The sequence below is a fragment of the Microtus oregoni genome, unplaced genomic scaffold (assembly GCF_018167655.1).
Source record: "Microtus oregoni isolate MIOR12 unplaced genomic scaffold, Mior012 000067F_ref0000223, whole genome shotgun sequence".
Lineage (NCBI taxonomy): Eukaryota > Metazoa > Chordata > Mammalia > Rodentia > Cricetidae > Microtus > Microtus oregoni.
The window spans coordinates 2,650,086-2,869,957 of NW_024543974.1; the positions used below are offsets into that span (position 1 = coordinate 2,650,086).

Below are 219,872 nucleotides of genomic sequence, written 5' to 3' on the forward strand. Positions count from 1 at the left end.
AGAGGAAGTGAGGTCAGAGACTCAACTGCTCTCTGCTCGGGAGCAGACGCCTCAGAGAGAGATGCCATGCCCTGCTCCCGGGATGAAGCTCCGACCCAGGATGGACTAGGCTAGAATCTTCCCGGTAAGACCGGTTCTCACAGATTATTAGAGATGGGTTGATCGGGATGTGAGAATTAGCCAGTAAGGGCTAGGGCTAAAGGGCCAAGCAGTGATTAAAAGAATACAGTGTCCGTGTAATTATTTTGGGCATAAGCTAGCCGGGCAGGCGGCCGGGGGTGCTGAGAACGCAGCCCTGCCGCCCCTATTACTTCACCCAAGCATCCTCAACAGAGGATGGCATTTTCAACAAGGAATCCCGAGGAACTCCTGGGAAATTAAACAAACAAGATCAAAGCCTTCTCCCCAAGGTCAGAGAGGTGGACCATTTTCCAAACTGATTCTGCATTCAGGGCAATATGTATGACTATTTTCAGGACCACTGACTTCTTTGTATTTTGTATCTCTGTTACTTTGTATTTTGTATCTCTTCTACTTTCCCTGCAACTTTGTCAACGGCCATTAAAAGAAATATGGCCTCCCATTCCAGTACTAACCAGGTCTGACCCTGCTTAGTTTCCAAGATCAGGCACGTTTAGTGTGATATGGGCCTACTACTTGTTCTGGCTTTTTGGAACCCATTCTCTTTGGATGAATACCTTGATCAGCCTAGATATAGTGGGGAGGGCCTTGGTCCTTCCTCGCAGCAATGTGCCTTACCCTCTCTGAGGAGTGGATGGGAGGGAAGGTGGAGGGAATGAAAGAAGAAGAGAGGAATTGGTATGTAAAATGCTTTTTTAAAAAGATAAATAAAATAAAAAGATGTATGGCAAGATGGGTATAGTGGCTCAGGCTGGTCATCACAGCTCTCAAGAAGTTGAGACAAGAGGATCTCTACAGGTTGAAAACCATCCTGACTGACACATGAAAATCATGGCAATCATGGGCTACAGAGAGAGACTATCTCTCAGAACCAAAAATAAGGGAGGGAAGAAAGAGGAGGAAAGAAAGGAGGGAGGAAAGGAGGAAGACACACACACACACACACAGAGAGAGAGAGAGAGAGAGAGAGAGAGAGAGAGAGAGAGAGAGAGAGAGAGCACAAAGAGAGAGTGTCTAAGAAGCTTGTTTCTAGAGATGGAGTGAGAGTATATTTTGAGAAAGAACTTGGTGGCTCACTCCTGTAATCCCAGCATTTGGGAAACAGAAACAGGAGGGCCAGGAGTTCAAGGTCATCCTCAACTACTTAGTGAGTTTGAGATCACCCTGGGCTACATGAAACTAAACAAAACAAAACAGAAAAAAGAATGCGGTATGAAAGCACACACACAGCTACACATTTTGTTTGAGCTCACTCAAGTGACTACCACTACGGGAAACAAAGTTAGAGTAGAAAAGAATGACTACAAGAACTAGATAGATTCAGCTAGAAAGGGATACCAAAGATGGGGTGTGTGAACAAAGGCGTGTTTGTTACTTTCTTTTCACCAAAATAAACAAGAGTGAAGTGTGCAAGTGTCCTTCCCAAGCATGCCACAACACTTCTCCTTTAGCTGCAGCCTTTGGTGGCAGCCAGTGAGCTTCACAGTCCTGTTCAGCTTCAGAAGAGCTTTGTGGGCTGCAGACTGAGGGGGCATGCCTTCTTTAGCAGCACTAAGGAACAAAGAAGTCACACACTAATGCCACTTGCTGTAACCTGACAGTTGTCTTGGTTTAGGATGCCCATCATTTGTTTCTCTCTCTTTCTCTTCCTCCCTCCCTCCCTCCCTCTCTTTCTGAATTGTGTGTGTCTCCAGTCTTGGTATGTAGCACTGGCTGGCCTAGACCTTGTTATGCAAGTCAGGTAACCTTGAACTTACAGTGACCACCATGCTTGTCTTATGCCATGGGAGGGCTGGAATCCAGGGCCTTGTGCATGCTAGGCAAGGACCAGTGTCATGACACCTAGGCTGTACGTTCACTGTTCAATGAGCATCTTCAGGACTGTGATGGAGAAGGTGTTCAGTTTCTTACTGAACATTTTTCTACTCCCCGGGGCTATCTGTGTTCCTGAACTGGATGCCTTTAACCACTCAATGACTTCTTTTTCCTAGTGGCCAGCACTTGGGTGGCCTCTGTTAGTGCAAGTACTGTTTGATCAGCTCCCTGACTAGAGCCTCATAACAGGCTGGATGCTGCTGCTTCAAGTCATCATATCCCTGGAACCTGAGAGTGTTACCTTTCATTCAAGTATGATTAAGATAAGGATTGTAAGCTTGGGCAAATTATCCTTGATTGTCGGGATGAGTAACAACTGCAGTCCCATGTTTACTTAGTGGCTTATGACTGATATAACTGTGTGCGCCTCATATATGACAACATAAAAAAACAGCAGCCTAACCCTGCAGCTCCAGAGGCTGGAAGTGTGACATCAAGGTATAAGCAGGGCTATGCTCCCTTTCCAGAGTCTGGGGGCAGATACTTCCCTACTACTTCCATATTTGAGGGGGCCTAGATGTGCCTTAATTTGTAGCAAAATAGCTCCAAACTCTTCCTCTTTCAACACTTTTGCTTTTGTGGTGCTGGGGATCAAACCCAGTGCCATGCACATGCCAGGCCAAGTGCTTCTCTTTTCACATGGCTTCCTCTGTGTCTCTGTGTGGACTTTCCTGTTCACAAAACTGCCAGTGCTGGGATCAGATACCTCTTAATGCTTAACTACTGACATCTGCAAAGACCGCTCCTTTTCTTGGGTTCTGTGTGAATGTAAATTCTGGAGGGCAGAGCAGAGTAGTAGTTGAAGATCCTGGCCTTGAAGATAAGGGTGATACAGCCCACAAACCATTGTCAGTCACTAGAGGCTGGCAGAGACAAGAAATTCATTGTCCCCTGGAGCCTCCTGGAGGAGGCAGATCCTGTGCCATCTTAGTTTCAGCTCAGGGATCCTGATTTTGGACTTCTACCTTCCAGTCCAGAAGTTTGAGATAAAACGTTTCTATTTGGTTTTTCTTTTTTATTACTGCTGTCGTTATTATTAATGTTGTAGCCCAGGCAGGCCTCAAGCTCATGATCCTCATACCTCAGCCCAAATGCTAAGAACACAGGTGTCTATCATCCCATCCAGTTAATTCATGTTGTTTGAAGCCACAAAGCAGGAGGCAGTTGTTCCAGTAACCCTTTTGTGGGCCCATGGGAGACTATGTCAGAGTATACCCAGAACTGGACCAGCCAGGGCAGTGTGGGCTACTTAAATGCCACCAGGTGACTTTCCACAACAGCTGCCACCAGTCCCAGACAGTAGTTCCTCTTTCTTTTTATGCCAGCCAAGGCTTGGCATGAGGCAGCTGATTATTGCCAATCTGACATGTGTAAATCCCATCTCTTTGTTTTCATTTGCATCTCCGATTCCTCAAGAATCTGGAATGTGAGCCTCTCCTCCGTATTCACTCGATAGCCTTTTGGGTGTCTCCTTCTGGTAATTGCCTAGTCACATGCTTTGCTCATTTTCCTCATGGGTGTCTTTCTTGTTGGTTTGCAGAATTTCCTTGTATATTTTCCCTCCATTAATCCCCTGTTGGTTTTAAACAGCAAATATCTTCTCTCCATCTGTCATCTGTCTCGACTCTATCTGTGATGTCCTTAATGGAAGGAAATCCTTAATTTTGTAGCTATCAAATCTACCTAATTCAAAGCTGCCAGTGGAGAGGTGGGCTGGGCAGGGTCTTTGGAAAGGCAGCATGAGGGCTGCTGTACCTGTGAAGGGAACTGTATGCGCAAACTGTACTTATGTGCAGTCAGCTCTGCAAGAGCGTGTACCGCTTACTGAGTGCCCATCTCACCTTGAGCCCCTGTCTACACTGCTCCTCTGTTCTCCCGCTGATACAAGCGGTTCAGTACCAAAGCATTTAGACTTCATTGTGCACTAAAATCACCCTGAGGGGAGAGCTTGTGAAATGTAGCTCAGTTGAGAGAATGCTTGCCTAGCATGCACAGGCCCTGGGTTTGACTCTCATCATTCTGGATGTGAAGACAGGAGAACCAGGCTACATAGTGATTTTGAAGACAGCCTGGGATACATGAGATTCAGTCTCAACAAACAAACAAGCTAGAAAAACAAATTCCTGGTACTTGTTGTGTGACAAAGCTTTTCCTGGGGTGACATAACACACATCTACTCACCCAAGTTGGCGAACAATGTGTTTTATTGGGGTTACTTACAGGAATATGGGTGAGGAATTACCTGCACGAGCAGAAATACTCAAAGACAGCTGCATCATCAAAGCTCACCCCAGCATGAATGACAGCTCACAAAACTAGGAACCTGGATCACATTGTATACCCTGCAGGCTGATCAACAGATTGGAGAGTGTCCTTTCCAACTAACTCAGTTGCTCTGAATCCCTTCTGGATAGCTCAGCTGGTTTCTGCCTTTTCCAGGCAGCTGGTTTGTTCTCAGAGTCTTTGAAGCTTGGTTCTTTTCTATCTGAGGAGAACTCTCAGCTTTTTATTGTTTACACTGGCAGGCAGGGAGGGAACCTAGTCAATCTGGTCAGTTTCAGGGACTTACTGAAGCTATTTTGAGTTGCTTACCTTCCTGCTTAAGGAGCTTCCTGCAGGATGGAATGTTTTTTTTGTTTGTTTGTTTGTTTGTTTATTTATTTATTTATTTTTTATTTTTTTATTTTTTTTACTTTTTTTTTATTTTATTTTTTAAATTTATTTATTTATTAAGGATTTCTGCCTCGTCCCCACAACCGCTTCCCATTTCCCTCCCCCTCCCCCGATCAAGTCCCCCTCCCTCATCTGCTCGAAGAGCAATCAGGGTTCCCTGACCTGTGGGAAGCCCAAGGACTGCCCACCTCTATCCAGGTAACAACAGTGTCACACTTAGAATTTTGGCACCAGTACATCTGGGACACTTCCTGATAAGCTCTAGGTGGTGCTGTGGCTGATATCCCTGAACAAGGACCTAGTACAGACAAGATATTTGACAGAGGAGAAAAATGAAGCCCAAGTTGGGGGTGGATCATACCATTAGATAGTGGCCAAGTGTAGATTGCTTTGTGACTATTCTTCCCTCTTAATACCTGCCACTCCTATTGTCCTGTGGGATATGTGCTTTGGAATGGTCACAGGTTCTTCTTCACAGTCATCTTTCCTGACACTCTGACCATTTTGTGGCTTGTCCTGCTGAAAGCCAAGTACTAGCTAGAGGACAAGCAATGCAGCAGTGCAACTGCCACATGATTCCTCTAGAGCAGCAAGAGGCTGCTGGGTGCGTGCAGGAAGGGGAAGAATGGGCACGGTATCAACTCTGATAGCCCCTGCCCTGTAACCAAGATAGGAGCCTCCCTTTCTTGTTAGCTGACTCTGCTCAGGGTCTTCTGTCTTATCCAGTAAAAGAAAAACACAGACCTGAAAAGATTGCTAAAGAATGAAAACTCCAGATAATTCCTACTGGGCATCAGAATAATCCAAGCCTTGGCACCAGTAGGGGCTTCCTTTCTTGAAGGAGAAGTCTCAGATCTCTTAAACAAAAATAATTTGTGTATGTGGGACAGGGTCTCACAGTGTAACCCTGGCTGGCCTAGAACTTCATATGTGAACCTTATTGGCCTCGAACTCACATTGATCTGCCTGCCTCTGCTGAATTAAAGATGTATGCCACCATGCCCAGCAGATCTTGAAATTCTGGGACCCCCATCTCAGCTACATAAACATTTGCGTATTTCCTTGTGTGCTCTTTATATTTTCTATAGAATTATAGCATGGCTATAGGAAAGGTGGAGAGAAGAACATTCTTTTTCTCTTCATTTGTGATGCAAATTATAAATCAACACATTTCCCTTTATCAGTTTCTGTCCTTTGATTTTCTGTTGAGAAAGCTGTGGACAGTTGTCCTCACATTTCCATATTGCTCCTTCACTTGACAAGGGGAAAGAATGTCTCCTGGCCTGTGGCACTGAGTAAAAAAGGTGATGCCCTGCATCAGCTAGAGGACATGTAGAGCAGAGTGAGAGAAGGAAAGCAGAAAAGGTACTTTAAGAAAAGGATGCTGCTAGCTGGGGAAGGGGGGAAGGGGGAGGAAAGGAAGGAGGAGGGGAGAGAGGGAAGGAGGAGGGGAGGGAGGGAGGGAGGAGGGGAGGGAGGGAGGGAGGAGAGGAGGGGAGGGAGGGAGGGAGGGAGGAGAGGAGGGGAGGGAGAGAAGAAGCTCCAGGAGGATTTAGCTCATTGTGTTCTGTCCTCATCTGCTCCAGATTCAATGAAGCACAGTAGTGGGGAAGATAGAGGTGGGAGGGATGCTGGCAGGGGCAGGGCAAGGGAGAGGAAATGAGGGTACAGTAAAAGGAGAGGACAGCAGTAGAGGGGAGGGAACCAAGAACAGCCTCCTCTGTGCTACAAGTGGCTCTCCCAGAATGTTTCCAATGTGAGGAGCAGGGCTGGGGGCCTTTGGTGCTTTATTTAAATGAGGGCAGGAGCAGATGAGAGGAAGAGTAGGTGCCAAAGGCTTTGGAAAGGGTGATAAGCTTGCTGGGAAAGAACTGAACCTCCCTCCTGGCCTGCTCCTCTGAAGTTCTCATGGGCCTGTGCCTCTGTCCTCTAAGCCTTACTTTGGACTCCAGAAACCCCATCTTCCCAGTTGCCAGTGAAACAGCAGCCAGACTGACAAAATTGACAGGGCACTCGGAGATTTACTACCTGGGTTGCTCCCACCATGCCAAGCCACCCTTCTACTACTACTAGTGACCACGAACATGTGCCTACCAAATCCTGCTGCTGGTAGAGCCACAGAATGGAGGCATAGGCCCTGCCAGCCCAGTCCACTACCCAGGGGCTGCTTTGAGACTTTGCCCTTGCTCTGGATCCTTCTGAGGACCTTGCATCACATAGTGGAAGGCAGGCCAAGAAGGGGCAGAAGGACATGGCCCAGAGTGACCATTAAACCACTTGGCCTGCTACCTTCTGGTTTCCTAGGCTTCCCTGGCTGTCTAGCGTCTTCTAGCTGCCACCATCACCCTCTACTGAGCTTACAAGGTCTCATGCATCTGGCTTGGCACTGAGCTGGGCAAAGGCTTTTAGGGTGCTTTTCTACAGAAACCTGATAGTCTGCCACAGAGGTAGATGGGAGCACACTCATCTCAATGTTCCCACTTTGCCAGTTTTCCCTAATCCCTCTTTTCTCTCCTTCCCAGTTCACTTGTTCAGTTTTGCTTGGGGCTGGGTCCAGATACTCTCTCTCTCAAATGACAATCAGGCCATCAGTGCCTTGGGCCTTCAGTAGATGTTTCAGAACCCCCAGCAATAAGGGAGAGTCCTTTCCCCTTCTGCCAGTGTAGGGAGTGACTCAGATTCTAGCATGCAGGTCTTCTGTATACTTTGTACAATTCCCTCCCACCACCATTTTCCATACACTGGTTCTCTTTCCTCTCCAATTTCCTATCTCCCCACCATGCCTCAAGCGCTGGGGCCACCTTTGCCTTGGTGGCCACTCCAGAAACAGCTGCCTTTGCTGACAGTACTCAATGAGGCTGCTAGCCAGTCCCTCCTCCTGGGGCACATGCTACCTCCTGGAGTTCAGGTTTCCTCCTCCTTTTTTGGATTCTCCTCCGGGTTTCTCTCCATCACATCCGCTATGCTATGCTACTTACAAGTGTTAGAGAGCAAGGGGAAACTTGAACCTCATACATGATCTTGGGAAAACTTCCTGGTCCTCTGAAACTTCACCATAGACTTCCCTAGTAACAGTGCAGCTAAGTAAAGCCCCAACGGCAATGCCGAGACTCCGGATCGCACACCCAAACAAAGGGTGCCATTACCTTCATTGCAGCATCGTTTAGAAACAATACTGCAGCACCAAGTAAAAACAACAGATGCCATGCTGCTTACCTGAAATTCCAGAACTAGGGAAACCTGAGACAGGAGGATTGTTATGTCTTTGAGGCCAACCTGCTAGTGAATTCCCGGCTAGCCAAGACTAGCTTGAGACCCTGTTTGTAAAACAATGGAGTTGGTAAGATGGGTCAGTGGGTAGAGACTTCTACTACCACACTTGGCAATCGGAGTTTGATCTCTAAGACTCACTGTTATGATTTATGATTTACGGTAGGTGACTATGACAAGTCCAGGTGGGAGACTGAGGTGGCTGGGAACCAGACAGATACTGTACCGTCTGTATTACTATGTGTACTACAGAGCCTGCACTATAGCACCATTCGCAAGCTGGGCAAGGGCCTAGAGATTTAAACACACAAAGACACACAGACAGTGACACGGGTCATCCTTGAAACAAGAATGCCCCCTTTATTGTGTGCCAGAGCTGCTATATAGGGATCCTTAACTGATAGCCACACCCCAGCCAAACCCACCAGAAACCACTCCCCTGCCATCAGGAACTCCCCAGGGTCTCATGCTCAGAGTAGCTGCAAACACAAGAAAACAAGTTGTTTTGCTCAGAGCAGCTGCAAGCATAACAAGTTGTTTACAGAAAATTTAGGGTCTGGGTCGATAGCCCCCAACAAGATACCCCATGCAGAGAGAGCTTGGGTATAGAGTTTATTTAGTGGGTATTGGGAATGGTATATGGTATAAGGGTAAGGGGAGAGAGAAATAGAGAAAGAGAGGAAGAAGAAAGAGAGGAAAGGGAGAAACAGAGGCTGCCTCTTCAGAAGAAGGACCAACAGAGAGAGAAAGAGGAGAGAAGGCTTGAGGTCTGCTTGCCTCAGTGGGAACGGGGAGATTGTCTCTTAAAGGAACAGGGTACCCAGGTGACAGGGCAGGCCAGCCAAATTGTAATTATGGCACATGGATAACACAAAGAAAAAACTAACTGTGGCACACACATATGTACCCCTACACAGAAAACAAATAAATACATGTAATATAAAATAGACATAAGAGCTGGGTGGTGGCACACACCTTTAATCTCAGTACTCGGAAGGCTGAGACAAGCAGATCTGAGAGTTCAAGGCCAGCCTGGTTTACAGAGTGAGTTCCAGGACAGCCAGAGCTGTTACGTGAAGAACCTCTGTCTAAAAACAAACAAATGAACAAACAAACAAACACGAATAGAAGAAAATAGATATAACAGCCTGTACATCAGTTGGGTGTGGAAGTACCTGCACAGAATCCCAGAACCAGGGAGACAGAGATGGGCGAATCAGAAGATTAAGGTCAGTCTTGCCCATACAGCACATTTGAGACCAACCTGAGCTCTAAGAGACCCTGTCTCAAAACAAAAGAAAACAAAACCAAAGCCCCAATTCCATAAAAAACTTCTTGTTTATCAGCCGAGTGGAGAAGCAATCTGTGATCTATTCACAGTGGATTATATTCATCCATATTAATGCTATGACTTGGATGAGCGTTGAAAACATGATAGTAAGTAGAAACCAGACCCAAGAGGCCACATGTTGCAGGATTCTATTTTGATGAAATATCTAGAAGAGGCACATTTATAGAGATGGAGAACCTGCAGAGAGTTGCCAGAGCTGGGGAAGGTTACACTGAGGAGCAACTACATCATGAGGGACAGGTTTCTATGGGGCCGATGGGCAAATTCTGCAACTGGGCATAGGTGATGGTGGCCCACACTATGGATAGAATAAATATCACTGAATTACACACTTTAAAATGGCTAAAATATCAATGTTCGTGTTGTGTATATTTTATCACTAAGCAAGACAAATATCCACATCCCCTTTGGAGTTGATTCTTTTCTCACTCTGCCCTCAAAGTTCAGCTCTGCCATAATGTCTTAGTGCTGCCTCTCCCGTCTGCCATGCCAGTTCCCTTTCCCCAGAACCCGCTGACCCCCATATGCTCTTTAGGTTCATGGCTGCCTATGTTTTCTTCCTTTTTCTTTGGTGCAGGGAATGGCGCTCCCGGCCTAGGCCTAAAGTCTGCCAGGCAAATAGGCTCCCACCAAGCCACAGCTGCTCACTGTTTCCTTTTTACATCCCATCATATGGCATGGGTCTGCAGCAGCGCAACTACCTAAGGCATCCTTGGCCAAGTGAATGGAATCTCTTGTAAGGTTGTTTCCTGTCTTCTCCTAATTGCTGCATTGTTTCTGGCTTGACAAAACACTCAGGATGCTAGGGGGACTTAGAAGTCTCAGGAAGTCCAAGAAAGCTACTCCTAGGAAAGCATGCCCTGGAGGCTACAAGGAAAGTAAATAATTGGGGAGGAGAGCCAGAGCCATGGAGCTTCTGGAGAATCTTCAGGGAGCTTCAGGGATACAGATACCGTGAGCTGTCACTGATGCTGGGGTGGTATTTTCAGTCACGTAGCTGCCTGTGAGTCACTCATACTCTTCTAAGTAACCCCTCACCCATGTTATTATAAGTAACTCCACTAATTCAAGCTAGATTTGAGTGTGATAATCTTTGGTCTGTCTTCACAGCCAGGTCTGAGGTAAACAGAGGTCTGTTTGCCTCTCCCACTGCCGGGGTGTGAGATGGAGAGAGAAGGCCAACAGCCAGCCTCACCTCATGGCGTCTCATCTCCTGTCAGGGCTGCTCCAGATGGCCAGTGGGCATCATGGCAGGAAATCTTGGAATCTGTGCTCTGCCTGCCCACAGGAGACATAGACCTCTTCTTTCTTTACTTCCTTCCTTCCTTCCTTCCTCCCTCCCTGCCTCCCTTCCTTTTCTCTGTGTAGCTTTGAAGCCTGTCCTGGAACTCGCTCTGTAAATGAGGATGGCCTCGAACTCACAGAGATCTGCCTGCCTCTGCCTTCTGAGGGCTGGGATTAAAGGCTTGTGTCACCACCATTGCTCAGCTATGAAGATTTATTCCTAATGATTACACGCACAGAGAAAGTTGCAGGGTCAAAGGCAGCCAAGGAAGGGCCCTGGCAGAGCATGCTGTTCCACTGGCACTGGGAAGATGACAGCATCCGAACCTTGCCTGTGCTTTGCAACGTTCCAACAGCTCAAGTAGGAATAGATACACTTTTGGGCAATTTTCTCACTAGTTTGCCAGGGTAGGAGTAATGAGTGGTGGAAGTGGGGTGCTGTGCTGCAGCCAGCGCAGCCTGGATATCCAAGACTGTCGGGGTGCGGGTGGGCGGGGGAGGGGAGTGGTGCCGGGATTGACAGACGGAGGCTTCTTTTCAGGTGGAAGAACAGCAAGCTTTAGTTTGCCCAGCAACCTTTTATACCTCTACTCCTTCTGTGGAGACCCACCAGCCAGAAAGAACACAAACAAGGAAGTTCTGCTGTCAGTCAGGGAGAGTGAGGGCAGCTGGATCACAACAGTGCTGTTCTTGGTGATGGTACTGGCAGGGCCTGAAAGCAAGCAGGCCCAGGAAGAAAGGACCAAAGGCCAAAGTTCAATCTTGGAGTAGAGGAGTCAGTCACCCTGCCATAGAATGGGACAATGAAGAAAGACACATTTCTTGAGATGCCAAGAACAAGTTTGTCTACCATTTTGTAAACCTACCTGAAAGTTCACTGCCATATTTCTCCTATTACAGTTTGTGTGCCAGCCCCAGAGAAAGAAGCCTTGGTCTAGGAATTGCGGGTCTAGGCTCTGCAGAAAGGCCTTTCTCATCTCTGCACCAGAAGGGAGTGGCCTGGCTTCGGGTGGTAAACAGTAAACACTTTACATGGTCAGTGGAGGTGGAAGGCAGGTCAGCAGATGAGACCAGAGCTACTGGGGGTGTACAGGGTGGCCTCTGGCTCGCTATGCCATACCCAGGGCAGCGCAAGTGCTTTGAAGGGATGAGATTGAAATGCCAAGGCCGCTTGAATGGCAGCCAGAGGAGCCCACTGGGTAGTACAGATTCTGTAGGCCTGGCACAGATCTGAACTCCGTCATTAGATACAGTCCTTTGAACTGGGTGCTACCCTCTTTTCTTTTTCCCTCAGGTATGCAAGAGCGTTTCCAACAATGCTGGCCATCTGTATAGCATTAGGTATTCTCCCTCACATAGTAATTGCACCAGTGCTTGGAGATGAGCAGGGCAAGGATCACGAATCTGATTTAATCACTGCAGAAATTAAGGTCCGAAAAGTGCTCTAAAAGCCCAACCACCCCAGTACTCTTTGACATCGGATTCATCTGCCTATCCTTACAGTCTATAACCAATTTTTAATGCTGTTTTTCTTTAGGGACAAGTAAGCAGCTCTAAAATAAATGTCCGTTTGAGATTCTAACCCCCACAGGGAAGCTACTGGGTTTAGAGCTTAGAGTTGAAACTCCAGTTCTTTCAGGCAGCCCACAAACTGAGCCTGGCCCCAGGGTGGGTACTTGAGGGATGTGGGAGGTTGATAAAGGCTCCCTGAGATCTACAGGTCTAAATCCCTGTTTCCTGTTAGGAATGTACTTTACATAAGAAAGACAATTTTGCAGATGGGGTTAAGTTCATAGCTGTGACACTGTCCTGGTATCCAGGTGGGCTGTAGATGCATCACATGTACCTTCATAAAAGGGAGATTTCTCAACTCAGACACAGAAGAGGAGGCTGTGTGAAGATAAAGGCAGCCTGGAGGGTAAGGAAGGGGTGTGTCCTGCACAGCCAAAGGATATGTTCTTTAATATCTTGATTTGGAACTGTTGGTCTCAGAACTGAGAGAGAATACCTTTTTGTCATTAAAGACACTAAGCTTGTGGTAATTTGCTACAGCAGCTGCAAGAACAAGGCCCAGACTCTGCCCTGGAGGAGTTGCTAGTACACAAAATTGATCAATTCCACAACAGACATGTAAGTGACTAACTGGATGAACACGGCTCCTTCTGTCTGAGAGCAAAGCACATTTCCTGCCACTCGGCAATGGGAACTGGAGACTTGGTCAAAGGTATGCATGTTTTTAGAACACTCTCTGTGTAGCAGAAAAGATTCCTCCTGTTCTTTCAACCTAAAGACCATCTCTCTCTCTCTCCCTATGGCTTTAGGAAAATTAGCCTCCACCTGGACCTGGGGATCTGTCAGGTTCCTCAGTTTAGGGGGATGACCACATACTGATGTCCTGGACGGCTGCTCATGGAGACTCTGGTAGCTGGAAGAAGTGGATGGAAGGTGTTGGGGGTGTTTCCATAGAGTGGATGTGCATGCATACATGGATTAGTCTGTATGGGTATATGTGAGTTTGTGTGTGAGCAGATGCGTACATGTGTATGGGTATATGTGAGTTTGTGTGTGAGCAGATGCATACATGTGAACAACAGTAGATATGAACCCTGTGCATGTGAGGGCTTCTGTATGTGTGTATGCACATATGGAGGCAGTTATGAGAGGGAGAGCACATGTATCCCCGTGGAGGCACATGAGCTTGTGGGATCATGAGAGTGTGGTGTCAGAGTTGCATGTGAGATGTCCCTGTGCTGAAGAAAGGAATGCATAGGGACGGGCTGTTTAGCATCTGACTCAGGGAGGAGACTGTTCCTAGCCATGGACAAAATGATGAGCCCATAGGCTTAATGTCTCTAGGTTGGAAGAACAAAGCAGCTGAGCATGGGGCTGGAGCTGCTACTTCACCTTGTATCCCGGTGATACCTGCCCAGAGACTCTCATTGGAGGCCTGCCAGGCAATGTAGGTGAAATTGAATTGCCAGTTATGACTTCTGGCCTCAAGGAGGCACAGTGTGAATTTGTCTTGCCAACCAGGCCAGCCCTGGCTGTTCTCATGGCTCAGCATCGGCTTGAGAGCTTGTCTGTCTTCAGATTGATGAATTCACTGTCCCGAGTCAGCTAAGTGTGTTATGATATGGCTTTCAGAGGCAGCAGCCAACAGTTGGTGGCTGCAGCCAGTAAAGCCTACACTCACTAAAAAGCTGGATTCAGCTAAGGTGTCTTGATGCTGAAGAGGCTGTCCTGTGGGCTCTGTCTTGGCAAGAGCTCTCCTTTCCACCAGATGGCCTAGCTTGAGACAGAGGCAGAGCTCTGGATACTTCTGATCAGCAGTCTTTCAAGGGGCCCTGTCTTGATTAACCATGGCTGTCTACTTGATTGACATGGGATCATCTAGGTAGATACATGAGGATGTTTGCATCCTCCTCAGAGCGGGCAGCACCTTGCAGAGACGGCCCAGATCTTGAGATGTCTGTGGGAAAAGCAGGGCTACTTTTGCTTTCCTGTCTGGTAAGTGCATGCACTCTACTACTCTGCTACCGCCCTCCTTTGCTAACATGGGAGCCGAGTTTCTTCAGCCTTTCAACACAGACTGAAGACTAGTGGCTTTCTAAGATTCCTCCGAGTCCCAATCATCCCGTTTCCCCAAGTTCCCCCCATCCTCCCCTTCTCCCATTTCTCTCCCCATCTCCCCTTACCCCATCCCACCCCACCCCCAAGATCACAATTTTTGCCCGGCAATCTTGTCTACTTCCCATAGCCAGAAGGATAACTATATGTTTTTCCTTGGGTTCAGCTTCTTATTTAGCTTCTTTAGGATCACAAATTATAGACTCAGTGACCTTTATTTATGGCTAGAAACCAATTATGAGTGAGTACATCCCATGTTCATCTTTTTGGGTCTGGGTTACCTCACTCAGGATAGTGTTTTCTATTTCCATCCATTTGCATGCAAATTTGAGAAGTCATTGTTTTTTACCTCAGAGTAGTACTCTAATGTACATATATTCCACACTTTCTTCATCCATTCTTCCATTGAAGGACATCTAGGTTGTTTCCAGGTTCTGGCTATTACAAATAATGCTGCTATGAACATGGTTGAACAAATGCTTTTGTCATATGATAGGGCATCTCTTGGGTATATTCCCAAGAGTGGTATTGCTGGGTCCAGGGGTAGGTTGATCCCGAATTTCCTGAGAAACCGCCACACTGATTTCCAAAGTGGTTGCACAAGTTTGGAAGCACATATCTTAGTTAAGGGAGCCACCTTAGGGTTGTCAAGAGACTTGAACCTAGAGAGGCTCCCAGGTGCCCAGGGCGATGTCCCAAGTTAGTTCCTTGGGCAGCTGAGGATAGGGAACCTGAAATGACCCTATCCTATAGCAATACTGACGAATAGCTTGCATATCACCATAGAACCTTCATCTGGCGATGGAAGGAGATAGAGACAGAGACCCACACTGGAGCACCGGACTGAGCTCCCAAGGTCCCAATGAGGAGCAGAAGGAGGGAGAACATGAGCAAGGAAGTCAGGACCATGAGGGGTGCACCCACCCACTGAGACAGTGGGGCTGATCTATTTGGAGCTCACCAAGGCCAGCTGGACTGTGACTGAAAAAGCATGGGATAAAACTGGACCCTCTGAACATGGCGGACAATGAGGGCTGATGAGAAGCCAAGGACAATGGCACAGGGGTTTGATCCTACTTCATGTTCTGGCTTTGTGGGAGCCTAGCCTAGTTTGTATGTTCACCTTCCAAGACATGGATGGAGGGGGGAGGACCTTGGACTTTCCACAGGGCAGGGAAAGGGAACCCTGACTGCTTTTTGGACTGGAGAGGGAGGGGGAGAGGAGTGGGGGAGGGGAAGAGGGGTGGGAGGAGGGAAAGGGAAATGGGAGGCTGAGAAGAGGCAGAAATTTTTTTTTCAATAAAAAATAAATAAATAAAAAGTAAAAAAAAAAAAGATTCCTCCGAGTCTTCAGATGGGAACTGCTCATTTACTGAGCAGCAAGCAGGTTCTCGGTCTCTCCAGTATGAAGACTGCCTCTGTTGTACAACCTGTGTAGTAGTACATCCTGTGTCATATAAGCCAGTCTTATCATACATAATCATTATCTTACATAATCAATTCCTTTTGGAAGGTACACTCACTGTCAGTCCTGTTTCTCAGGAGAATTCTGACTAATACAAGCACCATCAGTACTTACTAATTCCATGGTATTTTACGGTGCCCATTTGGGAAAATAGGGACATTTCCCATGGGCTGTGTGATGCAGAAGTAAGGTTTGAGATTTGATTGACATGTGACCAGTCAGGCACACTGGATTCCTCAAAGGCTCCTGCCAATCTCGATCATCTGCCTGGAGGAAAGGGCATTTAATGATGCAGAATCCAGTGGCTTCAGTATAGCCTATATGGATAAGCCAACAACCACATGGGACTGGTCAACCTTCCAGGTAGCTCAAATATTCTTTGGAGTTTAAGTACAAGCATTACTCTGGAGATTCAAAAGGATACAGTTGGGCTCCTGCTTAGAGGGTCACAGGCCAGACCTCTGCAAAGGAGCCCACTCAGCTAGAGTAAGGAAACACTGTCCAGGAAGTCTGGACTCTTGCATCCCTCCCTCCTCTGTTCTCCCCACTTCCCTGGATCTTCTGTTTCTGCCATATCCGTCCACTATCCCAACTGCCCAATCCTCAGGTCTTGGCCTTGGGGGTCACATTCTCTTCTGGCCTTTGAAGAGCTCTCCTTCCTGTGACCTTGATGGCTTTCCCCTATAGACTGTCTTTCCTGTATTCTACATCCCCATCTCCCTGAGATCTCATTTAACTCTAGATCAAAAAAACCCTTGGTTTTCCTCTCTTCCCTCTCCCTCTTGAACCCCAGCCCCAGTCTTTATATGTCCAAGGTGTCACCATTCTGGAAAACACCGGGATTTTCTACCTATAACTCTCTTTGCAAGTATTTTGTGACTTTGGCCATCCCCGAGGCTGTCCACTCCACCTATACTGGATCCCCACTCTGGCCTCTGGCAACAGCCTGCTAATTAGATTCAGCCTTTACCATTATCCCTCCTGCATCCCACTTAAACTGTCACTCAGCTGCCAGAGCCTCTAATGATAATGCAAATGGGGATTGGAGAGATTCTCAGAGGTTAAGAAATCCTAGGTCCTCCTCTGGCTTCTGTGGGTATCAAGCATGCAGGCAGGACACAGACACACAGGCAGTCAAGAAACCCATGCACATCAAAAATGCAGACATCCGTGTTTTAGTTACTTTTGTATTCCTGTAATACAATACCATGACCAAGGCAACTTATGGATGGAGAGACTTATTGGCTTACAGTTGTAGAGGGGTGAAAGTCTTCAATGGCAGGGACTTGTGGCAGCAGGCATAGCTGAGAGCCCACGTTGCAAACCTCAAGCAGGAAGCAGAGAAAATAAACTGGGGATTAAGTAGTGATTTTGAAACCTCAAAGCCCACCCCAGTGATGCACTTTCTTCAGGAAGGCCACACCTCCTAAATCCACCCAGGTATTGCCACCAACTGGGAACCAAATATTCAAATGCCTGAAACTTTCGGAGGACGTCTCAGTAAAACCACCACTGTCAGGTGGTTTGATGTAGCTGAGTTGGTGGAGTATTTGCCTAACATGCAAGCAGGAAGCCCTGGTTTCCATTCCCAGTAACATATTAACCAGCTATAGTGGCAAATACCAGTAATTCCAGCACTTTAAGAAGTTAAAAGCCATTCTTGACTACATAGGTGGGCATGAGACCTTGTCTCAGTCAAAAAGGAAAATGTGACTTTTTATCTTCAACTCCCATCCTTCAGAGTTCTAATTACTTCAAGGACTGACCTTATACTTATTCTACATCGCTAAGATCTGCCCTCTCTACTGTCGGCAGCATCCCCTAGGTCTCTGTGGAATTCACTTCAAGAAACTTCAATGCAGATGGCTGTTGTGGTGTGCCCTATAGCACTTGTATGTAAGAGATGGTGGCAAGAAGATCAGGAGTTTGCCTATTTAGAAGGCTTTAGGCCAAACTGATCTACTGGGAACCCTGCCACAAAACAGTAAAGAGGCACTGACTCCTCAGCCTGTGCTGGGAGAGGAAGCAAGAGTTCCTGTCCATTGGGTATACCGATTGCTACCACTTTCATCTTTAGCTCTAGTCACACACACACACAGCTTTGTACATGGGCACAGAAGAGACAAACTTTCCCCCAGCCACTCCTTTTCAGGGTAGACAAAGGGAGCTTGCCCAGATCTCCCAGGTTTGTGTTGGGCTGGTGTCAGGTTAAGGCAAGCTGGCTGGCACAGCCAGCGTTCAGTAGTGCCAGGGGAGGATGCTTCAGCAGGTATAGCTGGCAGGTTCAGCAGGTTCATAGCTGAGTCAGCCTTTGTGGTCAGGAGATTAGAACCATACTTGGGAATTGAATGAAAAAGTAAGCACAAGGAGGATTAGATGAGCCAGGTTTCTCACGGTGGGAAAAGGCAAATGGATGCGTGTGGAAAGGTGCAATGCAAGAAACTCTGCATCCACCCAGGAGGAACTGCTCTGAGTCCCTGGCTTTAGAGAGTTGCCTGTTTCTTTGCTGCGCTCACAAATAAGGAACAATGGCACTTTCTGGAACTAAAGCCACTAATCCCATTTGTAAGAGTTCCATACTCATATCTAATCATCTCAAAGCTATCTCTTTACTGTGGTGAGCCTTCTGTTTCCCAATAACCTGGGCTACTTAGGTTCTTTTCTAACCATCCCTGAGGGTGAGATAGATCTGAGAGTGCCTTCTCCCTCTTTTCAACTAACCACTCTCTGACTGGGAAAAAAAACACAGTGCTATAGTGTTGGCTTCAATGTGTATCAGAAAGTGAGCCTTTCTTCTAGAAATCACACCTTAGATGTTCCTGAGGAGATATTGAACACAAAATTGAAGATGTTTTTACAAAATAACTAGACTATACTCTTCCAAAATACCAAGATCCAACCTAGTGACAGTTGTGCCACCTGTGATACAAACACTCAGGAAACTGAGAAAGAAGGATTGAGAATTCCAGCCTCGGACGCATAGTGAGACCATGTCTCAAAATCAAGCAGCAAGAAAACTAACTATAGGTCATGCGAAACAAAGAGAGACTGAGAAACTATTTCAGGTTGAGTAACAACTGCATGCACCATATGGTCTAAGATTGGAGTCAGAAAAAGAAAAGGAAATGGGAAAATAAACTAATAAAGAAGAATACTTCATTCTATCTGAGGAACAGTTAAGAAGATACTACTATCCTATGCATATATACACCAAATTCTGGTGTGCCCAATTTCATAAAAAGCATACTACTGGAATTAAAGACACAGATCACCATTGTATATGGTTTCTATTGCTGTGAAGAGACACCATGACCAAGGCAAGTCTTATAAAGGAAAACATCTAATTGGGGCTGGCTTACAGTTTCTGAGGTTTAGTCCATTATCCTCATGGCAAGAAACATGGTGGCATTCAGATAGACATGGTGCTAGAGAAGGAGCTGAGAGTTCTATATCTAGATCAGTACACAGCAGGAAAAGAATTTCACACTGGGAGTGGCTGGAGCTTCTGAGACCTCAAAGCCCACTCCCTAGTGACACATCTCCTCCAGCAAAGCCTTGTCCACTCCAACAAAGCCATGCCCTCTAATCATTTCAAATAGTGCTACTCCCTAATGACCAAACATTCAAATCTATAAGCCTATGTGGACCACTCTTATTCAAACTACCACAATGTATTAGTTAGCTTTTTGATTGATGTGATGAATATCATGACCAAAAGCTACTTAATAGAAGCGTTTGTTTTGGCATACAGTTGCAGAGGAGAAGGCCATAATTGCAGGGAATGCGTGGCACCAGGTGGCAGGAGCAGGAAGCTGGTTACATTTCATCTGCCCAGAGAAAGCAGAGAGAGAGAAGAGAGGAGAGCATAAGCACCCAACAAGGTTAGACTATAAACCTTCCAAGCCCACATCCAGTGACGAAATTCCTCCAGAGAGGTTGAACTTCCTGAAGGTTCTTTAATCTCCCAAACAGGACCACCAATTGGGAACCCAGTGTTCAAACACACAAGTCTATGAAGGGCATTTTTTTCAGTCATCTACCACAGTGGGCTAGGTACTGATCAGTGGTAGAGCACTTCCCTAGCTCTGGCATGAGGCCCTCATGTAGGTTAGCTGTTTTCTCAAGGTTGGGCATGACCATTGCCATCTTTCTCTAGAGTGGCTGTGATCTCAGGAGGACAGGCCTATTAACTTTCCCCTGTGGGAGGAGAAGATGCTCCTCAGACACATGGAATCTCACAGAGGATCCCCCCCCATGTCCTCTTTGCCCCGAGGTAAAGTAAGTGGTGTAAGCCATTGCTGCAGTGGGGCTTTTAGCTTTTAGCTGCTCACGGGAAGTTCCTGGTGTTATAGCTGCCTTTGATTCACTGATGTTCTTGTATGTAACCCTAATAAACTCTATTCACAAAGCTGGGTTTGTATTGATTCTTTCCTTTATAATGCCCTTTTTTTTAAAAAAAAAGAGATTTATATATTTATTATGCATACAAAACTTCTCCTGCATGTACACCTCCATGTCAGAAGAGGGCACCAGATCTCTTGACAGATGGTTGTGAGTCACCATGTGGTTGCTGGGAATCGAACTGAGGACTTTTGGAAGAGCTGCTGGAGCTCTTAAGCTCTGAACCATCTCTCCAGCCCCTAAAATGCCCCTCTTGTCTAGGGTGAATGGGCATTTCTTTACGTTCATACCATTGGTATTCTGTCCCAAGCACTGAAAACCAATGTTTTTGAAGAAGAAAGAAAGAAAGAAAGAAAGCTTGGACTGAGAATATTACTGTTAGTAAGATACTTGCCTGAAAGCATGATGACCTGAATTTGAGTCCCAGCATCCATGTGAAAGGACAACCATAGTGTAATATCCCCAGTACTGGGGAGACAGAAGGAGACCAGTGGATCGATCCCTGGGGCTCACTAGCTGAGCAGCCTAGCCTAATTGGTGACCCCAGGTCCCAGTGTGAGGCCCTGTATTAATAAAACAATGTGGATGGCTCCTGAGGAATGATAGCCAAGGTTGCCCTCTGCCCTTCTTCAGACATGTGTGAACATGTTCATGTATCACAACACACACATGCAATATATAAAATCTTGATGACAAAGATTTTTTATTTTTGATTGTTTTTTGCTACAAAAGATAGTAAATTCTGTTTAGCTGCTCAGCAATTTGTCCCAGTTCTTCCTGACTCCCCTAAGGTTATCTATGGCCTAGTCCCCAAAGCACACACTCATGGCAGGAGAGACTTTGGAGGTGTGATGTGGAAAAGGACCTTGGAATGGAACTACAATGCTGCTTTATCTCTGTGGGTTCAGCGCAGATCCTTTTAAGGCTGACAGGAAGGTAAGAGCTGGACAATACAACAAACCAGAGGTGAGGGTCATAGGTGCAGGCCCGCAGTTGTCATCAGTCTCTAGGAGATGGGAGAGGCAAGGAAACTGAGTCTCTTGTGAGACCCATTTGGGACATATGACCCCTAGGTGAGAGAGTCAGTTTGTGTTGTGCTAAGACCATAACAATTTAGATAATTTTTTGCAAGTCATGGGAAGTCAGTATATACCTTATTTCCCTTACTGTGGAGAATGTGTGGCCTGATTTATGTCTTTTTCACATCTTGTTCCCTTATACCTTGAAGAGAATAGTCACCTGACTTCTTGTATTCAGGACACATTTGTTGAAATTTGTTCATCCAGAGGGGGTTTTACCGAGGGCCGAAGGGTATAACAACTGTGGTCCTCCCGAATCCTTTGCTATGGGTCAGAGTCCTACACAGGAAAGGAATCCCAGGTGAAGCTCTGTTCAGCCAAAAAGCATTCTCAGCCTGCTCTCCTGACTCCTACCAATGCCTGCACCACTGAGGCCCAGATGTTGGACCCTAGACCTGCAGGGTCCCAGAGATGATCTGCCATAGTCTTTCTCTTTCCCTCCTTGGAAGGCAAGGAAATTCACACAATGCCTGGACAGAAAAGCCTCCAGGATAAGAGCCCCTGCTTTAGTCCCAACTTCTCTATTTCCTAAGAGGGAAGAGAAGGTCCCAAAGAGGTTCTGAAAATCTACCTGATAGAGCTGGAATGAGAATACAGGTGGCTGAACTCCCAGCTGTTCCCCAGTAGGAGAAGTAGGAAGCAAGGGGACATCTGACATCGTTGAGAATATCAGAAAGTGGTGCAAGGCATGCTTGAAACAGCCTACGTAGTAATGGAAGTGTTCTGAATGCTGTTGTGATTATGGTAGTATTTGCCCAACTCCAAAATCCACCCATTGTTATGTATGGCTATAATTTATGCATTACCCTTCAGTAAATCGGAACAAAAGGCATTATAACAACTCTTGGGAAACTTGCATTTACCCAGCAAAAACTACTAGAAATAAAGTTTGCATTAGTGTTTTTGTCTAGGGCTGGGGGGTAGCTCAGCAGTAGGACACTTACTTAGCATGCACAAGGTCCAGGGCTCCATACCTAGCCCTGTACAAATTATTATTTGGTCCAATGAGATACAGGTTTTTCAAAGGCAAGGCCAGTATTAGCCCACCAAGGACTCCCTAGGAGCAGAGACTGTTCTAGAAGCACACAGCTAACTGTATTTGTCTATTGCTATGTCCCTCTGCTCTAAAGGCACTCACAGTAGGGAGATATGGTAGCAACGTAAACATCTGGAAAGACAAGAATACCAGGGACTAACAGAAGAAATGGAACAGGCCCCAGGGACTCCATTGTGCAGATAGGAAATACACCCAGCTGAGCACTCAGTGCCAGCCACCATGGGAGCCCCTGCCCCCAGCTGCTCAGCAGCCCTGTGGCTGGACCTCCCCCTGCCACCTCTGTCTAGCCTTCCTTCAGCTCAATCCATTACCTTCTGTTTACAGCCTCTTCAGACAGTTTTCCTTGGCTTGATGCCAAGGCAATTTGAATTAATTTTTCAAGCATGACCCTGTGAGTCACTATATTAAATGCCTTCCAGATAGTTCTCATTGCTGCATACACACGGTGTATTTGGCCAGCCATCTGTAATCATAATGAGGTGCCTAGCTCAATGCAGGGGCACCAAGTGCCAGCAGTACTAGTCTCTCAGATGGTGCTGGAGCAGGCCAGACTGCCTCATGGCCCACAGACCTTTAGCAATCAGAAGACACAGGTCAGCTACAATAGGGCCCACAATGACTAGCTTCCCTTTTTTGAAAAGCAGCCTTACGGACATCTATTTCATGTACTATATAGATCACTCATTTGAGGTATAATATTCACTGTTTTTTAAAAAGTATATTCCCAGGTACATGCCATCCTCACCACTCAATTGTGGAACATTTTTGTCCCCCTAAAAGAAGCCAGGTACACTTCAAGCTGTTGTTCTCCTGCTGGCCCTTCTCCTGGCCTCTGGCAGCTGCTGATCTATTAGTCTACAGAGTCCTTGAGTATGAATGTCGCTTGAATGGGACCATATGCTAGACTTTATTGGTCAGCACCCCTAAAGGAAAACTACCAGGCAGCTGGAGCCTGTTGTCAGGTCCCTCCATATTCAGAGGAGGGTGGCCAGAAAAGGAACTGCTGAACAAGGGGCTTCTGAAAAGAAGCAGTCCCATGCGCCCTGAAGCCAGAGGGTCTTGTGCCCTGGGAGACCTGCCCTGGACTATTGTCCCCAAAGGATTAGAAAGGGGCTGCTCCCTGTTTCCTTCGCAAGAAGATGCTAGAGAGAGTTTTGCCTGTTTGTGGGACCATGAGAAGTCCACAGCTGCCTTGGATCGTAGGTGGACTGCTTTCTGAAGAGCTGTTCCTCCAGTACACAGAGTCCAGTTTGGAATGGTGTCCACTGCCTCCTGTCGGCCTCCTTGTCTTCTTGAAGTGAGCTGGGTTTCCTCCCATCTGTGGGAGACTTATGGACAATGGTAGCAGTCTCCCCACAGAGGCATAACTGGACTCTCTGTGCAACCCAGAAAAAAGCAGAACCTTTCAAGGTTGAAGATTTAGAGGTTATCTGGCCTAAATACAAATGGGCAGCCAATCAGCCCAGAACAACTCCTCCAAGGACTCTTTCAAGCATTGATTGTCCAGCAACACCCTGCCCCTCCGCCCCTCCTAATCCCCTGACTGCTCTGGGAGCTGTAGCTCAGAGGTAAAGCATTTGCATAGCACAGCCCAGGGCCTCATTCTCTGCAGTGAGAGGGGGCTACAGGGAGCACTGTCCTTACCTAGTGAAGAATCCTTGTTCCTACTGCACACTGCTGGGCCTCCGAGTTTTGCTGCTGCCCAGACCTCAAGGAAAATGTCTCTCTTTGGCAGTCCCGAAGAAATTCGAGGACCAATGTTACTTCACCTTGAGTGCTATTTGGCTAAAAATAACAAACAAACCCTACGTAGGATTATATTATCACTGTCTACATTAGAACGCGCTTGTTCTATGTCTCTATCACCCGTCTCTTCATATGTATCTATCTACCCACCATCTATCTATCTATCTATCTATCTATCTATCTATCTATCTATCCATCCCCTATCTAACAGGAATTGGTTCCTGCAGTTCTGGATGCTGAGAAGTTTTTGATTGCTGTGTGTCTGACATCATCCACAGGCCCTGGTTCCTGGAGCAAAAATCTCTCCTACCTGTAGTAGAAGGCATGTTTTAGCTCAGGCACAGGGAGAAGGAAGATACCTTTCCTTCATCTTTCAGTTCTTAAAATGTTTACGCTTCTCATTTACTTTGCGCTTTTCATTTACTTTGCATTGATGTTTGTGATGTTTGTATGAAGAAGGAACTCCAAAGATATTCTTTTTATATGCGCATATCCAATTATTTGTTGAAAAGACATTAGAGCCAGGCATAGTGGCACATGCCTTTAATCCCAGCACTCAGGAGGCAAAGGCAGGCAGATCTGTGAGTTTGAGGCCAGCCTGTATACAGAGGGAGAGAGTTCTAGGACAAGCAGGGCTACACAAAGAAACTCTGTCTCAAACAAACAAACAAACAAACACAAAAAGGCATTTGAATTATTGTGGTTCACTTGTACACAGTCAATGATAAATATGAAGATTTACTTTTAAATTTGGGGGGGGGAGTGTGCTCTAACTTCCTTTGTGTTGCTGTGATAAGCAAGAAAACACTCTAAAAAATAACTTAGGAAAGGAAAGAGATGATTGGGCTTATACCTCCAGGCCTCAGTCCATCATTGAGGAAAGTCAGGACAGGAAGTGGAGCAGGAGCAGGAAACAGAAACCATGGAGGAAGGCTGCTCACTCACTCTCTGGCTCACTCACAGGCTCAGATTTAGCTAGTTTTCTTACCTACTCAAGACCACCTGCCTCAGGATAGTATGCTTCCTTCATCAATTAATAATCAAGACAGCGCCTTCAAAGACATGCCTACAGGCCAATCGGACCTCGTCAATTCTTCAATAGCGACTTTACTCTCAAATGATGTTAGGTTGTATAATTAAAGTCAGCTAGGACATGGAGGGTATGAAAAAGAGTAGCATTCTAGTAGCCCAGGCTGGCCTGAAATTTACTATGTAATTCAGACTGGCATTGAGACAATGCTTCAACTCAGCCTCCCAAATGACAGGATTACTGCATAAGCCACAACACCTGGATACTTAATTATCTTTTTCGTCATTATTGGTGTGAGCCAGGATGTCATGGATGTGCTGTGTCAGAAGCTTAGACCAACATGTTTGAGACTTTCCACAATGTCAAGGTTTGTTGAATAACAGGAAGTTCACAAGGTGTAGCAGTTTCAACGCCAGAAATTTGCCAGATAGCATTGCTTTCTTTGATAACCTTGGAAAGGCTAACACAAATTCTTTTATTCCAATCTAAATTAGTAATATTAATTCTCAGCGCACACAGCACACAGTAATATATCTCCACATATCTATATATGTAAGTTACAAATGGCTGATAGGGCCAAGGGGCCATGGCAGAGGGCATGACTTGATAGAAGTGGACTGAGAGAAATGCAAATACAGTCTATATTGATAAGATGAAGTGCAAACCAGCCAGGCTGTACAGAAGAGGCTGGGGTAGGAGGTGCTCCCAAAGGCTTGGAAGTGGAGCTTCACTGGTGAGTCCAGTTAAAGATGCAAAAGGACAGGACTGAGTCCAGACAAGGCTATACAGGTAAATGGATGGCGGGTTCAGAAGGGTGAACAGGGGCTCAGAGGACAGCAATTCAGCAGCCTGCATCCACACTGGACCCAGAGCTGCTATAGCCCCAAGGAAAGCCAAGAGCTGTCTGGCGGTCCCTTTATGAATACGCTAGGTAGTCCAATGGCAGACAGATGTGTTGGGAGCTGTCAGTGCTAGGTACCCACTTTTTAAAAACTGGATATAGGTAAGGGAGTTATTATACTGTTTCCTCTGTCATTCTTGAACCAGGTATCCTTGATAAGATTTTAATAAGTGTATGTATCCCTGACAGTCTCAGCTCACCTCAATAAACTTATAGAATGGCACTTTCTACTCCCTGGAATAAGCCACTGAGCAGTAAACTGTGTGAGTGGCAGTGGATGCATAGTGTCACTAATGTGGGCTCTTTAGAGAGTGCAGCTTTGCTAGAGGGACTGTGTCACTGGGGGTGGGCTTTCCGAGTTTATAGCCTTGCTGAAGTTCAGGTTCCCTTTCAGCTTTATGTTTGAAGATGAAGATATGATCTCTTGTTTGTGGTTGAATATATGATTTTTTAGCTTCCAGCTTTAGCTGCCACTTTTGTCATGCTTCTCCTACCATTATACACTCTCCCTCTGGAACCGTAAGCTAAAATAAACTCTTACTCCTTAAATTGCTTTTGGTCATGGTACTTTATTGCAGCAAAGAAAAATAACTAATTCAGAAGTATACATTATATAACCATTATAAGTTAGGATCCATATGAGAGTTTTTTTCTTTCTGTTTTTGGCTTGACTTAATATATTTTCCAAAATCATCCAGTTTCCTGAATTTTTCAGTTTTCTTTACAGCTGGGTAAAATTCCATTGTGTATACATACTGTAATGGTAGAAATAAAATAGCGCAGTTCCTGAGTGGCAGCAGCAGGCAGCGGGTCACAAGGGGCAGCGGGCCATGAGGGGCAGCGGGTCACGAGGGGCGGTGGGTTTCAGGCAGGTCCCACGAGGAGCCTTGGCAGGTGAGAGACAGAGACGGATAGGCACACCATGCAGAGAAAGCGGGTATTTATTAAGTGAGTTATGGAAGGAAAGGGGATGGGGAGAGGGAGAGAGAAGGGGGACGAGGAGAGAGAGGTAGAGAGAGAGAGAGAGAGAGAGAGAGAGAGAGAGAGAGAGAGAAAGGGAAACAGAGAGAGAGAGAGGGAAACAGAGAGAGAGAGGGAGGAAGGGGGAGAAGGAAGAGAGGCAGACGCTGCCTCTTTGGAATAGATGTGGAAAATAATTAAGGACCTCAGGCTGGAAGCAGAAGGAAGATCCACTTGCCTCATGGATAGGATGGGGGAGGGAATGGGTGGGGTTTGTCTCTTAAAGGGACAGGACAGACCATTACACATACCACATTTTCACTATCCATTCATCAGCTGATGAACATCTAGGTTGATTCTATTTCCTTGGTATTGTGAACACAGAAGCAACAAACATGGATATGCTAGTGTCCTTTGGGTATATGTCCTTTGGGTATATGCCAAGGGATGACATTGCTAAGTTGTATGGTATCTATTTTTAGTTTTGTGAGAAACCTCCGCAGGGATTTCCACAGTAGCTACACCAGTTTATGCTCCCACCAGCATTGCATGAGGGCTCCTCTTCCCCCACATCCTCTCCAGCATTTGTTATCATTTGTTTTCTTGATTATAGCTGTTCTGACTAGGTTGAGATGGAATCTCAAAGTTTAATTTGCTTTTAATTTGCATACACACAGGGCATTTGTGCTTCTTCTTTTGAGAACGCTTCATTTCATTAGCTTGATTCTTTATTCATTGAGCTAAGGTTTCGTTATGTAGCCCCAGATGACCTGAATCTTACTATGTAGACCAGGCTTGTCTCAAACTTTTAGTGATCCTCTGCCTCTGTTTCCTGAGTATTGGGATTACGGATGTGAGACACTTCAGTCAGTTCCCTTTGCATTTTTAGGTAAATGCAAAGATAGGACAGCAAGAAACTAACCCTTTAAGGACAAATTCTTTGAAGCAGACTTCTTTTCTTTTGAGCCTGGGGTTTTCACTATATTGTGGATGCTAGTCTCAGACTCCTAGGTTTAAATTATCACCTGTATTGTGGATGCTAGTCTCAGACTCCTAGGTTTACATTATCACCTGCCTTGGCCTCTAGAGTGGCTGCGAGTACAGGCGTGTGCCAACATAGCTATAAATAGTTTGAATTTTTAAGTTAAAATTATTTCTCCTCTATTACTCATACTTTTTTAATCATAAGAAGATAATCATTGCTACTATCAAAAAGATTTACTCCTAAGTTTTCTTGCAAGGCTTTTATAATTGTCTGGTTATAGCTCTCATATTTAAGTCTTTGATCCATTTTTAGTTAATGGCAAGAATAGCCGCTTTGATTTACATTCTGTTGTGCTAAAAGTCTCATTCCCTAAGGCTGTTGTTTCATTTTGAGTGTCTGAAAATGAAGTTCAATCAGTGTTCATCTTGCTACCAGTTGATCAAGAGCATGGAGAAAAGCAGGATTCCACCCGCAGAGCCTGAGAAGCCTAAATCTCCCACATCCACAGGTTTGGTTAGAAGGGGCTGCACACAGATTTTTTTAAAGACTCCCACACCAGCCAAAGCCCAAGCCCTTTCAAAGAGATCCTGCAGGGGAGGTGTCTGGCTACAGCCCTCATTGCCAGCAGGTACACAGCTGAATGACTGTGTTTTCTCATTCTAATCTCAGGGTCTTATTTTCTCATGAAGTCCACCTACAGTGAAACAAGAATTGCAGATCCCAGCACTCTAAAGGATTACTGCAAGTAGAAGGACAGCCTGGTCTGGGACTGATACTTCTTAGGGCCTACACAGTTAGACCCCATCTCAAAAATAAAGATAAATAACAAAATGCATGATTCTGGTATAATGATAAATCTAAAGATCAATTAAATTGAATTAGGAATTCAGTAGTAGGGTCTGGAGAGATGTCTAAGTGGTTAAGGGTGCTTTCTGCTCTTGCGGAAGACCTGGGTTTGGTTCCCAGCTCCCACATTAGGCAATTTACAAGTTCTTTTAACTCTGGTTCCAGGTGACCAAATGTCCTCTGTCTTCCGCAGGCACCTGCCTGCACAGTGCACATATATTCATGCAGGAACATATAGATACAACAAATGAATAAATAAGCAAACAAATCAATCTCTGAAAAGAATTCAGAAGTAGGCAAGTCTCTCTATGCCTGTAATCTCAGCTTTGGGGGAAGCTGAATCCTTGCTACCTTATGAGTTTGCCTGAGATCCTGTTTCAAAACCAGCAAGCAAGCAAGCAAACAAACAAACAAACAAACATCAGCTAGGGGATGGATGGTTAGCATCTGTCTGCAGTAAGGGACTGGCTGACCACAGGAGAAATTTATGTGTCTTTTAGAAAAACAGAACTAGACTTGTCACTATGTGGGTAACTCCCTGAGATGGGGGTGGGGGAGACATGGAAGGAAATTGAAAAGAAACTGAGATGATTTAACCTGCCCAAAAGGTCCAAAAGTAAATTAATTGTGCTTTTTTCAAGCTGCAGATCTGCTGTTCAGAAGCTCTTTGCACGCTTGCCCTGAGAACCAAACAAGAGCACATGAGATAGGCTTCAGTCATGGAAGAAGAGATTTAAATTAGCTCCAAACAAGGGTTGGGGGTGGATGAGATGTTAATTAAAAAGATTCCTTAGTGATGACTTTGAAAGTGTCCAAGCATAGGGATTCCTTTACATTGACCTTCATTCTTCTTTTTGCAGGCTAGGGACTAGCCAGCCTTAGGCTGCTGGTTATGAACACACAAGTTGTGCAAAACACTGCCTCTGGAGCTAAAGGAATCACTCCCTCTAGTTGCCAGTGGTGGAGATGCACACAGGGAAGCAGGAGACTTTTACCACATGGCACGTTCAAGTGGGAGGCTCCTCTACAGAAGATACTTTAAGTCATGAGGCTGGGAAGGTTCCTCCTTCACTTTGTAAATCTCACTGCAGCCTTTGAAATACTATGGAAAAAGGAACACTATATACTGGGCCAGATAAGAAAGCCACAAGATGCACCCTTCCAAGGGTGGTCAAGGGTCTTTGTAGATGTGATTATACACAGGGTCTCCAGTTGGAAGATAATTTTGGAATTTTCATGTAGGGCTCCTTTCATCACATGAATCTTTGAAAGAAAGTTACGGTCAGAGAAAGACTTTTTCCCCCTTGTTTTTTGAGAGAAGTTTTCTCTGTGTAGCAGTCCTGGCTGTCCTGAAACTCACTCTGTAGACCAAGCTGGCCTCAAACTCAGAAACCACTTGCCTCTGCCTCCTGAGTGCTGAGATTAAAGGCATGTGCCATCACCATCTGGCTAGAGAAAGATACTTGAAAAAATCACACTTGGTTTTGAAGAAGGAAGATAGCAATTCTCTCTCTCTCTCTCTCTCTCTCTCTCCTTAAAATTGCTCGTTTTTAAGATTTACTTCTTTTTTGTATGAGTGTTTTGGCTTCTGTATGTATGCGTATCATGTATATGCAGCACTGTCAGAGGCCCTTGGAACTGGAGTTGTGCATGTTGAAAGCCAGCTGGTGGGTCCTGGGACTCAGACACAAGGTCCTCTGGAAAAGCAGTTAGTGCTCCTAATGGCAGAGTCATTTCCTCAGACTGTTTAAAAACAAAATTAACTTGGAGCTAGAGAGATGGCTCATAGATTAAGAGCACTGGCTCTACCTACAGATGTAGTGAGAGCTGCGGGCCGCTTCCTGTCGCCCAGCTCCCGCATGGTTAACTTTACACCCAAAATAACAACACACAAATTGTATTCTTCTAAACATTGCTTGGCTCATTATCTCTAGCCTCTTACTGGCTAACTCTTGATTAACCCATTTCTAATAATCTGTATAGCACCACGAGGTAGTGGCTTACCGGGAAAGATTCAGCATGTCTGACCTGGTGGCTGGCTCCATGGCAGCTGCTTCACTGCCTTCTTTCTCCCAGCATTCTGTTCTGTCTACTCCGCCTATCTAAGCTGTTGTCCTATCAAAAGCCAAGGCAGTTTCTTTATTAACCAATGAAAGTAACAATAGACAAATGACCCTCCTCCATCATGCAGACAGCTCAGATTTGATTTCTAGCACTCATGGTAGCCCAAAGCTATCAGTAACTCCAGTCTCAGGAGCTCTGACACCATCTTTGGGCCTCCATGGGCACCAGACATTCAAGTGGTGAGCAGACATAATGCAGGTAAACCACACATACACATAAAATAAACGATAAAAGTTTAATTAATTCTGTTATCATTATTTGTGTGTGTGTGTGTGTGTGTGTGTATGTGTGTGTGTAATACATATACCATGCTGTACTTATAGAGGTCAGAGGACAACTTTCAGGTGTCAAGTCTCTCCTTCCACTATGAGTTTTGGGACCTGAACTCGGGACATCAATCTTGAAGACAAGGACCTTTATCAGCAGAGCCATATCACAGGCCCTTCCCTTCCCTCCCCTCCCCTCCCCTCCCCTTCCATGCCCCGCCCTTCCCTTCCCTCCCCTCCTCTCCCTCCCTCCCTCCCTCCCTCCCTCCTTCCTTCTTTCCTTCTTTTCTATGTTTTCTTCATTTTGAGGCAGAAAGTCTCATATATCCCAGAGTGCTGCATTACCGCATGTGTTCTCATACCTGGTTTCTGTGCTTCTGGGTATGGACTATAGGGCCAGTTAAGCAATTTCCCAATGGAGCTTCACCCCAGATTCAGAGAAAAGCTTTCCGAAGATGTACTTCATTTTCTGAACAACTCACTCATTAATTCAGTAATGCCTAATGTATCCAGAGACATGCAAGCATCGTGATAGTGAATTTTCATTGCCTTGGGTTTGTTTGATCTTTTTGTGATCTTATTTTTCAGTGGTAAAGACTGAGATATGTCCCCTTTCCCATGACAGTTAGTCTTAGAACATTTTCATACATTGAATTCTAAACCATACCAATTAGCAGTCATCTTCCCCCATAACCACTAGTCCAGCCTCTCACCTGGTCCTAAGCAACCACTAATCTTCTCTCAGTCTCTGTAGAGTTCTCTGCTCTGGACTTGCAGATAAATGGAATCTGACAATCAGCAGTTTTTCACATTTGGAGTAGAAAGTTGAAAATGGATTGTCCATGTTTTTGCATGGAGAACTATGCCATTCCATATCATGGACTAATATACTTCATTGTACATGTGCAGCACAGTTTGCTTATCATCCACTCATCAATATGGACATTGGGTTGTTTATACCTTCATACTGTCTGTCAACTGAGAACCAAATCAACATAGTAGAGAACAAACAAAATTGATTTATTTGGAGCTTCCTAGGATTTCTGCGTGTTCTGAAGTTTTCTCAGCAACAGTCTGTTTTTATAGCTTTCAACTTTAAGAGAGTTTGTAATTATGTGTGTTATGGCTTGAATGTGGAGTGCCAAACAAAGGCTTATGTGCTTGAACACTTGGTCTCCTGCTGGTGGTGCTGTTCTTGGAGACTGTGCAAACTCTTGGCTATGGGATCTAGCTGGTGGATATGAACAGGGTGGGGGTCTTGAGAGTTATAGGCAGGCCCTGCATTCTGTCTAGTTACTTGCTTCCAGCCTGATACCATAATGTGGTCATGTGCCATAAGCTGAGCCACCATGTATCCTTACTGTAGTGGATTCTAACCATTTAAGTCTTGAGCCAGGGTACACTATCTTTCCATAAGTTGCTTGTGTGAGGTATTTTAATATATCAGTGAATAGCAAAATGTCATTTTGTAGTCAGAAATCATGATTAATATTGACAAAAGTTATCATGTTCTAAAATGTTTACAATTTCAGTTTCTGGGTACTCTGGAGGACAAGGTGTTCATTACATGGAAATTCACTGAATGTTAACAATGTTTAAAAGGTGAGTTCAAATTTGTGATAGGCATGTCTGCAGCCCTGTTCAAATGTTGTCTAATGATCCAATACTCTTACTCTAGAGATGACTATTTCACATCTTAATGTCCAAGAAAGCAGAGGGCAAGAAATAGTAGACTCTGGATGGAAAGAACTGTCAGCTTTACCTCAAAGCAGTAAGATATTGTCAAGACATTTCATTTTGTGATGCTGTGAGATTGAATCATGTCTCCAAAAAAGACACACTGAGATCCAAGTCTATGGTACCTGGGAATGTGCTCCCATTGAAAAATGGGATCTTTGAAGGTGGAATCAGGTTAAGATAAGGTGATACCAGAGTCAGGAGCATAAATACAATTATTGCTGTCCTTATAAGAATGTGAAAAGCCAAGGACAATGGCACTGGGTTTTGATTCTACTGCATGTACTGGTTTTGTGGAAGCCTAGTCTGTTTGGATGCTCACCTTCCTAGACCTGGATGGAGGGGGGAGGACCTTGGACTTCCCACAGGGCAGGGAACCCTGACTGCTCTTTGGACTGGAGAGGGAGGGGGAGAAGGGAGGAGGAGGGGAATGGGAGGAAGTGGAAATTTTTAATTAAAAAAATAAAATAAAATATAGAATGATATAGGGGCACAGAACCCTTAAGGAGAAGGGTATATATGTATGACAGTGGATAATGGAGTGATTCATCGGTGAGTCAAGGGACACCAAGAATTGCTGCCAGTTATGATAGCCTAGTAGAGAACTTTGGGACAGAAACTTCCCTAGAGAATTCATGGGAAGAATGGCTCCTGACGAATGTTTGGTGAGTGAATAAGAAAATTTGGCTCATATCTTAAGCCAAGCACAGTTGAAGGAAAGCAATGAAGGGAAGCCCTCACAGCCATGATGACCGCTGAACAAGCCAAGAGGTACTTGGGGAAGAGCCAGTATGGCACCTGCCAAGGTCAATCAACAAAAAAGCCTGGGAAAGAGTATGTGTTGCCAGGCCGTGAGGCAAGATTTCTAAGGTCCACAGGCCCTTGTTCCTTTCATTCTTCCTTTTCAATCTAGTAATGACCCTCTGGAGGCTACAGAATAGTCCAGATCAGAGGGAAGCCAGAACTAAGGGGGTCCTTTTGTAATCTTTTCATTTCATATAATTCGGCTTTCACTGACATCTCACTAAATTTCATCCAAGGCTCTGAGGATTTTCTAAACAGTACAAATTACCTTATGTGGAAGAAACAAAAGAAAAGAGAAACATGAGAATCAAATCAGTGGATAACGAGTGCTCATTATTTTTGGGAGTAGATCGTGAAGAGATGACAAGTGTGTGTGTGTGTGTGTGTGCGCGCGCGTGTGTGTGTGTGCACGCGCGTGTGTGAGCACAAGTGCATGCGTGTGTGTGGGTGCATGTGAGTGAGTGAGAGAGAGAGGCTGAGAGAGATACAGTATGTCTTAGCACAGACAGAGTCTTACTATGTATCTGGGCTAGCCTTGAAATCATGAGCCTTCTATATCAACCTGTTGAGGAGTGGGGTTATAGGCTTGCATCACCACACACAGCTCAGAGCTGGGATATTTAGACAGTGAAAGAATGTACCTTTAACCTTGTATGGCATTGAATACATGTAATGTCAGAGAACTCAGGAGGCTCGTGAAGAAACTCAGCTATATAGTGAGACTATCTCAAACAATAAATGAATCCTCCTTTTTACCACACTCTGCTCTGCCATGAAGAACAGATGGAATGTCCGATGTCTGAGCATAGATGAGTTAACACAAATTCTGCCTATAAATCCAGGCAAAACAGGCAGAATTCTGTGTCCTGAGCAAATTGGCAAGACAGGTTGGAAGACTGTGGCCCTCTTATGTCTCCTGTTAGTTAGTCCATGGAATAAGCTACTAATTAAAGAATATTTAGGAAATTGTCTTTTACAGAACTCATATCAATACACACTCTTTGGCAAGAAGTCATTGGACACCAATTCTCAAGTCCCTATCTCACACTAGGAAAGTTGTAATGGTGTCTTAAGGTTGCTCTACCAAACTTCATTCAGTTCTCTAAAACTTAGTGCCTTAAAACATGTATCAGGCGAGCATAAGAATCTAGGCTCAATCTCCAGAACTCACATACAGATGCTGGGCATGGTGGAACTCATCTGGAATGCTATCAGTAACAAGGGGGTTGCTCAGGGTCACCAAGGTCATTACATTAACAGGTAATGACATATATGTCTAGCGAAATGGTATCTATCCACCCCCAAATATCCATGTCCTAGTTCGAGGAACCTGTGAATATTGTCTATATAGGAACATGATCGTCAGATGTGATTATGTTAAGGGTAGTGAGATGGAAGGTTATCCTGGATTAGCTAGGTCAAACCCCAATGTCCTTATGAAAAGGAAGCAAAGAGGGATTAGATAATAGAAAAAGAAAGAGACAGTGGTGGAATAGTGCTTGACATAACATAAGGGCCATCTGTAGGGCAAGACATCCATGAGTTTCCTGTGGCTGAAGAAGGCAAGGAAACAGTTTCTCTTCTAGACTATCCAGACACCATAGTTTAAACCTCTTTGTGAGCCACCAAGTGGTTCCTGAGTATCAAGCCTGGGTCCTCTGAAAGAGCAGCCAGTGTTTTTAACCACTGAGTAACAGAATAAATGTGTGCATTTTCAGCTTTTGGGTTTTGGGCAATTTTTTGTAAGTCATACAAAACTAATACCAAAGCAGGCTGTGAACTCAAGGTTCCCCAGGCTTCAGAACACATGTGCACTTCTATGGAACTTGCAATGGAACATTTCATCTAGAATAATTCTCCCTCAAAATGCAATTATTTTGCTCTTTTGTATATTTAAGTATCTTCCAATCACTTTGAAGGCCTGTGTGAGCCATGTCATTAGAATCCACTTTAAGATGGAGACTGGGTTGTGTGCATACTGTGTTACCAGCCTGCAGAGGGGAGCCAGAGGTATGTGTGTTTGGATAGCCACCTCTAGCTGACAGATTCTAGGAGCTTGATTGGTTCTCATTCCCCGAAGCCAATGCTAATGAAAAGGTGAAATCACAAATGTAATGCATTAGAAAGCATTTTTTTTAAAAAAAAATTGAGATAAAGCTCACATAAGAAAGATGTAGCCTTTAATTCTAAGACACACTACAGCGTAGGTGACTCGATGCTCAGTTAAATTGGCGAGGCAGAAAAGAACATACTGAATAAACCAGCGTTTAGGAGGGCTCAGAGAAGTTAACCCACAAAGACATACAGTGAAGAAGGAATTGTTTTGGACTTAGAGGGTATCATGGAGTCTGTGTTCAGTGGAGAGAGTTTCAATGTGAGTTGTATGTTTAAATTTTTGAAAGATTTAATTTAAGTGTGAATGTTTCTTGCTTGCTACCCCTGGAACTTGAGTTATTTATGGTTGTGTACCACCATGTGGATGCTGGAATTTGAGGCTGGGTCCTCTGCAAGAACAACAAATGTTCCTTTTTTTCACATTAACTTTTAAATTTTTTTTAAAACAATCTTTTCTCATTTTACATACCAATCCCAGTTCCCTCTCCCTCCCCTCCTCCCACTCCCTCCATCTTCTACCCATTCCTCCCCCATCCACTCCTCAGAAAGGGTAAGGCTTCCCAAGGGGAAAGTCTGACACATCACATTAAGGCAGGAGCAAGGTCCTCCCCACTATATCTAGGCTGAGAAAAGTACCTCTCCAAAGAGAATGGGCTCCAAAGAGCCTGTTCAAGCACTAGGGATAAATCCTGGTTCCACTGCCAGTGCCCTCACAGACAGCCTGAGCCACACAGCTATCACCCACATTCAGAGGACCTAGTCTTGGACAATGCAGGTTTCCCTGCTGTTCAGAGTCAGTGAGCTTCCACTAACTCAAGTCAGCTGTTTCTGTGGGCAGCCACTAAATTAACCTGTCCCCCTTCTCTGTGCGAAAACTCCGCCCCTAAGAAGCCCTATATAGACCCCTTCAGTTAAGAGCTGAGGTAGCCACTCTCCTGGACTCCTCCTTCCCAAATAAATCTCTTTCTCAAAAGAGTCTTGGGTGACGACCTTCAGTGTGGAATTTAGCATAGGACGCTGCTCTCAGAAGAGTCAGACTTGGCTCCTGTGGAACTCCAGTTGTGTCTCTGAGGGAGTTTTCAGGGAGATTTGACTGAGGAGAGGAAAGTAGCCCTGAATGTGCTCAGCAGCATCCCATGGGCTGCGGTCCTGGGCTTTATGGAATGAGAAAGTGAACCGAGCACCAGTGTTTATCTCTGCTGGCTTTCTAAGCACAGATGCAATGTGAGCAGCCGTGCGACAGTACCCCCACCATGCCTTCCCCGCCATTGTGAACTGTGAGCAATGTGGGCAGCCGTGCGACAGTACCACCACCATGTCTTCCCTGCCATTGTGAACTGTGAGCCAAATAAAGCCTTCCTTCTTGAAATTGCCCATATACTTTGTCAGAGCAACAAGAAAACTAATTAATACACTGGGTATGGTATTCCATGTCTGCAATCCTGGCACTTGGTAGGTAGAGACCAGAAGACCAGGAGTTTAAGAACAGCCTTGATTACTATGTAAAAAAGCTCAAAAGCAAGACTGACCCTGAAGTCTTAAAAAACCTGCCTTCCCTTGTGACCCCTTCCTCTCATGTCTACAGTTCTTGAAGATTTCAGCCTCCAAAACTGTAAGCCAAATAAACCTCTTTTTTTTCTCTTTCTTTCCTTTTCCTTTCCTTCCTTTATTTCATTTCTGAGGCAAGGTTTCTCTATGAAGTCCTGGCTGTCCTGGAACCCACTATGCAGACCAGGCTAGCCTCGAACTCAGTGATCTCCCTGCCTCTGCCTAGGCAGAAAGTGTGTGTCACTACCACCTGGACTAAACCTCTTCTCTTTATATATTTCCCAGCCTCAATATTGCATTATAGCTATAGACATGGACTACTATGTGGTGCGGTGTGAGTGAGCCTCGGGAACATGTTCCATGGAAAAAGGCAGACACCGAGATTACATAGTATGTGAATTCCTTCATATGAAAAATTTAGAGTAAGAAAAGTTGTGAGACAGAAATGAAATTAGTAGTTTCCAGGGGCTGGGGACAGTTATGGTGATATTTTGTTTGTGCATTAAGATCAGCAGGTGGAGCTAGCCACTAGTTAACTTAGAGGCCAGGCAGTGGTGGCACACACCTTTGATCTTCAGGCAAGCTTAATTTGCTAAAGCACAAACAAAATGTCACCACAGACAGGGGAAATGGAGAATGGCTGCAAGTGGCTCATAAGCTGATAATTTTTGTGGGAAGGTAGGAGCTGAAGCAGATCTCATGGGGCTTGGAGGGATTTGTTGTCCAGGGACGGGAGTTTAGATTTACTCCTGGTGAGATGAGGAGCCTTTAACAGAAGGCTGCAGGGCTGCTGTTGGAGTGGCTACCTTTGAGGTTCCCTCTAGCTGCTGGGTACAGAATGCTCTAAAGGAGTCTGTTGTGTCCAGAGGGATGGATACAGGTGACCAGGTGAAGCTCACGGCTGCCTTTAGGATCTGGGACCCCAGCAATTGGGACACCAGTGACGCCATTTGCTGAGCTAGAAAAATACTTGACAGAAGAGGAGCAGTGATTGTGGTGACATAGGTGGACACATGTTTCAGATGTTGTGATATCTCTAGGACGCCCTAGTTGAACAAAATGGCATAGCTCCTAATTAGAGCTCTGTTGGCATTTGTGTCTTATGGCTTCCCTGTAAGGTTTCTTGGTTGGCTTCGCTGACAGGAAAAGACAGCAGAAAGAGCCCAGATGCTGATTCTGTGATTTGTATCTCTCAAGTGCTTGCAAGGAGATATTTCACCAGCCATGTTAAATAAAATCCAACCAATACTAATTCTTGTTCCGACTGAGGTCAGGATTCAGAGTGGAAGATGCTGCATTGGAAATATTATGGACATATTAGTTATTTCTTGCCAAGTGCTTAGGCAAATTCCACACTAACTCAACTGGGTCTTAAAAAGAACAGTGCAGAGGGCCCTCTCACATTAGGAAAACATGCAGGTGGAAGGTTCGGCCCAGCCTGATTTAACATGCAGGATTCCTGAAACTGCTGGCTACTCTGCATGTAGATAGACAAAGAGGAGGGCTCCTTCTCATCGCAATGAGCCTTGAGAAGGAGTGAGGAGCAGGTGGCCTTTTGCACCTTATTTTCCTTCTGGACAACTACCACATGACTAGTACTGTCCTTGTCTTCACCACTGTGTGGATCTTGGGGTGTTAAGAAAGCCCCTTAGCTCCAAGGGGAGGCCATGTAGCTCTCTGGTTGCGTACATGCCTAGCATTTTGTGAGACTCTAGCCTCAAACCCTCCTCTTCTCTCCCTCTTCCCTCTTTCCCTCTGTCCTCTCCCTTCCTTCCCTTAACTCCCTCTTCCCTCCTTCCTTTTCCCTACCCCCCTTTTCGTTTGCTAGGATCCAACAGGGGCCTCTCTCACACTAGTATAACGGGTTTCTAAGGCAAATTCTAGCTTCTATACAGTAGGGTTCTGAGGTTCCTTGTAGAAACTGATTTATAAAACACCAGTAATCTGATCTTGCCCCCTTTGCAGTAGTATCTCATACATTCTAAACCATTTTCAGGCTTTCTGTGCTTTAGGAGAGTGCCAACGTCACCTGGTTCCCAAGCCTTGTATGAGGTAATTCTGGCAACTCCTGTTCCTTGTGTTCCTTTTCATCTCTGGTCCTTACTTCATTCTCAGCCTTTCTCTGGGAACTATTTCTTCTTGGCTGGGTGTACTCTCACTTTGCCTTTAATCAATTCTACAGAACAATCCTCTCTAGGTGAGGTTGTTCCACTCTCTACAGAGGCCCTTCGCTCTAATTGCCTCCATCTCCTGGCTCAATTCCCTGTGTCCTTGAATTTCCTCATTTCCCTTGCCCTGTAACCAGGCTCGGACAACTCCTTCAATCCCATTATGTGGCCATGGAGAATTCCTACCTTTTCCTCCTATGTGATGCTGGTCAATCTTCCATGAACCATAGGAAATGTCATGCTGCAGATTCCTTACCACCCTTCAATGGCGTCCCTTTGTTCTCAGATCAAAACCTTTGCAATTGTCATGGCATTCAAGGCCTGGCCAGTCCTTGCCATATGAGAAGAGGAGAGATGAAAAGTGTTTTGGAGACTTGGAGGATAATTTGCTTGCAAGTCAAACATAGGGAGAGGGGCAGGCTCCATTTCCATAGTTTCTGTTCACTTATGAGGTACACTCTGCCAGCTGCCTTGTAGCTGGGTCCTCGTGGACTAAAGGCTCAAATATGTGTCAATTTTGCCTGTTAGTTTTTGTTTTCTATTTCTTTTTCAATTTGGAGAGTAGTAGGCTTTCGAATATTTAATTTTGTGCAACGAGCACTTTTAACAAATCACTACTATGTCCCATGAAATAAAGGACTTTTGTACAGCAACAAAGTTCACAATTTCAGAATAAAGGTCAGTACTCTGGGCTTCTTTTCCCTTCTCTGCACAGAACTGGCCAGAACATTGAGTGTGAGGTTAGTTGTGGAGGAGGGAACTCAGTGGGGAGTTAGGTCGATGGACAGATCTTTGTTCCTAAGCTGTGTGTGTGTGTGGGGGGGGGGGGGTGTCTGTCCAGGAAGAGCCGTACAGGCATTAGGGCCTAAGGCTAAGGGAGGCAACTAAAGCCTTGAACACTGGCTGGGTCCCTTTGTATTGCAGAGATAAAGGGTAGGCCTTCATCTTTGCTTTCTTTCTGTCAGTTCCTATGTGTTACTGGTGGCAGAGGTGAAACATCAGGGAAGGAAAGGGTTTTGTTGGTGTGTTGCTTGTCTTGCTTTACTTTGCTAGAAGGTTTTCTGTATAGCCCCAGCTGGCTTTGATATTGTGGCAATTCTCCTGCCTCAGTCTCCTGAGTGCTGGAATTGAAAGGATGAAGCACCACAACCAGCAGGAAAGAACAATTTCAACGTGGGCAGCAGTGCTCTCCTGATGGATATCTTCAGCAGTGTCAGGGTCTTCTTGGTGGATACCACCTATTAGGGCTGTTTTTGGCCACGGGCTGTAAATAGAGACTGCACTTTAGTTTCCCGGCCACCCAGATGTGAATAATCACACAGAAACTATATTACAACACTGTTTGGTTGATGGCTCAGGCATATTGCTAGCTAGCTCTTACAACTTAAATTAATCCATTTCTATTAATCTATGTATCACCATGAGGATGTGGCCTACTGGTAAGGTTTTGAGGTCTTTCTCCTTTCAGCAGCTACATGGCATCTCCCTGACTCTGCCTTCTTTCGCCCTGCATTCAGTTCCATTTTTCCACCTAGCTCTATTCTGCCCTGCCACAGGCCAAAGTAGCTTCTTCATTAACCAATGGTAATAAAACATATTCATAGCATAGAGAGGGGAATCCCATATCAATGGGTGAAGGAGGCTGTAATGGTCTGTCCTGTCCCTTTAAGAGACAAGCCCTGCCCACTCCCTCCCTGTCTGCAGAGGCAAGAGGCTCATCCTTCTGCTTCCAGCCTGAGCTCCTTTCTTTCTATTCCTCTCTCCTAAAGAGGTAACTTCTGCTCTCTCTCTCTCCCTCTCTCCCTCTGTCTCTTCCCCCTCCCTCTCTCTCTGTGCCTCTTTCTTTTCTTCCCCCTTCTCCCCTTTCCTTTCCCTTCCATAACCCACTAAATAAATAGCCAGTTTCTGTGCATGGCGTGCCTATCCGTCTCTGTGTCTCACCTGTCATGGCTCCTCTTGGCACTGGCTGAACCGCCGAGGTCTCTCACCTGCCAAGGGCCGAGGACTGCCTGCAACTCCCCGCCTGGGACCCACCATCCCTCATGGTCCACTGGCCCTTGGAACTGCACAGCTTTTACTTTTTCCCATTACAGAGGCTTTCTTGAAAAAGTGGCTGGTATATAGAATTGAGGGTGGATATTTTGTGAGAGGGGTTTTGTAGATGTTTATTTGGGTAGCAACAGAACTTCATAGTCTTGACAAGCTGCTGAACCCCAGGGCCCCCAAGACATCATGGTTTTTCTGTTCACATATTTCTCCCACTGGGAAGCCACTGGGGTCACTAGTAGTGTTCTCAGATCACTCAGGACAACTGCTATGCTCCAAGGATGGCCTGCTGGCTCTTGTGGATAATGAACATTTTGTGGACATTTTCTTGCTTGTGAAAAAGGTTGGCATTTGAAGAGTGGAGCTTGAAGGCCTAAATGCTTTTTTCAATATCGGGGACATGAGAAGTTCAGGGAAGATCTAGGTGCACAGGTGAGGAGAAAGGAGTAGTGTGTTGGCAAAATACTTGGTCAGGCATTGGTTCCAGAATTCAGATGCACTGGTAATAAGGATGTTGTGTATAGCGGACAGGGTAAGCAAGGGTCATAGCTTCTAAGTGTTGGACTTCCTGTATGTAAACCAGCTTCATGTTCAGTTGCAAGTCAATAGGGTTACAATGATTGGACTGAATCTCTCACCCTCACCCAGTTCTAGGTGGGCACTTCTTGCCAACGGAAAGATTCACCAGTTCTCTCAGACTCACATTAACTCCACTTATAAGAGACTGAGAGACACACTGGGCCCCAGATATATCATCTTACAAAGGGAGAGTTATCTCATAGCCTTATTCAGGCATTTCAATTGAGAAGGTTGTTTATTTGGTGTCATGTGCTATATTATAACAGCATTCTTTTCTCTTGGTTCTTGCTCCTGCATCTAGATGATCTTGTGTTGCAGAGAAGCCTACATTTTCGGTCCCGCCTCATTATCTGCTGTTGCCACCACATGACAGCTCAGTTTCATCCAGTCCTCACCACACTCCATCTCACCACTTCCTTTGTTTCACAGGCTCTGCTCCTGGGTTCTGAAAGCCTCTGCTCTTGGCCACTCTGCAGGAGGCCTGCCAGTATTCTCCTGGCCCCTTTGACTGCAGGATCCCCTGGTTACTTTCTCAAAGTCAAGGTGCTCCCATTCACTCATTTTCCTTCCTTGATTATTGAGGTCACACATAAGGCTGTTACAAGAAATTAAGACCTCTGAGTGGTGGTGGCACATGTAATCCCAACACTCAGGAGGCAGAGGTAGGCGCATGTCTGTGAGTTTGAGGCCAGCCTAGTTTACAGAGTGAGTTCCAGGACAGCCAGGACTGTTACACAGAGAAACCCTGTCTCAAAACTCCCTCAGAAGAAATCAGTTATCTCTGCTCTTCAGCTCCAGTTCCTGCCCGCTTTGCCCATGGGAAGGTCTACTCCTAGCACTTTGTGTGTTTGTTTCCCAGTCCCATATTTAGAGCAATGGATAGAATAAAAATAGAGAAAGGGAGAGGGAGAAAGAGCTGAGAGACGGGGTGTGTGTGTGTATGTGTGATATTCATGTGTGTGCATATGTGTTGTTTGTGACCAGGAACACTGGGAATGGCAGTAGGATCCATCATTAGAAGTGACCAAAGACAGAGGCGTGGACAGGCTCCATGCTGCCACAGTGAACAGCCTTGATTTCTTTGTCCTGAGAGCTGGTTGTAGCCGTGCTCCTCTTGGGAGCTTTTGCTACTCTGCAGCAGCAGGCCCCGCTGCAGTAGGCTTTTGGTTGTGGCACTAGTGAGGGGATCTGCGTTCCCGCCGCCAGGGAGGTGGACTCTATTTGCCGAGATTCATGGGAAAAGACTGAAGCGCGTTTGTTAGTCATGGGGCGTATTTTTTTTCTGATCGATTGAGCGGCTGTGAACTTTTGTAGTAGTAACCCTGTCTCTAACCCAAGTCTCAGCAACTATTCCTCAGTGCTTTGGCTCTGGACTGAGCCCACCCTCCTTATTGCCTGCTGTGGTGTCTCTGCTGGTCCCAGCAGCTACCCAAATAGCCCAGTTCTTTAGTTTGAGGCAGGGAATTTGCTGCAGCTTTCAGCAGGCGGCAGCGAATGAGGCCAAGGCGTCGGAGAAACCTCTCAGCTGGGGGACCTGCACTAGAGGAGGAAGGTGCGGTCCAAGGTCGCTGGCTGGCTGCACCCCAGCTCTGTGCCACGGTGTGTAGTGGCCTCGGAGTGGCCTTTCCTGAGCACCGTCTCCACTGCTGCTTCCCACACCCTGGCCTCTGGTGGCGCCCTACAGGGGCTTGCAGGCCTCTTCTGACATTCCCCTAGCGACGATAGGGTGGGAAGGGGTCTGCAGCAGTGAGTAGGCAAGCCACCCAATCCAGATCGAGCAACAGAACGAGTGTCTGCGAGCCCCGCCCTCGCCCTATGCCCCGCCTCCAGACTGCGGCGGAGTCCCCGAGACGGCAGTGTCGCCCAGTCTCCTGCCTTGGGCCCTGAGGAGTCCCCCCCCCCCCAGCACGGGTATTAAGGCGCGCCTCTCCTCTGTCCTTCCTGACCGCAGCGACGGGTGCCAGCTTTGGGCGGGGCCCTGCGGTTGTGACGGGCTCCTCCTCCCCAGCTCCTCCCATCCCCGCCCCCTCGGGCCCTCCTGCGCTAACCGTGCTCCTTGAGGCCCCTGCGCCTGCTCCCAGCCATGGTGGCCTGGCGTACTGCTTTCCTCATTTGCTTCGTTTTCTCCTTGGCCACCCTGGTCCAGAGAGGTAAGGTGGAAGGGGGTTGGGGCAACCAGGGACCCCGCCCTGTGGCCTGGGGGTCGCTCTGCGCATGAGCGGCCCTGCCCCCATCTGACCGGCCTGAAGTGGGGGCTTTGGGCGATTTGGCCATTCTTGGCCTAGGGGTGAGGGTCTGAGGCTTCAGGGACTGAGCGCACTGTGAATTATATAGTCGAAGACGAGTGATGGGACCCTTCTTACTGATTTTAAAACACTAGAATGTTAAAATGCTGGCCAAGCAGATGCCACCATTGGTGACAACAGCTGTTCCCAGGAGTGTATCTTGGGAAAACCTTGGAAAAAGCAGTCATTTTGAAAATTGGCTATGAGGCCACCTGCAGCAAAAACATCTGGAGATGTGACTTCCTGGCTAGATCTCGGTGGGCTTAGAGGGGGGACAAAGTGGAAATGGGGCGGGAGGGGGCAACTTGTGGGTCTTATATTAATTAGTTCTCTACATGCTATTGGTGTTTGTCCCTACACTTCTAGAGACTTTGGCCATATTTTTTGGAGGAGATGGACACAGAAATTGTGCTGAATCAAAGAAACAAGTTTCTTCCACCTTGTGCAACACAATTTGTGCACCAGGCCCAGCCACCTGGGCATCACCTGGGATTTTCTCAGAAATGCGATATCTTGCACCCTGATCCTGACCTGAATCAGATTCAGTGTTTTATTTAGAGTAATTTGCAGAAACATTCAAGTCTGAGTAGCATATTCTTATGATAAATACAGTCTGTGTTTGGAAATAGTATCGTAAACAAGTACCAGCAGAGTCTTCTTACATTTATTTATGTCCCGTCTCCACATCACGGAAAAAAACAAAGCAAAACAAAACTCCAAAACAGCTTCAAGAAAACCGTGTAATTGTAACTGAGCAAGAATTGTGCTTTGAGCTTTCTGAAAATGAAGGCAAATTTATCCATGAAAAACACAAGCTTAGGAAGACAAAACTTGGTCCTAGCACTGCCTTCTAGTAAGATATATGTCACATATAAGGAACACTGGTAAAGAGGAGAACACCTAGCCCAGGAAGTTATACAAAAGATACAGAAATAGTTAAGGACAACCCTGCTGGAATTGCTACAAGAACCTTTTAGCGAGCTACAAAGGTATGGCCAGTCTGGGTTCTAGGAACTGATGATGCAGAGGGTAAAGAAAGCCAAGTCTTCAGTCTCTGCAACGACAACTTGGTAGAGGGGGAAAATTAGCTCAGACAGCAGATCTACAGGATAGACTGCTGTGGAGAGAAGGAAGCAATCTCAAGGATAAAGAGCTGCTGATTTTTTTTCAGTTTCTCTTTGGGGTTAAACTTTTATTAACAAATGAGCTTTTGTAGAGAAAAGTATCCATCTGATAGGCCACCTTATCCTTGAGAGCTGTGTTCCAAACACTGTAGGAGATTCCTAAGACTACAAATGAGCTTTTATTTTCCTTTACTGGAATTGGAACATGAAACCCTGTGCATGCTAGATAATTGCATCTTATGGCATGGGGGTTTTGAAAGTAGACTTGTAAATGGCCAAGCTTTGAGTTCAGAGAGACTGAGGAAGCGGGTAGAGCTGATGTCATAAGTGATTAATTGGCAGCTAGGGTTTGCTCCCAGGCTTCTGTGACTCCACAGTAGCCATCTTAAACCACTGGGTATAATTTAGACCTGGAGGCTGCCCCACTGCTAACCTTCAGTGGCTTCCTGTAAATGAGTTCTCTAAACCTGTTCAATCAGTCCATATAATGACTAACAATCACAAAGGTGTCCTTGACCCAGGAATGTGTTCTTCATTGATCAGCTACCATTTCCTGGGTGCTTTCTGTGTGCCAAGTATAAAATATATCTTCCTTCTTTCCTTCCTTTTATTTTTTTTAAATGGGGTCTCATATAACCCAATTTGGTAGCCTCAAATTTGCTATGTATCCAATGTTGTCCTTGAACTTCTGATCCTCCTGCCTCTGCTTCCTGAGACCTGGGCTGATACTTGTATGCCACCACACCTAGCATTATCTTGTTTTGAATCGCCACAATAATTGTTAAGGTTAGCTATTATCCTTGCTCCAAGTAAGGAGACTGTGGTCACATATTAGAAGAAATAACCAGGGTTCAACACAGATAAAAGTGCCACCCTGTGATATTTTCTTGATCTAAGAACACTGAGCCAGATGTAGTTTTCTTTTGAAGGTAGGGACCCAATTTTTCTGTATTGGGGTCTGCAGAGCTCTGCCAGTGTTCCTTTATTCTTGTTCCTAGTCCTCAGTAATGGATTGTGCCTCAGCAACCTCTGCAGGCATACAGAAGTCTCAGAAACACATCTGGGAATAAGGTGTAAGTTCCTCCAGGTTCTAGGAAGTAGACTCAGGTTTTAGCTAAAGTTGAAAGGATGGTTAAGAACTCATTCACACACCTTCATTTCCAGGACTAGGGAGGCAGAGGGAGGCAGGTCTCTGGGTTCAAGGTTAGCATGGTCTACAGAGTGAGTTCCAGGACAGCCAGGGCTATTACAGAGAGAAATTCTATCTCGGAAAAACCCAATCCTCTCAAAGTCACTCTCTAAAGACAAAGGGGAGTTAACTTCAATATGTATCTTACTTCTTCTGAAGTATCTTCTGAGGACAGGTTTGTCATCTGAAGGTATCCAGAGTGTGGAAGTTGTTCTTCTGAGCACCAGGGAGAAGGACCTCAGCTGTGTATGTAAGAGTCTTAACAGGGGCTGTTCCTTAGGAAGGCCTTCCAGGAGCCAGACTCTTAGTGCGTCACACACATTCATTAGCCAAACCAGGAAGGTTGACACTGTGACCTGCTCTGCCTTTTGACATACATAATGATGTGTTGCAGTCTTGAAAAACAATGGAGCTGGGCCATGGTGGCGCAGCCTTTAATCCCAGCACTCAGGAGGCAGAGGCAGGCAGATCTTGTGAGTTCGAGGCCAGTCTGGTCTACAGAGCTAGTTCCAGGACAGTAAGGACCATCCAACCAGTAAATAGACAGCTCTGAAAGAAAGAAATACAAATGGCTAAGAAATATTTGAGGAAGTATTTGACATCCTTAGTCTTCAGGGAAATGCAAATTAAAATTGCTTGAGGTTAGAATGGTGCTGATGATGGTGTGGGAGGGCCTTAGTCACCATTGATGAGACTGTGCACAGGTGCACCCATTGTGGACAGCAGTATGAGACTCCTCAAAATCTGCAAATAGAACTCACATATGATTTAGCTCTACCATGCTTGTGTATGTAACCAAAAGCCCTTAAATTAACAGACTACACAGATACCTGCATACCATCTTTGTTACTATACTGTTCCCAATAGCCATGATATGGAACCAGTCTAGATGCCCATCAACTGACAAATGGCTAATGAATATGTGGTACGTTTACACAATGGAGTTTTGAAATAATTTAAAACAATTTTATTACATAATAATAATTATTATTGGGGGCACATACATGCCACGGGGCACATGTGGTGGTCAGAGGACAGCTTCCTTTAGTTGATCCTCTTTTCCCATCATGTAGGTCAAAGAGATCAAACTCAGGTCAACAGGCTTGATGGCAGGTACTTCTACCCACTGAACCATCTTACCCACCCCATAATGGAGTTTTATTCATCTTTGAGCAAGAAAAAAATATATTTCTTGCTGGAAAGTGGGTAGAACTCGAGGTCATCATGTTAAGCACAATAACTCAGAAAGACAAATACCCAGAGGTTTTCTCTCAGATGCTGAGTCTATATATGTATGCATGCATATATTTACATTTATGCGACATGAAGATAAACCAAGAGTGTTGGGGAGAGGTAGGGGAGTAGTAATGTGGCAAGAAAAAGAGAAGGTAATGGGGAAAAGATAACTTTTTTTCTCAGATATGACATATATACATATACATATACATATATGACCTAAATGTTGAAGGACGACGCTCAGCCCCCAAATAATCACACAGATACTATATTATTTAAATCACTGCTTGACCCATTAGCTCTAGCTTTTTATTGGCTAACTCTTACATCTTAATTTACTCCCTTACTCTGCCTCCTTCCTCCCAGCATTCAGTTTAGTTTTCCCCATCTACCTAAATTCTGCCCTATCAACAGGCCAAGGCAGTTTCTTTATTCACCAATGGTATTCACATGATAGGCATGGTGGATCGGAATATTGTAATTAACCAGACCAACTTAAAATAATATTCAGCTTTAATAAACAGAAGAAAGAAAACTTACAAATCAGGGTTCCAGCTATCCAGGAATGCAGAGGGCAAAGAGGAAGAGGCAAGTGCACCTGGATGTTTTTATTTGTTTTGTGTGGCCCCAGGGGGACACACCCTAAACGGAATGTGATTGGCTGAAGTTCCCCATCATTCACAGCATACAGAGGGGACTCCCACATCACCTAAAGGCAAGAAGGAAGCAGAAGGAAGACTAGGAGATGGTAATGGGCAATAGGGAGGGTGAACATGAGTGAAGTATAACAGTATATGGATGAAAATGCCATAGTGAAGCCCATTACTTTGTATGTTAATTTAAACAATGAAATAAAAGTAGTGTGCAATACCTCACTTCCTACATGGAAAACGTGTAGCTCTAAAGGGTTTAGGAACCTTCTGGCAAGTTTCTTCAATTAACCATGGGGATAATCCTCCTGATGTGGCAGTTATTAGGATTAAATAAGTGTGAGTGTCTGAAGTGCTCAGCACAGGACCTGTCTTCCAGTGAATCCCTTTCAGGTTAGCACATATTAATCCTACATCTATATGTTCCAGGCCACATTTAAGATATACACTTTGCAAATCTTGACAGCATTGTTTACATGAAATTTTCAGAGATTGCATATTTATAAAAACAAAAAAATAGATTAGTGGTTGCTAAGGATTAGGGGAAGGGGATAGGAAGTGACTGCTTAAAGGATAAAGGCTTTGCAGAGTGATGAACATGTTCTGGAAATAAAGAAAGGCGATGCTTGCACAATCTTAAAGTACTTCAACAACCATTGAATTATACATAGTGAAAGGGTGACTGCATGGTATATAAATTATATATTTGTTTAAAACAATTAACAAGGCTGGAGCTTTCATTGGTAGAACATGTGTTTGACATGTGCAAGGCCCTGGGTTCCATCTCCAGTACCTCAAAAAGAATGGATAAATAAATTTAAGAAGTAAAATGGCTGTGGCAGCCCATGACTGTAATACCAGCAGCATTTGGGAGAATGAAGTAGGAGGATTGCTGTGAGTTTGAGAGCAGTCTACACCTTTTAAAAATTACAACAGTCTGGACTACCTGACAGGTTCCTGGCTAGCCTTGGATTATAACCAACCAAAGTAAAGCAATGCAAGCCAAAACACCACACCACACCACACCAAAAATAAAAATAAAAAAAAGCACTGAATGATCTCCTAACTATGCCAGGTGTGGTGGCACATGCCTATTAATGCCTATTAATCTCAGTGTTCCAGAAACTGAGGAAGGAGGATCTTGAGTTTGGGGCTAGCCTTCTGCCTCAGCAAACAAAAAACCAGAAGTAGGTGATGTGGGAGGTCCTTCTGTCTATGTGTTGCTTTTATTGGTTAACGAATAAAAAAACTGGCTTGGCCTTATAGGGCAGAGTAGAGCTGGAGGGGGGGGGAACTAACCTAAATGCTGAGAGAAAGAAGGCGGAGTCAGAGAGAAGCAATATAGCTCCGCTGGAGACAGATGCCACATGGCGATACACAGATTAATGGATATGGGCTAGTTTAAGATATAAGAGTTAGACAGAAATACGCTTAAGCTATTGGCCAAACAGTATTGTAAATAATATGGTTTCTGTGTGGTTATTTCAGGAATATGGGCAGCTGGGAGCACATAAGCAGACTCCTTCAACAAGTAGGTGCACACAATTGTGTGTTAGGACTGGTTGTCAACAGTTGGGCATGACCACAGTGGCCCCAGGTGCTGCAAAGCTGAGTGGCCAGGCTGGGATCCTAGCAAGAACCTGTGGACTGACTCAGGGTATCAGGTTTGATAGATGTGCCCCAGAAAGTATGCAGGATTGACTTCAAGCTACTTAGCCCTGCCTGTCTCAGTCCTGGGACTTGGGCATCATGAGGACAGAGAGAATTTTCTTTCCTTTAATGTTTCTGGGATCAACATTATGCAGTTAGTCTTCTACTGGAACATTGGTGGAGGAGGAAGGTCAGGTGGGTGCTTTTTCTGCCTCTTGGAACTAGCAGCCTTTCACCCCAGTATCTGGCTCCTGAGTCTTTATTGGTAAAAGCAAACGATTGAGATTTTGTTAAAAATAACATTTCAGTCTTCAGAGCTCTGATAAGTTTTCAACTCTTTTCTTGATGTTATAGGCCATGTCTTCATCCCTCCTCACGAGGTAGATAACGGGCAACTGTAACGAATGCACAGAAGCCATTTGAATGGGCATTTGTGGGTACCAGGGAAGGGCCTGGCGTTGCTACTCAAATGCCCCACTGCCAAGTCACACTCCAGCCCTTGACAACTCTTTTTCTTTTGAGACAGGGTCTCTATATGTAGCTCGGGCTGGCCTTGATCTTACACACTTCTCCTGCTTCTTCTCCCAAATGCTGAGACTAGGGTTTGAGGCAGCATACACGACTTTCAGATATATACTTTGGAGTTCCCCTTTCTGACTTCAGTATACTCATGAGTCACCAAAGGTTTCGGTCTTATCACTGCCTCAGGATAGATATGTTGGAAGAAATGAGATCACAGGTCATCTTTGGGGGTTGGCATCAACTCTGCTGATGTCAGAATCCATTCTGGAGTCTTCGGTGAGCTTTGAGCTCCTGCTGGTTACGTCAGTGGTTACTAAACTCTTTAGGTGGATTATTTTTACTTTTTATTTATTTATTTTTATTTTATTTTATTTTTTGCTTAGATAGCCAAAGAGAACTAATATCTTTCATGTTAAAAGGTGGGAACAGATCCTTCTTAATACATTTTATTTGGGGGAACCAATGAAAAATGATAAACAGGAAATGAGCCAGAGACTTGCTCAGACAGTACTTACTTGGTTACAGCAATAATCGGTGGTCTTTGTATAAACTTGGATAATGTGTGAAAGTGTAGAGAAAGCACAAACCCCATCAACGAGGGACAGCCTTCCTTGCCGAATTGCCCACTCTGGGCAGTACTATCTCTGAGTAGGTGAGCCTGGACTGTATAAAAAAGATAGCTGAGCAAGCCAGGGTAAACCAGCCAGTGTTCCTCTATGGCCTCTGCATTAGTTCCTGTCTCCAGGTTCTTGTCTTGATTTGCTGTCCTGACTTCCCTCAGTGATGGACTGTTGGAAGTGTAAGCTGAAGTAAACCCTTCCCTCCTCAAATTGCTTTGGTCATGGTGTTTACCAGAGCAACAGGAAGCAAGCCAGAATAGTCTAAAAAGCAGTGCGTTCCATTATGGCCTTTTCTATTTGTTTTGATGACCCTTTCTCCAGCCCTATCCTACACATTGGTCCTTTCCCTCCCACAGCATGCTGATTCTGCTTTTATGTCCCATGGGTTTTCCTACCCTCTTTTGTTTTCCCTGCCTGAAAAGCTCCCAAGATTTGTACCCTCACATGTAAATACATATATGTAAAAATTAAAATCTAGGTTATGTGTGTGGTAGATGACAACATGATGTTTTTGAATCTGGCTTATTTTGTTTAATCTAATGATCTGCAATTGTTCCCATGATGTGGGAGTGTCATATCAATCTGTTGCTTTCATTGGTTAATTAATAAAGAAACTGCTTGGCCTGATAGGTTAGAACATAGGTGGGTGGAGTAAACATAACAGAATGCTGGGAGGAAGAAGAAGTGAGGCAGATGCCATACCTCCCCTCTCCAGGGCAGACGTGATGAAGCAAGCCGCCAGGTCAGACATGCTGAATCTTTCCCGGTAAGACTGGTGCTACACAGATTACTAAATATGGGTTAGACAAGATAAGATATGGGTTAGGCAAGATTAGTCATCACCTCGTGGTGCTACACACATTAATAGAAATGGGCCAAGCAGTGTTTATATGAATACAGTTTGTCTGTTGTTATTTCTGGTAAAAATAGCCGGTGGCTGGGAGCTGGGTGGCAGAAACGCAGCCTGCAGCTCCTACTACATTCCCATTTTTGTGAAAACATTATGATTTTATTTTTCCTTGTGGTAGAATGGAATTCTGTTGTGTTTATCTACCATCTTTTCTTTATCAACTCAGTAGGCTGCTCATGTTTCTTGGCTGTTGTGAATAGTGCTGCATTAAATATAGATGGACATGATTTATAAGAAAAGATATGAAGCTAGCTAGTTTTTAGTTTGAATTCTGTCATGGATTTTTTTTTGTAGTGGTGGATAAATGTGTAAAATAGTTAAACTGTAAAATTCAGTGTGGGGAGCCACACCTTTGGAATGGCTATTCTAACTGTATAGGAATTCATTGAGATGGATAGACTTTGGGTCTGGTCAATCTCACTGCCTGATAATTTTTTTTCTCTCTTCATTTCTTTTCTCTTCCTTCCTTCTTTTTTGGGGGTTTTGTGAGACAGGGTTTCTGTGTGTCCTGGAACTTGCTCTGTAGACCAGGCTGACCTCAAACTCACAGAGATCCACCTACCACTGCCTCCAGTATGGGATTAAAGGTGTGTACCACCACTGCCTGGCTCCATGTATGTTGTTTTTAATTTGCAAGTCCTTTATAACAAAAGTTTTAATAAATAAAAAATACACTTTGATGGCTAATACACTGTTTGCTGTGTCTTATGCCTTATAATCTGATAAATATCAGCTAGAACCCATATAATGAAAAGCACTTGAATTCAAACCCTTCTAGTATCTAGAGTTGTAAAAGACCAAAAAGGCTGATGCTTCCTATTTGCAAAATTAATACCCAAGAGTGGAGTTTCTGGGGTTCACAGTCCTTGTCACTTCATTGTTACGAAGTGGTGCCCAGCTGTCTCCCAAAGCAGCTGTGCTGGTTCTGGCTACTAGCAGCACATTAAAATAGCCATTGTGTAATAGCCTTGCCAGCGCTTGGCCTTGTCAGTGTTATCATGATATAGGTCTACGGAATTTGCATGTTTATATTACTCTGCTTTAATTTACGTGTCTCCTGTTACTGCGTGGCTTGTTCAAGTTGATTTCTTCTTTAATGAGTTGCCTGGTCAAGCCTTTGGTGCGGTTCCTTGATTATTATTTTCTCCTGGTTCCCACTCATAATGCTTTATTTTCCTGTGTTCTTGCTTGGCTGTGTTTTTCTTCTGGCACACTCATCATCAGGGACTAATTAGACCTGCTTCTGCCCTGTTTTCATTCACTCTCTCCTTCCTTGATTCTTCTCATTCACCTGTGATGTTCACGTTTTCTTTCATCCTCTCTCCCCTGCCCTCTACTATTCCAGCTCTAGCCTTCTTTGAGTCACCCTTTAGTTTCTCAAGCTGGAATGTGACTTCTTTTACTTGTCCTGTACAGGGTACATGCATTCCCCACTCCAGAATCCTGAGATTTGGGATGCTCTGAAATTTGGATTTCAGGTTTTTGGATAAGGGATGCTTAATTTTCAAAGTTTGTACATACTCCAAAATCTGAAAATCTGAAGTCTGACTGTGTAGCCCTGACTGGTCACTCTGTAGACCAGGCTGGCCTTGAACTTACAGAGCTCCACCTGCCTCTGCCTCCTGATTATAGGAGTGTGCCATCATACTTGGCTTAGTTTTACTTTTCTTTTGATGTTATTGCTGCTTGATGGAGGAAGGTCATTGGTTAAAAAAGTAAAGAAACTGCCTTGGCACATTTTATTGGATAGAACATAGGTGGGTGGAGTAAACAGAACAGAATGCTGGGAGGAAGAGGAAGTGAGCTCAGAGACGCCATGCTCCCCTCTCCCGGACAGACGCGATAGCTCTGCTCTCTGAGGCAGACGATGCAGCCAGCCACCAGGTCAGACATGCTGAATTCCTGGTAAGCGCACCTCGTGGTGCTACATAGATTATTAGAAATGGGTTAAGAGGCTGAAACTAATGGGCCAGGCAGTGTTTAAAAGAATACAGTTTGTGTGTTGTTATTTCGGGGCATAAGCTAGCGGGCGGTGGCGGGAGCTGGGTGGCGAAATGCAACCCGCAACTCCCTACTACAGCTGCTGGTTCATATTGTTATTTCAATGATTCACTCAAGATATTATTATTGCTCAGTTTAAATTACCACAACAGATCTTGACTGTTAATATTTTTTTATTTTCATAATTTACTTATTTGTTTGTTTATTGTTTTAAAATAGGGTTTCTTTGTAGGTTTGGAGCCTGTTCTGGAACTTGCTCTGTAGACCAGACTGGCTTCAAACTAAACAGAGATCCACTGGCCTCTGCCTCCAGAGTGCTGGGATTAAAGGTGTGTGCCCCATGTCTGACTATTAGTATTTTTAATGTATTTTTTATACTTTGAAATTAAAATACAACTGTATTGTTTTCCAACTCACCCCCTTTCTTGCTCAAATTTATGGTCTTTATTTCTTCACTTGTCAAATCTCTCTCTCTCTCTACACACACGCACACACACACACACGCACACACACACACACACACACACAGAGAGAGAGAGAGAGAGAGAGAGAGAGAGAGAGAGAGAGATAACTAAATATTTAAACACAACATTTAGGTGGTTTTTTTTTTGAGACAGGGTTTCTCTGTAGCTTTGGAACCTGACCTGGAACTCACTCTGTAGTCCAGGCTGGTCTGGAACACACAGAGATTGGTCTGTATCTGTCTCCCGAGTGCTGGGATTAAAGGTGTGTGCCACCACTGCCTGGCCATTTAGTGTTTTTGTTTGTTTTTAGGAACATATCAGATTCCTAGGAGTTATAAGCAAACCTAAGCTGCCTAATGTGGGTGCTTGATCCTTATGCCTCAACATCTCCAATGCAGGACGAGAGGCATGTCTGGTCTCCACTTGGCTTAAAATTTTTTAGGTTCATTTTTTTTATTATTTTTATGTGTATAAATATGTTGCTTGCATAAACGTATGTGCACCACATGCATGCCTCGTGCCCTCACAAGTCAGGAAGGTGTTGGATCCCCAGCACTAGTATTATAGATAACTGTAAACAGCCATGTAGAAGTTGGAAACCAAACCCAGGTCCTCTGCAAGAACAACAAATGCTCTTAACTGCTGAGCAAACTCTCCAACCCTCCACTGCGATTTTATCTTTTTAAATTTTATTAACATTTTTTCATTTATTTTACATACTGATCATAGTTTTCCCTCCTTCCTCTCCTCCCCTTCTTTCCCCCAGACTTTCATCTACTCCCCTTCCCGTCTCCATTCAGAAAGGGGCAGGCCTCTTATGGGCATTTAATGCCCTTGCAGAGGACCCCAGTTTGGTTCTCAGCCCCCAGGTCAGGTAACTCCAGCTCCAGAGGAGCTGATGCTCTCTTTGTAGGCGCTACACTAATACATATGCATAACCCCCAGTCTCCAGTAACATAATTAAAAGAATCATAAAAGTTTCTTTTTTGTTGTTTTTTTGGATTTTGAGCTTTTGGTGTTTTTTTTTTTTGTTTTTTGTTTTTTTGTTTTTTTTGTTTTTTTGAGACAGCGTTTCTCTGTAGCTTTGGAGCCTGGAGCCTGTTCTGGAACTAGCTCTTGTAGACCAGGCTGGCCTCGAACTCACAGAGATCCGCCTGCCTCTGCCTCCTGAGTGCTGGGATTAAAGGCGTGCACCACAGTTTTTTGCATTACTGAGATTTCTCATTCAAACTTGGTCTATGTAGTTCTTTTATCTTTGTGTTTGTTTTCATAAATTTATTTATCTTCATTCCTTACATTGCCAAGCATTTTATAGTATACATTTCTGTTATATATAGGATCTTTCCCCTCTCCTCCATTTTTCTGATGATTTCTTATATATCTGATATTAGTAGCAATACACTTTATCTTCTATTTTCTATTTTGTGTGTGCATGCATAATGTAGACAGTTTCTAGGGATAACCTATAGCTTCAGGCCTCCACACACACACATGCGCACAGAGTGTGAGAGAGAGAACATTTTACTGACTGAGTTCCATCCCAGGCTCATCTATTTTTTCACCGTGGAGCCTGAACTGGTAGTTGCAGCCATCCTTCCACCCTTCTGCCCACCTTCCTAAGCACTAGAAGTGCAGGCCCGTGCCACTGTGCTTGGTTTATTGTGTTGTAGTGCGTGGAAGCAGGCGGTGCGGAACCCTATAAACAGCATGATTCTGTGTATATGATTTTCTTGGAATTATGTCACTCAGAAGGCGAAGAACAAATTAGTGATTATCTGGGGTTTGGGATGGGTGCAGGATGGAGGCATAGGAGAGGTGGAGACAAGGGCATGTGTTGTTAAAGGTGAGGAGAAGGGATCATTATGGTGATGGAACTGTTCTTTTTCTGGGCTGTGGTGATAATCACATAACTCTACACATGGGATAAAATTGTATGGAGATAAACAAACACTTTCAAATGGAATGGAGATAAAATAGGGAAAGTCTGAATCCAATGTATGGTTGTATGGACTTCAGTATCTTTTAAATAAGAATATAGTATATTTTGGCATAATATGTCCTTTGAAGGAAACTGAGCAAAGCACAAGAAACCTCTTTATGTTACTTCTTACAATTCGGTGAGTCCTGGTTAACTAGGTGAATTTTGAGATCGTGTCATTCAGGATTTCTGGAGACATCTACTTGATATATAAAGCAAGAGGCAGTTCAAAAACAGTGTGTCTAGAAAGGAGGCGCCAAGGGAAAGGGAGGAAAGAGTTGGCTATGAACTCTGGTATTTAAACAGTTCTCAGGAAGATCTATTGGATAGAGAGAGATGCCTGGCAGGAAGCCCCCTGGTTCCCCCCCACCCAGTGCCACCCCCAGTGCAGAACTCGGAAGCCTCTGTGAGTGTGATGACGTAGATTTGGAGGGACATAAGAACATTAGCTGAAATCATAGAGGCAGGGGGAGTCACTTTGGGAGGCACACCTACACTGACAAGGTAGTCATATCCATGAAGGTCCCAGAAGTGGTGATAAGTGACACAGGATAAGAAGCAGACAGGAGGAGACACAGGACAGAGAGAATCTCGTTCAGTGGCCTCAAATTCACTAAAGGGTCAGGAGGATAAAGCCAGCTTCTGTGATGTTCCTGGCTCAGTGGACGGTGTCATCATTTAGTCCAAAATGCCAAGGCTCATCCTTATCATGCTGTCACCCTACATCCCTCACACAGATCCTCCCACCCCTCCCCAATACGGCCTTCCTCCTCTGCCTTCCTCTTTCTTTTCTGGCCAATCCCTGCCACACTGTCTCCATAGGCTCCTTGGAGGCCATGTGACTCAGGCCTGACTTAGGACCTTTTCTCTGCCTGCAGACCTTCTTTTCTGTTCCTTTGCGTGCAAGGCAGAGGATGGCCTCCTTGGTTCCATTGTCTCTACCAAACTCTCATTTTCTAATCCTCTTTCTCCTTGGTACCTGTTAGGCCATCAGGGTTTGGTGTCTAATTCATCCCATGCTGATATTCTGGCTCAAAAATCCTGTGAAGGGCATTAACCACAGATTTTCTGTTAAGCAAAAGCTCCTTAGATTATTTGTGTGTGTGTGATGTATATGTTTGTGTGATTCGTGTACGTTTGTACACATGCCATGGCTAGAGGTCAGCATCATGGTCTTCAGTTGCTCTCTACCTTAGTTTTTACAATTCTGTTTACCTTTTATGTCTACTTTGTCTGTATATGTGTAACTGCATCTAACTGCATCACATGAGTGCAGTGCCTGCACAAAATAGAAGAGGGCACCAGTTCTGGCACTGGAGTTACAGGTGGTTGTAAGCCACCTATTCTGGGAACTGGGTCTTCTGAAAGAGCAGCAAGTGCTCTTATGCACTGAGCCATCTCTCTATTCCCTGCCAATTTACCAATTGACTAGGGTGGAGTGACTAATGAGTTCCAGGGACCACTGTTCTCCCCATATATGCTTATCCAGTGCTGGGTTTACAGATGTGTGCCTCTTTTACATGAGTGCTGCTGATCTGAACTCCGGTCCTCATGCTTGTTCCGCCGGAACTTTACTGACTGGAACTTTACTGACTGAGCCGTCTCCCCAACCCGTTTGACTGTTTTAAATAGAATAGGCTTTTCTGCCATTGGAATCATAGCATCGGAGCCAGGTCTCTTGCTTATGTGCTCGCAGTTGGAAGCACGCTTAGTTTCATGTTTGGGCAGTCAGGCTGAGGCTTTGGTTGGGAGCCAGGTATATTTATGGTTCATAAGACATATGACCTGCCCCTCTTCCGTCTCACTCTGAGCACTTGGCTATTTTTCATCCTCTTCTCAACACTGATTCAGATGCGAGCTGCAAACTTTTCCTTCGTTCCCCGACTAGAATATTTTTTACATTACCTTTCTTGTGAGTGTAGGATCTTGACATGCAGTTAAAACTATTTTATTTTTATATGGGTGGGTGTTTTGCCTGCATATATGTCTGTGCACCACATGTGTGCCTGGTGCCCTTAGAAGCCAGAAGAGGGAGTCCAGTCCTCTGGAATGGGAATTACAGATACTCATGAGCTACTATGTGGATTTTGGTAGCCAAACCCAGGTCCTTTGCAAGAGTAGCTAGTACTACTCTTCAGCACTGAGCTGTCTCTCCAGTGCTGCAATTTTCCTCTCGTTAGTACGGTGGTATGGTTTGATCTGTAATGTCCATCAGGTTTTTGAGTTAGAACATTTGATTTCAAACTGGTACTGCTGCTGTAGGATATTGTGGCACCCTTAGGCCATGTGAACCAGCCAGCAGAAGTGGGCAGACAGTGAGGTGATAACCACTTCTGGTTCTGGTCTGAACTCTCTGCTTCCTGAGCCACCAAGGTGTGAGGCATGGCTTCTGCAAGCTCCTGTTGTCTGTGGACCCAGCCACTCTTATGCTTCCCCAACCATGATACACTGCATTCTTAAGACTCTGAGTCGGTATAAGGCCTTCCTACCTAAAGTTGCTTGTCAGGCATTTGTCACAGATATGGGAATATAAATTAAAAATGGCTCATACAAATGGAGAGATGGGACTGGGGTGGAGCTGATTTGGTACAGTATTGGCAAGAAGGCCTCTCTTTCCTCCTAACATTACATAAAAGACAGCCATGGAGATTACACCTAGGGGATGGGAGTAGAAAGATCAGAAATTAAAAGTCACCCTCAGCTCTATAGTGAGCTTGAGACCAGACTAGTATAAATGAGATTCTGCCCAAACGAATTGATAGCTCTTTTAATATATTCAACTTGATTTGTTTGTTTTGGTTTTGAACGTTCTTCTTTTCCTTCCTTCCTCCATACGTTCTTTTTTTTTTTTTGATATAGTGTCTCATGCTATAGCCAAGACTTGTCTGGAATTCCCTATGTAGGCCAGGCTGGTCTTAAACTTTGACCACTTGAATGCTGGAATTATAGGTACACACTACCACATCAGGCTAAATTCAACAGGGGGAGGGAAGGGGAGGGAGGAAGAGAGGGAGGGAGGGGGGAGAAAGAGAGAGAGAGAGAGAGAGGAGAGCATGTGCAAGTGAGCATGCACCATAGCATGCATGTCAGAGGACAACATCACATGTCAGCCCTTACCCTCCACCGTGTTTGAGGTACTTGATGAAAGCCTCCTGTTTTACCCCTAGCATCACATAAAACTCAGGCATAGGGATTCCACTTGCATCATTTTACTTAGATGCATTCCAGCTGTAGCACGGGTCAGTAAGTACTTCATTCCTTTTCCCAGCTTAGTGCTAGCTCATTGTGTGGCTGGACCACTTCTCTAGCATTCTGCTCCATACAGAAAAGCTGGAGTCACCTTGTTGAGGATGTTTCTCAGGGCTGAGACGAAAGCGCACAGTAGTCATGTGTATTGACAGCAGTTGTTAAATGAATAAGAGCAGGTTGCTTGTTTTCCAGTGGCTGGTGATTTTAAGTGTCATTTCCCAATGGGGAGTCATCTGGGAGGTGGGCTAAAGGGTGGGAAGGCGAGAGTGAGTGTGATAGAAGGAAGATGGCTATAAGCTGGGGCTGTGGGTAACCGGTGAACAGCACCTCTTCTAGACACCAGGTCTGTTCAGGCTACTAGCTCTTTGTGAGATCTCTTCTCCTCTTCTTTCCCCTCCCTTCTAGCCCCTCCACTCTGCTCCTCTCTTCTCTTTCCTGTGTCCTTTTCTCCATCTCTCGCGGTTCTCCTCTCTCTTCTCTCCTCCTCCTCTTTTTTCCTTGTTTCTTTTTGTCTTCCTTTCAACAGACTAAACTTGTACCAATGATGCTATTGCTTCTGCGTCTCATGCTGGAAGCTGGATGTTTGGGTTGGGTTGTCTCTGTTCTGTAGTGTCACACGTGAAGCATGTCGGCATATGATTGGGCAGCATACTTCTTTGTTGCTGTTGGGGAACTTCCCATTGTGAGGCTACTGCCACGTGTTTCTCCTGGATGTTCGGGCTGTTCTCTTTTTATTAGTATTCCAAATGAAATATCTGAGAAATCAAGGAGGGGCATTCCTGACTTCTGGAGCATACATATGTTTAATGTCTTAAGAAAGTTCTCGGGATTTCTAAAGCGTTTCTACCATTTTATACTCTCAGCGGCAGTGCATGGCAAACCCCGTTCTTCCTAAGGTGAAGATAAACTTCCAGAAAAACTAAAGGGGCTAAAATCAGAATAACAAACAACTCTCGTTCAGAGGAACTGTAAACCACTAACTGCTGAAGGATGTACAAAGAGTGGGAGTTTTCATGCACTGCTGCTGAGAGCATGACATGGTAGAAGCGCTTTGGATCCCCTCTTATGTCCGGGGTCTTTATGGACACGCGTGTGCTCTTTTTCTTTGGATCCCCTCTTATGTCCGGGGTCTTTATGGACACGCGTGTGCTCTGTTTCTTTGGATCCCCTCTTATGTCCGGGGTCTTTATGGACACGCGTGTGCTCTTTTTCTTTGGATCCCCTCTTATGTCCGGGGTCTTTATGGACACGCGTGTGCTCTTTTTCTTTGGATCCCCTCTTATGTCCGGGGTCTTTATGGACACACATGTGCTCTTTTTCTTTGGATCCCCTCTTATGTCCGGGGTCTTTATGGACACGCGTGTGCTCTTTTTCTTTGGATCCCCTCTTATGTCTGGGGTCTTTATGGACACGCATGTGCTCTTTTTCTTTGGATCCCCTCTTATGTCCGGGGTCTTTATGGACACGCGTGTGCTCTTTTTCTTTGGATCCCCTCTTATGTCCAGGGTCTTTATGGACACGCATGTGCTCTTTTTCTTTGGATCCCCTCTTATGTCCGGGGTCCTTATGGACACGCGTGTGCTCTTTTTCTTTTGTTTCCCAGGGGTTTGGAGAGACCGAGGATACAGATATGCATGTTGAGGACATAATGTTTTAAATATACAGTGTGGAGTCCAGCTTGACATTCTCTGATGTCTTCCTCTTCTTCGCTTTCTTGCCAAAGAAACAGATAGCAAAAATGATGGTTTCTCTTCCCTCCAAGCCTCTGATCCAAGACTGTGAACCTTTTAGCCTTAGCCTTACCACATAACCAAGACCAGCTCACTGAAGGGGAAATAAATGGGCCTGTTGATATTTTCCAGGTCAGGAAATGTTAAACATCTATTTGAGCCACAGGGTGGGAGGCAGGAGGTTTGAATTGTTTGGCTGGTTCTCCAGTGCTCAGCTGTGTGGGTGCAGTAACATCATCACCTTTGCATTGTTCTTTCTTCCTGGGGGAATGGCACCTGTAGTGTTCGCACTGTCCTGGTTCTTGTATCCCCAGGAAATCACTAGCTGCTGCTTTGTCTGCACTCTTGGACCAACACAAACCCTACCTCAAAGGGCCGGGGCTTTCGTGGGAGAGTGAGAATGTGGTAGACTGGGATGAGGTGGTGGCTCTGGCTGTCACAGCCCCGGCTGAAGGAAGGACATAGGAAGAGCCTTTCTGTCTGGTATTCATAAACAAAGCTTGTCATTTGGGACTTTAATGTGTTGCTTAGGCTGTCTTTTCAAGACTAGATATGATATTTCCATAGAGCAGGATACACAGATTGGTGTGGTGCCAAAGTGTCAGGAAGCAGTTTCATAAAGTATATGGATGGTCCTGCTGCTTTTTTAGCTCCTACATGGAAGAGTAGGGATCAAACCTCTGTTCTCTGTAATTCGGTCAGCCATCATTGGCTATCTGTTAGGCTGGCAGGCATGAGTTGTAAAAACATGAAAATGTTATTGGAAAAGGATGTTCCAGCTCAGGAGGAAGCCTGGGCTGGAGGCTTGCCGACTTGAGTTTAAACATCTTTTTCAGTAGAACTTATCATAGCCAGAGAAGCTGGAGATGGGGGTGGGGGTGGGGGTGGGCAGAATAGGGAAGAAACCTAATTATGCAAATTTTGATCTTAACGCTTTATTCGTATGTTTCCTGGCAGGCTGTTCTTTAATCTCAAGAGCAAGATTGCTCAGAATTACCATATATTCTTGTTAATTGCATTAAAATTATAGCAAAGGTTGTTTTTGCTATAATCAAGAGTGATTTTGATTAATACTTAGGAAATCAAACGCCTCACCAGCAGTGGGAATGAGAACAACCTTCTCAGTCAGCAGTCCTTTTTCTTCCTTCCCTTCCCTCCCTCCAAAAGGCCAAAGATACAAATGCATTTGAAAGGATTTTAAGGTCTATTTGCTTTTACAGATAGCCATTTTTAAAGAAACACTTCAAAGAGGGAGTCCATTTTCACTCTCTTAAGTGTGAAGGCTGTAAAATAGTTTTTGAGGAAGGCAGAGAGAGAGAGAGAGAGACAGACAGACAGACAGACAGACAGAGACTGACAGCAGTGCTGGGAGCACACCCCCTCTCCCGACAGGCTGACTGTGGACTGTCAGATATTCCAGGCACTCTGTTAGGGCAGCAGAGCATGCTGGGAAGATCCAAAAGAAACCTGCTGAAGAAGACAAGCCACTCCTACAGGGAGGACATTAAAATTACAGACAGATATGAGATAAGAACCAAAAGGAAATGAACTAGAGAGTGAGGAAGTCCATAATGCTTAGGTCGAGGCCCAGAGTGGCGGCTGTAGGTGTGACTGGTTGGGAGTGGTTGGTGGTAGGCAGGAGGTGTCATCAATAGTGGCTTAGGCTGGAAACCACCACCTACCATACTACAAGGGCCAACTACACAACCAGGACACTTCAGAACAAGTTTGTTCTCAAGGCTGCAGAGATGCTCACTTATCCTTAAACGTTTTTGATTCATAGAGACATGGATATGGCAGAGTTCTATAATCCCCTCACTATTCCTGTTATTGACATTGTCACAAGAGCCCTATTGATAGATTGCTATTAAAATCCATACTTTATTCATATTTCTCTTGGTTTCTTCCCAACAATCTGTAGTTTCCCACCCATGGCCGGAGTTGCATGCATGAGTGTTAGAATTTTAAACTGCACTGCCCCCTATGGGCTCATGTTTCGGCTTCAGCCTATGGTATTGCTGGGAAGTGGTAGCTACTCTGAGAGGTGAATCCTGGTTGGAAGTGAGGACTAGTTGGAGGTGGTGTGTTCAGAAGGCAGACATATCGCTTGCTTTGTCCTCAAAGCATGGTTTGGCATGTGTGCTTGTGCGCTTGTGTTCTGTTCATAAGTGTTCCTTAGTACTACAGTGTGGGGTAGGGGCAGGTCACTGAGGGAGAAAAAGATGCTGGAAATTCCACATTCTCTAAATTTATCTTGTGATGTGTTCCAAATGACTGACTCCCTCCCTCCCTCCGTCCCTCCCTTCTATTCTTTGAGTCCTGAGGCTTGGAACCAGGACTTTATGCATGCTGGACAGCCACTCTATCAGTGAAGTGTCTCCTAGCACCATGCCTTCGAAGGATACATTCATGTCTGATCCTTGGCTCCCTCTTTGCTTCCTGGCTACCATAGATGAGAAGATTTCCTCTACTAGCTTTCATACCATGTTTGTTTGCCTTACCACAAGCTCAGGGTGTTGAAATAGGAGTGGCGGGCTGCGTCCCCGGCACCCGGCCACCCCCACGGCTAGCTTTACTCGAAATAATTACACAGAAACTGTATTCTTATAAAAACCGCTTGGCCCATTTCTATATAGCTTCTTCTAGGCTAGCTCTCGCACCTGGACTAGCCCATTTCTAATAATCTGCTGTAGCCCACGAGCTGGCTTACCAGGAATGATCTTAACCTGTGTCTGTCTGGAGTGTGAGAATCATGGCGACTCACTGACTCAGCTTCTTTCTCCCAGCCTTCTGTTCTGTTTACTCCACCTACCTAAGGGTGGGCCTATCAAATGGGCCTAGCAGTTTCTTTATTGCTTAACCAATGAAATCAACAGATTGATATATGACACTCTCACATCACTTCCCCTTTTTCTGTTTAAACAAAAAAAGGAAGGCTTTAACTTTAACATAGCAAAATTACATATAGCAAAACAGTTATCAAGCAAGAATTACAGTTACAATATTTATATCTATTTTATTTTTTATCATAACTAAGGAAAACTATAACTATCTATTCATTCTTCAACTCCATCAAAGACTCCAGAAGGATATAATACTACCTAAGTAAACAAGAAATAAGAAAACTCTAGAAATGACAGAGACATCTCGCTGCCTGGACAGTCACCCAAAGTTCTTTTGTACCGTTGGGGCATCCATCTTCAGCCTTCAAGCCCAAAGTATCCAGCAGACATTTTCATCAAGCAGGAAATTCCAAAGACAGTTCAGTCACTTTCTGCTGTGTCCTGCAGAATGTCTCGCAGACTCTTTCATGAGTCAGGAACCCCGAAAGACCATCTTACCTTTAGGCAAGTTCAGCAGTCCTCTCTCTGCGGGTTCTCTTGTCCATTTTATGCAACAGTCCAGGCAAGAGCAGTTTCTTGCCCAAATGGCTATCAAACTCCATAAGGATCCTCTTCGATGCCCATCTTCCTCTTGAAGTAGATTGGTGCCGCCAGGAGCAGACATGTCTCATTGTCATGAAAAGTCCTAAGTTATTAAAATATTTTAAATACCATATTCTGCAGCCTTTGAGAGATATGAAGAATGCCTATCTAACTGAAATGTATCTCTATATATCTAGAAAATCTAACTAACATGACTACAAGCTTTACTATTATCAATAATTATCCATTAGCAACCTATATTTCCTAATTATACATTACATTTTTAAATGAACTACACAATCACAATACCCCAATTAAGATCAAGAAATACATATACATACAACAAAATTGACCTTAAAATCCATACCAATGCAAATTATTCATACCTATATCATTTCCCCCTTTAAATATAAAAGAACATTTATAAACAATATTTTGGGAACATGGGCACAGTTTTTTCTCTCCAAACTGCTTCCTGCTGAATGGGGGCGCTGTTATTCAGATCATTTAGGGTGTAACCTGTGTGCCAGGTTTATCTCAGTTGGCAGTTGAGTGAAGTAATTTTTTGAGGGTGTTCACAGGAACTTTTCGGGAGGTCGTGGTCTATCATACCAAATTGGAATAGAAGAAATCCACAAGGTCTGGTTCTCTGTGAAAACAAAAGAAGACCTGCTCCAATGCATCATATCCTTAGACCAAAATTTTGAAATCGTAATACCCTTATATCCATTCTGGTTTAGCTTGGCAACCCATGTAATGAAATGTCTCTCTGTACTTAGCTCCTTCACAGTCAAAAATTTTAAAGAAAACACAATAATACAAAGAATCCAGACTCTCTGTGAATTTTCCATTTTTACGTGGCTTATTTTTCTTTATTTCTTTTAATCTCTTAACTATCTGTACTCTGTCTCTTTAAAGACTTTATTTTTTTTAAACCATTAACTTTATTTTCTATATTCTTTTTCTTCTCTCTCTCAAGCCTACGTACATTCATCCAACAGTGTGGTCTTTTATGTCTGAATCTGTTTTATTGTGAATCTGTAACATTTTTTTACTGTCCAGGAGCATTTTTTAAAATGTTAAGCAGTTCTTAAAAACTTAAGTTCCACCATGTAGGGGTAATACGGTATGGCCTGTTTACTGCCAAGTCTAAACCTTAACTGCGCTATGATTATGGTAATTACAGCAGTTCCTGCCTGAGGTCAGCACAGTTCAGCACGGAGCAGCCCCTCCTGCCTCAGATCCATTGGTGCCCCTGAGCTGAGCACAGTTCCAGGCACACAGCAAGTCCACATTGGCGCCGCAGTCAGCAGTTTAACTCTGAGACTGAGCATGCAGCACAGAAACTCTTTTCATCCAAGTTACAGCCAAATCTGACACACAGAGCAGTGCAAAGTCTGAAAACATCTCTCTATATGTCGGCAGGAATCCGCCATGCTCTTCTGCCTGATTCAGCCCTCTGCCCAGGTGCAGGCCTGGAGCGCTGAGAGCCATCAGCATGGTCTCAGAGCACTCTCCTTCCGATCCCAAGCAGGAACAGAAACATCCAGTCCCAAAAAAATCCATTGAAATGCTTTAAAGCCAGAGTTTGCACTGGCAGCACAGCCCCAAGAAGCTGCGCTTTAAAATGACGCAGCTTTTTTTCTGCTGCTGTTGCCGAATCAGGAAATCTCTCTACAGCACGCCACCAACAAACAGCAAAAATCTGTGTTAAACTCTCTCTCCCTTATTTTTAAGCCTTCTCAGGTTTTTTAAGTGGATTTAGCCCATCACGTCTGGGCGCCACTCTGTTGAAATAAGGAGCGGTGGGCTGCGTCCCCGGCACCCGGCCACCCCCACGGCTAGCTTTACTCGAAATAATTACACAGAAACTGTATTCTTTTAAACACCGCTTGGCCCATTTCTATATAGCCTCTTCTATGCTAGCTCTCGCACCTGGACTAGCCCATTTCTAATAATCTGCTGTAGCCCACGAGCTGGCTTACCAGGAATGATCTTAACCTGTGTCTGTCTGGAGTGTGAGAATCATGGCGACTCACTGACTCAGCTTCTTTCTCCCAGCCATCTGTTCTGTTTACTCCACCTACCTAAGGGTGGGCCTATCAAATGGGCCTAGCAGTTTCTTTATTACTTAACCAATGAAATCAACAGATTGATATATGACACTCCCACATCATCAGGGTGATGAAACCAAGTGACCATGGCTTAGTAACATTGTTTTCCTTCTTAAGTTTATGGAAAGATGATTAACACAGTGGTACCCAGGAGTGGGACTGTCTCCATGTCCCACCATTAGAACCTGTGCATTTCTGTGTTATTTCCTTGTTCATCTGCATGATTTCTGCTCCCAGGATAGGTGTAAAGAGAGAATGTCTTCATTATCTCCTAGCTCAAGAGAGATTCAGCACTCTGACCAAATATAGATGCCATTTGTCCCTTGTCTTTTTTCCTTGCCAACCTCTATTCTTTTTGCTTTTAGAAAACGTTTCCAATGTACACAGTTTCCAGGAAGTCTTGCCAGATTAACCCTTGCTGTTTCTTATGCATGGTTATGTTTGGACACTACAGGCAACATGTTTTGGATTCCTTTCCTAGGGCTACTGTAACAAAGGGTAGCTAAAGTACACAGCAACATTTGCTCACTAACAGACTGTATATATGACGGTATGTGCTAGCTATTTTTCTACTGCTGTAATAAGACAACATGACCAAGGCAAATTTTTAAAAAATGTTTAATAGGGAGAAGATTAGAGTCCATGATGGCATAGTAAAGAACCGGTGGCAGGAACAGTTGAGAGCTTACATTTTGATCTATAAGCAGGAGGCAGAGAGACTCATTGGGAAACCTCAAAGCTCCCAGTGACCACCTCTTCTAACAAGGATACACCTCCTAGTCCTTTCCAGAGAGTTCTGCCAACTGGGGATCTGTTGGCGAGGGCTTCTGTCGTGCTCAGTTCCTGCAGTTGTTAACTCCCAAAAAAATCACACAGAGGTCTACATTTGTTATAAACTCTTTGGCCCATTAGCTCAGACTTTTTATTAACTCTTATAACTTACATTAGCCCATTATTCTAATATATGTTAGCCACATGGCTTGGTACCTTTTTCAGCGAGGCAGGTCACATCCTGCTTCTTCTGTGGCAGGGTCACAACTGCAGAGGAATGGGCTTCCTCCTTCCCAGAATTCTCCTGTTCTTATTGACCCACCTCTACTTCCTGTCTGGTTGTCCCACCTATACTTCCTGCCTGGCTACTGGCCAATCAGTGTTTATTTAAAATATAATTGACAGAATACAGACCATTCTCTCACAGCAGGGATCAAGTATGCAAGCATGTGAGCCTGTGGGGGCATTCACATTTAAGCCACCACACAGTATATACTGTAGAGATAGGTATAGAGTAGGGAGAACCATCTAGATTTGTGTAAGTACACCTTGTGATGTCACAGTGACAAAATTGCCCAACAACATATTCCTCAGAGCCATCCCCTGATTTGATTTTTCTGTATTTTCAGGCCGGAAAGAAAACAAATGTATTTAGAGCACTGCAAAAAGAGCATAAAGGCATGGTAGTAACAGAACTTGTCAGTTCCCTTTAACAGGGCTTTTGCATTTGAATTTATTTATTTGTGTGTGTGTGCATGTACATGTATGCCACAACACATGTGTTTAAGTCAGAGGAGTACTTTCAGGAAATGGCTCTCTCCTTCCATCCTTTGTACCCCAGGGTTTGAACTCATGCTGTAAGGCTTGGCAGCAGGTACCTTTACCGACTGAGCCACCTAGCCAGGCCAATTAATGCTGGTTTTAGTTTCAGGTTATGTGGGATTTCCCTCTGTATGCTGTGATTATCATTAATGAATAAAGAACTGGTATAGGGGAATAGAGGTAGGTGGGGAAAGCTAAACAGAATGCCGGAGGTGGACACCGGAAGTTTTAGCTGGTAAGCCACAGCCACATGGCAATACACAGATTAATGGAGATGGGTTAGTTTAGGATATGAGTTAGCCAGAAATATGCTTAGGCTATTGGCCAAACAATATTGCAAATAATATGGTATCTGTGTGATTATTTTGGGGCTGAGCAACCGGGAACAACCAAGCAGCCCTCCTTCTACATTCAGGCATTTATTTTTCATCAGTTTGTGTGTGTGTGTGTATGTGTGTGTGCGCGCGTGCGCGTGTGTGTGTGTGTGATATGTACCATGGCACATGTATGGAAGTTGGAGGAAAACCATGGAGTTGGTTATCTCCTTCTACCTTTATGTATATTCCAGGGATCAAACTCATATTGTCAGGCTTTCATAGCCTCTGCTTTACCCATTGAGCCATGTCTCCAGCTTTTCCTGTTTTATTAAGCAGGGGATACTTGTATCACAAACTGGACAACTTAATATTTGAAAGGAAACAATTTTTGCACAAATCTGAAAAGTCGAATTCTCCAGAGCTCAAGACATCAGCAGAGCCATGCTCCCTTGCTCTCTTGGCTTCTAGATGGAATCCTTCTCTGCCTCTTTCTAGTTTTAGTAGTGATCATCAGTCATTGACCACACCTTAGTGTGCAGCCATATCTTCACGTGGAGTCCTCCTCTGAATCTGTCCAAATTTCTCTCTTTGTGGAAGAACACATTAGATTAGGATACACATTTTTTTTAAGACAAGATCTTGTATAGCCCAGGCTGGCCTTGAGCCCCTGATCAGCATATCTTAGTGTACTGAATGCTAGGTTTTGTATGTATGTATCACAGTAATCCAGAGTGATTGCATCTTAACTTGAGCTTAATCCCCAAGGACTCTTTTTCCAAATATGGTCACCTCTTTAGGTTCTGATTGCACATGAGTTTTGGAGGGTGCAAATTTCACTCTGATAAATGAAGCATATAAAACTGTCCTGAATCCCCCAGCAACCCACCAAAGAACACAGCTGCGTAGTTATGACTCAGTGCTGCGAGATTCACATGGAAAAGCCGGCCAGGAGCCCATTGTGGTCTCCTTCCTTGACTTGCTGCTCTCCATCCCTAAATCATCTAACTAGTTCCTTGTGAATAGATGTGAGCTCTTGGAAGTTCCTGCTCTGGCTTTTAGGTTAGTATGACCAAAAGATGTTTCCCTCGGGCGGGTGGAATGTCATCATTTGTCACCTTACCTTTCACAAGTCCTCTCTAAGCACAATAATTGGAAGAAGCTGTGCAAATGACAGGGGCATGGTACAATGTTCACAAATGCCAATGTGTAGCAAAGGCCTAATAACACACTAGGTGTGAATTATGGACCGTAATTAAGGCCTTTGCCAGTCATATTGTCCAATTAGAATATACATAATTGTAAGTAGGACTCCATTTTAAAAAAATGAATAATTGCTTGTTGAAAGTGTGACATTAAAGAGTTAGCAGAATAGGATCTGTAAAGATTTCTAAATGAACAAAGGTGAGCCCTTGGCTTATTTCAAACAGATGTCACCTGCTTTGGAAACTTCCCTGGGGCAAAGAATGCAATGTTCTTACTATACTCCGGGCCTGGGATGGTGTCTGGATTGTTACATACATAGGAGAAAGGGTAGAATCATCTCCTATTTCTGCTATAAGTGATTACCATGAATTTTAGATACCTAAATCAACACAAATCCATCCTTTACATCTGGGGTATTGGATGGCTGAAGGAGCCTCACTAGACTGAAGTTCAGGTTAAGCAAGGTTGGGGTCTTTTTAAGGCTCTAGTGATGTATCAGTTTCTTTGCATTCTCCAGGTTTTTGAAATATGTCTTCATGGCATGGCTCCTGGTCCCTTCCACTGAGCCACTGATGACATGCAGTTTGGCCATCACTCTTCTTTCCTTATAGTGACCCTTGCCTTTGTTTTGAGCCCACCCAGGAAATGTAGGATAATTACTCTAGCTCAAAGATCCTAGACCGTAGCTTAATCACATTTTATAGTGATTTCTGCCACATAAAGTAACACTAGAAATGATTCCACGTACCACAGGGGCATTGGGTATTGTGTCTGTACTGTTGTATCATGATGTCACAGTGCTTTTAAAACATAATTTTTATTTTACATATAAGCATAATTGTTGATGGGGTTTCTGTCCTGCCTGGTTTCTGTCCTCCCACCAGGTTCTACAGCTGTTTAGCCCCAAAGAAATCACACAGAGGCCTATATTAATGATAAACTGATTGGCCCATTAGCTCAGGCTTCTTATCAACTCTAATAATTTATATTAACTCATTCTTCTTATCTATGTTAGCCACATGGCTTGGTACCTTTTTTAGTGGGGCAATCACATCTTCCTTCTTCTGTGTTTGGGACAGGACTGGGTTTCCTCCTTCCCAGAATTCTCCTGTTCTCATTGACCCACCTCTACTTCCTGTCTGGTTGTCCTGCCTATATTTCCTGCCTGACTACTGGACAATCAGCATTTATTTAAAACATAATTGGCAGAATATAGACAATTGTCTCGCACCACATAATAGTTCCCTAGAAAAAGATATCCTATCTAGACAACTATCATATATGTTTTGATAAATATTAGTTAAGATTTTATGAAAAACAGAAATGAAAATCCTAAAATATAGCTGGGCAGTGTGGTTCACACATTTAATTCCATCACTCAGGAGGCAGAGACAGGTTGATCTCTGTGAGTTCAAGGGCATCCTGGTCTACAGAGCAAGTTCTGGGACAGCCGGTCTGTCACACAGAGAAACCTGTCTTGAGAAGCCACTACCATCTCCAACAAAAATAAAATCCTAAAATATGTGGGTAAAGTGAGGGGTCACCTGTTGTGACACAGACTTCTGTGGCAAGTGTTTAACTTTTTTCTTCCCCTAAGTGATGGTTAATGAGTATACAATAAGCTACTTATGTTTTAAAATGGACAGTCTGGTAACCCATGTAACTGTCACTGTGAACATCAACCCCAAAGATTCTTCACAATTTTGTTGTCACTTTCTCTCCTCTTCTCCCTGAGCATATAGCAACATATTTGTTTTTTTCCATTGCCTGTTTTCTAAAAATGGGATTACACAGCACACCAAAAGCACTTTTCTTCTATTGTCTGGTCTCTGCTCTTCTGCATAAGTCTTCTGGTATTCCATATTATGGCATGTGTCATTGATTTGTTTGCTTTCCCCCCAGATGGAAAATGGGTATTCAAAATGCTGGGTTAGGTGACTTCCTGTGACAAACACATTGAGTGTAGGGCTTGTGTCTCAGTGGCCATACTATAGGTGTCTGACTTTAGGCCTCTTGGGTCTCCTTTGTGCAGAAAAGTTGGAACTCTTTCTCCCAGTGTCCTCCATAGGGATTTGGGATGATAGCTGGAGCAAAATGGTCTTCTGGCTAAGGGTTAGGGGGCTTCCTGAGCAACATGATGCTTAAGCAAGTTTCTAAAATTATTTTGTGAGATTATAATATAATTACATTTCTCCCATGTCTTAACGCCAAAGCCTTCCATATAGGTTGGAGGGATGGCTCAGTGGTTGGAAATATATTTTACTCTTCCAGAAGACCTGAGTTTGATTCCTAGCACCCATGTCAGATAGTCTGGAACTCTAGCTCCACAGGTGCTCCTGCCTCTGGCCTCCTCAGGCATTCTCTCACACACATACACATGACGAAAATAAAATCAAACTTTAAAAATGACTCCCATATACCCCTTCTCATTTTCTTTCAAATCGATGACTTCTCTTTTAATTAACTATTGTTACATGAGTATACACACACACACACACACACACACACACACACATATTTCCTACACACATAGATATAACCTACTCATTTTATGTAATGTTGCTTGTATGCTTATGTTTTTAGAGCTGATCATTTGGTATTGAATAACCAGTTGGCGTGTTCTTTTCCCAGGGAAGACTATTTCTCCCACTCTCAGTATTCCTTAGGTGCCTATAGTTCTTTTTGTAAGGGTGAAACTTTGAGGGTTCCCCCCACTTTGGCATGTCTATTGTTATTGTCCTTGTTCAGCTCATGTTCAGGCAGTAATTGGTGAGACATAATGGGTGTATCTTCTGACATTCCTAAGAGACACAGCCTCACAGCAAACTCCCTGATCCTCTGGTTGGGCAATTTTTTTTCTTGTCCTTGTGTTCTGTCACTTTTCCTGGGGAGTTGTGAATGAAAATCCCTTCACCCCAAGTCTAGCTTGGGAATCAATGAATTTATTAGGGGTTAGTGACTTACAGGGACATGGGTTATTCACAGGCAGCTGCATCACCAACAGTCTGTCACAGGGGCTGGGGAGATGGCTCAGTCTGTAAAGTGCTTGCTGCACCAGCTCAGGATTCAGCTCAATACTGAGCACTCGTGTACAAAGCCAGCGGTAGTGGCACATGCTTGTGATCTCAGCGTCGGGGAAGGAAGACAAGCAGATCCCTGGAGCCCACCGGCAGGCTGACTTACCTTAATTGGCATGGGTATCTATGAAAGACACTATCTTGAAAACCAAGGTGCACTGCCCTGAGGAACAACAACTCAAGGTTGACTTCTGGCCTCCAAGAACGCAGAAAGGTGCATATGTACCTGCACAAACCAACATGCACAGACGCATCTGCACATAATACATCTCCAAAGACTTCTTTTGAACTTCCACCCGGCATGGGTGGTGACTCACCAAAACTCTCAGTAGAGCTCTCTGCACAATTTGCAGGCAGATCTATGGAAGACTGTGACCCTGCAGAGGGACCCGAAGCATTTTGTTAAGTCTCATGAGCTTCCTGAGTCTTGTGAACCTCCTTTCTCAACCCAGGAAGGGGTTAGGAGTCGCCAGTGTTGTAATTTAGAAAAAGTGGCACATGTGTGGGAAAGATGCCATGCAGCAGAGCTCAGGTGAAGGGGGTCTGTATATGGGGAAAATGAATGGGAAAGAGGGGGAGGGGAGAGAGGAGAATGGCCCGTGGGCACAGTAGCAGAAGAGGAGGGGGCAGATAGACAGACAGATGAAGACAGAGAGAAAGGGAGATGGGAGGTGGCCAGGGCCCTTTTAAAGGAGAATGTAGTGAATGTTCACAGGAGGTGCTCTCAGTGGCTACAGCTGAGGACGTGTACCCCAAGGTCAGGCCAGTGCACATGCCTGAATACTAACAACTAGCTTAATGCAGAGTAGTGCATTCGGCCCAAGAAGTGGAAAGAGTACAGTGTGCAGTGCACAGGGCAGGGTGTAGAAGTGGCAGGTTGGAGCTAGACTGGAACAAAAACAAAAACCCTTGCCATTCCTTGGCTGGTGCTGCCTCACTTCAGTCCACGGCCATCTTTCCAAGTCCTCTTGCATTATGTATCTTCCTCCTGCTTTTCTGAGATGGGGTTTCAATATGTAGTGCTGGCTGGCTAGAACCTGACGTGTCGTCCATGCTGTCCTTGAAATCACTGTGTATGGCAAGCCCGTCTTGAACTTGTGCTGAACTCCTGCTGTCGACTCCCAGTTGTTGCTGGTATTGCAGAGGGGTGCCACTGAGTTGGCTCTCTCATCTTATAAGGATGCCATTAGATTAGGAGCACACTGCTGAGCTCATTTAAACTCCGTTACTCCTAAAATCCTTTCTCATGAGAGGGCTCAGTAGTAAGCACTTTTGCTCCTGCAGAGGACCTGGGTTCAGTTCCCAGCATCTCCATGATGGTTCACAAATGCCTGTAACTCCAGTTCCGGGGAATCTGATGCCCTCGTCTGATCTTCAGGGGTTCCTGCATGCACATCGTGGGCAATTATACACTAATTAAATAAGTAAGTAAATAAATAAATAAATAGAAAATATATTAAAGCTTTTTTGTCCAAATAGAGACCCATTCTGAGGGATGACACCGCACCATATGAACTAGAGGAGGAGTACAGTTCATCCTATACCATAGGTATAGAGTGTTACTCTTTGCCTTTGCTGAAGAAAGGTTTCCTCTTTCATATTAGCTGCATCCAGCTCACACACTGGGAATTCCCACTAGTAGTGCATCTTGTTATGAGTAGCAATAATTAGATGAGCCAGAATGTGACAAGGGGGGGTGGAGTGATAAAACAGGCAAAGTAATTTCACATTATTTCCAGAGTGGCATCTCATGGGAAAGCTGCTTAATGGGCTGCCTGTTCTATGAGTTGGTCAGGCATTCAGGTGTGTGGCTCTTGGGCTCTACCTTGGGCTCAGGGCTAGAGAGGGAGTTGGCTACCTTCCCAAAGTCCTGCTATTGTTGATGAGGATCAAGAAGACGGAATCTCTAGCCTGAGTGGAGACTGGGTCAATCACTTTGGCTAAGGGACCACCCCTAGGAGGATTGGCTCACCTTAAAGTTTACTAAAGAGATAGGCAGAATGATTGGTTTTTGAAAATGAGACACTATACTTTTCCTTCCCAGAATCCCTACCCCACAGTTCAGAAGCTATGGACCGCAGCCATGTAAAGGTCATAAGTGTGCCTGCTTTTCAGAATTACTCAGAAAAGCATAAATTTTCCTTCACTTTTTAAAATATCTTTTCTATGTGTGCTTTCCTTACTCTTTTTCTAAAACCTCCACCCTCCAACCCCCATATGTGGCTGCGTGCTGGCCATATGCCAGCTTAAAGATCATGACTTTCCTTTTCTTCTGGGGAGCTGCTAGGGTTTTGTAGCTTGCCAGTCCTATGATTTTTTTCTTTTGAATGCTAATAAAATTGTCCTTGTGCTTCTATTCGAGTCTATTCTTAAAATTATTTTATAATAAATTCTTTTATTAATGCAACTAGGACCCCCAAAGGGGACCTTGATTGCCCCTGAATCACTATGGGAGGAAGACTGCTAGAGTTCAGATTGCTAATTCTGAGTCCCGTCTTCAGGGGTTTGGGAGAGGTACATAAGGGCATTGAAAAGGAAGTGCACCTTGCCTATTAGGCTGTGGCTCATGGACTCTTCATGGATGTTTGCAAGTTTGGCACGAGCAGAATTCCCAGGTTGTGGACAGGGCCCACATTACTTGGTTGCTTTGGGCAGGTTGAGTATGGTACACTGAACTGTTCCAATTATGGGGAATGGCAATGATGCTCGGGGGATGTATGGAAGGGTTTAGAGGGAGGAAAGGGAGGGGGAAATGTAATTATAATCTCAAAGTAATAGTCTCATTCAGGGCTTACGGTAGAAATCAGTGCTAGAACAATTGTCTGACATATGTGAGGTCCTGTGCCCAGTGTCACATGCAAGAAAAAAATAAAATAAAATAAACTTGAAAATTGAAATTGAAAAATATACAACAGTAAGTAAAAAGCCTGAAGCCATTCCATTGTCCTTATTGCATATTATTAAAGAAATCACGGATGAGAAGATACTTGGAGGAGGCCCCTTTCAGCAGTGAAAGTGTTTTTAGGTAGAGGAACATGTGAGCGCCCTGAATAGAGGAAGAGCCCTCTGAGGACCACTGACTAAATGAATTCCACAAGTCTTGGGCAAGCTAGAGTCTTGTAATCCCATACTGAGATACAGTCATTTCAAGTGTGGCTAGCAGCCGCAGCTCTGCAACTGGCCTCCAGCAGACAGTTCTACACACTGCAGAGGGGTTCTTTGCAAAGTGTCACTTTTGTCAAATGTGCTTCCTTGACTCAGTATGCAGAGTTGACCTGTTAGAGTGGAAGCTGACCTCGCTGACAGACTGACAGAAGGTTCCTCACCCCCCAGTGGAGGCCTGTAATGCTAGAGAAAATGATGTGAGGAGGAGCGCTTCCATCCAAGTAGGAGTGAACCGTTAAATGGTTGAAATGGGAAACTAGCTGGTGCTTATTGATTGCTGCAGTCCCCAGCCAGGATGGCCACATTGAGATTTCTGCAACCTGGAGTCTTTTACCCTGCATGGTTAAAGGATCTTTCAGACAAACTTAATTTATAGGCTTGAAATGAAAACATTTCCTGAATTTTCCAGGCATGTCAGTGGCGTCACTAGGGAATGATCGGTCTGCGAAGGCATGCAATGATAGGAGCAGAGGGCAGAGTGATTCACGCTGAGGGTAAAGACCATAAGCCAAGGGATGCAGGTAGCCTTCAAAACCTGGAAGAGGCAAGAAAATGAACTGTTCTTCAAAGGAGCTCCTAGGAAGACTGTATGTAACTTGCTGGTGCCCAGATTTTACATCATGTCAGACTTGGGGCTTCCAGGACTATGAGATCACAGTGTGAGTACTGTCTGTGTCTGTATGGATTTCTGCATTCTATTAATGAAGGTGCTAGTTGGAGAATAGAAATCGTGAGCTCTCTGTCTATGCATTTGAGTGCTGTGTGCATAGAGATAAGCATAATATTTCATGAGCTGGCCTTAATGATGCGGTACCTGTTACTTGAATCTGGCTTGGTTCCTGTCTCAAGGGACACAGTTGAGCTGAAAAGAGGCATAGGAAGGTGACAAGTGAGATTCTACAATTCTACTTTAAAACATAACAAATGGATTTTTTTTTTGAGACAGAGTCTTGTGTACTGCAGGACAGCCAGAATCTCTCTATAAGGCCAAGAATGACCTAGCCAGCTACTAAAGGCAATTTCCACCTTCAAAAGACTGAGATTATTGTTGTGTACTAGTATCCTAACAACTAACACAGGTATCTGCGGTGTTATGGTTTAAACCCAGGGCGTTGTGCAAACTAGACAAGCTCTCTGCCAACTCTGTAGCCTAAGGAAACTTTCTGTGGGCTCTTTCCCCTTCCTCCCCACTGATTAAGCATGGTCCACAATCTAGATCCACCATTTTTAGTGGATTTTTCTTGCATTGTACTCTCAAATCACGTATATACTTAGTTAGCATCACCATACAATCCAAGAATTGTGTTGTATGTTGAGAACCAAGTACAGGGTGGTAATAAGGGGAAAAGGCTTGGTGAAGAGCTGCACTTTCATTTCTGAACCTGCTGATTTAGAGATTTAGTTGGCAAAGTCAAGCAGGTCCAGACCTGGTACTACTCCTTGTAGCCCAAGACAGAAATCTCCCATTTTCTGCAGAAGCATAACATGGTGTTTTCCTCCTTTTAAGGATTTGCATTGTGAAAGCAGCCAGGCTACAGCTGGCCAGATGACACACCAGTCACAGAAGGAGGTTAAAAGTGGAGCATGTATTTATGGCCAAGGACTGGCTCTTTATGTCATTAATCCTGGTTCTTAGACTGCTTTAGTCTCTTTGTAGAGTACCACAGCAGCACCCAAGGCTGTAAGGTCTTCGCCTCCTCACTGTGTCCACAAATATTGAATTTGAGTGGCTGCAGCAGAACCCCAGTCTGTCATTGAATGTGCTGGCAAAGGGATTTGAACAAGTCACTTCCTGGCAGTATGATAGCCATGATACTGTTCACGGATGAAAGCTGAAGTTGAACTGAGAAAGGAACTGAAGAACTGTGGGATATGGTGGGGTTATGTCTTTGAGTGGTAACAGGTAGTGACCCTTAACACAGTATCTAAAAGATGAACACAGACCATAGGGACAGATTCAAGTAGTTCTGGAGTTGACACACACGAGCACAAAGTTCTGAAACCTTAACTCTTCCGATTATTGAACTTCAAAAGCATGTGATAGAGGCTTGTAGGATGGGTTAATGGAAAAACTTTCTCTCTCTCTCTCTCTCTCTCTCTCTCTGTCTCTTTCTCTCTCTCTCTCTCTCTCTGTGTGTGTGTGTGTGTGCGTGTGCGTGTGTGTGTGAAGGAATCTGAGTCATGTAGCTTGATTCGAACTCAGATCCTCCTGCTTCAGCCCCTTGAGTGTTAGAGATAGCAGGTGTACGGCACAATGCCTACACAAGCTTGCTGTATCTGACCATCCTTTCCTCTCCAATCCTTTTCCCTTCACTTACATTTCTTTCTCTGAGATAGAGTGTCACTCTGGAGGTGACACTGGTCTGCTATTTTCTATGGAGCTTAAGTTGGCCTTCAACTTTTGCCAATCATCTTGCCTCAACCTCCTGAGTGCTGGGGCTGTGGGCATGTTTGAGTGTGCCACTCTAAAGAGGGAAGCACGTGTGTCTCTCCACTGTGTCAGAATTTCCTGATCAACAATAAATAGACAAAATATGGTAGTTTCATTGCAGAATTTGCCACATTCTCCTACTTACCCTGATAGGCCTGACTCGGGCCATGTGGGTTCTTTTATTCCGGTCTTAATTTCAAATCACACATTATATAGTGACAGTCTCTCTGTGTGCCTTTCTCCTTGCACACACACATACAGAAAGAGAGAGAGAGAGAGAGAGAGACAGAGAGAGACAGAGAGAGAGAGAGAGACAGAGAGAGAGAGAGGGAGAGGGAGAGAATGATTGTGAAGATTTAAAGAGGTAGAGTTTCAGAGCTGGGAAATTGACAGAAATGCAAAGTAGTCTCTCTCTGTGTGAGTGAGATGATGAACTAGCTAGAGCTTTTTGGAGAGGCACTGGGTCTCTTGACTGCTCTCCAAGGGTGTGGGTTCAGGATCAGAGATTCAGTCACAGTTCACGAAGGTACAGGATCAGTGGGCATCAGATCCACAGCAGATCCAGGTTGGCAAACAGGAGGGTGATGGACAGGGCAAGAAGGCTCTATCAATGGAGGTGAGCGGAAGCCTCTTGGCACAGTCAGGATTCTCTGCCTCCAGGTGGTCAGTGGGACTGTCATCAGCCACAGATTGCTCGGCGTCCACCTCTTCATGGGTGGAGGTGAGAGAGTTGTACTCTACTCTTGCTGTGCTTTCATGAGTTTGCGGGCCTGGTTTTCTCTTATATGATTTTACTAGTTGCAATGAACCCTGATAAATTTATGGGGTGACATCCCATTCTACTCCCAGTAGTAAGTCATTTATTAGTCTGTACTGTGTGGGTGATTCTGGGCAAATGGTGCCCATGATCTGCCCACCCTGGTACACACTTAACCTCCATCCTCATAATGGACAGAGCACAACCTGAAAACCTAGTGTGGAGTAACTTAGAATGGGCACAGCCTGATGTCAACAAGGCAGGAGCTGCCATACCTGGCCAATTTTACTGTCTTTAATCATTTCATCCCCCCCTACTTTGTCTCTCCCCCCGCCACTTTGTCTTCCTTTTTGACTTTTTTTCTTGAGTTAAGAACTCACTCTGTTACCCACGCTGCCCTGCAACTTTCAGTACTCTGATTGGCCTCAAATTCATGGCCATCCTCAGGCATTAGCGTCCCAAGTGCTGACATTAGAGATGCCATTCACCATGTCTGACTCTTTGGCCATGTTAAGTGTATAGTTAGTGCTTTTAAATGCATTCATGCCAGAATTTTGTGCTCTCTTGGCACTGATATGGTGAGCTGTGTGAAGCCATCTGCGCTTAAAGGTTGAATTTCATTATGGCTTTCATGGGGTCTTGATGAATACTGTTTCCTGGACAAGTTAAACATCAAAATACCTGAACAATGTGAGAAATTGACTTGGGTGTCTACTACTTTGCCACCAGTAACAATGATTTCTGGGAGAACTTGCTCCTCAATAGGGGTGTAGCTAAGTAAATGGATTCCTTTTGTGTACCCAGTCCTTGCCCAAACAGCCTACACTCTGAGCACCACAGATCATGCTTGGATGACAGCAGAAGTCTGATCCGGATGAACATCTACTCCTTTCCTTTTCCTACATGAGCCTCATTCTTTGATCAGCAGTTAGGTCCAGAGAAAACGTCACCTGACCAAAATCACCAAGTTTCTCCAAGAATTTTCTCTTGTCCTAAGGGAGTGGTGCTTAGCCTCTCTTTTCTAGTTGAAACAAACATGGCCTCTCAGGAGGCTAAGAAAAGTTAAAAGGCTCAGGAAGGTCATGAAATTTACAAGGCTCAGGAAGGTCTTAAAACTTAGAAGACATAGCAAGCTTAAACTCACAAAGTACACAAGGCTCAGGAAGATGATTCTTTTGTGCTTTGGGTGATGCAGCTGCCTGTGTTTTTATCTTTTTGTGTGATATGTGTGTTTATGTGCATGAATATGTATGTTTTGTTTAAGTGCATATATGAAATGGCTTGTGTGTGGAAATCACAGGACAACCTCAAGTGTTGCCTTCCATCTTGTTTGAGGTAGGATTTTCTTTTGTTCACCTTTATGTATACGAGACTAGCCCTTGAGCTCCCAGGGATTCTTCTGCCTCTGCCTCTCATCTCACTGAGGAACACTGGGATTTACAGACTCACACTACCATGTATGGCTTTGCATGAGTTCTGAAGGTGTGAACTGAGGTCTTTGTGCTTGTGTTAACACTTCATCCAGTTACCCGTCTCCCCAATTCTTTTTGCTTTTAGATGTTAGTTTTATTTATATGGAAGCATGTGTGTCTGTGTGTGTATGTCGTAAGCATATGGGTGTCTGCTGTCAGATCCCTTGGATCTGGAGTTAGAGACAGTCATGAACTCTTTGACGTTAGTGCTGCGAAGTCTACCGGAAGAGCAGTGAGTGCTCTTAACCACTGTGCCATCTCCCCAGCCTTCCCTAATTCTTATATCTACATTTTTACACAATTAGTTTCTAGATCACTTTTAACATGTTGTAGAATTAAAAACTTTTTCCTATTAAGCAGCCTCCTATATTTTTGCCCTTAGTCCCTGACAAGTAAGTCCTATTCTGTTTTCTGTCTTTAAAAATGTTGCTACTCCAGGGACCTTGAGTAAGTGCTCTCATAAAGTATGTGTGTATTTTTATGACAGGCTTAATTCATTTAGCATACTTTTTAAAGGCTCATCCATGTATAACCATTTGTTGATTGACTGATTCATAGCTAGAGTTTGAAACATGGATCTCATGGCTACTAATACACAGCACTGTCTTAAACCTTCAACCTTCTTGCTGTCATTTTATTTTTAATCTTTTCTTATATTTTCTAAAACTTACACAGCTAGCATGCACAACTTGAAAATAGTCTTAAAATGTAGATGAAACATTGAGAGGCCTTTAAGATAGGGCCACATCAGGCCAGATGTCTTTGAAGGCCATATTTAGACTTGTGGGATTTTTAGTCAGTGTAATGAAAACATCTCTGATATTCTGAGTGGGGAAGGTGATGCTCCAGAATCTATTTAGAGAGGAAGAAGAGTGTCTACATTCCCGTGGTCTGGAGAATGTCTGGGAGTCTACTTTCTACTACAAAGTCCCAGGAAATGCCATGTGTAGTGGGGAAGATGTTGTGTGCCTGAGCTAGGTTCAGAGGAGCAGGTGGTTCTTAGGCATGGTTTAGAAATGACTTTACAGTTCTTGGTGATGGTGTGACTTAGAACATGAGAGAGAGAGAGAGAGAGAGAGAGAGAGAGAGAGAGAGAGATCCAAAGTGGTTTGGAGGATTTGGATCTGAATAATGGATAGTGTGGGCAGCTGCCAGTCAATGAAACTGATGTGGACTCCAGGTCTGGAATTTGGCTATGAGACTTGGGGAGTGACTCGAAGAGGAGGGAGCAGAGCTGAGACACCCATTTGATGAGTTTGGTCATGAGGAGGAGGGAGCCATAGCAGCAGGGCTGAGGTGGAGAACTGAAGTCAAAAGAGGGATTTCTAGTTTAAAAGTGGAAGATGTTAAAATAGATGTGATACTTCCCAAATCGATCTGCAGATTCCACTCAATCCTATTAAAATCTCAGCAGCCTTATTTTGTGGAAATGGGCAGGATGCTCTTAAAATTCACATGGAAACTCAAGAAACCCAAAATAGCCATGCAGACTTGCTAAACAAGAGACAAGTTAGTGGGTTCCAAGTTCCCAGTTTCAAAACTTACTATAACAGTAATGAGGACAGAATCCCCTTGGGTAGGAGTAGAATGTGCAGGTTTAGGATTCTGGACAAAGGGGTGGGCCACGGATAGGCTGGGACTCTGTCATTGCCTTTCTTTCTCAGCAGGGTTTGGCCAGATGGACATGTTGATGGTGTGTGACGAATGCAGACTGGGATTCTCCATGCAGGCCTGCTTATGAACACAGAAGGGATGCCTGTGGCTCACACTGGACTTCGTGAAGTGATTACTTTGTGTTTTCTTGCCTCTGAGGCTGTGTGGGTTCCAGTGGGCTCTCTGTCTGTGTGGACTGCATTGAGTTCTGTTCAGGCTGTCTCATGGTGGCCAGAATGTAACCCAGACTTCGTGTGAGCTTCATGAGCTGTCTTACAGTGAGAGTCTCCTGCTACTAGTGTGAGGCACAATGAAGAAAACCCACCTTATTTATGTATTCATTTATTTAGTATGTGGGACAATGTTTGTATGTGTAGGGGACAATGCACATGCATGTGAAATGCCCATGTATGTGAAGGCCAGTGGTCAACCTTGACTTTCATCTTTCAGGAATTGTCCACACTGCTCTTTTCAGCCATGGTCTCTAGCTGGCCTGAAGTTCATCCACATGGTAGACAGGTTGGACACTGAGCCCCAGAAATGTCCCCATCCCCTTGTTCTTGCTACTGACTGAGCCATCTTCCCAGCTGCAGCCTGGACTTAGTGATCTCCAAGGTTTCTGTTTGCTCTGCCAGTGTTCATTTAAGAAGCACAGACGAGACACAACTTCCCACTGCTGTTTATGCCAGCTGCAGGCGAAGGAAATGCCACGCGCGTTGTTAGTAGTTTAAAGGCTGTGGTTTAGGAGAGCTTGAAGATGGCCTTGTCTGAAATGCTGGCTTATGTTAGAACAGCAGGCTCTAAATGTTCATCGGGCAGGAAGGAGTTTAGATGAGAACATAGCTTTGTTAGACTGCACTAGGCTTTTTTTTTTTTTTTTTTTTTTGAGACAGGGTTTCTCTGTGGCTTTGGAGCCTGTCCTGGAACTATCTCTTGTAGACCAGGCTGGTCTCGAACTCACAGAGATCCGCCTGCCTCTGCCTCCCAAGTGCTGGGATTAAAGGCGTGCGCCACCACCGCCCGGCTGCACTAGGCTTTTGAACAGTTGAGCACGACCCTCCTCTAAGTTAGTTACTCACCTATGTCCATGGGCTACCATTTATTCGTCAGTTTAGTTGACTCTACTTAATACCAGATATGATAATAAAGGTAGTTCATATCCGGGATTCCTGTGTGTCAGAAAGTGTGTTTTAACAAATTCTTTATGTACACTGACCAGTTAGTCCTCATATCCCCTACCAAAAGTAGGTTCTCTGTTGTCAGATCCATTTTAAAGATGAGAAAGATGAGGCCTTGAGCCCTTAGATCTTTTATTAGTATTTTTTGTGGGTGCATATGTGTGTTTGTGTATATGTGCATGTATGTGTGAGCATGTGTGTGTGAGTGTGTAGATCAGAGGTTGGTGTTGGTGTCTTGCTCACTAGTTCTCTAGAGTCTCTCACTGAAGGGAGTTTGCTGATTGGCTAGTCTGGATGGCCAGCAAACCCCAGGGATCTTTCTTTCTTCAGCTCCCCATCTCTGGGATTCCAGGTGCTTGCTGCCATGTGTGGCTTTTTCTGGATGCTGAACTCAGGTCCTCATGATCCACAACTCTCCATGGTGGTGGAGGAGAGCTAGATCTGCATCTGGACCATTTGGCTCTGAAGCAGGTCATCAGTACCAGTAAGTTCAGGTATTGCCCCAGAACAGCCTTGTCTCCCTGTCTCAGCAGTGGCTTCACCTTCAGCAAGGCACCTGGAGTTCGCACTCCAGCCCCAAGAGCAGCATACCTCACACCATAGGACTGTGGCAACACCTTAAGTGTCCTGACATCTCATGGCGGAGCCTTGTTGCCAGAGGCTGCTCATTCGTTCAGACCACACAGAAACTATATTATTTGCAATAGTGTTTAGCCAAAAGCTTAAGTGTATTTCTAGCTAGCTCTTATATCTTTTTATTTATTTATTTATTTATTTATGATTTCTGCCTCCTCCCCGCCACCGCCTCCCATTTTCCTCCCCCTCTCCCAATCAAGTCCCCTTCCCTCGTCAGCCCGAAGAGCAATCAGGGTTCCCTGCCTTGTGGGAAGTCCAAGGACCACCCCCCTCCATCCATGTCTAGTAAGGTGAATCAATTTCCAGTAATCTGTGCATCACCATGAGGACCGGAAAACTTCTGGTGGGCACTGGCAGGGACACCATCGTTTGATATGCAGGGAACAGGTCACCTATGTGGGATCAAGTGGTTTCTTGTGGACACCTAGGCAATGAGCTAGAAAACCTCATGAACTCAGGAGACATTTCTACTTCTGCTATATAATTATTATTTTTTAAATTTATTTATTTTATGTGTAACAGTATTTTGACTTATATAAGTATACCACATTTATGGCTGGTGCCCGTGGAGGCCAGATGAGGACCTAGGAACTGGAGTTACAGATTGCAGTGAGCTATCATGTGGGTGCTGAGAACCGAACCTAGGTTGTCTGCAAGAGCAGCTTTTAGCTGCTGAATCTTCTCTCCAGTTCCCATGCTGCCTAATCACTAACCACTGTGGCCAGTGGGCTCTCAGGGAGTATGGTCTCTGAGACCCTGGGACAGTATCTGGAGCCAGCTACCCATCCAGTCTTTGTTGAGATATAAATTACAAAACATAAAACCCACCATTTCAATATCTCTACTTCAGCTTTTTCAGTAGACTCACTATGCTGTGCATGCATCCATCTGGTGCCAGAAAATTTCTGCCACCCTAAAGTGGAACCCCATGCCCATTAGCAGTCTAGTCCCTTCGCCTCCAGCCCCAGGCACCCATTCACTCTCAGCTCTACTTCTGCACAGGAGGTTCTCTCTGGGGACATTCAGTGCACATTTGTGGTTTCCTTGGTGAACATCCACCATAGACATTGTTTTTTGTGTAGAAAGAAGAAAGACTCTCCTTTTAATTACACACCCATCAGTGTAGTGACTTTTACAATTTGTACAAATCCTACCCTGACACTGGAAGTCAAACAGCTTGCTATATAGGATACTTAGATGCTTCCTGGCAATATACAAAAAGACTTTGAGCCCTGGAGCCTGCAATTGAAGGATGCCATGTTTATCAAGTGTTCCCCTTCCCTGGCAGGCCCTGGAGCCTGCAATTGAAGGGTGCTTGAAATCAGCTGGCAGCTCCAGTCCTCAGTGGCCACTGTGCTTGGGCTTTCGGGTGCTGACTCCTGTCTTCTAGTGAAGCACTGCCTTCTTGTCATTATTGTCCTCTCTGACGGAGGCTTAAATTTATTCATGAAACTAGTTGGAGCTCAGGTGGCAATGGTGAAATGCATTTAGTAATCAGAATAAGAGGCAAGCTATTTTCCCATTCCTTTGCAACGCTGCTGTGCCTAACTAACCCAGAGGATATTAATTGCTCAGCTTGCTCTGAGGTGGAGAAACATACATTTATCAAGACAACGTGTTCAGGTCTGGATTGAGTAACTTGAGTTAAAATGCTGCAGACATTTCAGGTAGACTGGATACTAGTATTTTTGGTTTGTTCTGGCCTTCTGAAGCATGGGGTCTGGATAGGAGACTTACTTGTTTGCACTAAGGGCAGTGAATTATTTTCACTGTGCGATCTGGAAAGTTAAGCTCAGCTTTTCATGCTTGCATAGCGAACACTTTGTTGACTGAGCCAGTTTCCTGGCTCTCCAAATCTGTTCTTATTTCTTGAGCCTAAGTGATCAAGAAACTAACCATAGGCAAAACGGCTGGCATATGATTTGGTCACTGAGGTCTGATTCTGATAGTGAGCTTTCCTTGCACTTGATTGTATAAAGATTGATCAAGTCTGTTTGTTTTGATACATAGCACAGTGCTCTTGGAGTCATGTAGACACAGATGAGAGGCAAGTGAGTGTCATCATGGCCTTCACGGACACAGATAAGTCCAGAGTAGGTTTTATGGAACCTCCATTAAGGCAGACAAATGGAAAAGTTGCTTTACCAGACTGAGATGTCTCTGTGTTCTTTCTCCTTCACATTTACAGAAAATGGTCATGATTTCAAAGTGTTGAAACAGAAGCAGTTCGGATATTTATTCAGCTAGGCTTTCTACTGTCTGCCTTTTAGAAAACCTAGACACTGCATACATGTACAAAACAAAGAGGTAGAAGAGAAGTCATCCTTAGAGAGCAAGGGGTCGGCTGTCACTGGCCACTAGAGAGAAGCTCATCTCTGATTAAGTCTCAACATTACCTCTGAAATCTTTGGCTTGGAGGCAGTCCAGGAGCCTCTGAAGTTCTTAACCAACCAGTAGGTAGGAGACACAACCTGGAGGTGAATTTGCCTTTGGTCTAAACCTCAAATGGACTGTCACCAAATCACTGTGTACTGGTAATTGGGGAGAGGGCAGACTGGAATTGGAGAAAACACTCACCTGAAACATTGGTTTAATTTTCACCTTATTTTATGTAGTGGGTGGCTGCCATGTTGAATAGGACCTGCCTGTAGAAGATGCTCTTAAGCCCTTACCTGGAAGAGGGTGCTCAGGATGAACAAAGTGAAGTGGGCAGAAACAACTGAAGCAGGAGTGATTAATTAATCAAACCCATATGTAAGGCTCCTTAAGGGCCCATCAGCAGTCTCTCTGGGATCACATATTTCCATCACGTCTTTGGCAGGTGCTGGTATCCAGCCAGCGCATGACATCACTGACTAACAAGGTCCTACTTTGCTTTGTTTTACAACCTTCATTAAGATGCAGCCTTGGCTTCCCATACCACTGGTAAGTCAGGTTGCAATGCAGGTCAAGTTTGTGTCCCATCCCCAAAGGAAACCATGGGAGAGGACAGACCCTGCTATCCAGATGTATTTGGATAGAGCCAACACTGTATTCTGTAGATCCTCTCAAGGACAAACACAAATTCATAGAGAACATTTCCAAAATTCTTCTGTATCAAAGAAGACACTGCCGACATGTGTCATCAGCTCACAGCATCGTTTCCCCATTAAAATTCTTAGTGGCCTTCTACTGCAGATTAGGATTGAATGCTGGAACACTGGCTAGTCAGATTCCAGGGCTTAGGAGTTGTGAACTGGGCCTAAGATGAATCAGCTGCTTTCTAAAGTGTGCTGGTGCCAGAGGAAGAACCTTTGGGATACCTGCCAGCATCCCAAACAGACTTAAGTTAGAACATGGCAGAGCAGCACCTGTATGACTCCCTTTGCAATGGGTGGTCTATTGTGAGGATATCTGTGCCTGTTTGGTTTTTAGTTGTGCTGGATTGTAGATGTTGCCTTGTAGTACTTCATGTGTATTCCTCAAGGGCCTTACTATTGGACTACACTCTGACCCTAGTTGTGTAGGTTTTGAAGAAGTCTTAATAGCTTAGGATTGAGCTTGAGGGTGAGTGTTTTGTCCATAGATTGGTTGGGTCTGTTGAGTCCAAAGTCAATAGGGGATTAATTAGTAAATACTGCAATACCGTCATATTGCTCTTAACCCCTTACCTAATGACACATGACCAGATATGTCAGGAACTAACAGGGGAATGGCCCGGTCTGCATGTTAGTAGCTCATTATGCTATTGTGGAGTGTGTCCTTTTGTTGTAATGTGGGGAAGGAGGGGAAGAGTATTGAAAGAAGACCCAGTGGAATAATAATCTTATGGTTCAGGAGACCTTGAATTAGTATAAGAAAAATACATATACATATTTTAATTGTTTTTTTTAAAGCAAGGAGGCAGAAAGTAGATAGGAAATTCTTCCTTCTCCTTGACCTCTGTTCTCAGTTCCTTAGACATAACCTGTATTAGCAGATTCCCTGTATGAACTTAGAGAACATTTTTATGGTTGTGGATTTAGATATGAACACACAAATGGAAGAAGATTTCTCTGTCTCTTGATGTATTTCGGAATGTATCTCATGTTAGTATACAGGCATTCCCCATGCTTTCCTAACACAGCAATGCGGTAACTCATTGTGTGGAAGAGCTGCCTTCGCACAGCTGTTCATCTCTGCTGACCACTATTTTGTTTGCATTTCTTTTTGCTGTTGTAAGCAGAGCAACAATGGGTGTCTTTTTGAACACCCTTATTTATGTCCATGTTACAAGTATTTTTCCCTAATACACACTTAGAAGTGGCATTATTAAATTGGAAAATGCACATATAAAAAATACTTAGATGTTGAAATAACTACAGACGTTCAGAAAATTCGCAAGTATGATATGTAGAGTTTGGTCCCCCAACTCAAATCTCTTCAGTGTACATTGGTTGCCCGATGCATTAGCTGGCATCTAGGTAAGGAAACCAGCCCAAGCGTGGTCACATTACTACTGTCTAATAGACCCCCATTCAAGTTTCTGTAGCTACTCAAATAATGTCTAGTGTAAACGTTAGCATATATCATTCATCCTAAGTTCTATAACAATTTCTGTGTGTTTTACTCTCATACATATGTGTTTCTCCAGATATGTTTCCTGGCCTATTTCTGGATCAGTTTCAGATATTGTACCTATGATCTCTTCATACATCAACATGTATCTGCTATAAACAAGGACATCCTCTTTCTGATAACAAGAGGATTTCCATTAAGATCAGGCAGTTGGATGAGAACCAGCATTCCCATCTGGTCCACAGACCTCATTCACTTTCTCTGATTGATCCAATAATGCCCTTTGCAGGTTAGGATCCAATCAAGGAGTATTGGATTTAGCATTATCATTTCTCTAACCTCAGGATGTAAATCTCCGACTACTTGTTTAGCGCCAAGAGCACTTGTTTTGGGGATTTTATCTATTTTTATGGATGCTTTTCACTGATTGCATCCCTAAAGTTCACAATTTTCTTAACATGTTCACTGCCCTTTCTTTCCCCTCTGGTATCTTTTATGAGTTTGATTGAGTTTCATTGTTTATGCTGTTTTTAATTTTTCTTTAACTATTTTGAGGTTATGTATTTTTATTCAATAATTACTCAATTTTTGCTGTAGGAAATGATCTTTTAGATAAAATTTATTTTTGGAAAATTAGATTTGAAAAAAATTAAAAAGCAGCAGAGAATTCCTATATTCCTCTGTCATTACCATTTACATTAGAACCCGTGCTAATCCTCTGTTATTAGCCAATATCCATATGGCATCAGCTTTTTCTAGTTTCTGTCTAGGAGCCCAGAGCTCATACTGTTTATCTGAAGTCATTGTCCACATAGGCTCCACAGGCAGGGCTGCTTTCTCAGCCTCTCCCTGATCGCCAGGATTCTTAACAGTTGAGAAGGGGGCCCAGTTGGATGTTTTGCACAATATCCCTGAATTGGGGTTTGTCTGTTGTTTTCTTTCTTTTTTTTTTTTTTTTTTTGGTTTTTCGAGACAGGGTTTCTCTGTAGCTTTGGTGCCTGTCCCGGAAATAGCTCTGTAGACCAGGCTGGCCTCGAACTCACAGAGATCCGCCTGTCTCTGCCTCCCGGGTGCTGGGATTAAAGGCGTGCGCCATCACCGCCCGGCTGTCTGTTGTTTTCTTATATTTATACCGAGAATATGAGGATATGTGAGTGTGAGAAGACCATTAGAAGTAAAGCACTGTTTTATTTCTGATGGTTTAGTTGCTTTTAAAGATGGTCTCACCATAGCAGGTATGGTGGCACACACCGTTTTAGGCCCAGCACTTAGGAAGCATAGGCAGGAAGTTCTGTATAAGTATCCATAATTATCCACAATTAGTACTAGGCCTAAGTAACTATCAGACTCATCAGGACACAGAGATGGATGTGTGGTCCATGTCGGAGGACAGCTTCTCTTAGGAATGTGAGCATGCAGATGCCTCTGACATGCTGGCTTCAGTTTCAGGCTGTAGTTGCTTAGATTCCTCCCAACCATATGCCCAGATTCCCTTTTCTCCATACCCTCTCCAATATATGCTGTCAGTCATCTCTCTGCCAACTGTTGTCAATTAGAATAAAGTTTACCTGGGGGAGTAACTTAGTAGTAGAGCCATGTTTGCCATACACAAGCCCTTCCTTTCCTTTTTGTGGGCAGTCTTGCTAGGTAGCATGGGCAACCTCAAGAGTGTGATCTTCATGTTGTATACCACCATGCCTGGCTTTGTTGCTCCTTTAACTTGTGTTTCCCCAAAGACTAGAGTGCTGTACATTATCTTTTTATTCATCTGTTAACCGAAAATATGATTTCTTTGGGGGAATGTCCCTTATCCAGTTTTAACTAGTTTACTCTCTTGCATTGGTTTTTGTGGTGCTGGGAATAGAGTTCTAATTCTGGTCTTCTGTGTTTTCCCACCAGCAGTTCCTGAAGACATTACCTTTAATGCCATGTACATTCTCAAAAAGCAACTGTCTGTTAGGGTTACACCTGGGCTTATATCTAGGTTGTCTATTTTATGCTACTATGTTCTACTTTTCTTTCTGACAGCTTTGTAGCATACAGATTGAGTATACCTTACACAGCTTTTAGATCATTTTGGATTTCTGATTTTATATTAGACTTACCCAACTGTGGTTTGAGGTCAGGGGCCTGATGCTTTTATGTTGTCAATGTCTGGCCCTCTCACTTTTCATACTGGCCTCCCTCACATGCCTTTCTCTTACTTTCAACTGTGTCCTGGGATCTGTGACTTGTGATTGTTTTCTGTTCTTCAGGTGTTTGTTTAAATCGAGACTCACACATGGGGAAATGGCTCAGTCATTAAGAATTGGTTCCCCGCATCCATGGTGGGCAGCTAGCAGCCAGCTGTAACCCATCTATCTCCAGGGGATCTGACACCAACTTCTGACCCCCAAGAGCATACATGCATACATTTTTTTTTTGAGATAGCGTTTCCCTGTGTAACAGTCCTGACTGTCCTGTCCTGGGACTCACTCTGTAGCCCAGACTGGCCTTGAATTCAGAGATCCATCTGCCTCTGCCTCCTAAGTGCTGGGATTAAAGGTGTGTACCACCACCGCCCATCTTAATTTTTAAGAATTAAGAACAAATGAAAAGTAAAATCTAGAATCTCCATTTGAGACAAAGTATGTGACATTCGTCTTTCTGAAGTAAGCTTTTTACATTTAATGTTATAGTCTTGAGTTTCGTCTATTTTCTTGCAAACTATATGACTTCATTCTTCATGTAACTGAATAGTATTCAGTTGTGTACATGTACCACATTTGAAAAATCCATTTATCCACTGATGGATATCCAGGTTGATTCTAAAACTGGCTGTATTCACTCGCGCTGTAAAAGCACATCATCTGTGATGTTAGCTGCGGCCTCTTCACTGTGATATGAGCATGAACAGATATTGAATTTTGTCAAATGCATTAGTGCATCTATTATGATAATCATGGATTTTTTGTTAGTATTCTACATATCGTATGTATTCCACATATTGATTTAGGATGATTTTTGTTGTTGTTGTTGTTTCGAGACTGCATTTCTCTATAGCTTTGGGGCCTGTCCTGGAACTAGCTCTTGTAGGCCAGACTGGCCTCAAACTCACAGAGATCCATCTGCCTCTGCCTCCCAAGTGCTGGGATTAAAGGCATGCGCCACCACTGCCCAGTTTAGGATGATTCTTTTATCTCTGCAATGAATCCTATTTGACAGTGGTGAAAGGTGTTTTTAATGTGTCACTTGATCTTATTTGATAGTATTTGGTTGAGGAGGAATTCTGTCTTTGTATTAATATTGTCCTGTGGTTTTCCTGTAGTGTTCTTGTCTCTCTTTGAAACAAGAAAAAATGAGTTTAGAAACAGTTCCCCCTACCCGGGGGTGGGGTCTGTGGAAAGATTTGTTATCTTTTCAGTTGTGGATAGAATTCCCTAATAGTGTAGTCTGGGAGACTTTTTATTGCTGACTTACTCTCTTTAGTTATTTTTTTGATCTATTCATATTTATTTCTCCCTCAGTTGGTCTTGGAAGGTTACATGTGTTTGTGAATTCAGGTATTTCTTCTGTGGGGCTGGAGAGACGGTGCAGCAGTTAAGAACACTACGTCTCTAGAGGATATGGGTTTGAATCCCAGTTCCCACATGGCAGATCACATTCATTCATAAGTCCAGTTCCAGGGGATCTGACACCCTTTGCTGGCCTCCGCAGGCACTGCATGCACACAGTGCACAGACATACATGCAAACAAATGTCAGTCATTTCTTCTAGATTACCCACCTTGCTAATGATTAGCTGTTCATAGCAGGCCTTTAAGATCATTTGTGTTTCTGCGATACCAGTTGCGATGCCTTCTCTTTTATTTCTGAGTGTGTTTGGGTCTTCTCTCATTTTTATTTGTTATTGTGGCTGAAAACTTATGTAAAGATAAAATGACAATGAAAACAAAACAAAACAAAAAAAGCCCAGGTGAATAAGGAGTTGAAGTCCAGCCTCAGCTACAGGAAATTGGAGGCCAGTCTGGACTCCTTGAGACTGTGGAACCTATCGGGTCAGCTGGTCTTACCCATGTCCCCAAGGCTGGAGCTACACAGCAGGCACTTCGTCCACTGAGCTGTCTTCCCAGCCAGCCTGATTTTCTGCATTCTGTTTTCTTTCTTTCCATTCGGAACTTATTTTCTTTTCCCCTTTGCTGTGTTTGGCTTTTCCTTTGTCTTACTTTCTAGCTGTCTGAGGAGTACGATGTGAGCATGTGAGACTTTCCCCGTTTGGATGGAGATTTCCTATCAGGACTACTTTCGGTTGGAGTGTATCATGCCTCCATTTCCCTTTGTCTCCAGTTACTGTTTGCTTTCCCTCCTGATTTTTTTTCTTTGACTTACTGATTATCAAGAAGAGTGATGTCTAATTTGTACATGTTTGTGAGATCCTCTAGCTTTCTCTCACTGTTTAGATTTAGTGGCCAGCATTTTGACTTCTTGATGAATTAGCCACTTTGCATTATTTAATGATCTGTTTCTTTGGACCATGTTGGAGTGCTTGACTTCCGTTTTATTTTTTTCTGATGTAAGTATAGATACTCTAGTTTTCCTTTGTTTTCCTTTGCATTTCCATCCCTTATTTTTTAAATGGCATAGATCATATTAAGAGTATATTTCAGAGTGCACCTCAATGGTAGAATGCATGCTCAGTACATTCTAGGTTCTGGATTCAGTTCTGAGAGACACAAATAATAATAGTAAGAACAAAGAAAATATTTCAGGCCAGGCAGTGGTGAAAAGAAGTCTTTAAAGAGACAGTAAGGGATGGTGCATGCCTTTAATCCCAGCACTTGGGAGGCAGAGGCAGGTGGATCTCTGTGAGTTTGAGGCCAGCCTGGTCTACAAGAGCTAGTTCCAGGACAGGCTCCAAAGCTACAAAGAAACCCTGTCTTGAACTCCCCTCCCCCAAAATTCAGTATTACTGTTTTACTTTAAAAACCACCTAAATTTAAAATTATTATTTTTTATTTGTAGGATATGGAGACTTGGATGATTTTAATCTGGAGGATGCACTGAAAGAAACTTCCTCAGTAAAGCGTGAGTCAAGCAAACAATCATGAAAAGCAGCTACCAGTGATCACCGAGGACTGCACTCACCATTTTCCCTTTAGGGAAGCAGGCACATTCAAGAAAATTAGCTACATCTTTTCCATCTGTTTTCTATTACACGTTCAGGGCTTTTGTCATAGAGACATACATATGTCACCATACTTTATTATTTAATGTATATTGCGTGCATGAGAGGATGTGTATGCCCATCTTAGCTTTTTCCATGCTCTACAAAAAGAGAACTTTGACCTGTTTCAGTGTTCTCACTTTTTTTTGTTTGAAACAGGATCTCTCTCTGGCTGTCCTGAAATTTACTGTGCAGACCAAGTCATCTTTGAACTCACAGAGATCCACCTGCCTCTGTCTCCTAAGTGCTGGGTTTAAAGGCATGCACCACAACAGCTTGAACCTACATCATCTGAAAAGTTATTTTCTTGTTTATTTTTATTTCATTTTAAGTGCTTACGTGTACTTGAGGGAGGTGTGATAAGAGCCCAGATACTGTGCAGCTGGAGTTACAGGTGCTTGGGAGCTGCCTGACAGGGATTCTGGGAAGCAAACTTGGGTCCCCTGCAGCAGCAACAGTGACTCTTAAGCACTGAGCGGTACTTCCAGCTCCAGAAGCCATGCCATTTTATCATTCCTCTTAGTGGGATTCCTTGGAGGCCCTCACCTGTGTACAGTGACCTCAGGAAATGATACCAAGGCTAGTCTCCTCCTGATATGATTTCTGCAAGCCATGAAGTGGCACACACACACATGCACGGGTACGCACACATGTGCATGCACACACATGCGCATGCACACACACATATATACAATACATATATTACTTAATTTGCTCCTCTTCTTGTTCTCCCTCCTCCCTTCAGAGAGATGGGACCACTTCAGCATCACAACTAGAAGGCCGGGAACGACCAGAGCCCCAGCAAATCCAGCAGGTAATAATGAAGTGAAAATGAATGAACTTTATGCCCTGGCAATGCTGAAGCATGCATGGGCAGCCCATATCTGGCCGTTCTGTTGAACTTGTCCATATTAGGTTTCATGGTCTAAGTTGATGAGGACGACTAACCAGGTCTCTTCCTCAAGAGGACACCGGATCTCTTTACAGATGGTTGTGAGCCACCATGTGGTTGCTGGGAAGACCTTTGGAGGTGCAGGCAGTGCTCTTAACTGCTGAACCATCTCTCTAGCAGGCAGCAAGACTTGCCTAAATGGGACTTGAGCAAGTCAAGGTTCTGCTGAGAAGGGAAGTGAGGCATCTTGGGCAGTATCCGAATGAGCTGTACAGAGGTTTTACACATATATGAAAGCCATCAAAGGCATCCATCTGAATATTAGACTTATTTCAGCAGAATACTGTCTGCTTGATTATTATGCCTTATGTTAAGATAGTAAATTTACTTCATTGATGCTTTGGGTGATTGAGATGTAGGCTGCCAGAAACCAGGTACGAAAGGAGGAGAATCACATCTGACTGAAGCCACAGGCTAGCCATTTAGTTTCCTGGTAGGGTCCGTTCTTACTAACTACAGTATAAATATGAGCTATTCTTGGTCTGGCAGAGGGGGACAGCCTCAAACCACAGAACTCTTGAATGGAGATGCTCAAACATTTTCTCTAAATTCTCTAAATTTTTGACGATCTCAAGAGAATTTGTTTATGTGGGCCACATCTATAAATATTTCTCATCTGAGAACTTAAAAATGAAAAACTGTTATTAATCTAAAGAAAATAAATTAACATATGCATCGACATATGTGGCAGATTTCTATGAGAAATAACATTGCTTATAAGATGAAAACACAATTTAGAGTACAGAGTAATGTCTGGCTTGATAGGATACACCTGGAGTCTGTGTGTGTGTGCACACGAGCGCACGCATGTGTGTTTGTGTGTGTGTGTGTGGTGCTTTGAGACAGGATCTTACTATGTAGCCCAGGATGGCCTGGGACTCACTAGATAGATCAGAACTCACTAGGTAGACCAGGCTGGCCTCAAACTCACAGAGATCTATCTGCTTGCCTCTGATCCCACACCCCATCCCCAGACACAAGCCTGGGTTTTCTTCCTGTATTACACTGGACCTCAGGAGCTTTCAGCAGCTCAGGATAGCAGCAGATAGAAGAATGGGGACCAGAGATGTGCGCCACCTCACCAGGCTCCTCCTGGATTCTTATATCCGGCAGAAAAAGGAAAGAGAACTTAAGGTGACTTTGAGACTAGTTGAGACGTCCTCCTCAGATAGAACACCAAAGCCCAAACAGTGTTTTTTTTTTGTTTTTGTTTTATTTCGTTTTGTTTTATCCCAGATTAAATGTGTGACGTGTAACTCAGCTCCATTGAGCCCCATTGGACTCTCCTGTTCTTGGAACTGGTCTTCTGCCCATTCATTGTTTACTAACACCATGCACTGGTCACTTGGAAACACTGGTGCGCTGACGAATGCATGTGACCATATTTCACTCTGTTGTATTTCAAAGTCCCACTGATTAGCATTGCCACCCACCTCACTGAAAAAAGCCCTCGGCAAGTTAAACACAGGACCCTTAAATAAACTTAGCAGTTTAAAACATTTAATTTTTTTCTAAGTTTACCTGTGATGACTCTCACATTTGTCTTTACTAAGTGTTTTTAAAAGTGTTTGAAATTTTATTTTGATTTGGCTTTGGATTGGAGAAAAATTTACTTATTTCCTTTTTTATAGTCTGACAATGTAGCCAAGGCTACTGTTTTTTTTTTTTTATTTGTACGTCATCTTAGAGTAAGCCCCATGTTTTCTTCATCCAGGCTTGGTTTGCGTATCTGCTGTTCTAGTCAGATGTGGATAGTTCTGTCACTGAAGCACCCTGTGACTCCCTGGACAATCACACCTGTCCTTCGCTTCCATCCTCCTTTCCCCTCTCCCCTAATTCCCAGCTGCCACTAATCTGTTTTCCATTTATAAAATGTCATTTCAAGAAGGTTATGTAAATGTGATGCAAAAGTAGACAACCTTTAGGAGTTGGCTTTTTTTGTGTAGCTTAATTCAGTTGGGGTGCATCCAACTTGTTGCGTGTATCAATAGTTTATTTTTATTGGGGAAGAGTTTTCATAGTATGGAGGTACCAAAGTTGGCATAGTGCTTTCTGTGTGGAAGGAGTTCTGAGTTGTGTCTAGTTTGGGACTACTTCTATGAGTAAAGTTGCTGTGGAATTTCTTGTGTGGCTGCATTTGTAAATGTAAGCTTTCCTTTCTCCAGGAATAATGCCCAAGAGTGTGATGGCTAGACCAGGTGGTATTCTCATACTTTAAAAAAAAAAACAAGAAGTGGTTGATTCTTCAAGGAAGGTTATATTAGTCTTCATTCCCTCTAGCATTCTGTGAAGGATCCAGTTTTTCTACAATTTAGCCACCTTTGTGTAGAAGGTTATGTATTGCTGTGAATATGTTTTATTGCTACTGGTTAATAAAGAGGCTGCTTTCGACAAATGGCTTAACAGAATATAGCCAGTCTGGAAGAGGTATATATAGAGAGAGTAGGCGAAATCAGAGAGCAGCCATGTAGCTGCCCGCAGGAGACAGATGCACCAGGACCTTGCCAGTAAGCCACAGCCACGTGGTGATACACAGATTAATAGAAATGGGTTGATTTAAGATATAAGAGTTAGCCAGAAATACGCTTAAACTATTGGCTAAGCAGTATTGCAATTAATACAGATTTCTGTGTGATTATTTTGGGAGTCTGGGTGGCTGGGAAACGAACAAGCAGCCTCCTCAACCCCTTGGGAGTTTTCGCTATTTGACATCCTAACCATTGTATCGGAGCTTTAACCTGTGATCCACATGCTTATTTGTCCAGTGTATTTCTTGTAAGTGGAATGTTTGTTTATGCATATTCCAGTTTTTAATTCACCTTAACTCATCATCTAAAATGAAAAAAAAATGAAACATGATTGTTGTTCCAACTTGTTTTTGACCTGGGACTGCTGACACTACCTTTAATCCCAGCACTGGTGAGGCAGAGGAAGGTGGATCTCTGTGATTTGGAGGATAGTCTGGTCTACTGAGTGAGTTTCAGGATGCAGTAAGAGCCTATTTCAAAAATAAATTATGTCTGGCTTGTCCTTTCATCTTCTGCCCAGTTATTAATCAGATTGCTGTTTCCTTTGTGTTTTGGGGCCCTCTGAAGGAAGTAATTTTGACTTGACTGATGCATTAGCTGATGGAGATGATGGGCGCCGAAAACCAGGTACAGGAGGAAGAGGTGAGTCATTACTGGCTGAACTACAGGCTAGCCCTAGCACTCTCTGCTGGCTCTGTTCACTTTTATTTTATTGGTCTGGTTATATTTGGGGGTATTTATTTTTCATGTGCATAGATATTTTTGCCTGCATGCATGTCTGTGCACTACATGCATGCAGTGCATGTAGAGGCCAGAAGAAGTCATTGAATCTTCTGGAATAGCAGTTACAGATGGTTTTGAGCCATCATGTGGCTGCTGGGAATCAAATCCAGGCCCCTGGAAGAGAAATCAATACTCCTTAACCATGGAATCACCTCTCCAGCCCTGAATCTGTCTTATTGACTTTAACAGCCCTGTGTACCACAGGAGAACCCTCAGACAGAGGCATTTAAGCATTTTGATCTTCATATTTCCCTAGTTATTGAGGATCTCAAAAGATTTTGTGTGTATTTTATCTATTGATGTTTATTATGTAAGAACTTAAAATGGAAAAGACTTCACTAATCAATTGAAACTTAGCATTAAAGACGTGCACATGCTGGCTGTGGTGGTGCACACACCTTTAATCCCAGCACTTGGGAAACAGAGGCAGGTGGATCTCTGAGTTTGAGACCAGCCTGGTGTACATAGTGAGTTCCAGAACAGATGGGTTACATAGTGGGACCCTGTCCCCAAAATGCATATTATCATACATACTTTAGACTTTCTTACTGTTGAGTTTTAAGAAGTCTTTACATATTCTAGACATTAACTCTTAGATATGTCTATTCTATATCTTACATTTTTGTTCTTTGTTAAAGAGACTTTAACAAAGTCTTCTCTGGAGTGAACAGTTTTAAGTTTGATTGATTATGCTTCTTCTGCAAGGTCTGAGAGCTAGAAACTCTGTATTCCTGGGCCCCATAGATTTTCCTATCTTTTTTCCTTAAAAGTCTTTTTATTTACTGTAAACATCAACTTGCTCAAAATTGCTCCTTTGTGCATAAGGCTACCTTTCTATTGAGTTGCTTTAGAAACTCTGAAAAAAAAATCAATTTTTGTTTGTTTAGTGTGTTTTGACACAGGGTCTTGCTGTGTAGCTCTGTCTGGCCTGGTACCCAGTTTGGCCTCAGAATCACAGGAATCTACTGTGGATCTACTGTTTCAGCATCTCCAGGGCTGGGATTATAAACCTTCTAGACCTTTTGTGTTTTATTGAGGATCTTGCATACATATTTTTTTTTTTTGGTTTTTTCGAGACAGGGTTTCTCTGTGGCTTTGGAGCCTGTCCTGGAACTAGCTCTGTAGACCAGGCTGGTCTCGAACTCACAGAGATCTGCCTGCCTCTGCCTCCCGAGTGCTGGGATTAAAGGCGTGTGCCACCATCACCCGGCTTTGCATACATATTTATAATAGATATAAGTCTGTATTTTTTGTCAGGTTTTGGCATAAAAGTAATGCTATAAGTATGATTTACTAATTTCCTAGGTATTTCCTGATCCCCTGAAGTTGACCATCAGGATAAAGCATCATAGGTCCTATTTAGCCACATTCTGATCTCAGTGTCTCCTACAAAGCAGCAATCCAGATGTCACTTGGTGCCAGGGTATCATTTGAAATCTGAGGTTCTGTGAGCTTCCTTTTGCTGCCCTTGTAGGGATGAATGACCACATACCTTGTTGCTTAAACAACAGGCATGCATCTTATAACCACTGAGGGGAAATGCAGAAGGAATATGATAGGCTTCAGTAAGCATCCTAGCAGGGCCGCATTCCTTTTGGAGACTGTATGGGGAAATTTGTTTCTTCACTTTTTGTCACCTACATTCTTTGGCTTATGGCTACTTCTTCCATCTTTAAAAACATGAACATGTTAGAGTTTTCTTTTTTTCCAGTTTGTCTGTTTTTGTGTATTTGTTTGTAGCCCAGGCTAGTTTTAAAACTCCTTATATAGTTCAGGCTGCCCGTGAACTCCTGGATGCTCCTGAGTCTGCCTCTCAAGTGTTGGGATTGAGGGTGTGCCCCACCACACTGGCTTTTTAGGATCTTCTTTGCTTACAGTCCTGTTACTTCCACACACAGTTGAGCATCCTTCACATTTGGATGTCTTTTCTTGTTCTTGCTGGTACAGCTGGTACTCTATTGAATAGAACTGGTAGAGTGGGCATCTTTGTCTTGTTCCTCATGTTAGAAGAAAAGCTTTCAGTGTTTGACCCTTCACTGTGATGATACCTGTTCCCTTATCCTATGTGGCCTTCATTTGATTCAATGGCACTACTTTGCCAAAGTTACTTTTCTAGGTGTTGTGAGGAAATACTCTGAGAAAAGCAGCTTAAGGGAGGGTTGTTTTTGTTCAGTTTGAGAGTGTACAGCCCATCATGGTGGAGAAGACACAGCATCAGCAGCATGAGTTGGTCACATTGCATCCATAGTCAAGAAGCAGAGAGAGAGAGAGAGAGAGAGAGAGAGAGAGAGAGAGAGAGATATGACAGCTTGTGCTGAGCTCACTTCATGCTTTTTGTACAGTCCAGAAGGTGCCATCCACTGTGGGTGGATCTTTTCAAGACAATTAGCCTAGTCAAGACAATCCCTTACCACATAGGTAGAAGCCTGCCTCCAAGATGGTTCTAGAACTTCTCAAGTTAACAACTGAGATTAACCACACCATAACTTCTATAGCTAATATGTTGAGAATTTTCATCAAAAAGCTGTTCAGTTTTATCAAAGTCTCTTCTTTGCCTACTGAGATGATTACATGATTTCTATTCTTCATACTTTTAATGTTTATTGATGTAAGTTCGGCTGAACAATCCTTGTATCCCAGGCATAAATCCAGTTTTGATCATGGTGTGTAATCTTCTAAGTGTGCTGTTGAATTCAGTTAATTCAATACAGTTAATTCTGCTAATGCTTTCCTGATGGTTTTTGTCTCTGTTCATGCAGTTTTGCTTGTTTGTGGCATTCTTGTCTGGCTTTGGCATGAGGGTCATGTTGGTTTCATGAAGTAAATTTGGAATTATTCCCTCCTCTTCAAATCTGCAAGAATTTGAGAAGGATTAGCTTTAATTTTTCTTTGAGTTCTTCAAAGAATTCATATTTATAGCCATCTGTTTCCCAGATATTTCTTTGTTGGGAGGTCTTTGATTATTCAAATTTTAAATGATTATTCATCTGTTTATATTTTTAGTTTTCATAATCAAGTCTTAAGTGTTTGTGTGCTTCCAGAACTCTGTCCAATTTGTTGGAATATATTGTCCATTGTATTTATTTAGTATTAGTTGCAACATCTCCTCTCTTATTTATAATTTTGAATGATTATAGTGAAAATAAAGATTTTTAAATTTTTTTTTACTTTTTTTAAAAAGCCAACTCCAGCTTTCCTTCCCTTCTTCTACCCATTTCTTTGTCTCCTTTTGTTTTGTGGAACAAATCTAAGACATCATTGTAAATAAATGTATGCTTACCTCTGAACTGCAACTCCAGCTCACCGAACTTGAACTCCATTAAAGCTTTCTATGGCTTTTCTTTTCTATAATCCTTTGTCCTTCTTGCTTTCTCCATATTCTCCTGCTCCTTCTGTGCCTCTTCTTCCTCGTCTTCCCTCTTTAGAGACTGGGTCTTACTCTCTTAGCAAGTAATCCTGGCCGGTCTCTAATGCAAGCTTCCTGAGTGCTGGGCATGTACCATTTTACCTGGGCTTTCCAGCTTTTTAACAGTTTTTTTCTCTTATGGGTCATGGTTCTGTTGTCAAACGTGTGAACTCTTTACCAAGCATTCAGTTCTGAAATGCTTCCCTCTGAATTTTTTATGATTTTATATTTAAGCAAATGTAATCCATCCATTAGCATTTAATTTTATATAAAGTGAAACCCATTGCTTTTTATTTTGGAAGTCTAATTATTCCAACACCTTTTGCTGAAAAGATTCGTTCCTCTGTTGAGTTGCTTTGCATATGTATACAAATGCCAAAGCAGATCTGAGGTCTTTTGAGCTCTTCATTCTACTCTGTTGCCCTGTGTATCTATCTATCTATCTGCCACATCTTGACAACTGTAACTATATAATGAGCCTTAATACTAGGTAGAGTGATTCATCCCACTTTATCCTTTTCAAGGTTTTGAAAAGCTAACCTAAGGTTTCTGCCTTTCCAGAAAAATTTTAAATCAAATTTGACTATTTCTAGAAAAAGAAATCAGTAGGACTTTTATAGGCTTTCGCTGAATGTGTGTGTGTGTGTGTGTGTGTGAGAGAGAGAGAGAGAGAGAGAGAGAGAGAGAGAGAAAGAGAGAGAGAGAGAGAGAGAGAGAGAGAGAGATATCAATGTGGGTGCTGACATTTCTCTCTGTTGAGTTCTCCATTCCATGAAATCAGTATGTATCTCTGTTTAGATTCTCTTTATTTATAACTTTCTACCTACAGGTTTACTTTATCTGAGTATAGTAGTTTTCACACTGTTTTAAAGGTATATATTTCATTATTTTGTTTTCTTTTACTTTATGAATGATGGGTTTTGGATTCCATATGTTCATCGCTATTACATGTTGCTGTCAGTGATTCCATTCCCAATGCTGCTGAGTTCTCTCACTAGTTCCCCTGTTTACATTCTTTGTGGTTTTCTGTGAAGATGATCCAGTCATCTGCAAATATGGACAGAGTGATTCCTTCTTTTACAATCTGCATGTTTTCTCTGCTTTTAGTTGTAGAACTTGTAGCGCTGTGTGACAGTGAGCTTGCTTTGCTCCTGATCTTACAGGAAGAGAAGTTAGTCTGAAAAACCCAGGGACTTCTCCTTTATTTCTAAATTGGTGCAGAAGGCCTTTTTCATAAAATGTCCTAGATGTTTTCATGTCAGTGATATGCCTATATGATGTTTCCTCTCTAGGTGGTGCATTGATTTATTTTCAGGTCTTATATAGCTGAAGTCTCACATTTCCATGGTCTAAACAGTTATTGAAACCCCAAGCTGTCTGTCTTGCCTGTCATTCATTGTGACATCATATATATATATATATATATATATGTAGTGATATATATATATATATATATCACTATACTTTGTTTTGATTTCCCACCTCTCTCTTACCTCTTACCTCCTCTTTTTTATTTGTTTGTTTTCTTCTGTGCATCTTGTGAATGTCTTGTGCCTAAGGAGGACAGAAGAAGGTGTCAGATTCCATGGACTGGAGTTACAGACAACTGTGAGCAGACATTTGGGTGCTGGGAATTGAACCTGGACCAAAGTCTCCAGTGCTCTTAACCATGGAGCCATCTCTCGAGCTCATGTCCATTATTTCTTTTGACACTTATGCTTTCCTCTCCACGAAATATCATCAAATATAGTGTCACAAATGTTTACCAAACTGTTTGAAAATAGCCTTTATCTTTAGATCTCTGATCTATTTGTGGCTGATTTTTATATATGGTATAACATGACGGGCAGCTTTGCTCCTTTGCTTCTATGGTTATGCTGTTTATTTCTGTGTATTGGCTGTAGCATTGTCATTACCTTTCCCTTTGAATGTCTTCAGTTAGAGAAATAATCATGGACAATTCTAAAGTTTAATAGAAGAAACTGTAGTGGCATTTCAATTGTATTTTAATAAATAAAGCTTGCCTGAAGATCAGAGAGTAAAACAGCCCCACTGGTCAACCTTACAGACCAGGCAGTGGTAACACACACATTTAATCCCAGTAGTCACACTAGTTTGTCATAGAAACCGGGCAGTGCATGCCTTTAATCCCAGTGGTGCACAACTTTAATCCCAGCCCTAGAGAGGAATATAAGGCAGGAGGAAATAGCTCTCAGCCACAGTCTCATTCTGAGATTCCTGGAGGCAGGATCACCATTTTTGGACTGAGGTAGAGGTAAGAGCCCGTGACTGGCTATTTTTCTTTTCTTTTCTTTTTTTTTCTTGGTTTTTCAAGACAGGGTTTCTCTGTGTAGCTTTGGAGCATGTCCTGGAACTAGCTCTTGTAGAGCAGGCTGGCCTCGAACTCACAGAGATCCGCCTGCCTCTGCCTCCCAAGTTCTGGGATTAAAGGCATGCACCACCACCGCTCAGCCTCTTTTGCTTTTCTAACCTTCAGGTTGAACCCCAATTTCTCTCTCGGAGTTTTGATTAATTGCGCTTCAAGAAACTATTGAAATCTTCATGAGTGCCATGTAACTGCTGTGAAAGGAAGCCATATTTCTAAAACAATCTGCTAGGTGTGTCTGTGTCTGTATCTTAACCTCTTTGAGTTTGTAAGAGTATTCTCTATACATCATAGAAAGTGCCAGTTCACTCATCTCCAGGCATTTTCTGTAGTTCAGTTTCTGGATTAATAGTGGAGGAAACCATGGTTGAAACTCTTGGGGTTCATGCTTATGCTCTAGAACTCCCTAGCCCATGTGCTCAGAATATCTGGGATCATGTTCTAGCTCTGCTAGTCAAGGGTGAGATGTGGAGTTGCATTCTTCTCTCAGTCCCCATCCTATGAAGAAGAGTGGTCAGAATCTCATTTAAAACCTTTTCTATCTGTTTTGCAGCTTTTCCCAAGTGGTTATGAGGTCATACAGGGCTTCAAGCCCTGAGACAATAATACGCTATTTTCATGGTGTGACTTCTTAAAACTACGATGTGAGTATACATTTTGTTATTAAATGTATGACTCTTGCTGTCTTCCCTCCCGTTTTCAGAGAGATGGGACCATGTCACCACTACCACAACTAGAAGGCCAGGAACAACTAGAGCACCATCAAATCCCATGGGTAAGACAAGCTCTCTGAGGAGAGAAGTAAGGAAGGATTTTCTCATCATCTGCTTGTTTAAGTGAGTGTTTTAGTCAGGGTTTCTATTGCTGTGATGGAACACTATGACCAAAACCAAGTTGGGGAGGAAAGGGTTTATTTTGCTTACACTTCCACATCATTGTTCATCACTGAAGGAAGTCAGGGCAGGAACTCAATCCTGAAGGCAGAAGCTGATGCAGATGCCATGGAGAGGAGCTGCTTACTGGCTTTCTCCCCATGGCTTGCTCAGCCTGCTTTCCTAGAGAACCGAGGACCACCAGCCCAGGGATGGCACCGCCCACAATGGGCTGGGCCCTCCCTCACCACTCACTAATTAAGAAAATGCCCTACAGGCTTGCCTACACCTTGATCTTATGGAGACAATTTCCTAAAAGGGGTTTCTCCTCTCAGATGACTCTAGCTTGTATCCAGCTGACAGAAAAACCCACCAGGACAGTGAGTGATTGTTTTATTTGCTTGTTTTGTTTTGTGGTCCCCAGAACCAGATGGTTTTAACTTGGAGGATGCCTTGGATGATCAAAATGATCTTGATGACCGCAAAAAACCAAGTGTAGGAGAAGGAGGAGGTAAGACCTAGCTGCTCGAATTTACGGACCAATGCCACAGTTCCTGGGAGGGTCTGCTTTGTTGTCTGTAATAGAATTCATGCCATCTAGATAACTGTAGATCAGGCCACTGCAAATTGCAGAACCCTACAGTAGTCATGCTGAAACTTTTTGATTTAAGGATTTCCCAAATTATGGGGACTCTCAATAACTTTGTCTATATAGGTCATATCCCTCAGTGTTTATCATCCATATATTTAAAACTTAGAAGAACAGTATTATCGGTCTAAAATGATTAATACTAAAGCCACACATATTAACATAAATAGCACAGTTTATGAGAAATTACTATGCATGGCATGATAAAAAGCAGTTTAGTGAGAAGAGTGGCATTAGTTTACATTTCTTAGAAATTTCTAGAATGCTCATCTTTCTAGGAGATACCTGGATTCTTATATTCAGATATGCACTTTGAAAGCTGTCTTCTGATCTGCACATGTGTCCTGTGGTACATGCATGCTTGTGCATGCACGTTTAGGTGTGCATGCATACATATATAGACACACAAATAATAAATGCAACTAAATTTAAAGGGATTTTAAAACAAATATGTAAAAGAACAACAAATAAAAGTGTTTTAGTAACTCTTCCTCACCCAGTCACCCTTTAGTTAATTTTCTAGCTGCCCTGACCAAATACCTGACAGCAAACAGAGGAGTTCATTCATTCATTCATTCGGCTGGCTTAAGGTTTCAGAATTGATTGGGTCCTAACAAAACTCAACTGGTCACGTTGGATCCACACTCAACATGCAAAGAGAAAGAGACAGGAAGTGGGCTAGTGAAACTCAAAGGTCACTTCCCAGTGAAATATTTCCAAAAGCTGAGGGTCAAGTGTCCCAACACATGAGCCTATATGGTCATTTCCCATTTGAACTGCAGCACCCATTCAATGGACTTGTGCCCATTTGTTGTTTTGAAACATTGCAGGTTAGTTTGGAAAATCTTGTTGTCTTGAGGTTTCTCAAACTTCAGTGTAATGCCACACTTTATTATGAAAACCCAAAAGCCACATCTACTACTAATACCACCAGTGTCACTGGAGAGTCTTCATGTCGTGGGATGCTATTAGACTCGCAGTAGCTGATAAGGGCCTCACTTAGAACCTCATTGACAAGTACCATCAGTGTCTGGCCTGAACTGATAAACCCATTTCATTCAGTTTTAAGAAATGCTTCCCAAATAATCAAGTTGGTACAGCATTCATTCTGCAACAAGAGTGGTCTCTTATGACACAAAGCAGATAAAAACAATTAGAACTGAAACAATCAGACAAGTGACTTTTGTGAATCACCTCTAGTACTTTAGAATACAGCAGAAAGGCTTTAAGCACACTTTGCATTTCAGCGATAGGACATTCAGGAAGATGTGCACTTAATAGTTGACTATAAATAACAATTCTGCTTCTTGTGTTAGATAGCTATGATTGTGTCACAAATTATAAGAAAGTTAGACTTTTTTTAAAAAAAGAAATTAGTTATGATTTCCTTTGTTTGGTTAAGAAGCTGAGTTTCCTATGTAGAGTCTCAGATAGCTGCAGTCCAGGTACTGGGATGGGATCTCATCTGGGCTAAGGTTTTCTTCATAACAAGGTCATGTAGTTTGTTGATGGAGTGTATTTCCCTTCAGCCATAGAGATAGTGGCCCCTTTAAGATCAGTAGGAGAAAGAGGACAGATTTCAGCTTCCCGTTTCTGAGCTCAGGGAAGCCCAAAACAAGCTTGGAAAGAGATCCCTTTGTTAAGTCAGGCTCTTAATTAATTTGACAAAAATCTCATCTTTGGCATATGATGCAACTTAATCACTAGGATTATGTTCATTTTCCTTGTGGTCACACAAATACTCGAGGTGACTGGAGGTTCTATAGAGTACTTGCATTGGCAGTGGCAATCTTAGGGCCTCCTGGAACTTAGCCTATCATATCCATTCTCTTTCTTCTCTCTCATCTTCCTTTTCTTCCTTCTTCTCCCCCATCTCTCTTGAGTTTTGGCACCAGGCATGGTTCTCAGGGCCTTAGGTGCTGTATCACAGAGCCATACTTCCAGTACCACAAAGAACATCCAAGTGTCATTGGCAACATTTATTAATCCGATTTCTTGATTCTGAAATAGTTTGGTCACTGAAATGTCTTTTTTTTTCTAGGTTTTTCAGACAGGGATCTTGAGGACATACTGGGAGGTGGAGGATACAAACCTGATAAGAATAAAGGTAGGAAGATTTCTTCATCCAACCTTACACACCTAATTCCCATTCAAATACTGACCAAGTAAAGCCTGCCATTCTTACTCAGCCTCTGGAAAATAAGCCTTAGACATTTCCACTTGTTACTTGGGGTGGCTTGTCACTCTTGGGGTTGGGGGCCCATTTGTAAGCCATCCTGGAGAAGCTGCCTTTTTCCTTCTGGATTTTTAAGCCAAGGCACTGCCTGAGGTAGTGTCCCCACCATGACAGAAGCATATTTATGGGACAGCACCAAAAGCCTGTGGTAGGACAGTCAGAGGCTTCATGGCATTAACAAGACAGCCTGCCCTACTTGGAGATCCAGTTTTCTGTGCAGTGGGAGGGTGCAAGCGTCACATGAGAATTATTTTAAAGAAGCACCTAGCAAATCATACTGTTTAGTAGTACCTTTGCATTAAAACTCGTTTAGCACTGGTAAAAGTTTTCAAATGGTTCCAAAAGGCTCCTGCATTCTCCTTACCCAGTTTCTCCCAAGGATCTTTGACTGCAGGTCCACAGTCGTAGATTATTTAAAATAGGCAGCTGACATCTGTACAATAAAGTCACCCACTTACCTTCTGGGGATTTTTGTCAGATCTCATCTTACATGCACTGGCATGTGTGTGTATGTGTGTGTGTGTGTGTGTGTGTGTGTGTGTAAAATTTAATCACACATGTAGATTTCAGTAGCCATCGCCACAGCTGGGGAGACATAATAAGTCCTCTTCTTCATGCTGCCCCCGAATAGCCACGTTCTTTCCAGAGTCACATGTTTGCAGTTCCTCCAGGTAGTAATAATTGAGAGCTTTCATCATTGCATAAGTCAAATTGTGTCTTAAGCATGGGGTGTGAGGTGTGAGCAGACTTGTGGTGTGTTGATGTTGGAACCTGTAGGTGTGGAACGCGACAGCTGCGACCTCTTGACTACCGTCGGCTGTGATAAGATGTTAGAATGATAAAGTGTGGTGTTTGAAACCCTTTCCTTATTAGTCCCTGCTGTGATGGGAAATCGTGGCAGTGTCTGAAGGCTGCAAGTTGTGAGTGTATCTGGATCGAACACTTTAAGGGTCCCTCCGCAAGTCCTGGCTGAAGTAGTAACATTTGCTTCTTTCTTGCAAGCACTGTGCCTTTCTTAGGGGAACAGTGTTCTCTTTTGCTTAAAGTGTACGGTAGTCACATTTGTCCCCAGCAACGCCTTTCCAGATGGTGTCATCTCTAGGAAAAAGCCCTCAAAACCTCTAAATGAAACTTCCAGGTGTCAGGAGAACATGGAGCATTTAAAGGGCAAACCCAGCAAATGAGCCAATTACTCCTGGGTGACAATTGCTATTTCCAGATGGGGAGACGAGAGCAGTGGTTGCGTGTTAGCTTGCACAGGATTGAAAGTCTGAGTGACATGCCAGGGGCTTTTCTTCATTAAAAGTACTTCTTTTAGCAAGGAAGAAGTGTTAGGAAATTCTTTAATTAGGCTCCTATTGGAGCTTGTCTTGTAAAGAATAATCAATTGTTGGCTTCAGTTATTGCCTCTGTCATCGTAGGTGTCAGGGACATGGATGAGATTCACAGACACCGTTCCTTACACCAAAACAAGATCTCGAAGGGGGGTGAAGGGAAAGCATCACATTTACATAAATTATAAACTCAATTAGTGCACTTCCCAGACTTGAGTCTTCAAGACATAGCTTCAGTTGTTGTTCTTGAGTGGATCTCTGAAGTAATATATTATCTCTTGTGTGGTTTCCTCAAGATAGCATTATGGCAGACTGTGTCTGGCTCAAAATGTGTTTGTTGCGGGGTCCTCTTGCATCTATTAAAGTGAGTCGCTTGTAAACCCCCCACTTCTTTCTTGCCCTTCCTGAACTCAGATTGTTGTCCTTGTTTGCCAACAGCCTCCTCCTTTTTCTAGCATGGATGGAAGAGGTTCCAGAAAGGTCTCTTTGGACTTGTTTCCGCAATCTTTCCAGCTGTAGCCTGAGGAAATAGGCTAGAGCGTCTGCTGCTCTACAGTGTAGAGATGGGGCAGACACTGCCGGGCCCACCACATGCGGGGAGTGTGGCATGAACGGAGGGGAATTCTGAGGAACTCCCCTCAATATGTGAACTGGGTGTTTTACTGTCCCCTATCAGATCGGGGCAAGAGAACGCCAGGGAATGGATGACTGGGGGAGTTTCTGCGGCAGTGAGGGTACCTTTCCTGGTGGTTAGCCCAGCCAGTCAGTATGTTTTGACATGGTTTTTTCATTCGATTTTATTTGTTAACTGAAAGTCTTTGCAGCAATGTCTTTCCCCTTTTTTGTTTATTCTTTTTTTTTTTCCTGGCAGGGTCTTATTTTGTAGCCCCAGCTTGCCTGGACATCATGAATTTCCTGCGTTAGCCTTCTAGATGCTAGGTTCAAGGGAGGCACCACCATTCACAGCATTATTCATTGATTTAAAACATTATACTTCTCTTTTGAGACAATAAAAGCACATTAAAAAATATCTAAAAGCTCTAGCTGTGTCTTATTGGAAGTCTGGGACACTCACAATGTCCTTAAACACTTGAATACCTCCCCAACAGTTGTAGACATTATCACTCTACTGTTCCACGGTTCTGTGTGTCCTTGACAACCGGATGCATCAGGCACTCCGTGTGAGCCATGAGCTGGGCTGCCGTCAGAGAGGGGCAAGCACATGTCTTGTGTCCCTGTCTCTCCTGGTAAGTGGCTCTGTAGGATTCAAGGCTGACATCCATCTGTGCATTGTTGTCTTTGTATCTGAGACTTCTCTGTGCACAGCAGAGCTTTTTTCGCAGCATCTTACTCCATTCTCTTTTGCTCTAATAGAATGCCCGAGGCAGAGTAATTAATAAAGGAAAGAAGTTTATTCTTTCTGGGATACAGTTCTGGGAGCTGGAAGGCCAAGAGTGGTGGCTATCTGCTTAATCTCATGTCGTACCCTAACATGGCAGGGAAGCAAAAGGGCGAATGAGTGCAGACCCACGAGACAAAACACAAGGGCAGGCTCTCTTTGTAAAAACCCAATCTTGTGGTAACTAACCCAGCCCGAGGACAAAAGCGGTACACTGCTGCAGTGGCAATCAGCTTTCCCCACGGTTTCCATGGGGACAAGATTTATTCAAACCACTGCACACAACTTCCTTGCTGACGTAATGCCTCTTATTCTGCAGGGTCCATCCAAGTGATGGTGCTTGCTCTACCTATGTGGTTCCTATCTCTATGGGACCTGCTGTAGCAGTGGTTACCATTGCAGCGGTGATCTCGGCAGCAATGCTAGTCACTGTAGTTACATTTAGGGTCCCTGGAGATAGCTATTCTCTCCAACTATCTGTGTGAATAGATATGTATCCTGAAAACAAATTTTAGTAGAATGTATACCGTAGAAGGGGATCTTGGGCTGTCCTCACACTCAGGGCAGTCCTCTTGCCCCAGCCTCCCAGGAAGTTTGACTGTGTGCTGGGATTACAGGTATGTGTTCCTATACCCAGCGCATGCTCCTTTTAAAACCAGTGTCTATTCAATAAACTCAGTGTGTTTTTCTCTGTTCTGGAGATGACTTTGAAATCCTGTCAGTGACTACTCAGTACTGTATTCCACCATCATTTATTTATGCTGTAGCCTAGCTTGTGTACCGGCTCCTCGGCTTTTCAGCTCTCCACAGTGTTGAATGCTGTGGGGCCAACTGAAAGGCCGCAGTTGTTTCTGTCAGACCAATTCCTGACACTAACATTGCTGGGTCATAAGATGCATACATTTAAAAAATGTTACTCTAAATGACATTACCAAATGATTTCCCATTAAGGTGGCACCAACCTCCAATTGCCCTGCTAGGAAGTAAGCAGGTATCCATTTTCTCCAATACTAACCTCAATCCACCAAGCATTATGGTTTTGTAATCTTTGTGAATTCAATCAGAACAAAGCATTTGTCCTAGTCATATTTTTCATTTCCTTGAGTCTGTGTGTTATTAGAAACTCAATATATTTTGTGATCTCCTCTTCATGTCCTTGGCCCATTTTTTCTCATTGTTTTGTAACAATTTATTTTATATTATAGAGCCCTTTTTCATATATTACCAAACATTTTATTTAGTTACTTGACAGTTGATGAACCACTGTACCAAAGGTCATAATGAACGAAGTATGTTGCTGTGAACATCTGTATACAAGTACATAGAAGTTTTGACATGGGCACAATTTTCAACTGTCTCGAGGATGCCTGGGCATGGGCATGTGCTCAGCATCTGCTGGAGCCTCTGTGCTGGGTGCAGACATGATGTGAAGGGTCGCCTGGAAGACAGAGCAAACATGCTGCCTTGTGTCTCTCATCCTTTTTTGATAAAGCCCCAGAGGTCAACCTGAGAGCTCCACCCTCATGACCTCGTTTAATCGTAATTGTTTCCCAAAGGCTTTCCTTTCAAATACCATTAACATATGACCCTAAAGATCAAGCTTTTGGCATCAGGAATTCTAGGAACATATTCAAACCGTGGAAGTGATATTGTTAGTGCATGCCATAACTTTCTTCCATGTTTCCAGGAGCTGCTAAGTGTTTCCACGGAAGCTGGGCAATTTCTTACCCTTACTGGCAATGTATGAGGCTTCGAGTTTCTCCACATCCTCCTTTTCATTTCCTCCCCTCCTAAAGTGTGGGGATGTTATGGCATGCTGAGATTCATTTGCATTTTTCTGCTAATTAAGTTTCCTTCTCTGATACGCATTTGTCAGTACTGGGGGAGTTATCATTTGACTTTTTTGTTTGAATATTTGTTAATTTGTTTTGAGAAGGGCCTCTGCTCCCAGTTCCTCTACTTCAGTCTGCTAAATGTAGAAATTACAGGCATGTGATTTCCCTTCATAGGTACCCCAGGTTTCTCTCTCCCTTTTCTCCCCACCTCACTCTTTTGTTTGGTCTCTGAGACTGTGGCATCCTATAGCCCAAGCTGCCCTTGAGTACATAATCCTTCTGTATTAGACTCCTTGTGCAGGGCTTTAAGTGTGTGCTACCACAAGCAATTTATTGCTCTTATTTATAATGCTTTTGAGGCACAAGTGTCTCTGCCTATCTTTCTCTGACTTTCTCGTCTGCTCACATTCACTTGCTCAATTTTGCTTATACGATGACTACTGAAGCTCTTACTTTTCATAGAATCTTTTCTATTTTGTATTTCGGACTTTATGATCATGTTTAAATGCTACCCTTTGTTCCTAAGGTGGTATAAATGCTGTCCTAAAATGTTTTGTGGTCTTATAATTTTATCCACTTTATTTCTGTTAGAAATTTATTTTCATGGACTATATTGAGTTGTTTAATGCCAGTTGGATTTGTCACTTGCCCTTATATTATCTTTATACACTGCATTTTGTAGAGAGCAGCTTGGGTCAGCCTATGCTCCAAGAAAATGAGTTTACCTCAGAGACCAAAGAGGGATGAAGACCATGACTTTGGCCTGAGCAATTCCAGTGATAGGCCAAGGTGGCTCACTTTGGTTCATGTTCATATGACAGAAAGATTTAAACTGAGACACACACACACACCCTCCCTCCCTCTTTGGTCTCTGAGCTCCACCCATTTTCTCCAAGCATAGGCTGACCCAAGCTGCTCTACAAAATGCAGTGTGTAAAAGATAGTATTAGGGCAAGTGACAGATTCACCTGGCATTAAGCCACTCAATGTATGTGTGCATGTGTGTGTCTGTGTGCATATTTTGCACATAACATGGAAGCTAGATGTCAATGTTGAATGTCTTTCTTAATTACTTTCTACCCTAGTTTTTGAAACAGGGTCTCTTCACTGAGCCAGAAGTTCAGCGATTTGGCTAGGCTTGCTCTCCATACTCTGTCTTGAGATGAAAGGAAGAAAAAGTCGAATCACTAAGTCCAAACTCCAGGAAGCTAGTGACGTGAACACATTCACAAAGGGCGCCTGTGTGGATGCTTAACTTTTACCCTTGGCAGTGAGCACTTGTAGGACAGCAGAGGGGACTGACAGGCCAGCACCCTTGGCCTCTGAGCACTGGCTTCTGGAATCTCAGTGCTCGTGGGTCTGTCCTCTAGCCTCTCTGCTTTCTCCTGCACCAGTGATGCTGTCATGTCGGTGCTTAGCTGCGTGTGGGGTGATGATGCGTGCCTGCAAGTCTGTCTAGAGCACTGGCTTTCAGCTTTTGGCTCATGACCCCCTGGGGTTGCATATCATATATCTTGCATATTGGATATTTACACTAAAATTCATGACAGTAGAAAAATTACAGTCATGAAGCAGCAACAAAAATAATGTTATTGTTGGGGTCCCCACAACATGAGGAACTGTAATAAAGGGTCGCAGCATTAGGAAGGTTCCAGGGTAAGGCAGGAAGATCTGGAGTTTCGGGTTGGCCTGGGCTATATACCCTGCCTCAAAAACAGAACAGAACAACAATGCTGGTGCTGTTTTCATATTTCATTTAACTATTTAATGTTTTATGTGTTTGGGTATTTTGTCTGCCTTTGTGTCTATGTACCGTTGCTTGCCTGATGCCTAAGGAGGCCAGAAGAGAGTGCTAGATCCCCTGGGGAACCCGAGTTATCCATGGTTGTAAGCCACCTTGTGGGTGCTGAAAATTGACTCAGGTTCTCTCCAAGAGCATCTGGTTCTCTTAAACCCCTCTTTTAGTAAGTAGGCAATCAGAGATGTTTATAAAATGCCTTTAACTAGAAGATTCAGCTCCACGTAGTAACATAACAAACTTCATTTTCCCTCCCAAGACTTGTTTTTACAGTAGTTTTAAGCTCATAGCAAACCAAGTGGAAGGTACAGAGTTCCCGCATCCCACCTGCTCACCCCATAACCTTCCTTTACTCCAGCGGAGTGTTTTAACACTTAGAAACCGAGACCCTTTGACTGGTGAGGGAAATGTCAGTGCTTGTCACTTCCACCGTCATAGAAGAGCTTGTTGTCTCCATGTCCTAAAAGAGTCTCTCCTAAAATAGTCCTCCCCCAATTTCCACCAATTTCCTGAGAACATCATCTTCTGTCAGTGAGCATGAGGCCCTAGGATGAACTCAAGACAAGTTGACATGGCAACCTGTTGCTTGTCAAGGAGTTGTTCAGCAGGAATGGGGGGTCTCTCTCTGGGGAAGTGTGCATGTGTTAGCCTAACAGTTTTATCATGTGATGATAATATATCACCATAATCAGAGAAATCATTCTATCACAAGGAACTCTCTCCTATGTCCTTCCGTCATTCTCCCTAACCTAAATTAGCATCAGTGCTAATCTGTTCTGCATCTCTATAATATTTGAGAACTTTTTGGATATGAAAATATTATGTGTGGCCTTATGTCTTTGTATGTGTTTATGCTTCAACTATTTTGGTCTAGATGTGCAGCAGATACTACTTGGTGTTGTAATTTGCACTCAGGTCTAATTGCTTTTTGGTCATCCTTCATCTGCCTGCAAGCCTTTGCTCTGTCCCTTGTAAGATGGGGATGCTAAGTGAACTGTCCCTATTGGATAATGAAGAACTAAGCTTGAAGCCAGAGCCTAGGGAGTATTGTATGTAACAAGAGCTCAGTGTATAGAAATAATCATTTCACTAGGCCTTCTGGAGGCCTGAACCTACTCATCTTGGGGCCTTAGGGGTTAAAGCAGATGCTAAATGCCTTTGTCCTTTCCCCAGGTGGTGGCGGTTATGGCAGCACTGATGACCCTGGATCTGGTGGGTATCTATGGCCCAAAGTTTCTCTTGGAACCACAAGGAAAAATAAGACTGGCCCACTCTGGTCTTAGAGATTCTCTTTCCTGGCCTTCCCCAAATGTTTCCGTTAGTCAGCTTTCCATCACCATGAGAAATAAAAGAAGATAAAGCATATGCTGCTCGTGGCTTTCGAGGTGCTAGTGCATGGTCTCTTGACCCGGATGCCTTTGGACCTGTGGGCAAGTGAACTATCATGGCTAATACCCATGGTGGAGAAGGTACTCAGCCCACCTCATGGGTTCTTAGCAATACATAGCTGGCTGTTATAACAAAGCTCTGAAATCCATTCCACTGCAACTCCATCCCTTATTGAGGGTGGAACCTCATGATCCAGTTACTTTTCAAAGCTAGTATTGCTCCTCATTCTGCATAAAGGAAGCCTTCACCTCATGATCCTGTGGAGGGATAGTTCACATCTCAATCACCAGTTATCAATAGAATCAGGAGGCAAATAGCAGAGAAGAGCACCCACTCAGTGGACGTAACATGAAGAGCTAAGCCCTGGCATAGGTGGCCCAGTGGAAACCTAATGAAACAGAGATAATTGGGTATGTCTCTGTAAGAGAGGACTGCAATCTGCCTCTCGTGTTTCTCAAGATGAAAGTCTTTATGGAAGACCAGAAGCACTTGGCAAATCCAAGGGGCACCATGTCATTGCTATGCCATGGGTATCTGTGGCATAGCTCTTCTGCCTGCACTTGGAAATTATGGACATCTGAGTCAGCATAACTAGGGACTCTCAGAGCAGCAGAATCCTGAATGAACTTTTGGCACTTGGAGTTGGGGTCTTGTCTACTCAGTTCTCTCCCTTCTTCCATGTCCAGGCATGTCGACAGAAACTGGCAGCATTGCGGGTGTGGCCAGTGCCCTGGCCATGGCCCTGATTGGAGCTGTATCCAGCTATATCTCCTACCAGCAGAAGAAGTTTTGCTTTAGCATTCAGCGTAAGTATGGATCCAAGCAGGGAAAAGGGGTCAGGCAGGTTCTCACCCTTTCCCCCACCTGCTCAATAGCAGCAGGCTTCCTAGCAGGCACATCTTGTACATTCTTAGAGGCAAAATCAGGCCAAGCTGAAGGTTATCCTTGTCTGGAAGAGTGCATGGAGCCAGAAATGAGAGATCCTTATGACCTCAGATCTCTCCTAGGGGATGTGTGGCCTTTAGAGGCCCAGGGTCATAGCCCCTGTACTGACAATCAGAATAGTATAGTGTCCTCGAGTCTCTTTGACATGTCAGTGGACATCTCCAGGCCTTTTGTGATTCTGGAGGTACCCTTTCTGCTCTTGATTTCTTGATATGTCACCACTCGGATGCCCTCTGCTCCTCTTCAAGTCAGATCATTTAAAAATGTATGAACTCCTAAGTTGTTTGAGGAGTAGTAATGGAAGATCTCTCATCGAGTGATTTTGACTTTCTATGAGTTGGAATTGTGGAGGCCAGATTGCTTTTGTTGTAGGCTGTAGCCACAAGTATGGCACCTGTGGCTGAATCACATAGTTACGGAGGCTCTTAGGCTATTTTTACACCATGGCGTGGAGCCTCTGAGGATGCTGTTGAGGGAGAACAGAAGGACCAGATTTGTTGGTTTTAGTACCACAGCATCACTATGTCAAGTAGAATGTCTCCAGTTTCGGGCTGGCAAGGTTTACTTCAGGGGAGGGTGCATGACTCGGCCATACTTTCTCCCTTTCCTTGTCTTTCTCAGATTTTTTTTTTAATTTCTGGGAAGCTTAGGACCATTTCCTTTGGTCTCTAAATGTCCTTGGCATGGGCTTCTGCTTTTGGTGGCCCCTGGACCAGAGATTCTCAGGAAATTAACCTGGCTTCTGGGATTCTTTGTGTGTGGGCCTGATGACTGTTTTATCATCTGACCACAATATTGCCTATTCCTTTAGCTCTCATAGAGCATTTTTGTCTGGGATGCTACATGCTTGGTGCTAGGGTGGGTAGGAACACGGAAATATTTGGGGACGAAGACTAGATTTTTCCTACCTAAGCATTCTCAAGATGGCCTTGTGAAGAGGTAAAAAGATAACGCTTTGAACCTGAGCTGTGGCAAAGTTAGGAATTAACTGAGGGAAACATGCTATTCTGTGTGACTGATCAAAGTCATTAATATCATTTAGCAAATAGTTTTTTATTAATTTCTAGCCAGTCTCCTGCTCAGTGATGCTCTTAGACAGTGATGGGTAGGCCTGGGACCAGCTGGAGGCCTGGATCTGTCTTCACAACTGCCGAACATCTAATTCTGTTGGAGGCACTGTAGCAGGTCCATTTGTGCCATGGTTTTCTCATCATTTCTCCTCCTATGTGGTTAGGGAAGCCAGTCCAGGATTCAGCTTTAGCAATGAAGAGGTTGCAAGTCCTTCAAACCCAAAGCCTCTTTCCCTGCCCCGATGTGGGAGCCATCAGGGCATACCAGAGCAGTTCACTAGTGAGCAATTCTTCCTTACTCAGCATTCTTAGCTTCTTGTGGTTTCTAGGACCGAGAACTGTTGTGATTGCAAACAACTGTATGTGATGGCCATGCCCATAAACCCAGCATTAGTAAGTCTGAGGCAGGGGGATTGGGATTCTATAGCAATCTGTGCGACAAAGTGAGTTTCAGTCTAGCCTGGTCTATAGTGTAAGGCATTGTCTCAAATCAGGTACCCATAGGACCACACTCCTTGCAGAGACCTTGGAGAAGATGCTGCACCACATCTTTTAGCTTTCCAGGTGATCCAGGTGCTCCTTGGCTTGTGACTACATTACTTTAATGCTGTCTCCAACTTAAATCCTGAATGCAGGCATTCTGAGATCCTTACTTGTGTTGGCAAGATCCCTATCCCAGATAAGGCAACATTTACAGGCTTAACAGTGGGGTCACAGGGACTGATGGGAGAGGCCTAGCATAGCTTCATGAGGTGGACAGGTTTCAGTGAGGCCAGAGAGGCACAAAGGGAGGGAGACTGCGAGGGTCTGGGTCCAGTCCTCATCTGTCCCACTTGCTCTGTTAAGGAGATGGCGGTTAGGAGCGCTCCCAAGCTAAACAAGCAGGCTAGGCAGGCTGACTTGCTTACATGGGGCTGGGACCTTAGACTTCATTGTCTCTCCCGCTCCTGCGTCTGTCCTCCCAAGCTGGAAGTCTGCCGTCCTGCGGTGCCTACTCTTGACAAGCCCCACATGTTTCCCTTTTCTGGTTGCCCGTCCGTTCCTCTTTGACTGTCTGCCTTGCACCTCGCCTTCTTCAGGGAGAACCGTTGAAATATACTGGACTTCCCCACGTTCCCTGATGATTGATTACAAGTCACAGCCCAGACCCTGAACTGAACCTGACATTTAAAGTCCTGGCTATTTGGCTTCTCCTTGTCCCCAGGAAGTCTTCCTTCTCCATAGCCATTTCCCCTTTCTATGTGCTTCGCCTTCTCCAGGATACAGCCTTACTGTTCCAGCCTGGGGTGTCCTCTCCCAGCCTTTGTCGTTTCCCCTCTGCATCCCTCCTTTCTGCTCTTACTGTGGCATGGGGTGGCCTCTCCCAAGGAGCCTTCTCTCTGGCCAGTCTGGGACTGCAGCAGCCATGCTGCATTGTGCTGCCACAGCGCCCCCTGCTGACCTTGTTCGAGCCTGGATTAGGCTGCAATTTCCATGTCTGACTAGACTCAGCTTGCACCTCTCTTGACTGTCCATTCTGGAGCTGTGTGAGGCAATGTCACTGCCGCTGTGATAGTGCACAATCAGGAAGTATTCCAAGGGTGCTTGTGTGGGGGGTTAGCTTTGTAAGAAACAGGTGTGTGCTTCTGATCTCCACTGTCTGACTGGATTGCTGATTAGAGTCAAGCGTGGCCTCCAGTGATTGGAAAGCCCCAGGGAGATGGATGTCAGGAGGACCTGCCCCTACCTCTTTGGCCTCCAACCTCTGTTGCTACCAAAGCGGTTCCCATTTTGGGAACACTCAGTTCCCCTGCCCACCCTCAGGGCCAAGTATCAGTTGAATCTCATGTAAATACCTGAAGGGTTTGTTGCCCGGAGCTGAGTTCTTACTCCAGAGTTCTAAGCTTCGTGTCTTGCCTTTGGATGCAGCAGAAGGGCAAGGTAACCATGCGTTTTGACTTCTCATGTTTCTTGTGCTTTGGCCCTGGAAGCCTCACTATTCCCTTCTCCCTGCTCTCTACCTAGCCTCTCTCCCCGGCATTCACCAATTTGCCTGTGACCATACCATCTGTAGCCTTTCCTGACATGTTGTAAGGCTGCCATCTGCCACCTCATCTATTCCCAGGCCCAAGATAACTGGAGTCAGGCATGTCCATGGGGTGGGGGGCACTCATACCCATGGGTGAACATACCCCAGAAGCCACTGGAGGAAAAAGGCTATCTCCTGCTTGCCAAATGGGAGTACGGGCAGTGGACTGGAAGCCCAGGGCACGTCTTCCAGCTCCTGCTCATTGGCACTGGGGCCATCGCCTGCCTGGCTTTGCATGATAGTTAACCACCCCTGCTGGAGAATACTACCTACATTTTTCACAGGCCCATCTGACTTTCCCTTTGAACCCAACAGCTATTATGTCCAGTAAAATCCAGGAAAATGACTTGTGTCCAGTGAGTTGGTCAGTTAGAATCAGAACCCATTTTCCCTGCAGGCCCTCAGTTAAGAGAGAAGACACAGAAGACTCTGGCACTTATACAAATAGGGGTATAGCGCTGCTCCAAGTCCTTGAGTGATGGGTGACCTTTGACTGAGTGAAAAGGATGCTTTGTTGAGTTGCTTCATTGTCCTTGAGGATAATGTGTGTGTGGGGGGGGGGAGACACTGATTACCAAGTAGACTGGAACAGCTGCTCGTACACCCTGGGTCCTCCAAGTATGAGGAAGGACAATAGTCATTCCTGGTGGCTTCCTTGTGCATGCAGTCGCTGGGAAGGTCACATGCTGGCGTTTCCAGAGAGAGCTTCTGTGCATCTATATCTGCCCCTCCTTACCCTGCATCCATCAATCATTCCCTTTAACTCTTGGCTCCCTCTTTACCTCCCTGGACTCTGGGCCTCATATGGTTTTATGGATGGTCTGGAGCCCGGTCATCTGGTACCTTCTTTGCCTTGACATGGTGGCAGTGGTCCTTTATGGAAAGGGGCAGGGGGATTGTTGGGTATTTGATGCATGATGCTGTTTGCGAGGATGGTGATGGTCCTGGGCAATGTGCTCCTTGGTGGCCAGTCTTTGATTCAAAGATGATGTGCTGGGATTCAGGGACGGGGCTGATTCTGGCAGGGTTACTGTCATAGCAGACACAGTCAGGAGTTCTCAGTCATGAGGGCTCCTTTGTTCCCTCCTTGACTTTGCTCTTGCTCTTTGCAGAGGGCCTCAATGCAGACTACGTGAAGGGGGAAAACCTGGAAGCCGTTGTGTGTGAGGAACCCCAAGGTGAGGACTTCTCCATCAGTGCCCCCCTCTGAAGGCTTTCCAAATTCAGTGGCTCCAACACTGAAGACACCTGGGTTAGGGAGGCCCATAAGAATCTGCTTCTGGAATGTCTGCTCATTACAAAACCTTCAGGGGCCCAGGTCTGCCTGTATCCTGTGACTGGTCAGCTGGCCTCCCTGTTTCTTAAGAATTGGGACACTGGCACCATGGTGATGACTTCTAGGTACTTTTGCTGCTCAGCCCAAACTGTGGAATCATCTGAATGTGAGCCCAGGACACCTTACCTCTTTGCCAACACACACATATGGCCTGGGCATGCTTATCCATGGGAAAGGTTTGCATCTAGACCTCTACTCTGTTTTCAACTTTTGTATGTTTGTGACAGAATCTCAGGTAGGCAAGTTAGCCTCAAATTCACTTTGTAGCTAGGAGTATCCTTGAATTTCTGATTCTTGTGACAGAATCTCAGGTAGGCAAGATAGCCTCAAATTCACTTTGTAGCTAGGAGTAGCCTTGAATTTCTGATTCTCTGCTTCTACCTCCTGAGTGCTGGGATTGCAGGTGTATGTTCACCTGTAATGGTCTCTAGAGCTTTCAGTTAGAAAATGGCTAATGACAAGGAGACACATAGTTCAAAGCCAGTTCTGTTATCCTCTGTGGGGTTATTGAGCACTTTTGGGGTTCAGTGGCTACCAGTAATTAGAGGCTACATATGGTAAGGCCAAAGGAGAGGGAGAGGACCATTCCTGTGGCCCGAGATTGCTCCTGGGGAGGCATGGTTTCATGAGGCAGTGAGGTAGCCTGCTCTCCCAAAGCTGAGCCTGTGCTGGCACTGACAAGGAGACAAAAAGAGCAGAGCTACAGGATGGCAGCTATGGAGGCTGGTGCTGAGGAGGGATGAGGCTCTACCTGGTCTGTAATGGAGAGTGAGGTCCCCAGGCCACTGCTTCTGCAAGTTTTTTGGTAGTGCAGCACCACAGATATGGAAATGGCCTGGGTGCAGTGCAGAGGTGTGGATTCTGTCGCAGCTGTAATTCTTCCACCAACCCTGATGAACACCCAAGGGCTGTGATGAATGCTTTAGAGCCACTAATCCAGAAGCGTGCCCATTTTCTAGATGAGGAAATGGAGGCAGGGCTCTTTGTGCAGCCTGACAGGCATCTGCCTTTACTCCCCTTGACCCAACCTGAACTTTGCATCCAGGACTCATGGCAGTCCCTACAGGGCTCGGTGAGCAGGCCTCGGCGGTGCTGACCTGCCCATGCAGCACAGAATTCAACTGCTAACGGGACTTGGGTAGAGCAGAGGTCGCAAACTCCCCTAACACATGTCTTCTCTTCCCAGTGACATACTCCAAACAAGAAACACAGTCTGCAGAGCCTCCACCACCTGAGGCACCCCGGATCTGAGGCCCTGTTCAGTGGCAGGTGCACAGGAAGGGTGCCACCGCTTGGGACCCAGCTCCAGATTTCATTTGCTGACCTTTTCCTCAAGTTTCTTCTCATGCCACTGGCTTCTTATTGTACTGAATTTTCTGTACAAACAAACCTTAGGTGTTTGTGAGTGTCGTTTCTGTGCCCTGTCCTGCAGAGTATGGTGACTCCGAAGAGACTTGGTGCTGAGACCTAAGACCTGCCTTGAGCAGATCACGAGCATTACAAGTTGCTGGGTCAAAGAGACAGCCTGTTCCAGCCTTAGCATGGGAAGAAGGAGGGAGACCAAGGTGAGGGTGTCCCAGAGGATGGTGGAGACAGTGCTGAAGGAGAACATTTCTGCGTAAGCAATCCCTAGGTCCTATGAGACTCTTCATCTAGAATGCCGGAGGCCTTGCTGGGACACTGGCCACTAAAAGCTGTGAGCAGGTTGCTCAGCTAGCGTCTGGTACAAGTGGAGCCTCTGCAAGAAGCAGATCGGCCAGCACCAAGTGCACCACACACACACACACACACACACACACACACACACACACACACCTAGGCGTTTAAAAACATTTTGTTGTTCTCTCCACAACTTCGGGTTCCTATTGCTCAGCTTCCAGAGAGCTTGTCCAGGTGGGGCACGAGCTCTTTATTTTAGTGCAAGCATGCATCTCACAGTCACCTCACCCTGAGTTTAGGAATCTGGAGAACGTGGGAGCTGTGACTTGCCGGCTTGATTCCCATTTGATTCCATAAGGGTCTCTGGCTGGCCTGGTAACTTCTGCATTGGAAACGCGTTTTCTACCAGGTTGGGGTAGGTGCTCACCCCTGCCTTGTACATTATCTTATTTCGGTAGCAAGAGTTACAGAGCCTGAGAATGAACATGGAAACCAGGAGCATGGTTGCTGCTTTACTAGGAGCAAATGGGGACGGGGGAGGGGGGGAGGGAAGCTGGTTTAGCCGAGTGGAATGTCACTGCTGCCTTTGTAGTCCTGTAGCTTGTCCTCATTGCTATAGTGAAGAGGGCTCTGGCCATGTTCACTGTGATAAATAACAGGAAACCAAGAACTAGGGCTTCACCAGGCCCAGAGATGCCTGCTACCACCTAGTTGGGGCCAGAGCTGGCTACTTCCTGGATTGTTCCTTTGACTTTTGGCTCTTGGCTTCTGTGAGCTCTGCAGTGAACCCTGCAATTGAAAGCTAAGCTAATTTAATGTGAACTAATAGTTTGTCCTGTCAAAAAGCACTTCAGAAAACAGTGTGTGTCACTGGGAAAGCAAGATCCTACTTACAAAACTCACAGTTCCTCTGGACGACATGATGGCCCCATATATTCCACAGACTGTGAATTGGCTCCTTTACATCCGCTGAGCTGGGATAAGGGACACCCACCTTAAGAAACCACTGAAACCTTGTGCTGTCTAATGCATGCCGTGAATGTGTTTGTTCTTTAAAGACTATTCATGGTGGAGGGCTGGTGGTGTCATGTCTCCAAGCAGCCTGAACACTCGTTCTCTGTGTGTACCTGTGGGCTATGAGATGCCCCTTTTGACTGGCCTTTGGTCCCAGGCAGACTAGGTCTGTGGATCTGATAGGGAGGCTGGAACACTGGGGAAATGGCACCAAGATGGAAAAAAAAAAAACCATGGCCTCAGGAAGCCCCCTTTGTTCTTCAGCAAGTTAATTAGCAAGGGATGCTTGCAAGATGTGTCGGTTTCCAGAACCTTCTAACTTGCTGGTCAGATTGCTGTCAGCTTCCTCAGAATTGTGCCTCACTGACACCAAGGACATCAAGAGACAGCGATGCCACCTTCTGGCCAGTGCTGAGCTAGAGGTGGCTTAAGGAAGACTTTAGTATCTGGCCTGTTGTCGTGTAGCTAAGGTAATCTCAGGGGGGTTGTCTACTTTACCTTTATGCTGAGGCCTGTCTGATGGCAAAAGCCCTTGAACCCCACAGCCATGATGTAAAATAAATGCCCTTTTGTGAAATTGTTTTCTCAATAGCACTGGTTCCAGTGAAAAAGAGCTCTACTTTGCTCTCCCTTAGCTACCTCGGTGCCTTCTGCATAAAGCCCTTCTGCATAAAACCCATCACTCAGCCCGCAGGCGCTAGCTAAGTGGCTGGACAGGCCTGGACGGGCCATCGGCCTCCTGTTCATACAGTCTCATCCCAGGGGCCGGGCTCCTTCTTCCCACTGGCATTTTATACTTGCTGGGGCATTGTGGCCTGCAGAAGTCATGGGACTGGTCTTCTATGTCCCCGCTGAAAGCTGAGCTGGCCAACTTGGGCTAGTCCCAGGTAATAGACGGGAGAAAGTGAATAAAGTGGAAGAGCCAATTGCCAAGATCAGATCTCTAGAGGTGTGACTTGACAGGAAGAACTTCAAAAAAGCTCCTCAACATTCTCAAGTGGCTTGATGCAGGGGACTGCCCACCCTGCTGTGGGACAGGCCTGCTGTCTCAGCCATTTGGGTTGTAGTTAGTACCAGTTCTCCGAGGAAAACGTGTTGGAGACTGCCAGAATCCCTGTACATCGTTTTATGTGCTTGTGTCCAAGTGTGAATTGTAAATGGTCTAGTGTTTGCATTAAACAAAATGGAATCCAACAGCCTTTTGTGTTCTGATGATATCCATCTTTTCCTACTGTCATTTGTGATATGACACTGACTTCATTCCCCTTTCCCCAGCCAAAGGTGTGTGTTGAGCAGGTTGGCCTTTTGCTATTAGTCCCCTCCAAAAGTGTCCAATTTCAGGGCTGGTAGGCTCACATGGCATAGGAACTGTCTGATGTACTGGGATGAGGGGAGGCCAGAGCAGAGCACCTTTGCCATAGCATCATTTCCTTCAAGAGGATGAGCATTGGCTCTACCATCCAGGTAACTCTGGAGCATCCTGCTCAGACCTCAAAGTGAGCCAGGAATGAGTGCGCTTTCTTCCATGGGGCGCTATTACAGGTGGCAGTCTGGGAGGCAGTCCAACCCTCTTGTGCCTAATATTGGGCTCTCTTGCTAACTCAGCCATGATTCACATGAAGAGGGTGAGTAATGCCCTTAAAGAATGGTGGCACACAGGAGGTGGTGTAATTTCACACTAGGTTTTAGAACCTTGAAAAAAGTACACAGTCCCATAGAGCCGACAAGGACTGAAGAGAACAGCGTATTTGCATAAGGAGAACCACTGCTTCTGCTTACTCCAGGTCTTTGTATCTTCAACATTTCTTCAAGGTTATGAACAAGGGGACTTTCAGATTTGAAAATCAGATCACCTACCTGTTCCAGCCCAAACACTCAAGACTCACACTAAATTACTGACAACTTAGTAAGTCAATCAAGTAGCATTGGGCATAGTGGACAGTGAGGACTACTGAGAACTCAAGAACAATGGCAATGGGTTTTTGATCCTACTGCACGTACTGGCTTTGGGGGAGCCTAGGCAGTTAGGCACCTTACTAAACCTGGATGGAGGTGGGCGGTCCTTGGACTTCCCACAGGTCAGGGAACCCTGATTGCTCTTCGAGCTGATGAGGGAGGGGGACTTGATCGGGGGAGGGGGAGGGAAATGGGAGGCGGTGGCGGGGAAGAGGCAGAAATCCTTAATAAATAAATAAATTTAAAAAAAGTAGGCCGGGCGGTGGTGGCGCACGCCTTTAATCCCAGCACTTGGGAGGCAGAGGCAGGCGGATCTCTGTGAGTTCGAGACCAGCCTGGTCTACAAGAGCTAGTTCCAGGACAGGCTTCAAAATCACAGAGAAACCCTGTCTCAAAAAAACCAAAAAAAATAAAAAATAAAAAAAGTAGCATTGGGCACTTTACATATATTAACTGTGGCAGGCGTATAGTAAGCATTCAACATGCTATTTTATTAGTACTCACTTTCCTCAGGTGGAAAGCTACTGGAATGGCCAAAAGAGACAACAAAAAGACCAGGGAGCAAACATATTATAATTTTAATTACACGTTGGGATACAGTGCATCAGATGAGGCAAATACAATATTATACTAGTTGTTTAAAAATCTGAACCTTAAAGGTTTTACATTCTAGTACTTAAATAAAACAAACATGAAATAATTGTTTCTATAAGAAAACTACACTTCAAGTTGTTTTAGAAACAGTTCTGTGCTAGAAACATACAAAGGGAAATACTCTGTTGTGCTTCTTTAAAATCCAATGGAGATTCCTTGGGGTGCTGCAGACACACAGCTGGGGGGAGGACGTGGCCTGACCAGGGGACAGATCCCAATCTGCCAGGGTGGCTGACCACCAAGCAGTGGTCCCTATCGCTTCTCTGGTTCTGTCAAAGCATCATCCAGCCCACCCTATGTTTAGTAGTCCTGTTGTTGCTGGGGAATTACACAGTATTTCTAAGGAAAATGTTCCCAGTTTTAAAAATTATATGAAGGAAAAATATTGTAGTTTGTGTTATTTTCTTTTTGGTATTGACTTTGAGAGAGGGTTCCACAATATAGCCCAGCTGGTCCAGAACTCAATATACAGTTAAAGCTGGCCCTGAACTCATGGCAGTCCTACTCAGGCATGGCAGTTTATCCATTTACAAATAAGGTGTTGTATATATGAGGAGAATAAATCAAAACTAATATGACAAACTATAGTTTAGAAACAAATCCCCTAGATGATAAAAATGGAGACTTGATCTTAGCTTATCAAACTTTGAATAAATGTCTCTAGTTATCTTATGGTTGGATAGTTTTCTGTAAGAATCAGAATGTTCCAAGTTGAAAAATCATCTACTTTCTATGTATTCAGCTGTAGAAAACCCTTTAGGAATATGTTTTGAAAACTGAGATCAACATGTAGAACTGCATGGCATCCAGTGAGTTGACGCTGACGAGAGGAAGATGTGATGCATCTCTGCTCAGGGGCCGACTCTGTCAGCTTCGAACGCATCTCCAACTCTGAAGGACCTAGTGACATGCAAAACTAGGCATGTCAGTGGGGGTGGGGATGCTGGCACTGCACACAGAGGAGCTGATGGGAAATTCATTCCTAGAAGGACTGCTGGAGTAGCAGAGCTCATTTGTTAACTGCGGAGTGAGGCCTGGATAGCCGAGGGTGGCTCCGAGAAAGGAAAAGCAAGGAAGGAAGAGCATGCTATGCTTTCCAAACCAAAGCTGCAACACATTGGTTGCTTTAAAGAATGGACAAGCAGCTATTAGGTAAACTGAGAAGGGACTGTGATAAATGAAGACATGGTGTCCCGATATATAGCAGGGAAAGCAGACTTGCTCTGACACGGCTGCTGGACATCTTAACAGGTGGTAGGATGCAGGGTTCAATGGCCAGAACAATTCCCAAAACTTGATCTTTTAGAGAGCCGTCAACACACACACAGAATTGCTGCTTGAGCCCTCAGTTTACCTGCAACAACCTAAGGACTGAGCATTCATAATTCTCTGTTACCTCTATCAGTGAATAAATGGGTTGTGCCGCCTCAAAAGGCAAGTCCCAGAGTTAGAACAATACTACATTGCCACTGAGATGACATATCTGAAATCTTAATTCAAATGTACCACACAAAAGTCAGCATAAACTCTGTTGGGCAAGAATTTCTCATACAGCACAGTTCAGCAGATGACTCCTGAGACAACTATTCTAAACATAAAAAAGGACATAGGAAAATAAAGGCATGTTTCTCTTTAAAAAATACCTGTATGTACACAACAGTACATATTGTACCAATTGTACAGGAGGACTTCTTGCATGAAGATAACTGTAGAACAAGTGGCAGTGGTCCATTTGCCACACTAGCATTTCATTTAGAACCAGTTTTCAAATTGTGCTGAAAGGCTGAGAGAAGCCACATGGCTTGTGATGTGTTCTATACGTGAACAGGTTGTTCCTAACAAAGGACTTAACTTGGAAAGAAGTAGTAGGAGATTCTCTTAAGCTGAAATACCACACTGTATTCAATCTAGTTTTTCCCAAGCTACCTGTACAAGACAAGGTAGCTCACAGGGTGGGTGTCACATCTTATGCCCCTGTGAGACTGCCCTCAAGAAAGTCACAGGCTGTTCACATAAAAGAACTCATTAATAGGAGCTGTCACCTAGCCACACAAATGGTCTCTGGACCTAATCCTAAGATGACAACTAGAACCATAAAATCATTGGCCAGGTCCCTGAGCTGCTGGAAGACAGTAGAGCAGAAGGATGGTTGGCCCAGGACACTGGCCTTGTTCATCAGACTGAGGTGTGGACAGGAGTGACCGAGTGGGTAGGCGAGGAGCCTCTCTCAGAAGCTGAGATGGCTCGTGTGGCCACCTCCCACTGCAGATCTTCCACACGCTTCTGCAGCTCAGCCTTGACAGCCAGCAGCTCCTTGAGATTCTGGTGAATTGGCATCTGGCAGTGAACAGAGATAAGGCTGTTAGCATAATGCTGCTGGAGCATGGTTTGTTCCAAACACAGCATTTCAGTATCTAGGCTCATAGCCTAATGGTTCTTTACCACCCAGACATCTATGTGCCTAGACTCCTGACCACTGACCAATGTTTCACCAAGTGTAAGTGACTGTCTTCTAAGGTCAGGGTTTCTATTTCTGTGATATTACACCAGAACCCAAAACAACTTGAGGAGGAAAGGGTTTGTTTCAGCTTACAGCTCTCAGGCCACACTCACCAAGGGAAGCCAGGGCAGGAGCTCAAAGCAGGAACCTGGAGGTAGGAGCTGAAGAAGAGGCCATGGAGGGGCGCTGCTTGCTGGCTTGTTTCTCATGGCTTGCCCATCCTGCTTTCTTATAGAACCCAGGGTCATCAGGCTAGGGGTGGCATTGCCCTCCCACATCAATCACCAATCAAGAAAATATACCACAGGCCAGTTTTATGGAGTCATTTTCTCAGTTCAGTGTCCTTCTTCCCAGATAACATTAGCCTGTGTCACACTGACATAAAACTAACCAGCACAGTGATTCTGTCTCCACAAGTTAGGAGCTTTTGATGGTTACCCAGGCTGTCCTGCAGCCCCTGGGACCAAGCTAGGCATGAAAAGGCACTGGGGTAGGCAGGCCATCCTCAATCTCCATTCTCTTTACTCTCAGGAAGGAGCAAACAGGTTCAGGTGTAGCCACAAGTCAACAAGGCAGCCTTTGGAAGAGTCGGAAGTGCAAGCAGCTTCTTCGCAGCTGCCAGACTAAGCAGTGTTCGTCAGCCCCCAGCTCCTTTAGCCCTGTACTCGTGTATTTTATAAACACTTCCAGGAAGTCAGCACTCTCTTCAGCACAGACCTCCGTGTTTCATCACCTGAAACAGGAGCTGGTAGAAAGCCCCTGGAGGGCATTGCCAGCACGCAGGTGCGCCAGGATCCCAGTCCTTTGTTTCCCAACTAGTGCATTTTCATTGCTTCACCCTGATTATCATTTAGACCCCCCGATGATGGTGGGGGGGCAGAACAAAGCGATGAGAAGGTCCTCATGTTTATGCTCATCACACCCAGCTTTCTAAGCTAACAGACACCCTCAGTACCTACTAGGAGCCCAGATTGGAGACCCAGCTTTTCCCTTATAGACAAAAGTGACCATATAGATTTCTTAGACTGGGGGTGATGTTGAGCAGCAAAGGTCACCAGCTGCGGACAAAGGAGGCATGGGCAGGGTCTGGAGAGCCCTGTTTCCTTTCCAGTTCATTGTACACACAGCAGCTACTGGATTTGGTCCTAAGCCTCAGGGAGACAATATGGCTCACCACATACCACTCCTCAGTGTCTACTTCCTCAGGACTAAGAGTAAGACCCTGAGCTTGGCCTCTAAGGCCAGCCTACTTCTCTGGCCCACCTCTCACCAGGTCCTGCTTCTACACCCTCAAATACTTGAAACTATCATTCTGGGTGTTATTGGCAATCATCCTTCTTAGTGGGATGGGAGAGACCCAGCAAGACTGACAGGAGGAGAACGAGCAAAGACAGCCAGGTGTCTCAAACAACAGAAATGTTAAAAAAAAAAAAAACCAAACCAAAACTCCATTTTGGCAGGCTCCAGAAAGAGAAAGTCAGAAACACCATTATTACATAGCAAAGGCTGGCTCTAGAGGCCATTGTGCTCTGGGGGAATGCTCCATTCCTCTCAAAATGTCTGTCTTATTTACCACAGGCATGAGATTATTTAGCCCAGTCACAGGTGGTAATAATACTTTGCAATCAAGTCTTTATCAGTAACCCACATGGGATCTTGGGAGCAAAACATGCAGGGTCTGAGACCCATGGTTGCTCAGTGAACTGCTATCGCTTTATATTTTCATGTAGCTTTTGGTATGTTTTCTCACATTTCAATTTCATTTTTAGGTATGCAGAGGCATGCCTGCAGGAATAGAAAACCCTGAGGCTTAGCTACAATGTGGTTATATTAGAGAAAATGCCCAGGAAAAGGCCAGTCATGTCTATCTCTTGGGCATGTATAAGATTCAAGCCAAGAGGGCGCTAAGAGGATACCCACTGCCATACACCATACTCATCCTTTGCTGGATGCTGATACGGAGGCCCTTAGTGGCCAATTTTACTACTTCTTTGTCTCAGAAACCTGATGTCTTGTGTCCTTACTTTCTTCTGCACACTTTTCTCTACTTAAGCTGGCTCAGTGTGCCACCATTTTCTATCCACACCATCTACCTGTATATTTCCAAGCCCCAGTCTTCAGTGCATCACCCTTTCCTCTATCTGAATGCTGGCAGTGGAGAAGCAATATTTTCTGAACACAACCTGACCTTGCCACACAAATGTCACCTACCCCTCTAGAATTGCTGTCACCAAAGTTCTGCATGGCCTCCCAAAACACTGTATGCTCAGCATACTTAGGAGGTATTTGGTATGCGTTTGCTACATTTAGGGGAAACTATGACTCATAGCTAGCCTTCTCAGTTCTCCCTTTTGCACAGCACTGTGTAGGGAAAACAGAGTGCTGCTTTCCCACGCCTGCCACTTGGCCAGTATGACAGCATGGTACTATGAACTACTTGGTACAGATCATGCTTACATGCCCCTATGAAGGCTCAGGACCTTGTTCTAGATCTGGCAGCAAATCACTGATAAAGATGGAGTTTGACCCTGGACAGGGGCATGTGCATGCCAACATGTACCAGGCAGCAAGGTGCTGGATGAGTTCTGGTTTCTTTCTGTCATTTTCTTTCACTCTTTGTGTGGGACTTTCATGAGTATTAAGTGAAGTTATATGCTCAGTGAAACACAGAGGTGCAAGATAGCAGCAATGCTATGGCTCCTCATTGCCCTCAACATGCTGAACCCTGATTTGCTTACCTTTATAGGAAACTGCAGTTTGCATTTAGAGACAGACTCTTGCAGGCTATAAGTTTTACGAATGACTTGGTCCCTGGCAGCCCTCCACTGCAGGAGTGTGCAATGAAGACGTGTTGCTAAGCACTAGCAGAAGGAATCTACTTAGCTATGAGGATGCTTTCTACCTAGCTTCACCACCCTTCAAGTTTTCAACCTGTACAGAGTATGGGTATGGGCAGATGGCAACTCCTGCAGTCCCTGAGAAGCCACTCAGTTCCCAGCGTGCACTGACTTGGTATTCCCCTAATGCTAAAGACATTCCACCCACTCTATATGCCTTGTCATGAGTCATCAAGACAACTCTTTAGTAGCCTTTTCTAAGTAATATAAAGTGGCCAGTTTGCAACATGGTATAATAGCCCAACTTTTCTGTTACTCAGTCAGGTGCCTAAGCATGACAAAAATATACAACAGTAGGAAGCTGCTCCAAGTGGAATACATGCTTTGTTTCCTAAGCCACATGAGAAATCTGGGCAAGGGAAACATGGTAAGTAAGGGAGAATTATGAGGGATATGGAAGGGGGAAAGGGTGAATAGGTAAATGGGCAATGGCAGCTTATTATAATCAAATAATATTATGTGTTATATATGGAAATGTCATAATGAAACCCCTGCATGTGCCATTGTACAACACACACTAATAAAATAGTAATATATTTTTGATAAATCTGATTCTACTTACTGAAAAAGAAGTGCTCATCGGACCCTGAAATAACCCAGTACAAAAATACTGATAAGGTCAGAAAGGCAAGTATTTCTGGATTGCAGTGAAGGACAGACATGCCCCTTGCACTTCCATCTCTGTGGGGCTCTGCTGAGTCACTAGCACTAAAAGAGAAGGGGCAGTAGAGGTATAGGCCATGGGGAGCATAGGGCCTGGACCTAGGGCCTGGCCTTGCAAGGAGGGCAAGTGCTGGGCTCAGTCTGATCACATAGTTTCAGAGAATATTCCCGAGGTCCAAGGGCGGCAGGGCTAACTCAGAATGTAGAGGAAGAAAGCTCTCGCCATGTGGAACATTTGGAATTTAACAGGAAAGCATCAGAAAATGAGGCAAGTGACCTCAGCCTGGGCTGCAATGTCACACAAAAGAAGATCAGGGGAGGAGATATGTACGTGTCAGCAGTGCAAAAGTGAGCGCGCTGTCTAGGTGAGGGAGGGTAAGCAAAGTGATGGGAGCACCTGGAGTTCCATTCTGGGCAAAGAAAACAGAAAGGAGTAGTTTCAACTTTCCCCTAGCTAGCGGGGCTTAAGGAAGAAATAGAGACTGTACAGACTTCAGGTGAGGGACAGATGAGGAGCAGGATGAGTTTCTGGTCCTTGGATGATGAAATTAGTGATGTTAAAGCAAAACCTAACAACATATTCCTGTTAGTTGTCCTTTAAACCACCAGAGCATTAAACTCAAGAAACAACAAAAATCGCAGCAGAAGGCTGCCTCTGTATGACATCTTTCTAGACCTAGACCCTGCCAGGCCTGGCTACCTATGTGGTACAGCGGCATTTCACTCGTACTTTAGTAAATAAATCTTGCCTGAGGATCAGAGAGTAAAATAGCCCCACTGGTCAGCCTTATAGTCCAGGCAAGTGGTGACACACACCTTTAATCCCATAGACACACTAGTTTGCCATAGAAACCAGGCAGTAGTGGTGCACACCCTTAATCCCAGCCCTAGAGAGCAATATAAGATGGGAGGGGGCAGCTCTCAGTCACAGTCTCATTGTGAGATTCCTGGAGGCAGGATCGCCATTTCGGACTGAAGTAGAGGTAAGAGCCAGTGGCTGGCTGCTTTGCTTTTCAGATCTTCAGGTTGAACCCCAATATCTATCTCTGAGCTTTTATTAACCGCACTTCAATGTGGAGAATACTAAGGGTGGAGAGCAAGGCTGGGTCAAAGCTCTGGTATATCTGATCAGGGAGCATCAAGAGCATCAAGAGCTCAGCCACTGAACAGAACAAGTGGAAGGGAGGCTTGCTTGACTGGCCTCTGTTGTGCACTGTACCTTTTTTAAAATGTCAAAACCTGTTTCTTTACTGTGAAATTATGTAGCAGGGTAGGGAAACTTTACTGTAGCTGCTCAACAACTCATCACAATCCTCTTCTATTACATCAGAAGTGAACCTCGGTGCATTTTCCTCCACTGCCTCCATAAGTACACTTGCAGGGGGAGGTGCCACCCACAATACCTCCCAGAAATTTATAAGATTCAGAAGCAAACACAGCAAGAGATGATACATTCATCTTTTCATACTTTTGTCAGAAGACATACATGTAAGAGTTGGAACTCTAACTCAGCAAGTGGTTCAGGGTTGGTATGTGGGTGGAACCTTCTGAAATGGGAACACAAAAGATGGAGCCTTGACTTCTAAGAACAATAGCCCTTCAATATGTCAGTATCTACTATACACACATTTTTATAATACCAACTTCATTTGAAAAGAAAGACTTATTCTTTTAAAAAGAAGAATACAAAATTACCTGTGGTCTCATCCGTGGATTCCATCGTACATAATAATTTACCCACAATTCCAAGTGACTCATACTAGCAACAGGATATAACACATGGTTCTCATAATTCACAAAGAAGGGATTTGAAAATTCATCTAGCTGGCTATTAATATAAGACCATAAAGATATAGTCTTTGTATATATATCCTGAAAAAGAAAAAAAGCACTACATTGAAATAAATTCTCCACAGCCTCAAGGATTAGTATTTCAGAAAGGGAAGAATTTGGATAATGAAGTGAATTCAAACACAGAAAAATCTATGCACATTAACTAAGGCCCACCCCTCTGGCTATGCATAGCCTCATGCCACATGTGTGCTGTTCCAGGAAAACATAGTGTTCAAGCTAGGCAATCTCTGGCAATTGTATCTGTAATGAGGTAGAATAAGAACTTTCTAGCATCTACAGGATAAGCAGGCTCATTAATAACAAATGCATACTGAAGTCTGGATTGATGTTTGTTTCTGTGACTCTTCATAATCATAAATGTGAGTTAAATTTGCATTTAGGATCCCCTGCAATGGCATGGCTATCTGCACAAAAACACCACTGTGGCAGGCTAGAAAAGTTTCTATTTCCATCACATTATATCTTCCTCTCAATTTTACAGTATACACTTTAGAAATAGTGTAACAATTAGATTTGTTCATCTGAATAAAACACCCTAATACCCAAATATGTGGTTATAGTGGCACAGATAACCATTAAACAATGGGACTTGGACATGAACACTTATAGCAACATTATTTAAAAGAGCCACAAAAGAAAAAAATGAAATATCTATTAACTGATAAATGGACACCCAAAATGTGCTCTGTTCACATAAAGAAATATTGCTTAACATAAAAAGGAATATGCTGTCATATGGATGAACCTTGAAATTGTTCCACTAGGTTAAGTACGTCACTCACAAATATGTGCCTACTGTATGAGTCCATTTATAGAAAATTTCCTGAGAAACCGCCACACTAATTTCCAAAGTGGTTGTACAAGTTTGCATTCCAACCAGCAATGGATGAGTGTTCCCGTTACTCCACATCCTCTCCAGAAAAGGCTATCATTGATGTTTTTGATTCTAGCCATTCTGACAGGTGTAAGATGGTATCTCAAAATTGTTTTGATTTGCATTTCCCTGGTCGCTAAGGAGGTTGAGCATGACCTTAAGTGTCTTTTGGCCATTTGAACTTCTTCTGTTGAGAATTCTCTGTTCAGATCACTGCCCCATTTTTTTAATTGGATTAATTAGCATTTTAAAGTCTAGTTTCTTGAGTTCTTTATATATTTTGGAAATCAGACCTTTAAAAGACAGGCAGGTTTCTAGATGTTGGGGATATGAGGATAACTGCTAATAGATATGGAATTTTCCAAGAGGGTTGCTAAAATATTTATGACATTAAATATCAGCTTGTACTGAACTGTATACTTCTGATGAGTAAATTTTGTATTATGTAATCTACGTTGAGCTTTTTTTTTAACATGAAGAATAAATCTTGTACTCTATTTTACAAGAATTGGTAAAGACACAGTTCATAGATTTCATCCTGCTGTTATGGGTTTCCTTTGTTTTGCTTTATGCATGTTTATTGACATTCGTTTTACACGCCATTATATTTACTATTTAATGCCCCCTTTTTTAAAATTAAGAAGTTAGCAGAAGGGCTAGAGAGACAGCTTGGCTCTTAAAGACACTCGCCACTCTTAGAGAGGACCTGGGTTTGGTTTCATGCACCCACATGGTGGTTCATGCTGCCAAGAACTCCAGCTCTCTTTTGGCTCCCTAGTGTGTGTGTGTGTGTGTGTATTAAAAACAAATTAAAATCTTTTAAAAAAAAAGTTAACAGGGTTCCATCAAACTGAACTGTGGAAGTATGGATTTTGTCCTACACTTTAGAGAGCTGTAGGCTTGTTGGGTTTCTGTTTCTAGAAGTTTTTAGGGTTATCTCTTCTACAACTCTGTACCATTTACAAGCAGCAGTAGGACCAGGAGCAAAATCCTTATTCCATTCAGGCCCCCTTCTGGTAGACCTTACTAGGAAAGGTGCCTGAACAATAGGGGAAGCAAATACACTTACCTCTTTGATGCGCTGTTGTTCACAGTTGCACAAAAAGGTTCCAAAAAGACAGCTATAGAGGTGATCCAAAATTGTAATCAAGAATAATTCATTAAATTCAAATGCTGAAGGAAACTTAAATAAAGAGAAAAAAATAAAGTTTAGTCTTAAAGTCTAATTTCTAAAACAAGTCATATTACTTATTTGTGACAGAAAGAAATGGACTACAATATGCAATATTGTCAGATTAAAAATCAACAGTACATGTAAAATTTAACTAATTGGGAATTTTAAGGTCAAGCCGATATAGCTGGTTAAGGAACAACAATAACCAACACAATTTGTTATGTTTTTCAATACCCAAAAAACCAGGTAGCTTCCAGTTTCTTACAGGGTAGAACAAAGCTCAGAGTTATCCTTCTGTCAGAAAGACCTAGAAAGCTCGATTAAACACAACATGAAACAAATGTCTTTAGATACTGGCAGTAGGCAACATGGAACTGTGGCCCTTGAGAAAAGACAAGTCAGTGAGGAAAGCACTATTATTGGATCTGCTTCCCATTTGGAGGCACACTGCAAGTCACAGAGTGGGGAGGAGCTCTCCAGATTCAATGCTTATCAAAAGTTATTCAAGAGGAATTGAATATGTAACTAGGTCTATATGTATTAGAGACTACTCATACTTAAGAATGCTCCCACAAATACAACCCCAAGAACTCATACTTCTAAATCATCACCAATGTGTAAACAAACTGAATCTAGTAGTATATAAAAAGGCCAGTATTACATGATAACATCTGGTTTATCCTAGGAATGCAAGGCTGGTTTAACAGAAAAAAAAATCACTGTTACAAAAAACATCAATTACTACAATTAATCATATTACCAGATTAAAGAAGAAAAACCACATGGTTTCACCTCAATTGTTTTAAGCAATGCATAATGTGGTTATTAAGAATTTCAGTGGGATTGTTAGCACTGCCAACAGGTGCCAGCCATTTAACAGCCATGAGACATCTGGAAATAATAATGATCTCAGCAGCAGGCTTGTACTGAGTGCCTACCATGTGCCAGAGTTCTAATTTAAAGCACTGAAACATACTCTGTTGAATGAAACAAAGGAAGCTGGAACAAAAGCAAATAAACAGAAGTCATATTATCATCAAGTCAATTTATACTAAAGACCTATTCTTGGGCAGAGTGCAGGTATTTCAGTAATGAAACACTTGTCTAAAATGTGCAAGACTCCAGACTCAATCCCTAGCATTTCAAAAACAATTTCTATTATGCACTCAGAGTGATGCATACTAGTATGTCTAATATGTCTAATCTTGACATCTCTTGAGTGACAACCAGGATCACTGACACACAGGTTTCCTAACTGTTGTTAGGTTAGTAGTATGTAGCCTGAGACAACTGGAACACTGAATATTTATACCTATTCTAGAAGTCTATATTCTGGATTTGGAAGCTTGGGTGGTATGTTCTAGTGGCAGTATCTACAAGCTTTAGTATGACCAACTATTGTAGTAATAAGAGGCGGCAGGGCTGCGTCCCCCACACCCGGCCGCCCACATGGCTAGCTTATGCCCCAAAATAATTACACAGACACTGTATTCTTTTAAGCACTACTTGGCCCTTTAGTTCTAGCACTTACAGGCTAATTCTCACATCCCGATCAACCCATCTCTAATAATCTGTGAGAACCGGTCTTACCGGGAAGATTCTAGACTAGTCCATCCTGGGTCGGAGCTTCATCCCAGGAGCGGGGCATGGCGTCTCTCTCTGAGGCGTCTGCTCCCGAGAGAGCAGAGCTGTGTAGTCTCTGACCTCACTTCCTCTTCCTCCCAGCGTTCTGTCCTGTTTTCTCCTCCCACCTATCCTCTAACCAATTAAACGGGCCAGGGCAGTGCCTTTATTAGCCAATGACCTTCCTACATCATTTCCCCTTTTTCGGTTTAAACAAAAAAAAAAAAAAAGGCTTTAACTTTAACATAGCAAAATTACATATAACAAAACAGTTATCAAGTAAAAGTTACAATAATCTTTATCATAACTAAGGAAAACTATAACTATAACTAACTATTCTTAACTCCATCAAAGACTCCAGAAAGATATAATATTACCTAAGTAAACAAGAACTAAGAAACTTCAAACTCTAGAAATGACAAAGACATCTCGCTGCCTGGACAGTCACCCAAAGTTCTTTTGTACCGTTGGGACATCCATCTTCAGCCTTCAGGCCCATGGTATCCAGCAGACATTTCCATAAAGCAGGAAAATTCAAAGTCAGTTCAGTCACTATCTGTTGTGTCCTGCAGAATGTCTCACAGACTCTTTCAAAATGAATCAGGAACCCCGAAAGATCATCTCACCTTAGGCAAGTTCAGTAGTCCTCTCTCTGCGGGTTCTCTGTGTCCAGTTTATGCAATAGTCCAGGCAAGAGCAGTTTCTTGCCCAAATGGCTATCAAACTCCATAACGAGCCTCTTCGATGCCCATCTTCCTCTTGAAGTAGATTGGTGCTGCCAGGAGCAGAGTGTCTCATTGTCATGAAAAGTCCTCAGTTATTAAAACATTAAATGTCCTATTCTGTAATCTTTGAAAGACATGAAGAATGTCTATCTAAAATATATCTCTATATATCTAGAAAATCTAACATGACTACAAGCTTTACTATTATCAATGATTATCCATTAACAACCTATATTTCTTAATTATACAGTACATTTTTAAATGAACTACACAATCACAATACCTTAATCAAAATCAGAAACACTTATACATATAACAAAATTGACCTTAAATCTCTATCAATAAAGCAAAATCTATACTAATGTAAATTATTCATATCTATATCATATCCCCCTTAAAATGTAAAAGAACGTTTATAAACCATATTTGGGAACATGGGCGCAGTTATTTCTCTCCAAACTGCTTCCTGCTGAATGGGGGCGTCGTTAATTAGGTCTTTCATGGTATAACCTGTGTGCTAGTTTCATCTCAGTTGGCAGTTGAGCGAAGCAATTTTTTGAAGGCGTTCACACCAACCCTTCAGGAGGGCGTGGTCCATCATACCAAATCGGAATAGAAGAAATGAACAGTGTCTCATCCTCTGTGAAAACAAAATAAGAAACTCCTTTCCAAAGTATCATATCCTTAGATGCAAATTCAAAATATCTATGTTGGATTAGTTCAGCAGCATTTATAAACAAATATCTTGTAGCAGCTGTTGCTCCTTCCTCAGCATTCAAACAATTCAAAGAGAGCATAATAGCATACAGTATCAAGATTCTCTGTGTATTTTCCATCTTTGTTTTAACCTCTATTTCGTTTATTTTTACTTTTTGTTTTTTGAGACAGGTTCTCTGTATCTTTGACCTGAAGTAACTCTGTAGACCAGGCTGTCTTTGAACTCTCAGAGATCCGCCTGTCTCTGCCTCCCAGGCATTCGGGATTAAAGGTGTATGCTACTACACCTTGAACTCACAGAGATCTGTTTGCCTCTGCCTTCTAGGCACTGGGATTAAAGGCGTGTGCTACCACACACAACAACTCTCTTCCTTTTTTTTTTTTGTTACTTTAAGAACTTCAACTTTTAGTCTGCATACATTTTTAACACACTGTAAACCATTTAAAATTTTTCTTTGTCTTTGAATCTCTCTTTACTCTATATCTCTCTTTTTTCTGACCACATGAATCTTTAATTTACCAAGCAATATCAGTAGGATTAAAGGCGTGGCTTTGCCAGCTGGATCCAGTCCATTCCTTAGCTTTCCAGCCTCATGGCTGAGGTACTGGCTGTAGCCAGCAAGCGAGCTTCAACAGCCTGTGCTTGCAAACTGCACAAACCGCCTGCGTAAAAGAGTCAGAGTTTGTCCTGGCAGGACAGCCCAGAAAGCCGGCATTTTTAAATGGCGCAGCTTTTTTCCTGCTATGGCTGAAAACCGAAAAGCATGCGTTCAGCTTTAACCGTTTAAGTGTTTTGTGGCAGGACCTCTTAATGAGCTGCAGGCTTTTGCAGCTAAAGCTGAGTCAGGAAGCCTCTCTTAGATGACGCGCCCGCTTGCCTCTAGCAAGCAGAGCAGACCCGAGAACACAGCGAGTCAAGTTGCCATCAAACAAATCTTAGCACTTTACTCCAAATGCTCTATTCAAAAGCTCTGTCTCCCGCAGGAGCCAGACAGAGATCACAATGGCGGCACAGCCCCAGGAAGTCGCGCTTTAAAATGACACAGCGTTTTTTTTCTGCTACTGTTGCCGAATCAGGAAATCTCTCTACAGCACGCCACCAACAAACAGCAAAAATCTGTGTTAAACTCTCTTTCCCTTATTTTTAAGCCTTCTCAGGTTTTTTAAGTGGGTTTAGTTGTTCACACGTCTGGGCGCCAAATGTAGTAATAAGAGGCGGCAGGGCTGCGTCCCCCACACCCGGCCGCCCACATGGCTAGCTTATGCCCCAAAATAATTACACAGACACTGTATTCTTTTAAGCACTACTTGGCCCTTTAGTTCTAGCACTTACAGGCTAATTCTCACATCCCGATCAACCCATCTCTAATAATCTGTGAGAACCGGTCTTACCGGGAAGATTCTAGACTAGTCCATCCTGGGTCGGAGCTTCATCCCAGGAGCGGGGCATGGCGTCTCTCTCTGAGGCGTCTGCTCCCGAGAGAGCAGAGCTGTGTAGTCTCTGACCTCACTTCCTCTTCCTCCCAGCGTTCTGTCCTGTTTTCTCCTCCCACCTATCCTCTAACCAATTAAACGGGCCAGGGCAGTGCCTTTATTAGCCAATGACCTTCCTACATCATTGGGCGCCATCTGAAGTAATAAGGGCGGCGGGGCTGCATTCCCAGAACCCCAGCCGCCTGCCCGGCTAGCTTATGCCCCGAAATAATTACACAGACACTGTATTCTTTTATACACTGCCTGGCCCATTCTCTTCTAGGCTAATTCTCACATATTAATTTAGCCCATTTATAATCATCTGTGTGTAGCACCCCAAGGTGCGCTTACCAAGGAGATTCTAGCCTAGTCCATCCTGGGTCGGAGCTTCATCCCGGGAGCGGGGCATGGCGTCTCTCTCTGAGGTGTCTGCTCCCGAGAGAGCTGTGGAGTCTCTGACCTCACTTCCTCTTCCTCCCAGCGTTCTGTCCTGTTTTCTCCTCCCACCTATCCTCTAACCAATTAAACGGGCCAGGGCAGTGCCTTTATTAGCCAATGACCTTCCTACATCAAACTATGTGCCAGGTGAGGGAAGACAATGTAGACAAGGGTAAATTCAAGCCTGACAGCACTCATGAAAAGCAGAAACCCATATACACCTACTGGGTGGCTGGGTCAAGATGGCAATTGCTCAAAGAGCAGTGTTGCAGTAAATAATTCAGAATATAGTACAGTAGGGACAGTGGTAGTGCCAGGGAATTGCAAACAGAAGATTAAAATTTCTACAAGCTGTAGTTTGTTTTCTTGTCATCATCCAGAGACTATATTAAAAATTTATCTACAATGTAGTCTCAAAAAATCCATCATAATGTACACTGAAATTCTATACTTTTTGAGGAACAAAATAATCAAGGGTTATCCCAAAGGGCAAATGTTCCTTTAAACTACAGATGCTATAGAAAGTTTCTGAGATGCTATAGAATCCCCCAAGCATTTCTCTAGTTCCTTTTGTAATAGTCTACATACAAAACAGCTCCTTGTATTTTGCAATTTTTTTTCTGACTTTATACTGATTGAACTCAATTTGCAGTAGGCAAATGAAAAATAAGCAAATCTTATTACATGGCTACATATTTTACTAGCTTGTTTATGTAAAAATTATTTATTGACTTATAGCTAAAGACTTACCACTTATCTCTTCTCCTCAGGTACTAATGTTACTTTAAGAAAAATTATACACACATTTAATAACCAGAATCAGAGAGTTTTGGGAGGCCCCTATTGCATCTAAACCCCCTATATACTTTCTTAAAAACCAATAAAGCAGCACAAAAGAACAGCTTAGAAGTAAAAATAAGCACTAATCAGTATGAGGAATAGATCAGTTTGGAAGGACAGAAACAAATGTGCATACCAATGTGCATGCTCAGAAGTATTTGGGGAAAATGAGCTAGTTCAGATCAACATTATCACATTTTTTTGCATTTAACTTTTAAGGTATTTTTTTTCTAAAACGTGTTTCATGCTTTCTTTTCTTGAATGTAAGAACCATCAAGTTTTGTCACTAGTACCACAAACAGAAGGACTTCCAGCCAGACTCTAGTCCTTCTCAGCCTCTTTTCTGTTACCTTTCACTTGGGCATGATCCCCTCAGACCTACTATTGACATGAAACTCAGTTAACACAAGAACCCTGTCAGTTTGCGGATGCTAAGTCTAAAGGTAAGAGAGCCTGCTCCAAGTGATGGCCTGTAAAATCTATTCCAAATCCTCTCCCCTTGTTTCTCATTTTGAGAGGGAGGTCTGTATCTTAGACTCTTGCCACAGTCTGTGAACTCATATCATCAAAAAGGCAGCTCTGCAAACTTTAGCATACATACACGAATGCACACTCTGGCATTTTAATAAGAACCCCAGGGGATTCATGTGCTGGTTCAAGTTCCAGTTGGTCTGGTATAGCACTGTGCCCTCAAACATCAGAAGAGCCTGAGGGGCTTGGGAGCCCAGAGTGTTGGCTCTAGCTTTTGAGCATCAGCAGGTATGTAGAGAGTCTAGAGCTGGTATGGCCACTAAGATCCCAGGGGATGCTGCTGGGAAACAGTCCACATTGGGATGGGGAGGACAGCAGAGGCGATGTACTTGTTCCTAACATTTTCTCATCCCAACACACTTCTACCAGTAATAGCAGGCCACAGTGAGCAAACAAGGATGGTAATTCATAGCTTTCCATGGTGAGAAGGAGATAAATGTCCTCTGAAAAGGCTTTCAGGAGCATCAAACATGCACCTCAAGGCATTGGAACCTGAAGATGGCTAGGGTTTTCTCACAGATGCACAGGAAGGACAGCATCCAGGCCCTGGTTCTGTCTCCAACTTACATCCACTCAAGCCAGACTGAGTAGTACACACTGGGAAAAACTGCTCTGCTTTTTCTCTCCTTCTTTCTGGGTCCAAATTCATGTCTCTGGCACAGTCTCCTATCCCAAGGCTAATACTCCAAACTCAGACTTGGATGTTAGAGATCAGGGAATATCTGAGTGGGTCTTAATTAAAGTGAAGCTGTAGGACCTGACTAATTTAGGGAAGGAGGATCCCCATGTGTTTCCTTACTTACCAGAACCCTGTTCGATGGAGTTAAGAAACTAAAATAACAACTTAGGACAAAAAGTTCCCGAGCTTCCTGTCTGTTATTGGCGCTTAGACACTTATTACTCTCATTGACTGTGGTATGTGGAGGGCTATGGCCTGGAGCAGAGTGTGAGGATTCTCAGATACCCTGGACTGACTCTTTAACTAGCAGTTCTAAGGTGGGATGAAATCTTGGAGTAAGTGCCATGCAGTTAGTGGGTAGGAGGATTAGCCAAAACTGCTAGCGGAAGAAAATTCTACTTTTCTACTCACATTTGTAAGTGAATAAGAGCAAAACTGCATTGAGTAATAGAAGGAGTCATTGTTTTTTTGAGACAGGGTTTCTTTGTAGCTTTGGAGCCTGTATTGGAACTTGCTCTGTAGACCAGCCTGGCCTGGAACTCAGGAAGATATGCCTTTATCTGCTTACTGAGTGCTGGGATTAAAGGCGTGTGCCACCACCATCTGGCTAAAAGGGGCCATTTTTAATATGCACACACCCTCATTTTGAAATTTAATGAAATGGAAATTTAATTTTCAACTATGAAGTATATTTGAACCAAAGACTATAACAGGTTGGAAATGTACTCAAAATCTCTTACCTGTCTTGTCATCTGCCAAACACAATCAATAAACTGAAGAAATATAGGTGATCGGTCAGCATCTGCATGGTTGTCATCACCATGGCCCACTCTCTGGAAAGAAGCAAAAGATTGCGATTGTGTTATAGTCCTCTCAAAAGTCAATTAATTTGTCTAGTCATGTCTCATTATGCCTATGATAACTCCTGCTCATTATGGACACTCAAAATTGTAAGAAGGAGGAACTAGACATTAGAGCATAATGATACATAGCATGAAAATGCCACAACAAAAAGTGCTACTTTGTATGATTTAAAAAATAAATGACTACATAATTAAAAATAAGAGTTCATTAAACTAAATGGATTTTCATTTCTTTTAGGAAACACTATTTCAGTTTACTCCATGTTTATATGGTGATGGTTTTATAATTTCACTTTAATATAGTTGATACTAAGATAGATAGAGAACTGGCTAGCAAACCTTTTAGTTCAAATGATGGGATCAAGGGCCACTACTATAGCAATGTATGAGGCCTAATGAGGAGTGAACAAAGTAGGACATAGTTCAGAAATGTCACGAACAGGGCAAAGGAGATGGCTCAATGTAGAAAGTGCTTGCTGTCCAAGCAGAGGAGCTGAGCTTAGGCCATGTAAAAGCTGGGTATGGTGGCACAGAGAGAAGACCCTGGAGTCTTGATGGCCAATCTAGGCTAATGGTGAGGTCCAGGTTCCGTGAGAAAACTGTCTCAAAGGTAGAAAGTGAGAGACAAAGAAATCTAGATGTTAACCTCTGGCCTCTACATATCCATATACATGAACACTTCATAAACATATACAAAAATAATAAGAAATATCAGTAAAGTCTGAGAATGAGTATATAAGTGCTATCCATTTTTATATTATTTGAAGAACCCAAGATCTCATTCTTGAAATGGTATTGGGGCAGAGTCCTTCCTCAAGCAAGTTCAGGATCACACTTCACACCTTTGATATTTTCTATCAATGCATTCATACTTAAAGCTAAGATTCCTGATCACACAAAGAGATTTGCCAGAAGCACCGAAAGTTCAATGAATAATAAGATATTCACAGAGTGAGCATTCTAAAAGAAGCTTCAAATAAGCAAAAGGATAAGAAAGGAATGATTATGAAGCAGGTTATTCAATCACCACATAGAGAACTTGAAAAATAATGAAACCACCACCTGGAAAGACATTAAAACAAGGAAATGACCAAGTAATGTCAGCATCTAACAACCAGGGTGGTAGGTCCAAAGAGGAGTTGGAGGGAGATAGGGAAGAATGGACAAAATGAAAACACATGGTGTACATGTAAAAACACATGGTGTACATGTATAAACATTTGAAAGAATAAATTGCAAAATTATTTTCATAAAATCTCAGAGATGCCATACATGGTGGCATACTCCTTTAATCAGAGCACTCAGGAGGAAGAGGCAGGTGAATCTCTGAGTTTGAAGCCAGCCTGGTCTACATACTTGATTATTATTCTTTATCAATAAAAACTTGGGATTCAGATATCAGGATAAGAACCTGAATGAGTAAAGAAGCAGTGGCAAAGTGACCAGTGAAGGGCCAGGCCCTCTCTAAGACCCGTCCTACCATTTCCTGTCTCTCTATCTGTCCTCAGTCCTCTAAAACTTCTATTGTTAACTTTGGTTAGCTAGTAGCTAGCTCCACCCTCTGATTCAAAGCAAATTTTATTGGAAGTCTTGGGAGCATCAGAATGCAGTCAAAATATTACACAACACATAGTGAGTTTCAGGCCAGACAGGGCTGCCATCGTAAGACACTATCTCAAAGGATCCCACACACCAAAAATCCCCTTAAAATATATTACCTTATTTTCATTTGGTAGGGTAGGTGTTTTGTTTCGTTGTGGTGGTGATTGTTTTGGGAGGCTGTTTCTATTTTATTTTAAAGGTTTAATTTTTTATGTGCATTATGTGTGTAAGGCCAGAGTACGATTCTAGCTACTTGGTGTAAATGGAAAACACAGTATTTATCATTTTGTGTCTGGCTTATTCCAGTCAACATAATGTCTTGAAGGTTTATCTATGTTGTAGCATATGCCAGAATTTCCCTCCTGTTTTAAGGCAAAATACCTTTACCCTTTGAGCCAACTCTCCAGTCCTCTCATTCTTTTCTTTTTAACATCTACTAACCTCCTCTGGTATAAGGGATCCTGCTTGGCCTTCAGAATTCTAGGCAATTCAATAGTATGTGGATGAGGCACAATTCTTGGTAAGGTACCTAGGATACAAAGACAACTGCGGCAGAGTGCCTGGGTTTGAGGAGTAATTAATTTGTGGTGTGGTCAAGTGGGTAAAGACCTGTAAATAATAAGGGTAATACACTATTGCAAGGGCTTTTGCATGTGCATTGGGTATAGTGAAGACAGAAAGGAAGGCGTGAACAACCTTAGGAAGGGGCTGAAGAGTATAAGGCAGTAAAGTCACATAAGATGCAGTCATTATGGAAGTCTCATTTAGATAAACTATGAATGCCAGGGAGACACCTGCCCCCTGATATATCAATGAATGTACTGTAATCAGTGAGAAGTGGTGAGGCTAGCCAGGCGGCTGGGAGCTGGGCAGCAAGAACACTGACCGCAGCTCCTTCGACAAATAGCACCCAGACGTGGATAACTGAATCTACAGAAAGCCTGAGAAAGCTAGGGAAAGAATAGAGTAAAGCATGTTTTCTTGGTAGCAGCAATTTCTCGGGTCTGCTCTGCTTGCCAGAGGCAAGCAGAGTGCTCTCATCTAAGAGAGGCTTCCCGATTCAGCTTTAGCTGCAAAACCCTGCAGCTCTTTTAAGAGGTCCTACCACAAACACTTAAAACGGTGTTGATGAAAAGCTGAATGCATGCTTTTTGGTTTTCAGCTGTAGCAGGAAAAAAGCTAAGCCATTTTAAAATGCCGGCTTTCTGGGCTGTCCTGCCAGGGCAAACTCTGACTCTTTCAGACAGGCAGGCCAACTGAGTGTGGTCTGTGAGCAGAAGGCTGCAGCTTTCTTGCTGGCAGGGACCTTGAAATGCCATAGAGTTGTGGCAATAAAAATGGCTACAGCCGTTACCTCCGCCATGAGGCTGAAAAGCTAAGGAATGGGCTGGATCTAGGCGGCAAAGCCACGGCTTTAATCCTACCCATATTGCTCAGTAATTTAAAGGCTCATGTGGTCAGAAAAAAGAGACATATATGACAAAGAGAGATTCAAAGGCAAAAAAATCTCTAAATGGTTTACAGTTTGTTAAAATATATGTAAACTAAAGGTCAAAGTTCTTAAAGTTAAAAAAGAAAGAAAGAAAGAAAGAAAGAAAGAAAGAAAGAAAGTAAGTAGTTGGGTGTGGTAGTACACACGTTTAATCTCAACACTTGGGAGGCAGAGGTAGATTGACTTCTGTGACTTCATGGGGCAGAGGTAGATTGACCTCTGTGACTTCTGGGTGTGGCAGGACACACCTTTAATCCCAATGCCTGGGAGGCAGAGACAGACAGATCTCTGTGTGTTCAAGGTGTGGTAGCATAACCTTTAATCCCAGCACTTGGGAAGCAGAGGCAAGTGGATCTCTGTGAGTGCAAGGACAGCCTGGTCTATAGAGTTATTCCAGGACAAAGATATACAGAGAACGCGTCTCAAAAAATAAAAGTAAAAACAAACAAAATAGAAGTTAAAATAAAGCTGCACAAAGATGGAAAATACAATGAGAATCTTGATACTGTATGCTATTATGCTCTCTTTGAATTGTTTGAATGCTGAGGAAGGAGCAACTGATACTAAAAGATATTTGTTTATAAATGATGCTGAACTAATCCAACATAGATATTTTGAAAATACCTTGACTTCAGAATTTGGATCTAAGGATATGATACTTTGGAAAAGAGATTCTTTTGTTTTCATAGAGGATGAGACCCTGTGGATTGCTTCTATCCCAATATGGTATGATAGACCACGCCCTCCTGAAAGGTGGCTGTGAACACCCTCAAAAAATTACTTTGCTCAACTGCCGACTGATAGGAACCTAGCACATAGGTTACACCATGAAAGATCTGATTAACAGCGCCCCCAATCAGCAGGAAGCAGCTTGGAAAGAAAAAACTGCGCCCATGTTCCCAAATATTGTTTATAAATGTTCTTTTACATTTAAAGGGGGTATGATATAGATATGGATAATTTATATTGGTATGTTTTGCTTTGTTGATATAAATTTAAGGCCAATTTTGTTATATATATGCATATTTCTGATCTTGATTAAGGTATTGTGATTATATAGTTCATTTAAAAATGTAAATGTATATAGGCTGTTAATAGATAATCATCTATAATAGTCAAGTTTGTAGTCATGTTAGTTAGACTTTCTAGGTGTGCATGAATATATTTCAGATAGGCATTCTTCATATCTTTCAAAGACTACAAAATATGGCATTTAATGTTTTAATAACTTAAGGATTTTCATGACAATGAGACATGTCTGCTCCTGGCAGCACCAATCTACTTCGAGAGGAAGATGGGAATCGAAGAGGCTCCTTACAGAGTTTGATAGCCATTTGGGCAAGAAACTGCTCTTGCCTGAACTGTTGCATAAACTGGACAAAAAGAACCTGCAGAGAGAGGACTGCTGAACTTGCCCAAAGGTGAGATGATTCTTTGGGGTTCCTGACTCATGAGCGAGTCTACAAGACATTCTGCAGGACACAGCAGATAGTGACTGAACTGTTTTTGAAATTTCCTGCTTCATGGAAAAAGTCTACTGGATACTATGGGCCTGTAGGCCGAAGATGGATGCCCCAACCGTATAGAGGAACTTTGGGTGACTGTCCAGGAAGCAAAATGTCTCTCTCATTTCTAGAGTTTGGAAGTTGCTTATTTCTTGTTTGCTTAGGTAATATTATATCCTTCGGGAGTCTTTGATGGAGTTGAAGAATAGGTAGATAGTTATTGTTTTCCTTAGTTATGATATAAGATAAAGTAGATAAAAATATTGTAATTCTTGCTTGATAACTGTTTTGTTATATGTGATTTTACTATGTTAAAGTTAAAGCCTTTCTTTTTTGTTTAAACAGAAAAAGGGGAAATGATGGAGGAGTTACTTTCATTGGTTAATAAAGAAACTGCCTTGGCCCATTTGATAGGCCAGCCCTTAGGCAGGTGGAGTAGACAGAACAGAATGCTGGGAAGGAAGTGAGCCAGACGCCATGCCTCTCCTCTCTGGTCAGATGCAATGAAGCTCAGGCCCAAGATGGACACAGGTCAGATATGCTGAATCTTTCCTGGTAAGCCATCACTTTGTGGTGCTACACATATTATTAGAAATGGGTTAAGCAAGATAAGAGAATTAGCCAAGAAGAGACTAGATATAATGGGCCAGGCTGTGTTTATATGAATACAGTTTGTGTGTTGTTATTTCGGGGCATAAGCTAGCCAGGCGGTCCGGAGCTGGGTGGCAGGAACACTGCCCGCAGCTCCTTCTACAGACGGGTGCATGGAGAACTCTAAGTGGGTGGTCAGGGCTCACACTCAGGGAATGAGTGAAGAGGGGAATCTTGGGTGTGAGATTAGGGAGTTGAACTAGGGACACATTGAGTGTCACACTGAGTTCATATTGGGCAGTGACTACATTAATGCTCCATTTGATTACAGGAGAATGACAGGAAGCAAGGGGACAGGCTTCACAAAATCTACTTAGGATACTCCCTGAAAGAAATGAATAGACCAAAATTAAGGGAGAAGTGGTGGCAATGTGAAGGGGAATGCCAGATCTGAAGCTAGGTTCAAATATTCGGCACTGGCTGAAATCATTAAGAGATTAAGCATACATAGAAGAGAAGTAGTACCAGGGCTGAGCCCTAAGACACCACAAGGAGGTTGGAGAGATGGAGGGTCCAAACCAGAAAAAATGCAAATGATTGTAGAGTCACAGCCTAGTGAAAAAAAGCACTTCTTAAGGAAATAACAACACAAATGCTCAGGCCAAGTAATGGAAGGGTTTGGCAAAGTGGCTATGGTAAGACCAGTTGCAATGGATGAGTGTGAGAAGGAAGCCCAGTTAAGGTGGGGTCAAGACAGACAAGAAGGAGAAATGCAGTGGTAAGTAGATATGCATAAAATAGTTCTGATGAGTGTTCTAATATAAAGGAAGGCAGATAATTGCAATAATAGCTGGAGGAGATCATAAAGTCAAAAGGGTTGTATTTTAGGGTTATAACAGCATATTTATACAGCAATGGGAACAGAGGCAGGACAGAAAGAAGTTAGCTATAAAGTTATGTGATAATGTGCAAGAAATATATGACAGAAGCAGGCAAGAGCAGGTACTAGTTTAAGGAACTCAGAAGCTCATTCATGGAAACAAGGGAAGTAGAGAACAGAGACTCAGCCAATTGTGGCTGCAGACTGAAGCCCTCTCCCTTACCACCTCAGCTGCGTGGCCGTAGGTAGACAACTCACACCCTAGAATAGAAACCTGGTTCACCATTTGTCAACTGCAGGACTGCCTACATCAGGTGACTCACAGCTGCCTTTAACTCCAGCTCTAGGCTATCTTAAACTCCAGATCCAGGAGATCTAACACCCTCTTGTGGCCTCCATAGGTACATGTACAGATGCAGCATACATGCACATGGCCACACATATACATAAGTAAAAATAAATCTTTAAAAATTAACAAAAAAGAACACAGCACTCTGTGTTCATCCTGACACCCTAGCTTCTGTTAGTTCTGGTACTACCATTGCTGATATGTCTATAGAGAGCTCTTAGCACTTCCTTTCTGGTTAAAGCACCTTAAGAGCCTTCTTTCCCTCAGGACAAACATTTTGGGGATGAAACATGAAAGAAAGTAGCTTCTGAGACTTCAGAGAAAATCAGCTGTAAACACCTGGAAACCATATACTCTCTTCCCCATGGAGCTCAGATTTTGCTGAAGGGGAACAAGCATTTAAGTTACTGTTTTAACAAGGATAACCCCAACTAAGACTTCTAGCAATAGTAGAGAAGGTGCCTGAACTGGCCTTCCCCTATAATTAGATTAGTGACTACCTTAACTGTCATCATAGAACCTACACCAGTAACTGATGGAAGCTGATGCAGTGATCCACAGCCAAGCACTAGGTGGAGCTCCTGGAGTTCAATTGAAGAGAGGGAGTAAGAATGGGGAATGTCAAGATTATGATCAGAAAAACCACAGAGACAGCTGACCTGAACTAGTAGGAGCTCACGGACTATGGACTGACAGCCAGCAAACCTGCATAGGACTGAATTAGACCCTTTGAATGTGGGTAACAGTTGTGTGGCTTGGGCAGTTTGTGGAGACACTGGCAGTGGGATCAGGATTTATCCCTGGCACATGAACTGGCTCTTTGGAGCCCATTCCCTATGATAGGATACCGTGTTCAGCCTTGATACAGGGTGGAGGGCGCTTGGTCTTGCCTCAACTTGGTGGTATACTAGACTTTGTTGACTTCCCAAAAGAGGCCTTACTTCCTCTGAGGAGCACATGTGGGGGTGAGATGAGGGAGGTGGGAGTGGGAGAAGGGGAGGGAGGGGGAACTGGGGTTAGTATGTAAAATTTAAAAGCTTTCAAATAAAAAATGTTAATAAAATGGAAATTGTGTCAATGAAGTCTGAATATCTTACCCACATTTATGTATAAATATAAAGATCCTACTTAAAAACTGAAAAAAGATAGTGTTTTTAAAATAGACACAACATCTCTGAATATGGGCCAGGTTCAGCAGCAAGCACTTAATAAATCCAAATTCCTCCCCCTTTAACACCTAACTGCAGAACGAAGGAAACCGAGGCAGAAGCAATTTCTAAATAAATATCTGACAACAGCTTCCCAGGCCATGAAGCTCAGAGGCTGTGGAGCTACCCCTCCTTCTAGAAGGGCTTCTCCCTAGCCCTCCTCCTTGAAGTGTATTCACAGCAGGTAAACTTGGATCCCCACACCTATGGTACTCCAAGTCCTTGCACCCTGCAATTCACACTGAGCCTCACTCTGACTTTGGGAGTATTCCAATTCAATGGATGATCCCCAACAGCTCAAGAGGTTTTGCACAGTAGAATTCACTGCCAGTTTCAGTCACACACAAATGGCTGCCCCAAATGCCCACCAAAGGCCCAACAATTCACTTAGGAATATACTCTGCAAATTGAAAGCAAGAGTTTCCAGGCTGAATTACACGCCCAAAGCCCCAGTACTTTATAATGTTACTGTATTTAAAGGCAGGACCTTTAAAGAGGTCACTAAAGTTAAGTTCTGACCCAATATGACTGCTGTCCTTAAAGATACCAAGGAAATGATCACAGAGAAAAGGCAGCATGTGGGAAGAGGCAAGAAGAGCATGGCATGGCCATCTACAAACCAAGAAGAGAGACTTCAGGAGAAACCAACCCTACTGGAACTTGATTTTCACTTCCAGCCTCTATAATAGTGAGAAAATACACATTTGTAGTTTATGTTACCAGTCTGTGGTACTTTGTTATGGAAAAGCCTGTATAATCTCATGAGACTTTGTAGAGGCGGATTAGGAATCTAGGGGCTGCAGGGAATGGGAATGGTGCACTGACTAATGTATATAGGGCTTCCATTTGGGGTGACAAACAGGTTTGGGGACTAGCATTGTGAATATAGTATAGGACACTGTATTGAGCACTTTAAAGTGGTTAATTCTGTGCTATGTGGATTTGACTTCCTTTTAATTATATAAAATAATCCCTATCAGGAGCATACAATGTGGAGGTCCTTGGTATTTTATTATGGAAATTTAGGTCTGGTGCAAAGGAAAAGGGCTGTTCATGTATATAAATATATGTTACCAAATGCCAAGTACATGTATGTGAGATAGGAAAACAGTTATACATAGACCAGATCAACATACCAGTGCAAACCTGTGTCCAAAGCTTATCCACTCCTTTTCTATGAGAGCCTCAAATCCTTTAATGGTCCGGTAATAACTGTCCAACATCAGCATTGCCAGAGATGTGAGCTGGGATGTTCGGTCCCAGCCATCGCTGCAGTGGATCACCACGGAAGTTTTCCCAGATTCTATTTTATCAGCAATTCGTACTGCCCCAGCAAGCAGCACCTTCAGAAAAGAAGGCAAAACAGACAAGGATTCATTAAGTGTCAACCTCTGTATAAGATAATTTTGTAAAAAAAAGTTTAGATATCATCACCTATAAACCATTAAGAATGTCATCTAGGGCTGAGGCTCTACTTCAGTGAGTCTCTAGGCTTCAGCCCTCAGACTCCAAACAAAGCAAAAAACAAAACAAATCAACAACAATCAGCTATAACATTAATTAAGAATAACTCACTAGGAAGTGTTAACATCTTTTTTTTTAAACTATGAAAACTGATCAAAGGAAATGGGATCCTTTATTGAAGGGCCACAAGGTTCTGTTAAAAACCTGACTTACTAAGTAGGTATAGAGCACACCTGTAATCCCAGTATTTGGGAGGCAAGTTCAGACTAGTCTGGGTTATGTAGTGAGTTTAAAGCCAGTCCAGGCTACACAGACTCTGTCATTCAAAAACAAAGAAACTTGGGGTTGGAAAGATGGCACAGCAGTTAAGAGTGCATACTGTTTTGCAATATTTGCTACTTGGAAATAAGTTAGGCAGCACATAAACATCTGTAAGTCCATCTTCAGGGTATCCAATACAGTCCTCTGGCTTCAATAGGAACAGATGTTCACATGTGCATATACCAATCCCCATGTATGCATATCATTAAAATAAGACCAAATCTTAAAAAAATAATTAAGGAAGGTGGTGGAATCAGGAGGATCAGAAGATCAAGAGAACTTCAGTTGAACAGCAAATCTGGAGGCTAGCCTGGGCTACTTGAGACTCTGCCTCAAAGTTAATTATTTATTAATTGTTAATTAAAACATTGTGAATTTTTGTCAGAAAAACCCTCCGCAAAGACCACAGTCCAACTGTTCCCAAGAGGAATGTTCAAAAGCTCTCATACACAGCCAAGATGCATTAATCTGTGGTGTTGAAAAACCACTTAGAAATAGAAACATTTATGACAGATATTAGATGTCTAAATCAGAAGGTAGATAAAAGATTGAACTTCTTTACCCTTATATATTCCAGCCAATGTGTCCCATCCACACTGGATAGCCACCGTGACTCATCAATGGAAGGGTACACGATCTCCTTTAATTTACGAAGTGACTCCCTCATCACATGAATATTATGGATCTCCAAAAACACAAGTTCTGCATTGGGGTAAGCACTTTCACTTTCATATCCTCCACCCTTTGCCTATAAAGAAGCAAAAGATATGCATCACTTCTTCTGAAATTAACTTTTCTATTATTTCTACTGTAATGAGACACAGACTACTAAAGAAGTAATAAGCTCCTATACCCTGTATGGTTGCCCTAGAACTGCCAGAACACAACACAGTACCATAAACTGACATCACAAACCAACAAAAATGTGTCTTCTTACTGCAGTGCACCACCACCACCACCACATCTAAGTTCTCAAGGCCAGGAAGCTGAAATACAGGTGCCAATAGGGTCAGACTCCTCCCTTAGAACCCTCTAGAAGAATGTGTTACTTTTCTCATTGCTGTGACAAAGTATCTGGCAAAAGTACTTAAGGAAAGAAAGTGGCTATAGTCTGAGAGGACACAGTCCATTATAGCAGAGAAAGAATAGTGTCAGATGTGAGAGGTAGCTGGTCACACTGATGAATGCTGCTGCTTATACTACTTTCTCCTTTTTATTCAGTCCAGGACCCCACATTCATCATAAGTCTTCCCTCCTCAGTTGAACCTCCCTGGAAACACTCTCAAAGTCATACCAAGCAGTGTGTCTTTATGACTGTAAATCCCATCTGTTGACGATCAAGAACAAGAACTGCAGAGAAGATTTGCTATTCCTTGGCTCTCCTGGTTCCAAGTGGCCCTAGGCATTCTAGGTTTATATGCTCTTTGCCTTAATCTCTACTTCCTTGTTTGCAGTTGATCTTCTCCCCTTTGTCTTTGCCTCTGCAAGTCTTATAAGAAATACCTGTTGGGCTAGCAAGATGACTTGGTAGAGAAGACACTTGTCACCAAGACTGACAACCTGAGTTTTATTGATACCATGGACCTAGGTGGTAAAAAGAGAGAACCAAATCCTGAAAAGTTGTCTGCTGGCCTGTACATATGAGCACATGCACACAATTAAATGTAATACAAAAGCATGTCTGTCATGCTGAATTAAGGTTCATCCTAATCTAATATGACTTTGGTTTAACTTGATTACATTTATAATGAATCTTTGAAAATATTTGTAAGTACGAGGAGTCAGGACTTCAACACATCACTTATTTATTTTTTTTAGGCTAATATTTTTATTTTTTTTAATTAATTTATTTATTTAAGGATGTCTGCCTCCTCCCCGCCACCGCCTCCCATTTCCCTCCCCCTCCCCCGATCAAGTCCCCCTCCCTCATCAGCTCGAAGAGCAATCAGGGTTCCCTGACCTGTGGGAAGCCCAAGGACTGCCCACCTCTATCCAGGTCTAGTAAGGTGAGCATCCAAACTGCCTAGGCTCCCCCAAAGCCAGTACATGCAGTAGGATCAAAAACCTACTGCCACATTGGAGCACCAGACAGAAATCTCAAGGTCCAAATCAGGAGCAGAAGGAGAGGGAGCACGAGCAAGGAACTCAGGACCGCAAGGGGTGCACCCACACACTGAGACAATGGGGATGTTCTATTGGGAACTCACCAAGGCCAGCTGGCCCGGGTCTGAAAAAGCATGGGATAAAACCGGACTTGCTGAACATAGCGGACAATGAGGACTACTGAGAACTCAAGAACAATAGCAATGGGTTTTTGATCCTACTGAAAACTCAAGAACACATCATTTATTGAGGACATAATTTAAGCCTTAATAATCCTGCTGTACCCATTATGGTTTTTAGATCAGTACCAACTGGCTCTTATTCAAGGTTCCTTATGCTAGTGTCATTTATCTACCAAGAAAATGGCATACTACCACAAAATTTCTGCATAATAATAAACTTTGGAGTTCTGAAACCACAAAGTTTATTTTAGCAATTTAGAAAGAGCAAATAATATATCAAAAAAGAAGATAAGGATTAACTCTTAGTGAGCTTATAAAAACCTGGTCTGTAGCTAGCTTACACTTTATAGAGGTCAGTAATTAAAGCACATTTAGATGAGAGTGCAGAGAAACTGGTGGGAATGGAAAAAGCTATAGCTGCTGCAGAAGTCAACTTGATGTTTCCTCAAAAAGTTACAGATAGAATTTCCATATCACCTAGCCACTATGAACATTTGTGTGTAAATTTTATTTAAATACCTGTTCTCAATTCTTTGGCTTATATACCCATGAATATAAGAGTGGTGTCACAATAACAAACAATTTAAATGTCCATAAACAGATAGTTAAGTAAATAGAATGTTGTCTCTCTATACAATAGAATATTATTCATTCATAAAGAGGAATGCTGTAAGATGGAATAAAATGGATTAATTTTTTAAAATTACAACCAATTGGCCTATTAGTTCAGGCTTCTTATTAACTCTTATAACTTATATCAGCCCATAATTCTCGTCTGTTTTAGCCATGTGGCTTGGTACCTTTTTCGGCAAGGCAGTCACATCTTGCTTGCTCTGTGTCTGGCTTCCTCTCTCTCTCGGTGACAATGGCATATTGAAACTTCCCTCTTCCTAGAATTCTTGTTGCCCTGCCTCTACTTCCTGCCTAACTACTGGCCAATTAGCGTTTATTTAAAATACAAATGACAGGGTACAGACCAGTGTCCTACAGCACTCCCCCCTTTTTAAAACAAGAATTCTGAATCAAATCTACTTTGCTTAGCTTTTCTACTGACCATTATCCATAACAACTTGTAACCAACATTCTAAACAAAGGCAAATATCCATAATCCAAAATGGATTAATTTTTTAAAATGAGCGAAAGAAGACAGAAAGGAGTACTTAAATGTATGATTCAATTTTTGAGGGGGAGGTTTTTGAGACAGAGTTTCTCTGTAGCTTTGGGGCCTGTCCTGGAACTAGCTCTTGTAGACCAGGCCGACCTCGAACTCACAGAGATCTGTCTGCCTCTGCCTCCTGAGTTCTGGGATTAAAGGCGTGCGCCACCACTGCCAGAAGTATCATTCTATTTTTATGAAGTGTCCAATTCAGGGGAATCTATACAGAGAAAAGCATATTCATTGATGCCAGAGGTTGGAAAAGGGGAATGGGTACAGAGTCCATTTGGGGTGATGGATTCAGATAGTAGTGCTACTTTTACAGTACTGTGACTATACTGGAAGTCACTGAAGTATATTATGTGTAACACAAAGACAAGTTCTGCAACCAACTATCCAGTATACAAATGTCTTGCCCTAGCTTAGTATTGGGCAATAATGAATAAGCTGAGACTCTGGTCTTTTAGGCTCTTCAAGTCTGGTGTGGTAGGCATGGGAGATCAGGATCAAGGGCAGCACAGGGCTGAGGGTCCTCTGCTCTAAGATAGTTCAGGAGGTAGCAGGTACCTGGACAGCCAAAAGCAAAAAAGGCACAAATCAGAGAGTACAGAAAAGAACATCTAAGACAAATGGGGCACAGATCTGGGTAAAGATGTGGCTTCCTGAAATGAAGGTAGGTTTTGCATAGAGAGTACCAAGACAGTGGTAAGAATGATGAAGTCAGAGAGCATGTAGGGACTGGATGACATGAGCGAAGAGGATCAGACAGTAGAGGAATGGGTTATGCTGGGAAGGGCCTAGGAGGGTGAGACACTCTGCAGGTAGTTAAGCACAGAGATGCAATCATTTGGCTGAAGGAAGTAGGGCGTAGATGGACATCTGATTTGAGATATTTAAGAGGAAGCACACAGTGATGACCTGAAATAGTGGGAGTAGATATGAGGAGTGATACCTATGATTCTCTGCCGGGCTGCCTGAGAGATGGTGGCATCATTTACTGGGAGTCTATTGGCAAAAGAACATATTCTATGGGGAAGATTATTTGCTTCTGAGTACAGTGAGGACCCAATGACTCTGAAAAAAACTCAGCTGGGATACAAAAGGTCTGGAAATGAGAAGAAATGTGAACTGTGAATATCAATGTAGAACATTTGTCATATGGATGGTGACAAGGGAAGACAGAAGCATGCTGCATGGTGTTCCAGGACAATGTGTAATGTAAGGACAGAAGAGTGGGTCAGAAGCCCGAGAAAGATCAGAATTTAAGGAAAACAATAAAGAGCAGGGAGAAGGGGAGAGAAGAAGAGCAGAAGGGAGAGAATACAAAGAAGAGAGAAGAGAGGAGACAAGGGAGACATTACAAAGGAGAGGGAAGAAGAGAGTGGAAAGGGTGGAAGAGGAGAGGGAAAGGGGCAGGGAAAATAGGAAGGAGTAAAGACCTTGGGCAGGCAGGAGAGGCCAGGGAAGGAACATTAAGACCCATGGAGAAAGCCCCCTCTTCTACTGAAACAGGAGGCAGGAAGGGGAGACAATTCCTGTCTGATAGAGCTTGTCCTCTATGAATAAGCAGTCAGATGTTGAAGGCTGGGCAAGAGTATGCACTTGAATAGCCATAAATGGGTTGAGATGGCTTATGTTGAGAATGGAGAGCTGGTCAGAAAACTGTAGAGGATCACGCAGCAGCACTAAGGGCCCAACTAAAACTTGAGCACACATGAATCCAGAGTGGTTCTGATCTATGTATTATGAGCCCCCTTTTTCCCCGAAAACATTGAGAAGCTCAGGGTGTGAACTTGAGAAAGGCACACAGGAGAACTGAAAGGGACTGCAAGGCAGTGATGCTTTTATTGGGCACCTACTTTTTGCAAAGTCATGAGCTAGGCAGAGAAATCAGCCCGTGGGGACCAGTAGCCAGTGAGCTGGAATCTCAAGGCTATATAGAACGTCAACACAGAGGCTGCATGTATACACTAAGAATTGGAATGAGCCTGGGAAATATAAAGTCAATTTATTGTCTACAAGCTGATTATAACAATGTACAGAAGACAGTCTCATTAATTAAACTAAGGTTATAGACATAATCTTATAACCTTATAAAAGAACACTGTATATAAATTCTATAACGGAACACTGGGATAAGTCACCTGGGGGTCTCAATACAGAAAGAAAAGGCAGTGAGAAAGGAAGTCCACTGATACCTTGGAAGGAGCAGGGTGTGAGGTTTAGAGAGTTCTGAAAAACAAAAATTTGTTGGACAGGCCTGTATCTATCAGGGTTCTTGAGAGAAGACAGTGATATGGAAAAACATTACCTATCTGCAATTTGAGCAGTGTAGGTGGGACCACTGCTGTGCCTGTTGAGAAAAAGAAGGCTTATATATACCTTAGGAAACCACTAATGTTCTTAGTTTCAGGATCTGAGAAAGAGCCAGCCTAAAGTACAGGGAATTGGCTAGCTATGTGAATATAGCTAGATTCTGTGCTGACCTTGGGGTGTGCTTCAGAAACTGGAAGAATTACCACCCAGGAGATGTGGTGAGAGAGAAAGGAAAGGACTCAAGTGCATGGAATGTACAGAACTTCATTCTTAGATAAGTCTACACAACATGGTGTCTATTGACAATGACAGCATATTGTATATGTCCACGCTGCTTAGAGCAGATTTGAAGTTTCTTCACCTTAAAAGAAAGTTTGCGAGGTTATGCATATGTTTGTTACCTTAATTTAGTGACTACAATACTTCAAAACATGCGAGCCACAAACACATACAACCTTCACCAGGTAAAAGTATTATAAATATTTGTTATTTCGAAAGTAATAAAATAATTAAAAAGAAGATAATTCTTCTGTCTTTGTGTGTCTGTCTTCTCTATATAGTGTTCCTATATTCTGAAATTTCTTGGAATTGTACAGTGGTAACAAGCAGGATTCAGAGAGGTAGACAATAAATCCTGCAGTCCTGGGAGAGAGAGGCAACTGTCTGATAAAGGATGCCTTTGTACAAAAGGCTGAAAAGTGACTCCCATTGAAGACACAATAAACTTCTTCCAACTGTGAATGCAACCTTATTTGAAAAACAAAACAGGTCCTTGAAAATGTGATTAAAGACCATAAGCTGCCAGGATAATCCTGGATTCTGCCAAGTGGGCCCTGAAGGTCACTACAATATCCTTAGAAGAAGGAGGAGGAAGAAACAAAGAAGCACACAAAGTAGGAGAAGGCCAAGTGAAGATAAGGTAGATTGCAGGGTATAGTTACAGCTCAGGAGTGCTTATTTGGCCATGAGACACTGAAGGAGGGAAGAAGTAGACTCTCTCTTCGAACCTTTAGAAGGGCAACAACTTTATGAGATTTTGGACTTGTAACAAGGCAGCCTCAGCCCCATTCTTCTCCTATCTTATTAACCAACACCATAACTTAGTCTTCAAGTCAGAGTCCTGGGTGGCAAACATGACCATAGGAGTGGTCAACTCAGTAGTAGCTTCATGTATGGAGTATTAGGGGCATACCCACCACGATGCAGAGGTATTCACAGGTACTGTTTTCTCTTATTTCTAACCCTCCCACAAGTGTTGGCACAAGAACTGGTATCTTTCATCTGTGGAGCAAACCCCAGGAGTATCCAAGTACAAGCCAAAGGTCTCATTCTGCCAAACTCTCTTAAGCGCAGTGCATCTACTCTTAAGGTTTTATGACTCCAGAGACAGCCAAGTAGAGAAGTCAAACATGGGGATTTGGTCTAACCTCAGGAGGGTTCAGGGCTGGAGACACTGCCATATACAACTCAGCACAGAGACATTGTTTAAAGTCCTGACTCAAGTAGATGACCTTGGGAGATTGTTATAGAACAAAATAGGAAATCACAAACCAAGTTCAAGTAACTTTACCATTTGAAGTTGGGAAAAGGAAGAGAAACCAATAAAGGAGAGCAAGAAGGCCTAATTGTATATTGAGAAGAACATGGGGGTTGAGATGAGACATTTATGAAACCATGAAAGCCAAGAGTGATCCATCTAAGGTCATTAATGATGACAGCAACTCGAGTGCTGCCTCAGTGACAACTGCTGTAAGATAATGCTCTTGTACCCTATAAAGATTTGTCACTAGTATTGGTTTAATAAAACAATGATTGGCCAGTAGCCAGGAAGGAAGTATAGGCGGGGCAACCAGAGTAGGAGAATTCTGGGAAGAGGAAAGACAAAGATGCAGTCACCAGCCAGATGCAGAAGAAATAAGATGAGAATGCCTCATTGAGGAAAGGTTCCAAGCCACGTGGCTAAACACAGATAAGAATTATGGGTTAATTTGAGTTAAAAGAGCTAGTTAATAATAAGCCTGAGCTATTAGGCCAAATAATTTGTAATTAAATAAGCCTCTGTGTGTTTCTTTGGGACTAAATGGCTGTGGAACCAGGTGGAACAGAAACTTCCGTCTAAAGACAATGACTCTAGAGGTAGAAGGTTGACCTTTTGGCAGCTGTAGTTAATTAATGATGGAATACATATTAGTGAAAGATAAGGAAGAAGCAGACAAGAGAAAGCTGGAAACACAAGCACACAGGTCGGATGATAATGGTGCCGCTAGCCATCATAAAACCATGTCCCATAGCATTGTTGAACAGGTATTCAAACTGTTTATGATGTTCTGCACAACTTTCTGACTATATAAAGCCAGCTCGAGTGCCATCTACATTGTAAAGTCCTAGCTAAGTTTATGGAAGGTGTAGCCATTTCACTTTCCCCTCCCAAGCAAACAAAGCTTACTTGTCCTATTTATAGCACCTCAAACTGTCTGCCTTTGTTATGTCCTCCAGCACATTGCCCCTACTGGGTGCTCATTAGATGTGTTACACAAGTGTCACATTACAAGTATGGATGAGCCAGGCGGTGGTGGCGCACGACTTTAATCCCAGAACTCAGGAGGCAGAGGCAGGCAAATCTCTGTGAGTTTGAGGCCAGCCTGGTCTACAAGAGCTAGTTCCAGGACTGGCTCCAAAGCTACAGAGAAACCCTGTCTCAAAAAACAAAACAAACAAAACAAAACAAATATGAATGAGATGGTGATGGACTGTCAGTTTTCTAATATTTTGAAATTTTACTTGAGGAGAAAGTAAAATCTTCTGACTACTGAAGGCATGTCTTCTGGTAGACTATTGGAAAACTATCCATGGGGAAGGGAAATGACTCAAATCAAAACATTTCTCTATGTGGATAATAGGTACCAGGAGCTTGATCTTCAAATTTTCATGCGCATAAATGACTCAAGCCCCTTTAGCTCATGTAGAACAAAAAGGAACCACATGCTTGCACATCTCACACATGTGAGTATTGCTTTATGTCACTTATGGAAATTTTAGAGATTTGTAGTTTCATGTAGCTGAGTCTATTCTAAATAAATATGTATATGCATAAATGTATAAAATAATATATAAAATATGAAGAGATAGGAATTGGTTAAATAATCAATAAATTTATTAGAGGGGCTTCCAAGGGGCATGTGGTTGTTTTACTAAAATACATACTGATTTATGCAGTTCTCTTTCAAGGCTTTAATTGAGTTATCAGATAAAACTGTGGAGAAGTAATGAAAACAATAAGATTTCAGCCAATGTAGGATGCTGGATACAGTCCACAGAGTATTAAAGAAGGAGTGACAATCACAGTCTACATTAAAAGACTCAAAGTTCACATAATAAGAAATTCAATGGCCTGTTCCAAAATCATGAAGACTTACAGAAAGTACATTAAAAAAAAACAAATTTTCTACAGGGCTACTGAACATGTACCTTGTTGGTATCAGCAACGCTGTTTTGTCGGGCATCAAAGATGATGAGTTTATGTGATTGTGCGTTAGCATCCATTATTGTCTGTAGGTATTTTTCATCTTCTTTGCAGCGTTTATCATTGGGACCCACCAGTGGCTGGCTGCAACGTGTAATCGTTGCCTGACTTTCTGGGTGAATCCATGATAAAACCTAATGTTTTTAAAGCAACAAATAAATCATATCTGCTGATAGAGATCATTCATAAATTAATATAATTAATTGGTAAGAAAAGTATAATCTCTCCCAAAGAGTTTTCTCATAGCTCTGAGTAGGTAAGCTAGTCATAACATTGTAGTGGCCAAAATACTTAAAATGTGTTGGTCACACTAAAAGACCAACTATATTAACTAGATACTCTATAAAAAAAAAACCCTTTCTGCCTTTGAAATTCTATCATTTTAAGTAAAATAAAAGTTAAGTCGAACTATTACTAAAATCTAGTCCCATTTCTATTTGACTGGCTAGTTTCATATTTTTTTCTAATATTAAAAAACCCTCTGTATCTCTATAATAACATAAATAGCAGCGTGAGGTCTCATATTAAAAACAAATCTATAACTCTGCCACCAGATCTCTCATTTTCCTGCAGTGGTCAAGTGACACAAGATTACTCTGATGTAAACTCTAGGCATGATTGTTTTAGTACCATGCAGCTACATCAATGCACACAGCAGGAAGAAAGAATGGATTTTCACCAGAGTGAATGGTGGAACCAAGAGGTAAACTGTAGTGCAACCGCACGGTCATTCTTGCTACTCCTCTATTATTCTTGGCTATATCTGGAGTGCAAAATTTAAGGTACCTTTGCATTTAGAAATAGGACATATACAAGAGTGAGATAGCAAATGCGTGTTTATGTAATGAGTTATTTCTTAAGAATCAAAGATACAATCGGGTTTACAAGCTAAGTTTTTACTTTCCATTTTGTATTAGATAAAATGCAGTGTCTTTATATCTAAATAGCAATGCCTATTACTTACAGGGACTCTGCCTTTTGCTCGAAAGGCTGCCACTTTTGAATGGTCATCATCTTTTACACTAGTTGGCACAACAATGATGGCAGGGTAGGTATCGCAGAATTCATAATTACTGTTTATTTTGGATATTTTCCAACTTTCATTTGGCAATCCCTGTAGGGTATTAGAGAAGGAAGAAGGGGAAATACTCACCTCTAATTTGCAAACAAACAAACAAAGTATGAATCACACCTCTTTCCTATTTTAAATGAAAATTCATTTGTAATTTTTTCAATGTTATTTAACTAATAATGCCTCCAATAAAATTTAATAGCAGTTTGGATCCTTATTCATCAGTTCTTTATGAGATATGTAATAAAAACATCTAGAAGCAGATAGCTTGGTAATAGATCACTTGCCTACTATGTGCACAATCCTGGAAGGGAGCATGGGAAAGGAAAAAGGAAAGATGGCAAGTAAGAAGACAGATAGCAAGGTAGAAAAGACATGCAGGAAAACAGCAGCAAGGCAGGCAGGCAGGCAAGATGAAAGGAAGGAGGAAGAAGAGTGAGGAAGGAAGAAGGAAGGAAGGATGGGTTCTTAAAACTCTGAGTTTCAAACCCTTGTCCACACATTCTACTAATCCCTCTGGAAAACGATGGCTAAACACCAACGAAGTCAAAGATATGTCATAGGAGGAGAGGGCACCAGGGAATCAAGAACCAACGTGGCATACTCTACCTGTCTCTTATATTCAGATACTGGATCATAAACTTTCCAGCCATTAACTGGAAACTTTTCTTTATAGTTGAATGCAAATAGCACCTGTATATAAAACCCACAAAATACATGTGAGCATTTGTGTTAGAACTCCTATTTTACTCTGCAAATTTTAAAGTAACAAATTGGAAGCTTTTCTTAATTATTACACAGAAGAGAACGAATCCAAATATTTGAATTTAGTTGTAACACAGAAAAGAGATAAAGGCAACTTCTAAAGGAATGCATGCAGGAAAGGTTTACTTTGTTGTACTTGCCTGCCCATTAGAAAGAGGAAAAGCATGCTTGTTGAGGTTTTCAAATATCCCAAGTTTTCGTTGTTCCTCCTGCTTATATGCAAGTCTCAGGTTTCTCATATCCTAGTAAACAATGAGCACCTGTTAGCAAGATACCCTGTCATATATACATAAAAATGTTTATTTACCCTCATTTTATACTATATAGTTCTCCAACTCACAGAAGACAAGTTAACAAAAATACTTCCAATGAGATTTGAAAAATTAAGGAACCTGGAATAAAGAGGATGTTAATGTGTATGTATATATATATTATGTGGGGGTGTCAACAGAATAATTAAGAATAATGCTGAAGTGTAGCTCTTCACAGTTGATGAATTCTGGCAGGGGTGGGGTGGGGAAGACTAAGTTTTCTTCAAGGGATTGGCCACTGGGAGTTTGACCATGCTCCATTGAGTAGTTGTGCAACACAAACCGAATTTGGTGTGGGTTTTTTGTAAGAGAGGAAACAAGAATGGGAGGGTGGAACTGGGAGGAATGGTATTATTGGGGTACATTGTTCAACATTCCCAAATAATCAATAAAAATATTATGTCATGTATTATGTCAAAAGAATTAAAAAAAAGAATAATGTTTATACACAAAACAAGTACCACCACACTCTGTGTACTTTCTGGCCAAAAATATGCCATGGAATGTATTGTTCAAGTTAAGCTGATGAAGGAGCCAACTACATAATTTACTACTTCATCCATGAAAAAGAAATGTTGCAGATACTTGCCCCTATGTACTCACTGAAAGTAGTCACTACTATGTGGAGACTATAGCTCTCAGCAATGTCCTTGTAGTAATATAATGTTGTTTCTTAAGATCACTTAAGAATGCTTTCCTTTGTCCCAGTGTTCTCCCTGATGGCCAAATGCCCCACCACAAGTTATCAGGAACCAGTGTATCAAGTCTAAGCTCTTAATGTGTGATTTCTTCCAATGTGAGTGTTTTAAGCATAGCCTTTCAACCTTTTAAAATCTATGTTCAAACAGTATCATTCTTCTTTAACATAAAAATAAATTTGAAAATAAATATAATGACAAAGAAAGAAATAGTATCATGGGAAGTAAAGTTATTGTGATACTTATATAACAGCAAATGAATGGCAATAACCCAAATGTCTATCAGTAGAGGTTGTATCTGAATAATGTACAAGGCAGCTAAAGACCTCCTAAAAAGAAGCTGCAGCTCTATATACACTAGTATGAAGAAATTCCAAGATTACATAGCCACAGGGAAAGAAAGGTACAGAGCCATGTATATACTATCATTGTCCTTTTCTTTTCTTTTCTTTTTTATTTTCTGACAAGGTCTCACTAGGCAACCTTGGCTGGCCTGGAGCTTGCTATGTAGAGCATGCCAGCCATGAATTCACAGAGATCTGCCTGCCTCTGCCTCCTGAGTGCGGATACTAAAGGTATATGCCACCATGTGGCTCATTGTTTCTTTTAAAGAAATGTTTCCATGCACAAGGTATCTGTGCAGTGTTATATTAGGCATTAGTAAGTATGTCTGCAGAGTGTGGTAGACTGGGAAAGAAAGACTTGATGCTTTACTATATACAGCTTTTGTACTTTTGAATTATGAATCAACTTTAAAAAATAAAACTCAGGCTAGAGATATGACTATGTTCTTCCAGATGTATCCATGTTCAATTCCCAGCACCCACATGGCAGCTCACAACCTTCTGTGACTCCATTTGCAGGGAATCTGATCTGACACCCTCTTCTGGCCTTCACAGATACCAGGCAGATATTCATGCAGTCAAAACACCTACACATATAAAACATAATAAAATAAGCCATGTGTGGTCGTACATGCCTTTAATCCAAAGCGCTCAGGAAGCTTAGGTAGGCAGAACTCTATGAGTTTGAGGCCAGTCTCTGTCTACATAGTGAGCACCAGGCCTTCCAAGGCTACATAGTGAAAACGGACTGTGAAAACAAACAAATGAACAAATAAACAAAAAACTAACAACAAAAATAAAACCCCACACCTTGTGAGGTTCTCAGGCACAAGTTGGGAGCCTGGACTTTGTAATTCCAGGCCATGAAGCATTTAAACCAGCTGTCAGTCAATGCCCATGCCAGCCATAAAAATACTTTAGTAAAACAGCCACAGGACATGGGCCAAAGTAGCATCGCTTCCTGACATGACTGTTTTTCAAGTCACACTGGCTGGGCATACACCCTGGTAACTCACTTGCTGTTTAGAAATGCTCAGAGGGAAGGAAAAGCATTTTAATCCCTGCAAGAGTATATGCAACAAGTGTGGCATGTAGATTAGTGGTAGAGTATGTGCTTAGAATGTGAGAAGCCCTGGGCTCCCCTATCCAGGAAAGGAGTGAGAAGAGGAAGGATTGAGATTTATTGACTTTGTTGTGTGTGAACAAATAGGCATGCAACAAATCTGAACATCAATATGGACATCAATTCCAAGTTTAGAAGTGGTCTTGACAATTCTGCAGGCAGGATACATCTCCTGGTACATTAAGGTAGCTTTTAGTAGACTGTGTTATAGTAATAAAGTCATCAGGCATAAACCCTACTCATTTGAGGTCTTTTTTTTAGTGGCCATCATTAAAGATTTCCCACACATTCCTATCTAACATTTTGAAGAAAGTGAAAAGAAAAAAACCGAGGATAGTTCAAGGCATAAAGCAACAACATAGCCAAGAATCTTTAATCGCTAGAGTTCTAGAACAGACTGATGGTCTTTGACTATCAACTATGTTGAAAAGTACTTCTAAAACAGGAAACTCTGAAAGGGGGTATTGGATTCTGCTTTCTGTTTGGTTTCTCTGAGATGTGACAAATGATGCCAGCACTTGTGTTGCAGGTTAATTAGAAACGTTTCAACTTTCAAAAAGGATTGTTTTGATATGTTATACAGTGGTTTGCATCCTTTGATATAAGACTTGAAGGAATCGTTGTTCTGAAAACAGTACAAATTGTTCCTATGTTCCAGAGACCATAAGGGGCATGAGTCAGAAAAAGTTCCGAGTGGACCGCCCCATGCCAGTGTTTACTTGTGTCTGCAGCCTACCTTGCACACGATCTCTATACCACAAGAATTATCCCCATGGCTCTGGGCACCAATCTTCTCAACTCTGCTGATCACTCCAAGGGGAACATCAAGGATGAAATGTGGGTCCTAGGTTTAAAAATTAAACATCTATCAAAGTCAGAAAACAGAGTTTTCATGTTTTAAGTTGCTACATAGTTCTTACATATGATTGTTTACTTTGAAATGCAGTTATCATTGCCCCAGATAAGAAGCTGACATCTGAGAGATAGTATTCCGCACGAGGTCTATACCCAGACCACAGTGACACTTCTTCAAATCTAAGCACAAATTTAACAATTTTGATTGACACCCAAAATTTCTTCAATCTCATTGTCATGTAGTATCCCTATGATGGGAAGTAAGGGGATTGTTTACTTTCATTTACTGTTCACAAGATTTGAAAACGAAAGCATGCTTAAAAATCTTACCCTTTCTACGTTTTTGAAGTACATTTTAAAATCCGTCACTGTCAGGGTCCCACTCACTGCTCCCATAAATGGGCAGATATACATGACATCTTTCACTAAAAGAAGAAAACCAAAGTAGCAATGATTCTTATTGTCTTGTATTTCAGTAACTTCCAGCATGAGCTTCCAAATTTGTATGCATGATCCAGTCTTGTAGGAATTTAAAACTTTAAGGAATTATATCAGTTATTACATAATGGCATAAACAGTCTTCTGATACAGTTAAACTGTATTACTACTTAATAAGACTTTAAGTTAAAAAAATTATAGTATGTTTATTTTGTTCTTTTTTCAGGTAGTTAATATCTTCCCTGCTTAAAAGTTGATAATGCTCAAAATATTAATTATCCTCTGAAGTCACTGGGCTCTCATTCTATAAACTGCTGCAACCTAAAACTAGTAAAAGCTTAACAGTAAAGGCTAAACTGCTTTGCAGCTGAAGAAAACTTGCACACTATGAATGAAGTAGAGAAAGACTTCTTTCATGAGCTGAGAGTATAGCTCAGTGCCTGAGGCCGTAGTATGGTTACCTGCTAGGAGGGCTTGCTTAAAATTCCTTATCAGCCAGGCATGGTAGTGCACACCTTTAATCTTAACCAGTAGTTGTAGAAGCAGGAGGATCTCTGTGAGTTTAAGCCATCCTGATCTACATAGTGAGTTCCAGAACAGACTCTATCTCAAAAACTAAATTTCTGTATCAAAGTTAATTTTCTGTTTCTTATCAATCAAATATGCACAGTATGTTTAATTCCTGTGACAGTTAAAAGGCTAACCTCTATCATAAAGATTGTGCATCTTTATGGTTTTCCCACAGTGCCAATCCACTGCATTGTTGGAGTGACCAGAACATACATAGCTACAGACATAATTCACAGCAGTAGGATGACTCAGCCAATTGTCAAAGAACTCTCATTTTTTTTTGTAATTTAGTAAGTTCTGAATGTCTTCTATTGCTGGGAGCTGGGTTTGATATAATTAGACAAAGTCCCTGTTCACAGACACCTGGGGACATGTGAGATTTGACACAGAAAATCACCATTATACTATAGCATTAAAAATGCTAACATAATGACATGGACACACAGTGATGGACTTCAATTAAGAAGCATCTTCATTCATCAGAGAAGCAGATGGGGGAGAAAAGAAAAGGGAGGGAGAAGAGTGGTGAGTTGTTAGAAGTTTGTTACTATGGATGCATCAGAGGGAGCAGTAAGGGTGGAAACTCATGAAGCTAGCCAGATAGGTTAACAGGGAAATGTACTAGTAAATGTATCTGTTGAATGTCAAAGCATCATTAGTATGTTATCCTTAAAAGAGAAAAAATAGCAGAAGCAAAACCCTGTGGGTTTATAGCATATGTACAAGTACAATGGATGCTAACAATAGCAAAGACTGGAAGGACACATGAGAGTATACACATGTATAGTCCTTACCCTACACATAAAAGTAGAAAATTTTGCAAGATGTGATAGTGATAGCACACACAGTCAATACCAGCATTTGGGAAGCAGATACAGGTGGATTTCTGTTTGTTCAAGGCCAGATTTGGTCAAAATAGAAAGTTGTAAGCCAACCACGACTACATAGTGAGACTGTCTCCAAAACAGAAGTGTAAAATGACTTGAAAATGTAAAATGTAAATCATATAAGCAACTAATAAAATAACAGAAAGAACTGCAGCAACTACACAGACAGAGGAGATAAAATGCATACTGAGAAAGTACTCAATAAATTAACAAGGACAGAGCTCAGTGGCAGGGTGCTTGCCTGACAAGCATTTAGGCTTTCAGTTCAGTCCTCAGCACTGTAACAAAGAAAAAAAAAAGAAGAGAAAGAGTATTCATTTAAACCAAAACATGACCAAAAAGGCAAAGAAGACACCAAGAACTAAATGAGACAAAAGAAAATAAATAATACGATAAATTTAAAATTAATTATTTTATAATATATTAATGACCCCAACATCACAAATTTAAGGCACAGAATGTCAGATCATGGACAAAAACAAGATTTTTAGCTGTACATGGCTCAAAAGAAACCTACTTTACATTAAATGAAGGAATAAAGAAAATATGTTACATACATACATATTTAACATAAAGAAAATGGAAATCATATTTACAGGAAAATGAATGCAAATCCAAAGTTCAATAATAAACCAGATTCAGAAACACAAATACTGCATACTTCCTATCATATGCAGATCCTAAATTTTAATGTGTGTGTGTACTCAAGTGTGTGCATGTGCTTATCTATGGATACAGACCATGAAACTAGATGGGAATATAAAAGGGTGGAAAGAGGTATTGGTGGTTGAGAGAGGCTAAAGAGGGCAAGAATGGATGCGACATAAAAGCAGAATGGGGCCTTTTGTGGGTAGGAAAGGAACCAACAGGAATGGGTGGGACTGGGGAATGTAGAACAGCATGGGGAAAAGGATCAATAACAACAAGGCATGGGACATAACCTGGATAAATCCCTGGATTTGATCTCTATTACTGTATAAAACAGGTGTTGTGGAGTTCTGTAATCCAGAACTCAGGAGGTTGAGGTAGAAGGATCAGGAGTTCAAGGCCAGCTTTATTTACATAGTGAGTTTGAGGCTGACTTGAGCTATATAAGACTCTGTCTCAGAAAAATAAATGCATATGAAAACACCATAATTAAACCCATTATTTTGTATGCTAATTTACAAAGCTAAAAAAAGATATGAATATTTTGAAATTGAAAATAGGTGTATCAATGTGAATTAAGAAAAAGCTAAAATATCTACAATAATATAAAACAATGAATTTTTTGGAGCAAAGAGTTATTACCAGGAATAAAGAAGGTAATTTTCTACTAATCACAGGGTCAATTCATAAGAAGGATATAATAATTATAAACATGTATGTACCTAGAACTTTAAAACAGAGAAAAGTGATTGATCTGCAATGAGACACAGATATCCAGAATAAAGGAGGGAACTGCAGGCTGAGTAAAGACACAGAGGATCAAATGATACCAACAAATTCAACCTAATTAGCATCTATAGTACACTCCAATAAATAACAACATAATACATGTTCTTTTCAACAGTGTATAGAACACTCAAAAGATCATATTGGGGCCATAATACAATTCTTAAGATATATTCAAAACATAAGTTATAAATATGGGTGCAACATCCCTCAGTGCAATTTTAATCTATCAAACCTTGATGCGGGAGGGTCATCTGTCTATGTGTTACTTTCATTGGTTAATAAAGAAACTGCCTTGGCTTTTTATAAGGGCAGAATTTAGACAGATGGAGTAGACCGAACAGAATGCAGAAAGCAGAGTCAGGCAGTCGCCATGGCTCTCCTCTCCGAGACAGATGTAGGTTAGACTCATCCCAGTAAGCCACAGCCTCGTGGTGCTACACAGATTTAATGGAAATGTGTAGAATGGAGCAGCGGGCTCCCACACGGCTAGCTTAGCCCCGGAAATAACAACACACAAATTGTATTCTTTTAAACACTGCCTGGCCCGTTATCTGTAGCCTCTTACTGGCTAATTCTCACATCTTGATTAACCCATTACTAATAATCTGTGTAGCACCATGAGGTAGTGGCTTACCGGGAAGGATCATAACCTGCGTTCATCTTGGAGAGGAGAGCTATATCATCTGCACAACTATGCTTTCTTTCTCCTAGCAATTAGTTCTGTTTACTACGCCTACCTAATTTTCTGTCCTATCAAAGGGCCAAGGCAGTTTCTTTATTAACCAATGAAAGTGATACATAGATGACCCTCCTCCATCAGAAATGGGTTAATCAAGATGTGAGAGTTAGCCAATATGAGGCTAGAAATAATGGGCCAGGCCGTGTTTAAATGAATACAGTGTCCATGTAATTATTTCCGGGGCTAAGCTACCCATGCAGGAGCCAGGAGGCATGAAAAGCAGGCCTGCTGACCTCATCACTACAAAACCTAACAATGCAGAGGAAGATAATACATGAAAGAAAGTAGAGTTTATCCTGGGACTGTGTTGACCAAGCATTCAGAATGAATTGATGTAATCTGCCATATTACAGGTTAAAGAAAAGTAACACTATTAATTGATACCAAAAACATGCATTTCACAAAATTCAGTTACTGACTACAACTGTTACTAAAGTAAGAGTAGAAAAAATGTCTTTGATATGATAAAGGACAATAACCACCTACAGTCAACATCATATTTAATGAAAATGTGAACATTTTCCCAACATAAGGAATAAGAACATCTACTCTCATGCCTTCTCTTTAATTTCATACTGAAGGTTTTACACAAGAGAAAGAAAGCAAAAGCATTCAGACAAGAGAGGAAGAACCAGAACACTCCTACACTGCTAGATATATACTAATACCAATTTCTTAAGTTAAATGACCCACTCTATCCCTTAGACATTTATCCAAGAGAAAGAGAGTATGTGTATAAAGGCTTTTTAAAGAATGTTCATAACAATTTTATTTATAATACAAAAACAGCAGAAACAACCCAAATAGCCACCAACACGTGAATGCATCCTTAAATGAAGCAGTATTCAGCAATAAAAAGGAATGATTGTTAACTGATATCATAATGTAGTTGAATATCAAAACAAGTATTTGAAAGAAATAAAGGAAAAAACCCTACAATTTCACTTCTGGAAAGTACTCAAAAATATAAACCACAGTTTGAGGGCATAGAGACAGGAGAAGAGATGGAAAGGGGTGACATGAGAAAACTACTGGGCTGGATATGTTCGTTACCATAAGAGTGACAATGGTTTCCCAAGCGTATGCTATGTCAAAACTCACCCTGCTCTAAACTACTACTCAATAGGGAGTATTTTACTTTACAATGACCTACTTTAATACTTTGCCTCCAGGAACATATTTTATTTAATAGTGGGGGTTAATTTACTTACCCTTTGCAAGGCACTAGAGGAATTTAAAGCACACTTACAAAGCTTAAGGATGTGCAGCTGTTCCTAACATGTACCTGTAAGATATTTCCAATAACTGGGAGAGGCACAGGGCTATGTGAGAACCTCCACCTCCCAAAGCTGCATTTCCAGAGTAAAAAAGAGACACAAAGAGGAGAGAATGAGGCTCTGGTAAGACAGCCCAACCATTCAAATGGTCCTAATATGTATGAGATGACTATATTGAAACTGAACACCCATGCTGGGAGAGAGCCATGAAGCAAATAGCCCAGCAAAGTTGACTATCCAACCCAGCAAACTGGGATGAAAAACTTATACACAGACGCCCCTCCTACATACCATCTCTTGAGATGCATGGCATTTTATCACGGGAGGTATGGTAACCCTCATGCCATTACTTTATATGCCAGGATGGCAGTACATGCTATTTTCTTCCAGTAAAATTATATTTTTGATAATCACAGAAGTCAACAAAAATTATTTAAAGTTCTCCAAATGTTACTAAGATGCTATTGCAGTCATCTACTGATCAATTAGTTTATGGTGAAATAGTCCATCAAAGCAGCAAGGCAGAAATTACACTGAGTAACTAATCAGCTCTCATTTCATGATGAACAGGTTTGCTTCTGTTCTTTTGGTAAACACTCAGCTGCCACTTAACCTGGATCCTCTATATTATTCCATCTCAGGATGATGCTAACAAGAAAGAATGGACCTCGTTCCTTAATTAATCAGTCTAGCTGATCTCCAACATAAACATCACCTATGCTTTCAAAGTACCACTTCATTTTATAAATTCCTATAACAAATGGTATACGTTAAACTTACCAATGGCCTTAATTGATTCTCCTGGAAAAAGTGGAGCTTCTTCCATCTGTGCCAGTTTATTTCCATCCCGTAAAGCCTGGCAAGAAACCAAACAGGAATAAATCTAACTTTCCATCTGTAGATTGAGGAGAATGCTGGTATTCTGGGATCTCTTGATAAGGCTACAGAAGCATGCAAAAATGTAAGCCCCCTCCCCCTTAAACATTTTAAAAGCTCAGCACTACAGGACGTCATGCTGCATATTCTAGCAAATTGTTACAACATATTTACAATTAACAGTTAGAAAGCATTAATACAGAAATGGCTTGATGGGACAGATAGATACTTAATCAGCACACAGATAGGTATTGTAAGGTGCCATCAAATTTGAAAATAAGGTCAGAAAAAAATGTTATCTTCTAAGCGTGAAAGTAACACAAATAAAAACACTAGAGGTGAGGTACTTAGCCAAAGTAGAAATGACAGAGCCTACGAAATAGTTTGGGAAACCCTGAGGCAGAATTAAAATGACCAGAGAATGGTCTCAGAATAGTGCACAACTAAGAAAAGCCCTAGGCTTTGGCACTGAGGCCCAGCTACACGCAAACATGTACATGTATGTGTGTGCATGTGTATATAAGTGTGTGTGTACATGTGAGTGTGTGTGTATGCATGTGTGAGTGTACATCAGGGAGCATAAAGAATGAGAATGCCATTGTTTGTTCACTCTAGGCTATGAGATTACATTGGCAGATGAGAGTACAAGTTGAACATCTGTAATGTGAATATTCCAAATAGGAAACGCTCCAAAATATGAAAGCTTTTGAGAGCCAATATAATGCTAAGTGGAAAATTCCACACCTGACCTTATGTGAAAGGTGGCAATCAAAACACATATACTAAAAAGTATTGTATAAGTTTTCCTTCAGTCTATGTGTGTAAGGTCTAGATGACACAAAATTTATGTTTATTTTTGGGTCTCATTCAATACTCCAAAATATGAAAAATTCCAAAATCTGAAACACTTGTCCCAAACATTTGAAATAAAGAACACTCAACCTGTTTTGCAATGTATACTGTGGGGCAGGGTGTGTTCACCACACATTTCCCAAAGCCAATTCATTTTGTTTTTGTTTTTTTATTTTCGAGACAGGGTTTCTCCGTAGCTTTTGGTTCCTGTCCTGGAACTAGCTCTTGTAGACCAGGCTGGCCTCGAACTCACAGAGATTCGCCTGCCTCTGCCTCCCGAGTGCTGGGATTAAAGGCGTGCGCCACCACTGCCCGGCTAAGACAATTCATTTTATAACTAATTTCACACTCCCCAAGGAAACTGTTAATGAGTTACTAGGTTCATTGGCTACAGTTATGCTAAAAGAAGGATGGCTGGGCAGTTCGTGCCTATATTTATACTATGAGGCTGACATTGTGATTTGGGAGCCAGCTTCTTGTAAGCTTCATTGTATGGTTCCAGATAACTCATAGGGGAGCAGAAAATGGAGTTCCTGAACTCCAAAGCTAGGACAGGATCCTAAACTTGGGGCCTATTCTAAGGTACTGCCACTCTGTGAGTTACTACCAAGGAAAACAGTCATTTTCTCCTTGGCATGTCTAAAACGATGTGAAATGAACAAGAATAAGGTGATCCAAACCACAGCAACTACAAAGCTATATTTCATAGAACATTATTTCCCAGGAGATGTAAATAGTTATTTAAAAAAAAAAAACAAACAGGGAAATGCTATGTTAGAAAAAGTGAGCTAGGCTTTAGTGTGTTAATGCACACCAGATCAGCAAGAGGGCGCTAGAGTACAACACATGCCTCATACCTCCTCAATCAGGGAGTACTTTTTCAGGAATACCTGTTAACACTTGGGAGGGCATTAACATGCATCAGAAAACAGGGAGGGCAATGATGATCAGGGATATGGTATGTACGTCTCTTCCACCCAGAGGACAGAAGATTATATGGTCCATCCCTTCCTTATCAAAAAGTGTAGTGTTAAAATCATATATACATTAGGGTTCATCGTTACAACCAAACAATGTATTAAATTTGAATTTGTAGTATAGATTAAGACATTTTTCATCAGAAAATTTCTGTAAAATTTTGATTTTATAGTGACAGAGATCAAACTTAGGATAGATACTGTATATGCTAAGCTGGTATTCTATCACTAAGTCACACCCCCATCTGAACATTACTTTTAAGACTTTCATATAAACTTGACTCTCTTTTTCCATGTAATGTCCAACTTAATCATTTTATTATACTTGTTTTGGTCCCTGCTAGCAAATCCAAGGCCTTAATCGTGCTTTACCACTGAGCTCTGCCCTCAGCCCCATTTATACATTCCTTTTTATTTACATCTGACTTGGGAATATGCCTTTTATACAACAAAGCATAAACCAATACGCATACTTTTAAACATCTGGTTTTATAAATACTTAAATACCAACAATCTTAATAGAAGTCTTAATCTGAGGCCTGCTTTAATTTACTATCTGATCTACTGACTAATTTTATGGCTTAATTACTAAGTAAGAAAGCTACTTTAATCAATGTTGGAGTTGTAAACTACAAGCATTACATTTTTAGAGCTTACTTTAATGAGCAAATATTATACTATAAAATGGAGATTCTATAACTTATATTTAAAAATAACTAAGGATAGATTATTTTGGAATCTATTTATGAAAGCAAGCTTCTCTAATCACTAGAATCTGGAGGAGATTTGGGAAGAGAAGACACCTGTTCAGCTTTAGAGCAAGCCACATCAAAATTTAAGACTTCAAGCCTGAGCTAGTCAATAAAACCCTGCCAGAATGCACAAGGCTCTCAAGATAAACAGTACAGAACAACTGGTTCTCTTCTTGTCCCATATTAATAGTCAAATATGACTGGAAACATCTGTGCATTTTTATGAGGCATGAATATGTTGGTGAACACAGTGAGATAAAACTTTCACTAAGTATGGGACATGTTTTTAAAGGATGAAAAAGCATCTATTAGAATAACACAAAAAAGGCCCCAATGCTTCATATTCTTCCATAAGAGAAAGGAATACATTCAGCTTTACACAGGAAATCAAGAGACAATAGAAGACTCATTTTTGGTGAATATAGTAGATTCCCTTTATGAAGCTGTGTTAGGAGATAGGACTCACATTTGTGCTATATTAAGCTTTTACTGCAACTATCAGGTTGCACAGGACATGATTTGACCCTTGATTTATCCAACCTATGTACAGCACAACTGAAAAATGAAATAATTTGATCTCATAATCAAATAATTTGATTTGCTATTGGTGCCTCTATTTTCAATGTTGCTCAGCTATGAGCTCATCTCAAATTTGGTGCTTTGATCTTGAATGTGTAGCTGAGATCTACAACCTCCTGACTTTATTGCTGAGGGTTCTAACCCACCTAGATGACTCCGGCCACTGTTTTTCATAATGTGACTCTAAACTTCTGGATGAACAGTTTATGTATCAGCTGCATGCCTAAAGCAGTGATTTTATAGTTGAGTCATAAAAGATGCTTCTGGAGTCAATGGAGGAGGGTTCTGGGCAGGTGATGGAGGACAAAAGGAAGGCTGATCACTTGGGGCTTGACAGGCATCCACAGCCCTGCTCTTCTACAGATTCTCCTATTCAGTTTCTATATCAGTAGCAGGAAAAGCACTACTGCTTCATGAATCTGGAGACATCTGAAAGTATGAAGGAAACAGCAAGATTCTATATTCTGATTAATAAAAACAAAATAAATATGCTCATTCCAAAAATACAAAATACCTGGTGCTGTGTTAGGCACGAACCATGTAACTTTAAACTTTAGATGTATGGGTGTTTTGCCTACATGTATACATATGTGAATCACATGGCCAGAATAGGGCACTGGATGACCTAGAACTGGAGCTATAGACGCTAGTAAACTGCCACGTGGGTGCTGGGAATTGGAAAAGCAGCCAGCACTTTTAACCTCAAGCCCAACTATGCAACTTTGAATAACAAAAGGTCTACACCCTTATAAAGAACTTGTAGCATTTGTGTTTACTCCTCTAGGTCCTTGCTAAAAGCTCTTCATACTCTTACAGTGGCAGACGTCAAGGTCATGTAACCCTATCTTGGGGAGCCAAGAAGTGTGAATAAAGCAACTTCTAGTTGACAAAATGTTGGATAAACCAATTTTTGCAAATAATGTCATAATGGAATCTACCAAGTATAGACAGGAGAACACTATTATAGTGTAAAAGCAACTGGAAAGCTTTGCTTATTGCCTAGATATCTAGTATGAAATGGCTTCTAGATGCACGGTCTGTAGCTACAAACAGATGAACATGGAGAACTTGCCACCTGATCAGCTTCAGCTTCAGAAGGGTAGCCATTGTGTTCTTCCTCTATCTCCTGCACAGCACCAGGTGCATGGACAAGAAGAAGCAGAGAAGAGAAAGAGAAACACGTGCAAACAGACAGGTGAAAGGACAGAATTTCTTTTTTAAGAGACAGTAACCATGTAAAAGTTGACACACCTTTTATGGCTTTGCAAATCACCACACTTGCCCCCTTCGAGTTAAGGGAATAACGTGTGGACCATCTATAGCATCCTCAGCCTAAAGTGTAGTGTCTATTTCTGTGTTGTGTTGGGGTAGAAAAATGAAAAGCAAACAAACATCATGGATTTCAAACAATGCACTGTCTTTATAAAACTAAGCAACACCATAGCAAATAGCAAAGAACATAACAGGCACATCATGTGCTCATAGAAAATAAAGCACACCACAGAAACCACATAAAAGGCAAAGTCAAGCCAAAATACAAAGGCAGTTCATACATAGGTATTTTAGACAGAGTAAGAATTTGTATATTCTAAAGAAGTATTATATTACCCAGGGGTAAATTTCATTGCATCATGCACATAACACATGCTCAAGATTTTACATATAAATACATACATATATACATATGTGTATTATTTTATTACTTATTAAATACTATGACATCTAATCAATGTCACATTAATATTTCTAACTACAGTATCAAAAGCATGCTTCAAGAAAACAAATGCCACATGTTTTTTTAATCTGTCCCTTTAAAGGTATGCTATTAATTTCTTCACAAAATCAATTTTCTTCTTGAAAGTTTAAAAACTTTAACTCAACAGGTGGTAGAAAGAATGTGAATGTTTAACACGACAGGATTATAATCCCTTTTAAAAGTGGTATCAAATCTCTAATAGTGAAAATATTAAAATTTAACAGTTTTACTTTATGAAACTGGTTCAAATGGCTATATTTTTTTTAATATTTTTTTATTAAGAAAAGAAGAAAAAAAACATAAACAAAAAACAAGTTTCCACCTCCTCCCAGCCTCCCATTTCCCTCCCCCTCCTCCCACCCTTCTCCCCCTCCTCCCACCCTTCTACCCCTCCCCCCACTCCTCTCCCCCTCCCTCTCCAGTCCACAGAGCAGTCCAGGTTCCCTGCCCTGTGGTAAGTCCTAGGTCCTCCCCCCTCCGTCCATATCTAGGAAGGTGAACATCCAAACTGGCTAGGCTTCCACAAAGCCAGCACATTAAGTAGGATCAAAACTCCGTGCCATTGTCCTTGGCGTCTCATCAGCCCTCATTGTTCGCCATGTTCAGAGAGTCCGGTTTTATCCCATGCTTTTTCGGTCACAGTCCAGCTGGCCTTGGTGAGCTCCCAGTAGATCAGCTCCACTGTCTCAGTGGGTGGGTGCACGCCTCGTGGTCCCGACTTCTTTGCTCATGTTCTCCGTCCTTCTGCTCCTCATTGGGACCTTGGGAGCTCAGTCCAGTGCTCCAGTGTGGGTCTCTGTCTCTGTCTCCATCCATCACCAGATGAAGGTTCTATGATGATATGCAAGATATTCTTCAGTATTGCTCTCGGATAGGGTCATTTCAGGTTCCCAATCCTCAGCTACCCAAGGAACTAACTGGGAACCTCATGTTGGGCACTTGGGAGCCCCTCTAGGGTCAAATCTCTTGCTCACCCTAAAGTGGTTCCCTTAACTAAGAATTGTGGTTCCGTGCTCCCCTATCCACCTTTCCTTTATCCCAATTCTCCTGATTCCCCAAGTCCCCCCTCCTTCCCTTCTACCTTTTCTCTCCACATCTCCCCTTACCCCCATCCCACCCCACCCCCAAGATCCTAATTTTCTCCCCGGCAATTGGGTCTACTTCCCTTAGCCAAGAGGATAACTATATGTTTTTCCTTGGGTTCACCTTCTTACTTAGCTTCTTTAGGTTCACCTATTGTAGACTCCGTGGCCCTAATTTATGGCTAGAAACCAATTATGAGCGAGTACATCCCATGTTCATCTTTTTGGGTCTGGGACACCTCACTCAGGATAGTGTTTTCTATTTCCATCCATTTGCCTGCAAAATTCGAGAAGTCATTGTTTTTTACCGCAGCGTAGTACTCTAGCGTGTATATATTCCATACTTTCTTCATCCATTCTTCCATTGAAGGGCATCTAGGTTGTTTCCAGGTTCTGGCTATTACAAATAATACTGCTATGAACATAGTTGAACAAATGCTTTTGTCATATGATAGAGCATCTCTTGGGTATATTCCCAGGAGTGGTATTGCTGGGTCCAGGGGTAAGTTGATCCCGAATTTCCTGAGAAACCGAAACACTGACTTCCACAGTGGTTGCACAAGATGGCATTCCCACCAGCAATGGATGAGGGTACCCGTTCCTCCACAGCCTCTCCAGCAAAGGTTATCCTTGGTGTTTTTGACTTTAGCCATTCTGACAGGTGTAAGATGATATCTCAAAGTTGTTTTGATTTGCATTTCCCTGATTGCTAAGGAAGTTGAGCACGACTTTAAGTGTCTTTTGGCCATTTGAACTTCCTCTGCTGAGAATTCTCTGTTCAGTTCAGTGCCCCATTTTTTAATTGGGTTAATTAGCATTTTAAAGTCTAGTTTCTTGAGTTCTTTATATATTTTGGAGATCAGACCTTTGTCTGTTGTGGGGTTGGTGAAGATCTTCTCCCAATCAGTAGGTTGCCTTTGTGTCTTATTGACTATGTCCTTTGCTTTACAGAAGCTTCTCAGTTTAAGTAGGTCCCATTTATTCAATGTTGCCCTTAATGTCTGTGCTTCTGGGGTTATACATAGGAAGCGATCTCCTGTGCCAAATGGCTATATTTTTAAGGCAACAAAAGAAGTAACAAATTTTGAAATAATTTACTACTTCACATATTTACATTTTAGTCAATAAATTTCAGTAATTACATAACACATTTTCATACTCAGAATAAATTTATGGCTACCCATCACGGCAGTGTAGATTTTAAATGCAGCCTGTTTTGTTGAAATTTCTAAGTTTTTACATACAAAGACAATGGAATCATTCTGTAATTTTAAATGTTAAAACAGAAAAATTAATGGATATTCAAAACAAATTCATACAGTATTTCAAAGTCCATGCAAGTACAAAGTCAAACACTAATATTTAACTGTATGATTCAATAAAAGAAAATGAATCTCACAAGCCAAAGAAAACAAGGTAAGATGGTAAATCAACTAGTATAGCAAGAGTTTTACTTAACTTCGTTATTTCTGTACAACTTCACTGGCTTCAATAAGATTACAAACTTCAAACTGAAGTAATTAAATCATACTACGAAAATCCAGATTGTTCCCATTTAATAAAAAATAGGTTCATTTTTTTTCATGTCTGACACTAGGAGTTAGATGCATGCAAATTACCAATCTTTGTCTTGCTTTATGAATATTCTGAAATAGAGGGAAGGAAATTCATGAGGAAAATATAAGCTACAATTCACTACATTTGTATTTTTAAAAATACCTATTTTTTTAAATCTTGCTTCAAGATTAGCACTTAAACTTTTTTTGGACTGAACATGCAAACACAGCATGATTTAAGGTCTTAGATTAGATGGACAACAAATGATCACTTTTTTGGTTGCTAAGTTCTTTAGCATGAATCACACAACAAGCATGTGTGTGTGTGTGTATGTGTGTCTGTGTGCATGCGCGTGCAAAACAATAATAATCAAAGAAAAGAGGCTATCAACTCCAAAAGAGTGGAGGTGGGGATACATGGGAGGGGTTCAAGAGATGGTAGTTGAGAAGGGATGAAGAAAGGGAAGTAACATAATTCTGTTTCAATTAAAAGCATATTTGTAAAAAGAGGCCCACATATGCCTAGACATACAGCACTAGCCATGATCATCCATTGGGTCAGAATTCATGTGGTATGAGAAAAGCCAGTACAGCACACTGGTAACAATTTTTGCATCCTGCCTTCACACACATAGGCTCTTACTGCACGTTTAAAAACTGTAGCAAACAAAGCATTTCCAGTGAACATTTAAAGCTATGACACAGCAGAACAAACTGATCAGAGTGACTCATAAGAACCAGTGCGAAGGTAAGGAACACTAAACAGACCAAGTGTTCCATAAAGCACAGACATGTATAAGTAGGAGGCCCATCTGCCAAAAGCCAAATATCCTTACCCTGGTATCAGGCCTCCTGAAAACCTGTTAGTTAAAATACAGAACAAAATCATCATGGAAATGTTCTTATTGTGAAAGATGCCATTAGATTCAATAGCCTAGTCCCTAAGAAAGCTGTTAATCCTCTTTAACATATTTATCTCCAAAATCTCATTCAATATTAAGTCAATCCTAACACATTTGTCCTGTGAGTTTCAGGGAAGTATCTAATTCGAAGAAAATTATCTCCTCACTTCCAACTGTTTTAAACACAAATCCTTTCCTGCAAGTGTTTTCACAGGCTATTGTGACAGGGTACATTTCAAAAGTAAATGTTGTTTCTGTTTAGAAAACTGAAGGCATTTTCCATGTAAAAGCAATGATATAAAAAGGGAGATAGGCTTTTAGACCAGTCCACAAAACAAGAAAACCCCAAACTGGATCCAGAACACAGTTTAGCTATATATGAACTCAGTATCTTAACAGTGAGATAATCACACATCTTAATCTGACTTAGATTTAAATTTCCAATTCCAATTAGGACTCCAAGATTAAACTCTCTGATTTAGTTACCCCACTGGAAGCAGGGGGTGCCTTCTCTGATAGACATGGCAACAAAGAAGAAGTTCTAGGGAGGAAGAAGTAGTGGCTGTGGTTGAAGCAGAGGTAAAACCATGCTTTATTTAACTGAGAGATACTGACTTCAGAATATTATTCCTGTGCCTGTGGCCTGTGAATCCTAACTAAACATGCAGCCTCTGTGTGGGAAAGCTCTAGTCAGAAGAAACAGCACACATAGACAGAACCTTAGAAAAACAAGTAGTTGTCATATTCTGGGGGAGGAGTTCAATGTTTCTGTACCTTGTTGCAAAATCTACAGTAGTTGCAAAATCAACACTAGATGTTGAATGAGAAACACATCATCAGAAAGAACAATTGCCAGGCTATTTATTAGCTTTATGGATTTACTAAATGGGAGAAGAGCATCTGAATACGAACACAGGCTACAAAAGCTATTCTTGTGTCAGCATTAACAACTTAAAAAAGAATCCAAATGGAATGACCCTGTATGGTTGGTCAATGTTGTTCCCAGAAGACTTGAGTTATTCAATGAAAATAGCAGCATAAGGCATAAAATACTGCCCTACAAGCCATTGGTCAGGGAGGTCCCAGGTCACCAAAGTACCACAGGTTATTGCTGCTGTCTTTGGATACCCATCATAACTATGTGGGAATAATCCCTCGTTGCTGAACCACCACACACTCTGGCTGCAAAACATAAAAAGTCATCTTCAAACTCTTCAGAAACTTCCTCCCTAATGTCAGAAGGTGCTGTGCAGGCTGATGTGGGGAGAAAAGATATCAAAGTTCTTACCCAGTGCTGAACCCAGTATACTAAAGTTACTAGAAAAGATGTGCTCACTGGTGCAATAGCGGTGTGACTGTGACGGAGTGACGGAATGCTTTCTGATTAGATTTGAGGCCTGCTCCACAGCAAGGAATTTCATTCCTGGTCTGGAATCCTAGGCAAAATCCCATGGCTGGTGAATTTATAGACCCTAATGTAGAACTTGCTCTTCTTTTCCTAAGTGGTCATGCTATCAAATTGCCTTCTAAGTACTTATATTTCTACCCCTAGACCTATTCTGCTCTCAACCATAGAGAAGCTTCCATTTGCAGTGAACAACAGCCAATGGAAAGATGTGGAACCTGATCAAAGTGCTGAGAAGATAGTGAATGCTTGGCCCTGAATGGGACATCTATTTCCACCATCCCCCTTTCTGCCACCAAGGCGCAGGGAGGAGGAGGAGGTGGAAAGAATGTAAGAGGTAGAGAGGGTGGGAAAGAGTGCTGTTAAATGCGGTGTTGCGGACATGATACGGCTGTTACAGTTACCTGCACATGACCTACACAAGGTAAAGCCAACTAAAATCCTGACATAGATATTACAGATGATCTCCAGGTCCCACACCATACTGACAGAGATATTAACAGTAGGGAGCTGCTGTGGGAAGGAGAATCATTCCTCCTTATTGAGGATAATACCACTGTAGGTATGTATCCTATGCTCCAGTGGATGACTCCACAACCTTGTACCTATGAGTAGCTTTACCTACACATAGTGACTTAGCAAAAAACAGAAGACATGTGATTGAGAGTACATGGGGGAGAATTGGAGAGGGAAAATAGAAACAGATGTGATTATATGTCATTTTATACATTGAAATTCTTAAAAAAAAGAAAAAAATTAATAAGAAAATCTTTGCAGTTAAAAAGGTGTTCTGAATTAACTGACAATATTCTTCAAAATGAATTAAAGCCCTGAAGCTCCTAAGCAGAGACTTTTGGGGTTAATAAGCTTAAATCTGGCTTTTGGAGGGATGGCTTTTGGAAGGATGGATTCAAATATCAAAATTTATTTAATTGCATACTTTAAATATGTAAAGTTTGACATTTCTTAACTGTTCTTCAACAAAGTTCACAGAACATAAACAAAAAGAATAAGTGGCTTCTGGTAATAAAAGCCTCAAAACTGAAAGGTTCATTCTGGACCACCCCACTTGAATAGGCCTACTTCTAATTCTAACCATTGCCTCCATCACTGTTACTGACTTTGCCTTACTTCCTGATATAGCACTTTAAAATAGTGTTCATTGGCCTCTCTTTTCAGATGAGAAAATAAACTTCTCACACTACTAGCTCCCTCCTCCCAGGCCCTGCCAGTTTAAAGTTCATTTTTAATTCTTTTGGTGTTCTCCTTCAGCAGGAGTTGTGTCGTAGAGACACTCGAGCATTTTATGTTCAAGCCACTTCTCTCAACACCTGAGACATATGAACTGGTTTTAGTTTTAGGCTAGCTGAGATAAAAACCATTCTTGACTCCATTTTTGTTTCAATAAAAAAAAAGGCACTGACTTCCTTGCTCATGTTCTCCCTCCTTCTGCTCCTCATTTGGATCTTAAGAGCTCAGTCCGGTGCTCCAATTTGGGTCTCTGTCTCTATCTCGATCCATCGCCAGATGAAGGTTCTAAGGTGATATGCAAGATATTCATCAGTATGGCTATAGGACAGGGTCAGGGTGCACCCACCCACTGTGACAGTGGAACTGATCTATTGGGAGCTCACCAAGGCCAGCGGGACTGGGACTGAAAAAGCATGGGATGAAACCGAACTTTCTGAACATGGCGGACAAGGAAGGCTGATGAGAAGCCAAGGACAATGGCACTAGGTTTCGATCCTAATACATGAACTGACTTTGTGGGAGCCTAGCCTGTTTGGATGCTCACCCTCCTGGACTTGGATAGAAGTGGGAGGACCTTGGACTTCCCACAGGGCAGGGAATCTGGACTGCTCTTCATTCTCAAGAGGGAGGGGGAATGGAGTGGGGGGAGGAGGCAATGTGTGAGAGGAGGGGGAGGGAAATGGGAAATGGGGAGGAGACGGAATTTTTTTTTCAACAACTAAAAAATAAACAAAAAAAAAAAGAAAAAAAAGGCACAGTTAAGAAAACTGGCCAAAAAATTTGAAGTCAATGAAATGATTCCTAATTTTATTCTGCTATACTTATAGACCAGAGCCTAGCTCTGTACTTGTAGAACAAAGCCTAGCTTAATTGTCATCTGAGACACTTGATCCAACAAGTGATGGGAGAAGATGCAGAGACCCACAGCCAAATATTAAGCAGAGCTTGGAGAACTCTAGTGGAGAAGGATTATAGGAGCCAGAGGGGACAAGGATACCTTGAGAACACAGCCAGCCCACAGAATCAACTATGCAGGGCTCACAAGGGGCTGACAGAGACTGAACTGACAATCAGGGAGCCTGCATGGGACTGAGCTAGGCCCTCTGCATATATGTGACAGTATATGTGAGTAGCTTGGTATTTTGTGGGACTCTTAACAGTGGGAGTCGGGCCTGTCAATGAATCTTTCACTGGCTCTGGGGACTCTTTCTCCTACTGTGTTGCCTCATCCAGCCTTAATATGAGGGTTTGTGTCTAGTCTTATTGTAACTTGTTATGCTGTATTTGGTTGATATCCATGGGAGGGCTGCCTTTTTCTAAAGGGAAACAGAAGAGGCGTGGATCTTGGGGAAAAGGAAGGTTGAGAGAGTGACTGGGAGGAGAGGAGGATGGGGAAATTGTGGTCGGGATGCAATATATGAGAGAAGGATAAATGAAAAAAGAAAAAGGAAAACTGACTAAACTTAAGGTGGCAGAGCTGCTAGTTAAACCCTGGTATTCCTGCTCAACATCTGCTTCCCTAACAGACAACTCTGCTCTTTTTTAAAAAATTAATTTATTTATTTATTAAAGATTTCTGTCTCTTCCCCGCCACCGCCTCCCATTTCCCTCCCCCTCCCCCAATTAAGTCCCCCCCCCAATTAAGTCCCCCCCCCTCAGCCCGAAAAGCAATCAGGGTTCCCTTACAACTGTGCTCTTTTAAGGGATCTCAGCATGGGGTCTGACTGATTACACAGACAGCCCACTTTGACCTCTGCAGTACACATAGGATCTCTGAACTTGATTTAGGTTTGTTGAAGAAGCCAACAGCACCCTGTCAGACACCTTTCTTCTTTCTCTATCTCCACCCATCTACTCCAGCATGCTGTAGTATTTGCACATTTCTTCTGCTGCTTGGTTAAGGACAGACAGCAAGAAATGAACACTGGAAGGAAGACTTTACAATATTTTTTATGGAAATAATGCCTACTGCAGAACAAAGTAGAGGCCGAGTCTAACAGACAGATTGCAGAACTTCTTGTCAGTGTCTTTTCTACTGGAAGAAAATAGCTGGCAGTTTGGAAATAGTGTGATAACCCGTTTTTAAGCTTACACAGTTCTTAAGCTGCTATAAGGAAATCCTCAGTAGTTAAGACAGGAGAGTGTTCAGAGGTTTGCAGGGGCTTGCCTCAAAGTCTTGGGGGTATGTTTCTCTCTGCTTCCCTTTGCTCCTCTCCTGAAATGAGCCCTTTCAGATACACACAGAAATTTCTTTCCTGCTAGAATTGGATTCTGATGTAAGCCAGAGGAGATAGCCATGCCTTAAGTCAGGAGGAGCCTAGGTGGTCTCCCAATGTATGTCTTGAGAGTTTCATTTTTACAAAATGGCATTGTATTATTTTAGTCAGCAAATTCTCTTAAGATCATCCCAGTTGAGGAGTTTATCACTATTTCTTCTTTACTGTTGACCAATATTCCAATCATCCTGACAGGTATGTAGTGGTCCCTCTGCAGGGCTTTAATTTGCAGTCCACCCCTTACCCCTATTTCAATGATGATGATGACCTTTTCATGAGTTTCTCTGTCATCTGCATGTACCTCTTTGGTGAAAGGCTTTGTGTGTTTTCTTCATTTTCACTGTTACGTTTTGAGTATTCTCTATATATTCTAGATATTAGTGTTTATCAGGTATGAGGTTTCCAAATATACTTTTTCCTGCTCTGTAGCTTGTCAGTTTGGGGGGTTACTGAGACTTCCAGCCAGATTTTGATTCATCACTTTTCCATACTTAAGGTTGTTCCTGTGTTATTTATAGATAATTTCCACATATTTTAGTTATATTCAGTGTGAAAAAGAAAAATACATTTGTTCTGCCTTTGCAGAAACAGAAGAGAAAGTCTCAACATTTTAAAAAAGTAATTTGTTTTCATAGGCTGATCATCTTTTCTCATCTATAATTATATTGTCCAAAGAGATAGTAATAGGGCTTTGTAAAAAGGCTTTTATGGGAACATATTATACCTTCTATTTTCCACATCTCTCTCCTGTACCTGACTTCCATGTAGGCATCTGAATCTGCAGTCTATGATTAATAAATAAGTCATATAGCCAGGTTTTCAGTCATGACTTTTGACAGTGGATCCTGAAAGGGCATGATCAAGCTTCCCTTTTCAAAGACTAGCACCCAGTTCTGGAAACATGAACCAAGACCTAATTCAAGCATTATAAAGTGCTCCCCATACATTGTTTTCCCCTTCCCTCCTAAGCCCTTCTGGAAATTTCTGTTGGGGATCCAGAGACTAATTACAGCACTTTTCTGGTTCAACAATAGCTGGATTTCTTCTCTAAAGAGTCTAAACTAAGAAAGCAGAGAAAAATTGTATACTGCCACCCCAATTTTCTCCTTTTTTGTCATTTAGGATATTTAAACATGAAATCTAGGAATTACTATGTGCACAAGGGTAAGGGGAGCAAAAAGAGAGCAGAGGAACAGAGGAAGTGCTGAGGATAATTTTAGAGCTAGAAAAAGCAAGATGGTACATAGTACACTAATTGGTAGAAGGCAGAGCAGAATCAAGTCCTTCTGAACAAAACATAATTGAAAAACATTCTAGAAATAAAGGCATTTAGACACTTAAAATCTGACTATGATCCTTTCAGCCTTACAGTGAAGGAAACCCCGAAGACTATACAAGGTTGCACACTGAGAGATTATACAAGGTCACAGAGCTAGCCAGAACTGTTTGTACTACTCCATAAAACTCCCTCTTTCTGGTCTAGTTTCACTTTCCAAATGATGGAAGTTATGATTGGTTGTGTCATTTCTACAAAGTCCCTGGAAATATTTCAGTATAATTTCTAACAGTACTATTGCATCTGCTCTATGAAAATTACATTGAGATCACAGTATTTTTTACACATTCAAGGGAAAAAATTTTAAACAATGGCCTTATTAATTGATTATGAATTTCTTATAAAGTATTTTGATCATATTCATAAACCCACCCCAAGATTTTTTTCTGTATGTTGGCCTGGTTAAATGAAAGCAATCGAGTTAGCAAGGATAGGATAAGCAAAAGAAAACATTTAATTACATTTCTTTTAATAATGTTAATTATTAGTTTAATCTTTGGGATGGTTTGGTTTTAAAGTAAGCATTAACTAGTAGGAAGGAGGAGGATCGAGAAGAGAGGAGAAGAAGAGAAAGGAGAAGTGCAGAGAGGAAAGGGGATAAGATGAGAGGACAGAGCAGGCCAGGGAGAAGGGGAGAGGAAAAGATGGGAAAGGAGAGATGCAGAGGGACTAAACACAGAAAGGAGGGGAGAGAAGAATGGGAGGAAAAGCTGGGGAGATGAGAATAGAAAAGCATTGAAGAGGGGAAAGGAAAGGAAAGGAAAACAAAGGGTGGAGAAGCAGGAGGAAGAAGAGAAAACAGGAGAGGAGGGGATGAGAGAAGAAAAGGGAGGCAAAAAGAGACCCGTGGTAGAGACCCTTGGCAGAGAAGTGTGATCAGGGGAAGAGAAGAAGGGATGGAGGGAGAGTGGGAAACAGAAGGAAGGGAAGGGAGAGGAGGAGAGAGGGGGGAAGACCGAAGGAGAGGAAAAGAGACAGGGGAGGGAGAGCAGAGGAAGAACGGGAATAGCATGGGAAAGAGAGGCCAGGGGATGAAGGGGAGTGAAGACAGGACAGCAGGAAAGGGAAAGGACAGAAAGAGGGGAGGAAAGGACTGAAAGAGAGGAGAGATAATGGAAGGGGAGAACAGAGAGGAGGGATGTAGAGAGAGAAGAGGGGGAAGGAGGAGGGAAGGAAAGAAATAGAGAAGGGGTAAGAAGGGAGGGTAGTAGGGAGATGAGAGTAATCAACACCAAATCTGTACGTGTTTTAAAGAAGATATAGATAACTACAAATCTTATCTACGAATGGTTGCAACTTCAATCCTCCTGAAACTGTATCTGAACCCTTAGACCCAACTCCAAGCCATGGCTCCTATGCCAGAGGGTCTCCAAAGCCCAGAATAGTTACTCTGAGTTTTAGCAGTATCATGTACAACAGTTTGTGTAGTTTAGGAATATTTTATGCTTTTATTACTTAAAATATATTTCTTTGAAGAAGGTAACACTCACAAATTATAAATTTAATGTCAACATTGTAGATTTAGCTATAAAACATGCTGTCTTACAATAATTCAAAGGCTTTGACTATGATCTGATGTAGGGACTTAAACTTCAATTTCTAAAATAAATGAAAACTTTATTAGTTTTTTTGAGACAGGGTTTTTCTGTAGTTTTGGAGGCTGTCCTGGAACTAGCTCTGGTAGACTACACTGGCTTTGAACTCACAGAGATCAGCCTGCCTCTGCCTCCCGAGTGCTGGGATAAAAACCTTATTTTTTATGAAATGCATCTATTAAACCATTCTAGCATGAGCTGATTGTGCTACACAAAATTTGTAAATAGATGGAAATTGATAAAACTTTAACTATTTCATGTTAAAGATCCAACCAACATGTACATTAGAAATATCGTCAACATTCAATCATGTTTGTTATTTATTTTAGTATTTTGAGACAATAGCCCAGGTTAGCTATTAACCACCAGTAAACTAGGTGGTTAGCTCAGACTGGCCTTGAACTAGAGTTGATCCTCCTATCTCAGCTTCCCTTGGAGTGTGCCACCATACTTGGCTGCATTCACTCTTGTGCAGAACCCACATGACACCATTAAACTATAATGACAATTTTCCAGTTAACATTTAATAGGAAAGAGAGAAAATCACCCTAGAGTATAAACACTGTCCTTTGCTGACAGGAGTCCTTCAATGGGCAGTTACAGGTAAAGTGGGGACAACAGGCTACCAGCATCTCCCAACTGTACATAAAGTGGCTTCCTGATTAGGTTCTGAAGACAAAGAGCCTCAGATGCTCCCTTGTCACCATGCATGAAAATCAGTAACTGGGGACACTATTAAGAGATATACTGCCAGTCTTCGAGTGGCAGATTATCTAATTTCTACTGCTGGCTTGGTGATGTGCACATGACAGCTCAAGAGTAAATCTCAACCACCGGTGCTGGAGTCTATTTCTGAACTTATGCTATGATCAAGCAAGGAGAGGATGCTAAAAGTCCTCAACAAGGAGCAGTTATGAAGAAGTGGAATGTTGGCTGAAGCTCGTGAACTATTTGTGAGATTTCCCATCTTCTGAGTGCTGCTCACAGATAAACTAAATATATTCCATGTATGCTCGTGAAAATTTATTCACCCATTCCTATTAGCAAAAAAACCCAAATCAAACCAAAACAAAACTCAAGCAAACATAAAGAAAATATCAATAGTTTCACTTAGTGTTTCTGTTAACAGCTTATTGAAATCAAAATATTAATTGAACAGAGATGGAACAGCTGAAATTTTTGCTTGTTAATTAATAACTATTTACTGAGTATCTATTAAGCTCCAGGACAGTGCTAGGAACCAATCTGTGCCAACAACAAACCTCTCACTCTTAACCTTAGACTATGCAGGAAATTCAGATTTCAAAATAAACAAAGGTTTCTAACTCTGAAAAATGAGGCTGCCCCATTTAAAGTTCTGTAATTATAGTTTCTATGTTAATGATGAATACTCAAATGTAATATCTAATTACAAAATCATGTTTGTGAAGTAAAGGGATTGTCCATCAAGATGTAATTCTATGCAAAATAACAAAGTAAGCAAATAATTTCTGTTTGTTTGCCTGCTGTGAGATGGGAGTCTCACTCTTGAATTTGCCCAGGCTTTGAATTCTGTCTGTAGACAATTGCCTAGCCTCAAGCTCCCCTGCAACTGTTGACATGTCACAAGCACACACAATTATGCCCACTGCACATGATAAAACAGAACTTGATTCAAAATCTTAGCACAATTTTTTCATGTCAGTTATAAAACTATACCACAAACAGGAAACATAGGTAATATTTTCCCTTAATATTTCAGACTGAACACTAAAAAACCTTTGTCCTCACCACCACAAAGGGTAATTTAATACCAAGAAGTCAAAGGTTCATGTGAACTAAAACTACAAAGCTTCTTGGGTACTTATATAGCAATAATGAATTAAACATTCAATGTTGCTTACCTTGTAATCTCTGGACACATTTTCTGATGTCACTGAACCTGAAATCTGACTAGAAATTGTAGCAGCTATAAGCTGTTTACACCATTCAACATGTGATCCTGTAGGGCTAAAAGAAATAGTGTGATTAAAAGTCTTTAACACAGGCTCCTGAAGAGAATCAATGTGTCCTGGGTACGAATAAACACATACAGGTATTATTTTTCAAAGTGTCTCATGTACAGCCCAGGCTGGCTTCAACTCACTATACAGCCAAGGATAGCCTTAAACTTCCCATCCTCCAGCCTCCTCCATCTCCTGAGACATGCAGACATGCAGACATGCCCCCACAACGTCTTTAACTATTTGGTTGATTTTCTATTTAATATGAGAATCAATATAAACAAAACAGAAAATACATCAGGTTCTAGGTTAGTTTTAGATGTACCAATCAACCTTTTCAAAAAGTTTTAATATTGTAGGTATTGGGGCTGGAGAAATTGCTCGGTGGTTAAGAGCACTGGCACCTCTTTAGAGGATCCAGGTCTGTATTCCTATTGCTCACATAACAGCTCACAAGGTCCTGTAACTCTAGTCCCAAAGCATTCAATGCCCTCTCCTGGCCTCTGTGGGCACCAGGAATGCACATAGTGCACAGACACACATGCAGACAAAACATCTATACATATCCAATAAATAATTTTAAATGAGTACAGGTATGTAGTTAAGTATGTTACTCTCTAACATATCATAGAATTCTATCAAAATTATATGATATAGTATATATAGAAAATTAACATAGTGTATATAGAAAATTAATTCCAAAGTAAAATATTTACCTTAAAACATATGATTTTCAAACAAAATTCAACCAAATTCATGTTTTTAGTTTAAAATCTAGAAAACAATGTACTTTTAGTGGGGGTAAAGCTGAGGGTAAGTTAATATAGAACAGACTAGAAAAGATATTTTGTATTAAGCAGTGATGCTACATTACATTTCTGTTAATGCTTTAACTTACAAAAGCTTCTTCCAGTTGTTATGTCAGAGCTTCATAACCAGTTGTGACAAAAAGGCAGAACAGACACTAGCTAACTTAACTAGATAAGGAAATGAATGTGGCCATCACTCCAGGGGCCAGAACAACCGAAAGTGACTGATATACTGAGCTAAAGGGGGTACCACAGATGCTGTAAAACAGAACAGGGCAAAGAAAATATAAAACTCTCTGCTGGTCAAAAATGCAGACTTACCTAGCCTCCCAGTGACCCATTTTACAGAAAAGAAAACTGAGCTTCTAGGTTTATCCATGGTCACATGACTGATATGTGGTTGGCCTGTGCTCACCTGACCTAATGACTAATAGGCAACTAGGCAGTGAAAGATGTAAAACTTGCTCTCAGGAGCTAGGCTCCTTTCCAGATCTGTCAAAACAAGAAAAAGAAACCAATGAAGAGGGCAAAAGACTCTTAGGAGCTTTACCACGAAGTTAAGTTTCATCTGGAAACCAAACCAAACCAAACCATCAGAAATTACATCCACAGTTGTGTGTGTGAAAGACAGAACATCTACTTAATTGTAGTCTCTGATTAAGGTGCCCACCCAGTCTTTGTGGTTGAAAATATATGTAAAATATGTGCTGAATAGGTAGAAATTCCAATGATACACAAGAATTTTATGATCCTAGTAGAAGTCAGAATTTTATCATAATTTCTAGGGGATAGGAGGAAACTAAGAGAGATATTATATTCTCATATTCTGTGTGTGTGTGTGTTTGTGTGTGTGTGTGTGTGTGTGTGTGTGTGTGTGTGTGCTGAAACAGGGTCTCTCTATGTAGTTATATAGTACTGGCTGTCCTGGAGCTTGCTCTGTGGACCAGGCTGACTTCAAATTCAGAAATCCCCCTGTGCTGGGATTAAATGCTAGTGTCCCCTTTATTGCCTGCTCCTTTCCTTTTTTGAGACAATCTTTTTTCTACAGTACAGGCTGGTCTGGAACTCTCTGTATTTACCAGGTTGGCCTTGTACATGCAGCAATCTTGCCTCTTGAGTGTTGTATTTAGTGGTATTCACCACCACACCAAGCTTCCTTTTTTTCCCCTTTTACCATCAGCACCCATACCTGACTGCAAATACATAAAATCAACTAGGGGAACTAGGGGAAATCAGCTGCTGACTAGATCCTGCCACACCTTTTTCTAACAAGGACACTTTTTTTTACTTTGCAGAACTGCAATCCACTGTTTCCTGGGGCTTACCCACTTCTTCCTGTCCCCACTTAGAAACGAGTTGCCCAGGCAGTCCCAGGATTCCTTTTGGATCCTTGCTGTATGGATCTATCACAGGGCTTCTAGAGGCCTATTCCCACCACTTTGAAAGAACACACAGAGATAAGACAGGTGAGATATTTTTAGAAGACACAAATACAAGAGATAGGGAATTCTAACAACACTGTTTTAAAGGTAGCCCTTGACTCCAATTGTGCCCACTCCCATCTCCCTCTCTGGAGTGGTTTTGTGAACCAAAATATCTCCTTTGGGGCTTAAAGTTGATTGGGCTGTTTTGAGAAAGGGGTGGGTTTATTGGTGTTGATGTGTTTTTACCATCAGCAACAGGAAGTGGCCTGGGTCAGAGCAGTTACACAGAGGGTATAGTGGGCCAGCCAACAGGAGGTCTGGGTTCAAGTCCTGTTTCTGTCACTAGCTAGATCTGTGACCTTTAGGAAGCCACATCCTCTCACAGGACCTCTCTTTTCAAAGAGAAGTGAAATACTCTGAAGACTACACAAGCCTCAAGGTTCAAGGAACACACAGAGCCCAACTTCCCTTTAGGGGAGTCACTCCTTAATGAAGAGTATGCACGGCTTCTTGCTGAAATATCAGAACCGAGCCCTCTTTCCTCCCTGCTTGTTACCTTGTGCAGCTGCCCTCCATGCTCAACTGCTCTTTCCCAGCTGGATATGGCAGGCATGCCATAAACTGCTTTCTTTGAAATCTGCTTCACAAGTGACACTTTTGGGCACAATGCCCACACCCCTCACAGATGCCTATACTCCTCAAGGCGTAAGACTCACCTACTTCTCTGTTAAGTGCTAAGTACCTTGAAAATCCTCCCTGCCTTATTGCCATGCTAGTTTCTTTTCCCAGAACTGCCTCTGTCCTCTGTGTCCTCTTCCTGCATTATGAACTGAAGCCCCAGAGAGATGTCTAAGACTTCTTGGTTCAGGTTTACAGCCTAGAATAGAGTTAGTGGGTTCCTTAAGAATCTCTATTTTCAACTGGGAAGAGTATGATGCAGGTTAAGAGAACCACACACATCCTGAGAAGGGATGATAGCACAACTCCTTAGGAAGGCAGCCTGCCTGTTCTCACAGGCAACAGGCCATCTCTGATCAGTTCCTTAGAAGGCGCACATTGTGCTCTCATGGCCAAAGGGCTCTCCCCACTCCATTATTTCCTCAATTCAAATACCTGTCCTCCTTCCTTCCTGTCCCCATCACTAACATCTAACATCCCCAAACTACACCAAGTACCACATGCCCACATAGCCCAAGCACAATGAGGCCGTAGTATACACCTTTCAGAAAAACACAAATTCCTGGGCCTGCCCTAAACCTTCTGAATCAAAATCCTTGGGAGTGGGACATAGTCACTTGTCGTTTCTAATAAATCCTGAATAAGGCATACTAGAGCGACATATTTCAGCTACTCCAATAATTCAGACCTACGCTGCCACCTGAATATACTTCTGTGTTTACCAATAGCCTAGCACTTATCACATACAGCTTCAGCTATCAGCCCTGGAGCCAAAGTAAAGTCACAGTGTGCTATTTTCTGAATGGACAAGAACTCATGTGCTGCTGAAAACTTTCAGATGTGTGAAGTGCTCATGGCTCCAAGGGAAGTCTCAACTGTGGCTAGATTTTAGTGAAACCTATTGTTCAGGATTCATGTAGTAAAATATACTGTAATCACACCGAGCTAGAGAAGGGAGAGAGCGCTGCTGGGTGCTCCCATTCGTGTCTTTGAAAACTCCCAAAAGTTCAGCACACTGGGATGACTCAGACAGCGTCACCTCACTGAAGCATATCACAACTGTCTGTTGCCCAAGTGTAGGTGTCACCGGGGAAACTGGATAATCCAGCCATCTCTTGTCATTACTCGACTGGGTGGTGGCCCTTTCCAGGTGGACATGGCAAATATGCCTTGAACGGACTTATTCTAAATCGACCTCAGAAGCAGGTGACTCATGTGTCCAAGAAAAAAAGAACTATGTCCTTCCAAGTGTAAAGAACTGAAAGTACACAATATTCGTGTCTCCTGAGCAGTATGGAAGCGATCCATCTCAGTTTCTCAAATCTGTGTGTCTTTACCACCATCTGCTGCAGATCGGCTGCCCATGGGTCTCACCTCCTAGTTGCCACCCCAAGCAGCGGCATCGGAACTGATCTTAAAATCACACGATTTAGGCATGACAGTGATGTTAAGAACAAGAAGCCAAGCGACATTTCTCCTGAGAGGATCCTTGGCCAGGGCCACGAACTGGAAAGGGGTTCTCAAGGAGCTAGTACATTGGCACGGGTTTGACAGCTCCAAAGCCTCCGGGAGCTGTCAGCTTGCAGCACGGAAGTGAGCAGGTGCCCTATCCCTGGCAAGTCCAAGGGCAGCAGCTGGAGACGGGGACCCAGGGAAGGCTAGAAGTGCCTGTGGGGGAGCCGCCCACCCCGTCTCGGCCCTGGGCCGCCAGGCCTCGAGCTGGGCACCGAGAGGCGGTGGCGTCCAGGGCCCTACTTACCTGTCTAGGGTCTCCATGCTGGGCTGCCGGGAGCCGGCCGAAGCGCCCCCCACAACCCGAGAGGATCTCCAGCCCGCTGCCGGCCCTGGACCCGGGCCCCCAGCGCTCTCGCAGCTCGCCGCCGCCGCGGCTGCCGCCGCCACCGGCCTGTCCATGACGCGTCAAGCCGGGCGCCTCCGGTGAACCGCAGTCCGGAGTGCAGAGTGTAGCGGCCGCCGGCCCGGCTCCGCGATGCGCCCTCTGCCGCCCTGCTCCGCCGCCGGGCCACTCGCGTCAGGAGGCCGCCGCCATTAGCTGTCACCTGGCGGCCCGGCATTACCCACAAGGCCACGCGCGCAGGGGCGGGGGGGGCGGGGGGGGGGGCGGGGGGGCGGGGTCGATGCAGAGTGGGCGGCGCGTGGCACCCAGGGCCACGCTGTCCCGCAACAGCTGCTGCCCGCCTGCCTGGCCCAGGAACCTGAGGTCTGGTAGCCCAGACCCACTCTAACTCCGCTTGAGCAATGCGGACACTACAGCCTCTGAGGTTTGAAAACTGCGTGACGTGCTTTGCTTTACAGACAAACCTGGTACACTGTGGACGTGTTGTTTTTTTTTTTTATGATTGAAGAAGTTCTACATTTGAAAAACAGACATTTTTTTTTCTCTCTCAATTTTGGATCCCAGGGAACTGTCTGGGTGGGGACATCCCGGGGTTCTTAAGTGCCACTGGTCTTGACATCTTGAAGCATAAACAGTTCCTTAGGATTTTAGCAATCCCCACGCCGTTCTTCTCTCTACCCTACTCTCCCCCACTCCACCTCCACAAATCCACCTCCCAGCCATCTGTAACCATGCTCCAAAGATGCCTTCAGAACTTCTGCCCTTGGTTTATGTTAAGTTTAACATTTAACTTCTGTTATGCAAATCATCGCTATGAAAATCAAGCCAATATCTGATAAATCAAGGACATTCAGTTCCTAAGATAGACTTAGCCCGTTCATTTGGCTTTGGATGCAACATCCAGAATTTATTCTCTATTGTTTCTGCTTGGTTTTGTTGAACCTGGGTACAGGATTAAGAGCCATTTGCCTGTGATTGTATTAGACATGGACAGGAGACCTCTGACCCAGATCCGACGTATATGGACATATAAAGGGAGTATTTGCCTCCATGATTAAAGACAGACCTGGACACAGATTAACCCATGTCTATCTTGCGTCCAAGAGGTGGTAATCTGGGGTAAAGAAAAATCTTCAGTCATAGTGGGAAATCATCTCCTGCAAATGTCTCGGTTCCAATTTTTGTTTTATTTTGTTTGTAGCACCCATTGGCCTGGAACTCACTGTGTAGACCAGGCTGGCTTCAAACATACCAGGCTGGCTTCAAACATGCTGCAATCTTCCTCCATCTGCCAAGTGCTTTAACTGCAAGCAGGCACCACTACAACCCAGACAAAATACTTAATTCCTTATTAGAGAGTGAATGGTCACATTATCTTCAAATTCCCGTGTTGGAGTCCTAATTTCTTGGTATATGATGATGGGGACTTTGCGTGCTAATTTGGTCCAGAAGGCAAGGCCCTGATCAGAATAGATTAGTGTCATTGGCATTTTCTTTGAGCCACCAACCAGCTCTCAAATAAAGACACAGAGATTTATTAATTATGGATACTTGTCCTTAGGTTAGACTTGTCCCACTACCTCTTTGAACTTATTTTAACCTGTTTCTATTCATCTACATTTTACCTCAGGGTTTTTTATCTTGTTTTTCTTTCTGTATGGCCTACTTTTCTGCTTCCTCTGAGTCTGATTGGTTGGTCCCTGGTGTTTCCCTGATGTCTCTTTTTCTTTGTTCTTCTTCCCACCCCCAGCTTAAATTCCTCCTTCTACTTACTCTCCCTGCCTGAAAGTCCAAACTATACCTCCTCCCTTGCTATTGGTCATTCAGCTTTATATTAGACCAATCAGGTGCCTTAGACAGGCAAGATAAAATAGCAACACATCTTTATATAGTTAAGGAAGTGCAACACATCTTTTCATAGTTAAACAAATTATCATCACAAAGACCACCACATGCTTAATATTGTACACCTATATGCATACATCAAGCAAACCAGAAACCCTGTTAGGGTGCCCTAGTTAGAGTTAACTGGACCCAGTCTGGAGTAGCCTGAGAAGGGAGTCTGATTTGGGGGATTTCCCCAGTCAGATTGGCCTGTGGTCATGTTTGTAGGGATTGCCATGAATTGATGTAGGAGAGAGTCCAGCCCACTGTAGGTGGCACCGTTCCCTGAGTAGGTGGGCCTGAGCTGTATAAAATGCTAGCTAATCGTGACCCTTTGAGCAAACTACCAAGCAGCATTACTTCATGAATTCTGTTGTACTTCGTTGACTTAGAGTGAGTTCCCTTTGTGGAATTCTGCATGAAATAGCAAATAGACCTGCTTTTAGGTTCTGACCTTGATTTGCCTCCATGATGGACCATACCTAGGAGTCTGAGCCAAATCAAGCTCTTTCCTCCCTGTCTTAGTTAGGGTTTCTATTGCTGAGATGAAACATCATGGCCAAAAGGCAAGTTGGGGAGAAAAGGGTTAATTTGGTTTACACTTGCACACCGGTTTATGGTTTCAGGTGATTCAGTCCATAGTCACTTGCCTCTGTTGTTTCTCCATCTAAGGTAATGTAGGACACTTTTATTGGGAGTATATGATGGAGCAAGACTGCTCATTTCATGGTGGTCAGGAAGGAAGGATGGGTGGTGAAGAGCAGAGGAAGTGGGAGGAGGAGAGGAAGGGGAGAGAGATGAACACCAACAAAATTACCCTTCAAAAGTACACCCGCTATGGTCTACTTCCTCCAACTACTCACTGCCTCTTAAAGTTCACATTACCCCCAAATGGGCTATTTAGTTATGATTCTGTGAGATTCTGTGTGATGAGGTTAGTGTATTCATGGTACAATAGGTTCCTTTGGGTTTCATGTCTCAACACTATTTCATTGGGGACATTTTTGTACAATATTTCAATCTAAATTGTCAATAATTCTCCATACAAAGAGGATAAAAAATAATTTATTCTGGAGCCAAATATAATGACCATGGTCCAGGAACACAAATTTAGATTACCCCAAATACCACATTCCAATGTAGAAGCAGTTTCATCAATTTTTCTAGTAGCAGAGCAAAGAAAGTCGGAAGGACATTAAAGTACATTGGTAGAAACATTGGGTAGGCAGGTAAAAGCTCTCAGATAGTTTTCTCAGCTTTTTGCTTGGCTGGAAAATGAGTGCTCTGTTTATACATTCCAAAGAAAAACTAGTGCTCAGTCTGTGTATCTCAAATGATTTGCTTATGGTCACAAAGGTCAAGTAGGGAGGAGGGCAACAGATGGCTATTTAGAGACCAAAAAAAAGCCAGAGATAATTTGGCTCTGGGCTTACAGCATCTCAAACTCTCCACAATCATTGACATCCTAATCAGTTAGTTAATCAGTGTTGCAGAAAGTTTGCTTAAAGATGCATTATATTTCTGGGAACTTTTGTTCACAAAAGCAGAACATTCAGTTATTCCCCCAACTCATCTCCTATTTAAGTTAAACGACTATATACTATATGACATTATTGTGGCCTGTTTTCTCTGACCTAAAATGGATTCTGTGGTGTTGACTGCTAACTGCTCATACATCCTCAAGGAGGAACACGACCTCTTGACCCTCTCCATTCTAGCAAATGGGAACTGCTTATATATGCTGAGCCTCTACCTACTAGTAACTGATAACTGCTTATATATCCACAAGGAAGGGAATGCCTCATGAACTTCCCTCCTATCAATCTTAGGGCATTAAGTCACAGCCCTCTGCTGCCAAATTAAAATTCTCACACATACAGTTGCTTTTTAATGTAATCTAGATAAACAAACATATTTTATCCACTGGTGAGCGGTGGCACACACCTTGAATTCCAGCACTTGGGAGGAAGAGAGGCAGATTTCTGAGTTCGAGGCTAGCCTGATCTAGAGAGAAATTCCAGGACAGCTAGGGATATACAGAGAAACCCAGTTGTAGTGATGAGGTGAGCAGGCCTGCTTTTTGTCCCATTCGGCTCCCGCAAGGCTAGCTTAGCCCCAGAATAATTACACGAAAACTGTATTCATTTAAACACTGCCTGGCTCATTAGCTCTAGCCTCTTATTGGCTAACCCTCACATCTTGATTAACCCATTTCTAATAATCTGTGTACCACCATGAAGAGGTGGCTTACCGGGAAGATTCTAACCACCGTCCATCTTGGGTAGGAGAAGCATGGAGGCTGCCTCATTGCCTTCTTCCCAGCATTCTGTTCTGTCTACTCCACCCACCTAATTTTCTGCCCTATTAAAAGGCCAAGGCAGTCTCTTTATTTGACCAATGAAATTAACACATAGACAAAAGACCCCCCTACATCATTTCCCCGTTTTCTGTTTAAGCAAAAAGGAAGGCTTTAACTTTAACATACATATTAAAATTACATATAACAAAACAGTTATCAAGCAAGAATTAGAGTTATAATATTTATATCGATTTTATCTTCATCATAACAATGGAAAACTATAACTAACCATTTTTTAACTCCATCAAAGACTCCAGAAGGATATAATATTACCTAAGCAAACAAGAAATAAGCAACTTTTAAACTCTAGAAATAACAGAGATGGCTCGCTGCCTGGACAGTCACCCAAAGTTCTTTTGTACCATTGGGGCATCCATCTTCAGCCTTCAGGCCCATAGTATCCAGCAGACATTTCCATGAAGCAGGAAATTTCAAAGGCAGTTCAGTCACTATCTGCTGTGTCCTGCAGAATGTCTCGCAGACTCTTATGAATCAGAAACCCCAAAAGACCATCTCACCTTTAGGCAAGTTCAGTAATCCTCTCTCTGTGGGTTCTCTGTGTCCAGTTTATGCAACAGTCCAGGCAAGAGCAGTTTCTTGCCCAAATGGCTAACCAACTCCATAAGGAGCCTCTTTGATGCCCATCTTCCTCTTGAAGTAGATTGGTGCTGCCAGGAGCAGACGTGTCTCATTGTCATGAAAAACCCTAAGTTATTAAAACATTTTAAATGCCATATTTTGTAGTCTTTGAAAGATATGAAGAATGTCTATCTAACTGAAATCTATCTCTATATATCTAGAAAATCTAACTAACATGACTACAAGCTTTACTATTATCGATGATTATCTATTAGCAACCTATATTTCCTAATTATACATTACATTTTAAAATGAACTACACAATTACAATACCTTAATCAATATCAGAAATACATATACATATAACAAAATTGACCTTAAATTTATATTAACGAAGAAAAATTTATATCAATGCCTTTCTTTTTTGTTTAAACAGAAAAAAAGGGGAAATGATGTAGGAGGGTCTTCTATCTATCTGTTGCTTTCATTGGTTAATTAATAAAGAATACTGCTTGGCCTGATAGTCAGAACATAGGTAGGTGGAGTAGACCAAACAGAATGCTGGGAGAAAGAAAGCGGAGTCAGGACTGCCATGAAGCTCCGGTCCGAGATGGATGTGGGTTAGAATCTTCCTGATAAGCCACGACCCTGTGGTGATACACAGATTACTAGATATGGGTAAGCAAGATGTGAGAGTTAGCCAATAAGAGGCTAGAACTAATGGGCCAGGCAGTGATTAAATGAATACAGTTTGTGTGTTGTTATTTCCAGGGCTAAGCTAGCCGTGTAGAAGCCAGACGGGAATGAAAAGCAGGCCTGCTCGCCTCATCACTACACCATGTCCATATGCATATAGATTTTTTTTATTGTCTTTTAAAAAATATTTAATCATTTTACATACCAATCCCAGTTCCTTCTCCCTCCACTCTTCCCACTCCCCCACCTCCCTTTACCCCACCCCCATTTACTCCTCAGAGAGGGTAAGGCTTCCCATGAGGAATCAACAAAGTCTGGTGTATTACTTTGAGGCAGGATCATGTTCCCCCCTCCTCCCTATATCTAGGATGAGCAAGGTATCCCTCCAAAGAGGATGGACTCCAAAAAGCCAGTTCAAGCAATAGGGATAAATCCTGGTCCCATAGTGGCCAGTGGCCAGTGGCCCTACAGACTTCCCCAGCCACACAACTGTCACCCACATTCAGAGGTCCTAGTTCAGTCCTATGCACGTTCCCCTGCTGTCAGTCCAGAGTCAGTGAGCTCCCACTAGCTCAGGTCAGCTGTTTATGTGGGTATCCCCATGATGGTCTTGACTTTGCTCATATTATTACTCATCACTCTCTTCATCTGGACTTTGGGAGTTCGGCCTAGTGCTAGCTGTGGATCTCTACATCTACTTCTATCAGTTGCTGGATGAAGTTTTTATGATGACAATTAAGGTAGTTATCAATCTGATTACAGGGGAAGGCCAGTTCAGGTACCCTCTACACTATTGATTAGGGCCTTAACTAGGTTCATCCTTGGGGATTCCTAGGGATTTCCCTAGTTCCAGGTTTCTTGCTAGCCCCATAATGGCTCCCTCAATAGAGATATTTCTTTCCTTGTTCTCCCTTGTAGGCAGAGACTGCTTGTTTGTTTCCTGGATGTCCAGACCCAAAATAATCACATAGAAACTGTATTAATTAAAACACTGCTTGGCCAATCACTTAGACATATTGCTAGCTAGTGCTTATATCTTAAATTAACCCATTTCTATTATTTTATATTTTACCACAAGGCTCGTAGTTTATCAGTACCAGCACACCGGCATCATTCTCTGGCAGCTACACGGTGTCTCCCTGATTCCCTTTCTTTCCTCCTCTATCTGCTTAGAATTCCTGCCTTACTCAATTCTACGCTGCTGTAGGCCAAAGCAGCATTATTCATTAAGCAATAAAAGCAACACATATAGAGAAGGACTGCCCACACCATTTCCCCTTTGCTGTCCAAATAAAAATGAAGGTTTTAACTTTAACATAGTAAAATTACATATAACAAAACAGGTATTAAGCAAGAATTACAGTTACAATATTTATATCTACTTTATCTTTTATCATAACTAAGGAAAACTATGACTATCTATTCTTCCATTCTATCAAAGATTCCAGAAAGATATAATAGTATTAGCTAAGTAAATAGAAAGTGCATTGTAAGCAACTTCCAATATTCTAGAAATGACAGAGACATTTGCTGCTTGGACATTCACCCAAAGTTCTTCTGTAACATTGGGGCATCCATCTTCAGCTTACAGGCCCATAGTATCCAAAAGACTTTTCCTTGAAGTAGAAAATGTCAAAGACAGTTCCACCTATATTGACAGCTTGTCAGTCACTTTCTTCTGTGTCCTGCAGAATGTCTGGCAGACTCTTTCATGAAGCAGGAACCCTGAAGGATCTCACCATTAGGCAAGTTCAGTAGTCATTTTTCTGTGTGTCCTGCATGTCCAGTCCATACAGGATAAAATCAAGCAGTCCAGACAAGAGCAGTTTCTTGCCCAAATGACTAATCAACTCCATAAGGAGCCTTTTCAATATCCATCATCCTCTTAAAGTAGATTATTGCTGCCCGGAGCAGATGTGTCTCATTGTCATGAAAAGTCCTAAGTTTTTAAAAAAAATTAAGTGCCATATTCTGTTAGTCTTTGAAAGGTTTGAAGACTACCTATCCAGCTGAAGTATATCTTCGCAATCTAGAAAATCTAACATGACTACAAATTTGACTATTATAGATGACTATCTATTAACCCATATTTCTTAATTATACATTACATTTTTTAAATGACCTGCACAAGCACAATACCTTAATCAAGAGCAAAAATATAACAAAATTGACCTTAAATTTGTATCAATAAACCAAGATCCATACCAATGCAAAGTATTCATCTCTAGCATATCCCACTTTAAATGTAAACAAACATTAATAAACAATATATGGGAAATTGGGTGTAGTTCTCTTCAAACTGCTTCTTGCTTTTTGTTGGGCAAAGTATTTTGGGGTTCACAGAGACGTTTTGGGGATCTTGTTTTAAAAAAACCACATTAGTCTGTAAGTAATTCACAAGTTCTCATCTTCTGTGGAAACAAAAGCAGAACCTCTTTTCCAAAGAAACATATCCTTAGACCCAAATTTTGAAGTCAAGATACCTTTAAAGTATATATTGGTTTATCTTAGTAGTCCCCAGAATCAAATGTCTTTCTGCAGTCAAAAAAATTCAAAGAAAACACAATAATACACATAATCCAGACTCTCTGTGTATATTCCATCTCTATGTGGTTTATTTTTCTTTACTCCTTTAATCTATGACTGTCTGTACTCTGTCTCTTTACAGACTGTCTTATTTTTTAAATGATTTATTTCTTTTTATAACTCTCTATATTCTTTTTCTTCTCTCTCCCAAACCTACATACATTTTTCAAAAACACACTTTGACCCACTAGGAGATTATTTCTGTCTGAATCTCTCTTTATTATGTATCTGTAATAATTTTCTGACCAGGAGCACTTTAAAATTTTAAGCAGTATGGTTGTGGAAGCACTGGATGCTGGCTTCACCTCTCTCAGGCTTTCAATATGGTGGAGGTATCTTATCAACAGCTCTGGGACCACAGGATGGGAACCACGATCACCACCTCAACTATGGTAAGCAGTTGGTCCATACTGACACCAAGTAACTTGCAACACTCTGCCCACAAACCCCATTCAAGTGCTTGGCCTGAAAGGCAGAGCTGTTCTTGCAACTAGCATGAACCAGGAAGCTGCCATTTCTTAAAGAAGTTAGATGTTTGTTTGTTTGTTTTTGCTGCTAATGTTGAATCAGGAAGACTTCTCATGCCTTTTCTTGCTTCTAGCAAACAGAGCAAGTCTAAAAAAATTACAGTTTCCAAGACGTCATGCTTAACTCTCTTTTTTTTTTTTTATAGAATTCCTTTGTAAACTCTCTCAGGTTTTACGGGGATGTAGTTAGCCATGTTGGCCTCTGTCCTTCCCCTATCTTGGACATCTAGTTCCCTCATGTTTTTCTACCTCCTTCACTCTCTTCTCTCCATCACTTTCCACCCTCTATTCTCCCCCTAACATTCCCACTTTTCTCAGAAGTTCTTGCCTATTTCCCCTTCCCAGGGGTATCCATGTATGCCCCTCTTAGGATTCTCCTTGTTACCTAGTGTCTCTGGGGTCTTGGACGTATACTGAAAGAATGAACACTCACACCACAAGGACATTTGCTCAACTATGTTCATAGCAGCATTATTCATAATAGTCAGAACCTGGAAATAACCTAGATGGCCCTCAACTGAAGAATTAATAAAGAAAATATGGTACATTTACACATTAGAGTACTACTCAGTGGCAAAAAAAACCAATTTCATCTTGAAATTTGCATGCAAATGGATGGAATTAGAGAAAACCATCCTGAGTGAGGAAATTCAGACCCAGAAAGACAAGCACAGTTGATGTAGGAGGGTCTTTATCTATCTGTTGCTTTCATTGGATAATTAATAAATGAAACTGCTTGGCCTGATAGGGCAGAATTTAGATAGATGGAGTAGACCGAACAGAATGCTGGCGGAAAAGGGAAGTGAGAAAACTCCATGCCTCTCCCCTCTGAGAAGGAAGCAGGTTGAGAATCTTCCTGGTAAGCTACCACCTTGTGGTGCTACACAGATTATTAGAAATGGGTTAATCAAGATGTGAGAGTTAGCCAGGAAGAAGCTAGAGCTAATGGGCCAAGCAGTGTTTAAAAGAATACAGTTTCTGTGTAATTATTTTGGGTAAAGCTAGCCAGTGACTGGGAGCTGGGAGGTGGGAAGCAGCCCGCAGCTTCTTCTATACACAGTATGTACTCATTCATAAGTGGATATTAGACATAAAGCAAAGGATAACCAGCCTCTGCCTTGCTCTTTCTCTCTTGCTCCATATGTATGTGTGTGTGTGTATTTAAAAAATGAAGACAAACTATCCTTTTTCATTTTACATACCAATCCCAGTTCCCACTCCCTCCCCTCCTCCCATTCCCTCCATATACCCTCCCACCCTACCCTTATCCACTCCTCAGAGAGGGTAAGGCACATTGCTTTGGGGAAGGCCCAAGGCCCTCCCTACTATATCGAGGCTGAGCAAGGTATCCATCCAAAAAAAAAAGCCAGTACAATCAGTAGGGATAAATTCTGGTGCCACTCCCAGTGGCCCATCAGTCTGCTCCAGTCACACAAATGTCGCCAACATTTGGAGGGTCTATCTTAGTCCTATTCAGGGTCCTTCCCTGTCCAGCTAGAGTTGGTGAGCTCCCATTAGCTCAGTTAAACTGTTTCAGTGGGTGTCCCTATCATGGTCATGACCTCTTTGCTCATATTTTCACTCTTCAACTGGAGTTTGGGTGGTCAGCTATGCTGTGGGCTCTGTTTCTTGTTCCATCAGTTTCTGGATGAAGGTTCTATGGTGACATTTAAGATGTTCACCAATCTGACTACAGGACAAGGCTAGTTCAGGCACCCTCTTCTCTATTCCTTAGGGTCTTAGCTGGGGTCATCCGGTGGATTCCTGGGAATTTCCCTTGTGCCAAGCTTCTTGGTAGCCCCATAATGGCTCCCTCAACCAAAATATCTCTTTCCTTACTCTCATCTCTGTCCTTCCCCCATCTCAACTATTCCATTTCCTCAAGGTATCCTCCCCCTCCCCTTCCCTTCTGCCCTCCTTTCTCCCCTATCGCTATGCTCCCAATTTTGTCAGGCAAGCTTGTCTATTTCCCCTTTCCAGGTGAATTTATGTATGCTTTTCTTAGGGTTCACCTTGTTATTTAGCTTCTCTAGAGTCATGGACTGTAGGCTCTTTATCATTTACTTTATAGTTAGTATCCACTTATGAGTGTGTACAAACCATGTTCATCTTTCTGGGTCAGGATTACCTCACTCAGAATGGTTTTCTCTAGTTCCATCCATTTGGATGCAAATTTCAAGATGCCATTTTTTTTTACCACTGAGAAGTACTCTAATGTGTAAATGTGCCACATTTTCTTTATTCATTCTTTGGTTGAGGGGCATCTAGGTTGTTTCCAGGTTCTGGCTATTACAAATAATGCTATTATGAACATAGTTTAACTTGTACTATGTTTGAGCATCCTTTGGGTACATGCCAAAAAATGGTATTGCTGTGTCTTGAGGTAGGTTGATTCCCAAATCTGTAAGAAACCGCCATACTGATTTCCAGAGTGGTCAACCATGTTTGCATTCCCACCAGCAATGGAGGAGTGTTCCCCTTATTCCACATCCTCTCCAACATAAGCTATCATTGGTGTTTTTGATCGTAGCCATTTTGACTGGTATAAGGTGGTACCTCAGAGTCATTTTGATTTGCATTTCCCTAATGACTAAGAATGTTGAACATTTCCTTAACTGTCTTTTGGCCATTTGAACTTCTTCTGTTGAGAATTCTCTGTTTAGTTAGTTTTGTACCATGTTTGTAATCGGATTATTTGGAATTTTGATTTTTAATTTCATGAGTTCTTTATATATTTTGGAGATCAGACTTTTATCTGATGTGGGATTGGTGAAGATCTTTTCCCATTCAGTAGGCTACCTTTTTGTCTTATTGACTGTGTTCTTTGCTTTACAGAAGCTTCTCATTTTCAGGAGGTTCCATTTATTTATAGTTGATCTCAGTGTCTGTGCTACTGGGGTTATACTTCCTAGTTTCTCTTCTATCGGGTTCAGCGTGGTTGGATTTATATTGAGGTTTTTAATCCATTAGGACTTGAGTTTTGTCCATAGGGATAGATATGGATGCATTTTCATTTTTATACATGTTGGCAACTAGTTATGCCAGCACCATTTGTTGAAGATGCTTTTTTTTCCATTGTATAATTTTAGCTTCTTTGTTAAAAAATAAGGTGTTTATAGGTGTGTGGATTACTATCCAGGTTTTTTGATTGGATTCCATTGGTCAACCTGTCTGTTTTTATACCAATACTGAGATGTTTTCATTACTGTAGCTCTGTAATAGAGCCTGATGTCAGGGATGGTGATGCCTCTGAAAGATCCTTTATTGTACAGGATTGTTTTGGTTATCCTAGGCTTTTTGTTTTTCCATATGAAGTTGAGTATTATTCTTTCAAGGTCTGTGGATAATTGTGTTGTAATTTTTGGTAGTAATGGTTATGTGTTTCCCTTCTTTGGGGTTTGCTGGTGTGAGGTTATATGTTGCCTGTGTTTTTGTGGGTGCAGTTAGCATTGTTGGGTTGTAATTTTTTCTAGTACTTTCTATAGGACTAGATTTGTGGATAGGTATTGTTTAAATCTGGTTTTGTCATGGAATATCTTGTTTTGTCCATTGATGGTGATTGAAAGCTTTGCTGGGTATAGTGGTCTGGGTTTGCATCAGTGTTCTCTTAGTATCTGCAGTATATCTGCCCAGAACCTTCTGACTTTCATGGTTTCCATTGAGAATTCGGGTGTAATTATAATAGGCCTGCCTTTAAATGTTACTTGACCTTTTTTAATTTGCAGCTCTTAATATTTTTCTTTATTCATATGTTTTGTATTTGTATTATTATATGGTGAAGGGACATTTTTTTTGGTCCATTCTATTGGTGTTCTGTAAGCTTTGTGTACCTTCATAGGAATATCCTTGTTTAGGTTGGGAAAGTTTTCTTCTATGATTTTGTTGAATATATTTTCTGTGCCTTTGATCTGGAGTTCTTCTTGTATCCTTATTATTCTTAGGTTTGGACTTTTCATAGTGTCCCAGATTTCCTGAATGTTTTTTGTTAAGAATTTGTTGGATTTAATTTTTCTTTGTTTAATGAATCTATTTCTTCCCATGGCTGTTCATTGTTGACTTGAGACAGTCTATAATCATTAGAAAAGGTGTCTCAACGGAAGAGTGATGTAGACCAAGCTGGCTTGTTGATACAATGGCAGTTGATATCTTGATTACTATAATTGAATTGAGTGGTGTCATTCCCTGGGCAAGAGAATCTGGATTGTGGAAAAAAAGTGAAGAAATCTAGCAGATCATGAGTATGGATACATTGATTCATTGCACTCTGCTCCTGACTATAGCTGCAATGTGAACAATTGCTTCAAGTTCCTGCCCCCTTGTTGTATGTGGGTCTTCTATGTATTACTTTCATTGGTTAAATAAAGAGACTGCCTTGGCCTTTTGATAGGGCAGAAAATTAGTTGGGCGGAGTAGACAGAACAGAATGCTGGGAAGAAGGCGATGCGGCAGGCGCCATGGCTCTCATCTCCGAGGTGGATGCTGGTTAGACTCATGCCAGTAAGCCACAGTCAAGTGGTGATACACATTAATGGAGATGGGTTAAATTAAGATGTGAGAGTTAGCAAATAAGAGGCTAGAACTAATGGCCAGGCAGTGTTTAAATGAATATAGTTTCTGTGTAATTATTTTGGGGGCTAAGCTAGCCAGGTGGATGGGAGCTGGGTGGGACACAGCCCGCCGCTCCTTCTTACAACACCCCCTTGATTTCTTTGCAATGATGGAATGTAAACTGAAACTATGAGCCAAAGAAACCCTTTCTCCCTTAAGTTGTTTTTATCCAAATGTTTTATCACAGCAACAGGAAACAAAACTAAGACAATTTCTCTGCATTTCATGTTTTTAATTCCATCTTTTAAATTTTAACATTCTTTGCTTTCAATTTCCAGTTTTTTTTCTGGTCTATGAAAGTAGAACTAATTATATATATTAATCTTCTCTTACTTTTAGTTCAATTATTAGCTTGAGAGACATTCTTTTTTAGAGTGACAGAATTGTCTGCATGGACTAAAGATAGTTTGGTTATTCCCTTTTAAGCCTAAAGGCTTTCTTGTCCTTATTTCATTTGACAATAAATACACTGTTGGTTACACACTCCACCCCACCAGTATGAACCCAGCAGTCTTTCTGTTGTATGAAATTCTGACTTGACTTTTACACTGTTCATATAATACTCAAGCCTAGCTGATGGGCTTACAGAGATAAGCAAGCCCTTCAACTTGTAAGCTGGACTAGGTTTTGCAGGCCACTAACCCAATTAATTCAATTTAGTAAAGGGTGACAGCTTAAAGGCTATGACTCCAGACTGGAGGCAAAACCAAGGGAACATTAGTGAGTGCTGGGCCAAGGGTTGGGATGGGAAAGTCCCCTAGTGCTAGTTAAGAGGTGACATTATTAAGATACCTGAGAGCAAATGCTAAAGGTGAGGTCAAACTATTCACATATCCACAGAGATTTATTTAATTATGGCAAATTCACCATTTCTCCCTACCCTCTCTCTCTTACACCACACACACACACACACACACACACACACACACACACACACCTAGTTGCACTATGTAAGAACAAGTGGACAGTAGTCAACTATGCAGTGAATTTTTACACCAACAAATACTCAAACATGATGAAAATAAAATGATGCTCACAAGAAAATGTTTGTATCTGTGTTCTCTGATGGTGGGGAGGGAAGTATGTAAGAGGACATGAGTGTGTGAGAAATGAAAGAAGTGGGTTCTGTGGGGTGGGGTGAGCAGAATTATTGGTCCAAGAGAATCTGACCAGGGCGCCAGGAAAGGCACAGAGCTGAAGACAAATGTCTCTTGGAACATTTTGTTCCACAGAGGAAGGAAAGGATGCTATTTGTGTGTGTTAACGTGGGATCATGGATCTACCAGGGGTGGGATGTACGTAGAGCAGCAGCAGCAGCAGCCACCACCTTCCCCAAAGCAACACACCAAGCAATTGCTTCTAAGACCCTCACTTCATAGAAGTATTTGTTGTATCCAACACTCCACTCAAGCCTCTCTGAAAAAAAACATAATCTCACAATTACAATCACCAACAACACTCTGTAGCACTAAAACAATGATATTTGGACATTCCAAATCCAACATTGATTTGGCCACTTTCTTGTTAAGACAAATTGTAATGGAGAAGTTGGCTGCCAAGGATATGGCAGTGGGAGTGGTTCATTCCCTCCTTGGTGCAGGCAATGTATTTATAGGAATCAAAATAGATCATTTATAATATTTTGTATGCCTCTCTCCAAAGATAATCTAGAAATTTTTGCGAACAAGTATTAGTCACAAAATTGTCTTTAAAACAAAGTAGAGAACATTTTCATCACCACAGGGATCCTTCCTACTCTTTCCTCTCCTCAGCTCCCATGCCCTTGATCTGTTTTTCATTTTTGATAATTCTGTCATTTCAAAAATAGTGTTCCTTTAACAGGGACCACCAAGTGTTGTAAAGTCTTTGTTATTGGCACATTTCTATTCACACACACACAACAACCCCACCCCACCCCACACAGGGTTTCATCTGCCTTGCTGTGCATATAAAATTATAAATTAAGAGTTGATTTTGCTTTATTGCTGAGCAGTATTACTGGGTATGGGTGCACATGGGATTTTATTACTTTTATATCCATTAGTCAATTGAAGAACATTTGGTACATACAGAACTTTTTTGTTAACACCAGTTGCTAGTTCTCTGGGATTAAGAACCAAGGGTATAACTGTTAAGTTATTGAGGGTTGTGGGTTTAGATTCATTTAAATTTTAGATATATTTTATTATTATGTATATATGAATGTTTTGCCTGTATGTATGTGTATGCACACAGAGGTCATAAAAGGGAATCCAATCACTGGAGTTACAGGCAGTTGTGAGTGAGCTGCTATGTGGGTTCTGCGAATTGAACCCAGTTCCTATGCAAGAGCAACAAGTGCTCTTAACCATTAAGAGAGTCCTAGATTCACCCAATAGACATAATTACTGGTGTCCTTTTAGGTTCATAGAAAATTGAACACTCACTTCAGTTTCTCCATGTAGTTCATGAGTTAGTAGCTCATTTTTATTAATATTTGATTGTTTGGAAGTATTGCAGTTTGCAACTCTATTCATTCACTGAGGACCTCTTGGTTGCTTCTATGTTCTGACCGGGGAAATAAAGAATCAGAACACAGGAATTAAAAGACAGAGTAGCCAATGTTATGAAGGTTGGAGCAGGAGGATCTTGAGATTAAGGCCAACCTGGGCTAAATAGTGAGACTCTTTCTTAAAAGAAGCCAAGAAGAAGGAGAAGTAGAGGAGGAGAAAGAGGAGGAGTCAGCATTGTTAATACTTGCAGAACTTTACACACGGGATCCTAGCTAGCAGTGGAGAAAGCTGTGCTTTGTGGTTGACTAAGCAATGAGGCACATCAGAATCTCATAAAACACATTTCAAGCCAAGTTTAAGTGATACCAGTATTCAGGAACTCAGGAGGTAGAGGAAGGAAGATGGGAGTTCCAGTTTACCATTACCAGTTCCAGGCCAGCCTGGTCTACATACAAATAGAGGCCCTGTCTCAGAGAAACAGTACAAAACACACAACATAAATTTTCTCCAGTGTACCTTCGGCGCCCTCTACTGACAAGGATTCACATTGTGACAATGGTCAGGCAGAAACACAGAGCCTTATCTCAGTGTGAAGGGAGTGCCTGAAGAAGGGTGGATTTGGAGAAGAGATGCAATAAGTGGTAGAGACACTTGCCTGCGTAGAGGTTTTAGAAGCCATGCTAAGGTAATTGTGTTTTGATTTTCCAACCCATCTGATGACCAACTTCTTTTTCTTAGACACTGGCTCTATAAATGTAGGGGCAAATAAAGAGTGCATCTGTCAAATGTCTCCACAAATATAAGGATTGCAAAAAAAGCTGATTGTGATTGTTATGATTCTTTTGGGGGGTTGATGTGTGATTCCCTCTGTATGCTGTGATTACCATTAATGAGTAAAGAAAGCTGGCTTGAGATTATAGTGGGGCAGAACACAGGTGGGGAAACTAAACTGAATGCTGGGAGAAAGAAGGGTGGAGTCAGGGAGAAGCCATGTAGCCCCACTGGAGACAGACTCTGGGAACTTTACCTGGTAAGCCACAGCCATGTGGTCATACATAGATTACTAGAAATGGCTAAATTAAGATATAAGTGTTAGCCAATAAGAAGCTAGATAACGGGCCAAGCAGTGTTTTAAATAATATAGTTTTGTGTGATTATTTTGGGGAACTGAGCAGCTGGGAACTAACTAGTGGCCACCCTCCAATGGGGTAGGAGGGAGTGGGCAGTCAACTTTACATAAGTCAGGGTCATCTGAAAAGAATATCTCAACTGAAGATTCTTCTCATGCAGATTGGCCTATAGGCAAGTCTGTAGGGCTTTTAAAAAAAATTAATGGTTGTTGGGAGTGGGCCCAAATCACTTGGCATGGCACTTCCCTTGGCATGGTCTCATGTACTATAAATGCAGACAAAAAGCATGTGTGGATCTCTTGGCTGCTGGATTCAGTTCCAGTTCCCAGTGCTCACAGAGGACTGCAGATCACTACTCTTAGAGTTTATCCCCAGATAAACAAACCTTTGTTATATTGTAGAAGGAGCTGCAGGCAGGTCTGCTTTTTGTCCCGCCTGGCTCCTGCATGGCTAGCTTATGCCCCGAAATAATAATACACAAATTGTATTCTTTTAAACACTGCTTGGCCCATTAGCTCTAGCCTCTTACTGGCTAATTCTTACAACTTGATTAACCCATTTCTAATAATCCGTGTAGTGGTGGCTTACCAGGAAGGATCTTAACCTGCGTCCATCTTGGAGAGGAGAGCTATAGTGTCTGCCCCACTTCCCTTCTTCCCAGCATTCTCTTCTGTCTACTCCGCCTATCTATATTCTGACCTAACAGGCCAAGTAGTTTTCTTTATTAGTTAACCAATGAAACAACAGATAGATAGAAGACCCACCTACATCATTATATTCCATTCTGGGCTATTGTGGAACTCTTTTGTATACCAACAAAATTTGTGCCCAACGTGGAGCAACTACATCCACATAAAGCCTGAGAGAGCTTGAGAAGTGATTCTAGACATAAAAGAGCTGAGTTTACCATGACTTCTTGGTAGCTGCATTTTTTTTTCAGATAGACTCTGTTTGCTGGTGGCAAGCAGAGGCATGGCTCCTTTAAAAGAAGTCTTCCTAACTAAGCGTTAGCAGTGAAAATTGCACAGCTTCTTTAAGATAAACCATCCTGGTTCGTTCTGGCAGAATGAACTCTATCTCTTTGAGGGAGGTCCAGCACTTAAATGGGGTCTCTGAGCAGCATGTTACAATTGCTAAATGGTGACACAGACCCACTGTGCCCCTGAAGCTGAGGTGGTATACATGGCTTGCAGAGGTGGTGAACATATCTCTGCTATATTGTACTGGTGGAAGAAACAGGCAGGGCCCATGGAGTTGGTCCTAGCCAAGCCCACTTAGCATTTAAAAAAAGTGATCCTAGTCAAAAAATGATTTCAGATATGCAATAAAGACAGATTCAGATGAAAAAGACCTCTGAATGGGTCACAGTGTTGGATAAATGTACATAGGCTTGGGAGAGAGAAGAAAAAGAGTATAGACAGTTACAAAAAGGAATAGTTTTAAAAATAAAAATCCTTTAAGAGACAGTAAAAGTAATATAAAAGTATAGTCATAGATTAAAGGAGTAAAGAAAATTAAACCAAGTAAAGATGGAATATACACAGAGAGTCTAGATTATGTGTTTTCTTTGCATTTTTTGACTGCAAAGAGACATTTGATTCTGAGGGCTGCTAAGTTAAACCAACATAAAGGTATCTTGTCTTCAAAATCTGGGTCTAATGATTTGTTTTGGAAAAGAGGTTCTGCTTTCATTTCCACCAAAGATGAGAACCTGTGGATTCCTTCCAGGCTAGTGTGGTTTGAGGGAACAAGATACCCCCAAAGTTCTCCGTGAACCCTAAAATTACTTCACACAACAAAAACCAGGAAGGCGTTTGGAGAAAACTATGCCCGAATTCCCCAAATGATTGTTTATATTTTTTATTATTTAAGAGGGGTTGGGTATAAATCATTAATGGTCACAATCAATCTCTTTTTTTAAAATAAATAAGCGAGATATGGTATAGAGATGAATACTTTGCATTGGTATGGATCTTGGTCTGTTGATAAAGATTTAAGTTCAGTTTTGTTATATGTATATTTCTGCTCTTAATTAAGGTATTGTGTTGATGGAGGAAGGTCATTGGTTAAATAAAAAGAAACTGCTTGGCCCTCACTGGTTAGAAGATAGGTGAGAGGAGTAAACAGAACAGAACGCTGGGAGGAAGAGGAAGTGAGCTCAGACTCCACAGCTCTCCTCTTGGGAGCAGACGCCTCAGAGAGACGCCATGCTCCCAGCTCCCAGGCAGATGCACGCGATGAAGCTCCAACCCAGAATGGACATAGGCTAGAATCTTCCCAGTAAGCGCACCTAGCTGTGCTACATAGAATATTAGAAATGGGCTAGTCCAGGTGCGAGAGTGAGCCTAGAAGAGGCTAGATAGAAATGGGCCAAGCAGTGATTAAAAGAATACAGTGTCTGTGTAATTATTTTGGGGCATAAGCTAGCCAAGCAGGCAGCTAGGGTGCTGGGGACGCAGCCCCGCCGCCCTTATTACTACATTGTGTTTGTGCCACTTATTTAAAAATGTAATGTATATTAAGGAATGCAGATTAATAGCCATTTATAATAGCCAAATTTGTAGTCATGATAGTTAAGTTTTCCAGATGTATAGAGATATATTTCAGATAGATAGGTATTCTTCAAATCTTTCAAAGACCTACAGAACTCAACATTTAAAAGGTTTTAAGAACTTAGACATCTCTCAACAGTGCAATATGTCTGCTTCTGGAAGCACCAATTACTTCAAGAGGATTATGGGCATCAAAAAGGCTTCTTATGGAGTTTGTTAGCCATTTGGGCAAGAAACTGCTCTTGCCTGGACTGCTTGATGGCATGGTGTACGAAGTGGACATGCAGGACCCACAGAAAAGAGACTGCTGAACATTCCAAAAGACAGGATGGTCCTTCAGGGCTCCTGTTTCACAGAAGAAAATGCCAGACATTCTGCAGGATACAGAAGAAAGTAACTGACAAACTGCCAAGATAGGTGAATCAGCCTTTCAAATTTCCTGCTTTGTGGAAAAGTCTGCCAAATACTATGGGCTTGTAGGCTGAAGATGGATGCCACAACATTACAGAAGAACTTTGGGTGACCGACCAGGCAGCAAGATGTCTCTGTCAATTTTAAAGTTTTGGAATTTGCTTACAATGCACTTCCTGTTTACTTAGGTCATATTATATATCCTTCTAAGGTCTTTGATGGGATCCAAGACTAGATAGTCATAGTTACTTTCCTCTCATGACTTAGCCAAGCCATTTTTAATATAAGACTTAGACTCCTAAGAATGTGATAGCTATTGAAACATTTAGCATATGTTTATTGCTTTGATGTTCATGTTGATTGTAATTCTAATTTTTATGTATGTTTTGTCTCTTCTTTTCCCTGGACAATACTTGATATTTGTTCTATTGAACATAGTTTTGTATTAGGCCTAGAACTCTCTTATTTAGACAAAAGGGGGGGGGTTCTGTGGGAACTCCTTCAGCCAATAGCTTTTAAGATACTGGACCACTTTGGGTCTGGTCTTATGTAGTATAAATGCAGATGAAAACCGTGTGTTGGTCTCTTTGCTGTGGGATTTGGTTCCAGTTCCCAGCACTTACAGAGAACTGCAGATTGCTATTATTTCTGTAAGTTTATGCCCAGATAAATAAACCTTTCTTATACTCCACTCCAGGATATTGTGGAACTCTTTTGTATTCCAACATAGCATATTGTGGTTGCCTGCACAAGACTGGCACACAATCAAGACAGTCAAAATTCCAGCACGGAAGGAGAAGGGGCAAGGAATCCCCGCTGAAAAGTTATTGACAGTTAATGGATCTTGTGTGTGGGGGGAGGAGGGGTCAGCTTTCTTCACATGTGTGGCCCCTGGTAGGTTGACCATGATTCATTGGATGGTTCAAGACTTAAGTGCATATATGGAGCACTAATTTGGATTTTATGTTTTCATGGCCGCATAGCTCATTTCTTTTAAGCACTGAATAATATTCCATTATCTGGATGTACCAGAATTTTGTTTTGTTTTAACATTTCTCTATATTTTTAACCAAATTGTGGTAACTGTCTGATAGACATTTTGACAGCTGCTCCAAAAAGTGATATGAAGGGTTGTGCCTGGGCATGGGTTTTGAAATTCATCTGGGTAATATCCAAAGTGTATGATGGCTGATCCATATGGCAAAGCTATGTTCAGCTGTGCAAGAGACATCACCCATCTGTTTCTCCAAGTGATTGCACCATGCTGTATTCTTACCAGCAATGAAAATGAGTTGGTGATGCTTCACACTTTCACCAAGATTTGCCATTGCTCATTCCAATAGGAGTATAGTGGTGTCTCACTGTGGTTTACATTTCCCTGATGGCATGTGGAGTGTATGTCATATGCTACTTGCAATAGGAGATAAAAAGATACATATACAGGTTACATATAGAGGACAGAAAAATCCCAACCACATGTGTGTGCTAGTGAGGTGTATGTTCAAATCTTTTACCTGTTTTTCCCACTTTAAAAAATCAGGTTGTCTTATTGCTGACACATACCTATAACCTTGCTTTATGGGAGGTAGAGGCGGGAGGATTGTTACAACTTCAAGGTCACTCTGGTTCAGACAGAAAGTTACTGATTATCCAACAAGGACTACATAGCAAAACTCATGCTTGTGTTAGGGGAATCTCAATCTTTGTAGTCTCTTATCAGACATATAAAACACAAGATTTTCTCCCAGACTGAGATTTCTTTATTATTGTTTTAACTGTTTCATAATTTTTTTAAAGTAGGGTCCTTCTTGCCAAGATTTTTTTCCCCACAGAGGGTTTTTGGTATTGTGTCTGTCATTGCTAAGCCTGAAGTTGTCTAGATATGATTTATTTGTTGACTTTGTTTTTGAGACAGGGTTTCTAAATTTTCTTTAAAGACATTGTGTAACAGTTTTAGCTCTCAGCTGTGAAGGAATAAAAAGCCCACCTCTGTGGCCCTTGATCAACACTGTTGTATAACTCTTACTGTCCTGGCTGATTTCAGGTGCCAACTTGACACTGCAGTGCAGACGTGTGAAGAGACAGTCATGATGGACACCATGGACAACCACAGCATGTTGGCTGGCTACTAGCACATGCTAACTTCAGTAGTTCGAACTAAATATTACAAGCCTCTTGCTGCTGTTGTTTCCACTGGTGTTCAAGGAGGCTTTCTGCTTTTGATTTTACTCTGAGTTTTCATTTTCTTCAGAAAGTCACTTCTGAGGCCTGAGGTACAGGTGGGATTCCCTAGAAAGCATGTCATGTCACCGCGAGCCCAGTTCTGGAG

General features: G+C 42.6%; 2 protein-coding genes across 8 annotated transcripts; one reads left to right on the top strand and one right to left on the bottom strand.

Moving 5' to 3' along the window:
* The first annotated feature begins 44,146 nt into the window (after nt 1-44,146).
* LOC121440449 (CD99 antigen-like protein 2) lies at nt 44,147-123,240 on the top strand. Of its 2 annotated transcripts, XM_041641209.1 has the most exons (12): nt 44,147-44,228; nt 94,244-94,306; nt 95,191-95,259; nt 98,493-98,567; nt 105,204-105,275; nt 105,797-105,883; nt 108,063-108,128; nt 115,797-115,835; nt 116,699-116,818; nt 119,936-119,947; nt 121,208-121,273; nt 122,618-123,240. In XM_041641209.1, the coding sequence occupies exons 1-12, from the start codon at nt 44,162-44,164 to the stop codon at nt 122,680-122,682; spliced, it is 801 nt and encodes a 266-aa protein (XP_041497143.1). In that variant the 5' UTR covers nt 44,147-44,161; the 3' UTR covers nt 122,683-123,240. The 2 variants fall into 2 exon arrangements, with proteins under 2 accessions (XP_041497143.1, XP_041497144.1); XM_041641210.1 differs by lacking the exon at nt 119,936-119,947.
* A 5,082-nt stretch (nt 123,241-128,322) lies between these two features.
* On the bottom strand, nt 128,323-197,924 carry LOC121440446 (myotubularin-related protein 1-like). 6 transcript variants are annotated; one of them, XM_041641203.1, is made up of 18 exons: nt 197,621-197,924; nt 192,852-192,957; nt 183,040-183,063; nt 182,267-182,293; nt 178,885-178,935; nt 174,554-174,629; nt 168,756-168,850; nt 168,307-168,414; nt 165,235-165,336; nt 164,939-165,022; nt 164,222-164,371; nt 163,203-163,391; nt 154,540-154,725; nt 153,329-153,535; nt 144,443-144,535; nt 136,572-136,685; nt 134,470-134,646; nt 128,323-129,051 (listed from the first exon to the last, which is right to left on the bottom strand). In XM_041641203.1, the coding sequence occupies exons 1-18, from the start codon at nt 197,773-197,775 to the stop codon at nt 128,890-128,892; spliced, it is 2,106 nt and encodes a 701-aa protein (XP_041497137.1). In that variant the 5' UTR covers nt 197,776-197,924; the 3' UTR covers nt 128,323-128,889. The 6 variants fall into 6 exon arrangements, with proteins under 6 accessions (XP_041497137.1, XP_041497132.1, XP_041497134.1 ...); XM_041641198.1 differs by lacking the exon at nt 182,267-182,293; XM_041641200.1 differs by lacking the exon at nt 178,885-178,935.
* Nucleotides 197,925-219,872: the final 21,948 nt, after the last annotated feature.

What these genes read in the sequence shown, in the direction of transcription:
- LOC121440449 (XM_041641209.1), top strand. Translation starts at nt 44,162, where the DNA reads ATGGTGGCCTGGCGTACTGCTTTCCTCATTTGCTTCGTTTTCTCCTTG. An exon ending in AAGTGTAGGAGAAGGAGGAG is followed by an intron (nt 105,884 to 108,062) that starts GTAAGACCTAGC and finishes TTTTTTTTCTAG; the next exon opens with GTTTTTCAGACAGGGATCTT. An exon ending in CACTGATGACCCTGGATCTG is followed by an intron (nt 115,836 to 116,698) that starts GTGGGTATCTAT and finishes TTCCATGTCCAG; the next exon opens with GCATGTCGACAGAAACTGGC.
- LOC121440446 (XM_041641203.1), bottom strand. Translation starts at nt 197,775, where the DNA reads ATGGACAGGCCGGTGGCGGCGGCAGCCGCGGCGGCGGCGAGCTGCGAG. An exon ending in ATAAAGCAAGACAAAGATTG is followed by an intron (nt 178,936 to 182,266) that starts GTAATTTGCATG and finishes GGTGCTGTGCAG; the next exon opens with GAGATAGAGGAAGAACACAA. An exon ending in ATCCACGGATGAGACCACAG is followed by an intron (nt 129,052 to 134,469) that starts GTAATTTTGTAT and finishes GTTCACTGCCAG; the next exon opens with ATGCCAATTCACCAGAATCT.